Source organism: Podarcis erhardii, assembly GCF_964252035.2.
Source record: "Podarcis erhardii genome assembly, chromosome: 6".
NCBI classification, from domain to species: Eukaryota; Metazoa; Chordata; class Lepidosauria; order Squamata; family Lacertidae; genus Podarcis; species Podarcis erhardii.
This window is the reverse complement of record NC_138510.1, coordinates 40666178-40916848: the sequence shown is the minus strand read 5'-3', so window position 1 is coordinate 40916848 and position 250671 is coordinate 40666178. Positions and strand designations below refer to the sequence as shown.

General features: G+C 42.5%; 4 protein-coding genes and 1 long non-coding RNA gene across 13 annotated transcripts; 3 read left to right on the top strand and 2 right to left on the bottom strand.

Annotated features, from left to right (window-relative positions):
* Positions 1-7961: 7961 nt before the first annotated feature.
* On the top strand, positions 7962-63244 carry IKBKE (inhibitor of nuclear factor kappa B kinase subunit epsilon). Of its 3 annotated transcripts, XM_081865222.1 has the most exons (22): positions 7962-8182; positions 11957-12271; positions 13675-13815; positions 16671-16800; positions 17425-17606; positions 18470-18630; positions 18813-18923; positions 20538-20717; positions 22223-22419; positions 23343-23407; positions 24916-25007; positions 27417-27518; positions 33461-33536; positions 34038-34147; positions 37530-37606; positions 38615-38654; positions 39391-39492; positions 43340-43436; positions 44591-44691; positions 45159-45230; positions 59314-59358; positions 63112-63244. In XM_081865222.1, the coding sequence occupies exons 2-21, from the start codon at positions 12185-12187 to the stop codon at positions 59318-59320; spliced, it is 2130 nt and encodes a 709-aa protein (XP_081721348.1). In that variant the 5' UTR covers positions 7962-8182; positions 11957-12184; the 3' UTR covers positions 59321-59358; positions 63112-63244. The 3 variants fall into 3 exon arrangements, with proteins under 3 accessions (XP_081721348.1, XP_081721347.1, XP_081721346.1); XM_081865221.1 differs by lacking the exons at positions 59314-59358; positions 63112-63244 and adding an exon at positions 45399-46179 and having other exon boundaries at positions 7964-8182; positions 12156-12271; XM_081865220.1 differs by lacking the exons at positions 59314-59358; positions 63112-63244 and adding an exon at positions 45399-46179 and having other exon boundaries at positions 7965-8182.
* LOC309343597 lies at positions 48697-67589 on the bottom strand. Its single transcript, XR_014157348.1, has 3 exons — positions 67479-67589; positions 58853-58955; positions 48697-48711 (listed from the first exon to the last, which is right to left on the bottom strand). It is a non-coding gene; the product is annotated as an uncharacterized lncRNA (long non-coding RNA).
* On the top strand, positions 66535-182285 carry RASSF5 (Ras association domain family member 5). 2 transcript variants are annotated; one of them, XM_081865252.1, is made up of 6 exons: positions 66535-67221; positions 108868-108989; positions 173343-173462; positions 176389-176686; positions 177815-177930; positions 179983-182285. In XM_081865252.1, the coding sequence occupies exons 1-6, from the start codon at positions 66570-66572 to the stop codon at positions 180133-180135; spliced, it is 1461 nt and encodes a 486-aa protein (XP_081721378.1). In that variant the 5' UTR covers positions 66535-66569; the 3' UTR covers positions 180136-182285. The 2 variants fall into 2 exon arrangements, with proteins under 2 accessions (XP_081721378.1, XP_081721379.1); XM_081865253.1 differs by lacking the exons at positions 66535-67221; positions 108868-108989 and adding an exon at positions 135298-136078.
* Positions 182286-182626: 341 nt separating this feature from the next.
* Positions 182627-205167, bottom strand: EIF2D (eukaryotic translation initiation factor 2D). The gene is made up of 15 exons (XM_081865241.1): positions 204928-205167; positions 203520-203710; positions 202030-202113; positions 200695-200785; positions 199709-199816; positions 198801-199105; positions 197633-197750; positions 196704-196749; positions 194381-194484; positions 190083-190244; positions 189619-189708; positions 187910-188005; positions 186167-186287; positions 183612-183786; positions 182627-182818 (listed from the first exon to the last, which is right to left on the bottom strand). The coding sequence occupies exons 1-15, from the start codon at positions 204981-204983 to the stop codon at positions 182748-182750; spliced, it is 1818 nt and encodes a 605-aa protein (XP_081721367.1). The 5' UTR covers positions 204984-205167; the 3' UTR covers positions 182627-182747.
* DYRK3 (dual specificity tyrosine phosphorylation regulated kinase 3) lies at positions 191938-231218 on the top strand. 6 transcript variants are annotated; one of them, XM_081865239.1, is made up of 4 exons: positions 216721-216836; positions 217146-217208; positions 226985-227063; positions 228439-231218. In XM_081865239.1, exon 4 carries the CDS (start codon positions 228460-228462, stop codon positions 230008-230010), a length of 1551 nt encoding a protein of 516 aa, XP_081721365.1. In that variant the 5' UTR covers positions 216721-216836; positions 217146-217208; positions 226985-227063; positions 228439-228459; the 3' UTR covers positions 230011-231218. The 6 variants fall into 6 exon arrangements, with proteins under 6 accessions (XP_081721361.1, XP_081721362.1, XP_081721363.1 ...); XM_081865235.1 differs by lacking the exons at positions 217146-217208; positions 226985-227063 and adding an exon at positions 191938-192276 and having other exon boundaries at positions 216725-216836; XM_081865236.1 differs by lacking the exons at positions 217146-217208; positions 226985-227063 and adding an exon at positions 213733-213897 and having other exon boundaries at positions 216725-216836.
* Positions 231219-250671: the final 19453 nt, after the last annotated feature.

The following is a 250671-nucleotide window of genomic DNA, read 5'->3' as shown; positions in this document are numbered from 1 at the left end:
AGAAAACCTCATATGTCACCTTAGTGGGAACTAGTCATTTCCTCTAAGGTGGCACAGACCCCTTGCATAACCTCCAACACGACTCGGGAGAAAACAGGGACGCCATATTCCAGCGCCACATTCCTGCATGAGTTACATGACCTGTGTGAGATTACAGCTCCAGAAATTTGGACACAGTGCCCCAAAATGAGTGCCACACAAGATGGGGCCCCAAAAGCACTTTTTCAGGGCAAGATCATGGCACCCAAAATGGCTGCTATGCTCTCATGGGGAAAATCAGGATGTCCTGGTTTTTCTGGGACAGTTGCCCCAACACACACACACTTTTCCAATTTCATTCTACAACACAAAACCAGCCACAAGAAACGCTACCATCTGGACAGGCCCTTCTTGTCAATGTTAAGGTATCTGGGCACTCCAGAGACTTTCACATGTGCACCATCTTAACAAAATGTGGACGCAGAGCTTTCTTTCCATTCCTTGGTCCTGGGGGAGCCTTTGCTTCTTCCTCCCATTGGCCTTAACCTTTGATTTGCCAAGGAATGTCAGTTACTAATGAACACTGAAGTTTCTAATGCTTTCCATGCTTCCTCCTCAGCCCTCATCCATTTTAGATTAAACACACCTGTCTAGTTGCTAACAGGATGTGGCTGAGCATGACCACCTCCTGCAATGCCCTGATTACAAAAGGTTTCATCTTCAGGCTGTTGCCAAGGGAGCTTGGGGTGGAGGGGGTGAGGATTCCTCCAAGGCCCCCCCCCCCCAGCTGGAGGGAGCTAAGCAAAGGGAACGATTCCTAATTTAGCTGGGGATTTATTTCCTTTTCCTTTTTAGTCCCCTTTTGCTTTTCAACTGGGGGAAACCGCATCATATTTTTGTAATTATGGCTCCAAAAGTCCCTTTTGGTTTCTGTTCCAGGGAGTTAATTATTTACAGCAAGTTTTGGTGTGAGGAGGAGGGAAAGTCTTTTGATGTTCAATCAAGCTGTTTTCTGCAGGGTTGAAACGCAGCTGGTTGCAACAAGTTCTTTGCTCTGTCCCTGCTTTCACAGGAAGTCACAGTACCGGGGTTCATGCTGCCAGTGCTGAGAGGAGGATGAATGATTCCCTCTCCCAGAGCAACTCAAAGGGTTTTCTCAACTCACATGTGCTATCAGCCCAATGTATTCAGGTGTCCCTAGGTGTGATTTATTAAACAGGACAGCCGGACCAGACTGCTGGTTGGTCAAGGCATAATTTCAGTAGCAAATTTGTGTTTCCCATGAGAACAGCTCAATGACAATTTTAATGCATCACTCTTAATGTGATAACACATTTAACGTTATTAGAACAGTGAGGCCATACAGGGTAAGAATGGGACCTCTTAAGTCAGTAGTGGGGAACCTGTGGCTCTCTGGGTGGGCAAACTAAGACCCGGGGGCCGGATCTGGCCCAATCGCCTTCTAAATCCAGCCCATGGACGGTCTAGGAATCAGTGTGTTTTTACAAGAGTAGAATGTGTCCTTTTATTTAAAATGCATCTCTGGGTTATTTGTGGGGCAAAGGAATTTGTTCATTATTTTTTCCAAAATATAGTCCGGCCCCCACAAGGTCTGAGGGACAGTGGACCGGCCCCCTGCTGGAAAAGTTGGATCACCCTTGACCACTGGCCATGCTGCCTGGAGCCACAGGTTCCTCATCCCTTGCCCAAACTTCAGAGGCAGTATATATACCGATGGCCTCTGGCTGACCAAAAAATGTTGCATTCTCCGTCATAACCTTTTCTATTGTTATGAGAATTATAAGGTCTAAGATATAAAATAAATGTTCCAAGCAAACACATACATAAATATATAAACCACATGTCTGAAACAGTACAGAAAAAAAAAGTCCTGAAACCATTTTGTCTCTCCCAAATTGACGTCAAATGTTTCTCTGCAAGGAAGGAGGAAATGGGAAAAACCTCCCCATTGTCTCTTTGCTCACAAATCCTGCCTTAAGGGCACATTTAATATATGAATAGGGTGAGCCTGTGACCTGGACTCAGGAATTTAGTATTTATCGTCACAAAAGAATGACCAGGCTCACTAGGTAAACTCATTAACAGCCAGGTAAACCCATCAACAGGTTTCCTGCCAGATAGGATTCTGTTGTAGACCACCACTTCTGTGATGTATGTATGATGTATTGGGATCACTGTCATTCCTGTTTGCCTGTTTTCTCCTGTTTGTAATGCTCAGGTTTTGCCTCCTGTACTATATTTGCAGTGATGGTGTGGAAGCAATCAAGATATTGCGGGAGAAAGTGGTACAGAGCAATTAGGAGGATTGGCCGTGCTCAATAATCAATTCTCAAAAGAGAAGTTTGAGCCTTGAAACTGGACGCCTCAAGCATAATCATAACTATGTGGAAGTTTGCTATGGCCACCCAATGTTAGGGAAAAGGCTCTTGCACAAGTGGCATCATTTCTTCATTGATTAGCACACTCCAGAAGTCATTCTCTGTCTTATATCAAGTCAGATTATTGGCCCATCTAGCTCAGTATTGTCCGGATTGACTGGCAGCAGCTGTGCAGGGTGTCTGGTGGAAATCTTCCCAATCCCTCCTCTAGGGTCATCTAGTCCAACATCCTGCAATACAGGAATCCTGCCCACAACTGTCCCAAGATGGGCTCGAATCACCAGCATTCTGGTTAACAGCCAGACACACTGACCCATTGTGCCACCTCCAGGTGGTTTTTGATGTGGGGGGGTTGAACCAGGGACCTTTTGCATGCAGAGCAAATGCTCTACTGCTGATGACCCTGGCCCTTCACTGAAAATGGATGTTGATGCTGAGCCCTGAATGGGCACATGAGAATAACATATCATTTAAAATTTAAGGATATTTTTTGAAGCAGTGGCAGGGTTCAGTCTGAGCCCAAAATAGTGCATATTTCCTACTTGATTGTAAAATGTCTGAAAAAAATTTCAGCGCATGCTCCTGAAGTGTTCAACTTTCTACCTGTTCATAAGGCTTAAGGTTGACATTGGCTATGCCCAAGCTTTGGCATACTTCTGGTATATCATGAATTTTATCTCTTGGAGCAATGCTAAAGAAGGAAGGAGATCTATCTTATTTGGCTATCTTTTTACCGTGTAGGAGTAGCTGATCCACATTGCTGATTGGTGGTATTGTTCCTAGTCATGATTTTACCCAAATATCTCATTGTATGTGAAGGGCCCCACCCAAATGCCTCTTTTTTTATCCCCATCACTTTCTCAGGCTTTTGTGAGCTAGGGCTATTCCTGCTGCAGCCTTGATTTTTGAAGGTAAGCTGCCACCTTGTGGTGTGTTCTAAAACAAAATTATTTATTAATCTTCTCTAAAACCATGTGTGTCTTTCCCCCCCCCCCCCTATTGCTATCTTAACTGACTGTCAATCAAATCACTGTATCTACTGTATGTTTTGCAAAGGGGTTTGTTTGTCCGTCTGTCACTTCTCTATAGGTTCAGCCACCTCTCAAGACATATTCGCCAAACTTGATGTTTGGACACCATGCACCATTTTGAATAAAGATGGCAGACCCAAACATGACTTTATTGTGACTTCACTCAATTTTTTGTGTGATGGATTCAAACTCACAAATTACACAATCCATTTAAGAATCACAATATTTCATTGTTTCTACAAATTCCCAGGCAGCACTGGGGGACACCCCCTGTTAGTATTCTGATAACATGTCTGATCTCAGATCTTCTAGTTAAGTGCTGCAATTAAAAGGAAGGGAGCTCATAGGAACATGAAATTCAGAAATAAATGCTATTGATTGGAAAACAGAAAGAGGCTTGAGGCAAAGTAACCTTGGCTTTAAAAGTGACCTCTGCCAGAGCTTGCAAAGGTCTGGAGACATCCCTGCAAGAACCTGATTCAAGGATTGTTTGCTTGTTTGGTTCAGCGAAGCCAGTGCTTAATTCCCTAAGCAAAACCAGGTCATCAGCTGCAAGTCAGTTCCTCATATTATGCGTTGCCCTAGTAAATTGAATACTGAAGGAAATTGTTTTCTAGTAAATATAGTATTGAACATTCCAAGGCAAATGAAGCAAATGCCAAGGCATTAAAGCAGCCAAACAGGAGAGTTCCAGACATTCCCCAGATAGCACCCAGACATTTTTGCTGCTAACCACATGTTTGACATCCAGCAATCTGAAAATTCAGCTAAGGATGCAGAACGTTGCTCTTCCACATATTTTTCTTTTGTTATTTAACAAAATTTATATACTTCTTGAATGTAATAAAATCTCTTAAGTTGATTACAAGAAATATTTAAAACTCTCAATAAAAACAGCAAAAAAATTAAAAGGTAATTAAATTTAAAGTAATTTAAAAGGTAGTGAACAGTCGACTAAAAAGAGATTAAAACACATCAACAGCTATGTGTCTGGATAAACTTGGTTAAAGAAAAATGGTAGTGAAAAAGCACAACAAAGGTGCTTGCCTGGTGTCAATAAGCAGGGAGTTCCAAAGTGTAGGTGGTGCCATATTTAAATATTGATTTCTTACAGCAGTAACCCAAGTATTATATGACACCCATAATAAGAATCCCAGCTACGCAGATTGAAATGGTTGAGTGGGCACATATGGATTAAGAATGACATTTCTCCTAAAAACAATATGGCATTAGTGATACAGTGTTAAAAAGTATGCAAAAATGTAATAGAAAAAGGGCGAAAGATCAAAGTTATATTATGTCAAAAGTAAACAATATGCTAAAGGTGTTTAAAACATAAGGAGGAAAGATCGGAGACATAATAGAAGGGATTTTAATAATTAGAAATGAGTTTCGAAAGAGGGTAAGGATTTGCTGTATCTGATTGGACAAAGAGGAACACAAAAAAGGGAGGCGTGAGGAAGTCAAGAAAGAAAGTTTTTGCAAACATGAATTTTAAAATTGGAGTTTTTATTTTATTTTTTATTTTTTTATTTTTTCTTGATGTATATCTGTGACTGTTTTTGTTGTTTTGTATCTTTTTGATGTTTCTTCTTTTTTTGTGAATATATATATATATATGACATTTCTCCATTCCTACAGCCAGCAAATCTTAAATCTACTGTATCTTTTGGAAAGTTATTTGTTTGCTATGCATTTGGACATTTCCTAAGATATCAACTAAATTTTGCATGTTGGCTTCTGAGATCAAGGAGCAGGTTTTTATCGGTTTTTGGAAACAACTGGTTGTCATTTTGAATCAATTTTGGGGACTGAATCTGTCAAAACTGCACTGATTTTAACCACTGATTTCAAATCTGTGCTGGTTTTTTGGTTTCTTAGACTTCCTGAGCAATGCCAACCAGGTACAAGGCTGCTTGTTACCTAAAAAGCAGGGTGGGGCGAGGGTTCTGCTTCTTATATCAAAATGAGCACACAGGGAGGGAAGGTGAAAGATATCGCATTCACATTCCACTGCTCAATTTGGTTGCTTAATGTGATTTCCCATCAGCCCAGCTCCAATACTAGAAGTGAGCTGGGTTGGTTTGAAATTGCTTAAAGCTGTGGATAGCAGCAAGGTGGGAGGTTTTTTTTTGCTCCTATCCACCATGCACTCATTTTGATAGGAAAAGCAGACCTTCTCACCCCAGCAGTATAGGTAAATGAGCTTAAATATACATCTCTGGTATTACCCTGAGGCTCAGTATCTGTAAAATGGGTGTTTTAAAATAATATTCCCTATGTGCTTAATTTCATGACCAGGTGTGAGAGTCACCTGTAGGTTGTGGCTGTTCACTTCCTTAAACCATTTTATCTGCATTTTGATTGTTTCCTGCTTTCTGGTTGCAGTCTGAATCACAAAGGCCACCATGGTTAGAGTGTTGAACCTGAGAGATCAGAGTTCAAATCCCCACTCAGCCATGAAGCTCATTGGGTGACCTTAGACCAGTCACCTTCCTTCAGGTTAGTTTACCTCATGAGGCTAAAATTGGGTGGGGGAGAACCACACACAGGAAGATGGGATATAAATGTGGGTGGGTGGTGGTGGAGGAATTAAATGTGTTATGATGTGTTACGGTCTGATATCATGTGTGGACAGTATTGCCAAGATAGCCAAAAGGGTGTAAGGATATATGTGACAGGGAACAGATGGGCAGGGCCAGCACAAGGTGTTTTGATATCTGAGGCAAAGGACAAGGTGCCACCCTCCCTCCATGCACTGCACAGATCAACCTCATTTCAACTTCTTCTTTGGCGATCGCTTGGAGCTGAGTAAGATGTCTTTCATGAATATGGTCTTAACAGTGTGTCCATAAGTAACTGTGGAGGCCAATTCTGGATCCACATGTCCTTCCACAGTGGGGACATTGGTTTCCGGGTGGGAGTTGATCATGGTGAGGGCTTGCCAAGCGTGCCTTCCTCTTGGCGCTATTCTCTCTTGTGTCCTGAGTTTGAGCATCTTCAAAGCCCATGACACCTTTGGTAAAGGCTATTCTCCAATTGGAGCACTCTCAGGCCAGTGTTTCCCAGTTGTTGGTGTTTATACTACATTTTTTTAAGATTCGCCTTGAGAGACTCTTTAAACCTCTTTTGTCGACCACCAGCTTTATGCTTTCCATTTTCAAGTTCGGAATAGAGTACTATAGTTGCTTTGGAAGACAATAATCGGGCATCTGAACAACATGACCAGTCCAATGAAGTTGATGTTGAAGAATCACTTTGACACTGGTGATCTTTTTCCAGTACACTGGCATTAGTTTGCCTGTTTTCCCAAGTGACATGTACAGTGTTAGGACAACATCCTTCACCAATGCTAAGGGCAGCAAGCTTCTTAGAAGATGCACACACACACACACACACACACACACCTGCCTAGTCCTCTTTGCCCGCAACCGCAATCAGCATCTGCCACCTGAGGTGCCAACCCCACTCTGCCTAATGGTAGGGCCAGCTCTGCAGGTGGGCAACCACTGACCCTGGGGCAAATTTCAGAAGCCACTGGCCAGCAGGCAGTGCTGACCTCTAGCAAGAGCAACCTGTTTCCCCTCTGGCATCCTGCAGAGGAAAGAGGAGGTATAAGAAGCGACTGGGAAATTGAGGGAGGCCCCGCCCACTCTTGGCTTTAGCCCCGCCTCCAACTGAGTGGCCCCTGGCAAATGACCCCTGAGGCAAAGTGGAGCCTGACAGAGAGAAAAAAGTGAAGAGAAAGGGCTCTGCTGGCTCTTTTTACTTTTAATTTCCAGAATTAATAATGCTGCCACTTAATGGTTGGGGAGTGGGCTTCCACATGTTCAAGCAGAAAGGGGCAGGTGCTGCAAGTCTGCTTTAAAAGGTTTATTAACAGGCAGGACCGTATTTAGGTTTGATGAGGCCCTCAGCTACTGAAGGTAATGGGGCCCTTTATATGTCCAGCTGTCCTCTGTCAACAACAAATTGTCACTGTTTTTTGTGTTGAATATATGGAAAATTATGGACCAAATAGATATTGAAAGCCATTTGCACGTAACAAAATATGTATTTTATCCAAGTAACTGTTGAACTGAAATACAATTAAGAAGTATATTAATAGTGAAATAATTATTAAGCTCTAACTTAAAATGATTTTTTATTCAGAACTTAATAATGCAAACACATTGGCATTTGGCAATAACTAAAGTTCCTTTAGAAACACAATTTACAAAGAGGCATAATCTACTCTCTAGAAACTTGCTATAACATGAAATAATAATAGCAAACCAGTGATATTTTAGGGAGCAGGGGAGCAGGCGGGGCCCATTACTTACATAATAGGAGCCTACACAACACAAACCACTGTTGCTGTATGTAGGTTTTATTTTGTTTTTATCTTATATTTTGGAAATGTACACCCAGGTGTTTTTTTCTTTACATTTTTGGGGGGCCCCCAAGAGAGTGGGGCCCTAAGCTATGGCTTGTTTAGCTCATAAGTAAATCCGGCACCGACTGGAGGTGAGGAAAGTGAAGGGGGATTTGGTCCAGGGTCCAGCCGGCGCCTGCTTCCTCCCGCCGGCTGCTGCGGGGAGGGCCGAGAAGAGGGGGGTGTGTACCTTTAAGAGAAAAGGAAAGCAGGAAGTCGCTGTGGGGCAGCCCGAGGAGCCGCAAACTGAGTGGGTCGCCTGCGTGGAGCTTGCATGGGGTCTCGCTGACCAAGCCTGCCAGTCCCTCGGGGGGAAGTGGAGCTGTGATCTCTGGAGAGAACCGACGGTCCAATTTCAGGTAGGATCCTTTGCTCGCAATATACCTGTGACGATCGGCAACCGAGCTGCTTGATTTGTTACTCCCTTGCGTCCGGCTTACGTTGGCAGTTGTAGGAGATGAACGGTGCCTGTACACTTCCTTCCTGTAGGGTGCAAATCCTATCCTATTTTGGTGTGTTTGTTCCTGCCTGCAATGCCGAGTTTGAATTGGCTTGGCATGGGTTTTTTTTTTTTACTTTCTGCAAGCCATGCAAGGAACGCCTATAAGGACTAGAGAGATGCAAAGGTGGAGTGTATATTTTCGTGGAAGCAGGCTTTATACGGAAACATTTGCTATATTTATTGAATGAGCCCCAGAGGCACTTACGAGACTTTTTCACAGGGGAAGCAGCAATTGTTCATTTAATCGTAACACCCGATTATTATTTTAATTAATTAATTAATTAATTAATTAAAGTGATGCCCTGAACACCTATACAGTGGTACCTCGGGTTAAGTACGTAATTCGTTCCAGAGGTCCGTTCTTAACCTGAAACTATTCTTAACCTGAAGCACCGCTTAAGCTAATGGGGCCTCCTGCTGCTGCTGCGCCACCGGAGCACAATTTCTTTTCTTATCCTGAAGCAAAGTTCTTAACCTGAAGCACTATTTCAGGTGTGTAACCTGAAGCGTATGTAACCCGAGGTACCACTGTATAATGGATATTAACATCACATCATTAACACCACAGCCTCAATATCTTCTAAGACTGTGGTGTGGAGTCTGGATGCTTCCATTTAATCAAAGGTGCTAATGCACTTTAACATGACTACATTTATTTGAGGTACATTACATGCTAATATAAATCTGTCTTCTTCATAAGGAATACTAAATGGTGTTCTTACCATAGCTAGCAAAACAACCCTTTTGAAACAGTGGTATCTGGTATCTGCTGTTTCCTTCTGTGCTCAGGGGAATAAAACATCCAATATATCAAAAAGCTTGGCAGATTCAGTTTCTACTTCCCATAGTAAAGAAATTAGGGGAAAATTTTTTAAAAAAGGAAATTGGTCAATGTTCAGCGAAGTTTCCTCTCCACCTGTGTATGCTGTATGTTTTGGAAATGACTCCACAGAGGATATGCTACAGTCAACACTAAAACATTCTGCCTTCCTAGAATAGCAGGAATACTAGAACTTTTGTTCAGAGGTGTGTATGTTTTGGCCCATTCATGTGGTGTGAAGGTGGCTGCCAAGGTTGTGAGTTCTTCACATTGGTTGACATTTTATTTGCAGCCAACATTCCTATAGCTTACTAGGCTATCGGTGAGAGCTAAGGTGAAATTGTTAGAAATGGCATGGGGTCACCAATGGCGGAGAGAACACTGTTGAGATCCGTCTTCGTTTCATGCTGGACAAGAAATTGTGTGCAATTGATATAAAATGGATGAACATAGTTTTGGATTTAATTTTAAAATTAATTATCCTTGAGTGTGTACAGGAGTGTGCCACATACTAATGGACATGAAGGATGGGGCTTTCCAAGGTTACTTCATGTGTTATATGCAATATCTCTAAGGCCTGACAATTGTTCAGAGATCACATTCCTTGAGCTCATCCTAACATGGGACCAAATCCTGATGTGGCTGCACTTTTGCTAAAAATACACAACTGAACATAATAGGTCAGCGCCAGCAATTCTGACAAGTGAGTGTGTGTGAGTAAAATTAGCAAAAATGTACAAAACTTGTAACAAATGTTGGAGATGTAAGGAGAAAGAAGGTACATTCATGCATATGTGGTGGGATTGTAAGAAAGTAAGGGGGTTCTGGGAGATGATATATAATGAACTAAAGAAAATGCTAAAATATAGCTTTGTTAAGAAACCAGAAACCTTTCTGCTGGGAATAACAAGAATGGACATAAATAGGAGAGACTGTAAACTTTTTCAGTATGCAATCACCGCAGCAAGAACATTGTTGGCCCAAAAATGGAAACAAGAAGAAGTACCGACTTTGGAAGAATGGAGGACAAAATTAACAGACTATGCAGAACTGGATAAATTAACTGGGAAAATCAGATTCCAAAAGGATCACAGGTTTTTTTCAGGACTGGGGAAAATTTACGGAGTATTTGAAAACTGTATGTGAGGACTGTACAACGCTAGTGTGCTTTAAAGAAGCTTTGTGAAAATACAAGGAATATTGCTAGAAAGCAAATAAGGACAGAAATATAGTATTTAATGGCAATATTAAAATTAAGGAATGTGAAGATAGGATTTGAACAACGAATGATTGTCAGAGAAGTTGAGGGAGGTCCAATAAGCTAAAATATGTGATGTGCAAATTGATATGATTGGAGTTTTTTATGGAAAAAATTTTTAATAAAAAATTTATATAAAAAAAAAGACAAGTGAGTGTGTGTGTGTAGGCAAAACATAGCAGTACAGTGGAACCTCAGGTTACATACGCTTCAGGTTACAGACTCCGCTAACCCAGAAATAGTACCTCGGGTTAAGAACTTTGCTTCAGGATGAGAACAGAAATCGTGCTCCGGCAGTGTGACGGCAGCAGGAGGCCCCATTAGCTAAAGTGGTACCTCAGGTTAAGAACAGTTTCAGGTTAAGAACGGACCTCTGGAACAAATTAAGTACTTAACCCAAGGTACCACAGTATAGAGAATATGTGATGGAGTCTCCTTCTTTGGAGGTCTTTAAGCAGAGGCTTGACGACCATATGTCAGGAGTACTCTGATGGTGTTTCCTGCTTGGCAGGGGGTTGGACTCGATGGCCCTTGTGGTCTCTTCCAACTCTATGATTCTATGATTCCTTATACAGTACTGAGGCAGGCAGCTGCTTCATTTAGCACTGTTTTGTCTACATTGACAGTGACTCTTTAGGGATACAGGTAAAAGTCTTTCCTTGTCCTACCTGGAGATGCTATAAGACTGAGCTAATGCTCTTGCCCAAAAGAACTATTATTTTATTTTTTTATTTATTTAAATTTAATTTAATATTTATATATCACCCTTCATCATAAGATCTCCCTGAGTGGTTCACGGAATAAAATGTGGGATAAAAACAAGTAAGTAATTAAAAACAAAACAGCAATACAATAATCCCCCTTTCCACAGACACCTTTAAAAGGCTGTAGAATAGCAATCAGCCAAAGGTCTGGTTGAAGAGGAACTCGTGCCTGGTGCCTAAATTTATTAGATTTCTATATAAAGATAACTATACATGAAAGCCTCGGATCATTCAGGAATTCTACCAAATGCTGTAGTACCATAATATTAAATGGCTGAAAGTGGTGCTGATGTAGTGTAGCAGTGAAAATCAGGTGCCAAGTATATTTTTGGCTCCAGATCTGCATTATCACCAGACTGATGTTCTCTGGGCATCACCTTACAACAGTTTGTGCTTTGTTTCTAGCCGCAATGCAGATCTGGATGCAAATATATACTAGATTTCCAAATGAGATTATTCTAATAAGCATTCAGCCTTCTATTTTAAGGGTTAGCTTGAGGTGCTTAGCCATTTAAAATAAAAAGTAGAAAATGGCCACGAGAGATAGTACTGTCTTTGAGGAGGAACTAGTGAGATAAAATCTTAATCATAACACACTGTTGCTGCAACACAGGGAATTTCATTAGTCTTTATGCAAGAAGCCGAGCATTTCCTCTTTCACCTGCTGTTTTGCAATCCTTTTGCTTTCTGAACTAACGATAGGTTAGGGTTAGGGTGGCTCCACCACGCTGGAAGGATTTTGAATGGCCTTTAAATCCAGTGCCCTGACCATTTTGCTTATTGCTCCAGGTGGTTTCCTATCCCACCTCAGACTTCCTTCAACTATTTGCATTCAGAGTCTCTCCTGGAAAAGGGATCTGAAGACGTGGATTTCCCAACATCATTTTGCATAAGTGAGAGGAAAAATTGCTCAGTTGATGGAAAACCTGACCCAGCTTGTTTCTTGCCTGCTGGTGACATTTGCTGCCTGCTTCCATCTACTTTGCAGCTCGTAAGCAGACCACTGCCTTTCTGGCCATGCAAAGCACGCTGAACTACCTCTGGAAAACGGATGATGTGCTGGGTCAAGGTGCCACAGCCAGTGTGTACAAAGCCCGTAACAAGGTGAGAAGGCTTTATATATATAACTAGGATGCTCTGTGAGTGTGGTGTTCACTTAGCAAAGCAATTACACAACATAAATTTGAGGCATAACGGTAAAACAAGTCTTAGAGCTGGAACATAACATAATTGGCATAAATACATTGGGTTGGATACAGATTTGACACATGTGAAGTCAATGGGGCATAATTTAGTCATGATCCAACCAATTTAATTTAAATAATGGGAAGTGGAGTATTACCAGATGCAAATGAAGGTTATATGGTTTAGTTAAGAACTGGTTTGAAGATCCAAGCCCACATCAGAAGAGGATTTGAGAGCTGGGATGCCCCTAGAAAGCTAGACTTGCTTTTTTTTTTACCATAATAAGTCTTGTGATTTTTATTGTCAGGGCTGTTTCAAGTGTAACTCATTCTCATGAGAAACTAAGGTGGCAGAGTTTTTGCCTGAAAATTGGGTTGCTTCTAGAAAAAAATGCCACCACGGGCCCTATTAATGCATGTGTCTTTACATTAACATGGCCGCTTGGAGCACAGTCATGCTCAATGTGGCTGCTGCGATCTTGAGTGCGAGATCAGAGCAGAGCTCTGCCATTGGAAGAGTTTGTGCTGATGTAGCAAAATTCACAGCAACAGTGTATAGAGGTGCATCAAGCAAATGGCTAGTGTGTTCAAAGCTATGATTGTGACCTATACAGCCCTGGCTTGAGGCCAGGTAACGTGAAGGGACACCTTCTCTCATAGAAGACTGATCAAATTTTGAAATCTTTTGCAGAGGCTCTTCTCTCAGTCCTACCAATATCTGGGACACTTTTGGGGGAGTTCTGAGATAAGGTATTCTCATCTGAGATGAGGTATTCTCTGCTCAAACTTTGGCACTCCTTCCTAGGAAGGCGTTCTTGTGTTTCTTATGGCCTCCATCGAAATGCCTATACTTTTTTTTTTTTTTATTTAGGCAGGCCTCCAGCCTCTGGAACTAGCTCTGGGAATTTTTAAAGCAACAGCTTGTTTTCACCTGCTCACTATTTATCCCCCTCCTCCTTGTTCCTTTTTCTTTGGATGACACGCTTTATCTGTTCTTTTTCTTTTATCTTCTTATAGGTCTTTTTATTGCATTTTTATTATTTCTGAGCACCTTGGGTGCTAGGAACAAACTATATAAATGAAATCTGTATCTGTATTGGATTTGAATCTGGGTTTTTAAAATTGTTAATCACTTCAGAATATTCTACAGAGCAAATGAAATAGCTGGAACTCATGGGAATAAGAAAACAAAATATGGTGTCTTGTCTGCTGCATGTTTTGGAGATGTGCCTCTTTCCTCTTTCATGTTTATATGCTGCAGGGTCATACAGAATGAATAAAGGTTCCTGAAACCCTCCCCTTTGTTTCCTCCCCACCCCCCAGAAATCAGGAGAACTGGTTGCTGTGAAAGTCTTCAACAATGCCAGTTACATGAGACCTCAGGAGGTGCAGATAAGGGAGTTTGAGGTGCTGAGGAAGTTAAACCACCAGAACATTGTCAAGCTTTTTGCCGTGGAAGAGATTGTAAGTTGTGGTTTTCACTCTCAAACAAAGGCTGATGTATGTGTTATGGTTGGTGTGATAATGGTGGCATTGTGTAACACCCCTCTAAAACTTATCTTAACTGAACACTGCAATTACTGAATCTTGTTTATCAAGGATGTTTATACAGTGTGTATATGTTCTCCCCTCCACACATAGCATACTGTTACTTTAGCCTTGCCTGAACAGCACTTCTGTTTATCAGGTCACTTGTTTATACTAAATGTGCCATGTGGAGTTATTTGTTATTTTTGGCAATGGCACACCAGCATGTTGGACAACATTGCCTTCTTCAGCACAGCATTCAGATCAGAGGTAGGCAGTGTGGTGCCCTCCATATGCGCTTGGACTGCAGCTCCAACCTGCCCCAGCCCGCGTAACCTGTAAGTCCAGCTTGATGGGAGTAAGGAGTTCAACTTTCTCTGGAGAACACCACTTGGGTGCCCTTGATTTAGGCACTTGCTAGCCCATCAAAGAATCCCTACTGCTGCCTTAATTTGTGCCAGGGCTTTTCATCAACATCCATTTTCAATGAAGGAGTAGGGCCATAGTTCTGTGGTAGAGCATCTGTGTGCAGCGGCTATAAAAAAAGGGAAATTCCATGCATGTAGGAAGGTTCCTGGCATATCAGGGTAGGGCTGGGAATCCAGGAATCCTGGAGTGGTGCTACCAGTCAGAGTAGACAGTACTGAGGTAGATGGACTCATTGTCTGACTTGGTATAAGGCGGCTTCCTATGTTCCTATTTTACGACATGCCAATGGCTTACATCTTTCTGGGAATTTCCCTTCCATATCTGTGTACCACAGAATGTTATTAACCTCTCAAAATCCTGAGGTTTGAAAGTGTTTCCAGACAGTGAGATTAGGGGAAAAGCAACTCAGGCAAGGGTAGCCAATGTAATACCTGTCAGGTGTTTTAGACCATAACTCACATCAACCTTAAATAGGGATGATTTAAATGCCACATTGACTGCCTCTGAACAAAAAAATTGTCTGATTGGAGCTTTTCCTAAATAATAATAATAAGGTCCTCTCAGCTTGTAGAGAGCCAGTAAGACAGTAAGACTCTAGTGTGCTACAGGCAGGGCAGTTTTTTAACTCAAAACTTAGGAACACACAGAATTCAATCGTACATTTTTTCCTACCTGCATTCTGAAGTGGTATAGTTTCAGGAGAGCTGTACTGTATAGTTTTTTATTCTTTTTGCCTAAGCACACTGATGAATTGGGGGGCGGGCGGGGCAGGAATTCCCCTCATAATGGAATAGAGGAATGAGTGTTCATAGCTGTGAAGGAAGTAGAAAATGCAAACAAGGATAAGAGGCAGTTCCTCTGCCTGCTGGCTTATATTGGATTGTGCTGCCCCTGGTTTCCAAGTTTACTGTGCCATTCTACCTTTTGCAGTCTCTCCTAAGGACCAAACTCAGCATATGTCGCTCTTAGGAATGAAAAGCAAAGGCGTCGTTTTGAGTGCTAAATGCTTTTGTCACCCATCCAGTCTATACGCAATGAGCAATTAGTGGACTGGAAAATCTTACCAGTCCCGGGGCAGTGAAGCAGCCAAGTGTCTGCGTTGTTACGAATCTGTTCTCAGTGTGCATTTAAGGGCTAGTGACTTGTTGTGTGGAAGTTACATTCCAGATGCAGCCCATCCCAATTTTTAACAGATCACCGTATGTGAGGAGTTTATCCTTTCCCTCCCCAGCCATGATCAGGATGAAAAAATCCCACCCTCTCTGGCACAGCTACCAGGGTTAGAAACTAATGGGAGCTTTACACACCCCCATAGATTGGGGGGGGGGTTGTCCTAATCATGTCTAAAAAGGGAAGGAATAAATCTTCCCTGAATTCCCATGAGCTGTAGTCCTGATCAAAACCAGATCCCCTGCACCTGTAATTAACTGAAGAAAAAAAACAGACATTGCTGCATGCTAAACCCCTGTTATCAGCATGTGTGACAGTTGCATGAACTACAGTGAGTCATGAATGGGGTGAGCACAGTTGCACACAGATCCTGCTTGTGGGCTTCCTGTGGGCATCCAGTTGACCAAATGAGGACAGAAATGTTGGACTAGATGGGCCTTTGGTCTGATCCGGCAGGACTGCTCTCATGTTAAATAATATGCAGATTTCCCCCAAACAGTAGAAATTAACTTGAGAACATTGCTATGACCAAGAGGACTCATTTTCATCCTACGGTGGGAATGTGCTTTGAGATGCTGACCCAACAGGACCTTGGGGCTCAAACGCAGATATATACACAGGGATAATTTACCCTTACTGACTTCAGATCATGTACTTATATGGTCTCTTCACTTCCTTCTGCACACTACTTCCATCCTATCATGTGGAAAGAGACTCAAGATATACCCATAGATGAAGTGCATCAAATGGGCAGGGACTGGGCTTACTTGCTCCCATTACTTCGCTCTCTTCAGTTAGCTCTTTTCTGAATAGAAACTACATGTGGTGTATAGCTAAAAAACCCCACATGCACACCCCTTTGCTCGCAACTGCTTTTACCTTTTAGGAGAACAGATTAAAGCTCCCGTATTTTACCAATGAGGTTAAAAGCAGCTTTGTGGATTTTCAGCAGGGGAAAGAAACAGCATAAAGAGAAAGGCTTAAGAAGCCCCCTCCCCACTTGGTCTTTATCTTCCCCTTCAGATAACCAGACTCATCAGTTGTATTGTGTATGACATGTATTAGTGCCCTTAGTCTTGCAGCATGAGATGATTGGAGCACTAGCACATTCTGTAATGGAGTGCATGCTATCAGGCATACAGTTCAACCCCCATAAAGTGGGATTTCATTTTTGCCTTCAAATTCAAACACAGGAAAGCTGCAAACAGAAGGTGTTGGTGATGGAGTACTGTTCAGGTGGGAGCCTGCTGAGCCTCTTAGAAGACCCAGAAAATGCCTTTGGCTTGTCAGAATCAGAGTTCCTCATAGTGTTGCACTGTGTAGGTAAGTAAGTGCGACTGCTCTGTGGGCCAAGATGAATCTTACATCCTCCAAATGACTTTGCACAGCCTTCAAACGTAATGTTTCCTGTGTTCCAATACAGTGCCAAATTAGATGTGACATTAATCATGGCCTTAGCGATGGTGTGTTTACTTTTTTAAACATAAGTAGCAAGCAGGTGGGCAGTCAAGCTGGATCAGGATCACAGTATGGGAAGGTTGGGGCTTTCCAGGGCCTTTGCCCCTGACATGGCCCTGATTGCAGTTGCCCCCACCTCACACATGTGCCTACATAAACTATTCACAAGTGAAATCTGCCATGGTCTGGAAGGATCAATTCCAATCAGGACCCTGATAGGGACAAATACATAAATCCCCCTCCACCACAAACAGTCCCAATCCAGTTCCAATGCACACCCCCCCCCCATGTATTGGTTAATGAGCAACTTATAACCATAGATCTAAGCCATGGTTTAATAAACCATGGTTTAGCATTACGTGTGAACCAGACCATTGTGTATCTTCATGTTACTTTTGTCATTGGAGAAAGCCCAGAAAAACCAGAAAATTCTGATTCCTGTTAGTGCCTTTTTATTGAAGAATGATCACATCTTTCTTCCTTTTTTAGTGGCTGGCATAAACCATCTCCGTCAGAATGGGGTTGTCCACAGAGATATCAAACCCGGAAACATCATGAGGCTGGTTGGAGACGATAACCAAAATATCTACAAACTGACTGATTTTGGGGCTGCCCGAGAACTAGACGATGATGAAAAGTTTGAATCAGTTTATGGGACAGAAGAATATCTTGTGAGTAAAGTGGATTGCTGGAGATTTTTTTATTAGTAAAAGAAGGCTGAAGATTCCTACTGACAGATAATTCGGGGGGTGTGTGTCTTTTTTGCAGCTGGAACACAGAGAGCTGGATCATTTTTTAAAATAGAAAAATAGGGTCATTCCAGAGTAGACATTGCAATCTTCTGTTTCCAGAAGAAAGGAACATTTAATGGGAGTTACTGTGCTTTGTGCTATTAGGGTGGTTATGTTTGAGTAACCTGCAGAGTCATCCAATGAAGCTGAAGAATGGGTGATTCAGAACAGATGAAAGAAAGTATAGGCTGATTAATAAACTAAATAATTTGCTGCCCTAGGATGTGGTGGGGGCTTTAAAATTGGATCAGACAAATTCATGGAGAACAAAGCTTTCAGTGACTGATAGTCATGATGGTTGTGTTCTGCCTCCAGGTTAATCAAGCTATTGATTAAATTTCCATAAATCTATATCTGAATAAAATTCATACTTCTGAAGCAAGAAGCACATAATCTTCACTTTAGGTTATTCACATTTTATAGGCATTCCTCTTGTTGGGAGAGAAAGGAGAATACAGTACATTTTTTAAAGATGGTGCTTTCCATCTCCTGTTTTTAGACGTGATCTTATTTAAAAATATATTTTCTAAAAAACTGCTGCTTGTTTTAATGGGAGGTAGGGTTTTTTAGTTTAGTCATTTATCTGTTCTAATCTAACTGATCAACTGAATGTTGCAGATTTAATTTTAGCACGCATTACTTATTTTATTCCCTATTTCATTTGTGGCTTTTAAAAGCTTGAATGGCCTTAATACTCAAGCCGTCTTTCCTTTTTTTCTTTTCTTTTACCTTATCACTTAAAGCACCCAGACATGTATAAGCGAGCAGTGCTGAAGAAGCCCCAACAGAAGGCTTATGGGGTGACCGTAGATCTTTGGAGTATTGGGGTGACATTTTACCATGCAGCCACAGGCAGCCTCCCATTTATCCCATTTGGGGGACCACGCAGGAACAAGGAAATCATGTATGTATTTTGTATGTTTTCTTGATTTGCCTGCTTTATCTCTTCTTCACACACTAAAAAGTGGGGGGTGGGGAGAGAGGAGGGAACACAACACATCCAAATTAATGTTATATATATCTGTGTAAGGGTGATAATCTCACCATTCTTGCTAACTCCTAAAGATGGGGTGCTTCATTCAACAGGTACAAAATAACAACTGAGAAACCTACTGGAGCTATAGCAGGAACCCAAGAGCAAGAGAGTGGAGCCATCATGTGGACCTATGAGCTTCCAATCACATGCCGGCTTTCTGTGTAAGTAGAAAGGGATTGGATAAGCTAATGATTAAGAGTGTTAGAAATTCTGCAGCACAATCTCTTTCTTACCTTAATCCTTACCCGCGAGTAGGTCCTGTTGGATGTAGTGGGACTTGCTTTTGAGTAAACATGCACAGCTCATATTTTTTATTATCAAGGCTCTTTTACACAATGCAGGTCATGTTTGTTTGTTTTTGTTATCTAATTGTGTGTGAAAGGCACATAGATACCCACCCACATACACAATTTGCATCTGAGAGATCGTGGAACTCTGGCAGGCTTTAAGAACCTCCATCAAATTGCCTAATCCTCATTTAAACACATCTAAATCAGTCCTTATCACCACATCTCAAGGCGGGGGTTCCACAAGTTTGTATTTTTGGCTGTAAAAGGCTCCCAGGTAGCTTACATATATCAGTGAAAAGACAGTCCTTGCCAAAAGGCTTACAATTTAAAAGACACAACGCAAAAGAAATTGGGGTGGGGAGCGAGCATGAAAAACGTACGCCCGGGCACTAGTTCTTAGTTGCATAATCATGCACTGTATGGAAAAAGTTGCTTCCCTTTGTCTGTCCTGAATCCATTGCCAATTTCATTGGGTGACGTCAAGTTTGGATGCCTATGAGAGATGAATAAATATTTCTGTCTATTCCCTTACTCCATACCAGAGACAGGCATAGGCGTGGTTGGTTGCTACATGCCCTTGGTTGGCATCTATTCCTTACCAGTAACATTTAAACAACTGCAGATCCCATAGAGTTTCAAGGATCATGTGGATTCCACTTAAACCAGCATCCCCCTACTCAGTAATACGTAGGTCGAGAGTAGGGAACTTACTTTCTTCTTTTTTTGCTCTTGAGGATTGCATTCCTGTGAAGCATGACATCTCTTCAGTAATTGAATGTGAATGGGGTTTTGTTTGGGGTTTTTTTCATTGGAAACATATCCCATCAGGCAGGGATACTATTAAAACAGAAGTTGGGCCTTCTGTTTTTGCAGGATCTGGCCACATTAGTTAAGAGCAATCTGATCAGGCAGACTTAATAACAACACCCTCTTTTCATGCCAGCACTTTGACAGACAGACATTCCTGGGATGCGGTGGGTAGAACTAGATTGTCTCTGCAAGACTGGCTGCTCTGGCCACCTCACCAGCTGCTCTGGCTTACAGCATCCCTCTGCTCTCACTGCTTTTCTAGAAGATGAAGACGCTCTTTTAGGGAAGAGGGCTTATTTTTCCTCATCAGGCTGGTTTGAATGAGGGAGCAAAGAAGGCTTCTTGAGTGGTTTCAGGAAGAAGAAAGAGTGTGACTCAGGCAAGAGGCAGGCTGCAGCTCAGAAAACCAACTGGAGCTCTGGAAGCATCTTTAAGGTGCAAGAGGCCCTTCGTAGAAATCTGATGAGGGAAAATATCTATTGTGGTATTAATGCTGTAAATCTCTCTACCTGTGCTCAACCTGAATCTTTGTAAATAAACACAAATATTACTAAATGCCAGAAGGGTCCTGTGCCCTTATTCCAAAGGAAACTGATTCACACTGGAAGAACTTCTCACTGCTTGGAAAACTGGGGTCAGCAGTAACATCTGGGTTTTCTCCTCTACTCTTTACAGTGGGCTGAAGAGGCAGCTCGTCCCCATCCTTGCAAGCATCCTAGAGGCTAATCAAGAGGAGTGCTGGGGCTTTGATCAGTTTTTTGCTGAAACCAATGACATCTTGCATAGAAAGATAATCCACGTCTTTTCTTTGTCGCAAGCTACCATGCACAAGATCTACATCCACTCCTACAACACGTAAGGATTGTTGCCTTGGGCAGAGAAGGGAGTAGAATCCAAGTGCCCTAATCTAATGCTCAGGCCGGAGTTTTACTACAGGTTGGCAAATTAGCTATAAAATAGTTGAGAAAGCTTAAGTTGCATATAAATAACAATATCCAGAACTGAGGATTGCTGTTGTGGCAGCGCTCTGCATTCTAGAGGTGGAAAGTTGAGTTCTGGGTTTTTGAATATCGGAGATAAAGTACCGTATTTTTCGCTCTATAACACGCACCAGACCATAACACGCATGTAGTTTTTAGAGGAGGAAAACAAGAAAAAAAAATATTCTAAACAAAATAGTGGATATATGATTTTGGTGGTTCATGCTGTGGCCACAGACATGTGATCTGACAGTGAGTTTGGAGTAGCCCAATGCAAAAATCCTGAGGATCCATGTGGATCCATGCTTTGTAACCACGGAGGAGGGAAGGAAGGGGAACCATGGATCCTCTGCTCACGACTGCAGCAGATCCCCCCCGCCACCCGCAGGCATTCGCTCCATAACACGCACAGACATTTCCCCTTACTTTCTAGGAGGAAAAAAGTGAGTGTTATGGTGCAAAAAATACGGTATTTGGTTAAATAAATAGCTGATGTGCCTTGCTATTATCTCACAGGCACTGGGTGTTTTGGAATTGCTGTATAAAGAAATAGGGTGAGTCTTAAATTGCTGTTTCCTCTTAGTTTCTGACAAGATCAGAATATTCAGCTGCCTGTTTTTTTATGAATGACTATTGAGAACCTATTAATTCTGCATGGCACAAAAATTTGCTGACTTCACTTCTAGGAAGCAGTAGGTGGGTCACAGTCATGTTCACCTGGGTGATTAATGTTATGATGGAAGCCTTAGGGAGAGTAGTCGTCTAGCAGAATAGTAATCTACGGTAGAATATATGAAATAGGTTAAGGCAGAAAGCCTGAATGGTCCTGCATAAATTTAAGTAGGTCTAATAAAATATCATATTATTGATTATGATGATGATGACTATTATCATCATCACCATCCACTATCATCAAGGGGTTTTTTGCTTTGCCTGGTGTTCAGAAGAGAACAGCAGGCACTTTCTCTTGAAATGTTAGTGTTCTGGGAGGAAGAGTTGCTCTGTAACTATTCTTTTTATCTTTGTTTTGAACATTTTATCCTGCATTTCTGTTAAAATAATCACGGTGACTTGGGAGACTAGTGTGACCTTAAGTAAGTCTCTGTGGTCCCTATTTGACAATATTTGGCAGGGGATAGGGTGTCATTTCATTCCCTACATCAGGTCTTTTTAACCCAGTTTTGAAAAGCATCCATTCGCCTACTAGAATCAGGATATTTTGAATAATTTATTGAATGCAAGAACAAAGCTGGCTTGGCAAGCTTTCTTGGGGAAGGAATTCTAGAGAGGGTACTACTGCCTGTCTTGGATAAAGAAGGGGTGCTGCTTCATTGTAAATGAAAACAATAATCCTTTGTTCCTCTGCTTTGTGTTCTTCAGAGTCCCCATATTTTTAGAAGATGTCTTCAGGCAAACAAATATACCTCCCCATCACCAGGAGTATTTCTTTGAGGGTTACTCCTATGAACTGGAGCCTAACCTGCAAGCGCATCGTTTCCCCAAAACCACTGAAACCTGTCCTCTTATCATGCTGAGCACAGAACTTCGGGATCCAGTGATGCTGAGATACAGAGATCGTGAGTTTGTGTAGTTTTGCATGCACTTAATGTCTTTGCCTGCCTTGAGCAGTTGCTTACTATGACTCTGCATTCATAGCTAGGTCTATACTCATTTTTGTGGTTGTTGTTTAGGCGTTTAGTCATGTCCGACTTTTGTGACCCCATGGACCAGAGCACGCCAGGCACTTCTGTCTTCCACTGCCTCCCGCAGTTTGGTCAGACTCATGTTTGTAGTTTTGAGAACACTGTCCAACCATCTCGTCCTCTGTCATCCCCTTCTCCTTGTGCCCTCCATCTTTCCCAACATCAGGGTCTTTTCCAGGGAGTCTTCTCTTCTCATGAGGTGGCCAAAGTATTGGAGCCTCAGCTTCACGATCTGTCCTTCCAGTGAGCACTCAGGGCTGATTTCCTTCAGAATGGAGAGGTTTGATCTTCTTGCAGTCCATGGGACTCTCAAGAGTCTCCTCCAGCAGCATAATTCAAAAGCATCAATTCTTCGGCGATCAGCCTTCTTTATGGTCCAGCTCTCACTTCCATACATCACTACTGGGAAAACCATAGCTTTAACTATACGGACCTTTGTTGGCAAGGTGATGTCTCTGCTTTTTAAGATGCTGTCTAGGTTTGTCATTGCTTTTCTCAAAGAAGCAGGCGTCTTTTAATTTCATTTACTCCATACAAAATTGATAGAACCCAGGAAGTTCCCTGCTCTGTTGCCGACTGGCGTTCATAATCACCCATATCCATATTTGTGGTTTGCATATTTTGGGCACTAGGTGTCAGTGTAGTTCCACAGCTGCAGAGCCACAGCATTTCTTTCTTAATGGGTGCACATTTTGCCCAACATTCACTATGGATTCTGTTGCAGCAGTGCCTTTTCCTTGATATGGAATGTGGGGAAAGCTTGTGATTTGATTTTTTATTTTGTTTTTGTGTTTCAGCTGCTTTGGAGTTCCCAAAATTCCCCCCAAAAGTTGATGTCGTTGCAGATTGCAGCACAGCAAAGGTATACCTTGCTTACAAGCTTAGGAAGACTAGGGGCAATTTGGAAGGGCTATTCCCTATCTGTTTATTACCCAGACAATACAAGAATTGAGGCTTATGGCTGGCATCCGGGTTCACGTGCTCCGATATCCAGGAATGGCTGGGAAAAGGAGTAGATCAGGCTTCCTCAACCTCGGCCCTCCAGATGTTTTTGGCCTACAACTCCCATGATCCCTAGCTAGCAGGACCAGTGGTCAGGGATGATGGAAATTTCAGTCTCAAAACACCTGAAGGGCTGAGGTTGAGGAAGCCTGGAGAAGATTATTCAACACACCCCTCTTTTTCTATCATCTAAATCGGTGGTCAGAGAGAGATGAACCACACCAGCCTAAGCCCCAGGCGATTCAAGTGATGGAAAGGAAGATAGAAACATTGCCCAAACCATTCCAGCTACTTATCCAGCTGCATCCGTTTTGATTCCGGGAGCTGACTGCCACTTAAAAGGATAAGCAACCTGCTGGATCAAGCCCAAAGTGTCGCTCATAAAATTGTTTGCAACTGTGATAATTAGATGGCAAACAAGGCTGCAACCTTCACCTGAGTCATGTAGCACTTTGTACTTGGAGCTTCCATTGAGTGATAGCCACTGATACGCAGACCTTTCGGAACCATCTAAACTAGACTTCTTTATGCCCCCTCCAACCGTACTGTCTTTGGAACATGTGCATCAGAATGCTTCCTCCCTACAGCTGATTTGCACTATAAAAATATCTCTGCTTCAGACAGTGACTCTTAAGCCTTGATCTCACTTCATTTCTTTGCTGTTATGAAAATGGAGCAAAATATCTCAGATGAGCTGTTGCACTGAAAATGGTTTTGTTTTCGGGGTTGTTGATGTTTTTGCTTTGGCAGCTTCTTTAAACAAAAACATATATTTACATTAATATTAAAATGCTGTGTAATGCAAGGGTGTGGAAATGTGACACCCATCAATTATGTAGCAAAAGGGTTAATGGATATTAAAACTCAAATAGCATGATCCAGATCCCCCTCCCATGATGATGGAAACTGGAGTCCACCCTTTGTTTTAAAGCATAAATATTTCCAGCTCACAAAATCCCCCTTCCCTCATCCTTGCTTCTGCTCTGCTCCACTCTTGACTTCAGGCAGGGAGAGGGAGGGAATTTCCTATAATGGCCAGTCTCTTTCCTATTCATCATTCTCCCTCCATCCCCAGCCACACATTAACTCCTGGTTTCTTGTCGTCTACATCATCTCCCTCTAAGTGATAACTTTCTAGGGTATTTTGGGGGCCCACCCAAATTTTGTGATAGTACATTGTTTTAAACGGTTTTTTAATATTGTGTTTTAATGTTGTAACGCATCCTGGGATCTTCATGTGAAGGGTGATTAATTCTTCAACATCTCTGTGTGATCTGGATCATGTCTTTGTGTATATCTGGGAACTCTGCAAGGTTCCAGCACTGCAGTATACAGGGCAATCATATACACCGTTGCTTTATCCTTTAGGGTGTCCTGACTGCAACTCACCAGACGTTGAGGATATCTCAGTCCTTTCTGCAGTGTCAAGAGCTCATGCTCAGAGGCCTATATTGGGTGAGGTACGTAAAATATCTCCTGCCGGTGTATTGCAAGCGATACAGCAGGGTCTTTTTTGACAGCTGATTAAGGTGCCTTGAGCTTCAGTTCAGATCATTCATTTCCTCCAGCTTTCCCAAACAGCTTACAGCATGCACATTTACGTGGCTGCCCATAGGCCATACACCACTATTGCCTATTATAGCGAGTGAGCAAATGTTCACAACTGCTTGCCTAATTTGGGCCGTGGCAAATGACATGTTTTCACTGACTGTCCCCTTGCTGTTTTTTCCTGTTTCTTTTTCCACTCAAGTCTCTTTTGCTCGGCATTCAAACTTGCCACATGAAGGTGATGAGGACTGTTCTGGCCTGTCCTCTTGCCCTTGTTCCCTGGGGGCAGCTATTCCTGCCTAGACGCAGAGAGCTTTCTACATGTATTGCACAGACGGATGCACATTGAGCATTGGGTACTGCAAACTGTGTAAATGTTAGTTTCAATTCACAAGTGGGCTGCAAGATGGGAAGTGCAATCCTGATCCTTCCCTACTCGGTGACTTTGAACATTTGCGTTAAGGTCCCTGTTATCCTTCTACAGAGCAGTGAGCAATGTAGCGCACAGGTTTTTATTGGTGCTCCTCATTCACAGAAGCATAGAATTGTAGAGATGGAAGGGACCCCGAGGGTCATGTAGTCCAACCCCCTGCAATGCAGTTATTTCAACTAGATCATACATGACAGGTGGCCACACAACCTCTGCTTAAAAGCCTCTGAGGAAGGAGATTCACGCCTTCTGAGGGAGTTTGTTCCATTGTCAAAAATCTCTCATCATTGGAAAGTTCTTCCTGATGTTTGGTCGGAATTTCCTTTCTTGTAACCTGAGCTTCTTTTTACCCACGTTATAAACTTAAAGGGCAACAATAAAGCACTTGGTGCTTTATTAAAACAATATGCATAGACCCAGATGAAAACTTTGAGTAGGAGTTTTATAGATTCAGTGTTTCCAGCATAATGAATGTTATGGGATAACATTTTCATTCCTCTGTGCAAGTTTGCTCCCCCCCCCCAAATAACCAGTTTCCAGCCTAGTCAGTGGAACACCATGAATTTGCTTCATGTTACAGAAATAAACAGGCAGATAGTACAGAAAGTAGGGTGGTGATTATGGCAGGGCAGATATGCCTGTTGACTTTAAAGCTTATAGCTATATAACTCTTCAATATTGGGGGTGAGTGTGTGCAGAATGAAAGGATACAGTGGCTTGAATTGTCACACTTTCCAACATGTCAGGAATTATTTTCTGAATATAGAATGTCAAAATGAGACATGGAGACAATCATGTGGCTAATGTGGGAAGGAGCAGCTGAGCTGAAGGAAACATTAGCTGGTTTAAAGACCAGAAACAATGTCTGTTCCTGGCTACTCCATACATTTTGTGGAGAATCCAGTTAACTAATAAACTCCAAGGCATTCTTAGAACAGTCATTTCTCACATTGTGCACAAAAGGCCTCAAGTTCCATTACAAGAAAGGGTTTATATAAAGAGGCATAGAGTTGTAATCACTCATTATATAATATATTTATCTAACTTAAACAAGGCTGCTTCCAATGCAGTCTATACTCCAGAGCAGCAGTGGCTGGAGTGGGGATGGGACTAGAACTGAGCTGAAATTCCTCAGAAATATAACTCTGTATTCGGCAGCAGGAGTGGAAGGGCGTCACTTTTGTCTTTGAACCAGCTTCAGAAAGGACACAAGTACCTTTGTCCTCACATTCTTCTCCAAGCTCACATTTCCTACAGCCATGTAGAGGGTATGTTTTGGTACTCCCACACTATAGCCTTCCTCTGAGCTTTACAGGAAACTAATAATTGGCTGTAAGGGCCAGACAAAATTGTGTGGAGGTCCTTAGATCATCGGTTGAGACATCCCTGTCCTAGAATATGGCGGCAGGGGAGGGGGGGAGATGTCAAATCAACCTTGCCTTTCCTTCTAAAATGCACTGCAAACAAATCAGTGGTATCTTAGACCCACATACTCCTGACTGCCAGGAGGCCGAGCTATATATTGCAAGAGAGATCCGTGATTGGTTCTCCCATTCCCCACCAATAATTGAACTCTTGTTTTGCAGGCGGCAGCAGCAGGGAAAGGCAGTGTTCAATCCTTGCTTTTGTGCACTGTTTTCCAGATCAGAATCTCTCCCAAAGTTGCCCTTCACTGTGTGAAGTAGGGGGTGGGGAATCCACGCATTTTTGCTGTGGGTGGGGAGTGGACAGCTCACTTCTCTGTTGTCAAGAAAAGATAAGTCTCCATTAAAACAGGGAATAAGTTGAAGATTGTGGAATATGTGTTTTTACAGCATAAACACAAGTCTATGCAAGAGACCTGAGGCCCATATAACCAGAAATTCTGGTGTTGCCTTTTTTTTTTTTGCAGTGAGACCCTGAAATTGGAGTGTCTGCGGATTCTAGAGAAGAAGCAAGGTGTGATGGCAACACTCAGTTGCTTGCAACGAGAAGAGATGAAGGTTCTGCTGCTGTAAGTGTTGCTTTTCAGTGGTAACTGTGATACTGCAGCCAACCTAGAACCCAACATGCATTACACCAGTGGCACCCCCAGGACAGAACCTGGGAGCTGATGCGTGGGGCCCTATTCAGCAAAATTTGAATGAGTTTTCCAGACTCAGCTGGTCAGGCTTACCACATTTTGAAATTAGTGAAGAAAAACACATTGTCATCTATAGAGAGGAGTCCTATAAGAACATTAAATTCAGAGTCTTAAATTACTTAACTGCCCTGCTTCATTGCATAAGAGGTATATTCTGTCCTGCAGAAAAATGCCAGGGTCCGAGGCCCAAGTTCAGGGAAGTGCTTGGATTATCATGGGGTTAATAATCCTTTGGGATTGCAACTGCCTTCTCCCAATATTAGATGGACAATATATCTCTTGTCACGGGTGCAGTGGGCTTTCTGCTTCACATGCGTGTTTTGTATGTGTGCTTTCCATTCCAAGAGGAAAGTGCAGAAAGCCTTCTTCCCTCTCATTCTGCAATATGTTTGTGTGCGTACATATGCATATATATGATCAAAGACATATCTCTTGAGGACAGAAGGTTGGAAGCTGCTTTGTATTCTGGCAAAGTAGTCCTTGTTTATTTTTAAAGGGGAAAATGCCTTGCTTCAGTAAATGGACAAACTGTTAGCTGGGCCAGTTTGCAATATCTGGACAGAAAGTGAGCAGAGCTATGTTCTTTGAGGATTGTTCTTTGAGATAAATCAAAGTTTTTGGTGGGCAAATAAGAGCTTTCCATGAAGCACAAAGTAGTTTTAAAATATGTTGCCTGGTCAACCCAGGAGGGGCGAGATGCTCTAGTCTAAACCAATCAAGTCTCATTATCACTTATCAGTTACCCAGTCTGCCCTTAAAAAAAACAAAAACCCAAACCCCATCTGTCTCATGAATGATGGACAGGGCTGCAAAAATTCAAGTGTCTAGAAGCCCCTGGCACCTAGATTGGGTGAAAGGTCAGATACCTGGTTTCTCTTCCTCCTGTGTGTGTTGCTGTTTGTAGAAGCAGATGGCAGCAAAGAATGGATGGATCAGCATGTTTCGTATCACATGTGTTTCACATGTGTTCATTCATATGTCTGTTCTACCCTATTTTTGTGTAAATTTTCAGTCTCCTGTAAATTAGAAGCCTTCATGAGCACAGGAGGCTCCCTGCTGCAGAGGTTTGCTCTTCAGCTCATGGGGGTCAGGACGGGGGCGGGGTGTATACCAAGGGAAGGCGTGGCATGAAAGCTGGTGGGCCTTGCCAGTACATACAACCCACTCTTCCTCACATGAGTTTCAGAGCATGAAGAAACAGCATACCTGAATAGGTTTGGCCTTTAGTCCGCTTCCTCAGCAAAATACTTTTCCTCACTACTTCAGTTCACAAACTGTAGCCACTGGCTAGGGCAGAGGTAATCAAGATGGTGGCCATGGGCCTAGCCAGGGGGGCAGCTCCCCCTCCCCAATCAAGTAAATAAATAAATAAAAATACCTAAACCAATTGCATCACAGATAACTTGGTTCTGCCTCTCCCTAACATAAAGCCTGCCCCCATAAAATAAATCCTGACTGCGCCCATGTTGGTGCCCTTCCAATACTTCCATCACTGGCCACATTGACTGGGTCTGTTGGGTGCTGGAATACCTTGGCTGCCCTTGGGCTAGAGCAGCCTTTCTCAACCTTGGGTCCCCAGATGTTGTTGAACTACAACTCTCATCATCCCTAGCTAGCAAGACTAGAGCTCAGGGATGATGGGAGTTGTAGTCCAACAACATCTGAGGACCCAAGTTTGAGAAACACTGGGCTAGAGGGACAGCTCAAGTCAAGTGATGATTATTTCCAGGTATGCTTCAGCTCTGTCACCTCACAGTTGAGCTCTGTCTGAATGGAAAGCAGCAGAAGGCAGCAGCAGAAGACCAGAATCGTTCCAAGTCAACTATCCTCTCGCTATTAACTCTCCATTCTCCATCTCACCAGCTCTTATGTTTGCAGCCTTGGGGAAAGATTTCTTCACAGAGCAGCCTAAAGCAGGGGTCAGCAAACTTTTTCAGCAGGGGACTGGTCTACTGTTCCTCAGACCTTGTGGGGGGTCGGACTATATTTTGTGGAAAAAATGAACCAATTCCTATGCCCCACAAATAACCCAGAGATGCATTCTAAATAAAAGCACACATTCTACTCAATGTAAAAACACGCTGATTCTCGGACCATCCACGGGCTGGATTTAGAAGGTAATTGGGCTGGATCCGGCCCCCGGGCCTTAGTTTGCCTACCCATGGCCTAGAGGCTTCTCCAGATATCTCAGGGAACTTGGAGCAGTACTTCGCCAGATCCAGAGGGCTTGTGCTGATTCCCTAGCAGCCAGCTGCACTCAGCTTGAGACAATTTGTTTGGGATCAAGTGTTACTTGCTATCTAAATGGTTGCCTTATCACATCCTCACTGTGAAGCTGCCCTGGGGAAAAAGATATCTAGGGTTGTTGTTTTCTGGAATGCCTCCCATTTGCCCATTGGTGCCATATACTACTGAACCGGGAATGTGGAAAATCACCATCTGGAGGAGCTAGGAGATCAAATTTTTCCACAGCAGGAAGCTCTTAGTGCGTATTAAGTGCATCAAGATTTGCTGCTGTTTACAGCCAGGTTGTGCTAACAGACAATTAAGGTCAGAGAAAAAGGATATAATTTGGGTGAAAGGGGACAATAAGTAGCCTCTTCTTCTTGGGGGGTTACCAGCAATAACAGAGGCAACTGCACTTTATGAACATTTGTCCCCTGTTTCATGGGAGCTTAGAGTAGTGGCCGAGTCTGGCTGAGATTTCTTATGTTCTGTATTACAGAGTACAGCAAAAATAGTGGAGCCAGAGGGATGAAGTCAGAGAGCAGCACTGCAATTTTGAGCTTTGTGCAAGTAGGGGAAAGGAGACTGACTGCTTATTAAAATTTTAAAAAGCAACGATGTAGGAGGATGAACATGTTTGCAAGCCCATAATTACCCAATGCCATCATCTGCCAGGAAATGGTCCAATAAATGCACAACCTTCACTTCTCCAGTTGACACCTTGGCCTCTCTTCCATGGGTCTCAGCTCTGCTTTCCCACCTCATTCCCTGGGTCTTCTCATTTCCAAATGCAGCTGCCTCTTTGTCCCACTTGTGTCCCTGTGTTGTTGTTGTTGTTTCTCTCTCTCTCTACTCTCCATCTCAGATTCCTAAGCTTTGGTATTTCTTTCCCTGCAGCTTGTACGTAGCTCCAAATTCCTTTCCCCTTTTCTTTCTGGGAAACTGTGGTTTTACATCACCACCACACACAGACACCAGCTAAGAAAGCCACTGCATTTTAAGTGCTGCTGTATGTGGACTGTTACTGCATGAGAGTTTCCTGTGATGCAGTGGGTGGCGAACAACACTTCTCTTCCCCACTCCCACCATGTCATTTTGAAAACTTTTTGCAACAGTTCTTCTTTGTATTTATGGAAATTTCTTGGGTAAATTGAATATTTTTTTCTGTTTTAGTTACTTTGCAGTTATAGAGATTAATAAGCCCCTCTGAAGACTGAGTTGCACTTCCTGGTGCAAATGGACTTCTCTGCAACCCTTCCCCTCTGCAGGGAGGTGGAACCAACTCGGATGGTCTGCCCCCACCACTTAATGGATCCAAATGGTTTCCAGAGAGTGGTAGGGGATGCCTTATCCCATGTGATGGCCTTTCAGCTGATTCCCTGGTGGCCCGCTGGAATGCAGAGTTAACCAGGGCTATCGACTGTCTGGCTCCGAAGCGCCCTCTCTGATTGCATGGAGCCCGGACAGCCCCGTGGTTTTCTTCGGAGCTGAGGGCGATGAAACAATTGCTGAGACGGCTAGATCGTCGGTGGCAGAAAACTCACTCCAAATCTGACCGGACACAGGTTAGAGCTCAACGTCGAGCCTACCAAGTGGCGATAGCGACGGCGAAGAAGACTTTCTTCACCGCCTCTATTGCATCTGCAGAAAATAGTAGTAGGAGACTCTTTCAGGTGGTTCGCAATTTAACGGAACCACCTTTACCACCGGGGCCTTGTAAAGACCCCAAGATCTCCTGCAACGATTTTGCAAAGTTTTTTGCAGATAAAATCACTCATATTCGGAAGGAGCTAGACACCACCGTGGGAGCAGGGCTGGGGCGGGAGAGTGCTAGAGCCCTGTCTGGTCAAGTTGCATGGAATCAATTTCAATCCGTTACCCCTGAGGATGTGAACAGGCTGCTTGGACGCGTGAAACCAACCACCTGTCTCCTTGATCCTTGCCCATCCTGGTTAATAAAAGCAAGCTGGGAAGGGCTGGGCGATGGGCTCTGCGGGGTGGTGAATTCTTCCCTCTGTGAGGGAACATTCCCAGACCCGCTGAAAGAGGCAGTCATTAAACCGCTTCTTTAAACCGGCCAGTATGGCCAATTATCGCCCAGTCTCAAATCTTCCATTCTTGGGCAAGGTGGTTGAGCGTGTGGTTGCTGAACAACTCCAGGCACGCCTGGAGGATGCAGACTATTTGGATCCCTTCCAGTCGGGATTCAGGCCTCATCATGGGACTGGAACTGCCTTGGTCGCGCTGGTTGATGATCTCCGGCGAGCTAGGGACAAAGGTGAGAGTTGTTTCCTGGTTCTGCTGGATCTCTCAGCGGCCTTTGATACAATCGGCCATAACATCCTTCTGGACCGTCTAGAGGGGCTGGTAGCTGGGGGCACTGTTATACAGTGGTTTCGCTCCTTCCTCCTGGGCCATGTTCAGAAAGTGGGGGGGGGGATGAGTGTTCAGACCCCTGGGCCCTCACTTGTGGGGTGCCTCAGGGTTCCGTCCTCTCCCCCCATGCTTTTTAACATCTATATGAAGCCGCTGGGAGAGATCATCAGGGGGTTTGGACTGGGTGTCCATCAATATGCAGATGATACCCAGCTCTACCTCTCTTTCAAATCAGAACCAGTGAAGGCGGTGAAGGTCCTGTGTGAGTGCCTGGAGGTGGTTGGAGGATGGATGGCGGCTAATGGATTGAAGTTGAATCCTGACAAGACAGAAGTACTGTTTTTGGGGGACAGGAGGCGGGCTGGTGTGGAGCACTCCCTGGTCCTGAATAGGGTAACTGTGCCCCTGAAGGACCAGGTGCACAGCCTGGAAGTCATTTTGGACTCACAGCTGTCCATGGAGGCGCAGGTCAATTCTGTATCCAGGGCAGCTGTCTACCAACTCCACCTGGTACGCAGGCTGAGACCCTACCTGCCCGCGGACTGTCTCACCAGAGTGGTGCATGCTCTAGTTATCTCCCGCTTGGACTACTGCAATGCACTCTACGTGGGGCTACCTTTGAAGGTGACTCGGAAACTACAACTAATCCAGAATGCGGCAGCTAGACTGGTGACTGGGGGCGGCCACCGAGACCACATAACATTGGTCTTGAAAGACCTACATTGGCTCCCAGTACGTTTCCGAGCACAATTCAAAGTGCTGGTGTTGACCTTTAAAGCCCTAAACGGCCTCGGCCCAGTATACCTGAAGGAGCGTCTCCACCCCCATCGTTCTGCCCGGACGCTGAGGTCCAGTGCCGAGGGCCTTCTGGCGGTTCCCTCATTGCGAGAAGCGAAGCTACAGGGAACCAGGCAGAGGACCTTCTCGGTAGTGGCGCCCGCCCTGTGGAACGCCCTCCCATCAGATGTCAAAGTGATAAATAACTACCTGACATTCAGAAGACATCTTAAGGCAGCCCTGTTCAGGGAAGTTTTTAATCTGTGATATTTTAGTGTATTTTTGGTTTCTATGGAAGCTGCCCAGAGTGGCTGGGGAAACCCAGCCAGATGGGTGGGGTACAAATAATAAATTATTATTATTATTATTATTATTATTATTATTATTATTATTAGAAACTGTTCCTCTTTTTTTTATCCCATTCACCATAATAGGTACGAGACTATTGTTGGGGTTGGCGAGATTCCAGAGATTAAAGGCCTGGTGGAACTGAAAACAAGACTTCAATCTGTGAGTTATTCCCATGACCACCTGTTAATAGCAACTTAGACAGCTGAGAGTTCTGTGTGGCAACTTCTCTTGTATGCAAAAGGTCTGATCTAAGCCAGAGCTACTTGGGAAAAGAAGTAGCTGTGTAATGATTGATTAACACAAATGGGTTAAGGGAATAGAGCGGGTGGTCTTCTTTTTGATTGATGGTTATACATATATACATGTTGTACATACATGCTTAGCGTTGCTGTGAGACCTATGATAAAGTTGGATTGTATCAAATGACTTTATACAAGTATCTATAATAATATATGCCTAATGCATGTGTGTGAGCAAGAAATGGTGGGTTTTTGTGTGTGTGTGTGTGTGTGTGTGTGTGTGTGAGAGAGAGAGAGAGAGAGAGAGAGAGAGAGAGAGAGAGAAAGAAAGAAAGGTAAGTTTTTGATGGGTATCAATGCAAGATCATAGATGCTCTGTAGTGAAACATTCTGGTCTTCCCTTTTGTCTTTTCTGGCTCAGGTTGAAGAAATTTCTAAATGTTTCCAAAGCATCTCTGATCACCAGTCAGTTGTGCAATGCATTCTGTCTGATGTGGGAAAGAAAAGGAGTCAAATAAAAGAAGTCAGAAGGTTGGTAGAATAGTATTTTCAGTGTTAAAGGCTGCAAGGCACTTACACAGGAGTGAGCACAGTGGGGCTTAATTCTGAGTAGACATACATAAGCTTGAATTGCAAGACTTAGTATAAGAGTAATGGTTGCTTAAATATCCACATCCTAAAAATCTAGAGGGTTTTGGTGATATCAAACTATTCATTATCAATATAGTACAGAGGTTGATTTCTTAAAAGTGATTTCCTGAGCCTGGTCCAATAAGGGCCTATGTCTCTGATATAACCCCATTCCAGTGGTTGCAAGAGGAGGAATATAATTTTCCTAGGGAACAGGATATTGTTGCCTTTGTGATAACTCCACAATAGATGTAGGAAGGGTCCTCTTCTAACCAGGGTCTTGTAGATGGATACCTGTTCTATGTGTTTTCAAATAGCCCAAAAAATACTTGTTTGTTTGTTCATTTCAAATTTCTCGTCTGAGGCTCATGGGGTGGTTTATAATATAAAAACACAAAAATATGTAACATAATAGCAAATGAAAACAATAACACTCTCCCTGGGGAGTGGAAAGACTCCATTTTATTTATTTAAAATAGTTAAATGTCACTTTTCTACCAAAAAGGCATTCAAAGTAGTTTTTTAAAAAAAGGAACACTAGAACAACAAACCTGAAGTTCATTAGTTCGGTATCAATGTTTAAAAAGAACTAAACCCACCAATAAGCAGCAGATAAAAACCGTATCCCTTGTATAGCCTTTCTTACCTCATCTATGCCAGTCTAATCAGTTCAGGTGGTATTGCTTATACAGTAATATGCTTTGGTTATTGGCATTCACAAGGAATTCTCTTACTGGACTGTCACCTTTCTAAGCTTCCTTACCAAGCCATATTATTAATGCTGACCAGCAAATGGCTTTGTGACACTGACTATGATGAGCACACCATAAAAATAAGTGACAATGTAAACATAGCTTTGATTAAACTTCAGCCACTGGGGAAGCAAACAGCAGGTTTCCAAGTGCAATCTATTTTGCCTCTTCTGTCTGGAGAAGCTCAGCCAGGCTCTGTCTTCGTTGATACCTTAAACATGTCTCAAGAGATCCTATGTTCAAGCTTCGGGTAATAATAGTCTTGAGACCAGGGCCAAAAACACCCCTCGGTCTGAATATGCATAATCCTCCAGCAGTAAATAGCACATTCTCAGTGAATGGAGCAGTGCCTGATACCCCGCCTCCCAGAAAAAGCAGCTACAATGAGAATGAGTTGTGGAATCATGTTGATGAGATGCGAGGGGCAGTACTGATATGCAACCCAGGGAAGGAATGATGCCCTAGGATGCTTTAGGCAGCAGTTTGAACCTGGCAGGAAAACCTTCACCAGCATGTAAGTTTAGAAATGAACACCTCCCTACACCTGTGAACAGGTGAGCTTGACTAGTGGATAGCATGCAATCTCTGTACATAATTGAGACTACCAAAAATGAGTTATTGAAGTTGTGATGCAGCCATATTGGCAGCTAGAGAAGTATTATATGGCCTATCAGCTGAAGCATCATTTGGAGAGATATCATATGGATAGGGTGTGGTCAGGGAACAGGGCAATATAATAGAGGTAAAAAGTGAGAAGCCCTTGGTGGAAAACTATCTTGCGCTGGGGAGGAGGAGGATGCCTGGCCATGACTTCAGACCTTCTGCTGAAGCTCTTCTCAAAGTGCCTTCCTCAGCTGGTGTGCTATGTTACAAAAACAGAAGACTTCTTTGGTGCTGGTGCCCCAGTAATGGAACACGCTTTGTATATTTTCAGTTGCTGCCATGATATTGTAAATGTTATGGTATTATTATTTTAGTTTTCTTTGTTATTGACCACCCTAGAAACTGTTGGATGAAGGGTGGCTTGCAAATATTTTAAGTGCATGCAGCCTGGTGAGTAACTGGGCTCGCATTTCGAAGTCCTTTGCTATGCTGCTGCTGGAGAGAGGTGAGGCTTGTAATCAGGGAAATCTCCATGACAAGTGTCACAGGAAGGAAAGGAGCATCACTTGTTTTAGTGTCAGTTCTTGGATGTGTTCATTCCTTTCAGCTGACCGTCTCATTACTTGTCAGCCATGCACGGCTTGTACTGATCTCATGCTTGCCTATGCAACAATTGTGTGCAATACTGGCTTATATGTGGGTGATGCATTTCATGTTGGTGCATAAGACACAGTTCATTATAGCTTCGTTTCTCACTTCCAACTTCGTGCCAAAATGCTGAGCAAGCAGAAGCTCCCATCCATATGCCTTAGTAGGAAAATAACTTTTCTTCACTTAATTTACATTTCTCACATTACATTATCTTAGCAATTTGGCTGGTGAAAGTGGTTAGTTCACATTCACAATTAGTGCTAAGGCTTCCACTAGATGCATCATTCCAGCGTCTGGCACAGCACTCAGGGATTTGTACAAGAAAACCGGCATCAACATTGGCCTCGCTGAGACAGATTGAGTATACCAGGATGGACGTTGCTAAGACCAGCTGCAATGTTCTTGTCTGTCTGAGCTCTCTCTGTGCCTGAGCAAGTCTTTAAAACTGTCTGTGCTCCAGTTTCCCATCTGTAAAATAGGATTAGCAACTCACCTCTTTTCCTTGCAAAAATGGTGTGAAGACTTATGGAAAAGAATGTAATGGACCAGATGCTGTAGTAATGAGGAATAAAGAAATGGGGGGGGGGGGAATAAATACTTCAGGTAGAGAGTTAATAGAGAATAGTGGGCTTAGTGTATAGGCTTTGAGCCTTTGTTTTCTACATGTTCAGAAGAGTTGTGTGGTGCAGAGCTGTTGCATTTGGATTATCCTCCAGCCCAACATATTGAAAATGAGAACATCAGGAATGAGACTAGGCAAGAACACATTTTCTGACATGGAAATTATTCTGAGTATGTAGCTCAGGTCTTGGCTATCCTAGCTGGTAGTAAATAAACAAACATTTTGTATCTCAATTGACTTTGTAATTACACAATTCAAGATTTTACTGTTAGGAGTGGCACCAGAAAGGCCAATGCATCTTTCTCAGCATCCACAGCTGTTTCTCCTGTTTGTGTCTTCTAGGGACAGACAGGTGTTGGTTCACTGACATCATTGAGGGCTTGCAAGAAAAATTATATGATTGTGCATCAGTTTCTAGATTTCTGGTGAAGGCTGCTCATACTAATATTCCTTCTTGTGATGTAAGACTGTACTTGGAACAGAGCTAACAACGAGAGTTAGTGCTGTAGCTGTCTTGCCTCCCACTCATTCCTTTCTGGACCAGGTCCACTGGGAGTTTTGTTACAGCAGACACAGCCCTTGGCTCATGATGGCATTGAACTGATTAGTTCCTTTCTTTCTATCTTACAACTGGCTTCCCAAACTGGTTCTTCAGCATCCAGCAGATGGAGGCTTGCCTTGACAAGATGCAGCTTATCTACAACCAGTTCAAGAAGACCCGGAAATGCAGGGGTGAGTTGCTAATGTTGATAGTCTCTCTTATATAATCATCAGCTTGCACAGATTTCATAAATCAGAGGTCTGTTAGCCACTACCAGGGCAGGTATGTCTTTAAAGCGTCTGATTAGGCAGATTCCTTGAAATACTCAAATAGCCCCAAGCAGGCATCTTAGCAGCAGAATCTTGAAACAAACGAAAATGCCAGGTGGGCACTACTGTACTTGGGGATTTGAGCCATCCATTCAGCAGCACCTGTACCAATAAGATAACAATTCTGAAAGCTGTGGCTAATCTCAAGGCTGCTCACCCCAGTCTGAAAAGTATGGGGCTTGTGGCTGCCTTGCATGCAGGTGCTCATATCTGCTAAGTGCCTGTGTAGACAGTGTCAGAACAAATGTTTATTAACTCTCAAGTGCCAACAAAGTTTCTTCTGTCACAACAAAAGGGAAAGTTGTAAGCCTTGTTTTATTGTGTGTGTGTGTGTGTGTGTGTGTGTGTGTGTCTGTGTGTGTCTGTGTGTGTCTGTGTCTGTGTGTTTCATCCCTGGGGTCCTCAAAAACTGAGAAAGATGAAGGAATGGCTTCTAGATTGCAGGCAGAGGCAGAGGTAGTGATGTGTTGGAAGCACCTAGAACAGATGTGGAGGGCCTTTTGTTTTGCTGCATCAAACCCCTCTGGCAGTTTCTCCCCCACTCACCGCTCATTGGTTTTCACTGGAAATGTGACACCTCCCTGTTTCCTATTGGGCTATCTCGCAATATACCGTTTTTTTCTGTGTATAAGATGCCCCCATGTATAAGACACCCCCTATTTTGGGGGACTCCAAATTAAGAAAACACCCCTCAGCACTACCCATGTATAAGACGTACCCCAATTTTAAACCTTTTTTTGTTTAAAAAAAACTAGTCTTATACACGGAAAAATACAGTAGTTTATGTGAATAAAGTATTAATCTGTGAAACTGCAAAGTCCTGAAGTCATTCCCTGGAAAATCTACTAATAAGTTGCATTTTCTTTCTAGGCCTGGGCTACAATGAACAGCAGATCCACAAGCTGGATAAGTAAGTGTAAGAACAAAATAAAAAAATTCCTTCCAGTAGCACCTTAAATAAAAAATAAAAAAATTCCTTCCAGTAGCACCTTAAAGACCAACTGAGTTAGTTCTAGGTATGAGCTTTCGTGTGCATGCACACTTCTTCAGATACACAGTAAGTAAGTGTAAGAGTTTGTGTATAACAGACCAGCTGAGTATCGAACACTTCTGGCTTGTATTTTGTTGGTCTGCGGTTGGCCATTAAACTTTCCTGAGCTGCTCGTGCTCAGACTGTCTGATTCAGGAATGAGTCATACTATATCAATCAATAAAGTTTCATTGAGGCACTTGAATAACAACCACCTCATCATAGCCTTGTGACTGTTGAGAACCAGCACCTTTCCTTGTAGTAGGAGGAATATCACATGTAAGGGGAAGACTAGCTTCTTCCCTTCCATCAGCCGAGACAGGGAACTGGCTTTCCCTGCTTACAGGAACACAGCAATATGCCTTATACCAAGTTAAAGTATTCATCCATCTAGCCTAGTGTTGCTCTAAAGTCTCAGACTGAAGTTTTTCACATCACTTATTACCTGATCCTTTTTACTGGAAATGAACTGAATTAGCGAGTTTCTTTGTGGCTAATGATCTTCTTGCATTAGTGTGGGTATGGGTGGGTGTTTGCTTGTGGGTTGTTTTTCAAATGCTTAAATTATGAGAAAAATTGATGAAATAATGCACATTTTATTTTGTTTCATTTTCAGGGTGAATTTAGGACATTTAGCAAAAAAGGTTCTTTCAGTTTTCCAGGACAACTGTTTGCAGCAATACAAAGCTGCTCTTTTGGCACATGGAATTATAATGAGGTAACAGTGTTCCTAGCACATACTCTCACTGGCTGCCACTAAAGCAACAATGCTCATTTATTTTATTGCACCTATATCCTACCTTTCCTAGAAGGTGCTCAGGGTGGCATACGTGGTTCTCTCCCTCCTCATTTTATCTTTGCAACAACCCTAGGGAGCTAGGTTACAGTGGCGTAGCGTGGGGGGTGCAGGGGCCCCAGGCGCAACATCTGGGGGTTAGGGTTAGGGATAGGGTTAGGGGGCGCAAATCCAGGGTTAGGGGGCGCAAATTACTTGCCTTGCCCTGGGTGCTGACAACCCACGCTACGCCACTGCTAGGTTATACTGTAAAATGGGGGCTGGCCCAAGGTGAACTTCATGACTAAGGTGGGATTTGATTCCTTGTCTCCCAGGTCCTAGTCCAACACTCTTACTGCCACACCACAATTTCCCCCATTCCAGGCTCCTCCATTCCATATGGAAGCCTAATTTGCTATGTTACCATCATTGAATTGTACACACATACGGTCAATTCATGCATGATAAACACTCCTAGAAGAGACAAAATGGGCTTCATTTGGAAGGTGAAAAGAGAAGGGAAGTTCAGGAGAGGAGCTGAAAGCTGAAAGCTGCATTCTACATCACCTCTGTGGATATAAGTCCTGCCCCTTATTGACGGTTATGTCCTGTGCTGCTTCAAAACACATTTCTGCCAGGGAGGAGATTTTCCAACTGGGCTTGCTGCCAAGCCTCATAAGGAACAACAGAAAGCTGGGCAAAGGCTTAAATTCATAGCCCCCTCTCCAGCATCTCTCCTGAGTACTCCCCCAACAATATATTTATTTATTATATTTCAACTATTTATGTACCACTTTTTAGAAAGGATCACAAGTGTTTTACAAAAACACACACACACACCAGAATTAAAAATAGTACATAAAGCAATGAAATGTAATAATATGTTCTAGAAAACATCACAATTCAAAAGTAGGATTGTACTCATTCAAGACACATCCCCTCACTCAATACCCTCACAAATTTCACATCTGCTAACGCATCTGTGTCTCAGTCAACCTCATCTATTTGTGAGGTTCTCTGTTTGAATAGAGAGTGTTTATGGGATCCGCAAAATGCATCTTGTCCTAATTTGCTATACCATGCCAGCAAACATTTCCAGACAAAATGAAGATCTTTGAATCAAAGTGATGGCATGGAGACAAAACAGGTGAAATCATGCTCATTGGCAATAATACAGTTGCATCCAGTGAAGTTGTCTTGTTGCCACAATGACTTCCACTTTTGCAACAGGATTTCCTCTCCCTCTCCTTTCCCTGTGCAACAAAGGGCTGGGGGAAATCCCCAAAACAGATTTGAGGTTATGGAGGTGTGCTGGGAAAGGAGAAAAAAAGCTCATTGCGCTGGAGAGAAAGTCCTTATGCTAGTGGGATGACTTTGTTGGATGCAGCCCATTCCCTTTCTATGAAAGGGACATTGCTTCTTTTCAAGCTCTGTATCTAGCTTTGTGATTGGTTGTCAGAATGAGTTGTGTTCATTTTTCTCATTAGCGTCTAGTTCCTTTCTGAAATCTTGGAATTAACTAGGCATAAGAGTTTATTTTTCCCTTCATGATATAGTGCACAGCAGGACAGTTGACATTATAAACAAAGACATGCTGTCGAGCTGACGTTAGTACTCATTTCACTGGACTACACACTGCAAATCTTCCCAAGCCTTTGGGTTGGAATATTGATGAACTTCTTTGTTTTCAGTATCAAGCAAGTTTCTCATATTGGAATGAAGCCATTATTAAGACAAAGAGCAGCACTTAGAAAGAATGATTTTATGTTAAAGGGTGTTTGGGGAATAATGCAAAGAGCAAATTGCCCAGTGGTGATGGAGAGTCATGCATTGACTTATTACATTGGAGAAAAGTGCAGTCACTTAAGGATGTAACTGCAACCCCAACTGGGAGGGTTTTAATTGCAAAATGCTTTTGAAACACAGCAGCTTTTTCAATCAGGTTTCAAAGGGCCTGAAGGTTTCTGATGATACTCATCATAATTAGGGTTGCTTGAGGACTTCACTGGGACTGACTTCTGAAGTGTACTCATCTGATCCACATCTACCCGAATAAGTTGTGGGTTGGACTTGTAGTCTTTCAGATTCTGGACTCCATCAAATTCTACAAGGTGGTCTAAGGGCTGGCTACTTGTTTTTAACAGGTAGTAGCTGCTTGCAGTGACTCCAGAGTATATTGCTGCTTCTGCACAGTGAAAATGAGACCAAAATGCCCCTGGAACTGTGGAAGTAACTTACTTCCAGAGCTCCAGGGAGATTTCTTGGACACCTTTTCATGGTACAAGGCTGCATTGCACTTTTCAGCTGCTCCAGATAACTAGAACATTATTTTTTTTTTAAGAAAATGAAATGCAAAGCCTTGAAACACATTGTAAGTACTTTTTTTTTCATTTAAAGGAATTAAATGTGTGCGGATTTTTGTTGTGAAAAAGAATCTATCTTTAGTCATGATTAGTCTTTCCTTGCTGTGACAAAAGCTGTCACACAGGTTGTCAAAACTGAGGGGTTCAGAATCAAATTAAGCAGCAATGACATTCGAAGGAGATTCAAGAATCAGTTCCACCTCTGAATCATGCGGAAGCAAAATATAATTGCATTATGATGATGAGTAGATACAACCACTAGATAGCTTTGTAGCATCCTAGTAGATACCATGAGTGAAAGATTCATATCCTGCTGCAGATTTAAGGTGGTTTGGTTGATAAGTATGAATATGATCTGCTTTAAGGCTTTTATCCTACATCCAATTACTTCAGATTAAGCCCCAGTGAGTTAAATGATTTACTCTTGTGTAGACACATATAGGTTGATTTCAAAGGGAAGGAGTGAAGCATCTTGTTGAAATCAGTGGAACCTAGCTCATGCTCTGTTTTTAACTTTAAATCTATCCACTTCACTGAGTTAATAACCAAATTACAGTTTACAGTTTTCATAGTGATAACACATCTCCCTGATATCTTTATAGATTTTGGTTTCTAGTATTTTAACAGTTTATACCCATGGTATAGCTTTGGCAGATATATGATCTTGCAGAAAAGTATAAATATTGTTAATTAATATGTGCACATCATATTGCATCATTTCATTTACTGTTCCTTGATATCCAGCAGTGCTGTGATCTTCGGGGGTTGTTATTTTTGTGTATATGTGTTTCTTTGTTTCTAATTGCCTTTTTTGCTCTTGGTTTAACAAGTTCCCTATTAGCTCCTTTCTCAATCCCACCAAGGCACAGAGCAGAATGAAATAGAATTAATTCTATGTTTCCTTCATTTTGTGCATTTTACTATTCTTATTATGTTTTAATTTTTAATGCATTCTACTTTGCCCAAAAGTCGTTTGTAACTTTCTAAAATAAAATCCACTTGCCTACTTATTTCACCTTTGTTGCTATGAAAAATGACCAATCAGTTGTGGCTGCTTTGATGTCCCCACTGTGGAAGGATGTGTAGATCCAGAATTGGTCTCCACAGTCACTCACTGTTAAGCCCTGTTCATGAAAGACAATCTTACTCGGCTAGGAGTGATTGTCAAAGAAGAAGCTTTGATGAGATGCCTGGCAGGGTGGGGGTCCTAAGTAGCTTCTCAGAGGGGAAGAACTGTATCATTTGCCTGGAACATCATTAATGCTGTATGACTTTGCTATTCAAATCCATGAGGAACTTTGTGGACCTGATGAATCCTTGTGGCTGAGCACTTCTTTCCATTTTAGAGAAACCTAAGCTCAAAGTGCCTCCTTAGAAGAAAAGAAATTAGCAACTCTTTGACTACACTTGTTGTCTTATCCCTTCAGGAAAGTGTTTGACCTGAAGAAGAGTTTGAAGAAGCTGAACAGATCTTTAACGTCCTGTACTGCAGAGATGTCTGGGTGCCAGGATTGCCTTGATAAAGTACAGTGGTGATTTGTTTCTTCTGTTGTTCAAACCTTTTCAAAAACCAACAGCAACTTGAAATTAAATTTAACTATGTCCAGTTTATTATAGCTCTAATCCATGGGTTGTCCCCTGTGTGTGTGTGTGTGTGCACGTGCTCAATCTGCTCTGGGGATTCCCAGAGCCTCTGGTTCAGATTTGGGAGCAATGCAGGGGGAGGGAGGGAGGGAAAGTTCTGTTGCACGAGCGGAAGTAATTCTGTGGTGGCTTGGTTAGATTCAACCCCTTATTTGTACCTCAGTTGCTTTAAGTGTCCCAGCTATCCAAATCTACAATGGGACCCCCATGTGTCACTCTGTCAGGCCCGTATTTAGGTTTGATGAGGCCCTAAGCTACTCAAGGTAATGGGACCCTTTATATGTCCAGCTGTCCTTTGACAACAACAAATTGTCACTGTTTTTTGTGTTGAATATATGCTATATGTCCATGCAGAATGTAGGCACCCTGTATATAGAAATGAGCAAACTAGTGATATTTTGGGGAGCAGGCGGGGCCCATTACTTACACCATAGGAGCCTACACAACATAAAACACTGTTGCTGTATGTAGGTTTTATTTTATTTGCTTTTTATCTTATATTTGGAAATGTACATCCAGTTTTTTTCTTTAATTTTTTGGGGGGCCCCCAAGAGCAAAAGCTTAATTCAGTCAGGCAACTAACCAGCTGTTTATGTTGTGAAGGGCTCACATTGGGCAAGAGTTCCACCCAGTGATGTAATGAAATAATGGTTCACTGGAGAGTCGCCCCATCAAAAGCAATGGAGCCATAATTGCAATTACTGTATGCATAACATGGTTGCCTAAATCCAGCCTAATGGAGACAGTAATAGTAATAGGCCTGACACTTTTTGAACACCACCTGTTGCAAATAGGATCCACTTTTAACTGGTATATGCAAAGGAACATTGTACGTACTCACTCCATTGTTTTTGTTCTCTGTTTTGCATTTTGCTTCCCCTGAAGATTTTCCATGGACCGTAGGATCTTTCATATATATTAATTGATTCTGGCATTTTGAAAGGCAATTCGCTTTTCATAATTTCATGTACCAAGTGTAGATGAGAGCTTGGGAGGCCTGTAGTGATCTGTAGTGTTTTTCGTTTTCTTCACAGGCTTTGGATGAGTTGCCTCAGAGAATCCTCCAGGGCAAAACAACACATTCTGCACCTACACAAGTTTACATGAACCAGAAGCACCAAGACATGGTGTTTGGGTATGTGCACACAAATATAACTGTCAAGGCATATGGAGTCTGGATGTTTTCTGGGTGTGCTTCTTTTTTGCACCATTGTAATAATTTATGATGAAAAGCAACTAGTGTGTGGCACATATTTACAATATATCCCTCACCTCTCAGGCCAGTGTGTGTGTCAAGTGAGTTGATATATTATCACATTCAAAACGTGCTATGCCACCTTCCACTAGTAATTCCAGTGTGGTTTACAGCAATAGAATATGACTCCAGTAAGAGCAACATAGTGAAATTCATCACAATCCACAGACCAACCAGATACCACCCAGGCATGGTATTAACAATCTGCAAATGCCTGGGTGAGGAAAATGTATTGTACAATGTTCTGGTGAGCATCTGCTTGGTCATGCATAATTAATAATTTTAAAAATGCATAATTAAATAAAAAAGTTGAACTGTACTTTTTGTTGTGTGTGTGTCTTGAACAGGATGCAAGAGCTTCAGGACCAGATGAAAATAGTAGCTCACAATCTCCAGCTCAACAATAGCATCATCCAGCGGTAAGAGGTTCTGAAATCTCTTTAGCAGCATATAAAGCTATGCCTAAGAGAAAGTACTAAGCGTGATAAGAAAGCATTGCTCGCCCAAGACTGAAAAATGTATGCATTCAAAAGGCGAGTTGTGACCGCTTCTCTAATCCAAATCACCTTTTTATTTTCTTTCTCTAGGTTAAATGGTGTTGCACCAGGACTGTAGGGATGAGAGTAGGCTGCAGAGCCTGAAATTATAATGCGGGTAAATCCACATTGTTGAAGACTTATTGGGGAGAAAACTTCATTGTTGAGTCTTAAAGATGCCTATGCATTCTACCTCCCTGCTGTAGCACTTTGATGTGGATTTAAGAGAGTGGTCTGTCTAACCAGCATACCTCAATAGAGAACCAAATGTGTTTGATGTGTTTGTCACGTTTTGAGAGAGAGAGATATTTTTTCTCCTACCCAAATTTTATTGTTTGCTTACTCCTTTCAATCTTCAGTAATGGAACTGGAGGTTCTTTTCCTTGGTTCAGTGAGATCTGGAATTTTGAAGCTTGTCATGCACTTTTAACAGGCACTAGAGCCTCATTGAACCAAACCTGGCTAGCCAGTTGCCTTGAAATGTTTGTTGTTAAGTACTAGAAATACTTAACTCGGAAGCAAAGAAACTATACCTCACCGTACTGTTCCTTGGTTGACCTTTGTTCATTGATGAGCCCTTTCTGGTAGTCTAATGTAAAAGGGATCCTAGGTTTGAGGAACCAAATCTGTGTCCCCCAGGCTTCAAGCAGTGACTCAGAAACTAACTTCAAAAAAGAGACATCGGAGAGTCTGGAGAGTGGGCATTATCAACCTACAGTAGTGCTGTCTGCAAACAAGCCAGGTGTAGATGCCAGTACAGAGACCAAAGTAGGATGTGGCATGTGAGAAGCTGGAATCCCCCAAGGAACTAATAAACTCTGCACTGAAGCCCTCACGGTTTCCTGCCTTTCTTGACAACTATGGCAATGAACCCATCTGGATGGTGGTAAGAGTTGAGACATTAGACAGGATTGCTTTAAGAGCTCCACTCACCAATGGATACACATGGGCTCTGTTTGACTTGATGAAACATGATGGAGAAAGTTGTCCACTTCCAGAGAGCTGCCCTTGGTGCTACAGAGCTTGCTTGGTTTGGCCATGTCTCTCTTTCTCTCTCCTTGGCTTTTTGATTGTCTGTTGGAACCTGGCCTTGCGTAGGAAGACTTACCGGGGAAAAGTCTTATGTAGAAAGTCTTGCTCCTTGCCTGTAACTGCCAGTCAGGTGAGACCCACACCCCATCCCATTAGTTGCCACTTGTCAGGGCTGCTTAGTCTGAGAAAACAGAACTAATTTATCTTCTTTTGATCTGTTGGTTAGAGGGGCATAATACAGACTTGGTTGCTCACGGTGCACATACCATTTTAAATAACAAAAAAAAAAACTTACTTTGATGAGAAAATATTTGTAGAAGGTTTAGGATGTAGGTTGTATTTTTGTTTTAAGCATATTGATAGTTTTTTCTTGGGATCTATGAGATATAAGGAGCTGTTGCATTGTTTAAGCAATGTGGTCACATTTTTAAAAATTTTAGGCATACACATAAAAAAGTAATGCATGGTGTGTTCCTGTGTGTACCAGTGCAATTGTATTGCATCCCCTGAGATAAACAACAGAGATGTTTACTGAAAGTACAACAGGATATCAGTGGAAAATAATCTATTTTAAAGCACTCAAGGACTTTTTGCCTTGCATAATGATCATAGTGTTGAGTTAAGAGTACTGGTTGTGTGTGTGCTTCCAACCCTGGGTCAAGGCTCTTATCTTTAAAATTCAGGAGGAAACCAGGATCACTTATGCAAATCTTCTTTATGCCAAGTTAGAATGGAGATGGGAGCACTCTGGAATTCTCTCAGTATTGAGTGAGAAGGTATTATTCTTTGTGCAAGTGCTGCAAGAACATTTTAATTATTATTTCAGCTTGCTTTGGGCTGATTTCTCTGGTGAGTTTATTGCCTGTTTTACTCACTGGTTACTGTTTGGTTTTATTTGTTTTTAATCAAAGTGGCACTGAGTGCTTTAGAAGACTGGACCAGACATTTGTTCCAGCCCTGTCTCCTAGTCTGCCTCAATATGCTTTGCTGGATTCAGATGGTTCTAGGTGTTGCCCACTAAATAGAAAATGGCTGGGATATATTTCAGGCTCGCTTTTGGAAACAAGCCAAAATTGATTAGGATAAATGGATGAGAGAGGCAGGTGTCTTGTTGCTGCATGTATGTTTAATTATAAATGTTTTGCTTTCACCCCAAAGCAGAGCAGGCAAGCAAGACACTTCCAGGTTTCTGGTTTGATTTATCTTAAGCTTCCAGGCCTGGTGTGTGTATTAACTTTTTCATCCCAAAAGGCTGTGAGCTAAGTAAAGAGTCTTCTGCTTTCCTTTGATTAAAACAGCAACAACGAAACAGCTGAGCAGATAAGTTAATGTCAGCACAGAGAAGCTAAGGCTGAAGTAGAATTGTTTGGTTGTGATCCAAGAGACTCCCCCTTAGAGATGGACAACAAGGGCTGGTGCCCTTACATTAGGGCATCTTCCTCCCCTGCACCCCCAGCAGCAGCTGCTCCTCAACCTGCCTCAGAAGCTGCTTTTGATGTATAGTCACATCTAGTTCAGCATTTTCTACCCTGACTGGCACTGGATCCCCAGGTTTTCAGACAGTCGCACCTGGAGATGCAGAGGACTGAACCTCGAACGTTGCTCATGCAAAGCACATGCTCTGCCACTGAGCTGTGGCCCTTCCCCTCAGTTTCTGGCTCTGTTAAACCACACATACTGAACCACATGGGCGCTGCTGCTCTATTATACTCTCCTGAAGAGATGCAGTATGTAGGTTACCTGCATATTCCTGCACTGCAGGGCGTCGGACTAGATGACCCCCAGAGTCCCTGCCTACTCTACAGTTCTATGAAATACTGCAGCCACATGGGCAGAGCCAAACACCTGGTCCCCTCCCATCCAGTGAAAGGGGGCTCAGATATGGTATACGGCACCATACCGTTAGGGGAGTGAGGGCAGCAGGAAGGCTTGTGCTATGTGGCCCCGTGGATCACGTTAGCAATTTTGCTCTTGCAAATTAAAGATGGAAACTGGTGGGTTTCGTAGACCAGTTGAAATGAATGAACCCAAGTTAGTCATGCCCCTTGACTTCAGCGGCTCTGCTCTGAATAGGACTAGCATTGGCCACAACACAATATATCTGTGTAAGTTGAATATTTGAAGTTGACCTTTTAAAGAAAGGGGAAAAAACCCCAATGCAGTCTAATGGATGTGTAAGCCATTCAAGAATGATAATGAAGAAGACAGATTTTATTTATGCTGCTGCAAAGTGGTATGCAGGAGTGGTGAACTTTTTGGGAAAGCCATATTCCTAAGCGCCATGCTTCTTGTTGCAGAACTAGTTGCAGATTGCTTTCCTGATTATTCCTCCCTTAAAAAAACACACCAAACAAACCCAGAATAAGCTGCCTGAAGATGGGTAGGTTGGGTGTGGGAAGATGGCTGGCAGGGTGAAGTGTTAAGCATTTTATTCCTCCCCCCCCCCCAAAAAAAATCCCCCTCTGCTTCCATTCAGTGCTTCCTGAAGCAGCTTTTCCTCTTTAAAAGGACAGTGGAGTACCTTGGCATGCATTTGAGAATGACATCTTTTGGCCTGGTACTCTCTGTTTTCTCAGAGGTGTGCTGTGGGGGTAAGTGAAACTGAGATGATGGGAGCCAAGCCGAGTATTTAGTAGCTGATGGGTATTGCTGAAAACAGCATTTTAGCTCAGTGGTGAGGCATGTTGGCTGCAAGGATTTGTCGTGCTCTGCACCTTTTTACCATTTTTTAACCTTGGGCTTTACAAGCCCCCGGGTAATCCTCAGAGGCTGCCTGCTGACTCAGCTGTGTGCCAGCAGCCGCAATGTGTCAAGCAGTGATATAGGAAGCCCAGGGGTCTCTGGGGAGCAAAGCATTAAGATGATATCAGGAAGCTATTTGCCATTGGAGAAGCAGATGCAGTATCCCTGCCTTGCACCCTATCCAGTCTGCTTAGTAAGTGATTTATGGGCCCAAACCCCAATGGACGGGAACAGACATAATGCAAGGTCTCCATGCTGCAGATGGAGCAAACCATTTCAATGATAAATGCAGCGTGCAGAAAAATTGAACGGCTGCGCCAAACATGACAACACCTCCTCCCCTTTCTGAAAGCAAATATTTTAGAATTGGGAAAGTGGGTGGTTTAGAAAGGAAAGGCATTCCCTTGGCTGCCCTTTCTCCCACCCCTTAGAGAGAAATCACTGTCCATGGGCTGTTAATTTCCCTTCTGTGCTAATAATGCTACCTCTGCCGAGTGACAATGAATCTTCAGAGCAGGCACCTGCTACCAGGCGGTAACCCTGGTGACCGGCCTAGTCGACAGACTTGAACTATGAAGCCAACACAGAGATGGTTAAAATGAAGGGATGGTCACTTCAAAGTATGGGAACAACAGCATATTATTTGAATATTTGTAGCTGGAGAAGCTGGGGGGCGGTAGCGCTGTTGTTTCCCTGCAATGTGGTCTCGTCCTATTGGGAAGGGTATGTGAATGAAACCACCATGTGAAGTGGGGTTAAATGTGTGGGTCTTTCTTACCCAACTGGCATCCTTGGGGAACCAATCTTCTGGAAAGATCTACCCATATATCTGGTCCCTACCCACATGGCTGTGCCATTCAGTATCTCTCTCTCACACACCAGCACCATTGAGTTTATTCTCATCTGGAAGTTGCTTCCAGACAACCTGCTTGTTAAATATACAGTCTGATTTGTTTGTGGAGAATGGTATACAATGTCACATCAAGCAATTGTTATCCCACATTTTCCTGTCACCTTCTTTACTGCCCAAACTCTGTGTGTTTGTTTAGAAGTAGGTTTGCTATGCAAGAGCATCAGATCCATTCTAATTACGTAACCTGAATTTGCCACTATGCGCTTGAATCCCACCTGCAGAATAGTGACAGATTGAAGACACCCCATGCTTGAAGACCTCAGATTAAAGCACCTTGTGATGCGAGCTAGGTTTAAAAAGAAAGAAGAAGAAGAAAAGCCTTGACCACTGTTCTCCCCCACTGCCCCCATTGTTTTAATAACACAATAATGTAGCCTATCCCAAGACTTTTAAATAGCACACCTCATAATACATATTCTTGGCATGAAATGCTGACTCTACCACATCTCTGAGCAACCAAAACTTCTCACTCTGAGGCAGCCTGACAGGGCCCCTTTATCAACATGATCTAAAGAGACTTCATGTTCCCTCCCTGAATTCAGACTCAGAAGCGATGACTGAGTCTGTCTTTCACTTTCTGATGCTGCAGCTGGGCTCACATTAAATAGAAATCCTTAGAGTTGTGCTGAACTTTGTAGAATAGAATAGAATAGACTTTATTTGCGTAGCCGACAGGCCATAGCATCAAAGGACAAACACAGACAATAATACATTACGAATATAGTTACCATAAAATCTTATGACCTATTAAAACCCTAGGGAGAAGCTGGATTATCATTCATCCATGACCCTCTGTCCCATGGGCGGCGGCCTTTTCTCTGGTAGATTGTTCCAGGTCGGTTAAGTGAATAGACCAGCCAAATTGAAAGATTATAAATATAAATATAACCTCGGAGGGATGGTCAGGACAGGGAGAAAGATAATAATAACCAGATGCAGATAAATTAATAATCTCAGTACTTAAAACTTGGCAGAGGTAATAAAATAATAATAATAAAACGTAAAGATAATAAGAATAAGATCCTAGGCGAGGAATCCGGGTGACGACACTGATGTCATTCAGATAGCAGCTCTCATTCTCATTGCTCTCTCGATAAATTTGGCAACCTTCTCTGTTGTTGAGCTGTTCTGGTCGGCCAGGAGTGAGAACAATTTGGCTTCACAAGAGCGGCCCAGGATGGCAGATAAGGAGCGGCGTGATGGTCTCGTCCCTGAGATCTTTATATAGGGAGCAAGACAAGAGAACGTGTGACACAGTCTCTATGTAGCCAGCTCCACAGGGGCAGAGCCGGTTCTCAAATGAAATTTTTTTATATCTACCTTCAAGAACAGCTGAGGGTAACATATTTAGTCTGGCCAGTGTAAAGGCCCGCCTGAGTTTTGGAATGGTTAAGATAGACAAATAAGGTGCCCGAAAATCAAAGTGGGAGAGGGGCAGATAAGTGTACCAAGCACTAAATTTCTTAATATGGGCCAGATTATTCTGCTGCTCAATATCCTTCATGCGCTGGCCAATAAAGGTTTTTGCCTTGGGGAGACCCATTTTCAGGAGATGCTGTGCTAGGAGGTCACATGTAAGTAGTTTTTGATGCACTACTTTGGACCACCGACTTCTATGAGCATCTCGTGCTACTAGAGGTAGTAGTCCGGATGGGTTTAAATTTAAGCGAAGCCAATAGTTGAATGTTCTTAACCAGGTCCGGGTTTCGACGGAGAGGAGGCCAGTCTCCAGCCGTAGGGCCGCATTTGGTGCGCATGGTGGAACGGCTGGAATCTGTCTTAAAAATTTAGACTGGACCGTTTCAAGTGTGCGGCAATGATTTTCCGTCCAGATTTGGGCCCCGTAGAGTAATTGCGCCAAGGGTTTTGCTTGAAAGACCTCCAGAGCTGCTGGGATATGTCTGCCCCCCTTCGTAAAGTAAAAGTGAGACAGTATTTTGGCGCTTTGAGATGCTTTTCCCCTAGCATATTTATGATGGGCCTTCCAGGCCCCTGTTGACTGGAAAACTACTCCGAGGTATTTGAAAATTTTACCTGTTCTATTGGCTGATTGTCCATCTCCCATCTGTGATGTCTGTGTCTCCTAGCGAAGACCATGACTTTGGTTTTTTGGTGTTTAACCACCAGTTGATCTCTCCTGCAGTAGGCTGAGAATTCTCTTAGTAGCCTTTTGAGGCCTACTTTAGTTCATGATAAGAGAACCGCGTCGTCCGCATAGAGGAGCGCTGAAATTGATTTTTCGGCCAATTTGGGGGCATGAAACTCCGGGGATGTTAGGTATTTGACCATGTCATTTATATACAGTGGTGCCCCGCAAGACGAACGCCTCGCAAGACGGAAAACCCGCTAGACGAAAGGGTTTTCCGTTTTGGAGGCGCTTCGCAAAACAAATTTCCCTATGGGCTTGCTTCGCAAGCCGAAAATGTCTTGCGAGTTCCTGCGGGGTTTTCCCCCCCCCTTTTTCTAAGCCACTAAGCCGCTTATCAGCTGAGCCGCTAAGCCGCTAAAAGCCGCTAAGCCGCTAATAGCGCTAATCTGCTAAGCCATCAATGGGCTTGCTTCGCAAGACGAAAAAACCGCTAGACGAAGAGAATCGCGGAATGGATTCTTTTCATCTTGCGAGGCACCACTGTATAAGTTGAATAAGGCCGGGGCTAAAATACAGCCCTGCTTGACTCCTTTGGTGGCTGGTACAGGGCCAATTAGTTGCCCATTTACTGAGGTTCTTACATATAACTTGGAGTCTTTATATAGGCTTTTTATCAAGAATAGTAATCTTTTGTCAATGTTGGTGGCATTGAGTTTAGCCCAAAGTTTGACTCGTGAGATCAAGTCAAAGGCCGCCTTCAGGTCAATAAATGCTGCGTATAGAGTCCCACATGTTTTCTTGACGTATTTGTCAATGAGGTGTGCTAATACGAAGCAATGGTCAATTGTTGTTCTGCCCTGTCTGAAGCCGGTTTGCTCCTCTGCCAGAACTGCCTCAGTTTCCATCCAGTCAATTAGTTAGATGTGGAGGTGTTTGACATACAGTTTGCTGGGGATAGTAAGGAGGCTAATGGGTCTATAGCTCGCTGGATCTGCCATAGGACCCTTTTTATAGATTGGGATGATTACTGCCTCTGACCAGCAACCAGGGATTATGCCTGTTGAATCAATGTATGTAAATATTGACGCCATTATAGGAGCCCACCAACTGATATTGTTCTTCATGAGCTCTGCTGGAATGTGGTCTATGCCCGGGGCTTTGTTGTTTTTCAGTTGGGCAATTAGTTTCCCCACCTCCTCTATGGAGACAGGAGATTTGCTTGGTTACCTGCTCACTCTGGTTCATTACCCCCTACCCAGCAAGGGACAAACTGCATTTGGAAGAAAGAATCTGCTTACAGATTTCCCAGCCACAAGGAGCTGTTTCGAAAGCTTGAGGGGAAACCCCCAGCAATCAGCCTCTGGGATTTCACGTGTGGTGTTTCTCACCTCAGCCCAGTCATTCCCATCACCACTTGAAAACGAGGGATCAAGGCTGACAGGACTGATCTCTGAAAGGGTGGTTCTTCACTGAGCAGAGTTGCCCTTCATTTTCTTACTATTGCTTTGGCTAGCTCTAATAAATGAATTGTTGTTGAAGGCAATGTGCAAGGGTGGTAGCCTAAGAAGCTGATGCTTGCAGTCCTGACAAAGCAGCTGTTGACCACAAGCCAGTATCTACAATAGAAGCCCACTTCTGTGTCATGTTTGTCCTATGATTCTAGGTTGGGGTTGTTGTTGTTGTTGTTTTTTTTTTTTGGTTTTTTTTTACTTAAATGTTACGCTGATGCCTGTGGGCACTCTGTTGCAATGGAACTGCCCTATTAAAGTAGCTTCATTTGTTCTTGTACTATTGCTCCATGGAAATTAAATGGAGATGGCCAAGCTACACTGCTTTGTCGATTCCTTCCTAAGTGGAATAATATGTTTACATCAGCAAATACTTTGATGTGGAATCTCTCTTAGCCTCCCTGGAAGAGCTTTCTAAAGCACTACACCACTGTCAAAGCTAAACTGCCTTAAAGTAGCAATTGCACATTAAACATTCCTTTAATGTGCAGAAAATAGAACTCTTTTTGTCGGGTACATTTGGCTTGTTCTTAATGATTACTCTTTCATAAGAAGTATTTTCCCTTCTGACTCAGATAAACGTTGGAATGTCTGTACAAGAAACTTATAAACTCCTGTGCATTATTGTTGTTGTTGTTGTTGTTCTTTTATAACTGATTATTTCACAAGCTTCTTTATAATTTTTCAATATCTGATTACTGTGTTGTGTGGCTCTGCTGAGTTTGCTGGAGTACATTAACCAGAGTTTCCAACCAGTCTTTCTTGGCATGTACACAAATATGCTGACACATGGAAATGCAACCATTTCCCACTGAACAAAACATACTTTCTGTGCAGAATAAAACCAAATGACTGATCCAGAAATAAATATGAGTAGGGCTTAGGTCTTTAGCAATTATATGTTGAAATGATAGATACATGAGGGAGGTTAGATAAGTTCCTAGATGAAAGAAGGGAGGCAACGCAGAGCATGTGTTTTATGATGTGCAAGAGAAAGGAGTTACAGATAGGTAGCTGTGTTGGTCTGCCATAGTCAAAACAAAACAAATTCCTTCCAGTAGCACCTTAAAGACCAACTAAGTCAGTTCTTGGTATGAGCTTTCGTGTGCATGCACACTTCTTCAGATACACTGAAGATGTGTATCTGAAGAAGTGTGCATGCACACGAAAGCTCATACCAAGAACTGACTTAGTTGGTCTTTAAGGTGCTACTGCAATAGAAAGGAGACGTGCTAAAGATCCTTAGATACCTGTGTTGTGTTGATACCTGAAAATTTATTAGATAAAAAAAATGATATGCAGGCATCTCGAAAAATTTCAGAGTGGAAATGGAACTACATGTAGCTGATGAGTGTTTGCTAAGGAACAGGTCTTATTTTTTCTTCTATAATAAGGTGCCCAGTTTAGTGGAGAAAACAAGTAATTGACAATATTCTTTTCATAAGCTTGAGACTGGTGGACCTCTGAAGTATTGCATCCTGTTTTGCACACATTTTAGCAAAAGACAATATCCATGTGAGAACAGCAAAAGTGAAAAGACTGTAGCGGGTACTGCAGTATTTGGCATAAGGCGAAACAGCCTCATTATGATGATGACAACAACAACAGGACTCATTGTGTACAAGTGAAAGGGAACTATTAATCAGCCCTGAGATGAATCATTTCAGCTAGTCAGGTAATGCTCAGTGGAAATCTGGACTTCCACACTTTATGCAACGTTTCTTGAAAGAATTGAGATGGGAAGATTTATTTTTCAATCCAGCCAAGACTGCTTTTAATAATAGTTATCCGATGCAAATGTATTAATATTTTTAGTCTGCAGTCGAAACCCCCTTTGTGTCAGGCTGGAGGCAAGGAAGAGTTTGAACAGAGGTGTCCCTCCACCCAGCCTTGGTGACATCTGCTTACAGAGTAATGCCAGTGACACTCCACCAGTGTGGGTGGAAATGCTGCCAGCAGGATCCCTGCCTGTGGCAGTTCATGGAAATCCTGAAATAGAAGAAGAAGAGTTTGGATCTGATATCCCACTTTATCACTACCCGAAGGAATCTCAAAGCGGCTAACATTCTCCTTTCTCTTCCTCCCCCACAACAAACACTCTGTGAGGTGAGTGGGGCTGAGAGACTTCAAAAAAGTGTGACTGGCCCAAGGTCACCCAGCAGCTGCATGTGGAGGAGCAGAGACGCGAACCCAGTTCACCAGATTACGATGGCTGTTTCTTGTGGTTAAAAGTTTTTAAATTTTAATATTTTGGCCTTACTAGGGATTCTTACATATTTTAACATCGTCGTGGGAATGGCTGCCTTGACTTTGTTCAGCTTTTGAAACAAAATGAACACATTGTAATGCTCACTACAGTTGTTACTAATTACAGAGCCGGTTGTGTGTGTGTGTGTGTGTGTGTGTGTGTGTGTGTGTGAGTGTGTGGCATGGTGGTTGTCCCATTGGAGAAGGACGACTAGGGAGACCCAGCTTCAAATCTCCACTCAGTTGATTAATCCTGAATGAGGTTTTTAAAAAGAGGAGGAGGAGGAAGAGGAACCATAGATGCAGCCTTGAACTTGGAAGGAAGAGGGGGTATAATGAAGTAAATGAACACTACACCACTGGCCACAACCATGTTTATGGAAAACCCCTAAATCGGTGGGGGATGGGACCTCAGACTTAGGAGCTGAATACAGGTCTGTCCCCAGACTGCACCCCATGTCTGTGCCCACCTCAAATACTTTTGCCCTTGGAGTATGATAAGGCCTCTTGCTTGCCTTGCTTGAGGAGTGCTGTGTCTGTAGAAAATTCTGACTTTTGCATGGCTGGAATGTGGTACAGGAACAGCCACTACTCCACCCACTTTCGTCTCGGCACCACCCAACATTGTCATGTGACCCGTGAAAGGTTTACCATAAGGTCTTCAGACTGAAAGAGGTTCACCACCCCAGACCTAGAGCTTTATTATTTCAACAAAATCTATTAAATTGTGATTTCCTTCCTCTTTGAAAGCACCACCATGGTTTTTTTTACGTAACGGCTGTGTTTTAGTATGTTTTTCTTTCTGTGCTAGTATCAGCAAGTTTCTTTAGTGTGCCTTGCTATCTGCAAAGATCCCTGGACTTAAAAGTTCAAGGCTTTAAACTCTGTATGAACAAGGCTCAAGAGAGGGCCAGTGTGATTGTATTGCACAAGACAGTTCCTGATAGTTCAGCATCTCTTAGAAAAGCCTGGAAACCTGGAAAAGTTCCCAATTTAGACTTCTCAAATCCACATCCACCAATGTGTGACTCTATGCTTTCAAGTACTGGTAAGGAACTTCTAGAGAGGGAACTTCCTCTGGGTTGAACAATGAGTTAAGTGAATTAGCGGGGAGCAGACAGTTGGGGAAATTCCTTAACTCTCATTTGAAATAGTGAAAGAAATTGAAAATAAAACTACTTTTCCTACCCATTTTCCCCCTTAAACCCAAATTTCACAGTGAAAATAATCAGCTGGCACTTAGGCCTGTACCAGGCAGAACATCACAAGAGACTCAAAACTGCAAGAATTGGATCTGGATACAATTGGGTGATTTCCCCCCACCCTTGGCTGAGAGTTCAGGTCAGATTAGCAGCCACTTAGAGCTCTGACCCCTTGGGAATGTTGTGATATTCATGAGGAGGATTACATTTAGATGTTCGCTTCAGTTAGGGTTTGGAAATCCGAAACTTTCTCCGGGCTCAGGTCTCACAATTATAGTGACGACAGTGGAATCTGCAACAAAATGTTGCAGTGTGGAGGTTTGCCCCCTGCTCAGAATTCCAGCTACTCCATTCCATTCCTCCTCTCATCTGGTTTTATCTCCCCACTTCCAATTCCATGGCCATTGCACACACTTAGTCCTCATTGGGTATTTTTAGAGTTTTCCTTCCTTAGGAAGATTTTTTTTGTCTCCCACCCCCTACCCCAGCCCACCCCGATGCCTGCTGATACCTCCTGTTCTGGGCGAGTGGTGCTATTTTGGCTACATAAATAACTGCACTCTTAACCTGAACAGCAGAAATACAGGGAAACATATTTGATATTGCAATCAGAATATCACCCTTCAACTCTATTCCCCCCCCCCCGAGACATTCCAGGAGTAAAGGCTGTTCTGCACTTCTACCCAGGATACAGTATACAACAGGGGTCAGCAAACCTTTTCAGCAGGGGGCCAATCCACTGTCCCTCAAACCTTGTGGGGGGCCAGACTATATTTTGAAGGGGGGAAAAGAACAAATCCCTATGCCCCACAAATAACCCAGAGATGCATTTTAAATTAAAGCACACATTCTACAGTGGTACCGTGGGTTACATACGCTTCAGGTTACATACGCTTCAGGTTACAGACTCCGCTAACCCAGAAATATTACCTCGGGTTAAGAACTTTGCTTCAGGATGAGAACAGAAATCGTGCTCCAGCGGCAGCGGGAGGCCCCATTAACTAAAGTGGTGCTTCAGGTTAAGAACAGTTTCAGGTTAAGTACAGACCTCTGGAATGAATTAAGTACTTAACCCGAGGTTATACTCTGAATATTAGCCATATTCAGAGTAGCTCCGTTGGCATCAATGCATTTAAGTAACTTACATTCATTTATTTTTAAGTAACGCAGGTTCAGTTATCTACTCTTGAGTAAGACTAACATTGGCTAACCCATAATCTTTTCTGACCTTCATTTAGGAACAGTGAGTTTATGGTTAGGGATAAAATATGACTCTTCCTTGATCCAAAGTCAACAAATTGCTACTCTCCCAATGGTGGCCCACAAGCATATTGTCAGATACTAACTTAGACATCTGTACATGGGTGCTAACAGGCCACACTTCCTCTGTTTTCCAGAGCAGCCATATAAATCAGATTTTCTTCCTCCGCTGTCAGAGCTAATAATCTGCTCTCAGCTGTGGTCTCCCCCCTATAGAATTGAAATCTAAAGGGCAAATTGCTAATTAAAGACAGATTGTATTGAATTTGTGACTCGGTGTGAAATGGCAAACATTCTTTCAAATGTGCCTGATGGATTAACTATTTTAAAGATATTCATGCCTTGCAAGGGGAAATATCCATCTGATTTGTCTTATGCTCCTCCTCTTAGATGAACATTTACTGTGTTAAGACTCCAAAATTTGTCCTTGTCTTAGGTCATTCATTCCCTTGAGACCAGTTACCTGTGATATAGGGGAAATGGAGAATTCATCTCGCTATTCTGTACTTTACCCAGTTTATGTGAAAAGCAGGTCTAAGAGGTTAGATCCAGTTCTGAGCTGACCTTTCCAACTCTTCTCTATGATAATAGCCAATGTGCTGGGCTAGAAGTGTTCTGAAATGATAATGAGTGGCAAAAAATCAGACATAAGCTGGCTGTAAGGGTAAATGAAGCATCTAGTTAGGCAATAAAATCAATGTACCCATCTGTCCTATGTGTGTTTAGTCAAAACTGAAAGACCAGTTCTGTTATTTAATTAATTTATGGGGTTGTCATTGTGGCAACCATGAGAGCAGTGGTGTCTTTGAGGACATCCCCATGTGCCTTCCAAGCCTTTAAGTCCCCTGCCCCACTCATTGCCCCCTTCCTCATGAAGTGGCAAATGTGGTTCTCCCCCCCCCCCTTGAAAAGTGTACAGAACACTGAATGAAGAAGCTGGAAGTGTGATGCTGTCTCCTACTTCCTCTTCCAGCTTGTGAAGGCTCAGCAGTCAACAGAAAGTGAAGCAAATGAGGAGGTAAGGAAGGAAAAGGCAGCTATTGGGGAAACACAGAAATGGGGGCGGGGGAGGAGTGTCGTAGGAGTTGGGGAACAGGGAGGACTTCCGGGTTGGCGCCATCACTGAATGGCGGACTCCCTCCGGGCTCCGGAGGGAGCCTGCTCGGCAGGGGCTGGGTTCTACCGCGTCGGTGTCGCGGGGACCCTCAAAAACCATGGGCGCTGAAACCCATGGGCATGGTGACTCGGCGGGCACCGTTTGCGCCCCCCGACCCGCGAAGGAGCCTTTTTAAAGGCTACGGAGCGGGTGCCGGGGGGGGTGTGGTGCTATGAGTCCTCCGCTTCCCCTACCGAGCGAAGCCGCATGCCATTTGGCGGAGAGCGCTGACTTCTTCCATTGAAAATTCGGATTAAAAAGAACAACCCGTGAGTAATTGGAAACTGGACTTAAAAAGGGAAAAAAATTTAAATTCGGAGCGAGCGGGGGAGGTGCAAAAAGGAAGTCAGTCTCCCCCCTGTCGTAGAGGATTTAAAGCAAAGGATTTAACAACTAAGATCGAGTGCTACCTTAGTTTGATAAAGTCACTAATTTCATGATGGAAAATTATAAGACTGGGCTGGAGGAGAAAAGTAGAACGTGAGCTAAAATGCAACCCCCCCCCCCGGGAACCGGGAGCAACCCACGAGAGCACCGGGAGAGGAGAAACAGAGGCTTTGACAGCTGTCAAAGGAGCTGTCAAAGCTGAAGAATAAAAAGAGAACTTTGTTATGAGGACTTTGCCGGTTACGTTTGTTACAAATTAGATAAAACAAAACAAATTCCTTCCAGTAGCACCTTAAAGACCAACTAAGTCAGTTCTTGGTATGAGCTTTCGTGTGCATGCACACTTCTTCAGATACACTGAAGTGTGCATGCACACGAAAGCTCATACCAAGAACTGACTTAGTTGGTCTTTAAGGTGCTACTGGAAGGAATTTGTTTTGTTTTGACTATGGCAGACCAACACGGCTACCTATCTGTAACTGGAACAAATTAGATATAAATTGTTTAAAACAAGGAATAACAAGTTACTTTGACTGTTGGGTGCGATCTGGAAGGAAACTGAGTTACTATAATCCCTCTAGAGGGGCTGTGGGACACTACAAGTATTGCTGGCATGGAATTTGAATTGGACTTTTTATCTCCTGGGAAACTGCAGAAACGGAACATTATTTTGTCTACAGAGGTCTCTACACTAAAGGAGACAATAGATTTATCTATTGAAGAATGGAAGGGACTTGACGTAAAGTTTTGTTCCTGAATAACAAAGCCTCTGTAGGGGATTTAGAAGCTTTTGGAATTGGAACAATTTTGCAGGGGAGCAGGAAAAGAAACTAGAGGAAAGTGAGGAGAGAGAATAATAAGAACAACATGAACAACAAGAATTGGACAAAGCTGGAAGTGGGAACATTTGGGACATCCAGATTTGAAAGGTCTAAAGAAACAAAATTGGAGTTTTTACTCTTAAATACAGAGATCTGGATGGAAAAAATGGACCTTTTTGAGATAGAGCTTTTCCAAGATTGGACGCTTGAAACTAAAGATGATCAAAAAGACGGCAAAGACTATTAAAAAGACGGCAAAGTGGACTTGTGAAGGATTTCGGCCTAGATGTGGGATCTCCAGGATGACAACAGGCATTGATGGACATTGGGGAACGCAACCGGGAAAGGGGGGAGGGAAATTTGGAATCCAAAGGGTGTTAAATTATATTTTATTCTTTGTTTTATTTTCTTTTATTTTAATCTGCTCTGCATATTAAAGAGGGGAACTCGTGGAAGGGAGCGGGGTCGATTTTAGGGGATGGAAAAACATTCTTAACATTGGGTTAACTATAATAAGTTTAAAATTTGGGGTAAGAACTTGCTGAATCTATTTGAAGGAATTGGAATACAAGAGGGGGTGGGGTGGGGAAGTCCTGGCAAGATGCTAATGAAAATAAGGTTATAAAATGGATGTTTTATTTCTTTTCTTTTTTCTGTTATATTTGAAAATGTTCAATAAATATTATTAAAAATAAAAAAGGAGTTGGGGAACAGGGAAAATGTAGTGCCAGAGAAAGCGAGAGAAGCCATGTGCATGCATGCACACCCAAGTCTGATCCAGCAAAACAAAGCCTCTAGAAATTGCCTATTTTCCCCATGGGTCCAATCACCAGCAAATCACATCTGTCTGTCTCCAGCTACTAAACTATAAAAGTCACGAATCTGGTGCTTTCCAGTACTGCCGTTGCACAAAATCTGAGGCATGGACTCTTATGCATTGTCATTATTTCCCCCAAGACTTCCCTGAAAAACCACCATAAAATCATAGGCCACCTCTGTGCTTACATATATGTTCTGTGATGTGTCAAGTGTTTCCTTTGTCATCATATGTAAAAGTCATGAAGATCCATGAGGACCTGTGTCTTTGTAGCGCTGGCCAGCACCAGATCTGTGATTTCCCCCCACCCCACCTGCAGTCTACTGATGTAAACCTTAATTTAATAATGGCTTTTGGGTGAACCCTGTGTAAAATCATGCATTTGTATTTTACAGAATATCAGACTGTTCCCCCGATCCCATGGAAAAGCAAATAATCTCTCTGTGCAAGTTTCTCTCTGCCTGTCTGGGAGGAGGTGTCCCAGGGGGAGAGATGAAGGAAGCAGCCAGAGGGAAGCACCCTCTCAAAATTCTAAATGTACTCATTTGGCCCAACCCCAATCTATTTTGCATCTCTTTAAACTTGCTTAAATGGTCTCAGTTGTATTGCTCTGCTATTCCTATGAAGTTTGCTTTTATTTCTGCTTATGCTCCCCTCTTTTTTTTTGTATTTGATACGTCTCTATGTCCTGCAGCTAATACATTGAAATTGTGCTCATTGTTTAGTTCTCACAGTAGTTGAAAACATGAACACAATGTAAAGTGCAACCTCTGGGACCCAAATATATATATGTTTTAAACCTTTTCTTTAAAACAGTTGTATTTATTGCAGGACCCAACAATGGTAATTTGAGTATGTGCTGTTCGTTCAGAGAGTGCCTTACTTGAGGAAACTCCTTCAACATGGTTCTGATCTAATAGTTCTTCCTTCCCCTCTGGCAAACTCTACAGAAGCACAATGCATGACTAGAGAAGGAAGAGACGCCAATAAAGCAGAGTATATATTCCTCATTTTGACACTTATTTCATTTAACTGCTAGCCTTCAGAATTAAATGAATACTTGTTTTTTTAAAAAATAATATTTATTAAAGTTTTGAAAGTTACAAAAAGGAAAAAGAAAAAAAAGTTAAACCTGACAAAACCATACAATACAATAAAGAAACAAAAATATTACATATGCATAACAAAAATAAAACAAAAACAATTTTAAAAAAGACAACCTATACTTTCAATTATTAACTTTCTTTTACTTGTTTCAGCGACCTCCTCACACCTCCCTTTTTTTGTATTCCACTTCAATTAATTGTTTCAGCAAATCCTTTCCATCTTCCTCAAACTTCTGTCCTATCAATTAACTTAACCAATTCTAACATTATTTTTTCCTTTAATAAAATTACAATCTATTATACTTAATTCTTTATAACATTTCTGCTAAGGCCATGTAACTTCATTCCAACATCCTTCTAACGTTCATTAATTTTACAATGTTTCTGTAAGTAGTCTTTAAATTTCTTCCAATCTTCCTCCACCGACTCTTCTCTAGAATTAAATGAATACTTGTACTGTACTATGTCGTATCTATGACCATAGGATCTCCCTGCACTGGGCTTGAATTGTTCCCCAAGATGCTCTCAACAAGTAAACATAAGAACGTAAGAAGAGCCTGCTGGATCAGGCCAATGGCCCATCTAGTCCAGCATTCTGTTCTCCTGGGGGCCAGCCAGATGCCACAAGTGGCACCCAAGCACAAGAGCACTCTTCCCTCCTGTGGTTTCCAGAAACGGATATTCAGAAGCATTAAGGAGGCACAGCATAGCCATGCTAGTACTCATCAATAGCCTGGTCTTCCGTGAATTTGTCTAACTCTCTTATAAAGCCATCCAAGTTGGTGGGCATTACTGCCTCCTTTGGGAACGAGTTTCATAGCTGAACTGTGCTGTCTGAAAAAGTGCTTTCTTTTATCTGTCCTGAATCTTCCAACATCCAATTTCTTTGGATATCCACAAGTTCTAGTGTTATGAGAGAGGGCCTTCTCGGTAGTGGCACCCGCCCTCCCATCAGATGTCAAGGAAATAAACAACTATCTGACTTTTAGAAGACATCTGAAGGCAGCCCTGTTCAGGGAAGTTTTTAATGTTTGAAGTTTTTTTCTGTTTCTAGTCCTCTGTTGGAAGCCGTCCAGAATGGCTGGGGAAACCCAGCCAGGTAGGCGGGGTATAAATGATAAAATTATTATTCTTATTATTACTTTCTCCACACGGTGCAGAATTTTATAAATTTCTATCATGTTACCTCTTACATTTTCTCTAAACTAAAAACTCCCAAACCTTTCTTCATAGGACATGTTTGATCCCTTATTGACTGTTTTATATGTGCAAATTGTATATTATGTGATCCTACTCATTCTTTGGGAAGTCTGTATCCATGACTATTCATAGAGGGCCTGTTGTGTATTGGGGGAGCAGAGGGGAAATGCAATTGTTGTTGCAAGTATTTGGAAGTGGGTGGTCAAGGTTGTGCAGTGAGAGGTTACTGAGTGGGGTATGTCCAGAACTGTTGGTTCTCTTTCCCTGAGAGTAGGGAGCATTATAAGTGTGATTGCTGTCACTCTCATTTTGTGATATCTACTTTCCTCTGCAAACTTTCATTTTTGGGTGGAAAGGCAGATCCAGCATGTTAGCTCTAAGAGGCAGATTCTTTATCTTGGTGTTTACACAGCCTGGAATTTCCCTGAAAGGGCTCGCTTAAATCCGCAAAATTAGCTGAGCCGAGTAAGCAATTACCGTATTTTTCGCCCTATAGGACACACTTTTTCCCCTCCAAAAATGAAGGGGAAATCTGGGTGCGTCCAAAAATGAAGGGGAAATCTGGGGCAAATGCAGGCTTTCGCTGAAGCTTGGAGAGCGAGAGGGGTCGGTGCGCACCGACCCCTCTCGCTCTCCAGGCTGCAGATAGCAGGTTGCTTCCCGGAGCGCGGGCGCACTGAAAGCAGAGCGCCTAGCGCTTTGGGAACACACCCGCAGCCTAGGCAGCCCTGCGGGAGTTCCCGCAGGGCTCCCTACGCTGCGGACAGCAGCCTGCCGCCCGGCGCGATGGGCACCCTGAAGCAGAGCGCCCCGCCCACCAGACAGGCATCGGCCAGCCCCACAAGCTCGAGGAACAGCAAGGAGGCACAACGCCGCCATCCCGCTGTTCCTCGACCTGGTTCAGTTTCCCCAACCTGGTTTTGGGGGGGGGAAATAAAGGGGGAAAATTTCCTTTATTTCCCCCCCAAAAAACTAGGTGCGTCCTATGGGACGGAGCGTCCTATGGGACGAAAAATACGGTAGGTCTGGATAAAGTTTACATTATCCAGAGGCAGCACAAGCTAGAGTTTGTAAGAGAATGTCTATCCTGGCTTGGATGATTAAGCCAAACGTGCCTGCTAGTGCTGTTAGAACACAAATGCAGACAGTCAAAAGGATCAGTGGTAGCAGCAGAAGAAGAAGAGTTTGGATTTGATATCCCACTTTATCACTACCCTAAGGAGTCTCAAAGCGGCTCACAATCTCCTTTTCCCTTCCTCCCACACAACAAACACTCTATGAGGTGAGTGAGGCTGAGAGACTTCAGAGAAGTGTGACTAGCTCAAGGTCACCCTGCAGCTGCATGTGGAGGAGCGGAGACACGAACCCGGTTCACCAGATTACGAGTCCACCGCTCTTAACCACTACACCACACTACACCACACTGGCAGGGTCAACTCCAGTATGGTTGGGACCAGGGGCTGCTGTCATAATTTCCCCCAATGCCCTGGGTGTAACATCCCTCCAGGGCATTGTGGGAAATTAAAAATGGTAGCTCCCTGATGCATCTTCCAAAGAGGGGCCAGGGCAGGTGTCAGGAGTGGCCTGTGTGTAGGTGCTAACAGCTGCACATGAATGCCACATGCTGGGGTTGGTTACCTTGGGAAAGCCTATCAGCACCACAATGTTCAGCGCTGTGCCTCTGACCAATTTCAGGAAGATGTGGGCACCTGCTTACACTTCTGTGGAGCAAGCAGCACATCCTGCGAAGGAGGGAGACCCTGATCTGGAAGTGAATAAGCAGGTTCATTAGGCATGAAGGTGAAAGGGTCTGAGCGCAACTATGCCTGGCTCCTCCACAATGCATTTTCTGCCACCTGGGCTAGAATTGCATAAGACAAGTGTCCCTTGATGTCTCTGTCCTGAAATGCCCTCCACACTCCTTGCAGAGCCTATGCCTTTCAGGAGAATGGGAGCTAAGCTTACTTTCCAAAGGGAGACAGGATGGGGCTCAGAATTTCTGAGACTCATAGCCTCACCTGTTCCAGTGATGACTGATGCCCACCAGGACTGGTCGGGTGGGAGGCAGGAAGATCTGCAATGACAGGCAGAGCCACCCACTGGCTGTAACTGAGAGGGCTGCCAGGTGGGGGTGGACTCAGACGGGTGGGGCAGTGCCCTATTCGCCCTAAGGGACCAGCTTCCAGTGCGCTCCGGGAAGCTTTCCTTCTTACCGCAGACGGCAAGGGTGTGTGTGTGTGTGTGTGTGTGTGTGTGTGTGTGAGAGAGAGAGAGAGAGAGAGAGAGAGAGAGAGAGAGAAAGCACTCTGCACATGCACAGAGGCGCCCTTATTTTATTGCTGCTATTTTACACATCCGCAGAAAACGGGCGCTGCCGTTCTGTACGAAGAAGAGCTCCTTGCTCTTCTAGGGTTTTAAAAGAACTGAGCGAGTCTTTTTCTCGGGCGGCCAGCTCTCTTCTTTCCCTTGCCGCGGGCTCTAGCTGGGATCCGCTCTCCTTCCCACGCAGCTGGCGAGGATTTCGAGGTGAGCGCCGGACTGCGCGGCGGCGCAAAGGGTGTGTGCCGCAGGGAGCCCAGCCGAGAGCCGCGGCTGGAGACAGGCCGCCCGCCCGCCCGCCCTCTGCCTGCCGCTCGCTCCACCCTCTCCGCCGCCTCTGCAGGTCCCTCTTAAGAGCGCCTGCGCTGCCGGCCACCCTCCGGCAGGTCGGAGCTGCTTGGGCCGCCCGCCCGCCCGCTCGCCATGGCCATGGCTTCCCCGGCCATCGGGCAGTACCCTTACCCGCTGCTGCTGGAGAAGGAGCAGCAGCGCTTCCTGCAGAGCCTCAGCGCCAACGAGAGGAAGAAGATCCTCAAGCGCTCCGCTGCCAATGACCTGAAGCCGCTGCCGCAGCCCCGGCGCAGGCAGCCGCCCCACGCCCAGGGGGGCAGCATGGCGCAGTGGGGCGACGACGGGAAGGCTGCGCCCCCGCGCGACGCGACGGGCGCCCCCGCCGCCGTCTGGAGGCAGCACCTCGGAAGAGCCGCCGGCCCCGAGGCGCAGCCCAGGACCGACGCGTTCCTCGACGGCGTCCCGCTCGCCCCGGCGGAGGACGGGCCGGCGCTCGGGGCTCCCGCCCCCCCCCGCGAGGCCCCGGCGTCTCCGGGCCCGGCGGCCAAGCCGGCCCGCTCGGGGCTGCCGCACCACCCGCACCCGCAGCACCACCACCGGCTGCGCCTGAGGTCCGCGGCGCCGCGGCTGCTGCCCGACGTGCGCACCATCTTCGAGCAGCCGCGGGACCCCCGCGTGCGGGAGGAGAAGGGCGAAGGGCACCGCTTCGAAGGCGTCGCGCTCTGGAGGGGCTGGTGCGACCTGTGCGGCGAGGCCGTGCAGCAGCGGGCGCTGCGCTGCGCGAGTAAGTGGCTCGGCTCGGCTTTGCACGTCGAAGGGCTCCCTCCCCTCCCTCTCCCTGTAGACGGGGCAGCCCCAAGCCGGCGGAGGCGAGGGAAAGGCTCGCTGGTGGGGATCTGCTCCCTCCTGACCTGAAGATGACCCCCTAATATTCCCCTTCTATGTGATAAGAGGCAGTGCAGGTAGCTGATTCTCTAAAACGACGGCAGCCCCCTTTCCACCCCCCCCCCCCCGTCCCAGGGTAGCTTCTCCTTGCCCCACCTTTGCATGGGTCCCATCCTTCGTGGCGGGCAAGCAGATCACCTCTGCTGGCCCAGCCTGTTCTGATTTGTACACAGTCGATCCTCCCCTAATCCCTCCTGCATTGTTCCTGCCTCTTTAAGAGCAAAGGGACTCTCCAGCCTCCTCTCCCCCGTCCCACCCCGTCACCCGGGTCGACTCTTTTGCCGGTGAGTGACCGCGGATTCTCTGCGTACATAGCGCAAACCAGCTGTAGCAATTCCCCGCCGCCACCATGGCCGGCCAAGGAGCCTCCTTTTGTAGGACACTGGAGATATTCGTGCCTTTCAAAAGACATTGATAATTTATTGTCCCGAGGTAGATAATGAACGTTTTAACCTTGTTGGATCCGATCTGCATTCCTATCAAAGCACTTAGAAGTCCTGGAGGAGAGAGCGCAGTTTTATGGGAAGTCTGGCGCAGGCACTGATTTATGTTCAAGACCTGAGTGCTAGAGCCCTTTTAAAAATTTCATGAGGGGTGTTGGGCTATTTGCTGGCTTCTATTTGAGCTCCCGCTATGAGAATTTCAACCCTCTTTGATCCTAATTAGCGAATTGGCTTACACATCCTTTGAGTATTCCATTCTGAAACTGCAGCACATCAATCAATTAATAAGTTGGTGCAGATGTGTTTTGCAAGCCCTCTTGTCATCTGCACGTTGTTCCTCTAAAATGCTTAATCTTTTCAACTTCGTGTTCACCATTCAGTCTCCTGTTGGGATATTCCTATGTAAACACACCAACGGGATCGATCTGAACATTTGATGTACAGACTTTAGATAGGTTAGTAGGTGTTCAGATGAATGTCAGCTGTGTTCCCTTCCAAGGTGCTTATTTGTTAGGGAGGAGAAATTAGTTTTGTGTTTTCCATTTTACTTTGCTGTTCCGCCTCTTAAACCTTCAAGTGGTTCCCTTCCTTGCTCTCTGACTTGTGTGATCATTTACTAACCTGTTCCATTGCTGCTGTTTACCACACTGTTGCCAGTCTTTTCCATAGGAGCCTATCAGTAAATCACTTGATGATAGTTGGGTGTTCTGTGCATGACTTGTATACGATTTGGTTAGAACTGTTGTGCTTTTTGATGTTGTCTCTCCTTTGCAGAGTTATGACTTTTATGCCATTAAATTTTGCCACTGGAAGTTTTACATGGCAATTCTGTTTTTAATTTGAATGTGGAATTTTATTTCAAAACAGGAATCTTTGAAACTTAGAGCCTGCTGATTGCTTTGGCAGGAATTGCATGCAAAATCTTAAAAGCTATCTAGTGCAGCCAGTTACATGCTAACAAACAAAGACAGTTAAGTACTAAATAGCTGTTGCATGCTGCCAGCTATAAAATACCATTACTTGTCAGCTGGTACAAGTATGAAACACTGTTCAACATTGAATTAAAATATCAGTCAAATGTGAACATATTAAAAGGCTTGTGCATTCATAGCTAGTACTATAAATCAGGTAGGCAAATGCCAGGATAGACAGAACAGGGTCTGCCTTTTATTTTTTAGCCCCCACACTGTAACCTCGTTGGGGGCTCTTCAGATCACCTGCTTGTTGAGCATTTGTCTGATTTATTTTATTTGAAAATGTATTCTTGGCTCTTTCATAAAATAACAAGGACATGTGTCAGACATTGGCTATTTCACAAGCACTAACTCTAATTTGTTTTTTTGGAGGGGGCAGGGTAAATGACGTTGCATCAAAGCAAATGTTACCGTACACTTTCTAATGCATTTTTCTTGTCACTTCCCTTATCACAAAAGTCCAATCTTTCGGGGAAGTGTGTTGTGTAAGACATGACAATTGACTACAATGGCACAACCTGAATCTGCTGGTATATGATTTGAATATGATTGGGCTTGTGCCTCCTGGCCCCATCTCCAACCTCCATATGTTCAGGTGTATCATTTATACAGAGGCTGCATGTCTACACCTGAATGCACAGAGGGTCATGTGATCCAGGGCTCTGAAAAATGATGGTTTTTTCAGGGGTGGGGGGCTCCATGCAAACACTGCAGGGCTAGCAGGAAGGACCCCAGTAAGCTCCTTCAAGATGCCTAGAACCAGGGGTACCAACTTGAAAAAAATATTGGGGGCACCAGGTAAGCCCCAGCCCACACAATCAATCACATGACATGGTACACACCAACACACACACACACACACACACACACACACACACAATTTGAATGGCAATGCCCATTAACTTGGGGGGGGGGGCTCTTCAAATATTTTACTGGGGAAGCCAAAGGGACCTCAGCCCCTGGGAGTTGGCTCCTATGCCTGGAATGAATAAACAGGCCCATGATATGCATTCGAAGACTGGAGCAGCATAAGAGATGCCTAGGCTGCTTCACAGCTGTATCCCTTGCCTGTCCCAGAGTTATCTGAAATACATTTTAAATTGGATGGGGCATCTAGTGATTTGAAATAGGTTTGTTCAGATGTGTTGTGTTTCACTTGCAAATAACGCCAAAGCACACAGTATTGCGACAGTGGCCTCTGCACAGTTACAGATAGGTAGCCGTGTTGGTCTGCCATAGTCAAAACAAAACATTTTATAAACCATTCCTTATTTGTTATGATGGCTGGATGAGCATGTGAACATTTTCCTGCGAGCAGTGCTGCTCCTGGCTGAGACCTCTTCTTATGGCTAATACACGTTTCCTGTTTTAGTGCTGAATTGTCACTTGTCTTAGAGGTAGCTACTGACTCTACTCCACCAAGTAGTTGAAAATGAAGGCTGCAATTCTGTACACGCTTACCTGGGATCAAGTCCTTTTGCATTTAATGATACTTTCTTCTGAGTACACATACAGGAGGTTGCACTGTGAATAGTGCCTAAAAGTGAAACGTGTTGCGTTCTTAAATGGCTAATAGAGTGATGTACGTTGTCTGGCTGACTGTACTTACTAGTTGTGTTCATGCTGCAATTCTGTCTCTGTGTGTGTTGTGGTTTATTCTTTTTCCTGTGTGTGTGAAAAGTTGAATAAAAAGCACTGGCAATGCTGATCCACTTCAGGCGTTTCAGTTCCTGGTAGCTGAGCCACAAGAGCAGACGTGGGAGACCTTTTGTCTATGGAAGGTGGGGCCTTTCCTGCAGTAGCATCTCCATGATGGAGTCCCCTCCCTGGGGAAATCTGTCAACTTTCCCTCCCTTTGTGCTTTCAGGCACACTTGGAATACTTTTTTATTTTATTTAGAAAGATGAATTATTCAGAAAAGATGATTTGGGTCCCCCCCCCCCAATCTTTGGATGCTGGCTGGCTTTCATTAATCCTAAATGACACCCATTAAGAGTGGCCTAAAAGATAACACTTTCCCAGAAAAGCAATCAGCAGAGATAGATAGGTCGGATTAAAGACTTTTATGTTCCAAGTTTTAACAAAATTAAAAGTTTTTTCTTTGGGTATGTGGTACAGGTGAGTTTAACAAGATTTTCCTCTTGTCTTTTTTTTTTTTAAAGGAGATATAAGATACATTTTTTGGTTGCCCTGGCAGAAGTTCTGATTGTCATAATTGTCATAATAACTTTAGCATATTTACGGGGTGTGTAAGGGGTGGGATAGGCGCCATTTTCCTGGCACCCCTGCAGAAATGGTGCAACTCTCTGCCAACCCTGGGGCTGGTGTGGTTAGCTTCCTCTCCTGGCTGCCCTGGGCTTCTTTGGAAGGAAGGGCAGGATATAAATCGAATAAATAATAATTGTTGATGGGAGGGAAAAGAAGAAAAACCTGTGTCCACACCCCCCTCCTGTTCTGCCCACAGCAAAACAGCAGGGCAGTGGATTTGCCCATGTATGAAGTATTTTGGATTCCTCTTCTAAGTAAGACTTTCAACACACCTATCGGAGAGGGCATTATTTTCCTTGCATTAAGCATGTTTGTGTGTATGGTCAGCACATTGCTAGTGGTTTTCAGCTGAGAGTGTGCGTTTTGCCTAAATCTGTCCCATAAACTGACTTGGGATTTGAACTAGGAGCTCTCAGCTCCTGGTCTCCTAATCATTAATCTGCACTTAGCAGCCATTACATCTCAGTGCAGCAGAGGAGGGAAGAGAAGGGATACAGGGCTACTCCACTGGCACAGCTGAGAGAACAGAAACCTTTGTCAGTTTCTCCTCCTCAATCTTTCCCACTGCAGCTGCCTATTAGAAGAACTTGTAGCAGTGGTTGCTCATTTCTTCCTCCTCCCTCTCAATCCATTTTCCTTTTGTGTTGCCACTTTTAGTGGGTGGGGACTGCCTTGTTGGCTATGGCTATGATCTCGCACTCTTGTTGCTAGTGCTAAATTTAAATTGATCACATCTCAATACAGGATTCAACTATGCATTTCATAATTGTCTTGGACTACCCTACATTCCTGCATTTGACGTTTGTGTGTTTCCTGCTTGATCTTCCAGATCCAGTGCAGTCATTTTTATTGTTTTCTGTTTAAGGGAGCCCATTGCTGCTAATGTAGTCTTAAATGGATTATAATCGAACCATTATTTTCAGCAAGCATAGTCTTTAATACTTCTTTTGGTTTGATCCAACATTTGCTAACATTTGAAAGCTAATAATAATAATAATAATAATAATAATAATAATAATAATAATAATAATAATAATAATTTATTATTTATACCCCGCCCATCTGGCTGAGTTTCCCCAGCCACTCTGGGCGGCTCCCAATCAGTATTAAAAACAATACAGCATTACATATTAAAAACGTCCCTGAACAGGGCTGCCTTAAGATGTCTTCTGAACGTCAGGTAATTCTTTATCTCTTTGACATCTGATGGGAGGGCGTTCCACAGGGCGGGTGCCACTACCGAGAAGGCCCTCTGTCTGGTTCCCTGTAGCCTCACTTCTCGCAATGAGGGAACCGCCAGAAGGCCCTCGGCGCTGGATCTCAGTGTCCGGGCTGAACGATGGGGGTGGAGACGCTCCTTCAGGTATACAGGACCGAGGCCGTTTAGGGCTTTAAAGGTCAGCACCAACACTTTGAATCGTGCTCGGAAACATACTGGGAGCCAATGCAGATCTCTCAGAACCGGTGTTATGTGGTCCCGGCGGCCACTCCCAGTCACCAGTCTAGCTGCCGCATTCTGGATTAATTGCAGTTTCCGGGTCACCTTCAAAGGTAGCCCCACGTAGAGCGCATTGCAGTAGTCCAAGCGTGAGATAACTAGAGCATGCACCACTCTGGTGAGACAGTACGCGGGGAGGTAGGGTCTTAGCCTGCGTACCAGGTGGAGCTGGTAGACAGCTGCCCTGGACACAGAGTTAATCTGCGCCTCCATGGACAGCTGTGAGTCCAAAATGACTCCCAGGCTGCGCACCTGGTCCTTCAGGGGCACAGTTACCCCATTCAGGACCAGGGAATCCTCCACACCTGCCCGCCTCCTGTCCCCCAAAAACAGTACTTCTGTCTTGTCAGGATTCAACCTCAATCTGTTAGCCGCCATCCAACCTCCAACCGCCTCCAGGCACTCACACAGGACCTTCACCGCCTTCACTGGTTCTGATTTAAAGGAGAGGTAGAGCTGGGTGTCATCTGCATACTGATGAACACCCAGTCCAAACCCCCTGATGATCTCTCCCAGCGGCTTCATATAGATATTAAAAAGCATGGGGGAGAGGACAGAACCCTGAGGCACCCCACAAGTGAGAGCCCAGGGGTCTGAACACTCACCCCCCACCACCACCTTCTGGACACGGCCCAGGAGGAAGGAGCGGAACCACTGTATAACAGTGCCCCCAGCTCCCAGCCCCTCTAGACGGTCCAGAAGGATGTTATGGTCGATGGTGTCAAAGGCCGCTGAGACACCGCTTATCTCTGCAGTTGCTAAATAACATTTCCCCCATGAGGATTAATCTAATTAATCCAACTTTCTCTGCTTTCTGGACATAACTATAATCTTCTGGGGGGAGTCTGCTTTATTAGAAGTGTTTTTAGAGTTAAGGGTGGCTCCTAGAAATTAAGAGTATACCTTCTTGCCGTATTAGGCAAGACTAAACCCATCTTTCCAGCGTCATCTTCATGCCCAGAACTGGGTGTGGTGTTTAAATTGTTAGCATGTCATAGATTTATAGAGTAGGATGTGATAGGATATGTTTCTGTTTCCTGTTCTTTCTAAAATTCCTTAGGCTTGTCTGCCTTTCTAATACCGCAGTGCCTTGAATTGTATTTTCATGCACCTAATCACAGTCACTACAAGAACTATTTGTTGAAGAGTAACTGCTGGTTTATAGGCTTGGTTTGCACTTAATACTCCACGCCATGGCTAAGCATGAATGTGGCAGTATGTGTGTATTCACAGTGAAAACCACAGCTGCCTTGCTACTCAGAACTAAGCCATGGTTTGGCTTAGACTGTTGTTCTTGACTTACCATTTATGGTTGGTCTGGAGCTGCCAAACCACAGGGCTGGGTTGGTGATAATGTAGAACAGCCAAACCATGGCTTGGTAGCACTGCTGGAGCAGCACTGAGTGAGGAGAGAAGCACCCACATTTCTTTTCTGTGAATTATCCCAGATCATTATCATGCTTAGCTATGGTTTGTCTTATCTTTAGCTTAGTATGAACTGAACCATGATATGTGTGTGAGAGGAGAAACAAATATGTTAGAAACATAATCCCATTAATTTGCCTTAAGTACTCTCTGTGTGGGGTTGCAAGCTTTAATCAATTCACTGGGGTCATGAGGTGCACAGAATCATAGAGTTGGAAGGGCCTCTGAGGATCATCTAGTGGCGTTCTAGTCCAACCCAAATATGCAGCTGTCCCATATGGGGATCGAACCTGCAACCTTGTTGTTCTCAGCACCATGCTCTAACCAACAGAGCTATCCATGACTGACATGTTTTTAAAAAAATGAAAGCTAAGAGAACAGGAGCACTGTTGGCTTTGGGACAAGTACATGTGTACGCCCTGTACCCAACCTGTTGGTGACCCTGCACAAGTGCAGCACTAATCTCCAGTTTAGTATCTAAATGAGCCATTTGAGTGCTGCTGTGGTGGCTGCATGGGCGCACCATTTTATTCATTGCTGAGATGGATTTGATGAAAAAAGATGTGTCAAAATGCTTTCCCCTATCAGCTTGTATCCCAAGCTTAAGCAGACAGGTTTATCCTGCATTGCAAGCTATTGTGGTTCTCTGGGTACAAAGGGAGTTGATGCATCTCTTGGAAGCCATAGGCAAGAAAACACAACACACACACACACACACACACACACACACACCCTCATTGTAAGTGGACCTGAGCATTTCATCCACTCTTGACCAGAGACTTGGTGACTGTCATCTCTGGGTTTAGGATTCCAGGAAAACATGCAACCAGACTATCACTGTTGCCCACTAGGAAGATGTATAGCTATTTTTTTAAAAAAAAATCATTGAGGCAGCCTGCCAGCTTGGATGTTGCTGCTTAATAAGCTTTGCAGTCCAACATTTTGGCAAGGGATAGAGCTGGCACAAGCCTCAGAGCATCTCTTCTAGCCTGACAGCGTTGCAGTTTGTTTCCCTGCATGGCGGGAGAGCTTTCATGCTCCTGTAGCCAAGTGTTCGTGTGCTGACCTCTCTTCGCTGCCATCCTGATTTCACATTTTTGGCTTTCCCTCCAATTTCAATCTCCATTTTAGTATTTCTCTCTGCGATGTTCGCAAACAGAGAAGAGTGACTGTGGCTCAAATCTGTTCTTTCAGAGCCATTTGGAAATGAAGGGCGATTGGAAGAGACAGTAGACACCATATGGTCCTGCTGCACCATATTAATACTGCAACATTATGCACAGCTCTGTGATTTTGTTGCAACAATATGTCACAGTTGGTCAGTTTTTTCCCACTGAAATTTTTGTGCAGATGAAATGTTCACAACAGCATGAATTCCACCCCACCTTTCCAGCTTTCCCTTTCTGGACTTGGATACCCTGGCCCCAGTAATCCATTCTCTAAACCTACTGTTTAGACTCTTGGGGCTGTCCCTTGAAGACAGTCCAGCCACGGCAGCTGGTTCAGAATGTGGCTGTGAGAGTTCTGAGCAGTGTAGCAATGTGGATTCATATAACACCAGCTCACCGGGAGCATCTTTCTCCATATGTGCCAATTCAGTACCTGAAGTGGGCCGAGGAGGTTCTTCTATCCTGTCAAGGACAGAGTCTCCTCTGTGGGGCTACCCTTTCTGGATTACTTTCTGGATTAACCATGGTTAATGGTTAAGGGGAACTCATGAAAGAAAGGTAGAAAGGCTCTGGGACCATTCAGTTCTATGGGTGAGAGAGACAACAGCCAGGGTAGCCCCACAGAGGAGACTCTGTCCTTGACAGGATAGAAGAACCTCCTCGGCCCACTTCAGGTACTGAATTGGCACATATGGAGAAAGATGCTCCCGGTGAGCTGGTGTTATATGAATCCACATTGCTACACTGCTCAGAACTCTCACAGCCACATTCTGAACCAGCTGCCGTGGCTGGACTGTCTTCAAGGGACAGCCCCAAGAGTCTAAACAGTAGGTTTAGAGCCTTTCTACCTTTCTTTCATGAGTTCCCCTTAACCATTAACCATGGTTAATGATCGCCAGGTTTCAACCTTAACAAGAAATTGCAATGGCTGAAAAAGAAACCAGCTGTCTTATAAACCTGGTGCAAAAGTTTTTCGGAATTCCAGCTGAGTTTTTGAGTTATGTATATACAAATATACATTTATAGTCTCTTTATAGTGAGCAGTGTGGTATCCGCAGCAGAATGTGTATGTGTTGTCAATAATTGCTTTTTCTTATCAATTGCATGCAGAAATATATTTACATAGACAAATTCCATACCCTGGATATATAAGTACTGATGAAAGTCTGTATCCGAAGCTGGGGAAGATTTAGTGCCAAACATCTTAACTAATTATTCTAAGTAATTCTCTAAATTGTTAGATTGTGCTCTCTTTTTAACAGAAGAAAAGCAGCAGCAAGTGCAGACTCTGAAAGGGGTTTTTTGCTTGGTGGTTTTTGGGTATTTTTAATGGGAACTAAAACGGCTCTCTTTAAATCTGCACATCATAACAAAAAATCCCTTCTTGATGCCATTCTTCATTCAGCAGACACTCCCTTTCCAAAAGAATGGTGTTGGGCAGATTCCTCTTTTGCTTTTTGTGCTACAATTAAACCTGGGTGTGTACTGATCAGAGAGAACTCATGTCAAAAGTGCAAATGCGTGGTTTCCTTTTGACTTTTTGCTTTCTGTAGGCTTTGGGGGAACAAGCCTATTTCAACAACTCCTTCAGATACAGTGGTACCTTGGGTTAAGAACTTCATTCGTTCTGGAGGTCTGTTCTTAACCTGAAACTGTTCTTAACCTGAAGCACCAATTTAGCTAATGGGGCCTCCTGCTGCCGCTGCTGCGCCACCGCTGCATGATTTCTGTTCTCCTCCTGAAGCAAAGTTCTTAACCCGAGGTAATATTTCTGGGTTAGCGGAGTCTGTAACCTGAAGCATATGTAACCTGAAGCATATATGTAACCCGAGGTACCACTGTACTGCTTTTGAGGCTGGCCGCTTACACTGTCAATGTTTAGTTCAAATCCTGACCAGTTCAGAGAGGTACCGGTACATCTGAGACAAGGTTTGTTTTTTTTTTTTTTTAAATAATTTTTATTAATTTTACAACATAAACAAAAAACAAACAAACATAACACGACTTCCCCAAACCTCCCCTTCACTGCATCCTTATTTTAAAATTTTTTAGCAATCCTTCATCCCTTTTTATATTTAATTCTCTTTAAAGCTTTTTTTAAATTTCAATTTTTACAGCTGTAATTCTTTATATCCAATCCCTTGACATCTTAACATTCCGAAATTTTACAACAATTTTTAAGATAGATTTTGAATTTTTTCCAGTCTTCTTCCACTGTCTCTCTCCTCTGGTCACGGATTCTGCCGGTCATCTCTGCCAGTCCCATAAATTCAGTCACCTTGGTCTGCCATTCTTCCAGAGTAGGTACTTCTTTAGTCTTCCAATACTTCGCCAAAAGAATTCTTGCTGCTGTTGTTGCGTACATAAAGAATGTTCTATCTTTCTTTGGAACCATTTGGCCTACCATGCCCAAGAGAAAAGCCTCTGGTTTCTTTATAAATGTCCACTTAAGGATTTTCTTAATTTCATTATAGATCATTTCCCAGTAGGCCTTAATCTTCGGGCAGGTCCACCAAAGATGATAAAAAGTTCCTTCGCATTCATTACACTTCCAGCAATTGTTATTGGGCAGATGATATATCTTTGCAAGCTTGACTGGGGTCATGTACCACCTATAGATCATTTTCATTATATTCTCTTTCAAGGCACTACATGCCGTAAATTTAATACCTGTGGTCCATAACTGCTCCCAGTCAGCAAACATAATATCATGACCAACATCTTGTGCCCACTTAATCATAGCTGATTTAACCGTTTCATCCTGTGTGTTCCATTTTAGCAGCAAATTATACATTCTAGACAAATTCTTAGTATTGGGTTCTAGCAATTCTGTTTCTAACTTTGACCTCTCCTTCTGAAATCCTAGTTTCCTGTCCTGCTTAAAGGTTTCATTAATCTGGTAATAATGTAACCAGTCTCGGACTTTAGGTTTCAATTTCTCAAAACTCTGTAGTTTCAGGTTTTCACCATCATATTCTATAATTTCACAATATTTTGGCCAATCTGAGTCCATGTTCAGTCTTTTTACCGCCTTGGCTTCCATTGGTGACAACCACCTGGGGGTTTTACTCTCTAACAAATCTTTATATCGATTCCATACATTATACAGTGCTTTCCTGACAATATGGTTTTTAAAGTTTCTATGTACCTTTACCTTGTCATACCATAAATATGCATGCCAACCAAAGTTATTATCATAACCTTCCAGATCCAGAATATCTGTATTCTCAAGAAGTAGCCATGGTTTCAGCCAGCAAAAAGCTGCTGCTTCATAGTAAAGTTTTAAGTCTGGCAGGGCAAAGCCCCCTCTATCCTTTGCATCGGTCAGAATCTTAAATTTTATTCTGGGTTTTTTGCCCTGCCAGACAAATTTAGATATATCTTTCTGCCACTTCTTGAAACAATCCATCTTGTCTAAAATTTGCAATGTCTGGAACAGAAATAACAATCTCGGCAATACATTCATCTTGATGACAGCAATTCGGCCTAACAAGGAAAGTCTCAGCCTAGACCATATATCGAAATCTTTCTTCACTTCCAACCAACATTTCTCATAATTATCTTTAAATAAGTTCACATTCTTAGATGTTAAGTTCACCCCCAGATATTTTACTCTTTTTGCAATTTCCAAACCGGTTTCTCTTTGGAAACTATCTTTTTCCCCCATCGTTAGATTTTTTTCCAACACCTTTGTCTTATGTTTGTTTAATTTAAAACCTGCTACTTGACCAAATATTTCAATTAGTTCCAAAACTCTTTTTGTACTGGTTTCTGGCTGTTGTAATGTCAAAACTAGATCATCTGCAAATGCTCTTAACTTATATTGTTTAGTTCCGACCTGTATTCCTTTAACCAGCTGGTCCCTTCTAATCATGTTCAGGAAAACCTCCAGTACCGATATAAACAATAGGGGGGATATTGGGCATCCCTGTCGTGTCCCTTTCTCTATTGGAATCTCGTCCATAACCATACCATTTACAATTAGTTTAGCCTTTTGCTCAGAATATATTGCACCTATACCATTTTCAAAATTTTTGCCTACCCCCATCCCTTGGAGATTCCTCTTCATAAAACTCCAACAAATGTTGTCAAAGGCTTTCTCTGCGTCCACAAAAATCAACACAGCCTTTCTATTTATGTCAGCTTCCAGGAGTTCTAAAATGTCTATAATGTTCCTCACATTGTCTGACAATTGTCTACCTGGTAGAAAGCCTGTTTGGTCCCTGTGAATCTCCTCTAACAAAACTTTTTTAAATCTTTTTGCTAAAATGTCTGCAAAAATTTTATAATCCACATTCAGAAGTGATATAGGGCGGTAGTTCTTAACTTGATGTTTCTCAGTTTCTGTCTTCGGTATAAGTGAGATGAATGCTTCCTTCCACGATTCGGGAGCCTTTTTCCCCTCCAAGATTTGGTTACAAACTTCTTTCAATGGTTGTACTAGCCATTCCTTCAGTGCTTTATAGTATTTCGCAGTTAGTCCATCTGGTCCTGGTGATTTCCCTAGTTGCATATCCTGAATGGCACTCTCTATTTCTTGGTCTGTAATTTTCTCATTCAAACTCCTTCTGTTTTTTTCCGAAATTTTTGGTAGGCCGTATTTTTCAATAAATTCTTCTATCTCTTGTTCATTTTTTGGCCCTTGTTTGTACAATTTCTTGAAAAAACTTTGAAAACAGTTACTTATCTCATTTGGTTTATTAATAAACTTCCCATCTACTTCGAGTGATGTCACCGTATTTAGCTTTTGTCTCTTTTTCAATTGCCATGACAGTAGCTTCCCACATTTATCTGCTGACTCAAAGGTCTTTTGCTTCATTTGTTTTATTTTCCATTCTATTTCCTGATTCATCAGTTCCATATATTGTGTTTGATAAAACTTTATTTCTCTTAAAATCTCCTGTGAGTTAGGCTTAGATCTCAGTTTCTTCTCCCCTTCTTTTATTAGGTTCCAAATTTTCTCTTTCCTCTCATTCTGTTTTTTCCTCTTTATTGAATTCTGTTGTATTAGGAAGCCACGCATCATGGCTTTGCTTGCGTCCCAAATTACTCTTTTTTCGACATCTGATCTCAGGTTTATCTCGAAGTAGTCTTTAAGTGTCTCTTGGGCCTTTTTACAAATTTCTTCATCTGCAAAAAGAATGTCATTCATTCTCCATCTAAAGGTTCCAGCTGTTGTCAGTTTCATTTCCATCTTCACGGCATTATGGTTGGAACAGGTTTTTGGGCAAATTTCTGTTTTTTTAACCCTTGATGCCAAATTACTAGAAATCCAAATTTGGTCGATTCTAGTCCATGTCATTTTTGCTTCAGAGAAAAAAGTCCCCTCCCTTTCCAGAGGGTTCCTAGTTCTCCAAATGTCAATCAGGTCCATAGTGTCAGTCAGTTCAAAAAAAGTCTTTGGTAGTCTTCCATCATTAGATATTACTTGTCTTTGGGCCTTGTCCATGTTTGTGGAGACAACTCCATTCATATCGCCCATCATTATAATTTTGAAGTCCAAAAAGTCCATTAAAGTCTCATGCAACTTCTTGAGACAAGGTTTGTTTGCTGCAGAAGGCAGTGGGTCCTAGCAGGCAAGGTGCTAAACTGGGCTATTCAAGTTCACATAGCCAGCCTGCAAACTCCCATTCACTTGAACCGGCATCCTCTTGCACCTGTTGTGGTGTGAGAGGGGGCTTTCCCCACAAAACCAGTTGCTGAGTCCTGTGTGAGGAATATGCACCTAAAAATAAATAAAAATTAGCTCCTTTTTGTGCATCACTGATATTTAAATGTGAATCACCAGGCGTGAATTTGTTCATTATTACAAACACTACGGGTTATGAATTCCGCTAACGTTAACAACAGTTTTGGGTTAAGAACGGACCTCTAGAATGAATTAAGTTCGTAACCCGAGGTACCACTGTATACTCTTTAGGTTATGTTAAGTACTATAGAAATAAATGACAATATTAATGATGATGTCCAGGACACATCCATTCTGCTTTTCTTCTGAGGGGAAGGGAAAATCCCTTGTCACAGCTGCTATAAGGAACTGAGGGTCCACAGGGTAAGCCTTAGGATACACTGGAAAGGGCCCAGGGTGGGACCACTCCCTGGGGAAAAAAGAGATATATTTGTGGTGGGATTTTTTTTTATTATGCCAGGACATGCATGGAAAGGAAGTTGAAACAGATCTGGCAAATGCTAAATTGTCAATTTATTCAGCAAGTGAAGTACAGGCAACCCTCAGCTTGATGCTGGGGTCTCATAGAGTCAAAGCACATTGGATTCAATAAGTGAGTGGGATTGCCAAAGTCTTTTTTCCTGGACCCCTTTTTATTTTTTAAAATGGCCAAGTGTGTAAAGCTGAAAGGGCACAAGTTAAATGTGGGCAAGTTGCGAGTTACTTGTAATGTAAACTGGACCACTTCAGCTTTGTTTGTGAAAGTGGTTGTGTAATTACGGTTCTACACAGGGTTGGCAAGGCAATATAAGTTCCCACCTGAGCAATTTACAGTGTCTCAGCATATTCTAGGAATGTCCTTATTTAATAGGAGGCCTCCATTTTGAGAAGCTTGGAATCTTCTGAGGCCTTCAGGTGAAAGGGTCTTGGAGTTGAGCACCTTTTCCCCAGCCCTGCTCCTGAAAACTGGTTGAGGTATTGGGCATGTTAATGTTATTTGAGTTGTTGCAGCTGCTCCATATATACACTCTATTATTATTCTAGGGTATTGTGCTGCTGAGTAGAAGTATGTGTATCACTGCTACACCTCTGCAGTTGAAAGCTCTTCACTATGGCCTACTGAATAATACTCTCAGTTGCCCAGGCTTTTAAGGAGAACGAATAATTGTTATTTTCTTGAAAGAATACTTCCAGAATTGAACTGCTTGCATTTATCATTTTATTAGCCTTTCCTTTTTAAAATAAAGCATGCCTAGGCTCCCCCACCTCTCATTTCTCCTCTTCTGCTTTCCTGGTTAGTGCATGCAGTGATTTGTTCCCCCCTCAGCAGACCCAGATGGCTGGCCAGCCAGGTGTGACCATTGCATTTTGAGAGACCATAAAATGCTGATTGCTTCACTTGAGTGTCTGTGGCATGTTGCTTGCAATCTAACCCCAAAGCAGCTGGTAACACAACTTGATGTGCCACTGGAATCTCAGTCAGATCAGGCGGTGGAGCCATAATTGTAAGTGACAGAAGCAAACCTTTAGTGTCAGATGCTCTCCCACATGGATATCTAAATGATCCTCTTCGCTCTCATTTTAAGGAAATCTGTGTGCCGTTATTGATAGGGGAGAGTTGTGGAATGTATACTGCCTAGAACTTACTCTCATAATAATGTAATAACATGTGGGATGCTTCCTTGGAATCAGGCATTGGCTACACCTGTACCTTTGGCAAGTGAATTTGCTTTCTGGTTAGGTATTACCCAAACAAGCTGCCTCGAAATTGTGTTTGGAGCATAAGATGCTGCCTTAGACCATTGGTCCATCTAGTTCAGTATTGCCTACAGTCCCTGCTCTGCACAGGCTGGTAGAGGCTCTCCAGAATTTCAGTATTTTTGCATTTACTACATTTATAACCTATGTTTCCTCCAAGGAGCTCAAAGGGGCATACATAGTCCCTCCACCCCCACCCTACCCCATTTTATCCTCACAATAATCCTGTAAGGTAGTTCATGTTGAGAAATGATGACTTGCCTGGTTGCCTTGTGGTGTTGATGGGTAAGGAGGGATTTGAACCCACATCTCCCCAGTCCCGGTCCACTGCTCGAAACCATTGTGCCACATTGTGCCATTGTGCCACATGGGCTCTTGAGGTTGAACCTGAGCTTGAGGTTTTTAGCATGCAAATCATGCTCTTCCCACAACCTGAAATCTGGCCTCTGCTGGAGCACTGTATATTTATTTTAATTTGCATAACAGCTTCTATGGGGAGAAATTGTTCATAGTTGACTGTGTGAAGAGTGAAATGTGTGTTTTGTCCCTAGCTGAAACCAGAGAAAGACATTGGGTGGGAGCTAAATTGGCAGGTTGTCAAGAAGCTGCAGCTAAACCAGCACTGTGGCTGAGGCTGACTGTGTAACTTTGTGAGATTTCAGTTATGAGAGTTGGCAGTAGGATCCAAATTGGTCAGGATATTACAAGTCCTTCAGTGGACGTTCTAGTCAGAAAAATCGCAGGCTCCTGCTGTTTGAAAGCTCAGTTGGGCAACTTTTGGGAGACTGAAGAGATTTGCCAGTGAACTAAAGAGATTCTGAAAAGCGTTTAGCAAGCCTGTGAGAGTCTGAAGCTCCAGAGAGGCTGCGAAGCTCCTCTCCAGAGAGGAGAGGAGCTGAGGGATCTTTGTGGCAGCAGGCAGCTGCTGAAAAGGAAGGTGCAACCAAGCAAAGCTGTGATGAGGGGGTTCTTGATACAACAGAACGCTGTAAAGAAAAGAACACAAAATGGAAGGAAAGACAAGATCCTACAGAAAATCAAAGAACTGGAGAAGAAGTTAAGATCTAACCCGAAGTCACAGCCGATTCTGAGAGAAATTAAACTTCACCAAGCACAATATTCCAAATTGATAAACCAGGAGATAGAGTGGAAGATCAAACTAATGAAACAAAAAACTTTTGAATCGGCAAATAAATGTGGGAAACTGCTAGCTTGGCAGTTGAAGAAGAGACAAAAACTAAACACAGTCACAAATCTAGAAATTGAAGGAAGAAATATTCAGAACCCCGCGGAGATTAGAAAGTGCTTCCAGAGATATTTCAAAAAATTATATACTCAAGGGCCGCAAGACGAGGTTGAAATTAAACAATTTTTGGAAAGAAATGGATTAACAAAGTTGTCACAAAAAAACAGAACAATCCTGAATAACAAAATAACACGACAAGAGATTGAACAAGCCATTCAGAACATGCAATTGGGCAAATCTCCAGGGCCAGACGGTTTGACCTCCAAGTATTACAAGACATTAAAAGACTACTTGATCCAACCAATGATGGAGGTCTGCAACGAAATTATGGAGGGGAAGAGGGCGCCGGAATCGTGGAAGGAAGCTTTTATCACATTGATACCAAAACTGGAAACTGAAAAGACACAACTTAAGAACTACCGTCCCATCTCCCTTTTAAATGTGGATTACAAAATATTTGCAGATGTTTTGGCAAGCAGATTTAAAAGAGTTTTAAATGAGGTAATCCATAAAGACCAAGCAGGCTTTCTTCCAGGTAGACACATGTTTGCTAATACAAGGAACATTATTGACATTTTGGAACTTTTGCAAACAGACATAAACACAAAAACAGTGCTAATTTTCATAGATGCGGAGAAGGCCTTTGATAATATTTCTTGGAAATTTATGAAGGGAAATTTAAAAGAAATGGGAGTGGGACGGGGGTTTGAGAATGGGATTGGCGCAATATATTCAGAACAAAAGGCCAAATTGATAGTTAACAATGTGGTTACAGAAGAGTTCAAAATTGAAAAAGGAACACGACAAGGCTGCCCGATTTCCCCTCTGTTATTTATTTCGGTTCTGGAGGTGCTCTTGAACATGATCAGAGGGGACCGGTTGGTGGAAGGGATTCAGGTCGGAGCGAAACAATACAAACTTAAAGCTTTTGCAGATGACCTAGTTTTGACCCTGCAGGAGCCAGAATCTAGTACGAAAATAGTATTACAACTGATTCAGGACTTTGGTCGGGTGGCGGGATTTAAATTAAATAAACAGAAAACTAAGGTGTTGGGAAAAAATTTGACAGATACAGAGTCAGAACGGTTTCAGAGAGAAACAGAACTAACTGTGGTTAAAAAAGTAAAGTACCTAGGGGTAAATATAACAGCAAAAAATCTGAGTCTATTTAAGGATAACTATGAAAAATGTTGGTCTGAAATTAAGAGAGACTTGGACAGTTGGACAAAACTGAAGCTTTCTTTGTTAGGCCGAATTGCTGCTATTAAGATGAATGTATTGCCAAAAATGTTGTTTTTGTTTAAAACACTACAGATTGTGGACAAGACGGAGTGCTTCCGGAAGTGGCAGAAAGATATTTCTAAATTTGTCTGGCAGGGCAAAAAGCCCAGAATTAAGTTTAAGATATTAACTGATGCGAAAGAAAGAGGGGGCTTTGCCCTGCCAGACTTAAAGCTGTACTATGAAGCTGCAGCTTTCTGCTGGCTAAAAGACTGGCTACTTCTCGAGGACACTGACGTATTGGATTTGGAAGGTTTCAGCAATGCTTTTGGTTGGCATGCATACTTATGGTACGACAAAGTTAAGATCAATAAGGCCTTTAAGAACCATATTGTTAGGAAAGCAGTATTTAATGTCTGGACAAAATACAAAGACTTATTGGAAAACAAGACTCCGAGGTGGCTTTCGCCTCTGGAAGCTAAGGCCCGAAAAAGACCCAATATGGAGGCCAAATGGCCAAAATATTGGGAAATATTAGAAAAAGATGGAGACAATTGGAAATTGCAGAGTTTGGAGAAAATGAAGGATAAAGTGCGAGACTGGTTACATTATGCTCAGATTAAAGAAGTTTTTAAAAATGACAAAAAGTTAGGGTTCCAGGTGGAGAAATCGAAATTAGAAACAGAATTGTTAGAACCAAAGACTAAGGTACTATCTAGAATGTATAACTTGCTGTTAAAATGGAATACACAGGACGAAATGGTTAAATCGGCTATGATAAAGTGGGCACAGGACATTGGGCATAACATCATGTTTGAGGACTGGGAAAGGTTATGGACCACTGGGTTGAACTTCACCGCTTGTAATGCTCTGAAGGAAAATGTAATGAAAATGATATATAGATGGTACATGACCCCAGTTAAACTTGCCAAAATATACCATTCGTCTGATAATAAATGTTGGAAATGTAAAGAAAATGAAGGAACATTCTTTCACCTCTGGTGGACATGCCCTAAGGTGAAGGCCTTCTGGGAAATGATATATAATGAACTGAAAAAGGTATTTAAGTATACCTTCACTAAGAAACCAGAGGCCTTCCTTCTGGGTATTGTCGGCCAGAAGGTGTTAAAGAAGGATCGAACATTTTTTATGTATGCAACAACGGCAGCAAGGATACTCATTGCTAAAAACTGGAAAACTCAAGATCTACCCACACTGGAAGAGTGGCAGGTGCAGCTGATGGACTATATGCAACTGGCCGAGATGACTGGCAGAATCCGAGACCTGGGAGAAGAGAGGATTGAAGAAGATTGGAAGAAATTTAAGATGTACTTACAAAAACATTGTAACTTGGTTGAAAGTTAAGAAGGATGCTAGATTATAAAAAAATGGCCACCACTAAATTAGATTTGAATTCGATGATAAGTGAGATTAAAGAAAACATAAATTTTTTTTGGAGAATTGCTAGATTATATTTAAATGAGTGGATACAAGACCGTAAACAAGTTGATAATTTGCTTGGGAAAACGTTTTACGATGAAAATGGGAGTGGGAGACATGAGGGAGTCCAAAGAATTGATGAAACCACGTTGCGTTGGAAGTAAGATTGTTTATTATTTGTGTATTTGTATTCAAAAACTTTAATAAATATAAAAAAAAAATGAAAAGGAAGGTGCAACCCCTCCAAGCTTGAAATCACTGAAGTAAGAAGCTAAGATGGCTTGCAAAAGAAGAGGACCACACTAGCACTAGTTCTTGGGGAAAACTAAATTCATAATACGCTCACAACAACCCTATGAGGTTGGTTAGGCTTGAAAGACTGTGACTGGCCCACTGAGCTTCATGGCAGAGGGAGGATTCAAGCCCTGTCTTCCCAGTTCCTAGTCTTACATTCTAACCATGATACCACATTCCTTCTCCATTGAGCAAATCCATTGAGCAGGCTCTCTTACAAACAACAACAACCTGCTTAGTCCAATTAGTTGCTTTGGTTTTTAGGATATTGGGAAGTTGCTTCGCCACAAGGCTTAAGAGGTAGCTGTGGCTGCTTCTTCTTTGCATCAGTTGCTGTCCTTGTCTCTTGTCTGCCCTTAAAAGCAAGCCCTGCAATTCTTGTCACACTTCCCTATGATTCACGGAACTGTGTAAATTTTTAATAACCCCTTTGTCTTTTGTAAGTGTTTGTTTTAGGCAGCTCATACCTTTAGTAGGTGTGGGCATTCTTTTGACAGTACTATGCAGGAAATAATAGCTATTAGAGAATTTCTGTTCTGCCATTGCTCCTTCAAACAGGAGTGGGTAAGATTTTTTTTTTTTACCTGCTGTGGCTGCTTTTGAATCTTCCTGTCTTTAGTAACACACACACACACACACACACACACACACACACAAACAAACAAACACACACACAGAGCCAGGTCTCCTCCTCACATTGTTTCAGATGTGATATCTGCTACTCCTCATTTATGGCATGCTAATCTGCTTGGTTTTTTAAGGTTTGTGGGCTTTTTACACTTTTAAAATCTGTTCTGAGAATGGAGGTGGCGGCTTCATGAACAGGGGCGGAAGAAGGGGGTGCGGTGGGTGTGGGCCGCCCTGGGTGTCATCCCTTGGGGGGGGGTGACATCGCAGTGCCGCCCCCCTGGGGTGCTTGCTGTGTGGGCGGTGCCCCTGCGGGCAGCTAGCCCCGCCCCATGGACATCTAGCCCCACCCCTGTGGGCACAGCATGTGCACCGCTCCGGGGGCCAGAGCAGCTAGCTCCACCTCTGTTCATGAGTGACATAGGGGCCAGTCAATCAGGGTTGTGTATAATGCTGCTCTGAGGAAGGGAGAGGCGTAGCCAATCAGGACTGTGTACAGCTCTACTCTGAGGAGAGGGTTAAATGTGGTTTCATGGTTGACACAAAGTGTAGCCAAAAGTATGTCCAGAACACAAGCTCACTTTGTGTGTATGAAGGGGTAAATGGGACTGTGCCACTGGTCCCAACCCCAAAGTAATGTGGCTTCCCCTTACTCACCACCTGACACCCATCTGCTAGGCATAGACACCCGACCCAAGGAAGCCTATAAGAGTTGACATCCTGATCACAAATGGTTCCAATTCCCAGGGAAATGTAGTCTTTGGCTCAGGCATTCGTGACTTATGTAGGAACAGCCAATCTGTGACCCTCCAGATGTTTTAGACTACCCCTGGCATGGCCAGTGGTGAGGGATGATGGAAGTTGTGGTGTAACAAGGGCCACAGGTTAGCCACTCTGTTCTAATGCATTGGCAGTGTCTGAAATTAGCCAGGCGCCTGTGGCATTTTGCACCTGGCTATCGGCCACTTGTGACCAAGTGAAGATGCCTGGATGCCAGGATGGTGCCTGATATTTCCACCATCTGGAGGTACATGCCTGGGGATCATTGGATCTTGACTGTTTTCACACACTAATACCACATCCTATAGAATTCTATCAGTTATATTTTATTTGCACAATCAGAATGAATTTCAGGAACCAAAATGCTTTTTCTGGGCAGCCTGAGCAGGAGCAATGAACAATGTTATAGTTAAATGTTGTAGCTAATAATTAATAATTACTTATTTATACCCCACCTATCTGGCTGGGTTTCCCCAGCCGCTTTTGTCTTCACTTCCCCCACCCCACTGCCCTGCTCACAGTTGTGAAGAATATTCCTGGGTTATGAATGGCCTATGTCACAATTAATATAAAAAGATAGGAACAGGCCAATGTACATGTGGACTGCCCCTGAATAAAGTGACTTTTCTTTAAGTTCTCTAAATTCTTAACCTAGCTCAAGGTTGTCATTTGAACTAGCCAGATGTTTAACTGGTAATCACAGTCAGTTCATCATTTGAAAAATAAGACTTTCCTTAAAATGGCAACCAGACATTCTGGTTTGGCAAATGTAACCTTGGTTTAAGGAGCCATTTTGCACCTAGCTTATGTATCCAAGTTTCTAACACTTCATTGTTGTCATCCTACCTATTTCTGCACACCTTGGGACCTGGATCCTGGAAGGCTTCTTCCATGCAAACCTGTCCATATTCTAAGTTTCTTGGATGAGTGGTCCTGATTGTCCTTCAGGCTGCTGAGATCCATCTTGTGACAACATGGAGGAGGGTCTTTTGCATTGTAGCACCCAGTTTATACATTTGGATTGAAGGGGGCTACAATACTTACTTTTACATAGTAGGTTCCCTGCTAAAATTATGCACACCTGCAGCACTCTTAATGTAATATGGGCATTCTTATCTTGCAAATATTTTTCAGGCTTATTGTTTCCTGTTACAATTGGTGTCAAGTTCAAGTACACTGCTAAATACTAATAACAAACTTCCAGTTAATGTTTAGAGGCAAATAGGGCTTTGTTTTGTTCCTGCCTTTTTGTAGTTTGTTCAGAAAAAAACATTATTCAGTTTTTAAGAAGCCAGATATTTAAATGCACAGAGATCTTCCATTCGGTCTATTGCTTGTTTGAAAATATAAGGCCATAATGAATGTGAGCATTGAAACAAAAAGAAAATATTGGCGTATTTATATTTGATTTTACATAATCAAGGTATTGCAAATAGTTGTTTTGACTTTCAAAAGGCAATGGAAGGACGTTTAATTGAGATAACCTTATCACTTCATAGCCATTATAGAAATTGGTCCTTGACAGCTTAATATTTTCTGACCAAGCTGTTCAGTAGAGATTGGATATTCTCATCTAGGGCAGAGAAGGTTTAATGTCCCCCTAGGGGTTAGGGTGAATGTGATTGCCTGGAGAGTGAAGCTTTTGTAAGCCACAAGAGGTTGAGCCTTTTGTCCTACAAAAGAGTAGCAGTTAGGGTTCTTAGGCTGCAATCCTTCAGTAAGCACCACTGGACTTCATGAGACTTAGTGCATAGGATTGCATTCTAAATGTTTTTCATGGGTGTCTGCAGGTGTTTTTCTTATGGGGGTGGGGAGCAAATAAGCCAGTCAAATGTAACTAGCATCGGGGAACAGGTCTACCAAGTCTGGTAGATCTGATGGTTGAATGGAAGTGAGGTCTAGGTAGATCTGTCACCTGAGAAACTTGTATTACTGGCCTGACCTTTCATTGCATCTCAATGGGTAGGCCTGCTGTCCATCAATGAGTAGACCTGAGTATGCCACTAGACATGTCCATACCAATTACAGCAATGCTCACCAATATTTTGACAGTCTTGTTCTTTATAGCTACTCTCAACAACTTTTAGGCTACTTCCAACAACTTGTGAGCACACAGTAGGGAACATAATTTGAGGCTGAGGGCCACATTCCATTCTGGGCAACCTTCCAAGAGCCACATGGCAATGGTGGGTGAGACCAGAGGCAAAAATGGGTGGAGCAATGAATGGAAATGTTGCCTCTTTGTACAGAAAACTCATTTTTAAATGCATTCAAACGCTGCTCTGCATCCTCCATCTAGGCATGCATGAGGCAATTCTGGAGTTCAAGGACCCATTTCAACCAAGGAAAAACACTTGGGGGGCACAGCAGGGCAATGTGGGGTGTCCCTTGGGGAGAGTTTGGGGAGCTAGTCAGAGAAGCCTGCAGGGCTGCTTCTGTCCCTTTTGTCGGAGGCTCCCCACTCCAGTTAAGTACACTTACCGTATTTTTCGCTCCATAAGGCGCACCTAACCATAAGGCGCACCTACTTTTTTTTGAGGGGGGGGGAATTCAAGAAAAAAAATGCGGCTCTTGGGGGCTTTTGCGGGAGGTGGGGGAAGGGAGCCTCGCTCTGTCCCTTCCCCCACCTCCCGCAAAAGCCAGGGATAGCTGCGCGAAGCCTCCCCAGGGCAGCGGTTACCCCCCACCGGCTTTCCCTCACCCCCAGCCCCAAAGAGAAGTTTGGGGAGCAGTGGAAAGGTTGTGTGCAGCCTTCCCGCTGCTCCCCAGGGCTGGCTGCTCCCCAGGGCAGGCTTTCCCCCACCGCCAGCCCCAAAGAGCAGGTCGGAGAGCAGCGGAAAGGCTGAGCGCAGTCTTCCCACTGCTCCCAGAGCTTGTGGGGCTGGCAGGGGAAGCCTGGGTCCCCCCACCAGCCCCAGGGACCACCCATTCGCTCCATAAGATGCACAGACATTTCCCCTTAGATTTTAAGAGGGGGAAAGTGTATCTTATGGAGCGAAAAATACAATAATTAGACTCAGTAGGACATACTTCTGAGGAATCCACTAAAAAAACAAAGGGGGAATATCATGCCATGTAGCTAGTTCTAGAACAGTGCGAAGACATATATTTCTTGCCACAGAACAGCTGGCCTTGTATTTGTAGCTAATCACCTGTTTTAAACTTATTAATACCTTGTAGATGAAGAAATAGGTTACTTGGCATATTAAGGTTACTGTTTTTATTGTACTCTAAAATAATATTGAGATTAAACTAAAATGCTGGCAGAAAATAGAAGCCAGCGGGCTGAGAATATTTGAAAGAAGCTTTGCAAAGAAAGGGATGGTTCCTGTTCTGTCTCATTACTGTAGCCTCTTCCGTTAGGTTGTGTTATCTTATCAGGCAAAAAGCCCCAGAAATAGAAAGTTTTCCATGCATTACAGGAGCAGCCGTGGAAGTTTGAGGACTGTGGTGTGCGCTTTTTAAGAAAATGCTAAACAAAAAAGTGAAGGGCAGGAGCTGAAAATTAACACTATATTGAGAGCTCTTCATTTTGCAACCTTAAGTTCCGGTGAACATGCATTTGCTGCTCCCAATAGCATTCCGCATTCAAGCACTGCCTGCCTGCCTGGGTTGCGTTTGCCAGAGGAGGCTATTGATCTTATGTTAGAAGAATGACAGAAGGGAAAGCTGAGGCTGCAGCTTGCTTTGGATTAGTAACAAAGAGAATACGCAAGATCTTCAGGCATTTCCCTAAGTCAAAATCATGGTCCGAGGGTCTCCACCTTCAGCTCAAGAGGCCCAGCAGAGAGGCCTTGCTGGCTAAAGGTAGGTTGAAATCATTCCAACAAACTTCTACACCGATTCTAATAACAAACCACAAGATATGGGGTAGTGGCTACCAGTAATGTGTACTCTAGCTTTAAGGTGTTAGTGCCAAAATTTTGATGCAATTGGGCAGTCCAGTCATGGGTATAACAAAAACCTACAGTAATGGGAACTTTTTTTTTTGTTACAGCTCATACCAGTGGTGCCTCAGTAATGTAGTACATCAGTAAATGACTGCACTTTCGCTTTGATAATAATTTGGTTCCAAATGCTAGACTTCTAAATGTAATAATGTGTCCCTAAATAATTTTCAAAGCATAATTTTGGTCCTTTTACCTATGTTGTGTTTTTCAGATCATACTTGGGCAAATGGAGTTACCAAGGCATTTTGTATATGGACTTTAATGCTGTAAGCAAATGTTGTTCTGGTGTTCCATTTGCCATTTAGAACTCACTGCTAATGAGTATAAGAGGCTGAAAAACATTCAAAGTCATGGAAAATATATTAGACATATTTCTGTGCTCTGTTTTATTGCTCATGCTAATGGCATCCTCCTGGATTCTGTTATTTTGAACATCAAACGCTGAGTAGATACTATTTTTTTCCTTCCGTAGTCCGTACATTGAGAAAACCATATGAACCTTAGATATCTAAATATTTTGTATAGGGAAATGACCTGTAAAATGAAGCCTAACCAGTTCTTTAGGGTGAGGTTGGCATGTTTGCTTCTACCTACCCTTGTTCATCGGTGACCTTTCAAGTTACTCAGAATCTCTGAGAAGGGGAAAAGACTAACTTTAGAGCCTTTCTAAAGGATAGGTAGAAGGGTTATATACAACTCTAAATATGTTAGAATTACGTCGCTTTACTCTTCAGAGTTCGTATTGATTCCTTGCTGCCCCAATTTCTTTCTTTATTGTAAGACTGCATAAGTGATGTATTCAGGTAGAAGCCTGCCCATAATTTTCATCATTATGGGTATCCCACGACCTTCACAGAAACCAGGTTTAGCAGCTGACAGCATGAAATAGGGACTGCCTTAGTCTTTCAAACAGGCCAACAATTATTCAACAATCATTTCCCTTCTTCATTTTTTGCCTCTGAATATGAGATGGAGTTATGGATTTAATAAAATCAATCAAACATGGATAGCCTAACTGAGGCCAGTGGGATAGATGTACTCAAGTGATAGCTTTATACTAGACTGCACAGCAGGCTATCAGAATTTTCACCAACTAATTTTAATTTCAGGGTCTCAAGTAAGTGTGGGGATTTATTTATTTTTGGACTCTGTGGTTGAATTCAGCTTATTAAATCACATCCTTTGTTTAAATTGACAAAGAGGAGACCATCAATCTATTTGGGAGTTTCATCATTTGTCCTTCCTAGAAACATGGTGTGATGATGTCTGCCATTTTACAGCAATTATATATATTTCAAGCCCAAATAATTGCTTTTCTCAGTCTTCTTTTTACAAGCCAGGGAGAAACCTTTCTTGGAATAAGTGCTTCTGTCTAGTTGTTTTATGTACTTACTTCATTTTGGTTTGGGATCCACAAATGTCATTATCTTAACAGAGTTATGTATGCTGTATCTTAATAAAAGTTGGTTTAGTCAATAATTCTGTTGGGTGTGTTCCAACTCATTGAGATTTAATGATTTATGATACAGAATTTATATGTAGACAGCAGACCTCAGGGCCGTCTTACCCATAGGCGCTAGGGGTGCCGGACTCTTAGGGGCACCAGGCTGAGAGTCCGGGGCCCAAGAGTTGAGTCCGGGGAAGAGCTCGTCCATCAGTTGAAGTGCCGCGACGGGCTCTTCTGCTGCGGGTAGCTTTGTGCTGCGAGTTTGGAGCCAGTGAGATGCTGAGGTGGCCAGCTGGCTCCGCCTTCCTGCACGCCTGGGACTGGGCAACCAGGGGGGGGGGGCGCTGGGCAGATTTTTGCACCCCGGCGCCGTATATGCTTAAGACAGCCCTGCCACACCTTCAAGAACAGATTTTCATGTATGGGGTGCATAAAGGCTTTGCTGCCACTTCCAAATAAGAAAATAGACCCAGGTGTTGCTACCTTAATAAAGTGTGAGCTCTCCTGCTTGTGCTAAAATGTTTCCTTGTTGCATGGTATATTTACATTGTAGTATATTGAAGATCAATATTCCCACAGACAGTATAAAAACGCCATGGGATATTTAGTTCCCTGTTTTTAACTGGGAATGCAACTTATTCTATTGAAGTTGCATTGAGAAAAAAATTGTTGTTGTTTTTTTTAAAAAAAACAACAACACTTGAATATCTGTGTACAATGATGTGTCTTGCTTCCAGTGGCTCTTTGTCATGTGGCTTCATTCTAAAGCATAGACTGAGTTTCTAAAATTAGCTTTCTCAGCAAGTCACTGAAGTGATTATGCCCATTCAGGAGGTGATAGTGACCACAGGAGTGTTGCTCTTAACCCCCTCCCTCCCCCGAAGAAATGCTAAATGGCTGCAAAAATTGATCATTGACACAGTAATGAAAATGTTAGGGTTTCGGGAGTTGTTGTTGTTGTTTAGCCGTTTAGTTGTGTCTGACTCTACAACAACAACAACAACAACAACAACAACAACAACAACAACAACAACAACAACTCCCGAAACCCTAACATTTTCTTTACTGTGTCAATGATCAATTTTTGCAGCCCTTTGGCATTTCTTCATTTTGAACTAGTTGTTTGCACTGGAGAACAATAAAACCCAGATTCTTGAATTTTGGTTCAAGCTTAGTTAGCATGTATTTTAGCACTAGAATATATAAGGGGAAGGTTTTGCACATATGAACAATAAGGAAGACTGACAAGCACTAAGACCAGTACTAAGAATGTATTTGCTAGAGACTAAATGGAGTAAAAAGGGGACGCGGGTGGCGCTGTGGGTTAAACCACAGAGCCTAGGACGTGCCGATCAGAAGGTCGGCGGTTCAAATCCCCGCGACGGGGTGAGCTCCCGTTGCTCGGTCCCTGCTCCTGCCAACCTAGCAGTTCGAAAACACGTCAAAGTGCAAGTAGATAAATAGGTACCGCTCTGGCGGGAAGGTAAATGGCGTTTCCGTGCACTGCTCTGGTTCCCCAGAAGTGGCTTAGTCATGCTGGCCACATGACCTGGAAGGTGTACGCCGGCTCCCACGGCCTATAGAGCGAGATGAGTGCGCAACCCCAGAGTCGGTCACGACTGGACCTAATGGTCAGGGGTCCCTTTACCTAAATGGAGTAAAGGAGAAAGGCACTATAAAAGTGCCCTATTCAGTAAGTGTGGAGCCATAATATGACAATTGCAACACTGACTTTTAAACCAGACTTAGTGTTTTAATTCCATGGCATACCACTTCCCCCCTCCAATTAAGTTATCATTCTTAATAGCTTCTCAGACTTAATTAAACACATGGGTTGCTTTGTCACAAGTTGCATTTCTCTGCAATCATGAATTATTGAATTATTACTTTTTATGGGAATGCTTGGAGAGAGAAATGGCGAGCTTTCATTTGAGTTGTGAAACAATACCTGTGCGGAAATAAAATACAGTGATGGCATGCAGGCCCTTTCAAAACAGAAGAGTATGTTAACCAAGGAGAATATTTAGAAAGCTGTGCATGATCATGCTTGAAGTAGTAACTTTCTGTAGAGGTCCAGCATGGTGCAATCAACTCAAATTATAACACATCAAATAAAGGATTTGCATTTGGTATGTAGTTCCTTACAGAGGCACTATCTTCTTAAGGAGATTGAGGGGGCCCTTGCGTGGTGCTGTGCAATGCTGAACCTAACACCTCCTGAATATTGAGGGGGCTCAGCCCCCTTAAAAAATACTTTGGGGGCCTCGGCCCCTAGAAGTTGGTATGCCTGGTTCTTTATATCCAGCTTTTCCTGTCATTCAGTTTGTACAGTTCCGGTAGCTGCCTCAGGATTTTTTCTTGGGGTGTTCTCATGCCTTGCCCATGCCTGTACCTGTACCTGTACCTGTACCTGAATATTTTTTGTCTCTTTTGCTACTTCTGTGATTTCTGATGAAGCAGTATCTTCTGTTTATGTCTGGGGCTAACTAGCTGTCTTCTGCTTTTTGAAGTTGTTGCAGGTGTCTATAACTAAACAAGTAGAAACAGCTCTGTTTCTTGCCTTTCTTTCTGTGGCAACCTTATATCGACATCCCATGTGCCATTCTCTTACCCTTCAACCAATGAAAACAGTAGCACTACTTTTTTGTTTCCGAAGAAAAGCTTTTTCGCTACTGATTTTACCGAAAGCTTTGTCATCACTTTTGGTTTCTATTCTGCTGGGTTACTTTTGGTTTCTAGTCCTGGCCACCCCCACCCCCACTTACCCCTCAAAAAGCAGGTTCAGGTCCAGCAGTACCTGCAAGCTCCTCAACTGATCATAAAAAGGTGCTGCAACTCTTTATATTATCATTGTGTTTCTAGGGTATCCAGATCTTACAACATTTCCACATCATCATTAGATCTGAACAGGTAGCATTCATCTGAGTTGCCTGCTGGCCCAGGAAGGTTTTCCTTTAGAAAATTTCAAAGAGTCAAAATCTGGCAGCTACTCTCAGTAGACTCCCTAAACCTCTCATAGATCACTCTAAACCTATTGTTGACTGGCTGGATTTGTGTGTGTCTGTCTACATTAAAACAAATAAGTACATTTAGGGTTTGAGGGGGCAAGTGCCCCCCTGCAAAAACCAAAGTGTACAAACTAACCACTCAGGGGCAGGGACCCAATGTCAGGAAACTGCCATCGAAGCCAGAAGGAGAGGGAGGGCTCCAGAGGGATTCCGGAGAGCGTCCCGGGATGGGGAGAGGCAGCCCATCTTCTGGGGAAGGAAATCAGCGTAGCACCAGTGGAGAAGGGGGGCAGATGGGGGAATCGGCGAGGCGGTCCCATGACGCCTTGCCAGGGACCAACGGGGAGAGTAAGGGTCCTCCGTTGCCCATACCCTCACTGCACAGAAGGCTTCCGCGCAGGGAGAGTAGGCGGAGACTAGGCGTCAAAGAGCTTCTTTGCTGGAAGAAGTTCAAGAAACGCCCACTGACGGATTCTGCCAGCGATTGAGACAGCCACGGGTGAGTGGCTGTCCGGAGAGAAAGGGTTCACCCAGGTAACCCAGCCAAAGGTGGCGCCGATTTATGCACAAGCAACCCCTAGAACCATTACACCCAAGTTTCAGGGAAACTGCATATCTGGTTTTATGGGAAAGTATCATGAACATGCAGGGTTATTTCTGGTGAAGTGGGAATTATAGAGAAGGTTTTGCTCATCTCTAATCTTAATTCCTTGCTAGATGGAAAAACACAGTGGAATATAGGGACATTAAGCTTTGCAAAGGCAAGCGGAATTATAGCTGTCATAAATATAGACCAAGTGGGTTTGGACTGTTTATGTATCTTACATACATTGTAGGTGTCAGGAGAGAAAATAAAGAGGATGGACTAAAATTATCAATTTGTGTATGTTGTTGATGCTAATGTGGCACAAAGATGGTGTGTGATGGGGCAGCCAAGGAATCTCATATCCTAATGCACTAGGCCTCAGATTTCCTACTCCTTCCTCCCATTTTTTGATTCCCCCCCTTTGCTTATAAGACTGTTGGGCATGTAGCACAGCTTAATGCCAATGAGGCCTCTCACTACCTGCTGTCTTAATTTGCACCTCAGAGACATAATAACTCAGCACATGCAAACTTATGTCATGCCATACCCATATTTTGATTGCTTTAAGTACTTAGCAATACCCCTGGTGCGTAAGGATGGGAATGAATTTCTGTGTGTTGGAGTAAAAACGTTTATTTACTGTCTTGTTGCTGTCTGTGTGTGCTGCTTTGCATCTTGTATACATACTGGTGATGTGTTAAAATAACCCTGAAATGGACATTCAGCATACATCGATGAATATGCCCTACTTTTCTTCATGCTTTTCGTTGCTGCAGCTGTGATACCATATGCCACTTGGTGCTCCAGGATAATTGTTTTAGGATCAAGATGTTAATGCTCACCAAGAGGTCAATATCATGCTTGAGTAGGCTGGAAGACTTTTGAATAAAGATGGGTGATCACCCACTTGCTTGTCCCCAAAATCAGAAGCATTCAAGTCAAATACTCCACCAATACCACCTTTTGATTATTATTTTTTCAAATGTTCAGCTGGAAACCTTCAGTAATTCCATTTCCACATCCCTCTAAGTCTCACCACCACTAGTTTTCCTTTTTTTAGGTGAAGCTAACTCAAAGTGGGGCTCAAACCTCTATCCTCTTCCCTTCTCCTCTTATCAATCCTGCCCATCTCCAAGAAAGAAAGAATAAACTAACTTGATGGAAGTAGATGCCAAGTGCAAAAGGACCAGAGATTGGGCCAAGAGAGGTTATGTGGATGTTCTCCTTGGTGGCCAATGATGTGTTCTGTGCATCACTTCTTGATGGTGATTATGAAGCTTAAAAGTCAAGTCCAAAACCCCACAAACGCCCTAAACGCAATAAAAAAACAATGGGAGAATGACATAGGCTATGAGATTAACCCCACTCAATGGACCAGAATGTGATCTAAACCCCCCTTTAAATCCATATCAACGAAAAGAAAAGCACTCACACTGAAACTCACCTGTAGGTGGTACCTAACACCAAGAAAACTAGTGCTAATACGCCCAGGAACCTCACCAAAATGCTGGAGAGGGTCACCTCCACAGGCACATACCTCCACATGTGGTGGAAGTGTCCCAAAATCCAACTATTCTGGACAACAGCCATACAAGAAATATGTAAAATAAAAGTCAAGTCCCATCACCCAGTGGAAAGTTAGGCAAGGAGCATGTAATCTGTTTCCGAGGGGCCTGTTTCGGTCTATTCTATAATCCCCACCACATGATCCATTTTACCCAACACAAGGGAATTTCAATGGGACAAGCAGGCAAGGGGGGAACATAAGCCCCTTTAAGTTTAGCCTGGTTCTAAGGAAAGCTGGATCCTACTTGAAATGCAGTTGATCAATATGAGTGGAGAAGAGCCATATTTTAGGGGACTCTTTTCTTTTTTAATTCTACTTCCAATTCCTACCTCTGACAAATGGAAGGTGAAAATGTGGCAAAGCAATATCATGTTCAGAGTTTATATATTCACTTGCCTGAATGTTACCTCCACTGATGGCAATTGATACTGTCATTCAAATGACCTTGAGCATTTCTGATTGGTTGCCATGTATTCCATGGATGCCTACCTCTTAACTTACCAGCAAACTAACACAAATCAACCTATTTGCCTTAAGCCTCTTAGTATAGTTGGCTGTGGAATGAAGTTGTTTTTTGAGAACATGGTTCTGGAAGTTTAACAGTTTATTTGAGTAGAGACTGGTGTGCCCAGTTACAGTGAGTTGAGTTGGGTCAGGTGAGTGCTGCTACCTTCCTTTTTGACTACTACAACAATGCAGGGTGTTATATGGATTGTGTTTAAGATAAATAATAGCAAAGTGGTTGAAAAACATGTTGCTCTTAATATATTGCAAGCAGCTGCATTTCCTTTCACCCCTTAAATTAATTATAGACACCACCACTAGTAGATATCATTGTTATGTTCAGAGGTAGGATTCTTAAAAATAAGAACCTGGGTTCAGACTATGTTTAGTAGATGTGCAGTTTTATTCTAGAGTACCTTCCTTGTATAAAGTTTCACCAAGGCTTCTGTTCTTCCTTCCAGAATGCCCTTTTTCTGTTAGCCTACTACTGGTCCTGAGGTGGCATAGTCTGTGCTTTGTGCTGAAATCTTAGTCTGGAGCAAATATTGAATCTGCCATAAACATTAGAATCAGGATTACAGCATACAAAGAGGAGAAGTTAAGCCCCACTGCCTACTTCTTCAGGGGGAGAGCCACCAGTCTCTTATTGGAAGCCCTACGACTCAGGGGTTCCAATCCTACATCCCAACCCTCTCAGAGGGTTAGTCCTCTGCCTTACAATTATGATTCCAGCCACGCAAAAGCCAATGATGATATAATGTGAGACTACTTTAGCCAGGCAGCCATCTCCTCTAGGTAGGTGGAGCCTTCCATGTACATTCCAGGGCTTGTAAGCCTGCACAAGGCTTCAGTTGATTCTAACTCTCTGCAGAGACAACATCTTCTGTAGCAACCTCAGGAGGAGGACATTTCAGCCTTCCGGGCTCTCCTGGAGCTATCCAAGGTCCTGTCCTTGCCTGCTCTCTCTTTATTTGTTTCTCCAGCAAGCTTCCAGCTGCCACCATACTGGACAGAGGAGGATAAGCCCTCTCCTCTCCAGTGCCACCCCTCCCAAAAATAATTAGATAAGTTGGAGAGAAACAGGTGTTTGACTCTTCAGGCTTTGAGTTGGGAGGAGTGCCTTGAGCTGTTAGTTTGGAGAAGACCCTCCCCTGGCCCATACTCCCCTATAAGTAGGCTAAGGACCAAACTACACATGACATTACTAAGCACCTTGTTGCCCTGGAGTGAAAGTTTTTATTTCATAGATTGAGTACCCTGCACTAACAATCAGGAACCTGGCATGGTGGGGTTGGGGGCTTAAACTTTTAGCTCCCTGCTGAAGTCCCCATCCAGGTTGGAGTGAATGAGAGCTTCCCTCCCCAATGTGCTGAAGCCACAGCAGGACTGTCCAAAAAGATATTACTACAATCCACCCTTTGAAAAATGAGTGGAAACAAAAATGGGAAGAGAAGTTAACTAGAATGTATAACATGCTGTTGAATAGCCAGAAGATGGATGAGAAAGCGTATAGGAGGAAGTGAGATAGAGATCTAAAGAAAATAGCTCTAGAATAAGTATTGGAATTTTTGCATGCACAAGGCTTGTGGTTTTCAGTGCTAACTGGATCTAAAGACAATTTCCTGAAAATGAGTAAACAATAGAATTTAACAACATGGAAGATGTGGAAAAAAGAGGTAAAAGGAAACTGTTGGGCATGCCAGCAATCCCAGAGGTTTCTGCAACATGAGTGTAAAAAAGAACATTAAAAAGCTGCTAGATTTCGGAAGATGGTGCTATAATTAGTAGTTGTTTCAGGCAAAAGTAGAAATGGACCCAGTTAAATTTTGTTCATAATAGTGCACTAGTGAAGAGACCAATACCCATATTATTTATACCTTTTACTATAGCAGGAATTGAATATTCAAGATGGTTGGAAAGTAATGAAAGCTTCTCTATCACAATACTGATGGGGAGAATATGGAAGCTGATAGAAATTAAATGGACTGTGCTTGTGAAAGATTCTGAGAATTAGAAGAAAAAATTAAATAGCTGGGTTCTGGCAGTTTAGTACATTAGACAAAAGATTGGGTTAAAAGGTTCAGAAATAGATTTTTTGTTATTATGAAGTATTGGAGTAATAAATAAGAAAGGAAATGTAATGTAAAAGTGTTGATGGATGTTTTCCTTTCCTTTCTAACTTTCCTTCTGATTAATGGAAACCCATTTAGCATTAGTGTGTAATTAAATAAGGAGATGCTATGTAGTAAGGCAAAGAGGAAGTTGCAGTGCGTGTTAATTTTGTTTCATCCTTCCAGAGTCTCACATTCCTAATATATCTGCTGTGTTACTAATCATACATTTATAGTGTTCTTATCTGGACCTTAAATGTTCTTAATACTTTGCATCTACCCTGTCGGTGTTATTAATATTTCTAATGGTACTAATACTTTTTGGGTTTTGCACTTGCATCTTTTGTATTTTATGAAGCGATGCTATATGTTGACGGTCTTGTATTGTACATATAATTATAATAATTCATTTAAAAATACATTAAAAATACCTTTAAATGTGCATTTCTGTCTTTGGCATATGCATACTTCAGCAGGCAGGGAGAGATGCTGAAAAGCACTTGAAGTTTTTAAGGTTGCCAGAGGCACCAGAGGCCTTGCACCACACCTGCCAAAATTCCTTCTTTGTCCTAGCAATTAAAGGTGCAATAGCCTTGCATCCTGCCACCCTCGAAGTGGCACATGTGAAATACTTAGCTTCAGACAAATGTTCATGATTTGGGAGATTTTTATCCTTTTTCTTTTTTTCTTTTTTCTTTTTGCACAGGTGGAGCAAAAGCTCAACAACTTTTTGTTTCTGTATTTTTACCTCCTGAAATATGGCAACCCTTTGTTGTTGTTTCATCGTTTAGTCATGTCCGACTCTTTGTGACCCCATGGACCAGAGGATGCCAGGCACTCCTGTCTTCCACTGCCTCCCGCAGTTTGGTCAAACTCATGTTAGTAGCTTCGAGAACACTGTCCAACCATCTCGTCCTCTGTCGTCCCCTTCTCCTTGTGCCCTCAATCTTTCCCAACATCAGGATCTTTTCCAGGGCGTCTTCTCTTCTCATGAGGTGGCCAAAGTATTGGAGCCTCAGCTTCACGATCTGTCCTTCCAGTGAGCACTCAGGGCTGATTTCCTTCAGAATGGATAGGTTTGATCTTCTTGCAGTCCATGGGACTCTCAAGAGTCTCCTCCAGCACCATAATTCAAAAGCATCAATTCTTCGGCAATCAGCCTTCTTTATGGTCCAGCTCTCACTTCCATACATCACTACTGGGAAAACCATAGCTTTAACTATACGGACCTTTGTTGGTAAGGTGATGTCTCTGCTTTTAAAGATGCTGTCTAGGTTTGTCATTGCTTTTCTCCCAAGAAGCAGGCGTCTTTTAATTTTGTGACTGCTGTCATCATCTGCAGTGATCATAGAGCCCAAGAAAGTAAAATCTCTTGCTGCCTCCATTTCTTGCCCTTCTATTTGCCAGGAGGTGATGGGCCCAGTGGCCATGATCTTAGTTTTTTTGATGTTGAGCTTCAGCCCATATTTTGCACTCTCCTCTTTCACGCTCATTAAAAGGTTCTTTAATTCCTCCTCACTTTCTGCCATCAAGGTTGTGTCATCTGCATATCTGAGGTTGTTGATACTTCTTCTGGCAATCTTAATTCTGGTTTGGGATTCATCCAGTCCAGCCTTTCGCATGATGAATTCTGCATATAAGTTAAATAAGCAGGGAAACAATATACACCCTTGTTGTACTATTTTCCCAATTTTGAACCAATCAAGTTGTTCCATATCCAGTTCTAACTGTAGCTTCTTGTCTCACATAGAGATTTCTCAGGAGACAGATGAGGTGATCAGGCACATTTCTTTAAGAACTTGCCATAGTTTGCTGTGGTTGACACAGTCAAATGCTTTTGCGTAGTCAATGAAGTAGAAGTAGATGTTTTTCTGGAGCTCTCTAGCTTTCTCCATAATCCACCACATGTTTGCAATTTGGTCTCTGGTTCCTCTGCCCCTTCGAAATCCAGCTTGCACTTCTGGGAGTTCTCGGTCCACATACTGCTTAAGCCTGCCATGTAGAATTTTAAGCATAACCTTGCTAGCATAATGTATAAAGGGAGGTATATATGGCAATATGTAAGGATGGAATGTGATTTAAAGATTCAAATTCGAAGGAATGTCAACGTCGCTGAAGGAAGTCAAAAATGAATGAAAAGTGTTGAAGTTCGGATATACTGTATTTATAATGAAATCAATAAAAAAAATTTAAAATGAAAAAAAAAAAAAAGAAATGAGTGCAGTTGTGTGGTAGTTGGAGCATCTTTGGCACTGCTCTTCTTTGGGATTGGGATGTAGACTGATCTTCACCAATCCTCTGGCCACTGCTGAGTTTTCCAAACTTTCTGGCAACCCTACTTGAGCTTAATTAGTTGTTGAAATGGCTAGGTATTTCAGACCAAGGTGGTGACTTGAACTCTGGAATGAAAAGCTTGCTAGTCTTGCATTAGTCCTGGAAGCTCATGTAATGTGTACATTCATGTTTGAGTGTACACACTTATTGTTTGACTTGGGAATGCGCTTGCACCTTATTTATTGATTTGAAAGTGGATGTTGTGCACATTCATGCTGCAAAACTCATGAGTTCATTATATGAAATGCATATAAAGTGGGCGAGGGAGAAACTGCCTGCAAGAGCAATAAGGCCTTTAACTTATTTTTACAAGGTTTCAGTTAAATGTGTGCTCATATTGGGGTAAGTCTGGAATTGATGCTGTTGTCTGGATTTGATGCACAGATAAGCCCTGCAACATACTTGAACAAAATCTCCCTGAAAAAGTACTTGATAAGCATCTCATACTGGATAAATTAACTGATACATTGCCTCTCCTCTTTTGAGTTTGTGAATGCACTAGTCAGCTTCAGAAGTTCCTGATGCCAATTTGGCTTTTGGTCCCCAAGTGAAAAATCAGTAGGAGCATAATTAGTAACGAGTCTGCAAAATTCTCTGTTTAAACCAGGGGTGGACAAACCCCTTTTAGCTGGCAAGCCAGATCCAATGATGACCAACTCTCAGTGGAACACATTTGACAGGTAGGTGGGTTGCCCACCTGTCCATTCCAGCATGTCATATGATGTCCGGTGGAGCTGCCAAATAGCTGAAACAGTGCAGCATGCATTTAGTGCTAAATTTTAATGGCGCTGAATAAAAGCCACACTTGAAAAGGAACAAGTGGGAGTGCTCACTAAGGCTACCAATTGTTCCTTTGCAGCTGTGACTGTACCCAACACACACCTGATGATATGGCTGTGGGGTAACAATCTCTTGAGCCAAACGTTCCCCATGCATGACTTAATAATGTATGTTGGATGGAGGCTGAGCTGACTTGCACTGGGACGCTAGAGCGGTCTTTACCACTCTTCCTGGCTCTGGGTCAGTATCAAGGCATGGCTTTGGAGAAAGTGGAGCATGAACTGTACCAGCCTTCATCCCTCTCCTGCTTTCTAGATATTCCCTGGTTTGAGAAGTGTTTTTATTTTTTATATACAGTGGTACCTCTAGATGCAAACGGGATCTGTTCTGGAGCCCTGTTCGCATCTAGAAGCAAATGTAACCCGTGTCTGCGCATCTGCACGTGCAAGGTCACGTTTCAGCGCTTCTGCACATGCACGTGATGTCATTTTGAGCGTCTGCGCATGTGCAAGCGGCGAAACCCAGAAGTAACGTGCTCCGTTACTTCCGGGTTGCCACGGAGCGCAACTCGAACACACTCATCCCGAAGCACATTCTGTCTGTATATAACCTGAAGTGTATGTAACCTGAAGTGTATGTAACCTGAGGTACCAGTGTGTGTGTGTGTGTGTGTGTGTGTGTGTGTGTGTGTATGCCACCTTGGGGCAGGTAACCCCAAAGTGGTATAAAATAAAATAAAGTACAGTGGTACCTTGGGTTACATATGCTTCAGGTTACAGATTCTGCTAACCCAGAAATATTACCTCGGGTTAAGAACTTTGCTTCAGGATGAGAACAGAAATCGTGCTCCAGTGGTGCAGCGGCCGCAGGAGGCCCCATTAGCTAAAGTGGTGCTTCAGGTTAAGAACAGTTTCAGGTTAAGAACAGACCTCTGGAACGAATTAAGTGCTTAACCCGAGGTACCACTGTAGATTGGAAAACACAGTGATTAAAAGAAACAGCAACAAACACAATCTCCCAACAAGAGTCAGATATAAGATTACTATTCGGCCTGCCATAACAAACAAACAAACAAACAAACAAACAAACAAACCCTCCCCATCTGGCTGGGTTTTCCTAGCCACTCTAGGTGGCTGCTAACATAATATCAATAACAATAATAATAAAGGGATAAAACATTAAAAACTTTCCTAAATAGGGCTACCTTCAGATGTCTTCTAAAAGTCAGAATGTTATATAAAGTGGCCTTCCCTTCACTAGGAACTAGGAAGCTCTCCTGCAGAACACCAAAGAAAGTGTCCAAGCTGGTCACGATAATTTAATTTTAAATTTTAAATTATTTTATATCCAAAGTACAAAAAAAGAGAACAAGATGAAACAAAATAAAGGATTGTATCTTGATAAATTGAGCAGTTGATCAACGTGTTAAAGTGAGAATTCATTGGCGTAGACCTGGTTGCCCAATGTAGGCGTTCCCATAATACAGCAAGGATGGGGAACCTGGTACCCTCCAGATGTTGTTGAAATTCTGCTCCCATCATCCTGAGCCAGCATGGTCAGCTGTCAGGGATGATGGTGTTGGAGTCCAACTTGGTCTAGAGAGCTACAGGTTCCCTATCCCTGCATTACTAGGGTCATTAACATGAGAGAATCTCACCTGAGCAGGTTCCTCAGATGAGTCATGAAAGATTCGTGACAAAATGACTGTTTTAAGTGGGAAATTATTACTCTTCTCCCCTACTGGCTAGGTTTTTCTACCTTGTTTACTAGCCAGCCTATTTCACACACCACTTTAAAATATATTAATTTGTCCTGAGATGGCTGCTCTTAGTACAGCATAACTTTGTAGATGTTGAGTTTCTCCGTCCCTCTCACCTGCTTTTTAATACCTTATTTTCTACCCTTGGAAAATGCCTTCTCGCCACCTGGTCTCTAATGTTCATAACTGAGTTGTTTACAAAATGCTCACAGTTTGTTGAATATAGCAAAAGGACTCCTGATACCAAAATAAGCGCTTGCTTCTGTTCTGTGGCAGCTGCATTTTTAACAGCACTTTGCATTCCAGGAGCTAATATGCATTTCTGAGAACAGACAGATAGAGAAATGCCTGGTAATTACTGTCTCGCTTTTGAAGCCTCCACCACGATATACTACAGTACTAGAGTACATAATACAGATTTAGTGCAGCGGTAGATGCCAAGCACAATAAACATTTTGCATTCTGGAAGGTATCTGAATGCTGAATAGGTTCGTTTCGTTCCTTCACCTTTCCTACTCTACAGCTGCTCCATGTGCCTGAAAAAAACCACATCTGATTGTTCTGCTGATTTTGTTCATATCTAAAGCAAGTGGGGAACATATTCCCTGATGGGAGCCCAGCTCCTCTTTTTGTCCTGGAAATATATACATTTTAATAACTTGATCCTAAACTTGTCTACTTGGAAGTAAATTCTGAGCTCTGTGGGACTGATTTCCTAGGTGACATGCTTGGGAGGCAGTATGGTGTAGTGGTTAGAGTTCTGAACGAGGACCTGGAAGACTAGGGGGCAAATCCCCATTGAGCCAAGAAGCCCACTGGGTGACCTTGGGCCAGTCACTATCTCTCCCTGCCTAACCTACTTCATGAGATTGTTGTGAGGATAAAATGGAGAGGGGGAGATGTTTGTATGCCACCTTGAGTTCCTTAGAGAAAATATTAAGCAATAGTGATTTAAAAACCAAGGGTGTGACATTACTCTTGCATAGTTTCTAGTTTTATGATATACAGTTTGCTTGCGTGTGAATGCAGCTTAAGTATCCATATTCAGTGAGATAAATGTTGGTTCCCCCACACTTCCAAAATAATATTTTTTACAAGTGTATGCACAGTGGTCTGTGAGATTTCCTATTATCTGCAGCAGTACGTTAAAGAATTACAGCTTTTCTCCCTCCTCAAGTTATCACTTTTGCGTGAGAGGAATTGCTTGCTATTCCCATGAAAGCAGCGTTTAATGGCCTGCATATACCGTGGCCAGCTGCCTTTACATTTTCATTTTTAATTACAGCGCTTTGCAGGCTTTTGGGTTTATTGATTTCTTTACTTCTCTCTCCTCCCCCCCCCCCCCGCCGCCGCCTAACTGTGAATCCCAAGTGCTGTCTTCTACAAGCCATTTGACTCCCTAGCACAGCTTCTTTGCATAAAAGGAATAATGTTTTATTTCTACAGCCATGAATTTTAATGACAATGAGAAGGCAGCTGATGCTCTACAATATTAACTGCAGGGCTGTGTGCTGTGTGTAGCATGTTAGGCTCTGTTCATGGTAAGAATTGTGCAGTGCGGTTGGTGCAGTCCCCCAATATATAATGTTGCTTTGTTGTTCAGTAATTTTCACTGATTTTACTGCCCCTGATTTTACTGATGACCCGTGCACCTAAGAGCTTGCTCAGATCACAGCTGCTCATGTCAAGGGTATTGTAATAAGATCATACCTGAACTGTATCCACTGGGTTGATCGAATGTCATGGATTACCTCCAAGGGATTATAGGAATTATAGCTTGGTGACGGGGGATGGAACTCTGTGTAAGGCAGTGGTGGGGAACCCAGAGGTTGTTAAACTCCAATCAGGCATAGCCACCATGGCCAGTGATCAGGGATGATGGGAGTTGTAGTGCAGCAACATTGCCGTCAAAGCACATCAGTGCTGTTATAGGGATGGAGGAGAATTTTGCTCTGTCTGCATTTTTAAGTGCATTGATTTAATTCATACCTCTGAGATTAATACACAGATTGGAAAATAATAGCCTTCAGATTTTGCACTTCTTTGAATTTTTCGGATACAATGCCAAAATGCATACGTCAGTAATTTTTATACATTTACTGCGGCAAATGCCAGTGTAATCATGCCACGAAAAGCCTCAAATTTGTAGTCTAAATGCTACTTTAGATTATGAAGCCTGTCCTGTCAACTTGATTTCCAGAAGGATTTTACCTTTGCGGATGATTGGGGAGGCTGTAGCAGCTCCAACTGAGACACTAACAAGGGACTATATGCTGAATAACTATGGTGCCCTTGGTTATGGGGTGTATGAAAGACTAGTAATTGCTTCTTTATTTGTAGTTATGTAAAATATGTGTATGGGATGTTTCACATGACCCCTATTAGGTTTTAAGGACATTTTTGTGAGATAATGCAAATTTCACCTTGTATTTCTATGTATTCTGAAAACCTGATTGCTCGGTTTGTGAATTCAGTCTTTAGATATCTTGGCTGTCTCCCCCCCCCCCCCCATATCCCTCCACACATTTTCTCCATCTTTAAAACTTCAAAATACACACATCGAATGAACCTGTTGATTGCTATTGAACCCATGTCCTAATTTTGGTTCAATTTGTTTTTCCTCCCTAGACTGCAAGTACACATGTCACCAGGAATGCAGAAGCCTCATCCAGCTGGATTGCAGCCAACAGGAAGGACAGACTCGCAGCAAACCTTCTCCAGAAAATACCCTAACACAAAACTACAGCCAGGTATGAACTGCAGTGTCCCCATGATGCTTGAGGAAGAAAATGGAACAAAGTGTTTTGCATCTCTGGAAGCCAAATGGTGCCAGCATGCAGGAAGAGCTCATTGACAGGTTTTTGCACACTCACTGTGAATGGTATTTCAGCAAAGCAAGGGGCCTCTAATTTCTGCCTTTCCCATATCTGTTTGTTGGGCTGACGTTTCTTCAGATAGATAAGGCAGTGCTTCTGAATGAAGCAATCCTCAGGCTTGCCTTCACAACAAATAGCCTTTCTATGCTTAAGATTACACATAAGGTCAAGTCAGACAATTGGCATCTTACCTGCTGTAGCACTTCCTGTTTTAGAAGCTAAGTAGTAGTGTTAATGTGAAAGTAAGTAGGATTCATCCTGTTACATTGGTAGCCCAAGTATTTTGTTTCATGGGTCAAGCAGCATGCAGAGTAATAAGATCAAGAATCATTCCTTTGCTCTTGCAGCAATCTGGTAAAAGTAGCAGGATGTATTTCTGAATGTCTTTTTGTCCTGCAGTAAAACTAATAGGGCAAGTTGCCTTCATACAGGGTGTTGATCGTGGCAATGGGCTCCCACTGTAAAATCTCTGCTCTAAACAGAGGGTTTTAGAGGTTGGCCTATCATTAAGAGGTGTGCACACCACATGCAGATTTCTCTTGAGATTGCACTCTCCTAAAATGCAGTCCCAGAGCATCCTTGCTATAATGGAGAATGCAGCACTTTTCTAATGGGGATTCAAGGATTAAAAATACATGAGTCATTGGAACAAGGGAGATGGAAACATAAATTGGAGATTTGGCCATTGCCCTCTTCTATTCCTTGGAGCTGAGTATAGCCTGCCCTTTTCTTCATCTGTGGCAGGCCTTGCTGAAAATGAATTTCTTGCCTCATGGGAAATGCCAAATCTCTCATACCACTTTTCATGCAGTATCGGTCTGAAATATTCAAGTTTTGATCTTTAATATTCTGTGTATGGGAAACCCGAAGCCTTTTGTTCCTGTGTCCTTTCTTTTGTGTGTGTTTTGTTTTACTGTGAACACAAGGATCTTCTGCTTTGTGATTTCAATGCCTTTCAGTGGAGTTTGGGCAGGAGAAAGTTATGGGCATGTGCCTAATGCAGCTGAAACTAAACCTTTCCGCCCTTCTCTGTAACAAATTGCTTATCTCATATTCTGTTGTGAATATCCAGCATGTCCGATACAGGCTTTCGTGTTAGCTTGCTTGCATACACATACTTTGTGATGTGGATAAAATGTGCATTTTCAGGGTTGTTTTACAGATTCTTCAAAGGAAGTGTTTCTCCTCTCTCTGCCAGTGGCAAAAGTATTCTCCACCCTGGTTTAAATGGCATATCTACATGATCAATGCCAAAAAGGCACTTGGTCTTCTTTGCACAAAGCACCTCTCCAGTCTTTTATCATCACACCCTGAAGAAGTTCTAACTCCACTGGGAAATTTTTAATTATTCTTTTACAACAAAGAGCATCTTACAAACCGAAGAGCAGGGTGCTATGTCAAGATCAAAGCTTTTCTATGAGTACAAATAGAATGTCATTGCCATGCCTGTAGGAATTTGTTGTTACCCAGGCATTCTGAAAAAAAGCAATGGAATAATCTCCAATGCGGCATAATTTGTCTAACGCAGTTGTCTGTTGATTTTGTATGGCCCTACATGTGAAAGCAACCCAGCTCTGAGTTGTTGCTGCACCTCTTGAAAAGGGTAGTGACATCTTTGATTGGTACTCGATCTGGGATATACCTGCAACTTTAAAAATCTGTTCTGGTTAGCAGTATTTACACTCACACTAAGCATTTCTGCCCTTTAATGCAAAGATGGTGAGTGTGTGTCCCTTTAGATGTTATTGGCCTCCACCTCCCATCAGCCCCAGCCAGCATGGCCAGTGGTTAGGGATGATGACAGCTGTAGACTAACAACATCTGGAGGCCTACTGTGCTCTAATGGAGAAATCAGTGGAGCTAAATGTATTTATTTAGTTTGTTATATGAATTTGAACAAACTGAAGTGAAAAGTCATCTAGTAGGTTTTTGACAGCAGCTGTGCAACCCAATTTTGAAAACACTTGAGGTATCCCCCCAGAATATCCAGCTTTTGGCTTGTTTCTATGAAGTTCAGACATTAGGAGGGTGTGCACCAGATTTGGACAAATTATTAATCCCAGGCAGAAGCATTGCATTTTGGAAGGATTCTGGCTTCTTGGAGTGAAGTGTGATCCGTATAAGACACCCTGAACCAAACAAGGGTCCTCAAAGTACCTTGCAAAACCTTGGTGAGTCAGACACACACACTCACACTCTGCAGACAACTTGTCTGCTGAAAGCAATGCTAATGTCTCTAAACCTTTGCTATATAAGGGCAGGGGTGAAGTTTGGTGAGGTTTGATGGAGGGAAAATGCCAGTGTGAGAAGGCAGAGGAGGGAGCTGTGCTGTGACAGACAGATCAGACAGCTTGTGATCAGAGGGAATTATTTTACCAGGACTTTTCAGTCCCAGTCCTTTTTGAGGGATGATGATGGTGGGATGTTGAAGTAAATGATATTGGTGCGTTTGCTCTTTCACAAGTTTGGATGGATTTTTCCAATTGTCACTGCAGCTTAAATCAAAATATTTTGCTTACCTGTCTGTGTGCAGTGTTATGTGGGGCCCTTACCTAACACCATTGAATCAGTATCCACAAACAAAAATGATAGAGGAGGGGAAGCAAATCCCTCTTAGTTTCCCTCCCCCCACCATCAGTGCTAAGACACGTAGGATGTAGATTGGAGGGGGGTATCAATCATAGCTGTCAACCTTCCCTTTTTTGGCGGGAAATTCCCTTATTCCAGCGCCGTTTCCCGCTGCTTCCCACTGCTATCCCAGATTGTTAGATATCCTGTAGACTGTTCCCGGGACAGGTGAGGCTGCTGATCCCTTATTTTCGAGGCTGCTGATCGCTTATTTTCGAGGCTGCTGATCGCTTATTTTCAAATCTGAAAGTTGACAGCTATGGTATCAATGGCTACCCAGGATGGAAGGCCTGGAAGGCTCTGCATACAGAAAAATAGCCCTGTAGGAGGATGGTCTGTGAGTTGAGTGCTACAGCAACTGAGATTATTTAAGTAAATCTGAAGTGAAATGAAACTCAAATGGATTTCCCCCCTCCAGCTTTGATACCAAACCATGTCCCTGACCAAAAGCCACTGAACAGAACCAGAACCAGTGGTGGTGGGTAACTAGGTAGGTCACAGAATTGTTGCGTGTAAAGAAGCCTGACCTAGATGCCTGAACTGAGCGTGACTTCTCCCTCAGGAAATACTCATCTAAAGATGAATTCTCCCATGTTGACATTGTTGCTTCAGAAATGTTCTGAACAGTCTGATTGGATTATGCTGGAGAAAGTGACAAACTGTAAACCCTGGGTGCTTGTGTTTGGGCGTCAGGTAAGCCATGGCGAATGGTTCACTGCAAATGTACAGATTATTCCTCCTCACTCGTGAGCGGGATCCATCAACCACATCCTTGACTTAATGTTATACATGAACTGGGGATTCTGTTTTGTTTCACTTGGCAAGCCGAAAACACACCTTGGTTTCAGATTGTACTTCATATGGAGCAAAACAAACCATAGTCCCTGGTTCGGATATCATGCTAAGTCAACCATGGTTTGTTGCTTCTGCTCACTAGCAGAGATAAGCAAAATGTGAGTGTCCTGCATGTGCATGGTGAATCATTAACCACAGCTTAATGTGACAAGTGAATGCCTTCTGTCTGTCAATCTCAGTATTGTCCACCCTGACCAGCAGTAACTTTTTCCAGATAACAGATAGAGGTCTACCAACTTAACCTTCTAGCTAGATATGCCAGGGGTGGAATCTGTGGCCTTCTGCATGTAGAAAACAGGTACTCTATCACTGATCTATATGCTGCCCACTCTGATCCATACATACATTTTTCTCATTTATGCTCAAAAGTAAGCCTTCACTTATATAGTAATATCCCAGGGCTTGATTTTTTTAGACCTCTCATGCTGGTGCTAGGATTTGTCTTCTTTTTTTCCCCAGTTCATGCTCCATAGCTGAGACTGTAAAAATACTACAAACATGCAGAGAGATGGGTTATAAAAAGTGGCCTGTGGGTTAATTGTTTATTATATTTATATTATGCCTTTCCTCCAAGGAACTCAAAATGACATACATTGTTCTCCTACTTGTCAATTTATTCTCATAACAACCCTCTGAGGGTTTTTCTTGGCTGAATGACAGTGATTGACACAAGGTCACCCAGTGAACTTCATGGCAGAGTGAGTGGGGATTTGAGCCCCCTGGTCTTCTAGATCCTATTCCAACGCCTTACCCACTAGGCTGCACTATATATGTCGGAGCCTCCATTTGTGAAAGTCATGTATGTGGCTTGTTCATAGAGCCAGATTTGTTGCCAGGTAGAGAGACTTGGAAGCTTGGCCTTATAAGGCCTCTTAAATCTTAAGAGATATAGACATGCTAAGTCACATTTTAACAATTTGCTTTCAGGCTCAGTCTCCTCATCCATAAAATGGGAACAGTGGTGACCTGCCTCCATAGAGAACAAGACAAATAAAGACTGTATAACATATTGTGCATTGAAAAGTCTCTGTGAGTGCTAGAGTGGAAGATACTGGCTTTGGATCTTGCAAACTTCTGCATGTGCTTTGGGGTCCAAGATGCTGAAATGGAATGAAAAATAGCCATGTGTTTGATGAGAAACTTATGGACATGATTCTGCCTTGAAGGGGAGCTATTTCCGTGGGAGAAAATGTTTCAATTGCATAAATTTTAGAGGCCCTGCACTCCGCAGTCAAGTTAGATGTTGACTCACCTTCTGACAGGCAGCTCTTATTTTTCGCTGTACACAGTAGCTAAATGTTTTACCCAGAAGCAGCACTTGGGGGAGCTGGAAGGCAAATGAATGTAGTTGCAGGCAGGTATATCTTAATGAGGAAGGTATTGTACACTGACAAAGGTGTCTTGGCAGCACTGGGGAGCAAAGCAGACTTTTGCAAAACAGCTTTTGCAAAACCACAGAGAAATGTCACCTCACTAGTTTCTATTGCATGTAATGGCATTTGGAATTTTCCCATTTGATGTTGAGCAAACCTCAGAATGCATCATTGGAGTTCAGCTGTTTCTATAGTGTGACTGCTTGAATCTTCCACTCGACTAGACAGCAGGTGGCTATCCATTGATATGTCCAAACGCAAAGTTGTCAACATCTAAAAGATACTTAGCCTGGAATCGAAACCCCCTTTTTGCCAGGTCGGGGTGGGGGGTTATGAATGGATTAGGCAGAGGCATAGGAAGTACTCCTAGTGAGGTCCCCAGTGACGTTCTGGGGGTGGGTAGAAGGAAGGACTGAGGAAGACTGAGAGAGTCACTGGATCCTGATCCAGCCCCACTGTCATCCCTTGATGGTATCGGAAATGTTCTCAGCTTAATCACTTGATGAAATATACTCGGAGTCGAGAGCGGATTTCATGCTCTTTATTCAGCTCATAGTGGTGAGGAGGAATGGAAGTTCCCCCAGGATGTCTGCTTTATATACATTATTTACACAATGAGCCCCATGTGATTGGCTAATTCCAGGATTCTCCTGTAGGCCAATCAGGTTGTGGATTCACTTCCACCTGGAGCTGGATTGGGTGGCTTCTGTGGACCAATCAGACTGCTGCATTCTGAATCCTATTGTTCTAGGGCCCATCAGACTGCTGCATTTTGGATCCTATTCTTCTCAGTACATAACACTTGATTTGCCTGCCCCCCGCCCCCCTCCTTCCACCCTGGCCAGCATAGGCAGTGGGGGCAGTGGGGGCTCTGCTCCTCCATCATGCTTCGCCACTTCCTGGCCAGGGATTGGATTGTTCTGTCAGGGGCGGCCACTTGGTTTCAGTGTGTAAAGGTGCATTGCTGTATAAGTTGTTACTTCCTGCTAGTGTTTGAGAGGGACTTAATTATGAGGCAGGCTTATAACTAACAACCAGCCTGTAGAGCTAGAAATACCCTTCATTTCAGTTTCACCTGTGTCTTGCCAAATTCTGTAAACTGGCACTTTTCTCAGAGAATCTTTGGCCTGCCATAGTTTCTGTTGAGGGTGTTTTAACTAATCCTCTGTTGGGTCGGTCAGATAATTTTTTTAAAAAACTTTATTTGATGTTTATGTTCTGGATAGAATGTGGATGGTGGTACTAAGGCTACAATTGATGGGCATGTTTAACTAATGGAATACTGGACAATACCGGGATGTTAAAATGTACTGTTTTAAGTCCCAATGGGATCAGAATGAGAAGGGCAAGCTGTAAGCTATGGAAGCAGTAGGAAGATCCATTTTCTTTCCTATTGTATTTATATCATACCATGTCTTTCCTGCAAGGAACTCAAAGTGGTGTTCAGGATCCCCTACTTCTCCATTTTAGCATCAGAGCAACCCTGAGAGGTACATCAGGCTGAGAGAAGATGACTGTCCCAAGGTCATCCAGTGATCTTTATGGCTCAGTGGGGATTTGAACCCAGATCCCACAGGCTCTGGTCCAGCACTCTATATCTACTCAATAATGTGCACTGGTTAATCCATATACACAAAGGGGGTAGTATCTCGTGTGCTATTTTCTTGCCTGAATGTTGCTGAAGATACAACTGAAAAAATGAAAGAATTATTTTTGGTTCCCCTGCTCCTCCCCACATTTTACTAATAGATCTGGCACATGGGAAGCTGACTCTGCTGCCTATCATATTGACATGTCCCGTCTCAATGCCTGCTGTACTCCCCCATGTCTGTCTTCCAGTCTGTATCCATCTGCTTTCTTTCATACTATATACTGTAAGACTTGCCTGGGACAACAAGAACCATCTTGTGTGTTGGGCTGGTGCTTATTGCAGCAATACCTGACTGCCTTAAAGATCACAGGTAGGAGTGGGATTGAAAAACCAGGTGCAGTTGTGGCTTGGGAAGGAGCTTCCAGGACATGTAGATGCCTTTTATAGGCAGGCAATGCCTTTCAGCTATGTGCATCTCATAATATTTTATTACCACTCTGCCAGTTAGGGATCTTTTTATCTGATCAAGCACGCAACCATTTGTGGAAAGCGGAGGGTTTGAAGAGAATTGAATCTGAAGCTGTGGGTGTTTGGAAGCAGAAACAGAAATCAGATCTGTACAATTTTTTACCTATGACTTGCTTGGGATTTTTAACCAGTGTGAGTCTCATATTTCACCTAATATATCCATTTGAGATACTGAGATTTCCAGGATAGATAAAAAAATCTGTGCATACCTAATTTAAATTACAAACATTCACCTCATATACTGCTATGCCTGTCTCAGTGTGATTCATATCAATCAAGGTGGTCGGACTTGACTTTTTAAAATTTAACATCCCCTTTAGGTATTTATATTTGACTGTGAGAGAGACAGACACAGGTAAAATTGGCAATAGATTTTGTTGTTGTTGAGTTTCTCTGTGTAGAGCCCATCCGGCAGAGTGGATGTCATTTGATAGTTGTCAAAACAGCTAACGACAATTATCTCCTTTAATCAAAAGTTCATTAATATGGTATCAGATTTATTCTACAAGTATGGCCAAGAGATTTACGGTAGGTAAAGTGCATACCTTGGAGTAAGTCCCATTGAATTCTGTGGGGCTTACTTCTGAGTAGACACATATAGGATTGCAGTGAAGCTCCTGAATGGGCAGCCTGCTGACTCCACCTCTATTTCTAAGTCATCAAATATGGCTGCAAAATGATTTATGATTCCCCTCAGACAGTCAGTTCTCCTCAGGATGACGAGAATATCCATTAAAAGTACATTATCATTCTGCTGACACAGCAAGATCAAATATTAAGCACTGAGTTGGTGTGTCAGGATGTGCCTGAGATCACAATACAGATTTCAGAACATCTGTATTATTGACTGTACCTAAAGCAATATCATGAACTACCGGTATGTAGTCACTTCAGAACATTGGTTGCAGCTGTAAAAAATTGACTTAAGTGTATTGTAATCTTTGCTACTACTAAGAAAAATTCTCTTCAACAATAATAAGCTGATAGCAGAAGGCTAAATTTGTGGTACCTTTCAAGTGAATGCTATTTGAGCTTCAACTGCTGATAGGTTGGTTTTTTAAAAAACTGTACAGTTTTGGTGATTTTAATTGACTCATTGGCCAAGGTAATGAGTGTCACTTTCTGTCATAGCTTTTGCTGTCAGTAAGAATTACACCAGTAATTTCTATTAAGTCACTTCAGTCAACTAATCTATTTACAGCCTGTTCGCAGGTCCTTATGTGATCAGTGAAAACAGTTGGTCCTGGCAAGTATTAACCGCTCTCAGTCTTAACCTGATAACTGCCATTTGTCCAGATTTTAATTTGTCTGTATTAATTTGAAGATGTATTTTAATTGATGCCTGTTTTTATGTATACTGTGTTGTTTATATGATGTTAGCCATGCTGAGCCCAGCTCCGGCCAGGGAGGGTGGGGTACAAATAAAATTTATTATTATTATTAATTAATCATACATGTTTACCTTGCCTTCTTTTGAAGATTGGGGCAAGTTATGTATGAAAACTATAAAATGAAGTTGTTGTGTGTGTGTTTTTTTAAAAAAGTTTAAATGGCTTAACCACCCAGCCATTATACATCAGACTGAGTCAAGTGGTGCTCCCATCACTTCTGGAAGATGCTGTAATGATGCCAGACTTTCCAGAGTATTATTAGCCTAGAGAAGAGTCACCAAGTATGCACATCATTCAGCACCTTCAAGCTCACTACTCAGCACTTCCATGAAGCAGCTCCTCTCTGATAACCAACAGTGGTCAAAGTCAGGGCTGGTAAACTTATGCCTCTCCAGATGTTGTTGGACTCCGACACCCATAACTCCTAGCCAGCAATACCCATTGGTGAGGGATTCTGGGAACTGTTGTCCCATCAACAGCTGGTGAACCACAGATCCTTCATCCCTGGCCTATGTAATGGGGTGCATCTGCTACAGTCAATCAGGAGGGCAAAATGGGAAAGGACCCCTATATGTAAGGTCTGTCATTGCCAGAAGGCAAGCAAAGATGTGTAAGTTGACAATAGGTTGTGTGCATGCTCTTCTGTGTAGCAAGACCGAGGAAGATGGTGGCTCAGCACTGGGCACTAAATCTGGTTGCTAGAGTCACTGATGTGAAATTCATAGCAGTCTACAGTTCACCATTAACAGCAGTCTGGAAAAACATATATGTACTGACAGTTTTCCTGCCCCAACATGACATTTCTTTCAGGTTATTTATCTCCTGTAATTTTGCCTTAATTTTTCAGCAGTAATGGTTTATGTCAAAATCCATTATATACTATTAAATTCATGGTTTTCTACAGGTTTTTTTCCACCTTGGACTCATTTTATGTAGATAGCTGGTGCAGCATAATCTCAGGGACACAGTAGTTGTGAATTGGTGTGTGGGTGTGTGGATGGATGGATGGGAGGAAGGCAGGAAGGGGAGGAAGGGGAGGAAGGGGAGGAAGGGAGGAAGGGAGGAAGGAAGGAAGGAAGGAAGGAAGGAAGGAAGGAAGGAAGGAAGGAGAGAGGGGGGATCACAGCTAAAGACCTGACACATGGCCATCTAACCTTTGTTTAAAGAACCTCCAATGAAGGACAGTCCACCACTTTCTAAGGATGACCATTCCACTGTCAAACAACCCTTACCATAAGAAAACTATTCCTATTAGTCAAAATCTCATTCTTGTAATTTGATTCCATTGGTTTAGGTCCTACCTTCCTGAGCAGCTGAAAAGAAACTTGGTTCATCTTCCCTGTGACAGCCCTTCAGATATATGATGGTTACCATGTCATCTCTGTTTTCTAAACATAACCAACTTGCTCAACCATTCCTCTTAAGGTTTGGTTTCCAGGCCCTTGATCATTTTGGTCACCCTCCTTTGCACATGTTCCAGCTTGTTAATATCTTTTGTAAACTGTGGTGCCCATAATGGAATAGCAGTAGGGTGACTTTCCTTGATATGGACACTCTACTTCTATTGATGCAGTCTAGAATAACATTAGCCTTTTTTGCAGCTGTTGTGTGTGTGTTTGTGTGTGTGTGGACTTGCGTGTGTGTGTGCGCGCGCGCGCACACACACACACTTATGCATACCCCAATATACGTTTTTGCCCTGAATCTTTCCAAAGGGTTTAATAATTATTTTTTGTTTAATTACTGAAGTGTCACAAATTGTTCTACTGATTTTTCAACACTACCTTCTTCTACCCATAGTGCGGAGGTGGTCAACCTGGCACCCTCAGATGTCCAGATGTCCATGAGGTCCCCTCCCATGCAGCTCCCCTCTGCTTAAATTAGGCTTGAAAGAAACATCATGTTGTATCTGATAGAATAGGTTGTGGTTTGTGCTTGGTTGCGATTCATGTGTTTCTGCACAGTTTCTCTAGTCTTCTAATGCGCCCATGTGCCCCAAAAAGCTAGCAATCCCTGCCACAGGGTCTCAGCGGAGAGTGTACAGCCTGATGGAGTCTGATACTTCAGGTGCTTTGTGGATTTGTAAATTCTAATTCCATCTCAAATGAGGCTAAGAAAAGCTTCTCATATATTTTGAGCTCGCACTGTATTCTGCATTTTTGTTCAGTTCGAAAGTTCAGACCTGGCAATCATTCTGAAAAGCAAAGAGAGACTGTGCAAGAACCTAAATTTAGACATAACCAACTGCAAGCAATGGGTTTTTTTGTTTTGTTTTTTGCTTCCTATTCCTTTCCTCCCTCTCCAAAGCTATGCGTTAAAATAAAATTTTAAATAGAACTACCTTTGAGACTAGAATTGTTTTGACAGCACAGGGGAGCTATATACATACATATGCAGAGATTCTGGTGTGTGTTCCTAGCATATCAGAGATTCTTCCCAAGCAGAATGTGTATTAAAACGGCCTGTTTCATCTTCAGGGTGACAAAACAGTCAATACATTATTGATGGTCCCAATAATAAAAACACAGGCAGTGAGGCATTCCCATTCATCATTTTGACACTTCCTTGGTATGCTGCCTGGTCCAGCCCATGAGGGAGGAGCCTTCTTTGCCAAATGTACTCTAGGAAGGAGGAAATGCCAGCGGTTTCAACAAATGCAGAGAGTCCATTTCAGGGGGTGAATGGTGCAAATCAGGCTTTATCTCCTGTGATGGCTAGTTTAAGAGCTCTTGAGCAGCAAGACTGTGCCTTGTTTTCTGTCGTCCATTTTGCACCTGAAGCAGTGACCAATGCATCCTTGTCAGAAGAGATGAAACTTGCTCTCTCATATCTACTTATTGTTCTGATGTACAGCCTAATATTAGGCGGTGTTCTGTCCTTGATCAAAGACCTGAATAAATCAAGATTCATTTTCATTCAAACTCTCAGGGAGAATACTTTTATAGATTAACATTGTCCTATTATAAGCTTATGCCTTGCTTCCCAATTTTGTACAGCTGTCTAGTGATATAACATAGGAACTTGTTTGCAACTGATGATTACAGGGTATTGATTTCCTTGCCTTCCTATAAAAGAAAGTATGTTAGGCAACTCTGTTCTTATATAAAAGTATTATGTTCACCCCATGTTTCCAAGAGATATGAGAAGTTTGGGGGCACAACACACTTGTCTGGATTTGATTTGATTCCTTTGGAATGAGGTTACTGTGGGCTTGCAACATTCTGTAGTATTAGAATTTGTTCACAAATGTACAGTTTGAGCATAGGTCTGGTTTAAGGAGGCATACCCTAAACCAGAGTTCACCAACAGGGTGCAGACAGCCAAACTCACTCCCCCCCCCAAGTTATTTAGGAGAGAGGCAGGGGCAGGAGCCAGGTCAGTAATAACTCACAGAGTGTTGGTGAAGTTAACTCTTAATTCAAAGAAACAAACAGCTCAGGAGGCCAAGCCTAGAGAGCACAGGAGGTCTTCCCAGTAGCTCTTGCCCCAACAAGGCAGTTAGGAGGACTGGAGGTTCCGGCCTTCCCACACCTCCTTAAGTCTCCTCCTCCCCCAATTCATTCCCAAGCAATCTGAGGCTTCGTTGTCTTGTCTGTCTTTGCTCCACCCTTTTCATACCTCTCCAGCTTCTGTTAGACCAGGAGGGAGGGGAGTTAGTCACCGCAAGGGGGGAGGCAGCTTGGCTTCTTCACCAGCCTGACTCATTGCTGCCTCTTGCCCCCCCCCCCTCCTCCCCTTCCTCCTCTTCTGCCTCTGATTTTGGACTGTCACAGCCTCTTTCTGCTCACTAAACCCTGTTACCTCTTCAGCTTCCGGCACCACGACCTTCCAGTCTATTCCCTTTTCTCCCCTTGACCACTCATTGTTGTCCCACCATCAATCCCCTGGCTCTGAGCCATCTTCCCTTTGGGATTCTCCAGCTGGTGCTTCCCACCACCCCTCTGCATCCAACCAGTCCATGACAGACAGCTGGATCTTCCTTTCCATTCTTCCTTTTAGTTTTTCTATGTCTCACTCTTACCTGAACTATAGTCTGTCCTTTTTATTCTCTTCCATAGACTTAAATTCTTTGGTCCTTAATTGGGTGTGGTAGAAGGCATGCCCACTTTCAGGTATTTCCTAGCCATTTAGAAGAATTAAGCTACTGAGAGCAATCATCCCGTCTGGGGTAGGACTACTGGGTTTCCCCATATTGTAGTTTGGGTGCTCCAGTGTGTAATATCACGGTAAATGTAAGTGCTGTCAGGAAAGTCAGCTGGAGTTTCCACAGCAAATGAGTAACAGCTGTGCGTTTACTGCACTTCTATAACTGATTGATTGCCTGGAAAGGCCCTTGTGGTCCCAACTCAGTCTAATCATTTCAACTGAAAACAGATTTAGTCCCACTGATGCCAACTGGAGTAAATCAGTGAGAGATTGTGCCACATTGTCGGCTTTGCCAGCGCAAGAGGATCTGATGCTGAAGAGCTGTTGGAAAACCGGTACTTGAAATATGAGCAAAATTATGTGTCCTAAGGGTGAACCGACAGGCCTTGCTCGGGAGTTCCCCTCAACACACAAAGACTTTATGCATGGACATGTGGGGGTGGCATGTAGGCCCCACCCTCCAGCGTTCCTTGGTGTGTAGGCTTCAAAGGCAGCTCCCAAATGTGGAGATCAGCAGAATACACTTGGAAACCCTCTTCAGACATTAAGCATGCATACATCTGAAGAGGAGCTCACATCCAGGAATGTTGGAGGCAGGCCTTGTGTGCAGGCCTCCTGTCTCCCTCTACATATAAAGCCTCCACATTTTCTGACAGACACTTCAACAAAGCTGCAGGCATGTTAAAGTTTAGTGAAAGGGATTTTGAACACCTGTATGCAGCATCCTGAGGCATTTGTTTTTTGTTTTTTTAAAAGATATTTATTAAGATTTTGTATAATAAAACAAGCATCACAATCAAACGAAAATGAGTAAGACAATAAAAAACAGCACAATCAAATAAAACAGAAAAATACAATAAAAGACATAGAAAAAGTAAAGAAAAACAAACAAACAAAAATCTAGTTTTTTACTTATTATCTTTATAACCCTCTTTCCTGACTTCCTCACATCTCCCTTTTCTGTGTTCCCCTTTACACAATCAAATTCAGCAATTCCTTACCCTCTTTCAAATCTTATTCAATATTATACATTTCAACCTATTATGTCTCTGGTTTTCCCTTTCTTTTTAAATCCATTCTTACATGTTCTTTATAACTTAATCCCTTGTATCATTTTATTTAATTTTGACATAATATTACTCTGGTCTTTTCACCCTTTTCTTTTAAAACATTTTTGCATATTCCTTTTAACTATGTCACTGATGCCATATTATCTTTATATCCAACATCATTTTAACATTCAAACATTTTACAATGTTTTTGGAGATAGTCTTTAAACTTCTTCCAGTCCTCTTCCACCGACTCTTCTCCCAGGTCTCGGATTCTGCCAGTCATTTCTGCCAATTCCATATAGTCTATCACTTGCATCTGCCATTCTTCCAAGGTGGGCAAATCTTGTGTCTTCCAATTCTTTGCGACGAGTATTCTTGCTGCTGTTGTTGCATACATAAAGAATGTTCTGTCCTTCTTTAGCACCAATTGGCCGACAATGCCCAGAAGAAAGGCCTCTGGTTTCTTAGGAAAGGTATATTTAAATACCTTTTTCAGTTCATTATAGATCATTTCCCAGAAAGCCTTGACTTTTGGGCACGTCCACCAAAGGTGAAAGAATGTTCCCTCAGTTTCTTTACATTTCCAGCATTTGTTATCAGGCAAATGATATACTTTTGCAAGCTTGAATGGGGTCATGTACCACCTATACATTTTTTTCATAATATTTTCTTTTAAGGCATTACATGCCGTAAATTTCACACCAGTGGTCCATAACTGTTCCCAGTCAGCACACATAATGTTATGACCAATATCTTGCGCCCACTTAATCATAGCTGATTTGACCGTTTCATCCTGAGTGTTCCATTTTAACAGCAAGTTATACATTCTTGAAAGTATCTTAGTTTTAGGTTTCTAATTTTCCACCTGGAAGCCTATTTTTTATCCAAATTAAAGGCCTCTCTAATTTGATAATAATGTAACCAATCTCGCACTTTATCTTTTAGTTTCTCAAAACTCTGCAATCTCAATGTGTCTCCATTTTGTTCTAATATCTCCCAATATTTCGGCCACTTGGCCTCCATATTGAGTCTTTTCAGAGCCTTAGCTTCCATAGGTGATAACCACCTTGGGGTCTTGCTTTCCAATAAGTCTTTATATCTTGTCCAGACATTAAACACGGCTTTCCTGACAATATGGTTTTTGAATGCTCTATGAGCTTTAACCTTGTCGTACCACAGATATGCATGCCACCCAAAAACATTGTTAAACCCTTCCAAGTCCAAAATGTCAGTGTTCTCAAGAAGTAGCCAGTCTTTCAACCAGCAGAATGCTGCTGATTCATAGTACAATTTCATGTCTGGCAGGGCAAACCCCCCTCTTTCTTTAGCATCAGTCAATATTTTAAATTTTATTCTGGGCTTTTTGCCCTGCCAGACAAATTTAGAAATATCTCTCTGCCACCTCTTGAAACAATCCATCTTGTCCACAATCTGCAAAGTTTGAAATAAAAACAACATTTTTGGCAATACATTCATCTTTATAACAGCAATTCGACCCAACAAGGAAAGCTTCAATTTTGACCAAATTTCTAAATCTTTTTTAACTTCTAACCAACATTTCTCATAATTGTCTTTAAATAAATTCAAATTTTTAGCTGTCATATCAATCCCTAGGTATTTCACTTTCTTGACCACAATTAAATCTGTCTCCTTCTGAAACCTTTCTTTTTCCATTGTTGTCAAATTTTTCTCTAAAACCTTAGTTTTTTGCTTGTTTAATTTAAATCCTGCCACATGACCAAATTCTTGAATCAATTCTAAAACCCTTTTCGTACTAGATTCTGGCTCCTGTAATGTCAAAACCAGGTCATCTGCAAAAGCCTTAAGTTTATATTGTTTAGCTCCGACCTGAATTCCTTTAATCAACCGGTCCCTCCTGATCATATTCAAGAGCACCTCCAGGACCGAAATAAATAGCAATGGAGAGATAGGGTAGCCCTGTCGTGTTCCTTTTTCTATTCTAAACTCTTCTGACACCACATTATTGACTATCAATTTTGCTTTTTGTTCTGAATAAATTGCATCTATACCATTTTCAAACCCCCGTCCCACTCCCATTCCCTTAAGATTTTTCTTCATAAAATTCCAAGAAATATTATCAAAGGCCTTCTCCGCATCAATAAAAATTAGAACTGCTTTTGTATTGATGTTCATTTGCAATAACTCCAACATGTCAATAATGTTCCTTGTATTATCAGACAGATGTCTGCCTGGGAGAAAGCCTGCCTGATCTTTGTGTATCACTTCATTTAACACTCTTTTTAATCTGTTAGCTAAAATGTCTGCAAAAATTTTGTAATCCACATTTAAAAGGGATATGGGACGGTAGTTCTTGAGTTGTGTCTTTTCAGCTTCAGATTTTGGTATAAGTGTGATGAAAGCTTCTTTCCATGACTCCGGCGCCTTCTTCCCCTCCATAATCTCGTTGCACACCTCCTTTAATGGTTGAATTAAATAGTCTTTTAAAGTCTTATAGTACTTGGAGGTTAACCTGTCCGGCCCTGGAGACTTGCCCAATTGCATGTTCTGAATGGCACCTTCAATCTCCTGTTCTGTTATTTTATAGTTCAATATTGTCTTATTTTCTTGGGATATTTTTTGTAGTCCATTAGTTCTTAAAAATTGGTCTATATCAGTCTCTTTCTGAGGCCCCTGGGTGTAAAGTTGTTTGAAGTATCTCTGGAAGCATTTTCTAATCTCCACAGGATTCTGAATATTTTTCCCTTCAATCTCAAGATTAGTAACCGTATTCAACTTCTGTCTTTTTTTCAACTGCCACGCTAGCAGTTTTCCACATTTATTAGCCGATTCAAAAGTCCTTTGTCTCATTTGTTTAATTTTCCACTCAACTTCCTGATTTATCAATATCATAAATTGTACTTGATATAGTTTAATTTCTCTCAGAATCTCCTGTGACTTTGGTTTCGATCTTAATTTTTTCTCTCCTTCTTTTATTTTCTCCAAAATTTTATCTTTTTTCTCATTTTGAGTTCTCTTTTTTATTGCATTCTGCTGTATCAGACACCCCCTCATCACCGCTTTACTTGCGTCCCAGATTACCCTTTTTTCAACTGTAGTTTTCAAATTTACTTCAAAATAGTCTCTCAAAGTCTTTTGGGCCTTCTTAACAATCTCTTGATCTCTTAATAAGGTGTCATTCATCTTCCATCTGAAGGAACCAGTTGATGTTAATTTCATTTCCATCTTTACAGCATTATGGTCGGAGCAGGTTTTTGGGCAGATTTCCACCTTTCTAGTCTTAGGTGCCAGTCCTCTAGTTATCCATATTTGGTCAATTCTAGTCCGTGTCATTTTGGCTTCAGAGAAGAATGTCCCTTCTCTTCCTAAGGGGTTTTTTGTTCTCCAGATGTCAATCAAATCCATATTGTCAGTTAGTTCAAAAAAAGTTTTTGGTAGCCTGCCCTCTTTTGTTATGCTTTGTCTTGGTGCTTTGTCCATATTCGTAGATACCACCCCATTCATGTCGCCCATCATAATGATGTTGTTATAATCCATATAGTCCAACATTGTCTCATGCAACTTCTTGTAAAATTCCGACTTCCCCTCATTTGGTGCATAAATTCCTAAAATCAGAAATTTTTCTCCTTGTATTTGGATTTCAATTGCCAAAATTCTTCCTTGCTCATCTTTAAAAAGGAATTTGTTCTGAGGGTAGAGAATGTGTTCAAACCACTTCCACTTGTGATAATACTGTATGTTTCTCTTCACCCAAAGTTTCAAAGCTTCTTTTGAGCCTGGTTTCACGTGTTCATAAAAACATAAGAAGAGAATGTTAGATCAGGCCAATGGCTCTTCTAAACCAACATCCTGTTCTTGCAGTGTCCACCCAGATGTCTATGGGGAATCTGCAAACAAGCCCATAACACAGGAGCCCTCTGCCTTCCGGTAGTTTCCAGCGACTGGTATTCAGAAACAGTACTCTGACTGTGGAAGCAGAGCATAGCCATTGAAGCTAGTAGCCATCAATAGCTCTTTCCTTCATGAATTTGTCCAGTCCTTTTAAAAAACCATCTCTAAGTTGGTGGCCATCACTGCCTTGTACTTTTTAAAAATCTGTCCTGAATCTTCCAGCATTTTATGAGGGTGATATAGATTTTTACACAGTTGTAATTGTCTGATTTAGGACTCTCTTTAATCTGTATAGTGCTGGATAGTGGTGTGTTCTGCCTACCAGTTGAAGTATGAAAAAGGTTTTTGGCAGAGGTGTTTTTGCAGTTGTCCCAAGGTAGTAGAACAGTAGAAGTGATGGTTGGTAATGTAAATAACTTGGAGGACATGGTCATACAGAGGAAGCTGAGTGCCAAAAAAAGAAAATTCCTCGATGATTCAGCTGCTGTGAACCATATTGATTTCAGAGGGCTTAAGCATATTTAACCCAATGTTGGATTGTGGCCCAGGCCTATGAACATATTCTGTGCTATGTCTACTCAGCTCTCAAACTAAAAAGTTGATTTATTTTAGCAGCTCTGAAACTTGAACCCTGCTTTTGAACTGTTGTTTGCAGCTTTCATGCTTATTGGTGCCTGCGACTTTCTTTTATGTAGCTATTTGATCTCATGGATGGCATGCATGCGCTACTTAAAATTTACCATCTAAAGATGGTAACCATAATCCATCCTTCAGAAACAAAGGCTTTCACTGGTGCCCCTAGGCTGGCGCCTCAGACTCTGAACTTTCATTAAAACAAACAAGCAAACCCTAAGTCTTTAGCTCTCCTAGAAAGAAAGTTTAGGGGGCAAAACTGTGCATGTACCTTCTAAGTGATTTCTGTGAAATGAGAGTGTGGTGTGGCTACTTTCTATATATTTTCTGGTACAGAGGAATGCTCCCTATTGCTACTGGACGGTGACAGCATCAGTGTATGTAAAATCAGGATTGTGCAATCTCCACAATCAAGACCAGCGGGACATCGCTGACTTCCCGTGGAAAACACAAGGTTGTTTCTGGTGGCTGTCTCTCTAATTTTGTTGTGCTACATTCCCCATGGCAACCATTTGACGTTATGCCATTCCCCTGCTGCTCTACAACTATTTTGTGACTTGCACCCTCAGTACTCTCTCAATATTTGAAATGTGTCCACTGGTTTACTTGCTGTATGGAGTGATAATCAAAGCTGGAATTGAGAAGGATTGTTTTGCCTTCTGCAGTATTATGTGGCTCTTAAGAGCTTGGCTCTCTTGCTGTGAGTGTTTGGATATTTCATATTGCTCAGGAGTGCTGAACCTGTGGCCCTTTGGGTGCTTTTGGATGGCAGCGCCCATGACCCTTGGCCAGCTTGGGCAATGAAGAGGGATGGTGGAAGATGTGGACCAGCGAGGTCTGATGGGCCCCAGGTTCCCCGCCCCTGCTATAGTTGTTGCCTCACCCTCATATCTTAATATGGCTTGTAGTTGGGATACACTGTCCCATAAGATGGTTGGTGTACATGTGACTCTAGTGTACTAACCATACTGTCTTTGTGAAGCACTGCAATTGGGCTAACATGCTCTTTCTAATATCCCACCATGACATGAATTGTGTAGCCTTTTGCAAGTTGTAGAGGTCATTGATGTTCATACACTCTTGCCAAAATATGATGTCTTTGAAAGCTGTCACCTTTTTAAGCATTTTGTCTGCCATTTTTCTCATGTTTTTGTTGCAATTAAAATTTAAAGATGGATTAGCTACAACCTTGATATACTTTCATGGAGAAAAAATGTTAGTCATGTTCCAGCACTGTTTCATAGATTTACCAACCTGGATGTTTGGAAATGAAAGCAAAGTAACACATTTTAAACCTCAATTTAATTTTGAGTTAGCTTCTCATGGTGTATTCCCATTACAGCACTGTCTTCAAATGGCCTTTGCCAAATTCTGCACAGCTGTTCTGACAGAAATGTGTGCTTCACACAGCTCATCTTACAAAATGGAGCTGCTTGCATTCAAGAAAACTTGTGTGAGAGAGAAAGGCAGGCAGTGCACATTAAACATGTTGGCATATTCAGATTTTCTAATTGTGGGAAGCATACACTTCTGAAATGGTGAATTGTTATCTAAAATTATCTGGGTCTACACTGTGAGAGTTTTAAGGCAGTCAGGTGTTTTGTCCATTAAAAATGACTTCCTGAAACATCTGTCTCTTGTCCAGTATCCAGTCATATAGGTATGTCATTCTTGGCCCAATTAACTGTGGAGTTGATCTGCATATGTATTCCTGCTTCCCTGGAGGAAGCTTTGGAGGCCACAGTCTGAAGCAGAAGACCTTTATGTTGAAGAGAGGGTTTTTGTTTTGTTTTTACTCATTCCTCTCTGTTGATGTTTATCCTTAAAATCATCTGCCATGAAAGCTGCTTCCTGGCCTACTCCATCCCCTGCTTTCACATTTTGGACAGGGACAATTTTAAGTAAGGTGAAGAAATCTATTCATATTTTCCACATCAGACTGCAGCCTGTTCAGTTGCATTTTGGAAAGAAGGAAGGAAGGAAGGAAGGAAGGAAGGAAGGAAGGAAGGAAAGAAAGAAAGAAAGAAAGAAAGAAAGAAAGAAAGAAAGAAAGAAAGAATGTTGGGTAGGGGAAACTAGCTTTTGGAACAGGAACATTTTAAACAGATTCAATAGGTGAGAGCAGAACTGTCCCTGAGAAGGCCATATTCCTTTTTGCCCATAGCCTAACCTTAGACAATGAGTGGGGTTTGGATCTCCAGTGACTCTGTTCAAAGGCTGGTAAGGGAGATGAACTTCCTTGAGGGATTTTTATTTTTTAAATAATGTGCCTTGAAGTGAATGGGGAGCCAGCTTAACTGTTTTAGAACTGGCATAATATGCTCGCTTTGGCTTTTTCCGGTAATTAACAGATCAGATGCACTTTGAGCTAATTAACGTTTCAGAGAAGCTTTCAAAGGCAACAAACCCCACAAAGGGCACATTCACTTGTCAAGCCTAGAGGTAACCAAAGCATATATCAAGAAGCTTACCCTGAAAAGGGCACTTTGGCCTGCAGCCACCTCTTGGGAATCCTGGAGCAATCCTGAGTCCTACACCAGCCCCTTAAAGACTTGCATGCATGGGATTCCTTGACTGAAAGCATCCCCAAGTCAAGATTGTGATGGTCAGGAAAATGGTTTGACCAGAGGCTTTCTCCAACATGTGCTAGCTTGGGCCATTCTGGGAAATAGTGACATAGGGGTGTTTTAAAATGGGTGATTCCCCCATGTACATATTGAGATGATAAAGCTCCTGTCCCGACTCTTTGGTTTGATTTTTTTTCCTTGCTCTGTAGGGGGCTACAAGAGCATAGCATCTCCAAATGCTAGTTTGGGAGGAAAGAGTGGCTGGGGGAACCCAGCCAGATGGGTGGGGTATAAACAAAAGAAGAAGAAGAAGAAGAAGAAGAAGAAGAAGAAGAAGAAGAAGAAGAAGAAGAAGAAGAAGAATTTTGCACATGCTTTCGCTTACTCTGTACCCAGTGCACTCCCACTGCTGGTTTGGGAAGCAGAGTGCATGCAGATAATCCATATCTATCTTGTTGTTACTTATGAAATATTGCATCTTCAATCCAAATTGAGATAGAACGGCACAGCTGTGTTTTAAGCTGGTAATCATTACCATACACAGCCGGTGTTTCTAACCCCCTTTCAGGGTTTGGTAGATGGGTTAAGTTTGAAAGAATGAGGGACAGGTCTGAAAAAAATCCAGTCTAGCCCCACTTGCTCCACTGTCCTAAGGCAAATGCATGTGGGGTGGAGGGAGGAATAGGGGGGAAAGCTGGGTATTGTCATCCCTCTCCTTCCTCTCAAACTTGGCAGGTCTTTATTTAGCTTTATATGCACACAGCAGATTTTAAAGCTACCAGGGCATCTTTACCTTGATCTGTAACCTTCCCAGCCTTACTCACATACCACTCTGTGTTCTGGCTACATGTGGTGGGGAGCAGGACCCCTTGCTGCCTCAGCTGATGGCAGTATGCATAGATTAAAGGCCTGCATTTGTAAAGTCCATGCATCTAGGTCTGATCCACACAGTCAGTCACATCTGAATATTGCTCATATTGCATCTTGACTTTGCCAAAGTGAGAAGCTTAATTTGGATCATGGACCTTCACCCTCTACTTCAGTAGCTATGACTCATACCATTCTCCTACATTGACATTTGCATTTAGCTAGAAATATGTTTTATTTAATTGCTAAATGCCCATGCTTTCATGTTCTGGCTTGAATAAAAGTCTTTACTTTAGATATTTTTAACTTCTAGCTTGGGTCATTTTGAAACACCTACACTCACCTGCTTGCTGTTCTGGTCGTAAGATGTGGAGTTATAAAGTGATTTCTCAGGAGGCTTGGAAAGGTGACCAACTCTGACTAATTTGGAAAGGACGTGGGCTGTCAAACTTCAGTTAATGTGCCACATACACCTGATCAGCATCTTCAGTTTTCTCCTGGGTGTAGCAAACTAATAGAAGGTGGCGGTGATTGAAGTGCCAGCATTAAAACTGATGACCCTAATCTGATTTTGATCTGTAGAAAGTCACTCCAAGGCTGTGGTTGAATGGGGGAAAGTGGAAACCTTGCTTGGACAAGGTGGGGCCTCTGTCAGCAACGACGACTAATCCTGCAGCAGTGGATGGCATTATCACCTGGTAGCAGCTATTATAGCAGGTTGCCTCAGTGCCAGTGATGGGAAGCAGGGCCCATTCCATCAGCTCTGCTGACAGACTATCTCCACTGGGCTCCTGCTCCTGAATTTCTTCCCCTTCCACTCTTCCCTCCCCATCACTTTTCCCTCTTGTGTCATGTCTTTCAGATTGGGAGCCAGCAAATAGGGACCATCTTGTTTTCGTTAATGGTATGTAAGCCACTCTGGGAGCTTTTTGCTGAAGAGCAAGTTAAAGATATAAATAAATAAGACATATCATAAATATAAAGCTTGTTTTGAAGAAATAAAGTGCAGCACCAGAGTAATGTCATTGTTTTAGTGTTGCTGAGCTGACAAAGTGGTTGGGGCATCCCATCCAAAGCAAGCACTTGTAAATGCAGGAGTGGCAGGTTGGGATTGCTAGCTAGAAATAATAACAACAATGCAAATTGTGTATGGGAGAAGTGGATGTTTTGCAGCTGATGAGTTTCTGTTGATGCAAGGCTGAGAACATGAGAAACCAGGCTGCTCCAAGGATGATGACAAGTTTGTGCAAGTTTGCAAGCTGTGCCATTCTTGTCAACTTGAGCATTCTAGAAATCTCTACATAAAGTTTTGCTTAAATACTGTGTGTGTCCTTATCTGGTCATCTAATAACTTATTTAAGTTTTTTTAAAAAACAACAATACAAGCTTCCTCTTTTGAAAAAGAAACCCTATAGAAGTTCCTTGCATCTACACAAGTGATATTTTACTGTCATAGGACGTTCCAGCTTCACACCTAGCCCAGTTTTGTAGATAAAAGTCTGTAGTTAATAATGTAAGAAGTGGATCAGGTCATGGCTCCATCTATCTACTCAAGTATCCTGCCGCCTACAGTGCTCAGCTAAATGCTTCCAGAAAGCCCACAAGCAGGGAGCATAAAGTCAGCAGCCTTCTTCCACTGTCCCCAGGTATTCAGAGGTACACTGACCCAGAACAAGGACAGTTTCTTTAGCTATCATAGCCTTTGATATACCTCACTTCAGTCAATTATGTTTAATCCCCATAAAAAACTACATGACACACTTTTCAGGCATTATGTTCCCTATGAGTACAATCATATCGACCATGAGAGCAGCTGGCCTGACTCCTGCCATTGCATCGCCAGTGACCTAGCTCTGCTACCATCCTCGTTTTGAAAGTCTGAAGCAGGGAATCTGTTCTGTGTGCAGAGACTCCCCACACATTTGACAACCCTGCCAACATAGGAGCCAACACCTAGGGGTTGTGGGGGCTTCAGCCCCCACAGTAAAATATTTCAGGGGGTTGGGCCCCCACAAAGTTGATGGGCATTCCCATTCAAATGGTGTGTGCGCACTGCGTCATGTGATCAGTTATGTGGGGCAGGGCTAACCTGAGCCCTCACAATGTTTTATTCAAGTTGGCACCCCTGCCTGCCCATGTGGGATTGCAGTCAGGGGAATGCCCAAATAGGGGTCGATTCCATAGTCCTCTCCGCATCTTGGGGCAGTGATTTACATGTATTAGTTATGCATGTTATTTGTATGTTTATTAAATTTTATATTCCACATTTTCTTCCAAGGAGTTCAAGGCGATGTACATGGTTCTCCCCTCTCTTTTATCTTCACAACAACCCTTTGAGTTAGGTTAGGCTGAGAAATAGTGACTGGCCCAAGGTCACACAATGAGCTTCATGAGGCTTATTCAAACCCTGGCCTCCCAAGTCAAAGTCCAGCACTCTAACCATTACACCACACTGGCTCTTATTATATATGGAGAAGAACTTTATTCTGTTTATCCCAAATCTACTGCTATTCAATGTGTACAAGACTTACTGACTTTTTTGCCCTGGTGTGTCTTGCTTTAGTATACAGGTTCTTGTTGGTTGTCAAAGTAGAACCATAATATTGCAAGATGCTGAAGAACCTTTTTACACCTGCTCTCTGAGCAAGAAGGATTAGCCGTGAAGTGGTGGCCAGTGGAGGCTGGTGACCATTAGGACTAATAGGGTGGAAGGCAGGGAGACCAACAGCAGGTGGTGCCAGAGGCAACAGCAAGTGAAGCTGGAGCCAATGATAGATAGAGCTAACTCATTCTGGTTTTGTCCCCATCCTCCTCCCTGTTGAGTTCTACATGGGCAACAGTGAGCTTGAGGAGGCTGGCATCCAGTGTCACCCACTGGGCTGGTTGCAAATAAGGAGGCAGGCAGATGGGGGCTGGTTGGAGGCAGGCTGAGTTTGGTGGGACAGTTCTCCATTTCCCTATTGCACCAGCCTCCACTTGTGGTAACTGTGTAGATCCTATAGAAGACTTTGTGTTAAGACTCCTTAGATTTTCAAAATGGCTTTTGAAAATGAGATTATATTTCATAAATACTGTAAGCATAATTTCTTAGGGAAGTTAAAGAATGGGAGAGAGTGCATCCAAGCACTAAGTTCAGGATACTGGGACCCGCCTGGCATGAAGGTGGAGGGGGTGGGCATGGGTAGCTCCATGGCAGCAAATCTGGGAGCTGTATTTGGCTCTCCTTAAACAGAAGTGGGGACGCGGGTTGTGCTGTGGGTTAAATCACATAGCCTAGGACTTGCTGATCAGCTCCTGTTGCTCGGTCCCTGCTCCTGCCAACCTAGCAGTTCGAAAGCACGTCAAAGTGCAAGTAGATAAATAGGTACCGCTCTGGCGGGAAGGTAAACGGCGTTTCCGTGCGCTGCTCTGGTTCACCAGAAGCGGCTTAGTCATGCTGGCCACATGACCCGGAAGCTGTACGCCGGCTCCCTCGGCCAATAAAGTGAGATGAGCACCGCAACCCCAGAGTCGATCACAACTGGACCTAATGGTCAGGGGTCCCTTTACCTTTACCTTTAAACAGGGGTGAGAAGTAGCAACTAACCCTGCTGCACTGGGTTTCCCTTTGACAGCATTATTAGGTGTTGGGTGTGGAAGCAAACAAGTGGGAAAGGAGGAGCATGGCAGGTTGTGCGGAGGGAGTGTGCTTATGTGTGGAGAGTGACCGCAGACACATTTTAAAATGCTGTTTTTGCAAAGGAAGGCGCATGCTGAACTTATGGTAACTGGACAGGTGGCCTGTGGAGAATTTGGGGGTGGGGGTGGGGGTGGGCAGCGGGGTAGGCTTTTGTTTCAAAGCACATGCCAGTATTCTTGGAGACCTGGTGGCTCAGATGCTGAAGGAAGGAAGGTAGTTGAGAGCAGGACTTCAGCCTAACCTTGAGAAATCAAAGGCAGTAAAATATTCTGGGCTTTCTGACTTATGCTCAAAAGAACTGTGCTTCAAGTGCCTCTAACAGAGCAATAGGTGACAAATGGAAAAGTCTAACCTGATGAATGGCGATTGCTAAGGTTATGATCAAAACTGCCATTTCTTTTTGTGCCAGCTATGCTGAAAAATCATCCTGACTGTTCTAAAATTAGCTGCAGAACACAAGAGGCACTGGCTGGTTCCTTCACTGGTGTGTTGCTAGGGGAATCTATCCATCCATCTCTCTCTCTCTCATTTTGCACCAATCCAACTGGTTAGTTTTCAGGGCTGGGACTGAGTGTAGAAGCACCATCATGACAGGTGGCATATTGTGTCTCTAGAGATTAGTATTTTGTTTTTAAACCTCCAATAGATGTGTAACTTCTACTTTTAAAAGTGAATGGGAGGTGCTGTTTGTAGACTTCTAAGTAGCCTTGCTCTGCATCACCACACCCCATGACCATTCCTAAGCTTTTACCACTGTAAGGTTTGTTTGTTTTTACCAAAACTAGTTAAAACAGTTTCTGGGCAAAGATGAAATGGATGAGGTTGGTTTTGGACAGCTTTCGTGCAAGATAAGGAATGCATTAAATTACCAAAGGATATGCACCTGGAGAGCAGTGCATTGGAGGTTGGTTAAGTGATATATTTTTAATCAGCTGCTCTCATCTCTGTCCCTACCTTTTGTGAATGTTGTTATGGACACTGAGGAGCTAGGAGCAGGCTGTCTCCTCGCCTGATGGTGTAACTCGACTTCTCTCTCTCTCTCTGTGTGTGTGTGTCTCAAACGGTGCCAATCAAAATCAGCTGAGATGCTGACAGCCTCCCCGTTAAGAACCCGCTGCAGAAACTGCGTGAGAAATCTTGCAAGAGGAAGTGGCTCAACTCTGCTCGACAGAAAGCAAGCAGGAAGGGGTGGGGGAGAAGGAGAGAGGTGATGCCGTTCTCGCAACCAGCCTCCGTGGGCTGCAGGCAGGAGAATCAAGCCACGGATGGGGAATGAGTTTGTGAGCAGCCGCCGCCACCACCAGCAGCAGCAGCAGAGAAGCCCCTTGGGGTCTGGCACCACCCTCTCCACTTCTGGCAATGCTTAGTCCGAGAAGGGAGGTTGGTGGCTGAAGAGAGGAGAGGTGATCCCCAGCAAGGCTCGTTTCTCCCTTAAAGGAGACGTCACCGGGTTTGCTCAGCAGAGGAAAACTGTTGCAAAGCATGGCAAGTGGGAGCTGGAGAGGCTGAAGCCGTGCTTGCTTGCTTGCTGCTGCTGTGATTGCCTGGAACTGGATTGGGAAACAGCGCTGCTGCCGCAGTGAGCGGAGAATCCGATGGTTACCTGGCTCTCTGGCTCACTGGAGGGCTTCACGTGCGCCCAGGACCCGGGATCCCCTCTCGGATGACGGTCGACAACAGCATGAGCAGTGGCTACTGTAGTTTGGATGAAGACTTGGAGGACTGTTTTTTCACAGCCAGGACCACCTTATTTAGGAGCGCTCAGAGCAAATTTGCCGCAAAGGTAACGAGCTGTATGGCAATTCTGTAGCAACCCCCCCCCCTTAAGAATCTGTATGCAAAACCTATTTCTAGCTATCAGCATTTAATGATATTCTAGAGGCATTCGTTCATTTGCAGTGCATGGGTAGCCTTGCTCAGTTGCAATGGCTTGAAAGCTTATCTTTATGTCATTTTCCTCTTTCAAACTCTGATCTCTTCATAGTCGCCCAAGTGCTTGACTTTGACACCTGTTAACTCTGACATTCAGGGAACAGCAGTCTCACAGAGACCCTGTAGTTGTCCTTCACATGTAATATTTCTGAACATCTACCTTCTCAAAGGGTGTGTGAGATCGGTTGCTAAACTGAATGAATGACATTGAACTGTATCATCAGCGCATTAAGTCTAGTGAGACTGTGCCTGTGTTTTGCTTAATTTTAAAAAAAATGCATTATTGCTTGGAAGATTTTTATCCTGGTGTGGATATAATGAGTCAGAGACTGTTGGCTAACTTGCATATACATGTAATTATGATTCTCAGAGCTGATGGGCATATTCCATTGCTGCATATAGTCATATAAACCTAATATGAGGGAAAATTTGTCTGCTCCTCTGGTTTTACATGGGTTTTAGAATTATGAGGCTACAACAAAATAAAATGAATTAAGCTGATCTTGCCCTTTTTGCTTCTACCATGCAATGTATTTGCAGTGACTGTAATGACTAAATGAAGGCTTAGCAGGGTGGATTCAGTTTAAATCATGGAGATTTAAAATTGCCACAAAAAGAGCAATATAAATCCAGCTTCCCGTGTTGTAATCTGCATATTTCCTGAACGTATGCAGCAGCAAATTAGTATGTGTGACAGTTAAAACACAGTGGTTTTTACGCATGTATGAGGAAAAGGGGACAGTTGTGAAATTAATGGGTTTCTTTGCACACATGCATTGAGCGAGATCACTTACTCTGAGGATTAAGTGCTCAGAACTTTCCAGAAGTAATGGCTTATAGTTACTGGGTAGAACAGTGAAAGTAAATGCTGAAGCTGTTTAGCTGGTAGTCATAAATATTCATAATTTTGAGAAATGAACACTTTGCAGAACTCAAGCTTTTTTGTTGCGGGGGGGGGGGGGGAGCTAGGAGAAAAGCAAAAAAAGAAAGAAAGAAAAAGTCCCAAGAAGGTGGGTTTGGGGATGATTCAGGATTGTGTCTTTTGGGTCCTAGCACCTGTGTCAGTCACTGGGCCCTGTAGGAAGATCACAAGAAGAGCAATACATGAGCTTTTGTTGTGTCTCTAATGCTCAATCTCAAAAGTTTAAACTTTTTTCCCTGCCACTCCTAATGCTTTTATATAAAATATTAATGAACACGTTGATGGAGAACCACCCATTTCTCTTTAAAAGACTAGTCACGTAAATGTCAGCATATTTCTATTAAATTTAGGTTTCATTTTAGAGCTGGATACTTTTGAACAGAAAAAAATACCATAGCTGAAACAAAACAGTGTTCTAGTTTTCATATATAACATTTTAACATTTTATCTTTTAAGTATCACGTCTTCTTCTTCTTCTTCTTCTTCTTCTTCTTCTTCTTCTTCTTTATTGAATTTATATACCGCCCTATACCCGGAGGTCTCTCAGCGGTTCACATAAACAGATTACAGTATATAAAATTAAAATAAAAGCAGTAACGCAATAATACTCCCCTCCAAAGAGCCACATTTTAAAAGAGTATGGGGAAGTAAATCGGATCACCCAAAGGCCTGGTTGAAAAGGAACATTTTTGCCTGGTGCCTAAAGGTGTATAGTGAAGGCAACAAGTGAACTTCCCTGGGGAGAGCGTTCCACAGACGGGGAGCCACTGCAGAGAAGGCCCATTCTCGTGTTGCCTCCCTCTGGACTATCACCCTGAGGCTTAGACTTTCAGGCTTAGGCTTTTAGCAAGAGGTCAACAACCATATACTGTCCAACTTTATACAAGCACTCCTCCCCCACTTAGGCGTGTTCTACTTGCATGCTACCACATATAGGCATGGTGCTGGAAAATAAATAAATAGAATCATGCCAGGAAATGGTGGGAGAGAGCTGAAGAGTCCTTGTAGCTTGAAAGGAGACTCTCTGGAGCCCGAAGAGGATGGCGCTGAGGGCGGATGACCAAAGACACCTGAGGTGCAGTGGGGCTTTCTTTAAGCTACCCAGCCTCCCTGCCTAATAGGTGATGAGCAAGGTAGCACAGCCACCGCTGCCACCGCTTTCCCATGCCTCCTCCAGTTGGTCCCAGAGCTTCAACTCTAGATATTTTGGTACCAATTGGTGAGGGAGCAGGTGTTAAAGCTGGGGAGAGCATTTTAGAGGGTGCTCCCCACTTTATGCAATTTTACTTAGGCGCACGATGGCCCAGAACATAATCCCCGCATAAGTGAGGGGAAGCCCGTGTTACTCTCAGGACTATATCTATTCCAAAAGAGAATATGAGAAGATTAGGCACATATTTGCAGTTGTTCAAATTCTATCAATATATTTGTGTTTATGATATGATTTCAAGGACTTGGAGGTTATAGAGGCTTCCTTGCCTTGGCATATTCCACCCCTACCTTTCATGTCCCATCATGATTAAAACTAGTTTTGCAAATTATGATAAATTGTACCATGGAAAATTTAAGTGTCGGCTCAGATCCATGCTGTTATGACAAATTATACATGCACACCCATCCACATCAGTGTGACATTCCCAGCTATATTCTGGATAGTGTCCATGATACTTTTCTATCCTGGTGCAGATTAGAAACTTTGCTTAGCCACACGAGTGCTCATGTAGTCATTAATTTTTTTAAGGAAAAGATAGCAGTAGGGCTACACTCTTGCGCACAACAATGTCCCTGACTTCAAGAATATTTTCACACCTTTACAAGCCCATTTTAACCTGGGCAGTTGGCTCTTGTCCCTCCAGTACCAGAGTGAACTTCTCCAAGCTTGTTTGCTTTTATAAAAAGGAAGTAAACAGGTTCTTCTGCCCGCAGTGACCCTCTCCTTCCCCTTCATTATCATTACATGGTGACCGAGGCACTGAAGCAGGAGCAGGGTTGATAACTCTGAAGCAGTAAGAGGGAAGTCACTCCCACAGAAAGGATTGTTTCTGTACTACGTTGGTTCACCAGCCAGCTGGGTTTGTCTAAGGGAAAGACATTTTAAACAGGAGTCTAGTTTTGCACCGGAAAAGCAACCCTAAAGCATTGAAAGATTTGGATCAGTGTAAAACAAGCATCGGGTGAAATCCCTTGCATAGAAGTTTGAGCCTAAAGCTGCTTTTAGCTCTAGAGGAGGAAGTGATGTCATACCTCAGTGGTCGTCTGCTTCTGTCTGTGGAGAAATGTATTTCAATTGATTTTTGTGCCCTTTCGGTGCCAGAAAGAATAATTGTTTGGGGCTCATCTTTCTAAAAAGTGTTGCAAGCGTACTTTACAGATCTATTCTTGCCACGTGGTTTGGTGCTGTTCCACAGTGCGGGCCACAGTCTCCTCTTTTTCCTGCTTCTTTCCTCCTCCCACCCAACTATTCTCTTTGGATTTCCTGTGAACCAGAAGGGATTTTTCTTTAGGTTAGTTTAATAACCTGCCTCATCTGCTGCCATTTTCCTTTAAAAAAAGGCTTTGACTGAGTCATGTCTGTAGGCAATCTAAAAGATCAAAATCTTCTATATGTTTCTACTCCAGTGCACATGTTGTTCCTTTCTTTTTGTGTGGAGGCTAGAAATGTAGAAACAGCCAGACAATATCAATCACTTGGCCTATCTAGCCAAAATTTCCTCTTTCTGAAATGCACCAGATGCTTCAGAGGAGGGTGCAAGAGCACACAGATAACTCACAGTCCATTATGTGGGATAATTTGCCTCCATTTAAGAAATTCTGAAATCATTAGTGACTTTGGACTTAAGCCTGGAACATGGGGGTTGGTTTCTCTCTTTCACTGATACCAGGAACTATTTGCATTCTGTTTTGTGTGAGAATTGCTGAAAAACTGAAAAGTCAAGTTTGGGGCAAGGTCAGTTAGACCTAGACTGTCTTTTCCTCAGCTTCATGGCATACCTTCTATGACCGTTCAGTATGTATCAACAAGCTTAAAGGTAAAGGTAAAGGACCCCTGACAGTTAAGCCCAGTCGTGAACGACTCTGGGGTTGTGGCGCTCATCTCGTTTTACTGGCTGAAGGAGCCAACATTTGTCCGCAGACAGTTTTCTGGGTCATTTGGCCAGCATGACTAAGCTGCTTCTGGCGAAACCAGAGCAGTGCATGGAAACGCCGTTTACCTTCCTGCCAGAGCGGTACCTATTTATCTACTTGCACTTTGACGTGCTTTCGAACTTCTAGGTTGGCAGGAGCTGGGACCAAGTGATGGGAGCTCACCCCTTCACGGGGATTTGAACCACGACCTTCCGATCAGCAAGCCCTAGGCTCAGTGGTTTAGACCACAGCGCCACCCTGCTCTGCTTGATGGCGAACCTAAGAGAAATATCTCTGGAAAGCAACAAGACAAGTTGTTTGAGCTTATGCTGGTATGAATAGACAAGTAGAGTGGAAGGTCTTCCATGTTGCTGTACCAGTGCCTGATCCATGCTTCAACCCTGGTGGCAATGCAGTGCCATGAGTTGCAGCATTGTGCTCATGGGCAATTCCTGTATCTGGCTGTGTCCCAGCTGCAACCCTAAGCAGGTAGATTCAAATGTAATTGTGTACAAATGAAGAAGTAGACGGGGTTGTAGGTGTTAGGATATAGTTCCGTTCCACCTTAAAAGGGTACAGACATGACTGTTGTGTGTCACAAGCCTGTTTACTTCCAGCACAGTCTGCTGGGAACTTCCGTTTGTATATAGCTTTTGTGTTACTGCTGTTTTGCTGGAGACGAAGGGAAGCTGACATGTTCCTCTGTTCCTGAACTACGCTGAATAAAATGCTGTATGTTATGCTTACACATCTCTCTGTCTGCCTCTTCTGCTGTGAGATGATTGACACACTCTGCTGACAGAGCGTGCCCAGGTCTCTAAACGTATCTGAGGCTCGTGTCACTGTTTGATGCTGTTCCAAGGGTGACCGGCTGCCGGCCGGTGGCTGGAGCCAGCTGGGGGCCTGCCTGATGCCCCCGTCTTCCCAGCAGTATTCCAACAGTAGGTTCTGTTCTTTTCTTTTTTTTTTTGTAATAAATTTTTATTGAAGTTTTTCCATAAAACAAAAATAATAAACCAATCCATTTATATATCACATATTTCACCTTGTTTGGACCTCCCTCAACTTCTCTGACAATCTTTCGTAGTTCAAATCCTCTCCTCACATTCCTTCTTTAGATATTGCCATTAAATATTATATTTCTATCCTTGCTTGCCTTTTGGCAATACTCCTTCTATTTTCACAAAGCTTCTTTGAAACACGCTAGCGTTGTGCTATCCTCACATATGTTTTTCAAATACTCTGTAAATTTCCCCCAGTCCTCAATGAATTTCTGGTCTTTTTGGTATCTAATTTTCCCTGTTAATTTGTCTAACTCTGCGTAATCTGTTAGTTTTGACCTCCATTCCTCCAAAGTCGGAACCTCTTCTTGTTTCCACCTCTGGGCCAACAATGTCCTTGCTGCGACGGTAGCATATTGAAACAGTTTACAGTCTCTCCTACTTATATCCGTTCTTGTTATTCCCAGCAGGAAGAGTTCTGGTTTCTTAACAAAGCTATATTTTAGCATTTTCTTTAGTTCATTGTGTATCATCTCCCAGAACCCCCTTACTTTTTTACAATCCCACCACATGTGCATAAATGTACCTTCCTTCTCCTTACACCTCCAACATTTATTACAGGTTTTGTACATCTTTGCTAATTTTGCAGGTGTCATATACCACCTGTAAACCATCTTCATTACGTTTTCTTTTAATGTAACACATGCCGTAAATTTCAAGTTTTCATTCCATATTTTCTGCCAATCACCAAGGTCTATGTTGTATCCTAAATCTTTGGCCCATTGAATCATAACTACTTTCACCTCCTCATCTATTGTGTGCCATTCTAACAAAATTTTATACATTTTAGAAATTGTTTTGGAGTCGTTATTCACTATCTCTATTTGGTATCTCGAATCTATCCTTCTGGGGTAGAATCTCAATGATTAAGATGCTAGTGCTACCAAAGATGCTGTTTTTATTCCAGATGTTACCAATATTAAAAGGAGTGGCGATTTTTAAGGAATGGCAAAGGACGATCTCTAGATATATATGGCAGGGCAAAAAGCCGAGAATTAAATATAAATTACTAACAGATGCAAAAGAAAGGGGAGGCTTTGCCCTGCCAGATCTGAAGCTATACTACGAAGCATCGTGTCTTTGCTGGCTAAAAGAATGGATTAAACTTAAAAATACAAAACTCCTAGACCTGGAAGGATTCGACAACAGATTCGGGTGGCACGCGTATCTTTGGAAAGAAAAGAAGAAGGGATATAAAACCTTTGAAAACCACATCTTCCGGAAATCGCTATGGGAAGTTTGGGACAGATACAAAAATATATTGGAAGGGGGGGTGCCACATTGGCTATCCCCGTTAGAGGTCATGGGGGTCAAAAAAGAAAATATGAGAAGTGATTGGATTACCTATGGAGATTTGGTGGAGAAAGAAGGAGGAAAGTGGAGACTAAAACCATACGAACAAGTTAAAGAATACGTCTTTGATTGGCTGCATTACCATCAAATAAATGAAATGTTTAAAAAGGATGTGAAAGAAAAGGGGTATAAAGGTTCTGTTCTTTTCTAAGATGTACCAGTCTACAACATTTGATAGATAAAATTGAGTATTTGGCTTCTTGAGAAACTGAAGAGCGTCTCCGAGGTCCAGGCCTTAAGCATCCAAAGCTGTGTCCAGATTCTGGGCTACAGACTAGCATTCAGAGCAAAGCTCCCTGCCTCCATTCAATATTGTATTAATATTCTGTTTGCTGCTTTGACGGCCTTCAGTCCAAAAGGTGGTATATAAATAAACCATAATATCTTCATTCATGTTATCATGCAGCTGAATACCTTTGGAGGAGAATGTAAGAGCTAGCTACAGATCCATGCTCTCCTCATCTGTCATCTACCTAGCCAAACAACACAGCTGTATTTCTCTGACTCTCCCCACTTCTAGGAATCCTCAGGGCCTCTTCTCTATCATTTGATGATCTGCCAAGGTCTGTCCCACTTCTTCTCCACATTGTGCTCTCTGTCCAAGACGTTGCCATCTCCTACAGTTCTAAAATTGAAACCATATGCTGTGATCTCTCTTCCTCCATTCCGCTCTGCAAATTGCCCCTTCTCCTCCATCTTCCTCTTCCTTTCCTCCCCCTTTGTCTCACTTGAGGAACTGACTGGCCCATGTGCTCATCTAATGCCTCAACATCCCACCTTGATTCTGTCTTCATTTCCTGATTGCCATCTTCCTCCTCACCATTATCCCTCCCTTCCTTTACATAATCAACCACTGTCTCTCTTGTGACTCCTTCCACATTGCATTTAAGTATGCCATTGTCTTCATGTTCTTAACATACAAACCACCTCAAACCTATCTTCCCTCTCCAACTAATGTGCCATCTCGCAACTACCTTTGCCTTCAAACCCCTGCCTTCAAACCCGTCTACCGTTTCAATTTTCTCTCCTCCAGCCAACTTCTTAATCTGCCACTAATCTGGTTTTCACCCTTTGCACTCCACTGAAACTACTCTCGCAAATGTAAGTGAATATGTGTGTTTGTGCACCTGCGAGTGAGGATGTGTGTCTGTGTGTGCATGGCAATGAATGCAGAGGACATAAAGGTTGCCCACCCCCTGCCTTATGCTTTTGAACACTTTTCACATGTCTTTGTCTCATGTGGAAAAGTCAAGATCTTCTCAGTGTCATCCTGTGACAATGAGTTCCACTAGATTATAAAGGTTGGTTCATTCTCTGTTCTATACCAGAAGTACGCTGAACATATTGTAAGTGAAGTACTTGTTCACTTCTAACTTTCTTTACTAATAATGACATTTTCTGTTACAAACAGAGGTCATCACGGCATAGTTTCTATAACACCCCCCTCCGCGCTCCCCGAATTCCTGTGTTGTGGGGACTGGCATTCTTGATAAATTATTCCTTGCTATCTGTGTGTAGAATCACATTGCATTTAATGGGAATTGTAAGTAGCTAGCTTCTCCCTCCCCTGGCTTTTGGGTGGCTGGAGGGTATAATTTAAGACTTTTAAGAAATTGTTGCCGTCACCATTAGAGGGACTGTTAAAACTATATGATTACTTTTGGCGCGGATTATTGTTGGAAGGTTTAACAGAATGACGGGCATGGCATGTACTGAACAGTGGGAGTAACTTGCCCCTTGCGGCACCCAGCATTCTTAAGGAAGTGAATGTCAAATTATGGTAAAAAGGATTTAGGAACAAATCATGTCCTAATAGGGTAAAAGAGCAGATGATTTACAAAAGGGTAATTGATAATCTCAAAAGCACTTGATCACCTTAAGAACCTCCTGCTGATTGCTGGGCTGTTGGAATGAAGCTGATTGCTTATGGTAGGAAGGGTGAGAATAATTGCATATTGTATGTAACAAATAGGAAGCTTTTCCTATTTCTGCCACAGTTGTGAATCACATAAACTAAATGCTCCCTGACTCCAGGTTTTAAATGCAAGCTGTTTGGTTAAACATGGGTCTCTCGGTGTGGATGGAGTTTTTCCTGCACCTCCAAGAATCTTCTGGGATTGTTATTGGAGGGGGGAAACAGGTGCAGCCTTTAAATATGGCCTTTGTACAACTCTTGTGGAGACATACAGAATGCCAAGAGCACCAGCTTTGTTTGGGGAGGTTCTGCATACAGGAGACTTCTGAGAAGAAAGGAAAAAGCTTGTATATTTGGGGGATGCAAATTTTCAAAGATCTGTAACCTCTCATTATTTCAACAGAACTGTGCAGGGGAAATCATGCTGGCTTTCCTAGCACTTGACCCTTTTGTCTCTCCAAATGCAGACTAATCACCGGGGATGTATGTTACAGTGAAACTGAACCTGCAACCTAATACTTAGGTCTCTTGTTGTGGGTGGTTGTGTGGTGCTCTGTCTTATAATGAAATTCAATAGGGACTGTAATTCTGAGATGCATAGGATTATGGCACTGAATCTTCTAACACAGACTGATGTACTAAGGGTTATATGATGCTTCTTGACCAAACAGTAATGTTATATATGATACTTTATATAGATCAACTCTCTTTCTCTCTGTGTGTGTCCATTTATATGTATGATATTTTTAATTTGCAGGTACTTTATAGCTAATTTTTATGTTCCTCTCCTCCTGTCGTCTTCCTTTTAGTTTTCCTTCTGTTGACTTTTTTCTTCCAGCAATTATTATGAGCTCCTAAAACAGACGTTGGGAACTTTAATCCTAGTGGAAGACTGTTGGTCCAAATTCCAGTGCAGCCTTCTAAGTAGACTAAGGGCAGTGGTTCCTCAACAATCCTGGTCTATGGCTGCAATTGTATCAATTTCTGTTTCGAAATAAATCAACAATTTATGAATCTGTTGTAAACAGAGGCCAGATTCAAAAAATAATTTACCTGCTAGGACAAGAATGCATAAGGCTTGTGATTTTTTAATATTTCTTTATTGAATTCCTCTCAAGGGAGCTTAGGACAATGTACAATAAAGAATAAAACAACAAAATGCATCCCATAAATAAATATAACCAGATATAGCTCTAACATCACCAAATAAATAAATAAATCAGAATTAAAACACTGACACAGACCAACCTGCAGCTGTTGGGAATTAAACTCTAACTTAGTAGCCTGGTTCACACATGGCAGTAAGCCAGTGGTTCCTAAACTACACTCCCATGGACCACTTGAAAATTGCTGAGGGTTTTGGTGGACAATTTAAATATTTTTCTGTCTGTTGTAGCACTTCACTGTGCTAGAAGCTATATCATTCTAAATGCATTGCTTCTTTTGTTTGCTTTTATTTGTTTACTTCCTTTCGCTCTGTCTTTCCTGTACCTAAGCCCCTTCTCTGCTCCTTTCCCTCTACCCCTCAGGTCATTTTTGGTCACCTTGTGGATGGACCATTGGGGTCATAGAACAATGGAGCAGCTGCCATATCCACTGCTCTTCACAGGCAGCCATGGACCACCTGAGTGAAGTTCACAGACCACCAGTGGCCCACAAACAACAGTTTGGGAACCCCTACACTAAGCCAAACTGTGGCTTAGCAAGATCATTTGTTCAGTCCTCCTAAACCATACTTTGGCTTAGTGTGATGTGCAAACCATCCCTATATTATATCATATTATATTATATTATATTATATTATATTATATTATATTATATTATATTATTATATACCTCACCCCAAAGACTCATTCCTCCATTGTCTCCTGTGACAGATGGATGCCAACTACTGAGCCAAAGTGCCATAGCTCCAGTCTGATAGTATTTGGCACCATAGTGTGAGACCAGTGTGTGTGTCTTCCAGCAAATGCCTCATGTTGCCAGAAAGATGAGTCAATTAGCATGTTCTAGTGAGTTATTTCACACAGGAGCTTGTTGAGACAGGTAACTAATCAAATATGTGGAGGAGGAAAGGAACTGAAGAAATCCTGATCAGGCAAAACTGTGAGGGTGGGGAGAGGAATTAAACAATATTTAATCTGGAAAAAATAGGGAATTTAATCTGGGAAAAATAGGGAGTTAACCTTAACATGAGGGGTCCAATGGTACACAGAACAACATCCTTCAAACCATTCTCCCCCTGTTTGAAAATGTTTGCTATGTTGATATTTCTAGCAGTGTTGCTATGGTACCATGTAATACTGCAGGCAGACTGACTTCCTGGCTTGCTCTTGAATTCGCAGCAGATAACTTAAAAGTTAAAACACCTCACTTGTGCAGAGGAGAGGCTTTCTTGCATCTGCAAATCAATGTTGTTGTTGTTGTTGTTTAGTCGTTTAGTCGTGTCCGACTCTTCGTGACCCCATGGACCAGAGCAGGCCAGGCACTCCTCTTCCACTGCCTCCTGCAAATCAATAATAGTGCTCATTTTAAACCTGAAGGTAGTGGTTAGTCCGTTCAGTTTCCCATAGAAATGTTAGGTTTGGAGACTGAATATAGGACTAAGATTTCCACTGTTCTGTAATCAGTATGCTTAGTGAGTGCTGTAGTATTAATGGGTGTGATTTTTCATTTTAGCTGAGAGAGTATTGCAATGGAGTTTTATACTAGTTGGGGTATTCTCCAATCTGGGGCCCTGCAACTTCCATCTGCCCCAGCCAGCATGGCCAGTTGTCAGGGATGATGGTTGACTAGCAACACTTGGAGGTCACCAGGTTGAGGAAGGCTGGTACAATTCTGTTATCACAATTTACAGAATTATACTGAATGGGTGCACTCTGCTTACATTATGACTAGTCACCAGGTAGAACTTGGTTTTGTGAATGGGTTTTTCATTAAGTTGTCAACCTGCTGTAGTCTCAGTGAACTTGAGTGTATGCAAGAACGCCAAGTTCCTTATTGTAATGTTTTTCAAGAATAGTATATGCAATAACAATATTAATCAACATGTAAGGGGGCGGGAGGGGAAAGATGGCTGTTGACTTTGCCCTAGCCAGCAACATCTTACCTTCACTTTGCAGTGGTGTCCATGACATTTGACAGCGTGGAATGAAATGGGAGAATTCGGTTAAGACATTTGCATGTTATCCTATACTTTTTCGTCAGAGCAGAAAAAACCCTTGTGATAATTGCTATGGTTACTAACCTCATTTTTAATTTATCTAATGATTCTCTGTACTGAGTTACAGGTGAGCAAAAATTCGGGTGCTTTTTCAGTCCTGCTCCGTTTCTTCTAGTTCTTTCTGCATGGGCAGTCTCATGCAACAGGAACATGGCATTTAGCATGGGGGCCTCAACTGGTCCAACGCGTTCATCATATAGAGCAGTGTTTCCCAACTGGTGTTCCGCGGCACACTAGTGTGCCGCAAGACGTTGCCTGGTGTGCCGTGGGAGGGAGGCGGGCGAGTCCGGCGGCGAGAGGCGGGGCGGCGGCGGCGGCGAGCACACGCGGGGCGGCGAGCTAGCTCCCTCCCAAATCCCATCGCCGCTCGCTTCGGCCGGCCGCCCCGTACCGCCGCCCCAAGCCTTGCGCGCCCAGCGGGAGCTCCTGCCGGGCGCGCAAGGCTTGCAGACACTCGCCCGAAGCACGGGGAGCCCTCCGGAGGGCTCCGCGTGCTTCGGGCAACAGGCTGCCGCCCCAAGCCTTGCGCGCCTGGCGGGAGCTCCTGCCGGGCGCGCAAGGCTTGCAGACACTCGCCCGAAGCACGGGGAGCCCTCCGGAGGGCTCCCTGTGCTTCGGGCAACAGGCTGCCGCCCCAAGCCTTGCGCGCCTGGCGGGAGCTCCCGCCGGGCGCGCAAGCCTTGCAGACACTCGCCCGAAGCACGGGGAGCCCTCCGGAGGGCTCCCTGTGCTTCGGGCAACAGGCTGCCGCCCCAAGCCTTGCGCGCTGGGCGGGAGCTCCTGCCGGGCGCGCAAGGCTTGCGGACAGCTTCCTGAAGCCTGGAGAGCAAGAGGGGTCAGTGCGCACCGATGCCTCTTGCTCTCCAGGCTTCAGCGAAAGCCTGCATTCGCCCCATAGGACGCACACACATTTCCCCTTTATTTTTGGAGGGGAAAAAGTGCGTCCTATGGGGCGAAAAATACGGTACTTTCTTTGTGTTTATTTGATGCCTATTAAAGAGAGTTACTTTATATATAGTCAATATAGGCACAGAGTTAATTTTTTAAACATTTTCTAATGGTGGTGTGCCTCGAGATTTTTTTCATGAAACAAGTGTGCCTTTGCCCAAAAAAGGTTGGGAAACACTGATATAGAGTCCTGTATATAGACTTAAGCAGTATAAAAATTGTAGAAGTAATCTGTCTCACTGTCATCCTTGATTGATTAGGTCTAGTTTCATCTAGTGCAACATCTTTTGGAAAGAATTCCAGCCGCCAGCAGCTACTAGTTGGTCAGGTGCATATGAGCAGTGGACCACCAATGAGTTGTTGTCTACCTACCTTCTGGTATACTAAGGCGTCAGATCTGCTACTCTGGTTTTACTATGGACAGGCACTTAGAGTAAAAATCCTTACCAAAAAAACCCCATCCAATTTCCCCCAACACCAATACTTGGGACGATCTCCAAAGAATAATTGTGGCGCCACTGAACGCAATTCGGTTGAAGCCTCATTATGACTGTGATCTACCAGTTGAAGACCTGCACACTTGGAAGTGACCTTGGCAGCTAGGAGTACAAGCCAGTCTTGCTGAACAGCCAGCCTAATTTAGCTTAGAACGGTGCATTGTGGGTGATGTAGGAATGGTCTAGCTTAGAAGGGCAAGCTCACCCCAAGTCCTCCCTGTAACGTGGTATCACTTCCCCATGTTGTGATGATATTGCATTGTGTGCTTCCCCACCCATATTCCATCCCATTGGCCACTTCTGAAAGTAATCAAGGAAGTGCACAATCTATAAGCTTTAGCATGACAATTAAAAATGGTCTTAATGAGGTGGAGGTGATGACAATTTGCTGTATGTTGCTTTTTCTCAGTTGTTGCCTAGAGCAATAGTGCAGTTTTCCTTAGTTTGATTTTGGAAATTTCCATAGCCCAGTAAGTCTTCCTGGCTAGAAAGGGGCTTTCAAGACATTGCGCATGTTGCACATGTTGCTGTGAAAAGCACTTAAAGCTAAAGAGGCCTGGAATTGGAACCTGGAGTTTCTAACGCCCACTGTAATATCCATTAGCAGGCAGTGTTTCTTTAGTCTTTCTCTGCTGCTTGTATATGTCCCTGCAGGCATGTTCCTGAATTATTTAAAATATTTACAACGCCATGCACCAAAGTTCTGAGCCTGGAGCTAAATTCTAAGCAGACAGTTAGAGTAATTTTTCCATTTAATTTCTAGTGGATTCTACCAATAACAATGCAACATTGTCTGGAAAAATATTTTAAACTGCAGTGTAGTGGTCATCAAGGGAGCTGCTTTTGTGAATCTGGTTTATAAATTGCAGTTCTGAAGCATATTGCTTTATGAGCCAAGTCAGGAACAGTAGACAAAATTGAAATAAGGTAGCTTACGTTATCGAAACTCTGATTATCGAAGTCTTGAATGAACAAACGTACCTCACAGTTGTTCTAAAGCAGTGGTTGGCAATAGAAGGTTTCAGAGTCCAATTTAGCCCACTGAGGAATTCCAGAGGGTCCCTGGGTTGCTAATCCAGAGGAAATAGGTATGAGTGGGAGGGAAATGGTGGCTTTGACTATGAGACATGCTGGCAGTCTAACACCATCTCAAAACGTCCTTTCATAAAACTAGTTTCTTACTAGGCTTCCATGGCTTCTCTTATGCTTCCTTTAGTGGTACATTTGTTTGCATCAGTAGAATGTTGTTGCGCAAGTGAATGCATGAGCAGGTTGCTGATGACTTAGTTGCACAATCTGTTGTGCAACAAGATTCTGTTAGTGCAACTATTGCATTAAAACTCACCTGTTTGCTAGTGCATGCGCACTTGTACCAGCAAACAGAGAACGTTGGGAACAGCTCATATTTCCTAGCCCTCTCCCTGCCCCCCACCCCCAAAATATCTCTGTTATGACATCCCCCTCCCCCCTCTTTCTCTTCATCTTTTGTTAGGGCAAAAGAATTTATTGTAGCAGATTAGGAGAAGTGCAAACAACTAAGTGCTCCTAGCATTCATGAACCAGCTGACTGGACAACAGTCAAGACAATTAGCCTTGATGCATCTCTGTTGCAAAGTATTTGTTTACTGTGCCAAGAGGATTTGTCTTGAAACATGTCCCTAAACATTAAGTCCTTTGAGAGTGTAACATTGAGGTCCAGATGTGGCAAAGAATTTAGTGACCTTCTGGGTCCCACTTTGCTTTAATATGATTATGAAATCCAGAAAGTTGGAAGTAGCATTTTGAAAGAATACAGTACAGTGGTACCTTGGGTTACATACATTTCAGGTTACATACACTTCAGGTTACAGACTCCGCTAACCCAGAAATAGTACCTCGGGTTAAGAACTTTGCTTCAGGATGAGAACAGAAATCGTGCTCCAGCGGCGTGGCAGCAGCGGGAGGCCCCGCTAGCTAAAGTGGTGCTTCAGGTTAAGAACAGTTTCAGGTTAAGAACGGACCTCCGGAACAAATTAAGTACGTAACCAGAGGTACCACTGTACTGTAAAATGCCAACTTGGTGGTTCACAAACTAAGTGTTGGTATTTAAAAGAGATAATGGGTATGACTGATCTAGAACGGGTGAATGACGGGTGTTACTCATTTTTCGTTTGTAAAGGAATATACTAATCCAAGTATCTAAACTATACCTGATGGGTTGAACACAGATGTACTCTCCAGAGCTTAATCCACAATAATTATTGGAGGCAAAAAGGGTTTCTTAGCATTTAAAAGTAGCAGGGCTTTTTTTCCAGCTGGAACTCAGCAGAACTCAGTTCCGGCACCTATCAGGTGGGTGCCTTCGCCATTATAAGGCGTTCATGTTGATTTCTGGCACCTTTTTTTTCTAGAAAAAAAGCACTGAAAAGTAGCGTTTAGAACTAGAGGCCCCATAAAATATGTTCTTCTTTCTGTGAAATAATTAAATTCATGTGTAGTGGAGCCAGCGTGGTGTAGTGGTTAAGAGCAGTGGACTCGTAATCTGGTGAACTGGGTTCGCGTCTCCGCTCCTCCACATGCAGCTGCTGGGTGACCTTGGGCTAGTCACACATCTCTGAAGTCTCTCAGCCTCACTCACCTCACAGAGTGTTTGTTTTGGGGGAGGAAGGGAAAAGGAGATTGTTAGCCACTTTGAGAGTCATTAAGGGGAGTGAAAGGTGGGATATCAAGTCCAAACTACTACTACTCCTACTACTCCTACTACTCCTACTACTCTTCCTTCTTCTTCTTCTTCTTCTTCTTCTTCTTATTCTTCTTCTTCTTCTTCTTAAAATGGAAATCTGAAGCCTCCTTTCCATGTGAAAAAACAACAACCCAATAGCAAAGTTAACAGAAATCTGTTTTATTCTATGGTACTACAGTATTTCAGCAGAAAGTAATTTGGTGGTCGCTTTCCCCACAACAGTATTTTGATTGAATGTTCACTGAAAGGAAATGGGCTTTCATAGACCTTTTTTGACGGAAGTATGCACCTTAATCTCTCTGACTAAATCCCATTAAGTTCAATGTTTATAAGAAGATGTTGAAGGCTGGGTGCAGTGTATGAGGGTTTCGTAACTGTGCATGTCTGTACATAAGTTTTCTAGGGTGGTGTTTGAAATCTTCTTGAGGCATTCTAGACAACAATGCCCTTCGTGCAGATTTGCCACAGGAGGCATATCAATGAGTCACCTCAGAGCCAGGTATTTTGAGGAGACACCCACTATTAAGAGTTGCAGCATGAAATTTGTTCCAAACAAAGCTTGGTTCTGCCAAGCCACACAAAAGGAAAATGCATGGTTACATAAAGTGTCTTCTCCACTTCCAAAGACAGAGCACCAGATTTTATGGAAACAATGTCTACTGGTTTTGAAATCAGTAAGAGGAATCTTCATTTTTAAAAAAGAACTCATGCTATCAGTTTTGTTGTGGTGCTTGAGTATTCTACAATAATGGCTCTGCTGACAGCTTTCCCCTTTGTCCATCAACCTGATCAATATTTTTGCTTCTCAAAATAATGCCTAGAGAGTCCAACATCTCCAGTTGGATGTCTTCTTCTCATCCATAATAGATATATACTACCTCAAGGATCAAAGGAAGCATGTCAGAGAGGGCTACTGTGCTTTCCACAGGCTTCTGTGTGACTATTGAGGGAAAGATGGAAATGAATTAGGTAGGTCTTTGGTCTGATCCAAGGTGGTTCTTTTTACATTTTGAAATAGTTAATTTGTGGGACAAAATTCCAAAGATGATACAGGCAGCATTGTAGACAAAATGGCAGTAGAGTGTTTCGTAAAGAACATAATGTAGGAAACAATATACAGGTGAAGTAAAGGGACCTAGGCTCTCAAGTGTTTTGAGATCAAGTACATCAGAAAAATTAATAGTGGGCTAGACACTGACCCTTCATTTCCATCTCAAATAATGCTTGGTCTGCCTCTTATGCAAGTTAAGTAGCAATAAAAGCTTGAATAATAGTATTTCTGAAAGATCTGTCAGTCCTCTTCAGGAGTAGTAATTCTGATGGAGCAGAGTTGGGTTTGGTTGAAATAAAGGTTGAGGTGAATCTTATGACTTTCACCAATAAACTGTCATCTCTGTCCATCTCCTTGTCAAAGCATGTGGCAGCTTTCACAAAAATTAAATTATCAAAGTTAGTGTGTGTGTGTGTGTGTGTGTGTATCCTCTTTAGATTCAAGCTAAGTCTGTGCCTACTGATTCCAGACAACTCTAATTTTAGATGTGTGGCTTTTGGCCTAGAGCAAAAAGTTGGGAGTTGTGGGAGTTCTTTCAAGTAAAAATGATTGGGGGCCACATAACTACTGCCAGTGGTCTAGTCTGAAGGCAAAGCGGGTGAGGACACCCTTTCTCTTCCTTCACTTCTCTCCCCCTCCTTCATTCATTCACCCGGTTCTTTCCATTTCCATTCATCTTTATTTTGTCACATAGTCGCAGTATGGCTGCCCTCCACCTTTGCTCAAACCATTCAATATCCTTCTGCTAAACTAATGGGAAGAATAGTCAAATTTTCACTCACTATTTGAACTACAAGTAGGGCTTTTCCCTCCCTTCTCATCCTGTCAAGATAGATAGCTTGCCTGATCCTGTTGGGTGGCTTCCTTTAGTTCCAGAAAACTCAGCCCCCAAGCAAACAACTATTTTTGAATCTCCAATACATCTAATTGCTATGTTTCAGATCTTCTTCCCCCACATACTTTTGGAAGAACAGCAATGGGAGGGAGATAACATTGGATCTTTATATAAATAAACTACACAGCTGCTGTGGGGAAAAGAATAAACAGTTTTTCTTAGCCATTGGCTGAATTTTTTATGACTTGTGTGACTTGTGTGTTTGGCTCCCCCACTCTCCCCATCTTGGCTTATAAAAAAAAAGAACAAGCAATTTCAGATTCAACAAACTATAACTTCATAATGTTCACACTAGAGCATAATGTGGATACAGATGAGCTTCTGTTTCATAAAGATGTGCAGCATGGTTAAAATATGAGGCAACACGACTTAATGTTGGGCAGTTTACACAGATTAATAGTTTCTTTGTTCAGTGTCACTTTAAACTAGTTGAAGCATGATGATACAAGGGTGCAAGCTCATTTGCATTAAAATAATGATGCCATTTACCCAGCTAATTTGTCTTGAAGCAAAGTTCCCAAGCAGTTTAGCACATAGGCCTCTCTGTGATATGTTCATGACTGTCAGTGATCATGTAGGAAGATCACAAATGCGTTGAAATTGCAGATACTTCAGTAGCAACCTTGCAAAACCATCACTTTTCTGGCCTGAAAAGTACCAGGGTATAATCTGCATGAAACCTGTTTGGAGTTTGGATAAATTCATTCAGCATATCTGTTTTCCAAACGTGGCAGTTCTGCCTGTGTTGGCCACCTGTCTATCGGCACAACACATAGGAAGACTAACTTGGCCATTGTGAGCCGCCATGTCTGGACAATCAAAGTTGCAATAAAGTTTTAAGCTACAGTATGTTTCTTCATTCCCCTCAGCTTCTGGCAGAATGCTGAGCTGAAAATGGGAGGTCAATACATCAGTTTGCTGTAAATAACTGAAAGTAAACAAATATGCCTGTATTGATTAGTCTTTATGCTAAGCAAGCTCTAGAAGTGGGAGGTGAGCCATGGGACACTAAGTGCCTCTGTGTTTGTTAAAAGTTCCTTTTTACCCTGTTTATGGATCCCTTAAACACAGGATTGGCATTTACCACAGCGAGCCCTTTCACTGACCACTAAATAAGTTTGTGTCCATTGGCGGCGGGGGGGGGGGGCAAGCAGGTGATTTGCTGTAACAGCATGCAGCCCATATGTTTACTGTGAATGTTTGTACATCTTTTTAAAAACAACCCTAAAACCACTAAGTTTCCAAGTGGTTTGCAACAATCATAATCTCAATCAGTTAGCTGATAGCCATGATCACTATGGGATAAGGCTTTGAAAATGTTAAAGGCTTACTAATCACACAAAAAATGCAGTCCTGGGTATTAACTTCCTAGCCATTCAGTTTGTTAGTCCCATGCTTCAGTAATCACTATAGCTCATATTTTCCAATCAACCACTCTTAATAACTCATATCATGAATTTATGGCTTTTTACGTAAGTGCTATACTTCGGTTAAGAAGCTCCTATGGCTAACTAGGCCATGAACTACATATGTCAAAACCATGAGTATCCCAGAGTGATAATGCACATTGCATGTTTGTGCTGTTTTGTTCTTATCATGCCATGTATTTGCTTTTGGGTGGGTGCAGGGTGGATGTAATGGAATTATATATATCAAGAATGCTGGGAACACAGACCTTAACCAGGGTCGTTGTGTTGCGCCCTAATGAGCCCCTGTCCTGCTCTCTCCACAGAGGACAGTTCCTTGCTGTGGCTGAGGTTCAGAGACATTATTTGAAATACACACATTAACGTTAACGTAACAGAGATACTGACGTCTTAATGCGTAACGTGTTGGCTCCTGTCTTCTTTATCTGCTCTGATGCGAGTCAAAGGATACAGTAGCCAAGGTGGCAATTCTAGAACACGGATGGTGGAATATTAAGAAATTTAGAATTTGCTGTAGATGAGTGATGCTAGGTGTTATATTCCCAAATTGAGGCCATATCGTCTTAAGATGTCAAGTCTACCATTTCCATTGTTTTGAATCAGATGGCCTCTGTCTTGACAAATCAGAGGGGCTGTAATGATCAGAACTGAAGTGTTTAACACATGCACACACACACACACACACACACACAATTTGTGCTGGTATATTTTACTGAAAATACTTTAAATAAAACTTTAAATGTTTCTCATATTTTAAATCTAGTTGATTTATCAATTATCACTTTTTTCAAATAAAACTAGTTTCAATAAAACAAGATTTTGACTTGCTACATAAGTGTTGAAGCTCAGAAGTGTATCTCCCCAGGAAGAAGAAGACAGATTGGTGGTAGCATCCCTTCACAAAGCTAAGATGTTGTATATAGTATGATGATAGAAGTAGAAGAATAACTGATGGGCGATGAACAGGTTTAATCACTTGAAAAGCTTTATCGTGTGATTTCCCCTGATCCTGCCCTCTAGATACAAATTTGTCTCTTATATGGCTGGGAATTTCCCAGCAGGACTTTTTCTACCAGTAAGACTGGGGGGGAATTATGCAGATTACTGTATTGAAACTAAAATATAATCACATACACACTCTTTCTCACAGATAGTTGCCCTAAGTTTTCTCACATATCCTTCCATTCTTAAATCAAGATACAGTATCTTTGAACTTTCTTGATGACAGGGGTGTGCAATATTTTTTCTTTCATTTTCCCACTCATTTTAAGTCTTTCATTTTGTTTCCATTCCTTTCGGTTGCATTCATGTTTTGTGCTTTCCATTTATTTCAATTAGAGGCTCATCTGGTCATCTGCTGCCTATAACTTTGTTGCATTCCATCCAAATAGCATTATTTTTTCTGGTATACTGTAATTCTCCGCAAAGGATCAGGCCTGTCAGATTTCAGGTGGGAAGGACAAAATGCCCCAGTTTTTCTGTTTGTCAATTTCATTGCTTTGTCCCTTCCTCTCTTTTTGTAACCGGAAAGGTAGCTGCACTGGGCTGTTGGCTGGCTGGCTGAAACCCAACTATGTGCACCAGTTTCTGTTTTTCTCAGGATTTTATAGGTCCATTATACAACTGAAGATTTGTACCTAGATTTATTTCACCAACCTCAAATATACATGTATCTGCTGTGGTGGAGAGTAGAGGTACCGGTAACTATGGCCTCTTATCTTCAATCCATTTTGTTGCCGAAAGTTCCAGGGAGAATGGTTTCTCTGACAGAAACTAATACAACTGGATTGTTTAAACATGACAAATGTTTCAGACTCACTAGGAGCAAGGATTTTATTTCAGCCCTATTCCTGTGCCTGGAGTGAGGGGCATTGTGCAAAAGCAAGCAGCCTTTCTCATGCCAGAGTTTGCAGAGCAGGTGCTAATGACATCCTGTTTTAGTTTTTGGCTATTAATAGCAGGGGTACAATGTGGATATCTAAAGAACAGTAAAATATGAGGGCTGCCTCCTTGAGATGTGCATGAAAATAGCAAAATCAGAAAATGTAAGAAGAACCAGGAAACTCACTAGTGTGTTAAGCTAAGTATATATTTCACAGCCTCATCCTCAAAATACACAAACCATTTTGTTTCCCTGCAAATATTCCTTTCCTGAGGAGGGACTCCCGGTGTCACTAGGCTGCATTTCCAATTGAGATGGATAGAAGAATATAGCATAAAGGAATTGGCCTACTATTGTAAGAGTCAGACCTTTTGGTCTGTCTAATGGTAATCTATGATTCTCTCTGATTTCTGGGACAGTTCTTTTCTCTGCATTTAATATGCGGTCCTATATGGGGATTGAACTTCATACATGCAAAGCTGAATGACCCCTTTCCTGATGGGGGAGGCGGTCTTGTGCAATAAACAGAGCAGGTGTCCCATCGTATACCCACATCCTGTGTTTATGGAGCATGGTATTGGCAATGTCATGGTCATCACTAGAGTTTCTTAATAGAATATTTCAAGTATTCTCTGAAAATTGGAGTTTGATCTTCCCCTCTGTGGTGTGCTTATTTTCAGTAGTTCTAGTCTGATTTTGCCCTTCATACCTGCCAGTCTTTTTTTTCTGTTAGGAGATCTCAAACCATCAAAAATTACTCTCATAACGGCCCAGTGATGTGTGACTCACTGACTCAAAACTGCCTAGATTTTTTTTTCGTGTTTCAGCTTTTTGTTCTCTCCCTTCTATAAGGAGGTCAGGCTGACATCCATCTTTCCCCCATTAGGTTTTGTAGGGGAAAGAACCCACGTCTCCTTTATCGATGTCCAGAGCTATAACTACTAAACAACCATACTAGCTGTCTGCATATAGTTGAGGAAGATAGGGCACTTTAACCAGCAGTAAGTGGGTTATGGAAATTACAGGGTGGGTTAACCAAGTAGCAGGTGAGGATTGCAGGATAGGGAACGTAAATGAAAATTGTGCCCATTAAAAAGAAAGGAAAAAGCCACAGGCAAAACTAAACTGTAAAAACCAGACCATTGTATCCCACATAAAGGAAGGCCTGTTTGTCATGTGTGTGGCACACACTCAGTCCATCAAACGGAGGATTGCCATTTAAGAAAGCAGTAAAATCAACTCTCTGTAGTTTCTCATTCTTTGTGTGTTTGCTCAGGGACCCGCAGGCAAGCTTTTTGCTGCACTTTAGGTTACATTAAAAGCAGAAGCTGTTACCCTTACAAGATTGCCACACTTCCTGTTTTCAGAGTGACAGGATGAAATGAGCTGTTAACAAACATTGTCTTGGTAATCTCTTTGTCAGTATCTACTAAAAAGGAGTAATACTATGATCAGTTCCATTTGCACCAAGATGCTAAAAGAAGGAGCCCTCAGGTTTTTAATGTGTGCATGAGGAGAGAGGACCCAGCCAACAACATACTGTGTATGTGACAATGACCCAAGTACCTACACAAAGACTAGGGAAGTAGATGGGATTAATGCAGTGTACCTTTTAACAGTGATATGAAAACAGGCACACTTTTTCTGTTGGGGATCAAAGTACAGTAGGTTCATAAGGTCTGGTACATGTGTACTGAGTTTCATGGGTGCTCAGACTGACTGCCCAGCTGGTGGTGGATTTCTTCAGTGACCTCATTTTCCTCATTCCCTCCTTGGTGTGCTTCTTGGCACAAAAGCTGCCCAGGTCCCATGGTGTGCTTTGAAAAGGCTGCTCTGCCCCTTGTTTTGCTTTAGTCAGCTGCTGCTGGGACTCACTCTGATCAGGAGGAGGAGGAGGAGGCAGGGCATGCTGCTGAAATGAAGAGTGTAGTGCAGCCTGCCCTGTTGTAGCCACCATCTCAGCCATGTGGCTGCAGCCCTGGGAGTTTAGCAGTTGCTACCTGGGGAAACCCCCTGATTCCAGGAAAGGATCCAAGCCCATGAGGCTGAGCTGGAAAAACCCAACAAGTTCATTAAATTGGTGCTCAAGGAAGGGAAGAACCTCACTGATACCGCCACAAATATTTTTACTGTCCAAAGAAAGTTACTCCATTCTGTTTCTGCATCTTCAATAAACATTTGGATGGATGAACTCTCTTAACTTTCTGAACAATTTAGAAGAAGAACAAGAGATACCGGCCCTTGGTGTTAATGAAAGTTTGCTCAAGTCTCTAGAAAGTTTAAGAAACAGCAACTTAGAGCCATAAAGACAAAAAACGAGAAGTGTGATAAAAGAAACAGAACTACAGTTCGCCACTACACAAGCATTTAAATATATTGCCTAAGGAAGAAAAAAACCTTCAGCCATTGGTGACAGACTACCAAGTGAAACAAAACCGAAAACATTTTTTACAAGCTGTCCCTGGATTAGGATATGTGTACAAGTTACAAGAGTACAAAAACAAAACAAATTTGAATTGAATCTGTTTTGGATGCTCAATTTCTACCATCAGGATTGCAAGCTTGCCGAAGATTTGACCACTACAAAGTGGCTCTGCAGATCGATATCCAGACTACAAGAAATAAAAGAATAAAATTAACTGTTTGGAAGGAGCAGGGTTGGGTGTGGGTGACCTGGAAATTCTCACAAACAAAATCAAGCACAGTCCCCAATAACAGAAAACAGTAAATCAGCCTGCAGTTGAAGGCTACCTTTGTGCGCATGGGGAAAGGAAGATGCTTCTCTGTTTTCATGATAAGAGTTTTTGAACCCACCTGCAAAGGCTGCTCAGAGTGACCCACACACCTGATGATTGGCATGGGGAGTCAAGATTACTTTTTAGTCTGGCAATAAATAGATAAATATACCAAGGCTCTGGAGAATTGTCACTGCTGTTTAAGAATTATTGGCTTTTGATTTTATTTTTGAATTTTTATCTTCTGTATACATCATAAGGGTAGGGTGAAAATAGTCTGAATAAATATATTTTAACAAATTAAAGTTGGGTAAAGGTAAAGGACCCCTGACAGTTAAGTCTAGTCGCGAATGACTCTGGGGTTGCGGCGCTCATCTTGCTTTACTGGCCAAGGGAGCCGACTTTTGTCCGCAGACAGTTTTTCTGGGTCATATGGCCAGCATGACTAAGCTGCTTCTGGCGAAACCAGAGCAGCACACGGAAACGCTGTTTACCTTCCCACCGAAGCGGTACCTATTTATCTACTTGCACTTTGATGTGTTTTTGAACTGCTAGGTGGGCAGGAGCCAGGGAATGAGCAACGGGAGCTCACCCCATTGCGGGGATTCGAACCGCTGACCTTCTGATCAGCAAGTCCTAGGCTCAGTGGTTTACACCACAGCACCACCCGCGTCCCACTTAAAGTTGGGTAGGTGCCTCATAAAATAGTGAATGAACAATGGGTGTGGAAGCACCCTTGGACTGGAAAAGTTCTCTCATTAAACTCATTTAAAGTACTTATTGGGCCACAGAAGCTGCCTCCAGGATAATGACAAGAAATGCACCCTTTGCAATAATCTTGAATATGTCCAATTGCAAGCTCTCTTAAATGCTTAATGGAAATGGCAACTTAAATTCTGTCTCTGATTGCAGACCAAGGGAGATTATTTTCTAATGCACCTTAGAGCCTGAATTGCTGTGAACAAACAGATCCACCCCCCTCATGTATTCCTGTTATTTTCTTTTATTTCTTACCATGGGCTGTTTGCAGGATGGTACTTGGTTGGCAGCTCCCTGATGCTCCAACTCAGAATTATGGTGACATCCTTGCTGGGTGACAGATCAGTTTCCAACACAGGTCAATTCTTTTCTGTGTATCTTTACATTGTTTGCTGGCAATGGAACAGTTGAACCATCTGTCACTAAGCACGGAGGTGCAATAAGAACAAATTAATTCCACACCACATGCAAGGTGACTTGCTGAATGACCCTCTGGGAAGTGCTAGGACTGCTAAAACTCATATTTGTTCAGTGGCAAAATGTAGTGCTACATTTAAAATGTCTGAGAAAGGAAATGGATTTGTCTGTTAACTGGTCAGTTACTGCCTTGTATTCTGAGGCAAAGCAATCTTGCAAGCATTTTTGAATTGATCTTGGGCATGTATTGGTTAAAACCGGCATGAACCCCCCCTTTGATAACAAGGTGGCATCTTTACTTCTTGACATCCCTATGCCTCTTGTTTTCTGTATGTAATCTGCTGTAGTGTTGTCTAGAATCAAAATGAATTCTTGCTGTTTTAGGTTGGGTTTACAATTTATTAAGGATGTGCAAAAGCTTCTAATGATTAGAAGGGCTAAAATTAATGTGTGCAGCGGAGTGAGGGGAATATGTTTATTTATTAGAATGTGTTTTGATACATTGTACATACTAGGAGTGCCAGCTTGGCCCTGCGACCATGGGTGCCCGGGGCCATGGCCCTGGCACCAAAATTTTCGGGTGCCCTGTCCCTTCATGGGGAATTTTGTGGCTGCTCGGGCACCCAGTGCCCCAGGGAGGTGGCACCTCTGCTATGTATCATGACTGTCCACACATATATCTATGAATGTGAGGAGGAACATGCCATTGTGCTGCTGTTTCCCTCTCCACATGTTCACTTCAGCCTTTTTAAATGTCTGGAAGAGGCTTATTTTCTGGATAGAATAGGCACTGTGTGACTTGGTACCTACATACAGTAATGCGAAATCAGACCATGAGTTTACAGCAGATTCTGCTTGTTACTGGTAGAAACTAAGGTTAGGAACCCAAGTATTGCCATGAGTGACAGTGTGGAAAGAAGCAGTTCTAGAGAACACACAGTCAAGATGAGGAAATCTAGAACGTCCATTTTATAGCAGAGCTGCATGAGTTGCATTGTGTTAAAAGTCCCTTCTTTGCATGATCCAGTCCGCTGCCTGCAGTGTTTATAAAGCTTTCAGCAGCAAATATTGCACTAATTGTGGGGATTATTTTTCCTCTTTAAAATGGGGACTTACCTACTTGAACAGGAGTTGTGAGGGTTATATTTATAAGCTAATTCGATACTGCTGTGATAAATATAATGGAAATAATTTTATAATAGGGAGTCTTATGGGACTGTCACTAAAGTATATGAATTGGAAGGCAAGGGAATTAATGAGGGAATTGTAACTGAATTCTCCTAAGGAGAGTAAATGAAGGAAAATAACTGCTTTGGAGCACTTCATACATGTCGTTTCCTACTAGAAGATGTGTCCTTGCAGGCTAGGATAGTGACTGTCCCAGGGCTGTCCAATGAATTTCATGACAACATAGAGATTTGAACTTGGGCTCTCCGCATTCAGATGCCCTAGCCACTAAATCATGTGGCCTTCTGTACAGAAATCTGCCACAAAATGCAGGAAATACTAGGAAGATGGAGATTAGCAGGACAGACCATGTCATTTGTTTTTTCTGTCATATACCAGCATTGAAACAGTTTTAAAAGTCATTGCAGACCATGTTTTGTGGGATGTACTGTAATGTGGTTCTGTTGTAGCACTTCCACTTAAATGAACAAGTCATAGATGGTAATCTGTGGTCCAGGAAATGACATATATAGTGTTTTTATATTGTAATTTTATGTCATGAACCACCCTGAGATCTACAGGTGATAATAATTTTCAGACATGGCCTGAAGAGAACAGGTAAAGGCTGCTTCCAGATGGATGGTTGTTGTGGCATCAGTGCTGCTTGTGTATGCAAGTTTTTGTATCCACTGGCGGAGGAAGAGGAGTGCGGGGGGGGGGAGCGCACCACCCCTGGCAGCACGATCCTGGTGGGGTGCCATCGCGGTTGACCCCCACCTGCGCTGGGCGCTACGCCCCCACAGGTGGTGCGCCACACCCCTGGGATGCCCGCCAGCCCCGCCCCTGCCTGCTCTCTGCCTGAAGCTCCATCACTGTTTGTACCTTCCTCATGATCAATGCTTTTTTATGGGGGTACTCGGTGGTACTCATTACCGGCACCTTTTTTCTAATGATAACATGTGGCAATTACTGTAACAACTTCATGGCGAGTACTAGCACCTTTTTTCTTTTCTTTTCTTTTTTTAAAAAAGCACTGCTCCTGATACTGTTATCATAGACGTTCCAGCACATAATTAAATTTTTAAAAAATATGGGTCTCTTCTTACTGAATAAGATCTCTTAAGTAAAAACAAAATGGCGTAGTTGTGCTCAGGTGAGGAGGAAGCAGGAGTAGGGGTGTGGCATTAGAGCAGGGGTGGAGCTTCATGCTCCGGCACTGGGGGGGCGAAGAGCAGGTGGGGGCGGGGCACACTGCCCAGGAGGCAGCCGCGATGGCATCCCACCAGAATCACGCTGCCAGGGGCGGGACGCTCCCCCCCCACACCTCTTCCTCCGCCAGTGCATTAGAGACCACTCACCAAAATGATAACACACATCTGACACCCACCCCAAAAGAAGAAATGCTAAGGAGCATGTACAGTAGCAGTGACAAGAGTTATTTCTGGTGGCCCAGTCTATACAAGGATGCATAGTTTCATCAGTTGTCCCATGCTGAAGGCATGTCAGAATAACAATCCAGTTTGGAGGAGCTAGCCTCTCAAAATCTCAACACCTGTGAGAGATTACCTTCAAGATGGTCATCTCAGTCCAAGCACCATTACATTAAAAATAATAATACAGAGGTCTTGCACAAGACCTTTTAGCAGAAGCTTGTGGCCTTGCACAAGACTTCAGTGTTATTCTTTTTAAAACCAACAAGTGGAAATAGATGTTGTCCCCCCAAAACCTCCATTTTGCCCGTAGTAAAACGTGATCTACAGGCAGCTAATGTTTTCTCTTACACACTTTCAGTTAATTTTTTGAAAGGTGTGCACATAGAGGTAGAGAAATACCTGCATGCATGCCAGGAATGGGTAAGGCAGTGATGGAATGAAAGGGAACACACAACAAGGAAATAATTTCTTAAGAACCACCCACTGGCATTGATTAGACAAATTTTGGAGGCTAAAGTGCCTCCACTGTTTGAGGCAATGTGCCTCGGCATACCAGTTTCTGAGAACCACAAGCGAAAAGAGTGCTGTTGACCATAGGTCCCGTTTGCAGGCTTCCTTTGAGTATCTGCTGGCCACTGTGACAACAGGATGCTGGACTAGATTACTGGCCTAATCCAATAGGCTGTTCTTATGTGATCTGGAAATAGCCAACCGCATTCAAATGCGAATTGCACATACAGAAAAATGGATCTAAATCATCCCTTTGCAGCATCACTGGAAGCAACCTGTGTCATTTCCACCAAGCAATGCCTAGAGCCATGAATCCTGGCAAGCAGATGCATTTCTAGCGTCTCATTCTGTTATTCTTCATAGTCACAGCTGTGGTGTTTTTCAGTACTTAGAATGAGGGGGTGGTAGCCTCAGACAGGATGTAGACACACATTACAAAGAAAATGGTAAATGGAATAAGCAAGAGGTAAGCGCAACTTTGCTATCCAATAGAAAAGAGAGTGGGAATGGAATTGTGCTGAATAATGTTTGGGAGACTGGGGGCACTGATTTATCAAGTCCTGTTGGAATCAATTATTATTTGATGGCCTGATGGTAGGAGCTTCTGTCATGAAATAGTGCCTTATTAAATGAAGCAGTAGTGCCCTGTTCCCTTCTAGAACTGGGTCTAAACTGTAGATCCATTGCTGGAGAAGTAAATCTTGCCACTAGCACTTTTCTGTTTGTTGATGTAGGTTCTGAGCTGTAAGTTTAAAACGTACTACTAAGAAAGCGTATACAATCTCTGCAGACTTCCTTTCTGTCTTATTTGTCGGTGTTGTGTAAAGATAATTAAAATGTTAATATAAACACGAAATAACAAGCCACATTGAATCACAGTAGAAAGATGCGTGCCATATCAGTTCTTAGTTTTCCAGCATCATGTTTGACTAAGCAGTTAGATTTGTTTTCCTTCTGTCGTATGAATATACTTTGTAAGTTACACATGTACTTTGTCCTCATTTCCCTACAGTCCCTATGCACAAAGTGGACCCGCCTGAAGACAAATACTACCAACCACCTGAAAGCTGAAGAGGGTATGATAGAGCCACCTATGCATGTGCCCAGAGACCTAGTTACTTCTCACGTAAAACCCCCGCATAACCTGTTCTACCAGTAGCAAAATTGGGACAAAAGGGAAATTTGCACGGTGACTTGGAGAAGCTAAGTAACAGCAGTTATCTTCTCCAAACAGTACAAATGAGATAAGACTCCACCTCTCCCTCAAACCTTCTGGCAGTCACAGAGGGATTGAGGGAGAGGCAGCGATTTCTGTGCTTTGTGCTGTGCTATGGAGAAAGTATGAAATGGATCTTATGGGGAGGGAGTTGATGGAAAAAATGAATAAATGGAGCCTGGCTAAAAAGCCAGATGACTATTTTTGTGGACTTCTGTGAAGTAGACAAGTGTACAAGAAGTAGATGAGACCAAAACTCTTAACAGAGTAGTGGGAAACCTCTGGCCCATGGACCAGTCCAGGGGGTCCAGTTTGGCTGAGGGAGGGGTGCTGTGGACCTTTGTGTCTACAGAACAGGTCAGTCATCAGCACCCGTCTTGTGCCTGCTCATTAACACTACAGACTGCATAGAACATATTAGAAGCTCTAGGTCCAGTCACTGGAAACAAAGTGATACTGTTATTTATAGAACACGCTGCCCTTTTGAAGATTAATGTGTTCACCAGTATAACAACCTCCTAGCATACTGATGCTAGAAAATGAGAAATACAAAAACGTTCAGGGTTTTGTATGTTCTGTGACTGCATTGTGCAAGGGTGACATTTGGTACTAGGAGCACAATTTCATATTCTGAAGAATTTCAGAATTCACCCCCCAAATCAATTTCCCAATCCTAAGAAACCTGTGAAATTTCAAGAAGCTTGACCGACTTTCCAGTGCATATGGAGCATGGCATCAGAGCTGTGGCATAATAACATAAGGAGAACCTGCTGCATGAGGCCAATGGCGCATCTTAGTCCAGCATCCTGTTTTCACAGTGGCCTCTTAGTGGGAAACCTGCAACAAGACCCAAGCACAAGAGCACTCTCCCGTCCCACGATTTCCAGCAACTGGTATTCAGAAGCATACTGCCTCCAAGGCTATCCGTTGACAGTCTTATCCTCCATGAATTATCCACTCCTCTTTTAAAGCCGTCCAATTTGACTTTCCCTTTTTCTGTAAATAGCAGAAACATAACAAACTATTCAAAGTAAACAGATAAATATTTGCACATGTTACGGAATTGAGCTTTTGTGATGCAGAATTTTTTTGAGATATATTTAATGCACCCTGTGAACGGTTCTGGTAATAACATGTCTAGCATCATGCCTCATGGAGGATTCTGGGTAACTAAAAGACTTAAACACACCAGCAGAAATCAGTTCAACAGAACTGCTCATTTTGGTTTCCTTTTTCTCTGGAATCAGTACTGTAAAAACTAACTGTACGAGGACTGCTACGGTTGCTAATGTATTTGAACCATTAAGATAGATCTATACTAGAGATGAAGCTTTTCTATTCTTTCACCCATGAAAAGTGAGCTGCAGTATGCCTATCACTGCTGTAAAACTGGTCCTTTCCATGGTTACAATTTGAAAGAAATATCATCTTTATCTTGAGGCATTCCTGTATTATCTACAGCTTGCCGACTCTTAGTCTTATGAGCTCCAGGACTGGGATGGTCTTTTAATAATAGGTCATTGCCCTTTCTAAGAATAAAGCATTCATCCTGCAGTTCCTTGGCTTTGTTGCTTTTTATGAGCAGGGTTTCTTTTGAGGTGACATCTGTAGCATTGAGGTTTGGATCTTCTACCTATGGCAAAAGGGGCAATCAGATTACAGACAACTTCAAACATTCATCTGTTTGTAATTTTAGGAGCTTGGTCTCAATAAATTTATTTCACTAGAAGAATCCATCAACAGTGTGGGGCATAACACAATCTTATACTCTTACAGCATGGCTGACATTTTAGTGAAGGTGAAGAGGAAGTAGACTTCGCTTTGAACGCAATGACATTCAGATGCACACACCTTGATATAATTTTATGCCTGTCTCCTTATCATCATGTCCCTGTTGGTATGTTTCTGTTTGCTTTGAGCAGCCACATGCAAAGGGGTCATAGTTTAAGGTGTTTCTGTAAATCTCACCTCATAGTAGGATGCAGTGTTCCCTCTCTCTTAGTTTTTGCTCATAAGAATGATGGAGTACTTGATAAGGCACTGTATTGGGACCCAGGAGATTGTGAGACCTTCCTAGTGGGCTTGCAGCCTTCCTGTTCATCTTCCAGTTCTTTGGGCACTTGGGCAGTTTGCTTTTTCTTCTGTCCCAGATTTCCGTCTGCAAAATAATATTTTATTACTGAGAGGAGGGTTAGGAGCTTAAAATGTGCACCTTTTTTGCAGCAATCTTTCTTGGATTTGTCCTACTCTCTAGATTTCCCAAATTTGGGTCTCCATCTGTTTCTGGACTACAACTCCCACCTAGCTAGCAGGACCAGTGGTCAAGGATGGTCCAAAAATTGCTGGAGACCCAAACTTGGGAAACATAGGAATAGGGAACCTGTGACCCTCCACATGTTGTTGGACTCCAATTTCAGCCAGCATGGACAGCCATTAAGAACAATGGAAGTTGTAGTCCAGCAACAGAGGACAAGTTTCCCATTGTTACTCCTGAAGCAATGGTGTGTGAACATCAGTTTTGTATAGTCTATTTAAAAACAAACAAACCAAAAGCCAGTTAAGATGCTTGTGGCAACATAAAAGTTAATAGCTTCATTATGGCATAAGCTTTCATGGACTAGATTGGATTTTAGTCCAGGAAATTTATTCCATAATAAACCTGTTTAGTCTTTAAGATACCATAGGCCTCTTTGTTGTTTCTCCTGCTCTGGACAGCACAGCTACCTCTCCAGGAGTAGAAGCAAATATTGAATCTCCAGCATGGTTGCAAGAGTAAGAAGCTGAATTTACTATTAAGGACATGCAACAGGGAAAAACACCAAGTCCATATGGCTGCCCACTAGACTAGTATAAAGAACTGAAGTGTGTTGTTGTTTTAAACTCAAAGCTGTTTTTATAAAGAAACCTATGCATTTGGTGGTTTCTTCCAAACTCAGTTGTGAGATTATGAATTACCGGTAATTAGTTCTAAACCCAATAAAGAACATACTCTGGGAATGATAGACTTATAAATACCTTTAATTAACCCAGGTGATAGCCTAGCAATTGTGTTGGCAGAGAGAAGTCAGAGAGTTATCAAGACAATTATCCACAAAAATCAAGTTGCTTTTATTTGACAGTGGCATAGACAAGTTATCGCTTTGGTTTCTTTGATGCTTTTTTGGACCTACTTTCTCTGCAGAAAGTCCCAGTTTAAATCTGCCACATATCCAGGTGAGTCTGGAAAAGACACCAGGGTGAAACCCTGGTGAATCGATCCCAGTCACTGTAAAGCAGTCCTGTAACTGTAGAGCAGGGATGCTAACCTGTGACCCTTCCAGTGGTGCTGGACTCAAACGCAGCCCCACCCAGCATACTAATGATCAGGAAATATGGGAGCTCTAGTCGAGAAAGGTCCAAGGAAACCATTCTGTAATCTATTAAAGATAAAACCCATCTGCTTACCTTCTCCCATGGCTATGTGCTCCTCCTCTGGCAAGCTGTGTTTTTCTTTCCGAGCCCCAGAATGGAATCCATGACACGATGGTTGGGCACTCACACTGCTGCTGGGAGTGTTTTCATTGGCTGAGCATGGGTTGGTAGTCTATGCCCTGCCCAATTCAGCATCCCCACAGGGAAGGGTTGTTAGGAACTGTCCTTACGGTCGGTGGCCCCCATGGCAGGGTCGCTTCACATGCTGAGGCCTCTGGCATTAAAAGGATTTGATAATCATTCTCCTCTCCTTTGCTTCAGTTTTTCAACAGGTTATGTTGGTTACACTCCAGCTCATGTAAGTCATTGTGAGTTTATTGATTTCAATGGAGGAGGTAAGGCTGGGCCACTTACCCTCATGGACTGCCATTGTCCCCAGTATTGATGGAAAAATCAAATGCATTAATAGTTTGATTATTTAGCACCTGCAGTTCCATCACTCTGCTGACACACTGCACATTGTTCATTTAATGACTCGCCTCCATATCCCTACTGTGTATCTAAAGTTGTTTATTTCCCTTCTAAATTCTCCAAAGCTCCAAATTGCATTTCCCTTTGGTGTCCTGGAAGTGTCCCTGTCTGTGACAGGTCTTGATTACTGGTGTGTTTGATTGCATCGAAAGATTAATGGGTGGATTTGCATAAGGCCCCACTTGGGAATCCTCCCCTATGTTCTGATTTGGCTTCCTTTAAAAATACATTGAAATGAGAGAGAAGAGCCTTTGCCTCTCTGTGTGTTTCCTGCATGCAGTAATTGCTCATTCAGGCTGTACATTCATTGATCTAATTCCTTTTGTGACTGTGAGAAAAGTGATTGGTTAGGAAGCATGCAGGTTGTTAATACTTCCTGCAATTTTTGCAGTTGGCAGGGAGATTTGTACATGTATTATTTGCATGGAGAATGCACATTCATATATTAAATACTGCTGCAGAGTTTAAAGTTACTTGTGGCTTTCAGTTGCATCCTGTGTTGCAAAAATGAACTTGCAGGTAGGACAGGGTTTTTAAATTGCTGCACTAATTAGAGCAAAATCATGAATCATTAGTTCTTTTCCTAGTATTCCACTGACTGACTTATGACCCTAGAACTTCTCTGTACATTGATTTCTTCCAAACTATAACACAGTGGTTATTATCTCTAGCTTCAGGTAGCCTAAGCTTGACTGGGAGCAGAATGATATATTTGGGTGCTTTCAAATTATGCTTTCCTCAGTGATTATCTTACAAAACATTTATGTGTTTGTTTAATAAACAAGCTAAAATAAGCTAAAATTTATAGCCTGCTCTTCTAGTGTCCACCAGGGCAGCTAACAACAATTAAACTATAAAGTGGTATTGTACATTTTATGCAGAGGAATCAACTAGGTATCAATAATATTATTGCTTTGTACCACAGTTGCTCTGCTATCTACAGTGATTACGCTTAGACGAGTGGTGGCCAATGTTTTGCCCTCTAGATGTTGTTGGACTCCAGCGCCCACCAGTCCCAACAGCATGGCCTAAAGATCAGGGAGTGTGGGGATTGTAGTTGAGCAGCACTTGGAGGGCACCACATCAACTACTCTTGTGCTAGACTGTTTGCAGCAGCTACGATGAGCATACTTCCTGTGTGGACTGAGGTTATCGGGTTTGTTTTGCCTCCCATCCAAAAGCACTATCACTGCTGGGAGAAATGACTATCTGCAATTTCTCTGATAAATTGCATGGTGATAAAAATTATCAATCCTTCTGTGAAATGAAGGATCTTGATTTCTGCAGTGCTCATGAGTCCTGCAAACCAAATGAAACAAAGCACAAAATTACTACCTCATTCAGAGTCCGGAGATGCCCGTGGCCACAAGCTTAAGAGGGGTTTCTGTAGTGAAAGCTCATCAGACTTGTCTTTACTGTAGTAGTTTGGCTCACGGTTCTAAGAATCTGTGCTGAAATCCAAATAGAGTGGGTTCTCTAACCAACTGCAGGGCCAGCCCTATCATTAGGCAGAATGAGGCACCCTCCTCAGGTGGTAGATGCTGCATGGCAATATTGGCAGCCCCTTGGTCATTCCCCTCTTTGGAGGACAGAGCTGTGTGTGCCCAATGACCTGTCTTCCACTCCTAAACTTGCCTGCTGTCCATGTACCATCCCTTCAGTGCCATTGAAGTAAAACTCTACTGCCAATTCAGTCAGCTTCTGTACACAGAATTGGTGTGGACATGCCATCATATCTTTTGGCACAGGCAGCAAAGTATATTGAGCTCGCCCTGCCCAACACTACCCACATTCTGTAAAGAATGCTTCTGTGGCTTCCATCATTGACAGTGGGGACTCCCATTTAGTGTGTGAAAGGCTGCGTTCTATATGGCGCTGCTTGAGAAGTCTTAGCAATGCTGCCTTTACATCAAATACAGTGAAGTATCTCCTTTTTAAAAAAATTACTATGTGCTTTACTCACCTCTGGGGAATATATTTCCCCTATGCAATCTCAGGTGGCAACTTAGGCATCACCCCATAGGAATGATATCACCAAAAAAAGAGGACACTGACTTGCATAACGTGCAGATTTGTATATATGCAAGCAAATTTAGATGTTATCATTGTAACTTAAATAGAAATAAAATGCAGCTCACCATAGTGTGAAGTGTAGGTGACCTGCATCATCCTTGACCTGCTGTCTAGGTGTTAACTAGTGAAGGGGACCTTCGGAACACCTGCTCTCCTTTCTTGTGTTCTTTATCATTAAACCAAACTCAGCAAATTGAAGACTCTGCTCTGTAAATTAGCATACTTGGCTACTCTAGCGCATTTCACTGGTTCTTATTTTGGTCTTTTCCAGTTAAAACAGGCTGGTACCCTGTCTACCTTGAACACTGCCAGTTCCCTTCCCCTTGCATCTCCCACCCACTCGGGGGGGAGGGCGCTTCTGTTGAGTATTATACACATGGAACAAGTCTTACAAGCCCTCTGGATTGTATTTGTGCTGCTAAGCAGGTCTGCTAAGTCCTCCTGTGCCAGAGATAGATACATTTAACAGTGTAAAATGTACAGGAAAAGTGTGCTGGGCAGTAACCACCTCGGGGCCTCTGAAAAAGGCTATGAGCAACATCTCTGTTGGTTTTCTGCTTTTTCCATTTGGGGAATAGGCAACATCCCAGAGCAGGTTGAACCCATGCATCACTGAAATGTCCACTTATCAGATCTGCAACGACGATTCTGCTGTTATCATCGACTGCTCAAATAGCAACCTCTCATGTATCGTATAAGACTTATATTGTCACAGTAAATGGCTCAGTGGGATAATGGTTCTTACAGGCTAGATGAAAACAGAATGTTACACTAAGAACTATTCTGTTTAACTGTTCAGAAGAGTCCCACCAGAATAACCGAGTGTTCATCAGAAGATGCCTTTGGGGAGCCCTGTCCCACTGTTGTTTCTCAGCATCGGGTATTCAGTGATACATAGAGTCAGGATGTGGAGGCTCCGCTTAGCTATAATGACTAATTGACATTGATTGGCATGTCCTCCATGAAAGATGCTGAACACTATGCTGAGGGAATGGTGTGCTTCTTCTCCAACCGCTTTCGGAATATATCACATGCTCTGATGTCCTCTGCAGGTGCCCCAATAGAGGTGGAAGCTCAGAAGGCATTTCTGTACTCTGGACCACTTTTCTAACAAAAAATGCAATGCATTATATGTCATAGAAAGTTCTGATGGGGGGGTCAGTATGTTCATTGGGTAACTACATATAGATGTGTTTGTGTTCGTTTAAGAGCTTGTATGGCAATGTCCTTTGCCCCTCCTTTTAAAATTCTGCAAAAAAACCAACAACCCATCAGCCATCAAATTAAACACTGAAGTTTGAGTGACATGTAAAAAAATTTTTTAACAGCTTTGCAGAAGTAACTTAACGTGATTTAAGTACTGCACTGTGTTTATTCCATTGGTAGAGAAATTGGAAGGGATTTCGTACAGTGAACACACCCACCCCTAAGAGCCAAGGTCATTCTCTCCCCTCATGATCTTCTTTTTGGTTAGCACATGGGGAAGGAGTTCCCATTCATGTTCATATCTTACTTTTAACCTGTTTGTTGAACTTAACAAAGCTTAGGCATTTTAGAAATGATTGTTGCTACTAGAAAAGCTGCTACTACTGCGTGATGGTGATAAATAATGTGTAGGCATGTAAGAACAATCTGCATCTATATTGGGGTTGTGTTTAAGGTGTAATATTGCTGTATTGCTTGCCATCCTGGGCTCCTTTGGGAGGGTGGGTAGGATATAAATTTAATTTTAAAAAGCAATAAATTAAGAATAAAACATACAAAATGAAGCGGGAATGTCGTAGGATCATGTCAAAAACTGCATGAGCCAACTGAAGTGTTCTGTTTTGTTGTTGTTCTAGAATGTAACAAAACCAGTGGAAGAAAAAGAAGAAAAACCTAAAGCTCCTACTGTCCAAGAGTTGAAGGAGAAGATTGACAGTTACAACTCAAAAGTCAACAACTGCTTGCTGATGAAGCTGGTATGTACTGCATTTTCTGTATTACTTGTTACTTTTAGGACAGTAGTGTAGGCTCTTGTCATGCAAGCTACAAAACAGTATATTGAAGCTGGTCTTCTTCCCCCCCCCCCCCCCGTGGCAATTGTAGTGGAGGTATTCCCAAGTTCAAAGGTGAACCAATCTCTACCTCATGCCCCTTGTACTCATTGGGGAAATGTACACTTTTTTGTCCACCAATAACACATACAACAAATGAAACCCTGACTTCTGAGAGTTGCTGTTTCCCCAACTGGGGTGGCCACCTAACTCCTGTGGCGATGTGTGGGGAGGAACTCATCCACAGCTGATGCTTTATAGAGCTGACCACAAAGACAAAATATAAAAAGTATTGATTTTTACCTCTATCCGTCCCTATCTTTTGGGTACTCTTATTATGAGAGTACAGCATAGCTCAATGATTCATAATCAATAAGTTCATTAAGAATGGACCAGGGCTTCACAACTCTGCTTTTCAGAGGTAGAGTACTTGAGCTCCAGTCTGTGTCAATTCCTTTCACACCGTGTTGGTCGATGTGCATGATTGTGTTTAGATTGTACATTACTTCATGGATGCTGCTGTGCTTACCGGAACTGATCAATATAGCAAAGCTGACATAACATCCCAGCCAAATAGATATATAACATCCTGAGCAGTACAGCTGCTGCCATCAATCTGTTCAGTCTTTGGGTTGACCATCTTTCATATCAAAACAACTTCTGGAGCAGATTTTTGAGGGTGCATAGGAGTTGGGGCCAGCCCAAGGCATTTTGGCCCCTGAGCTGAACCACAAAATGGTGTCATCATCCCCACCCCCTGGGCCAGGGAAGGAGAAGTAAGTGAAGATCTACATCAGGAACAGGGGAGGAATAAATATCTATATTGGGAACAAGGGTGGGAGGCCAGCAGTGCCTCTAAATCAGCAAGAGGCCGCTGTAGATGCAGCATGGGGGGTGGGCTGCTGAGGAGATGGCAGATCTGGTCTCCAAAGAGCATGCCACAGCTGTTGGTGCCATTACAGTGGCAGCAGCGGGCAATGCATTCCTTGGAGGCTGGATCTGCTGCCCCAGTGGATCTTGCCACCTGATGTGGTTGCCCCACCTTGCCTCATGGGTGGAGTCTGCAGTGGGGGCAGGAGAGAGAAAGGGAAGTCTCTTTCACTAATAGATGGGCAGCATGGGATTTCACCATTGGCTCTAGTAATTGTGCACAGGTCTTATGGTAAGGAAAATAACTTGGGACGTGCCTCTTTTAAGCAGCAAGTCCAAAGGACAGACACTCTTTGAATTCAGGATTTGGATAGATCTCCCCATCAGCAGAACTCCTTCAGAGCTTATTTTGTGAACCTGCGGTGTAATTGGTGTGAGCCATATAGCAGCTGGGCAAAACTGTTCTGTAGCTAATTTTGAATCTTCAACTGAAGCATTCTGTAGCCACTACAGCAAATGATTTTCCACAAATAGCTCTATTGTTCTAGCCCAGATGAGTCAAGATTAACACAGCCCAGCCACCTCCCACTGTGGTTCAGCAGCTGCCCCAGATCTCATGCCCATATGGAAGCAGAAGTGTTCATTTTTTTTCCATCACAGGAAATGTACCATCCAAGGTACTAGGACCTTTGATAATTTGCTTTCAGTTGGCATTCTTGGTTATGTTCTCATTTGGAGAAACAACAGCCTAAACTCTGCAGATACACAAAGAGAAGGCCTGTTCAGAATTCAGACAAAGGAAAGGGGATGGCTTTTTCACCCAACTCATGTTGGCCTGTGAGTCTTTCGACAATGACTTTGCCTTGCTAAGCCTTGCTTATGGCTTAGAATGCCCCCAGAGAATGACTAGGAGTCATTGCTATTGCAGGTCAGTAAGTGATGCTCACTCTTGTCTCTTACCACCCTGTTTTCTGGCCCTTGTTGCTCCATAATATTTGTCGGGTCACAAGACTGCTGGAATAATAGAAGCCATAAGTGGCAGAATTTAAAAGAATAAAGTCAGAAGACTTAATAACCCGATATTCCAGGGTTGGGGAGAAACTGTGGCTCCCCCGGGATGATGGTAATTGTAGTTCAGCAGCACCTGAAAGTCCATAGGCTCTCCAACCCTTCTGTACTTCTTGGTTCACTCCATTTGTCTCAGTTCTTTCATGCTCCTCTGGTCTCTAGACCCTACATGTACCCTTCTCCTCGATCTAGAGTCTGTCTTCATTTGCACATAGCGTCATAGTGTCAAAAAGCTAAGAAAAAAGCTTATTAAACTAACATTTTGTTTTAAACCAGGTTCCCTGTTTCAAATGTAACACTAAGCCAACATCCTTTAAAATAAAACTCATCTCTGACAAACTCCTCTTCCCAGCTGTACAGGCAGAGGAGAGCCCAGTTTTTCCCTTGGACTTAAACCAGGTGTAGTGGTTAAGAGCGGTAGTCTCCCAATCTGGTGAACCGGGTTCGCGTCTCCGCTCCTCCACATGCAGCTGCTGGGTGACCTTGGGCCAGTCACACGTCTCTGAAGTCTCTCAGCCCCACTCACCTCACAAAGTGTTTGTTGTGGGGGAGGAAGGGAAAGGAGAATGTTAGTCGCTTTGAGACTCCTTCGGGTAGTGATAAAGCGGGATATCAAATCCAAATCCAAATCCAAATCCAAACTTAACACTAAACCATGGTTTGGAGTTACATGCAAACACAGCCTATGTGTGCTTTTCCTGAGGGAAGTGAGAATTCAGAACGATTGCACTAGCTCAGCCCATCAGTACTGAAGGTTTTTCTGTCAATAGTCCGTGAATGGCTCTGAAAGCTTTCTGTTAGCTTTTATGGAAATAATTCCTGTGTCCCATATTTCAAAAAATTCAGCAAACAAAATAAATGCCACCAACCCTGCTTTTTAACATCTTTTCAACCTTCATTTTAATTTCATCAGAATGATGACGGCACTTACACAGGCTTCATTAAAGTTCACCTGAAACTTCGCCGGCCTGTGACGGTGCCAGCAGGGATCAGGCCGCAGTCCATCTACGATGCCCTCAAGGAGGTCAACATGGCCAACATGACAGAGAAGAGAACATCCTTCTACCTGCCACTGGATGCCATCAAACAGTTGCACATCAGCAGCAGCACCACCGTGAGTGAGGTGATCCAAGGACTTCTGAAGAAATTTATGGTGGTGGACAACCCACAGAAATTTGCACTTTTCAAGCAGATGCAGAAAGATGGTCAAGGTGAGATAGTGTTCCCTTTTGAGACAGTAATAACAATAAAGTGATCAGGCTTCAAAGAAGAGCTGCTTGCTTCTTGGCTGAGTCCTGCTCTCCACCTTCTCCCACCTGGCCTGGAAGGGCAGGGCCCTGACTCACTCCAGCAACAAAAGCTGAAGCTGCTGAACAGTTTCTTGAGTTGGGGTTTGTTTAGGAGTTTTTTTGTTGCTGCAGTTGATACTAAAAAAAATTGTATCTTTAGATCATATGCTTTATATGGAAGTTGTTCAGTTTGGTTGTGCACTCATTCATGTGTTTCATTTCTTGTTTATAGCTATAATAATTTATTATTTATACCCCGCCCATCTGGCTGGGCTTCCTCAGCCACTCTGGGCTGCTACATTTGTTATGTTTGTAATTCTGTAAATCTTTTAATGCTGTAAGCTGCCTTAAGCTTAATTTTAACTGTGGGAAGGCGGCATCCAAATAAAATGATGAAGACGATGCTAGCCTGTTTCTATCTCTTTGTTTCAAAGCTGTTTATGTTTATAATGGTAAAGTCCAGAGCTGCCTCCCCAGATCTGGTGAGATGCAGGTGTTCTGGGCTGCAACTTCCACTACCTCAACCATTGAGCTGTGTAGTCTAAATTATCTGGAGGACAGAGTTTGGGGAAGGTTGCTCTGTAAGCCCCATTTGTGCTTAGAGTACCCCCCCCCCCCCCGCTTTTACAGAATGGTCCCAGGTAGTTGTAGTAGAAGGCTATGGAGAAATTATGACTCAAATGCATACAACTGGATGCTTGTAGTTTGTCTTGGAGCCAACTGGAAGTGTTACTAATCTGCCCTATTACAGATTTCCTTGAGGGATATACTGTAAATGGCTGGTGCTAACCCTCAGTTCTGGAGAATTTAAAAGAAATATTTATGAAATACTGTAGTGGTTCACAGCTAGCCACTCCTTTGGGAAAGGGAGGGAAAGAACTGCAAAACATCACTTGCAGCCTTCTTTCTTTCTTTCTGTCCTCTCCTTGACGTTCTGTGGGCCTTCACAACATGGAGAGGTGTGGGAGGGCTTTTTTTAAATAGTTGAAATATGTGCCCTCCTTTTCAAAGGCCTCAGGTGATTCTCTCATGTTTTTGTCCCCTCTGCAGTTCTATCCCAGAAGCTCTCGGTAACAGAGTACCCTTTGTACCTCCGGCTACTAGCAGGTCCTGACACAGACATTCTCAGTTTTGTGTTGAAGGAAAACGAAACAGGGGAAGTTGAGGTAAGTCTGGAAGCTGCTTGCCTTTCAAACCTGCACAAACACGTTCTGCTCTCAGAAAGCAGGCAGTCACATCGCACAAGCAGCCATTTGCAGTGGGTGGAAAAAGCACACTTCCTGCTCTTGTGATTCCCTTCTTTGTTACTGATGATACGGATTATTCGGTGCCAGTATTTGAAGATGGAAGGAATAGAGGCAAATAAAAGGCTCCTTGAGCCAGGAGTCTTTTAAGGCTACATTTGATTCCCCTTTCTTTATTGTTTACACTTGGCTTTCTTTAAAGTTTGACTGTGCCTGTAACAAGTCAGCCTCTTTGCAGAGTTCTGAGCCATAATCCTTAAAATGCTTGTTTTTAAAATTTAGGAACAGGGAGCATATGATAAATCTTCAAAAGGTAGATGAGCTTGGTGCGATATTGCAGATTAGTCATTTGCATCCATAGATTACCTAAATACATGCTTTCTCCACTCTCACCCTACCCTCACATCATCTGGATGCACAGAGACAGCAATATAGCAAACAGATAATTCCACTGTGTTTTTAAACTAGAGGACTGAGCTAAAGTATGGAATTACACTATCTCCTTTTTCTGTTCAGCACAAGAAACAACTTCAAAATTAAGAATAGGCATGCCTTCCAGAACTCTGCCATAAGCTGCTTTTCAAAATACAGTTTGCTGGCAAAATGGAAGTTCTTAGAGGAGCAAGGATTCCCAGTAAAGTACACTTGCTTAGAAACCTGATCTGACTGGAAGCCCCAGGTCTTCAACACCTTAAAGAGTTACCTTCTCTCTTTATTCTTCCTCTTATGGCAAGAATGGGGAAGCTGTGGCTGTTGTTGGGAGTCCCAACTCCCATCAGTCCCAGCCAGCCAGACAATGATCAGGCAATGTTTATCTCAAGGCCCACAGGTTCCCCATTTCTACCTGCGGGCATCATGTTCTGTAGACCCAGCTCTTACAGAGCACCTTGGTAATACAAAATGTTGAAATTCACGCACAGAATGGGTTTTTTCTTAGGGTCATAATATCTCAAGAATCTCATGTATTTACACATTTCACTCAATCTCTGGATGGTGACTGTGATTTAAAGGGGTGCATATATACATTGCTTCTTTTTTACTTTATTTTGCCGTGTCTCTAGTTCAGAACATGCCATCACTGAAGCCCCAAACCACTTTTAATACTCCAAAGCTGAACAGTGGATTGGGTGGTGTCTTTGAAAGGGAAACTACCATCGCTTGGGATTTTTGCCTTGAACTGCTGTGTTTGCAGAATTATTCCCCAACGCATTCTTTGAACTTGGGTTTTATTTTTTTGAAAAAAATATTTGGAGAATTCACCCTTTGAACTGTGCGAAATTGCAAAGTTTGGGCACCCGGATTTTTTATTTTATACCACCACCTGGCTTAGCAAGTCAGGATATGAACAAGCGCTGTTCACCTCCACACAGCCCCATCGATCCTCCCTGCAAGGGAGCAGCAAAACAAGCCAGGATTCAGCTCTTAACCATCATTTCAGGGCTCACATGTAAGGGGAAGCTATGATTAATGTCTTATAAGGAAGCCAGGATATTAAACTACACGAAGGGAGAAGCAAGAGTCCTGAACACCCACAAGCAGTTAGTGCATAGCGTGGCTTATTAAGTGAGGAATTGATTGCATGAACTGGGCCACTCTCTGAACCTTTTTCAACTGCAGCTATTGAATTAAAGGGCGATCGATAAAACCTAGCAAACTCTGTTCTAGAAAGCCACCCCTTAAGCATATTGGAACTCTTTTTTTGTGGTGGAAAGCCAAGTTGGGAAAATTATATAGGGACTGTAATTTTTCCTGTGGGAGGCTTCTACTTTCTGGGCCTGAAGGTTTCAGTGTAGCAAATGACGTAAAATGAAAGACTGGGGAGGATGAGTTGTTTTGTGGGTTTTTCCTGCAGAAAATCATGTCAGTTAGTCAGGTCACATCTAGCATCTACCCACAGACTTGGAATAATGTGTATTTTCTGTCTGCCAATCTAAAGTTTGTTTGTGTGTGTGTGTGTGTGCTTTTTCTCCACAGTGGGATGACTTCTCTATTCCAGAGCTACAGAATTTCCTGGTGATACTAGAAAGGGAAGAAAAAGAGAAAATCCAGCAAGTGCAGAAAAAGTATGACAGGTTTAAACAAAGACTGCATGAGGCCTTGAAAGAAGCAAATGGGAAGCCTGGATAACCTGAACTTGGAAGTGTGGCTAGGGATAAACTAAATTTCAAAAAAAATTATATATTATTTAAAAAATGGAAAGAAACCCCACCCAACCAAAACCTTTTTTTCCTCAGGACACTTTTTCAATTGGTTGTAGTCCATGGTGTGTGCTCAGAACTGGCAACTATAGAACAGGAAATTAAATGTTCCAATCCACTGACCCTCCAGAAACCAAAAATGAACACTGCTTCTTCCCATTTCCCCTGCTTGTACAGAACAGAAGAGACAGGAAACTTTGCAGTGAATGCTGAATATCCAAGGAATTGGGTTGCTTAAGGTATAACCCCCCCCTTCTCAATGTATTTCAGTGTGAGTTTGACCCTACAAACTAGTTTTGAAATCTTTCCTCTTTGAGGCTAGCTTAAGGATGAGCTAGTAGTTCACACAAGCAGTGGAAGATGCCTTGTCTTCAATTGTACTACCTTCTTTTCTTCTCCTGCCATCCCAGTACCTTTCCACGTGGATTTATGTATGTGTGGCAGAAGTGAGTTGAACGTGTTCTCTGTAGTAATTTAATCACATGGGAGGGTTATTGCTCTGGTACATGTGGACACTGTAGAGGATGCCAAACAGACTTGCACAGAATGAGCAGAATGAATGAACGAGATGTCAAGAAATCTGTAGAAGTAGAGCAGGTTTTGATGAGCTTTAGAGTGCTTTGGCCTTTGAGCAAAAGAGTTTATATTTTCACACAGGAAAATAAGGTCAGTTTTATTTTTATTTTGGCAACACTTCAGGGTTGTTTTCTTGTTTATGCTTCCAGCCTAATATTTTCAACTTAGAGCCCTTCCTTCCAGTATACAGTTTCCTCTTACCCAGTAGGAACTGGGTCCAGGGTGCAGGTCTGCTAATGAGCCAATTTGGGGCTCATCTCCCAGCACTTAAAAAAATGGAATTGATTCTCTATGTCATTTGCATTGCAAAACTGTTTTGTAACACCAGAAGGCCCACATCTATGTTTTCAGAACCTGGCTACCCTCTATGACGTTGTTCGGAGCAAAGCTTTCTTTGGGAAGGCAAAGGAAGGAAGATTTGTTTCTTTCTCAGGGCTGAGTGCAGGGGTTCTACACCGCAGCTGAAAGGGCACAGAGCTCTCAGGTACCTCCAAAGTTATCTTCAGGAAGTCCACCACCACAGCGTCCCCCATAGACAGTTACTCAGTCTCTAATACCGCTGTACAATATGTATTAGCACAGCACAAGGAAAGCAAGACGCAGATCCAGATAAGCACATGCAACTATTGAACCCAGGCGAGAAAGCACTCAAAACTCTTCCTAAGCGCTGTTGAAACGGTTGGCCTGGCACACTGAGGAGGGACCCCAGGATGTCAGCCTCCTGCGCCATCACCAAGAGACAAGAACAGGAAACAGTCTTTGTAAGTCACTGACTACTTCTCCCTAGGAATGTTGAGTATATATAAATATATATAATGTCATGTTTTATTTTTATTTTTTTAAATAACTGCTTTTCAATAATGGCACTCTTCCTTTCCCTGCTCCCCTCACCCCCATCCCATAACAGCATGTCTTGAACATTTTTAATAGAAGGCATGGCTTCTTATGCAATTTATGTGAATGCTGCTGACTAAGCCACCTGCAAAAACAGGCTGGCATTATTTTTGTTTTGTTTCTTTAAAAGATTAAATATAGCTAAGGGGCATTAAGAGGAGAAAGGGGGGGGGACCACCATGGAGCTTGGATTTTGAGAGAAAGCTTAGCCACTTCAGTGGTGGCAGAGCAGACGCCTTAGAGAGAGGAGTTAGAGGAGGCCCTACCTTAAGAAGCGCAGACTACTGCTGGCAGTGCCTTTGTTAGTATACTGTGTTGCCTGCATCATCTGTATGTGTGTAACTTTTTTTTCTTTCGAAATGGGTCAATTGTAAAACATGTACAGTCTGTAAAGAACGGAATTAGTGAAAAGCTTACGTGGTAAAGTAAATAACATTTTTGCCATGCTGGTAATTTATTTTTACTACTGTTTCAACCCTATGACATTTTGTTGAAAATGTCACCTTCCTTCCAGCTTTTTTTTTTTTTTAAAGCTCCTAAAGAAATCTGTTCATGCGATACAAAATTGTGTTAAGAGAAGCTATCGAAAATAAAACAGCCTCTGATGAAGCGAGGAGTTGAGTCGGTTTGTGTTCTTCATGCCCTCCTGTGGTATGCGGTGGTATTGCAGTGTGTAAACAAAGAAGGCTACTAAAGTGGTACCTCGGTTTAAGCAGGTAAAAGCGTTTGGGGAGGGTTGCTGAGGGAGAGAACAAAATCCACAATCATGGGAGGGGTAGAAACTGTACCTCACTATTCTTTTGAGTCCTGTGAAAAAGAAAAAGAAAACCAACCCCACAATCTTCAGCGGATACCCAATAGTTTACATTTGGACCTATTTGCACTAGAACAGTGCTCAGCAAACATGCTGAGGTGTTCCACAACAAGCTATGGAGATAGTCCAGCAAAGGTTATTGGGAAAAGTTTTATTTATAAATTCCATTATTTTATAGGTAAGGCAGCTGAATTAGTCATTTATCTTAATAAAATATTTATAAATAACAAAGTTCTGACTTTGATCTTCAGACCTGGCTACTTCTTCCGGCCCATCTTTGGTGCCATCTCAAGACCCTTGATGTATTTGCGAGGTATCTGGTAGTCCTCTGGAACAAAGTCAACATGTAATCAATCTGTATTTGACAGCTCAAAAGCTTAACACAATAGGACTCTTACTAAAAGAGTAATGTGCTCTGAAAATTCTAAAGCATTGTACTTGGGGCACTCGCCTTACTAAAAAATGTACTCCTGTGCATTTTTAATTATGAATAAATATACATAGGAAGACATTGCACTTGCTGTATTTACTCGAATGTAATGCACACCATTTTTGGACAAATTACATCATGAAAATTAGATTTGATGGTGCATTAAATCTGTGTAAATACGGTAATGTGGCAGCCATAATTAGCCACTGAATTCAATCTGCATAAGGTTACACATGAATAAAATAACTCTGAAGGGAAAATAGCACTTTGCTTTTTAGTTTATGTATAACTGTTTTCCAACAGCCTCCTCCTCAGAAGAGCACATCTTAGAAACTGATCAGAATATTGTAAAATCAATTTAGGCTGGAAGTAAAGCACTATTGAATTCAAGAGGATATGCTCCTGGGAAGATATTCCTAGGATTGCACTGTTAATCTAATAAGTGACTAAACCTTCAAAACATAATAAATGTTATGAGTTTGCCATGGATTAGGGGTGGAGAACTTCAGACCTGGCAGCCAGACTTTGCATGCTGGGCCTTAGTGTGCATGCACATGTGCCAACATCTGGCTTTTGCATTGCTGGAATATAGCCTAATGTGCAAAAGGTATGTCCATTGCTCTTCCTCTGACTCCACCCACCACTGGTGTGCTGCCCTGGCAGGTTCCCTACCCCTGCTAAAGATACTTACCCAATAGCAGCTTAGCAAGGTGGTGGATCTGATTGCCTTGGACCTGGACCTGGGCTCTGTCCTTCGCTCCCGGAAGTGTGGTGACAGTGGCACTTGCCTGAACTTTTAGCTGGAGAAAGTTGGCAACAGCCTGTGGGTCTAGCCCATACAGCTCAAGATTCTTAATTATGGTTACCTGCAAACCGAAAGGAAAGATGGTATTACTTGGTTGCACTAATATACAATGCTCAATCATTAGTGTGCAATTTTACTTTCGTACATTCTTACAGGCTATGTGGTATCAGCAAAGTTATTTTCATAGGGCCTTTGCCTGTGCATATTAATAATACCTATGCTTGGAAATGAATAGAAGCAGTGCATATTTGACAGCAAGCATATTGCACAACCTATGTGATTTAAGTGAAAGGCATACATAAATGCAAGCGACTAACTGAAGCACTGGGGTAACACTATCAAGGTTCATCCTGATTGGCTGGGGGGGGGGGGGAACGGGACAGTGTAGCAACAGACCAAATCTTAAATGATTAGGTCATATGTTTTGCCCTAGCAGCTTAGGAGGAAGGGATGTTAATTAGGAAAGCTGGGGGTGGGGATAAATGCTAGCCAGTGGCCTGGTCACACACATCACCCATTAGGGCAAAAGCAAAAGGCCCAGGCCAGGAAGCTCCTATGGAGACCACCCCACAACCAACCAACCAACCCTTCTCTGAGGCTACTTCAGGACTTCCTTACCCAAAGGCATGCTAGCTTCTGCCCCTGGGGTTGGAAGACAGCACCACCAGCTGACTACGTTTTGAAACACTAATATAAATGAAAACTACTTGCATTCCTTCAGAGAAAGGCAAAAGAAATGCCAATGTTAAAACAGTGCAAGGGCCCATCGCACCTCTTCTGACTCCCAACCCCTGGTTGAATCATGTATAGTACTGGGCTGAATTAATCATCTCTACCTGAAAAAATTGACAACTTTGTATTGGGTTGCTTTATTCCTAGGGTCTTGCACCCAAGCATGTCGGATACCATCAACACCCTGGACCACCACCTTCAAGCCATAACGCTGCATCTGCGAGCTGCAATTAGTTCAAGTCTACACACACACACAATTACTGTATTTTTTGCTCTATAAGGCTCACTTTTTCCCTCCTAAAAAGTAAGGGGAAATGTGTGTGCGTCTTATGGAGTGAATACCGGCTGCGCAGCTATCACAGAAGCCAGAACAGCAAGAGGGATTGCTGCTTTCACTGCACAGCGATCCCTCTTGCTATTCTGGCTTCTGAGATTCAGAATATTTTTTTCTTGTTTTCCTCCTCCAAAAACTTGGCGCGTCTTGTGGTCTGGTGCGTCTTATAGAGCGAAAAATACGGTAATAAAACTATTATTTCTGTGGAACTCCCTCCCATCAGATGTCAAGGAGATAAATAAGTATACACCTTTTAGAAGACTTGGGAGGTTTTTGATGTCTGGTGTTTTATTATGCTTTAATATTTGTTGGAAGCCACCCAGAGTGGCTGGGGCAATCCAGTCAGATGGGTGAGGTACAAATGAAATTAGTATTAGTAATTAGTATGCACACACAGGGAACAAAAAGCTGCTAATGACCCAGGTACACTTCCATGCAGCTCTGCCCCAGTCTGTTTTAGCTTCTTCTACTGCACCTGCTCAGCTGCTCCTCTGGAACAGGGATACAGATCCATGAGGGCAACACTCATATTAAGTTGCCTTCTATCGCTTCAGACTATTACTCTATCCAGGTCAGTAGCATCTACTCTGACTGTGGGCAGCTCTCTAGTGCCTCACTCGGAGATCTTGCCCATCACCTGCTATCTGATCCTCTCCACTGGAGCTGCCAGAGATTGAACCTTAAGACTTTTTGCATGTGAAACATGTGCTGCACTCAAGCTATTGTTCCTCCCTTAGGTCTGCAACATGTGCCTTCCATCTTCCCGGAGTAGCACTTTGGTGACACACTTTCAGAAGTCTCTGTGCAATGTATATCTGACTCAGCTGCCAGTAGGTGCTTCCTACTATCCTTCTGAACTAGGGCCAACAGATATCAGATAAGCTCTAAACAGAGAACTTCAGTTTATCTCCTGATCTGGCCTTCTCCACCTTGCCCTCTTCACCCCCAGGTGGTTGAAATAAATTACAAACCATGCACCAGTGGCATTGTAAGGTGTCAGTGTAACATCTGGACCTCCTACCTGATACCCAGGGGTTCAGAGAGGAGGTAGGGCTATGACTTAAGCCCAGGAATGCTCACCTGTACATGCTAGCCCAGTTGTCAATTGTTTTCTGGGGCAATAACTGCAGCTCTGGTAGTTCTAAACAGCCTTCCCTGCTCTCCATGCCCAAAAAGTAGGATCATGGGCTCAGCCTCTTTATTTTCCTCTCTCTGCATAAGAGGCCTAGGAGACTGCTCTGGAAATGGTGTTTTCAATGGGCAAACTTTCAAAAGATAGTGCAGTATTATAAACCATTTCAAAAGGCAGACATAAAAAAAAAGGCAGCACAGTTTGGATGTTTCCACAGAAGACTACTTCTCTCCTTGCCCTTACCTTTTTATTGCACGATCTTTGTGCTATGTTTATATCAATGGGATCATTGTTTCCTTTCCTCACGATGGGGTCATGTCCAAAAAAAGTCACCTGATGGAAGGGCTGTAGTTTATCCAGACACCTGCCACAAAAGCAGCGCTAAGATTAAGCTTATCCAGGACAGCACAGAGGGATGGCAGCTTTCTGGCTTAGCTATTCCTGCTATACTTAAGTACCAAGAACATCTATTCAAAGACTCAATCTGATACAGCTTGCCCTTATTCACCTCAGGGTTTTATTTATTTATTGAGTTTAAATTATTCTTCCCAATGGAGCCCAGGGTAGGAATCACAGCCATCTTTTTTAAAAAAAGCATTCTAAAAACAGTTACAGTTAACTTAAGAATGTAAGAAAGAACTGTTATAGACAACTGCCAGGAACAGTATTCTTCAGCCACCAAATGCCTGGGTGAAAGGTTGGTTTTAAAATTCCCTCTGAACGTTAATAATGATGAGAGGCTGATTTGCATCCCATGTGTAGGCTGTATACTATACAACCATAGAGAGACTGACAGGAATTAATTATACGTCATCTAGCAGCCTTCATCTATGTGATACATGATGCTATTCCGTAACAGGATTATTCTGGGAAAATATCTACTTAAAGTACAATCAATATTATGTCTTAAAAGGTTTTTGTGATTTTTAACAGACGACACTGCCAGACTGACAGAGTTATGTTATTATCTTTGTAGCTCTCTTAATTCCAAAGACTTTTTAAAAAGAAAATATTATGATCCTCAAAGTAACAGAAGAGAATGGGGAATTTTAGAAGGTCCCAAAGAAGCCAAGCTTGTTGTGTTTACTTTTACAGTGGCCGTGCCTGCACATCATGGGAAGCAAATTATAAACCATGGCTTACCAGAGCAAGCAGCTGCTCACTTGCTCCCACTTTATTCTGACCCACCTGGAGCCAGGAAAAACAAACTGTGAGGCGAGGCTTAGCATTACCAGTGAACCAGGACTCAGGGTTAGCTTCTGTCCCCAGGAAGCCAAGGTTGGTTCTTGGTCTGTGGCTCGTCATTTGTTTGGGGAGAGAAACTGCAAGTGTTGGTTCGCATGGAACACTAAGCAGAAGGTGTGGGGGGAACCTGAGTGGCCCACTCCCTTCTGGGCCATGGGCCAATTGTGGGCAGAGTCAGAGAAATAAGTGCACATTTCACTTTTGCATGGTTTATACAGACACTTGCATACCCTCGGCATCCATGCAAGCCAAAGGCATGATCAGCATTCAAGGACATGTTCCAGCCAAGCAAAAACACTTGGGAGTGCAATGGAGCAACAGTGAAGGGTGTGGCTGAAGGAGAGAGGGTGTGCTCTGGAGTCCTCAGGGCTACATTTGGCCCCCATGCCTGATGTTCCTCACCCAAGCACTAAGCCAAGCTGTGCAGTATATGCTTCTCTCTTGGCTGAAGAGTGAGTGGAGAAAGGCAAGGGGTCACTGAACAGCATGCAGTAATCCATAATCTATGGCTTACCATGATGTGCAAATCAAGCTACTGTGTCATAAAATTCCAGTCCGCTTACATAACACAAAGCAACACAGCACTAGACCTTAGTGACAATTTTAACCTTTGAATGGTTTGGGCTTAACCTCCTTTTGCAAACATTAAAGATACCATAATACATAGTGGCCTGCATTATAGGAAATACTGAGGCAAGTATATGAAGCAGCAGTAGGAATCACTCTCCCCCCCCCCCTCACCTGCTCAGGAGATTGTCCCATGTGAGCTTTGAAATTTCATCCTGCTCAGATTTGTCCAACAGACAATCGCACAAGATAGGATCCACCTTTATAAAGCTGTAACAAAGGAAGGCAGATTTAAAAGTCTGTTCTCAGCGTGATCACTCATCACCTGAACTGGAAATGCACCAACGTCAAGAATGTGTAGCACTCTACAGATTATAAAGATCATGTTTGTCTCTTTAGCACTTTGTTGTTAAAAGGTAAAAAAGGATTTCCAAAAGTCACACTGCACTTGCACTATTATGTGGTAAGTTGGGTGCTAAAAACCTTACTTGACTGCTGAAAACTTGAGAAGGGGTTATATAAAACAACATGTCCTCTTTGCTTGTAGATTATGTCTGAATATGTTGCTTGTCAAGTTCTTTTTTCCCATGTACCTCTCTTAAAGATAATTTAATGTTTAAAAATTCTTTGCCCAGTTAATCAAAGGTCACCTGTTTAGCTAATCAAAACTTTTAATGATTAAGCTAACAGATCAACCTACAAAACAAAACAAATTCCTTCCAGTAGCACCTTAAAGACCAACTAAGTCAGTTCTTGGTATGAGCTTTCGTGTGCATGCACACTTCTTCAGATACACTCATCTGAAGAAGTTTAAAGTTTAAAGAAGTTTAAAGAAGTTTAAAGTGTATCTGAAGAAGTGTGCATGCACACGAAAGCTCATACCAAGAACTGACTTAGTTGGTCTTTAAGGTGCTACTGGAAGGAATTTGTTTTGTTTTGACTATGGCAGACCAACACGGCTACCTATCTGTAACTAGATCAACCTACAGAATCATATCACTAAAAAAAAGTGATATGATTAATCAACTAAGATGTCTTTAATCTTGTGGCATTCCTAAATTATCCATGAGATTAGCTTACCCTACATGTGCCCTCTCGACTGCTTCAATCGGCGGAATTGGCACTCTACAGATGCCACATAATACCCACTCCATGTAAGAACTTGATCATTTAGTGGCAGCACCTACACTTTGGAACTCCCTGCCTATTGATATCAAGCAGGTGCCTTCACTGTGTTCTTTTCAGCACCTGCTAAGAAACATTCTTGTTTAGGCAAGCCTACCTAGATGCTTAGAAAGTTGATGGGAATCCTAACTGGTTTTAGTATTTAAACTTCTTGTTAAACTATTGTACAATTTTCCTGAATGGGGTGGGGTGGGGGAGTTTTAATCAAGTGGTGTATACATTCTATGAAATAAATAACAAAATAAATCAGGAAAATGACCACTAGTTTAAAATTCTATTAGGCACAATATATGGGATACACCTGCACAGGTGTGTGTGTGTGTGTGTGTGTGTGTGTGTGTGTGTGTGTGTTTGCACACAAACTCTTGTTGAGGTTGGATATACATTTGAGCACAATCAACACTGCACTTGGGCCCATCTATACTGCAGAGGTAAATAAGAGAGGGACCAGGACAGGGTGCATGGTCCATCTGACCTGAGTGTTCATACTTGGCATAAAGGGACTTGTGATAGGAAAGAGTGCTTGCTCTTTCTAGTAGCATTTCCCACATGTTTTGACTTAGTGCTGTAATGGTGAACCACGAGCACAGGAAACCCCTGTGCAAAATCATGACTGCAGCTATCTCTCGCTATCAGTACAGAGCAAGGAGAGTAGTGCTGCGATCTCCCTACTAAACAAGCTTTGGGGTTTTACATACTTTTTGTTTGTTTCATCAACCAACTCATTAAACTTCACATAGTTGATAACAGCATTTCTCACTTCACTGCTGGACAGGGTGTCTCCTTTCCTGGAGGAAAATTGAATCTTTGTTACTTGCTAGGTTGCACTTCGGAAGAAACAGCAAATGATGAGCTTTTGCAAATTGGCTATTTTAAGTGGGGGAAACACTCCAGTAAGGAAGCTGTTCCCTTCGTTTAGAACACCACTACCACCATACAGGAGAAATGGTCCAACCAAACCAAACTATTGAACTCAGCACCCAGAAACATTCGTGTTTTTAGATTCAGTTATTTTTCTGCCGGGCAGTCCATTCACTCTGAAGTCTGCTACACACTCACACACCCATTTAAGGACTTTCTTGGCCCATCATGTTCTGCAAGCAACAACAAGAACAACAACGTAGGGAACAAGTCAAGTGGTTAATTTTCTTATATTACTTACTTATATCCAGACTCTTGGAATAAGGGAGCCATTTTGGATGAGATGCCATAGAGTGGTATGATTTCAGGACAGTGGTACAGCTGTTCTCCATCACCACTTCTGCTATCCTGGACAGACAATTCAGATGCTGCTATTTCAATAGGTACTACAAAAGACCTAATGCTGAAAATCAAAGCAAAATATTTCACAGAGTTTATTACCATTTCATCATGACGGCTATTCCCGTTCATGACTGAGAGACAAATGAGTATAGTGTTGCGTCCTTGTCATCTCCTAGGACATAGGCACCCAAGACCATTCCTCTCATTGCAATAACACAGTGCAAATCCCTCAACACGTTTGCTTACACAAAGTGGAAGCACATTTCTGCCTCTGCTTCAAGATGGTCCACAGAACAGATCATCATCTTGAAGCCATATGCTCCAGCAGCAACCTAGTGTTCAATAGTGGAATGCTGTGGCACAATATGGTGTCTTGGCCTGGCCTCCCATCCTACTCTATGCTGCAGGGCTTCCAGCACGAGAGCCAGTGTGGCATAATAGTTAGTGTGTTGGACTAGGAACTGGGAAAGCAGGGTTCGAATCCCCACTCAGCCATGAACCTCACTGGGTGACCTTGGGTCAGTCACCATCTCTTAGCCTAAGCTACTTCACAGGTGAAGGATGAAGAAAACCTTTGAGATCCTTGAAAGATAAAGGTGATACAGTGGTGCTTCGCAAGATGAAATTAATTCGTTCCGCGAGTTTTTTCATCTTGCAATTTTTTCGTCTTGCGAAGCACGGACTTGGGAAAAGCTTCAAAAATCACCAAAGTCTTCAAAAATCTCAAAAAAGGCTACCACACCGCGTGCTATGAGTTGCTCCTCAAAGTGAATGCACGGTTTTAAGAAAAAGGAAACAAACTTGCAAGACGTTTCCATCTTGCAAAGCAAGCCCATAGGGAAATCCATCTTGCGAAGCAACTCAAAAAACGAAAAACTCTTTCGTTTTGCGAGTTTTTCGTCTTTCGAGGCATTCGTCTTGCAAGGTACCACTGTATATAAATGCAATAAATACATAAAGCCACGGAAGACCCAGGGAAGAGAATTAGCGCACAACCCCAACTTTCTTAGCAGCAAAGGAAGATAACTGATAGCTTAGAGTGAGTATCTCTGCATGTGTTCTAATATGCACAGAGGAGCCATGCAAGGACATAGGAGTGCCAGGTACATTGTGCAAAAGGAAAGGCAGTTGGAAACTGTTTTTCAGCCTGTGGGCCACAGTTTCTTCTGGGAAACCTTCCCCATTCTCCTCCCCTTTCCTTTGCCATCCATGGGGTAGGTGGGGTCTGAGGCAAAAGTGGGTGGAAATTGTACCTTTGTAGAGTAGGCTAGTTTCTACATACGCTTGTGCACCCATCTCGATCCTCCATCCAGATAAGCAAGAGGCATTCCAGCCAGGAAAGAAGAAATAGTGTGAATCATGACCAGTGGAGGATGTGACTTGGGGAGCATTCCAAGGGTTAAACAGACAGATCTGGGCGGCTGCATCTGGCCCCCTGGACCTGAGGTTCCCCACCCCAAGGACTTGCATTGCACGTACCCAGGTCAATCTGATACTGGCCAGGGACAATGGCAGTCCTTCTGAAAGTTCTCTGAATAATTCTAAAGCAAGCCAAACAGAGCACCCTAGACCTGGCCTCCAAAGAAGCCAATCCCTGGAGGAGAGAAAGCGTGGAGAAATGATCCAAAGTCTTAGGTGTCTCTTTGGGCTAAGTTCCTATGTAGACCTAAACTAAAGCCCACCCGCCCCCACACACTCTGCCAAGCCTTCTCGACATCACAAGTGCCCATTGTGACAGAGGAAAGGCACAGCCCTGCCTGTTCCAGCAGATAACAGAAGGAACCTCACCGTCCAATCTACCAAGGAGGCACACAAATGAGACCTTGTAAAAGATACTGTAAAATGCGAGCTTCACAATGCTATCTGTATGTGACATCATAGATGGGCGGGGGAGGAGACAGTGTGGAACCCCCCCGAGGGAACGAAGCCCAGCGGCCCAGCAGCAAGGAGCAGAGCCCAGACATGGTCCCCAAGGAGAAGGGAGACGACGGGCTGCAGTGCATCTTCATTACCACCAGAGCATCACCACTTCTGGTGGAAGTTGGAGGGAGGCTGGCAAAGCGAGCATGGGCAGCGGCAGGCAGAGAGGACAGGTAAGCACAGCCAGCCCAAATTTTTAAGAGGGGTTGGAGTGGGACTTCTGTGTGGGGTAGGAAGGGGACAGGCCTGTAAGCCCCACCAGTCCCATCAAGCACCTCCCCATTCTCCTCCCCTTTTCTTTGCCATTGCTCTGCAACCTTTCCCATTCCCAATACTTCAGTATCTATAGGTCTGCTGACAATGCAGCCACAGGTCAAGTGGGTGGGCCCTTCCAGAGGCAATGGTGACTATAGTGGTAATAAACTGTGTCACTCTGGATACGATAAACAGTTACAGAAGGAAAGTGGTTGGGTTTGCCAAAAACTCTTTAGTGCCTTCAACAAGTGAGCATCAAGGATAGGTTTCAAAAAGGTGTGCCCTTCCCGGTTGCAACAGTAGAGAGAAAATGAAAGCATTGCTTGCTAATTGTTTCCCTGGTATGGTGCACGTCTTAAAAGGCACAAGAGTCCTAATTAGGCCTGCAGTGGTCAAAGCAGTTATGCCAGGGGTTGCCAACATATATGCCCACAGATGCCTTCCCTGGCACCCACATCCTTCGCCTGCTGACATTAGGCTTGAAGGAAGCATTCTACTGTACCCAAGAGAGAAGGTTGCTGTGTGAGCCACAGAAGCTGTGGTGCCACAGAAGCTTTTCCACTTTGCAAATGTGCCTATGGGCCCAAAAGGTTTGGCAACCCCTGGGCTTTGCCATGCAGGCATTATCGTTGGGCTTGTTTCTTCTCCAGCAGTGATGTAATAGTATGACTCAAATGGTGAACTGTGGAAGACTGGAGCAATGGTGGAAACATTACAACTTTTTCTGAATAAGGAGAAACTAAACTGTAGCAATGCAGTTTGACAAGAAAAGGCAATTTGTTTTAGAAAAGTGTTCTGTATCTATGGACTTGACAGTAAAGCAGTGAGTTTCTAACAGCTGATGCAAACAATACCTTGGCTCAGTTTTAAAATGTGGATTTAGCAAGGGATAACTTTGTAAGTGAACATGTTTGACAGTTAAGAAACCAGGATTCTAGCCACAGCCTGGGTGATTAATGCAAACTATTGCTGTGATGTCTCCGGAATTACCTATTAACTCAGAGTTTAAGAACTGGCTTATTTAGGTTGCAACACTGGGAGTAAGTCCTACTGAATTCAAAAGGGCTTAATCCTGTTAGCTCCTTATAGGAGCAAGCACCACTGGAATCTACAGATTCTGCATTAAACCAGTAATGAAACACTTCATTTGTGCACAGCTTCCAGCAAACAACCTCTCTTCATTATTGCAGATCTTAATATCTGTACTGATCAAAAGTAACATGAGAAGAAGCCTAAAGCAAAGAGATGCCTGGAGCATTAGGATACATGCCTAACAACCACTGATATTTTAGTCTCCATTGATGCCCTTAATGCCTTTTGCCAGCGAACTTATTATCACATTATGAAATGATATACTGTTATGATTCACCACCTGCAAAGTGGGGCTTGCTAACAGCATGCCTTCAGAGGGGCTTACTGGCAGCACACATCAACTTATTGGTGCCAAAAGTGAGCCTTGTCCACCTGCCAAATTTCCGGCTTGCCGGCTAGAAAGCATAACTTTACACCTCAATGTTTGCTTCCTTTGCAAGCCATTAACAAACACACAAACAGCTTGTTCCCTAATTGCCTCTGCTGTGCATTAATGCCATCCTCATTCCTATAGTGCTTCCCAACATGCATGTGCGTGTGTGTACATACACACAAACACCCCTCTCATCCGTGGAGCTTATTATTAAGCATGTTGGATTCTTGTAAGGACACGCACATCTTTGCTCATAAATAGATCTTTCTTGTACTGCTCTTTGTGGACAGCAGCATGTTTACATTTCTGCCTTCTCTAAATCAACTTGAGAGATAGCAGCTTATCTAGGATATTACCTACAATTACACATCTTCCATGTGAGAGATTAAATACCTTTCAGACCAAAGAAAAAGAGCAACATCTCTTCTAATTAGCTATTGTGCTCTTAAATGCAGCTCAGCTCATTAACCAGCATCATCACAGGAACCCAAACCATCCATTTAGATCTCCTCCCTCAGTATTTTGACTTTGTTTGCACAGAATTGAGATTCTCTTACCTTTCATGCCTCCAGTCCACATTCACAATGCTCTCTACTCCCTTATTCAGTTCCTTCACCTGGAGGATATTTTGTTGCTGCATTGATTGCAGGAACTTGGAGAACTAGAAGAGAGGCAGGCAGCTAAAACTGGGATACAATGGTTTTAATGGTAGGTTTATTGTAGCTGTGAGAGACAGAATAACAACAGGAAAACCCCCAGAAACCCAGAAGACAAATGTCAGAGATTGATGTGCATTATAATGAGTGAAATAAGTATTTGATACCCTATCAACTAGCCAGAAGTCAGGCTACCTGGTATCTTCACTGTATGTAATGAGCTGAGATTAGAAGCACCTGCTGAAAGGGAGAGGTCTTACCTGTAATCCCAGCTCATTACAGTACCTGTACAAAAGACACCTGTTGACAGAAGTAATCAATCCAGCAGATTCCAAACTAGCCACCATGACCAAGACCAAAAAGCTGTCCAAGGATGTCAGGGACAGGACTGTAGACCTGCACAAGGCTGGACTGGGCTACAAGACACCAAGCAGCTTGGTGAGAAGGTGACAACAGTTGGCGCAATTATTCGCAAATGGAAGAAACACAAAATAACTGTCAACCTCCCTTGGTCGGGGGCTCCATGCAAGATCTCATCTTGTGGAGTTGCAATGATTGGGAGAACGGTGATGAAGCAGCCCAGAACTACATGGGGGGAACTTGTCAATGATCTCAGGGCAGCTGGGACCATAGACACCATGAAAACAGTTGGTAACACACTACGCCGTGAAGAACTTAGATCTTGCAGAGCCCGTAAAGTCCCCTTACTCAAGACAGCACATGTACAGGCCCATCTGCAGTTTGCCAATGCACATCTGAATGACCCAGAGGGGAACTGGGTGAAAGTGTTGTGGTCAGATGAGACCAAAATCGAGCTCTTTGGCATCAAATCAACTCGCCGTGTTTGGAGGAAGAGGAATGCTGCCTACGACCCCCAAGAAACCCCCCCCCCGCTGTCAAACATGGAGGGAGATATATTATGCTTTGGGGGTGTTTTTCTACTAAGGGGACAGGACACTTTCACCACATCAAAGGGACGATGGACGGGACCATATATCATCAAATCTTGGGTGAGCACCTCCCTCCCTCAGCTAGGGCATTGAAAATGGGTTGAGGATGGGTATTCCAGCACGACAATGACCCAAAACACATGGCCAAGGCAACAAAGGAGTGACTCAAGAAGAACCACATTAAGGTGGTAAAAATCTGTGGAGGGAACTGAAGGTTCCAGTAGCTACACATCAGCCTTGAAATCTTACTGACATGGAGAGGATCTGCAAAGAGGAGTGGGACAAAATACCTCCTGAGATGTATGCAAACCTGGTGGCCACCTACAAGAAACGTCTGGCCTCTTTAATTGCCAACAAGGGTTTTGCCACCTAGTACTAAGTCATCTTCTGCAAAGGGATCAAATACTTATTTCACTCATTATAATGCACATTAATCTCTGACTTTTGTCTTCTGGGTTTCTTCCTGTTGTTACTGTGTCTCTCACAGCCACAATAAACCTACCATTAAAATTATGGACTGGTCATTTCTTCGTCAGAGAGCATACGGGCAAATTTAGCAGGGGATCAAATACTTTCCCCCTCACTGTATTATGCACATGAAAAATGAAACAAGCAATATTCTGGTGTAATTTTTAAAGTTTGGTTTTGTTTGGATATACAGTGGTACCTCGGGTTACATATGCTTCAGGTTACATACGCTTCAGGTTACAGACACCGCTAACCCAGAAATAGTACCTCGGGTTAAGAACTTTGCTTCAGGATGAGAACAGAAATCGTGCTCCGGCAGCGTGGCAGCAGCAGGAGGCCCCATTAGCTAAAGTGGTGCTTCAGGTTAAGAACAGTTTCAGGTTAAGTATGGACCTCCAGAACGAATTAAGTACTTAACCTGAGGTACCACTGTATATTATGTTGTAATTTTAAAAAACCACCAACTTATGTTTTAATGATACCTGTATAGTGTTTTTTAAAAAAATTATTTAAAACCCCGCCAATGCAATATTAGGCCAGAATTTTACAGTTGTTTTCAAATTACTATGCACACTTACTTCTTAGCAAACATGTATACGATTGTGCTATTAACCAGCAAAATCATCTGACGATTTCTCACACATCAAGGATCTACATGCACAAAGTGCCTTTGTAGGAAGGGGTCACAGCTTTGGGGCAGATGATCTGTGGTGTATGCAGAAAATCCCACATTCAATCCAATGTTTCATTATTATTTCTTTCCTCAACCTTTCACGGTACAGAAAAGGACAACAACAACTACTTACTTTTTTGTAGCTTGATTTTTTTATGTCTAGTTGTTGACCTTGTGGACTGTTGGTAGATTGAAAAGAAAAAAACCCACAATTATATGCAAGAAACAAGAGGAATTAGGCCTCTCTCATTTTTGGTGACATGTAAGAAAAAACATGTTTTGTTTCCAGGCTTCTCCAGCTAAAATATTCTTAAAACATGGGCACACAGATTGGAAAATTTAAATGTCATATAAAGAGAGCAAATGGAGCCTCCTTCTCCATCACAAATTCAAGCATAAGTACTTAAGAAGAATCCGCTGGATCAGGCCGATGGCCCATCTTGCCCAGCATCCTGTTCTCACAGTGGCCAGCCAGATGCCTGTGGGAAACCCGAAAGCAGAACCCAAGCACAAGAACCCTCTCCCCTCTTAAGGTTTCCAGCAACTGGTATTCAGAAGCACTAGTTCCTCCGACTGTGGAGGCAGAGCTGAGCCATCATGGCCAGTAGACTTTGATAGCCTTTTCCGCCAATAATCTGTCTACTCCTCTTTTAAAGAGGTGGCCATCATTGCTTCCTATGGGAGCAAGTTCTATAGTTTAACTATGGCATTTATTTTATTTTCATTATGCTTTTACTGGAAGATAGCTTTAGCTCTTCCTTATGAATCATCAAGAGACAGGTAAAAACAGAATACTCTGTTACGTGCAGTGAGCTTATCAAAGTTAAGTTTAACCTGTGTCATATCTGGAGTATGCCTTAAAGCAGACTCAGACCCATGCAGAGTTCGCCTACGAGTTCATATAGTGACAATGGCTGAGGCACAGAGTCCTACGTGCATGCAAGGCTTCTACTCCTGACTCTGGTGAACAGTGTTCTACAAGCACTTGATGCTCCGTTTCCACATTTCTCAGCCAGCAACACGGCAGCTCTGCCAGCTTGTAGAAGATCTTACTACACGTACCAACATGCGAACATGTAGTTGCGGAGAAAGGTGCTGGTCAGTAGAGGGAGCTCCGACTTCTTCACTTTACATTTTAAGGCGTGGAAGAAGCATTGGTGAAGCAATGCATCCATTTGCTCTAGAAGAAAAGACAGAACCGTTTGTTCTCGACAAGCAGTGCTATTTTTCTAGAAAAAGAGGTGCCAGAACTCACCATGAACGCATCCCTTGTTCTCTTATAATGGCAATGGTGCCCACCTGAGAGGTGCTGGAACCGAGTTTCGGTGAGCTCTAGCTTAAAAAATAGCCCTCCCTGCCTATGAGCCTCTGCACAGAACGCAACATGGCCTAGTTCACAATATGTCACTGCCACCTTGTGAACCTCTCAGCTCCTGCCTATGCCTACAAGTTGTGTCAGTGTTGAACAGGGAAACAATTTCAATGCCATGCAGCGTGGTCACAAGCTATGAACTTCCACATATAGTCATATGAAGCAATAAATGAAAGGAAGAATGTTAAGTTCAGCATTATCTCTACCAACATTCAGTTTCAACGGAAGAAAGCTGACACACTAGCAGTGAGCACAAAGTTTAATGAAAGCTTCTTTCACATTACAAAGTTAGTAACAGGGTATAGTGCCCTATACAAGCCATGGAGTGTGAAGGGGATATTATTTGTTTGGATTTTGTTGCTCATCACATGCACCATCAGTGCATATGCTGCAGGGAATGATGGTTACACGTGTCCTATAATCTATAACATTCCACCCCCCCCCCCAAAAAAAAGACTTGCATTAATCTCACACATTACATCAGGGATGTGCAGCCTACAGCCCTCCCAGACACTGTTGGACTTTAATTCCCATCAGCCCCAGCCAACATGGACAATGGTGATGGACAGTGGGAACTGTAGTCCATCATTCACCTAAAATCAGGATAGAGGGCATGTGGTCCTTCAGATATTGGTGAAGGACCATCTCCCATCATCCCTGACCCTGGCCATCCTAGCTGAGGCTAATATGAGTTGAATTCCAAAGATTTCTGAAGGGTTACTGGTTCCCCATTCCTGCATTATAGGGCACATTGAAAATGCATAGAGTATATATGTTTAAGTTTGTATAAATGAGCAAAAGGTTGTTACTAGACCTCATCTAGAATGCAAATCCCTGTATATAACCCTATAATTTTACCTTGTGGACTCCTACTGTCTTCTACCTCCTGAGGAACATCTAGGTTGTCCGCTTCAGTAGTTTCAGCAGCACCATTTTCATTAGGTTCCTCTTTTTCTGACATGTCCACACTCTGAATAGCATCTTCCATGTTTAGATTTCTAATCCCTGTCTGCAGGCATGGGTCAATAATAGGGTGGCTGTTTTCCTGTGATTTGCCTTCCCCTTCTCCAGCCTCTTGCTCCTCCTCTTCAGCATCCATCATCTCTGAAGACTCTGCTTCTAAGGGGACTATTGTTGGTGGGCATGACTTGTCACCAAACTCCCTTTTTCAATTTAAAAAGAAACAACAAAAGCAAATGGCACAATAAGACTTGCCCCAAATTTCAATTTCAGCAAAACAGAAACTCAAAGCAAAAAGTTTAGACTGGGCCAGTTAAGCTATGAAGTTGTGGAGAACCATTTTCTTCACTGTAAAGATTATGAGCGAAACAATCTGGAAAAACTGACCACACCATCACATTTATTTAATGCTGTGTAAGGGGTCAACTGACTGCTGTAACTCCAGCAGAACCTTAAGAATACAATCTCTCTCAAGTCCTTAAGATGACTTTCAAGTAGTGTGTGGCCTAAAGTTATATTCATTCATTAAGAGTGTTTTTCAGGATGCAATATAGAAGAGTTCTCAGTGTCGCCACAACAGAAAAGGTTCAGAGTTTTCTGATTTGGTGCTGTGGAACTGAACAGTTTTTCTTAAGTGATTGTCAAAATCATGCACCTATGCTTGGTTTCTACTTGCATCCTTCTTATACTTTGCTCAGGGCTCACCCTTCTCTAACCTGAGTCTTGGATTAGAATGGGGGCAAAAGCTAACCATGTGCTTTTCTCCTATTGTGTAAACGGTCAAATAGTTTTGGTGATATACCCACCATAAGTGATCCATATATGTATGCAGCACTGTGAAGCCTTTTCCTTTCATTCCAGCTGCCACCATCTCTGCAGAGGACATGGTAGCTATGCCAATGGCCACAGGGGCACTGAAAAGTAAAGAGAGTATAGCATAAAGCAAACAGCTAAATTCTTACTCCAACTAAAGCAGCTCCCAGCTAAGGAATCTCTCTCATTTCAGACATGACGACCAAACCATAGTTTCGCTGTGTTGAGAACATACTTAAGGCTCTTGTGTCCCCTCTTTTGCTTGCACACCACAGTTCAATCCTGCACTTCTTGGATTTTGGTTACCACTGTTTGCAAAGTCATAGATTTCCTCTAAACAAGAATTGTTCAAACCATGGTTTCCACTTCAGCTTTGGAAGCAAACAAGTTTGCCTGAATCAGCCATCCAAGCAAACTACTGTTACTGGAAAACAGTCTGTGTTCCAAAATATGCAAGAGAAGAAGGAAATACACAACCCTTAAGCATACTCATGAAAAGCTGAGATGTCTGAACTCGCCAATGAATAATGCCCCACAATGCGTGAAAATCAACCCTGCTGCTAGAAGCCCCAAATTGTTATGGTGAATCCATAGAAGGCATACACTGTGGCACATAATCAGAGTCAAAATAAACGGGAGTCTCAGAAGGCATTCCTGTTGTTTTCTACTTGCCTTCTTTTGAAATCCAAGAGGGATGGGACAATCACACACCTCTCCATTCACGCAAGCAAAAACCAGTGGCCCATTGTAGTCAGCCAAAGGCTCCCGAGAAGGGCACAGGACACAGGGCACAGCTGATGAGGGATGGGACCCAAAGTGGGGTGCAGCCTAAGGAAAATCCTGAAGGCCAGTATGACAGGCCTGGAGGGCCACATTTGGCTGATTTTCACACCCTCAATTTCCGTCTCAAAATACATTCTAAGAACCCCTTCAGAAAGAGGTAGATCTTTTTAGCATTAGCCTTTAGGAGAAATCATACCTGTTTCCCACCAAGGTGATGGCACAGAGAGTACCCCGATCTACCTGAGGAAGACCATAAGAGGGCACTACAACCCCTGGAAGCATTAGATCTGTGGAAAAGACCCTATATTAACATCTTAGCAAAATCTTAAAGACACCAGTCATCCCCTTGTCCCCCACTGCTCTTTTAAAAAACTGACAAAAATGCTGCTTTCAATGTCTATATGAAACAAGGGATTCTCTTGGATGGCTTCAAACCTTGGCCCTAATTGCCAGTGCAGCTCCGATCAGCCCTGCTACCATCAATTCTGCCGCCACAAAGCCAAAATGTATCAACTAAAATGTCAATTACACATAAGTTATAAATCACAACTTTTTCTTGAATTTGGAACATTTTTAGGACTGAGACATATAATACTGGCTTTCTACTTCAGGCAGTAATAAAAGTGTCAGTGTTCTCTTAAAAAATAGTTAATAATAATAATAATTTATTAATTATACCCCACCCATCTGGCTGGGCTTCCCCAGCCACTCTGGGCAGCTTCCAACAAAATATTAAAATATGGTAATGCATCAAACATTAAGAGCTTCCCTAAACAGGACTGCCTTCAGATGTCTTCTAAAAGTTTGGTAGTTGTTCTCTTTAACATAAGGTGGGAAGGCGTTCCACAGGGTGAGTGCCACTACCGAGAAGGCCTCCATGGACTGCTGTGAGTCCAAAATGACTCCCAGGCTGCACACCTGGTCCTTCAGGGGCACAGTTACCCCATTCAGGACCAGGGAGTCCTCCACACCCACCCGCCTGTCCCCCCAGAACAGTATTTCTGTCTTGTCAGAATTCAGCCTCAATCTGTTAGCCGCCATTCATCCTCCAACCGCCTCCAGACACTCTCACAGGACCTCCACCGCCTTCACTGGTAAAAGGTACAAACAGGTAAAAGGCCTGCAACGTTAGAAAAAGTTTTGCTGGGTGTCTGAAAGAGTTGGTTAGAGGCATTCCATAAGCAGAGCACTACAGCTCTGGAGGCACTTTCTCCCTGGTTGCCACCCTCTTCATCTCTGATGGCAGAGGTACCAAAGAAGAGCCTCAGAAGGAGATTTTAACATTCAAGCAGACCAGGCTTTATTTAGACATTATTTTCCTTCCTAATGGGAAAAAGGCCTTGAATACCTCAGTTTAAAAGGTCATGTCAATGACAAAATCAATTTATAAACCTCACTGCTTTTCAAAGGTCCTTACATCCAAGTAGCATGCTTAGGACTAGAATATAACAAGGCCAATCATGAGAACCAGCTCCACAACAAGGCAAATGTGCAGTGCCATGCAGAATGGCTTTGAGATCCGTTCCCTTACCTGCTCCTCCTGCTAGTTTGTGCAACACAGGTGGCCATGTGGAAAAGGCGGGGAGAAGGTGAGGATGAGACCACAGGGTGTACACTGTTCCAAAAAGAAAACAAAATGCTTGTGGAATTCCAGCATGACACACTTTACCTGCCTCCATTTCTCAGAACTGATAACCATTAATCTGAATTTAAAATTAGGAAGTAGAGCCTGAAACAAAATATTGCCGTGTGGGAGTGCTCCTGCTCAGGATTCTAGGATTCTAGGATACTCCATGCTGTTCCCCTCCCCACCTTATTTTCTATTACCCTCTCCTCCCACTGCCAGCAATCAAGACAGCACTCAGTGCAAGTAATTCCCATTGGACTGTTCCCCTTCCCCCTGGGTTTTCCTCCCTTGCGTTATTTTTAACTTCCAAACCTTAGGTGGGGACCTCAGTCTGTTGATATCACCCTCTTGTCCATTAAGCAATGGCACACACAGCCTCAACACTGGACATTTTCCTTTACTTAAAAGTATTTGTATTTTTTCAGCCAGGAAAAAATCCCAGACTGGCTTACACACATAAATAAGACAGACATAGGAGCAATGATGGTAAGGAACCAGAACACACAACCTAGCTTCTGTTTCAAGATATTTAAACCCAACATGTAAAAATAATGTGCAGTGAGAAGATAGATTGGTCTAGTTCAGACACAATAATCTTCGGCCAGTAAGCCATGGTTTTTCTGCCTGAGAACAAGCTGTGTGCCTGTGCACTCCTTTTTCAATCCTCTGCTCAGGAGCCAGTATTAACTTGAACACAGCAGGAATTGTACACCTGCTGCTGCACTCATAATTCTTTCTGAACAACCAAGGCTGGAAAGCAGAATCACCTATCAACTCTTGGCTATGCAAAAGTTAAAGAAGAAAGCCCTCTGCGTGCCACCCCATAGCATGAACTACATGAGCCCTATTCAGGCATTCACTATCCAGCTTAACTGAACACATGAGGTGGTCAGCTCAGGCTAGCTCCCCTCCCCTCACTATTCCTGCCACCCTCCACAAATTCAAGGGTGACTATCTGTAGAAAGGAAACAACTCTGATTCTTCAGGATTCTACACTGTGCAGAAAGCCTCTGCTAATATAGACTGTCTGCAGTGGATAAGCTATTGCCTTTGAAATTGTGGAGTGAGATAGAGATTGAGATAGAGATGGAGATGGAGGAGTTCGTGTCCACTCTCCCACTCCCCTCATGTTCATTTTAGCGAAATAGTGAATGCCTAGACAGAGCTGTACTAGCAGTGTGTGTTTCAGGTAGAGACAATTTATGAATCAAAGACAGTATGTTGCCTATCTCAGATTGAGCACATTTATACCATAAGTGACACTCTTCTCTTTTTAGATATGGGAAATGGAGGCTTAATATTATTTTGCACTTGTCCAAAGTGAAACATCAAATTAAACTCAAACCTCCCCAGACCCAGAACAGCAAACTGCCCGCAGAAACATAGTTCTGTACCTGTTGGAAACAGTCTCTTCTCCATTTCAAAAAGGACTGGTATTCTGCCATTAGCATAGACCGTGAGAGCATCTCCTTTGTGAGCATACAGTTTAATGATATTCAGCTCTTCTTTATTCGGCACAACTTCAGATAGCTGTTCAGATGTGAGGGTGGGAAAAGTTGCTGCGACATCATTTCGTAATTTCCTCCTGCAAGGTCAACAACACAGTTCCATTATCTAAATGATTAAAATCATTTAAAAAAAAAAAAAAGGGGGGGGTGCCTAATTATCAAAGCCATTCCACTATCTTAAATCAGGAATGCCAAGATAATGCCCATGGGTATATGAATGTCTGCAGAAGCCCTCCCTGATGCCCATAATTCTCCTCCCCCAGCTGAAATTGATTTTTAAATAAACATTCTGTTGTACCCAATAGAATACTTTGGTCTATGTGTGTGGTGCCCATGACAAGTTTGTGATGGCAGTTTGCAAATTTGTCATTTAATATATTCTGTTTTTGCTTGATCTCAGTTTATTATGTTTAGGGAAGTTTTTAATGTTTGATGTTTAATTGTACTTTTAATTCTGTTGGGAGCTGCCCAGAGTGGCTGCGGAAACCCAGCCAGATGGGCGGGGTATAAATAATTATTAATTAATTATTATTACAACTCTATTACTCTAAATCTTGGAGGAAGACACATCTTCAAGTTTTAAAAGACCAAAACCTTAAAAAGACCTTCTAAATATGCATGCCAGAGAAATAAAACAAAGCAACTTATTTATATCCCACTATCACTGTGAAGCCATAACCCAAGCACTAATTACTGATCAGCCATCAATCTCTTCATTTCACATGATGCATAAAATTAACGCATACAGAAATTGCACTTTGAGGGAGGCATAACGTCATTTTTTAAAGTGTATGTTTTCCGCTAAATGTAATTTTAAGTAGCATCCTGCAAATCTTCATCACGCTTGGTTAGAAAGCATGTCTCTTTACAACCAGGGCCAGTGCTACCACTAGGCCAGCTAAGCAACCACCTAGGGCTCAGGCCTCAGAGAAGTGCAGTACTGACCTTTGAAGGGCAGAGTTTTATTCACAAGATTGTTCGAAATAATTTATGTGCTAAAACATCTTTTGTACTTGAGAAAGATAATCAAAGATTGTTGTATTACTCAACCTTGCCATTTAAAATAAATTTAGCAGTTTCGAGTGTTGTGCTTTTCTTTTCTTTTTTCCTACTAGGCATCTATTTTTTAAAAGTGAAGTTAGCAATTTTTAATTTACTTTTAAATTTTTTTGTGGGGTATTGCAAGCAGTGAGCGTTGCCTAAGGCGCAAAACAGCCTGGCACCGGCACTGTTTACAACGGATTAACGACCAAGGTAAAATGCCTTGAAGGAAAAGGAAACAAGACAAACTTACCTATCAGACCCTTTGATAGCAGTATTGGATTTAACTCTGAAAGCTTTAGCAAACATGGCCAAAGAAATCCCAAGGCTTCCGTTCTAGCAGGTAAAGAAATATCGCGGTTTACTGTCCGGTGGGGCGTGGGGGACGCGTTAGAAAACAACACCCATTAAAGCAGCACTTTAACACACAGCTGCCATAGCGTTGGTGCCGCAGCAAAATGAGTCCGTGGGGCAACCGCTTGATCTCTCCAGTCGCGGCTGCTTCCTGCTCTGGTGACGTCAGAGGCAAAGGCAGCGCGTGATAGGCTGCGCTTCCTGCCGCTTCGCTTTTGCCCCGCGTAGAAAGCGAGGCTGGGCGGGATCAAGTCATCGTTTGTTGCCGCGCGAACTCTGCTGGAATCAGGGAAAGACTCAGAAGTGAACTACGTGGTTTGCTTTGAGCAGCTAGTTGCAGGATCAGGCCTTGGGCTTATTTGGTGCTTGTTTGCATTCCGACTTTGCTGGTAAACCCCATTGGTTCCTGGTTTGATTTGATCTGTCGATTAGCCGGCATGTCAACCGTATACTGATTTCTAGTTATTAGGATTTTATCTCAGGGCTTACCGTATTTTAAAGCTTTCCTCAGTTGTGAAACGTAAGCAATTACATAAAGTCGTTGTATAGTGGCTAGAGCGTTAAAGAGTTAAACTCCCCACTTGGCCATGAATCTCACTGGGTGACCTTGAGCCAGTCACCAACTTCCAGCGTAACCTACCTCACAGGGTTGTTGTGAGGATGATATGGAGAGGGGGAGAGATACAAATGCAATAATAAACAATATATATCTTAGTGTTATCAGGCCAGGAAGATATTCTGAGCATTTTTTTGCTAGTAGTTTCATCACTTGGCATTGTTTTTTCCAAATTTGTTGGCTTTTTTGTGTGTTTGTTTTTTGTTACTGACTAAAATTTTGTTACTAAAATTAATTTGCTATGGGTGAAGCTGTATCTAAGAAAAAATACATTTCAATATATTGGCATCTGTCTGTCTTGGAAGACAATGGAGGAGTGTGCCTTTGGGGGTGAAGATTAGAAAGTTACAGCACCTGCTGTGGCTGTAGAGACTAATATGGGAGAGATGTGTTTGGTTGCAGCTGGGGCAGATGCACCATGGTGTTTCTTCTCTGCGCTCCTCCCAACAGTCATTCCTTCTCTGGTCACTGCTATGGATGCATGACCTGACTGTTTCAATGCACTGCAGCCATCTGATGGGGTTGATGATGTCACATTTATGTCACATTTGCAGACATCTTTGTAATGCAGAGTTGGTCTGCCAACAGGCCTGGTGCCTAAAGCCAGCTTCCCATAGAGCATGTCCTTGGGGATCCTGCCATCTTCCATTATTTGGACATGACCAAGCCAGGGTAAATGTTGTAGAGACAGGAGTGCAAACATGCTAGGAATGTGGCCTTGGGAGAGCACATCTTTAAGACTCTGCCCTGCCATGTGATGCCCAAAATCTTTCTGATGCAGCGCATGTGGCATTGAGATGTCACGCCTGTTGACTGTATGTTGCCCACGGCTCACTTTTATAAAGCAGCATGTTCAGCACACAAGCCTGGTAGTCCTTCATCTTGGTATTGTTAGCATCACATTCTCCCATACCCTTTGGAGAGGCGAGCCTTGCCAATACGCTTGTCCAGTTTAAGTGTCGATGGAGAGTTTGCTGGTTATGGTGGAACCCAGCTGAGGCATGGAGTGCTGGTGATATCCTGACTCAGGATGTTGGTCTTTGTCAGGCTGATGGTAAGGCTCAACTCCCTGCAGGCTTGGGCAAAATGGTTGATGAGTCTCTGTAGAGCTTTCTCAGAGTGAACTTCAAGGCTGTGTCATCTGCAAACAACATCTCTCAGATAAAGACCCACTAGGCTGCTACAGTTTTGTCTTACCACAGAGGTGTGTGATGTTGAACATATCCCCGTCGCTCCTCAAATGAAAGTACAAATCGCAGACTTTGACTATCTGTATACTGTACTGTTTTTGCTGAATGAAGTGTATCCCTATTAAATAGATGCAACTGGGCTTCCTAATCATGGGGCTATTTAGTATCCATGTTACAATCACTTGACATTTGTCATGGACTGCTTACAGCATATCAGTAATCTGGGGATTACTATTTAAATCCTGAAGACTCCAGGACAATCATAGGGTTTTGGCAGCATTCCTAAATTAGCAGACAGTCGAAAAAACAAGATGTTCTAAGAGCCTGTAAGTGGCCTATTATTTAATTATTCAGACTGCTGCTTTTCTAAGGAGGGTACAGGGACTACAATCTGAGTGAGTTGTGTGTACTGAAGATGGCCATGAAAGCATTAGCAAACATAGTGAATGGTGTAAACCCAGAGCCTGTCATGGGCAAGATTCTGTTTCCTTAGCTACAGGGTTGCATCATCCTGGAGATGTAAAATACAATGCGGCAAGGAGAGTCCAACTGTCCATGGCAATGGGGCTGATATCCTACATTATTAAGGGTATCAAAAGTCTAATGAGCTAACGAAGCAGGGAATATATGCGAAAGTGGGGAAATATGTACAAAGGATCGCTAGAGCAGAGCAGTGCAGACTTCAGGCTTGTGGGATCTGTTTTGAGTTTTACTAGAACCCTTAGATCAACTAGAACCAGGTGCAAAGGACATAAATTTAGAATTAAAGAACATGGTTCTTATGTGCCTCTGATGAGAACAGGGGTTTTGTGTCGGAAGTGAAATGAGCTTACAACCCTCACAAAATTCTATTTCTGGTCACTCCAAGTTTTCTTCATTGTTCTTAATAGTAGGGTGGATACATGTTGTTGTTGTTGTTGTTGTTGTTGTTGTTCCTGTTACTTGCTGATCTGCTGCACATCACCCAAAGATCTACCAGTAGATCCACATCTACCTTTAGCTCACCCTTGACCTAGAAGTCTTCACCTCCCTAGGATTTCCCCTGAGGCTTTACTGGAATGAGCAAGCTTACTCAAAGAAGAGCAAGGTCAGACCTGTGGGCAGCCTAAACTCATTCTGAAACCGTATATCTGATGAGGATCATCCTCCTGTCATTATAATGAAACCATAAGGAATATTTCCAATATGATCCACATAAGTAGCTATAAATGGTCTTACTTTCATCTGGAGCTAGTGCCGCATTGATCTGTGGTCCAGGAGTCGCATGTCAAAATTCGGTGTGGCCAAAATGTAAAGTGGCCATAGACATTCTTTTAATCTTTTGGAGGCTGGGGGTATAACAAAAACCTTTTGGCATCACAGTATCACAGCAAGGGACTTATGGGGGCATTCATTCTTAAAAAACCATGCAAAGCAGCAAAACACCTTTTGTCATCACAGCAGGGGATCCATGTGTTGTTGTTTTTTAATGACTTGGTGGGAGGTCTTGTGGGACCACAAAACCCAGCCCATGGGCTCCTTTTAGCTACTATGCACAATTTTTCTTTGCCAGAAGCTGTACTTTTACATTAAGGAGGTAGGCGGATTGTGAAGGTAGGAGAAACTTGATGGACTGTTGTCTTTCTTTAACTACTGTCCTTCTCATGACACTTTCCAATAAAATACTGTCCCTTTATGCTTGCATCAGAAGGTATAGCGGATACAATAGTCAGGTAAGACTCTGCTCCTGTGCATACCTTTTGGGGATAAACCCCATTGCCCTTAGTGGAACTTCAAAGTTAAAATGAATAGAATTGCACTGCAAATGTTTAAGGTTCCTACCTGTCACGATCTATGCAAACTACAATCCTAAACACACTCATTTAAGAGTAAGTCTTATCAAATTCAGAGGGACTTATTTCTTAGTAAATAGACATAGGATTGTGTGGGCCAGTAGCCTTCTGCATATCCATAAGGATGAAAGCCCCTGAATCTCTGAAACTACTATCTAGCTGTACCCAGTTGCAAGATTAGAGCAATTAACATTTAACTCTTAATTTAAAGCTATTTCAACATTTGTCTGGCTGCTGCTGATTTGCTTTAAAAAATGATTCAAAGCCTAGGCACATCAAGCAAATAGAAGCTATTTGATGGAAACAATAACTCTCATACTCTGAAGATTATTCATTAAAATCTGGTACACGTAAAAACAAGATAAGTAAATGTTCTGGTTTTATTCTATTTCTACCTTGAAATGGAATGTATGGTGAAATACTATGGCTATCACAGCATATATATATCCATAGACTGAATTTGTATAAAATATTTGCATACCTGATTCTTTCTACATAAAGAAAGGAAGCAAAAACGGAAGCAAATACGTCTACAATGTGCTTGTTGTATGTTCGCCTCAGTGTAATATAACGTGAATTGAAAATCACATCTCACCAATAACTCCTGTGTAAGGAACAAAGTTGGAAAGCCTTCTTCGAAATAATCTTGAGCAGAGGAGAAATTGAGCTTTTCCAACCTGCTGCCTTCGACATATTGTTGGGACTACAACCACCACCATTCCTGAACACAGGCCATCTAGCTTGATCTGCAGTAAGTTTGCAGTTCAACAACTGGAGGGCATAAGGTTGAGGAAGGCTGGATTAATTATACAACTTATTTGTTTGTTTATATCCCATCTTCATTTCATTTTCATTATTTCTATGTCACTTTTTATTCACATGAGTCACAAGGTGGCTTACATACAATAAATAAGAACATAGTAGAACATCACATTTACAACATAAATCATATAAAATAATTAACAAATCTTCAGTAAAACAACAACCTTCTATAAAGCACCAATTAGCAAAACAACTTTTTTAAAAAAGGCTAAACAGCACAGCCGCAAGATAAGTAATAAAATTCACAAAGCATTACAGCAGTCATAATCCACAAAACGATATTAACGTTAACAAACTAACAATAAAAAACAAACTAAGCACTCCCATGTGTTCAAAGTAGTATACACAATCCCCTTCCCCATTTCATTTTATGGCCCAAAGTCACCCAATGAGCTTCATGGAGAATTCCAAATATACTTCACTGTAGTCTACATGGCATAGTTTTTCTGCTTTTCTTTACACTGACGATATGAGAATCTGTCATGCCAACAAATAGGCAATATAGGCTTTATGAGGTCCAAAATCCATACTGAGGCAATACCAATATTAGGCTTTTTGGTTCTTCATTTTTCTACTATTGTAGGAAAAAGCTATTTCACAACTTGTGTCAGATAGGCATTCTTACTTATTTGAGAGGTAACCGAAATGCAAACCTCAGCCATGCATCTCAAGGGACAACCTGACTGTCTTGCCTCCATATTCCAAGATAGAGCACAGCTGTTCTGGGGTAATTCACGTGGAGGGGAAATGTGGTTTTGACATGAATCTACACAATATTTTTTTTAATGGACCATTCCCTGTGAGACTCCAAAGCATAGAAAGCAATTAGAATACAATAAATGGCAAACCTGCTAAACAACTAAAATGTGATTGGGGTTGGGAGGCAGCAAATATTTATTGTAACCTTTGCTTCCCTTAAGGAAAATGGCATGGTACAGCACATATGCCCCAGAGACATGAGGAAGGCTGTGATCCCTGTTAACAGCACCAGATGGCTCTCAGCATTGCTTTTGCAAAATTATTTGATATCCTTGAAAAGAAAACCCAAATATTTGATCATGGGATATTCATATAAAGCCTTATTCATAAACCCTTTCATATAAGGAGGGTAACATTCCAAATTAAACTCTGATACACACCTATTAGTGCTAATGAGAGTGTTGTCTAAAGAGCAAGAATAGTCAACAAAAGGTATCATTTTCAACCATGAGGAGGTCAATTGGGAGTTTTCAGCTAAAAAGAAAGAAAGATTCTAAGAACTGAAGGATGGATAAAAACTCACTTTAGGGATCAAGAGAAAGGAAGGCATATTGAACACAATATTTGTTTAAATATTGTTTATGTCAATATTTTTCATTCTTAGTACAAAATCGAATTTTATATATGGTAGCAGGGTATTAGCAAATAATTTTCTCGGCATCCCAAGCTCTCATTATAACCAAGCACAGAAGCTCCACACAAAAACCCCCAAAACCTTTTCTTGGCTGCACACAGATAGTATTCAACACATTATGTTTTATTTTGATTGGCACAGGCATAACTTAAAGACAACTCGTAATGTGTAAACCTATAAACAGGTGGACAGACTTCAGGTGTTGCAATCTATTTTGTTCTGCTGTACTGTTTTCAGTGCTTGCTAAATACTTTTTTGTTTAGGCCCAACCTGTAATGTAAAGTTGGAATGTATTTTAATATGTAATTTTATTTTATAATAATAGAATCGTAGAGTTGGAAGGGACCCTAAGGATCGAACCTGCAACCTTGGCATTATTAGCACCACACTCTAAGCAACTGAACTATCCATATATTTTTAACTGCTTGCTTTATTTTTATTTTTTGTAGGTCGGCTCGCTTTTAACTTCTTACTTTTATCAATAATTTCAATGTATATTATATATTTTATGCAAGCTGGTTTGAGGTTTCTACACTGCCTCCCGTAGTTTGGTCAAACTCATGTTAGTAGCTTCTTCAATATAGTGGTGTACAAATGCGGTTAAATAAAAACAAGACAAATATTAGAATCCTGATGCCTACCAACTGGAGTGAAGTGCAAAATATGTGTGGGTATTCCAGCAGGGCTGGCCCAAGACATATTGATGGCTGAGGTGAAGAACAAGATGGTGCCCCTGTCTAGATGGGCAGTTCAATCTTCAGTACTGGTGACAGCATTGTGCAGTACACCTTGGGACAGCAGGTTGCACTGAGGGAGTGTATGACCCACCATTGTCATCCTGTAGGACATCACTTATATTAAAAAGTATATCAAGCTATATCAAATTTATATGAAATCCATATCAAGCAATGTCAAATTTATATCAAAAGACAGGACTTATGGGGAACGGGGTGGGGCACCTGACACTTTTTGTTTGACATAATGTATGTCCCATGTTGTGCTGCATTCCCTTTCCACCAACCTGCCAGCAAAAATGGGTGGAACCAAGGCCAGTCCAAGACATCTGGGCATCTGAGGTGAACCACAAGATAGTGTTCCCCTCCCTGCCAAGGAAGAAGGGGTGAGTGAAGATCTAAATCAGAACCCCAAGGTGGTGGTGGGGGGATAAGGATCTACATCAGGATCTGCTGCCTCTGTGGATCCTGCTGCCTGAGGCAGTCACTCCACCTTCCTTGCCTCACTGATGAAGCAATACATGTACATTTTGCATTTGTACAGTAGGCTAGTATCTACACACATCCCTCTCTCTCCTCCATCCAGACAAGCAACAGGCATTATCAGAGTTCAAGAACACAGGGAGTGCCTGGGGAGAGATCCATGAACCACATTTTGGCCACTGCGTCTGAGCTTCCCCACCCCTGCCCTAGACAATCGGGAGCCCAATTTGTCAGGCATTGCATATTCCACTCAACATAAACAATCCTCTGTTACAAGTAAGTTCCTAACCAAAGCTTATTTAAAACACAGCTTAATGCTGAAATCCTACACACACTTTGGTGGAGGCAAAGGTAAAGGTACCCCTGACCGTTAGGTCCAGTCACAGACGACTCTGGGGTTGTGGCGCTCATCTCACTTTATTGTTCGAGGGAGCCAGCGTACAGCTTCCGGGTCATGTGGCCAGCATGACTAAGCCGCTTCTGGTGAACCAGAGCAGCGCACAGAAACGCCGTTTACCTTCCCGTCGGAACGGTACCTATTTAGCTACTTGCTGGGACCGAGCAATGGGAGCTCACCCTGTCGCATGGATTTGAACTGCCAACCTTCTGATTGGCAAGTCCTAGGCTGTCTGGTTTAGACCCACCAAACTCAAATGGGCATACAATTACACTGGAAATAAATGTAGCCTAGTTTTAACTGGTTTGTCAGATTGAATGTGTTTTGGATCTTCTAGTGTCACGGTGGACATACACTTGGCCTGTTGCTGAAAGTATTCAAGCTTGGGAGTTACACAGAGCTGTTTAGTAGGCAGAAAGATAAAACAGAAGCAGGGGAAGCTGCCTTTTATCAAGCCAGATCACTTGTCCATCTAGCTCAGTATTGTTTACCGTGATTGGCAAGTGGCTTTCCAGAATGTTAGGCAGGGGTCTCCCAGCCTGACCTGGAGAGAGTGTTAAGTTGTGTGAGTGTTGCCCTTGGGACCCTCTACGTGCAAAGCAGTTGCTTTATACCACTGAGTTATGGTTTTCCTCCTTAAAATAATAAAACCACGGTTTCTTGGCAGACTTATGAGTGAAGACGTATACCCATGCGTTGCAAGCGTCTGGTGGTGGTGCTGACACCTTAAAAGATCTGGCAGCTTTGTTTAGGAGAACACTTGTGTCAGACCAAGAGCTTGCGGCATAATAACTGTTAGGGCAGCCCATGCTGCAATAAGCGCCAGCCACAGTGAAAGTCCACGAAAGCTCATGCCATAATGAACGTGTTAGTCTTCAAGGTGCCATCTTCTGTGTTGTTGTTATTCGCATTCGACGTGGCTTCGCTACAGACAAGAGGCTCTTTTTGAGGTCCCGGCAAGGTTCCTAAGGCGTGGCCCTAAAACACACACGCACACATTGGGTTGCTCAAATTCTTTTATTTACCAAGCCGCCTGCCAGCAAACGCCCCCCCCCCCGCCGCCGCCTTCTCTCTCCCCACTCATCCCCTTTCCCCCCTCGGCGCCCGCCCGTTTCCTTTCTCTTGTCCCCGCTCGCCTCCTCCTCTCACCGCGCAAGCGCATAGAGGGCCAAGCAGACGTTCCCTTAGCAACCGCGCCCTGAGCACTGCCGCGGCCCCGCCCGCCGTGCTACAGCCTCAGAGGAGAAAGAGGCGAGCGAGCGAACCAGGCAGGCAGGCAGGCAGGCAGCGCGAGCCGGAGTGTGGGCCTGGCTAGGGTGATGGGGCGCAGGGCCCGCGGGCTTCCACCCCGCTACCGCCATGATGCTGCTGAGCAGGAAGCCGGAGGGTCCCCTCACTGCAGGTAATAACGGCCCCTCCCGGGCGGGGAGGTTAGATGGGGCTCCCTGGGTCTCTACCTCGGATTTTATTCCTACCCCCCCCCCGACTTGGAATGGATCCCTCCACTTCTCGAGGCGAGAGGGCCTTTGGGCCATTCGAAGACTCGGAGAGGGGGGTCCCGCGGGGCTTCTCGCGGAAGAGGACAAGAAGAGAGGCGAAGTATCGATCTGTATTATTGCATATGCAGCCGAACGCACATGCCGCGCTGGCCCCGCTTCCTCGGAGAGAGGCCACGTTGCGCCTGCCTCGTCCACCCCCGTTTTGTGCAACGGGGATCTTGAGGTGGGGGCCCCCCGATCGCCTACATTGGGAGGGGAAGCTGTTGTGTTGTTTTACGAAGGAAAAGAGTCTTCCAAGCGATCCCGCGTCCTGCCCTGTGTGTGCGTGCGAGTGTGTGAAATCCACTTCTTTGTTGCTCCCTTTTCCACCCTGCGCCCTTCCGTTAGATCGATTGCGAGGAGTTTAAAGGATAACTCATCCGTTTTAGGTGATCTGGATCCGCAGTATAATGCAGCGGGGGGGGGGGGCATATTGTGGAGGAGGATGGCGGGGGGGGGGAATCTAGCACCAGAGAGACAGGGATAGTGGGAGAGAAAGAGAGAGACAGGAGGTTGCGGCAAGCTTGTTTTGAAGCTAAGGGCCGGCCGGGTGTTTTTTTTGTTTTTGCAGGGGTCGCGACGGAGAAAGCACCGTCGGCAAAAATGCTAAAAGCCCGGTCCTGTTGTGGGTTAAGCCTCGTTGCGGGATTGGCCGCCAAGTAAACATGCACACGATTGCAATCGGAGCTTGTGGGTTGCATCCAACTAAGTTTTACTCAAGGGTAGACCTTTCGGAAATAATGGGCCTGGGTTAGCCATGTTCCTTGTTTTCAGTGGGTCTGCTCTTGAGTAGGACTGTCAGTGGGTTCGGCCCTACGTGTTTTCGCTGGGGTGGTGGAGGATGGAGTCGACAGAAAGAGAAAAATGCGGATGGAGCCTCGGGAAGCGTGTCGGGACGGGTTCCCCAGGAGACCAGGGGAAAACTCCCCATTGCACGAGAGGTTTCAAATGCCAGTCAGGACAAAGCAAGCTGGCCTGAGTTGGGAGGATTGTGCTTCACCATAGGAAACGACGTCGATTTCTTTCTTTCTAAGGTTCTGTAACAATTGCTTTGTTAGGTCTGGGCGAGTTTAGCGCCAGGGGAAGGTTGATCAGTATGGATCTGAAATGGTCTCATGTTTCAGAGCACTTTCTGTGTAAACGCATATCCAAAATACTCTTTATGACTTTAAGAGACTTAGACGCAGGCAGGCCAGATTCCTTCAAGTCACTGCCAAATTCTGCATAAGGAAGAATTTTTATTTTGACATTTTTCCGTTGGCAACTTAGTTGACTTCTTTTTAACTGTTTTCAATTAGGACAAGGAGCATTCATTTGTTCAGATCAGCAGTACTCCCCATGTAACTATTTTGTTTGTTAGTTTTGCAATCCAAGTTTTAAAAGAAAGGCAATTTCTTTAGTGATCAAGTAAGGCAGGGTGAGGAACCTATTTCTTTTACTTCACACCATTGATTTTTCTCTTTCACTGTGTCTATAGAACACATTTGTTAAAACAGCATCTTCAGGAATAGAATACAGTGGTACCTTGGGTTACATACGCTTCAGGTTACATACACTTCGGGTTACAGACTCCGCTAACCCAGAAATATTACCTCGGGTTAAGAACTTTGCTTCAGGATGAGAACAGAAATCATACTCCGGCGGTGTGGCAGCAGCGGGAGACCCCATTAACTAAAGTGGTGCTTCAGGTTAAGAACGGACCTCCGGAATGAATTAAATACTTAACCCGAGGTACCACTGTACTGTTTTATAGCTATGCATATATGTCGGTATCAAACTCTGGTCTGTGGCATTTATTGGGGGGGGGGGGGATGACAATAAATGCAGCATTCTCGTGAAAATATAATCATTTGCCTAAGCCAAGGATAACTGGTTGGAATATAACTTCTAATTGGAGATCAGTTTAAAACAAAAATGTAGAAAATTAAGGTAATATTTACAGCTCATTCTTTTGCATGTTTGCTTGGAAGCAAGCTCTACCGATTTCAGCCTTAGTGTAAGTAATGTTGAAGGTGGTGTTTTTACAGTTACATAGCAATATAATATTTGTAGACAACTGTGTTTGTGACCCAATACACATATTGATTTGTGTAGTAATTTGTATTTCTGGAACTATTATTCTCTGTCACATTAAGCAGACATTGATTCATAAGTGCTGTGCAACACATTTGCACTTTCATTTACTTTAGAAGGAATTTTATCTATTTATTGGCTTATTTTGCAACCTTTAAATAAAGATGTTACAGAATTGTGTACTCCTCTCAGATAATTTTATTTAAAACACATTGCCAGCTAAAAGATTTTAAGATTTTCTTGATACTTGTGATAAATGGATCTGGTTTGAGAGCTTGATCCATAAACAAATCCTAAAGCTAAGTGAACATTTAGCCTAGTGATGTGGAACCTGTGGCCCTTCAGATGTTGCTGGACAACAATTCCCATCATCTCTGACTTGGCTATGCTGGCTGGGGACAATGAGCTATGAAGTCCTAAAACACATTGAGGGCCACAGGTTTCCAATATCTGATCTACCCTTAAGAAACTGGTTTTTAGCTGTGTTATAGTTACTGCTTTTTTGTTTCGTTTTTTCATCCTGTGCAAACTTAAGTGGCTTACTGAAAAATAAATTAAAAATAACGTTTGTATGAATTGGTGTTAGTTTTTACTGACCATCTTGTTATTTCCAGCCAGGTTTGGAGATGGCTTGTACGATTCCTACATGAGAATAGATCAGATTAGATATACAGATCCTACAAATGAAGAATGCACCCCTTCTGGACTTCCGTCACTGGGGAGACCTAATGTAAGTAATTTCAGGAATCTTGGATTCTGTCTCCAGTCTTGCAAAACATTAATACAGCTGTATCCATGAGGAAGGTCGTTTTGTTCTTACTGATTTTATTCCAGGCCATAGGATATGCTGTTTAGCATGATCTAGAATGTTACTTAATAACTGGATGCAACTCATGATACTAATGTATGTGTGTTTTATTAGTCAGTAATTCATTCCTGTCTTAACAAGTACAGCCTTGCGACTCAGTTTTCTGGGGGTAGTCACCCCACTGCTGCTCTGCCTGCCTTACTGCTTCTCTTTCCCCCTCCCCTATTGTAGCATAGCCCCAGGAGGTGCTCATGATGTGGGAGAGGGCCTGGTGACAACAACAGGCATGCCCAGGTAAGGGAACAGAGAGCAGCTTTAACATCTCTTGACAAGAGAGCTGAATTAAGAAGTGCCAAAAACCTGCCTGTCTCTGTGCAGACAGTACACCTAGCACTTTAGAGGTTCTCTGGTCCTTTCTGCACTGATGAAAAATATGTTTAAAAGCTGTCTTCTAAGTTTTCAAGCTTGTTCTAGACATCCATTTGTATTCCTCAGGGGAAACATCAATATATAAAGTTAGAAATAAACTATTTATTAATTAATTAATTGAATTTCTATACTGCCCTATACTCAGAGGTCTCAAAATATTATTATTGAATTCATTCTCTTCCAGCTTACATGAGAGTAAGAGTTGCAAGAGCAGCTCTTCTGTGACTTTATTCTTCTAACTGTTAAATAAATCAACTTTGTCTAGGATAAGACAGAAGTAAAAGCCATAGATAGTAGAACTGATAATTGTGTTTGTGCTCTCTTTGTTGGTCAGAAGTGAGAGAGATCACACTGTAGGTGCAGAAGTCTGCTGTGTTATCTGGGGAGCTGTGTTTGTTGCATTTATACTTGGCACAGGAGTACTAGGACTGCACCTGTGTGTATCTGAATATACTTTAACTTTTAAATGCAACTAGGCATTTATAGGGCTGAAATAGTACTTTTGTGTTTATGTATTATGGGTGTTGTTTTTATTTCTTCATATGCTCCCAGTAAATAAGGAACCCTATTTCTTTTTAGAACACCACTATTCCCTGTCGCTTGAATTCTATTTTTATAGACATGATAGATGTTTTAATCAGAGTTGTATTTCTTTGGAAGCTGGCTGAAGTGGCTCATTTGGGTTGCATCAATTATATCCAGCTGTGGCAATGGTCTTAACTGTAAGATGATGTGTAAATACTTTCCAGCAACAGGGGAATTCTATTCTGAGTGAAACCAAAGATTCCCTGCATAGTCTGATCACTGAGAGAAGAAACTGGCATGTACAGTTTTAGCATTCTATCATGCCATGATTGCTTATTGGAAACTTGTGGCTAAAAGCCAGAGGGGAGTAATGGATTAGAATGTGACATAGAGATGTGAAAGCAAATGCATTGGGTCAGATCATGACTGTTATAAACGGGTGTTTGTCAGCTTGTGACAACTCACAATCCTTTTTGCCCTCCCCCTGTCTTGGCAAGTGTGTATATGTGTGTGCATACACACATATTCAAATGATTTAGGAATGCATATAAAAGAGAATACTGTTTTTCTAGGCCATCATTGAATTTTGTGCCCTTAAAAAAAATAATCAAATACCCATGTGCCTGTTCAGATTATTTATGCTATGTTTTCTTATAAACCCTTTCAGTCATGGATTTCTTGCTTTTTGAAGTACAGTCCTCTGTACACTTATATGGGAATAAACCCATTTGAAATTAGTGGGACTTACTTCTTGGGAAATATCCATTGATAATTCTGTAATTTCAATATCCTGTTTCTGAAATCTTTGTGAGCTGCCATATGTAGTTGCTTCTTTAAAAAGTATAACTAAAAATTATATTGAAATCTATAAAGGCATTTGCCTTATTGACCCAAGTGAAAGTGGGGAATATTTAAATAGCTTAAGGTTAATGAGGTTTAAGGAGGAAATAAAAAAAAGTCCAATGTATGCAACCAGCATCTGCTTTAAACTCTACCTAAGGTAAACATTCCTGAATGTATTGACTTAACTAAAGGTTCATACCATGGGTTTTTATGGAATTTTTTTGTTTGTTTTTTGTTTGCCTTTCCCCTCAAGCCTTCAAATACTTCTCCATTCTGAGCATGTGTGCAAGGTTCTTTTCTGCACCATGCGCACATGCAATAAAAACAAAACTTCCAGGAAGTGCACAACAGTGTAAGGCAAAATGTTACTAGCTTTAGTTTTCATGTTTCACAATGAGCAAAATGAAGGCTTGTATTATTTTGTGGGGAGCAATATCTGTTTCCATTAAAAATAAAAATAGTACTCAGCTCTTGCATAAAAGTGCCATTTTCCTGACTTTGTATAGTTTTTGTGCAAAGAGTGTTAGAGGTCTTGTGCACAACTGCCATGTTACTTTTTAAAAATAATTAAAAAGTCTGATATATGCATTGCAATTTCCAGTCAGTGGAAATAAATGTTTTTGTTTGGCATTAGGGTGTGCCTGAAACAAAAACTGGCTAGGTTGTGATTAGGTGAGGCGCAAACAGAAGGGGCTACCCACTGAAACATCATACACATGACAAATTGCCCCCAACCCACACACAAAAATGCAACTAGCTTCCACACCAGTGATGACCGCTAATGTATAATAGGGCAATTTTTGCTTACTGGATTTTTCACAGTGAGGGAAATCCAGATTAATTGTAGTACTATGGACTGGTGTTTTGATGCTGACAAATTTGTATGGACACTCTTGAGAAACCTATGTGCACAAGCAGCACTGAGTCTACAATAAACTGGAAATGCCCTTGTCTTCTAATACTGCAATCTTAGTGCTCTAAGGAGTTAAATCCTATTGTACTTAGACAGTCCTGAGCATGGTTACTCAGAAGTAAATAGCGCAATATTAAGAGAACAAGCAATCTTCCAAGGCTAACCTATATTGGGAGTATTCAAAAAGCTGATCTGAACAACACACCACATGTGTTGTCACTCATTTCTCTTGGCTGCTAACAGCTAGTCTATGGGCTAAGTAAACTATGTAGTCCAGCTCTTGCAAGAGGAAGTGTTGGAAGCAGAGTGACAGGTTACTCTGAAGTCATCTGATTGGAAATGGAACTTGTAGTTAAAATTGTAATGTGGGTCAGTCTGCCAAAAGTCATCTGATCATTATCCAGCTGGCCATTCTACTGGAGAGAGGGTTCTTTGCATCCCAGCTGTCTCAGGGAAGTCAGGTTACCAAACCTGAACAACGGGATTTGGAATTCTAACCAGGTGTGAAATGTGTTGAAGGATGATTCCAATGGGGAGAAAGGGAGTTCTTTGCTTTCCAGTTAAGCCAAGCCAAACTATAGGAAAGTGGCTTCTGACATCCCACAGTCTAAGCACACTTACGCCAGCTGGAGCACCATAGAATTTGGCATGAATTATCTGTACTGGCAACATTGTACTAACATCAGGGTTATGCTGGCATAATATCACAAATTAACCAGCTTTAGTGGTGTGACATCCTGCAGGTGCAGGGACCAGTAAAGGTGGTGTAGGATATGTTGGAAAGGAGCCGTCTGAATCATAAACTCTCTCAGACTCTGCTCCTGGCGCCTACGTCAGTTACACTGACATAAAAATGGTGAGACCATTCAACTGAGTGGAGAGTTGAAACACACTATAACCCTCCGGCTCTGGCCACAGCTCCACAGACATAGGATGCAGATAATGCTGCACTCAATTACATCACACCTACAGCAGTATATAAATCCTGACAGGCGCTATAGCTCCGATGAGAGCATGGGGCTTTGTTAGAAATACTTGGAGCATGCAAGGGAGAACTTTAGTAATGGGAGCTATGGAGAAAGGGCACTTTACACAAACAGCCTCATCAGGAGACCTCTAGGAAGAGCAGGTTGCTAACACCTTCTTGCTGCCCTTATAGGTACTCTTGTCTCTAGTCTCCACACACAAACAGCAAGATGCATGTTGATTCTGCCACTATATCTAGGGATGCACACACACCACACAATTAAGCATGGGAAGGGTACCATGCCTCATAGTGCCCCCTCACTCCCAGCCACCCCACTTCAGTATTGTTTACTGTGTATTGGCTAACCATTCTTCCTCCCTCCACAGCTAGTAGCATTGCCACCCACACAGGAAAGGTAAGTACATTCAGTAAGGGAGGGGGAGGCCAGTGGCCATGAACCCCCACATGAAGGTAAGCTCTCTGTTGATGAATGGCAGGAACTGCACTCTAACCATTGCTTGCCAAACACTCACGATCCCTTTTGCAGTTGGGGGCATGGAGCAGAACAAAACACTGCAACTTCCTACAAGAGATAGGTAAGTATTGTCTTGGTGATCGCAATCCACTCCCCATTGGGGGCTGGGTAAAGGGAGACAGCACTCTCTCACACACACTTGATCAAAAACACCGGGTGAGCATTGTGGTCCAGGAACTATGTGCTGCAGTTGCTGACCATTGTTCTCTACTGTCTGTGTGCACCCTCCCCTGGCACTCCATAGTCTGACCTTGAACAGAAGCTGTAGCTTCTTCCTTACTCCCAGCACCATTGCAGACCAAGTGAGGCCTTCAGCATTACCCGCCTCAGTAACCTGTATGATTCTGGCTGTTTCTCTGTGGGGTTGCCAGCTTTCACTTTTTCCAGTGCATAAGTTGCATTGTGGACAGTTGCACACTCTGGTGACGGATGGCACTGCAGAGTAAACCACCTGCTATCCTGTTGTCTTACACAAGTTTCATAAAAGTCTGGCAACCCCATCCATGTGTCTTGGATGCTGTTTAGTAAAATGCTTGCCTTTTGTTATAGCTGACCATTTGTTTGTTACTGGAGGTGAGCAGGTTGGGATAATTTCCACACCCCAGAGTATGTTCTGTCCTCTGCTAGCCTCAGGAAGGGACTTTAAATGAAAAAGGTCTTTGGCAAATTATTTGCTATCAGGTCTGAAGAGATGCAACATTTCTACCCGCTTGCCATTTTACCTCCAGTGAGGGTAAAAGAAGAAGAGGAGGAGTTTGGATTTGATATCCCGCTTTATCACTACCCTAAGGAGTCTCAAAGCAGCTAAAAATCTCCTTTCCCTTCCTCCCCCACAACAAACACTCTGTGAGGTGAGTGGGGTTGAGAGACTTCAGTGTGACTAGCCCAAGGTCACCCAGCAGCTGCATGTGGAGGAGCAGGGAAGCGAACCCGGTTCACCAGATTACAAATCCACCACTCTTAACCACTGCACCACACTGGCAGTCTCCTCTGCACTCACAGGCAGCCTGGTCACTGCCACCGTGATCAGTGAGACAGGCAGTTTGGAGGTGGAGGAGATAATGAACAGACCTGGGCAAACCAGCATGAGGGATGTTTGACTAGATGGGACCAGTGATACAAAAGGCAACCTACATCATCTGAAAGCCAGGCAATTGACTCATGCAACACTCCTCTGACACTGCACTGTTTTCCAGAGGAAGATTGCATCTTGGTTTTACCTAGAAGCTCCTGCCTGTGAAATGTGTGCTATTCTGCTGGGTTAGGGCTCATAGAAAGCTGCATCATACTCAGACCATCTAGTTCAGTATTGTCTAAGTGACTCTTCAGGGTTATATGTGAGCCATTCCAGGCCCTATATAGAAATGAGAATTGAACCTTTATCATGTAAGCATGCTCACTGTGATAGGCCCTTTTCCTCATGTACCCTCTTTGCCCTGGTATACACAGCTAGTAGCTCAGGAAGGACACAGTGACTACAGTCACATGGAACACTAAACTATATTGTAGTGCTACGTGCACAAACCTCTCCAAGCCCAAGTAAAGCATTGAGCTCATGCACTCTCCCTCCTCCTGACACCAAGTTTGGTTTTTGCCAGTAAAGAATTTGGCTTAGCATTTTGTACAAACCAAGGATTCTGTTTTAAAACAAACCATGGTTGGTTTCTAAGCAAGCCGAATAGGGCTGATGCCATGCATCCTCCTGTCTCCTCCTGTGGCTAGGTTACCATCTGCTTAGTAGAGTGTACCATGTACATTCTAGTTCTACCTACTCCTTCACTTTTGTATCTGACATGCCTGTTGCAGGTACGACATGCAAAAGGCGAGTCTGACCATGTTTCTGCCATCCCCTAGTAGGGCTCACTTCTTTTGTATTCTGCAACTCTATGCTGTGAACCATGGCACTGTTTCTGCTGTTCTGCCCATCCTCTCTTCCATTTTGTATTGGGGAGTCAGAAGGGTGATTTTGTTACACGATGATTTACCCATCTTTTCCCTCTAGAAGGAGTGCTCAAGCAGTCCTACCATATATCTGTGCCTGTGAACACACAGTTTTTGGGCTGCTGTTGCATGTCTCCAACTTTTGGTTTAAGAATTGATCCCATTTAAATTACACAGATACAACAGCAATATAAGTGGTCACAAGTGTATCTGAGACCATATGACTTTGTTTCAATGTCCCATAGCTTAAGGCCGCTAAAAATATAGCATAACTGATACATTTTGCAAGCTGAGAAATTTATATTATTTAAATGTATTGGTGTGAAGGAAGTTTACTGCTTGGAAATGCTCACTAAATATTTACATGACTAGAATAGAATTAATTTTGCAGAATTGTGGACTCAAATTTAAGGGGAAATGTCAATGAACTTTAAGTACAGCTACTGTGGAAAGAGTATTCTGCCCTAAGAATTCAAACTCTTCTCTTTTATCGAGAGTTAATCTAATAAATTAAAACTATGGGATACAGTTATATGTAGTTCTGGAAGTGCCTCACCAAAGACTCCTGACCGAGCTTAGCAGTCATGGAATAAGATAAGAGGCCCTCTTGTGGATCAGTAACTGGTTAAGAAACAGGGAGCAGAGGGCAGGAATAAATGGACAGTTATCCAATGGCAAGATGTAGCAAGTAGAGTACCCCCAGGATCAGTATTGTGCTTTTTAATTGGTTCATAAATGATTTAGGATTGAGCAGTGATGGAGCCAAGTAAACTGATGATACTAAAAACAAAATAAAAAAATTCCTTCCAGTAGCACCTTAAAGACCAACTGAGTTAGTTCTAGGTATGAGCTTTCGTGTGCATGCACACTTCTTCAGATACATTTTGCAAGCTGAGAAATTTATATTATTTAAATGTATTGGTGTGAAGGAAGTTTACTGCATGGAAATGCTCACTAAATATTTACACAGATACAACAGCAATATAAGTGTATCTGATACAATGGTGTATCTGAAGAAGTGTGCATGCACACGAAAGCTCATACCTAGAACTAACTCAGTTGGTCTTTAAGGTGCTACTGGAAGGAATTTTTTTATTTTGTTTTGACCATGGCAGACCAACACGGCTACCTATCTGTAACTGATGATACTAAATTATTCCAGGTGGTTAAGGCAATAAGGAACTGTGAAGAGCTCCAAAATACTGTGTAAATGGGCAATAAAATGGCAAATGCAATTAAATGTTTAAAAAAGTGTAAAGTGATGTACAGCATATACATGCTCATGGGGTCAGAACTAGAAGTGACTGAGCAGAAACAAGACCTTGGTGTAGTGGAGAACTAAATGAAGATGTCAAACCCAGTTTGCAGCAGCTGTGAAAAAGGCGACGTGTTAGGAATGCTTAGAAAATGAATGCTTAGAAAATGAATTGAAAATAAAACTGTGAGTATCATAATGCTGTTATACAAATCTGTGGTGCAACTGCACTTGGAATACCGTACACAGTGCTGTACAGTCACAGGATAGGTGGACATGGCTTACCCAAAATGGCTTGGCACGCCTAATTGGGCCAACAGAATGGAGGTTCGCCACCCCGACGTAGACTAACAATGTCTGTGTACAGTGGTATCTCCAGTTGCGCACGGGATCTGTTCCGGAGCTCCTGTTGAATCCCGAGGTGTTTATATCTGGAGGTGCATGCGCACAGCGCGGTTTAGTTCTTCTGCGCATTTGCGCAGGGCGAAACCTGGAAAAATACTTCCAGGTTTTCCACACACATATTCTGAAGGTAAACGTAAGTAGAGGTACCACTGTACTTCCCAAATAATCTTAAACAAAGCATTGTTTAAAAGTTATCATAGTTAAATTTTGATATTTTGTTTCATTGACAGTGTATGATGGGGCCCATTTAGTCCCTGCACCCCTTTCCTTCAGTGTTGTCTCATATTTGACAAATTTGTCAAAATAGATTTTGTTTTGGAAAATGCCTCGCCTTATTCATGTAATATGTGTGTCTGTTTGCAGACTTTTCATAATAGAACATTGGACTTTTTCTGAAACCTGAAACATACTTTTCTGTTCTACATTTTGTAATATATTGAAAGTATTTTTCTAGGTCTTCTGGATTGTTACTGGTTACTTTGTGTAATAATTGTGGTCCAGTAGATGAGATCTAGCAGTTAAGCAGAGGGCTAATCTGGCTGCTAATTACAGTCTTAAAATGTGTGTTTTAAGAGGCCCTTGAGCTCCACTGTTGTGTTTGGATGCCTTTTTGACAGTTCTGAAAACAACAGAAAGCAGACATGCTTTTTACTGTAGCTTGTTCAGGAGAGAGGAGAAAGGTTACCTGTTGGGCACTGTGCTACGAAATGGGTGAATGTTAAAAGGATATTAATACTTCATAGAAGTTGAAATTCTTTCTTATTTCCTTTCTCATTTTCCCCACCAGCAGGAAATGACTGAGTAATGGGAATTGGGCAAAGAGTGGCATAGTTGTTTGAATTCTAGTGCATTAAATGGTTGCTTGATGTCGGGAGGCCCAGGTCCATACTCAGAGCAGTGCAGAGAAATGAGAGGTAGAGCTTTCTCAAGCTAATGTCTTCTTTTGGGAGTTTGTTGCAAGCCTGTGTGTGTGTGTTGTCTCTGTGTTCGTACAAAAGACTAATCATTAGTCCTCGGTTCTTAAAAACCAATCAAACCAAACCCAAATAGTTTTCTAACTTTCTTCTTATCAGCATGACCTCAGTTTATTTCCTTGTAGGATCACTGTCAAAACAGAGAATGTTGTGAAACAAAATACTGCCATAGGAGGTATGAGGCTTAATCATACCATGCATTTCTTTCAGAGCAGAGAATGGGGAAAGAGCTATGTCATGGAATCAGGTGGTCAGTGGCTGGGAGTTTGCTTTCTTTTGGAAGGGAGGAGGCTTTCCTAGGCAACATGGATAGCCGATATGAAGAAGGATGTAGCAGGGAATTCACCTCAAACATATATGTCCATTTACATGCTTTGGGAAAATAGTTGTGGAAAACTAACTTGATCATGGTTCTCTGATGTTTGCAAAATATGAGATTTTGATCACGGAAAGGAAGTTAGGTCCTGAGGTTGGGTTTGTAGGAAGAGGCGGCATTTCTGTGCCACGTAAATATGTTTCTGTTTCTGGAAAAGTGCTTATCACTCTATATTAAATTCCTCTCTACAAATCCTGTTTGGTTTTTTGAGCCATTAAAACAATGCTTCTCTGACACTTGGCAAGTTTTATATTTTGGAGCATGAAAGCTGGAAACTTGGGTTTACAGAACACAAAAGCTGAACTCATTCATTGCCAGCTTCCAAGTACTATAGTTTTTAGGCACATTACCCACCATCCTTGGGTCAGGTGGGTCCAAAAATCTTCCTCATTTATTAGTCAGAGGGAAAAGTCTGAAATAGTTCAGTCTGTGGCACCATGCAGCTTTAAACTTTCACCTTTTTGTGCTTGTCAGTTACCAAATCTCTTCACCTTTAAGTGATAGCAGAATGTCTTTTCAGACATGTGCTTCTTTGTTATTGTGTGTTAATCCATAGCAAGTATCAGTTTTTAAATGCTATACTTATTAACCTTTTTATTTCAAGGTGTGACCTTTTAGGTTGCAGATAAACACTGTATGTTGTACAAAATTGCAGCTCACTAAGGTTCAATTCCACTTTGCTTTTCTCATTTTGGCTCCTTAACTTTACTGTAAAATGAAGAGAAGAATCTGTCTGGAATTCCTCAGGCAAGCGTTGGATTGGAAAGCAGACATTTCTGAAAATGGAGTTTCCCCTAAAACCTGGATTTCTTACTGAGTTACAGAGAATTAGTGTCATTTTGAATTATTTGCTGCAAGTAGCCTTCTTATTCAGAATTTTACACCGTCTGTCATTCTTTCTCTGCAGTTCAGCCATAAGCCCAGCGAAGAATGTGTTACTAAAATGCTAATTCTGTGGATCATATTTTCTATGAGTTCCTGGAAAGGTGTGTGTCTCAAAATGTACTGTCTACATTTTCCAGGCAGATATAGCAGTTAAGTAGTAATCAGGAAGAACCAGAGAGCTTTATCTCTTAAAACTTTTCTTTTTCTGAGCCAATGGGATAAACTGTGTATTGGCATTTCAGCGGAAAGATATGCAAGTTATTTTCCATGAGTTGTTATTTTGCTGCTATGTTGGGATGATAGACAGTAACTTGCTATACAGGAAATGGATAGCATCACTCACCAGTTATCTTCAGACGTGTGTATATTTTTACTGAAATGGAAGTTCTATTTTCAGTTTCAAGGATTGGCTATCTTTATTTTGAGATTAAAGACTAGAATGGAAAGCAGATGTTTCTGCACTTTCCACAATTGTTGTACAATATAATACAGCAGCTTGTAACTTCCTTGCAGTGTAGAACTAAAAGCAGTATGAACTTTAAGTGCGTCTGTAGCAGTACTCCTTGGATAGAATTTTAGGTCTACCTTCGTATATTACACTGAAATCTTGCAGAAATGAGAAACTCCTTTATTATGTTTTCTTACCAATTTCAGTTTGCTCTTTTCACTGCGGAAAATATTTAGTCCCTTATTGGCACAGGATAGCAAAAGTTCCTTTCTAGGACAGATGCAAAATGTGTTCAGTTCTGCCTTGCTATACAGCTTCAAATAAAGTAGATGAGAACTGTGGAGAGACATATGAGAGTAGCATGGAGTCCTTGGTAACAAAATTAGAATTCACCCATTGCCCTGGCCGCCATTCCATTTGCCCTGTGAAAAGGCTTCTATCATAACCTGCTTCTGCTTTGCATCCCCTCTGTGTGCCTATTTGTGGTGTTTTGTATTTTTTCATCCTTGTAGTTGGCTTCCTGTGGTTCTAAGATGGCAAATATGCATACTTCAGCTATGGCTTGGCTTATGCCAGGGGTTGCCAACCTGGGCCTATGAGCACATTAAAAACTGGGAAAACTGTCATGGTCACTACACGCATAGCAGAACCCGAGCACTCACTGCAACCTATTATGTTGACTACAATGGAATGCTGCTTCAAGACCAATTTAAGTGGGGGTGGGGTGGGTCCCTGCAGACACCAGGAAAAGCTCTGTGGACTTGTGTGCTCATGTGTGCCCATGAGCAACACATTGGTGACCCCTGGTTTAATGCTAAACTTTCAGCACCTGCCCACATGTCGGGTTGAACAGTAGGTGTTGCATAGCTGCTCTTGTGCATGCTTGTGCGATCGGTTGCTTCTGAACTAGATCAGAATACGTGTATTTGTAAATGCGCCATCTGAAAAGCTTGTCTTGTGGCTTCTTTGCTTCCCCATTGTTAAAATGAGAACTGAAACTAAAGATTTGCTTTGTTTCATCCTAATAGGTAACTACTAACCCAATCACAATGAAGGACCATCCTCTGACAGGCAGCCAAGTCAAAGTGGAGCAGTTATTTGAAGACTCTGGCAACAGAAGGAGCAGTACTCTCCAGTCTTCAGGAATAAATGCCTCTGAGAGGTCTTTTCCAACTCCAGCAAAAGATAAAAGCATTGATAGCATAAGTACCAACAAAAATAGTGGCAGCTTGACAAAAGCACACAAAACCGGAAGTCAGTCCCCAGAACAAGCACTGAAGCAATACAAACAGCAGTTGTCAGCCTATGAGCAGCAAGAAATATTGAACTTTCCTGAAATTTATTTTGTGGGTGCAAATGCAAAGAAAAGGCAAGGAGTCATTGGAGGCCCAAACAATGGTGGATATGATGATGAACAAGGCAGCTACATTCACGTGCCTCACGACCATCTTGCCTACCGATATGAAGTACTAAAAATAATTGGAAAAGGCAGTTTTGGCCAAGTAGCTAAAGTTTATGACCACAAACACCACCAGCATTTGGCCTTAAAGATGGTACGTAACGAAAAGAGGTTTCACCGGCAAGCGGCAGAAGAAATACGGATCTTGGAGCATCTCAAAAAACAGGATAAAACTGGTGGCATGAATGTTATTCACATGCTGGAGAGTTTTACCTTTAGGAATCACATATGTATGACCTTTGAACTCCTGAGTATGAATCTCTATGAGCTGATCAAAAGAAACAAATTTCAAGGCTTCAGTGTGCAGCTGGTACGAAAGTTTGCCCACTCTATACTGCAATGTTTGGAGGCTCTTTATAAAAACAAAATCATACATTGTGACTTGAAACCTGAAAACATTCTTCTAAAACAACAAGGTCGGAGTGGAATCAAAGTGATTGATTTTGGATCCAGCTGTTTTGAGCACCAAAGAGTCTACACTTACATACAGTCTCGATTCTACAGAGCCCCAGAAGTCATTTTGGGAAGCCGTTATGGGATGCCCATAGATATGTGGAGTTTTGGCTGTATTCTTGTGGAACTGTTGACTGGTTACCCTCTCTTTCCTGGGGAGGATGAAGGCGATCAGCTAGCTTGTATGATGGAGCTCCTTGGAATGCCCCCACAGAAGCTGCTAGACCAATCCAAGCGAGCCAAAAACTTCATCAATTCAAAAGGCCATCCTCGTTACTGCACTGTAACGACACAGGCAGATGGGAAAATGACTCTTAATGGCAGCAGATCACGTAGGGGGAAAATGCGTGGTGCTCCAGGCAACAAGGATTGGGTCACAGCATTAAAAGGCTGTGATGACCCCGTGTTTATAGAATTCCTGAAAGAATGTCTTAATTGGGATCCTTCTGCACGGATGACTCCTACCCAAGCTTTGAAACATCCTTGGATTTGTAAACGAGTACCTAAGCCACCCTGCATGGATAAAACATCAGGCAAACGGATTGCTCATTATACAAGCTCTTTCCCAGGGATAGGTTCCAGATTACCCCCAGTTGTTGGGGTAGCCAACAAACTACGAGCTAATCTAATGTCTGACTCAAATGCCAATATACCTCTATGTACTGTGCTACCAAAATTGGTCAGCTAATAGAGAATTACATATTCCCAGAGTAATATGCTGTGTTTTTAATTATATCCTTGAAATATAAAAAGATGACAGAATGCGCAGAGGTCTTGGAAAAAAGAGAGAAAAGAAATGGATTTTTATTGAACACTAAATCTTGTATAAACACCCCTCCCAAATCAAAACATAAGCATTTTAAGGGCTATGATTGTTTTATCAAGTTGTTTCAGCTAGAATGTGGTGCTTGTTACATCACTTTTGATAGGTCAGCACATTTGTTTTGTTCAGTGAAGTTACGCACTATGTAACAGATGGATTTTATAGCACTGTTGTAATAAAACTCAAAAACCACTGCTCATGCGGACAGTCTCACTTAGCAGACAGTTTGCTGCAAACCACTTCAAAGATAAATAAACTATGCATTTAATTAGCCACAAGTGAACACATCAAAGAATGATGGTCAAAAAGCACAATATTTTAATATCTATTGGTTGTTGTTATAGTAATTTCAATGTACTGAGTGCCAGATTTTGGTGTTTGGGAAGTCTTTTGTCTTTGCCAGGAACCCTCATTAAATTTGCTTGCAGTCTGTGGCAATAAAACACTCCTAAGAAGAGTGGGTGCTGTCCTAAGGCTACGAAGATACTGGTGTTGGGACTCTAGGTATAATGTGCTTGGTTCCTTTCCCTCATCCATCCATCATGCAAAATTGACTGAACTAAACTTTATAATTTAGCATTTGTTTGTGGAGGTAGAAATGTCTCCTTGCCTTTTAGTGTCATTATTTCCCCGAAGGGTAGTTCTTTTAGTGTCTTGCAGCAAAAACAACTAGAGTCTCATGGTAACGTAAAGACTACACCTAATTTATTGTGGCATATGGTTTTGTGGATTATTGTCCTCCTCATCTGAAGAATGCACCTGATGAAGTGCACTTTAGTCCATGAAAACTTTTGCCATAAAAATCTTTCAGGTGTCATGAGACTCTGTTCTTTCAGAGTAAGCTGCTCTTAATTTTAGTGAATTGGTTCAAGGACAAACTGTTTTAAAGCAAGTGCAGTTTCCAAGAGGTTGGGGCAAGGTTAAAATGCCAGTAATTAAAAGTTCATTGTGGAGGTGGGCGATTTGCATAATCTGATTGAAGGTTCAGAAGTTTTGTACAGTAAAATGTAATGAAATGTAGCAGTGTCTGATTACTGGAAAATAAAAGGTGGAAGATGTGTATTAATGGTTAAGATAGAGAGAAGTTTGCTTCTGAGTTTAAACCTCCAGACTTACATTATTTGACAGTCACACACTTGTTAAGTCTCACAGCAGTTTTACATATACCTGAGGCACATTTTATAAGCAGTAGAAACTTAACAGATTACTCTGACTGAAAGAAGTCTCCCAGCCAAAGGTGTTGTTAGTGTGAACTTGTGTTAGATGTTGATCAATCAGTTAAGTCAATGAGCATTTTCGTTCAGGGTGGAATCCAGCATTGCATGAGCAGGCTTACCCTTCTCCACCCTGGAGCCACCCACCAAAAATCTTTGTAGAGTTGGGGAACCTTTCAGAACTGGTTTGGGGAGGTTACAAGGGGAGGAGAGGAAGGGATACCTGTTTCACTTGTGCACCAATAGTGTTGGAATCAGTCCTGTTTCTGCATTTTGTCATTTGTTGACCCATTCTGTGAGGTCGTTAATACTTGATAGGAAAAGAGCCAGTCACCGACAGACCAATTTGCATCATCCTTCTGTAACACATATTACATGCAGGATACAACACCAGGATTTTTTCTACTCTCCAAATACATTATCTTCTTTTAAATTAAGATTGTCTTTATCTGTAACTGTAATGTATATTCCAAATTGCATTTGAATTATTATTATTATAGGAGTTATTTGTACACTCAGAATAGTCATTCCACACTTGGGCTCAGATTTTTAAGAATTTGCATTCAGTACCTGAAAGCCATGCTGCACCTATACACAACCTGCCCTGATTCAAATTTAAAACCCTATGTATAAGTCAACTGGGCTGTACTATGATCCATATATCCACATGGGATTCTTATTTGAAATAGAATTTTTAAACCTGCAAATATAACAGTAGTAATGGCCACAATGCCAATAAGTCTTCAAGATGGTTTATGGATAAAAGGCTACTTTAGTATCTCAGTCCATGGCAGCAGAGATTGTGAGTGAAGGAGAAAGTGCATAGACTGCAGTAATTTAGTTGAAATAAGCAAATAGGTCATTAATATTGCAGATAAGGAAAAAACAGCCAGAGAAGAAAAGCAGGCTTCTATTAGACACTTTTCTTTGGCATATGGTTCAGTTGCACCCCCAAGCTCAGAGTAACTGTCATCTAACTATCATTTTTCTTTTGCCATCCTTTCTGTGAAGACAGGCAAACTTAAACTTCTCTCAAAGATATCTAGAAGCTGTTTAAATATCGTGTAACTTAATCTACAATGGCTTGAATATTCTGTTTGTGTTTCTGTGATGCTAATTCACCTGTGCTTTAAAATTAACAGGAGTGAAACAGGCAACTTCAGAAATGGAAATCAATAATCAATAAAGCCTTTTTATTACCCTTTAGGCGTAGTAATTGTAAACAACTCCCCCCCCCCCCTTTGGAATAGTTATTGTCTTCAGAAAGTCTTTAAATTAAACTGTGGGTCTTTTTAAACTAACATCCTGCCCCCCCCCCTTTTGACTGAAATGGCTCATATATGATGATCTCAGCAACATCTCCACTAATCCCAGGAGGACAAGCAAAAAGCTGATTGTGCACCCAGACCTTTGTACTGAAAGATCAGCTGAAAAGTTCACTTCTCTAGAATAGAGTAATAGCATTGTGAAAACTAAGAGCTTAAATATATTGAACAATTTGCACTACTTAGTTATTATAGTTACACTATGTCAAGCATAAAGTGCATGCTTTCCCTAAAAAAGTTTTGTGGCTTTTTTGTTAATTTTATTCTAGACTTGTTTGGCCTCCTACCAGCCCCACTGGTAAAGGAAATCAATCACTTTGCAAACATTTGATTTAGTTTTTAAATCTGAAATTAGTGATTTCCTAAATCAAACAGGAGAAGGGATTCAGTAGGCTACAACACATCAACACATGATTCTATGACTAAGAATATGTTGCAGATTGTTAATGAAAATAAATTTCTCTCTATAGGCAGCCCTCCATTTACGTGTGTCCAATATGCATGTGATCGTGTATATGCACATCACACTGAACCCGGAAGTGATTGCAGGCTTTTCCAATGGGTTTCAATTATACACAAACGGGGGGCTGCCTGTACTAATATATGTGCTATGTTGGATAGAGCTCTGTGCCTAAATTAAAGCAGCAGCAACAGCATCACATAGGTAATTAACTACATTACATTACCTTTTCAAATGGGATAACTGATTTAAAATACACTTTTTAATGTATGGTCTGTCTTCCACAAATTTCGGTCCTATAAAAGAACTCTAGCCTGAGAGTGTTAATAACGTTACCTCTCAGGAAACAATGGAAAGATTTATTCCAGCCACGTAATGCAATTACCATAAGTGAGAACACTTGCCTAGGTTAGTACAAGAATCCACTGATGCTAGTCATATGGTGTACTGTCTCTTTCAACCTCCGTTATAAAATGAGAAGTATCTGAAATCCTTGGAATAGTCAAATGCTCATGGAAAATGTTGTTTGCAAATATTTGGATGTAATCAGTTTTACTGCTAAGACATCTATCAATATTAGAACTATGTAAGAGGTTCATTAGTAAATATGCACTGCTGAAACTACAATTTAATGTTCCCAATTCTTGTCTATTGTGCCATGCTTTACCATCCTGCATCCATTTCCATGCAATACTGCTCAAGGGGCAGTATCCATCTCCATAATTTCAAGGATTTTCACTTGCACAACGGAATTCCACCCCCTCCATGTGTGTACACCACACCCTCCCCAAAATGCTTCCAGGGTGTTGGGGAACAGATTTCTGCTCAGAATAGGGGCACACAGGAGAAGGAGAGGGTGGAAGTTACATTGTGCAAGCAGAAATCCTTGTGCTGATGGAACTGAGGGAGTTAGTGCTACATTGAATGCCATGCAAGGTTTCCAGTGTATTAAAATCTGTCTAGAATACTTGAGTTAGTTTTGAAAGTTGTTGCGTCTTTAACAAGGTGAATGATGCAGTGAATGTTGACCTGCATGATAGATTCATCTCTCTGTGAAGGATCACTTGGGAAATGTCCAGTTTTTAACTTTATTTAAGTGGGAATGAAAAATATTTCCTAAAACTGTAATTAATGTATTCTTTTTAAAAGTAGTTTTCTTTTGCAAAAGGTTGTATGTACTTCCAAAGAAAAAAGTTGAAACCAAAACAATTTGCTCTTACTATTTAGCAGTTAGATAGTGAAATGCCCATCAAAGGGAACCAACATCCACTACTTTGTAAGAAATACCCTGTAGTCTAAATCAGTATTTCCCAACACATGTCATGACCTGCAGTTAAATCCTGTGCAAATGGGTTGTGGGCTTTAGAAGTAAACCCAAAATAATTATTGCTTTTGGTTCTTAACTGGTATGATGATATCTCTTACACTGTTTTGTTGTGTTGACACAACTGAATGTCGGAAAGGCTCAAATCTTACAAATAACACTTGGGAACAACTCTCTGGCAGCTGGTGGCAGATCCCGTAGCAGTGACCATTACAGCTTGCCTCTCATGCATAGGTGCTGCTTTCAGCAAATAGTCATTCAAAACATCTCCCTATCTGAGCACCTTGAAGTGTTGCTTGATCTGCTGCTCGGGTTAATTAATCAGATGACGTTTGCTTAGTCAAAATTTGTCCAGTACTTTGTGCTGAAAAAACAATTCTGAGTGGGTGTGAAACCCATTTGCAGCTGATGTCACACAGTTGTTTGTGCTAAAAAAACAACAACTCATTGAACTTTCATATGATAGGACCCTCAAAGATAAATTTTCAGAAGTGTGTTTATCAGATTTCTGGCTTCATGTTACCAAAATTGCTCAGTTACCACTGAGTATCCTGAGCTTACGGATTAAGTGATGCCTGTGATGCTGCCATTTGGTAGCACATAACTTTGTACGACAAGCTTTTCAGCAGTGATTGCTCTGAAGACAAAATACGGTAGCGGGCTACGTATCAGTAATGATCTGAAGCTACGTCTGACAATCAGCAAACCCTGCACCGACCTACTCATTGGCAAAATACAGGCTCTGACATCCTGATTCTTGCCAAAATGGACTTAACATCAATAAAACTACCGTATTTTTTGCACCATAACACTCACTTTTTTCCTCCTAAAAAGTAAGGGGAAATGTCTGTGCGTGTTATGGAGAGAATGCCTATGGGTGGCATGCCTACGGATTTTCCTCCTCTAAAAACTACGTGCATGTTATGGCTGGGTGCGTGTTATAGAGCGAAAAATACGGTATTTAAAATCCTCATACTTCCATTTTATCTAACACTGCTTACGTAGCTATGTATTCACAATAAAAAAAAAATGTAGCTTGTGAAGAAATAACCTACAACCAGACATTTGGTGTTCTTACATTCCCAAAAACAAAACTAAATAACTTCGTAGGTACTATAAACATGTCTACAAATTCCAGTAAATTTGGGGTTCTGGGGCAACATACCAAAAAGGCTGGGAACCACTGTTTCAGATGGTTCGTAGATGAAGCAACAAATGAATAGGAGTAAAATTTTACCTAGTTTTGTCCCTAGCACCATGCCTTTTTAATGAATTTACTATGCTGCATGAGTGATGGGTCAGGGAGGTTATCAGCCACTTATGACACACATGCACCAACCAAGGTGTCCCGTTTACTCCCATGAACACATTTTATAGCTACTGGTATTCCTCAGTGTTGTGACTATTGCTTGCTTGTAAGTATCATTGATGCTAATAGATCTTGCAAGCACTGCCATATATAGTGTAGATAGATACAAACATCTACAGAAGGTAATCTTCATGTTTAAACTCTTGGGCTGATGTATCCGTCTTGGAACTTTGTTTCTAGATCTTCACATCTCCACTCAAATTTGAGTCCACCCTTCTTCCTCCATCATCTTACCGCCATCAACATCTGTGGTTCTCTTGAGTTTGTTTGTATGTATTGTCCTCTTTGACCCATTAAAGAAAGTGTTGTACATTAAAGAAAATGTGCTATGATTTCACCCTGTGGTTGTTGAACGTGAGCTCTAGTCAGTGTTATGGAACTGGACATCCTAGAATCTTGCCATAGCATTCTTCTGCTGTCTGTCAGTCTTCAAATATAACTCACAGAAACCCAGCATGCTTTTTTTATCTCTGGACTGGAAAGGAAAACCCAGCACAAATCACTTAACATTGATTTTCTTTGAATCCAAGCCTGTGCTTCTGTACGGTAGGTTACCCAATTAGATAATTGCATAGTTTGGAGCTGAAGTTACAGCCTGTAAAAAGGCCGCCTTCACAGCTGCGAAATACAAAATGATATGCTCAAGAGATTTTGTGCAGAAGCAGTTAATCTTCATGAAGTCAGTCTACCAGTAAGTAGCCAATGTAACCTCTCTGAAGGAAATGCATCCATTTTATGCTTAAAGGTACTTTCAAACATGCATTCCTGGGTAGAAATGGGAAATAGAGCACCTGTGTTTCGAAATAGATATTTTCTTTTTTTTGGGGGGGGGGGAGAAAGAAATAGATATCAGAAGGGTCCTCCATCCCAAGGGGGGATAGAGCTCCTTTGCTGCATTGCAGTTCTTTGTCTTATGTTTGATTGGTAAGGCTCTCCTTCAGGTAATGAACCTGAAGAAGTAGGGACACATCATTCTGTTCAGCTTTGATCTTTCCTTCTCCTGAGCCATCCAGTGTAGGAAGTGTCCCTTTTTGCATTGGAGGCAGAGATGGACTTATTTCTCCCATTCTTGGCAGTGGATGGAAAGGGAACATCTCTCAAGTGCATTCACTGACAGGTTTGTCAACTTGGGCAAGAAAGAGACTCCTATTGAACCACTAGAATAAATATAATTTATATAGCAAGCAGAAATGCTCATGCTGATAGAGCAATCTCCTTAGCACTTCATTGAATTCCTCCCATGGTTTAGCATTGTAGGTGTAAACCCTGCCAAACTATGTGGTTTGTTGACAGTAAAGAAAACAATTTGAAGCTATGTTGTTGGCTTACAAACCTTGGTTGATTTTAACTATGACTTGGTGTTACATGTGAACCCAGCAGCCTTCCTTAATCCTGGTTTATTTGGCCATCCTGCTCCAGACACTCACCAAACTACAAAGGCACAAGGCAAAAGATTCATAGAATTGTAGAGTTGGAAGGTACCCAAGGGTCATCTAGTTCAATCCCCTGCAATGTCAGAATCTCAACTAGCTCATACATCACAGGTAGCCCTCCAACCTCTGCTTCAAAACGTCCAAGGAAGGAGAGTCCACCACCTCTTGTGGGAATCCATCCCACTATTGAACAGCTCTTACTGTCAGAAAGTTCTGGTGTTTAGTTGGAATCTCCTTTCTTGGAATTTGAATCCATTGGTTTGAGTTCTACCTTCCTGAGCAGGAGAAAACCAGTTTGCTCCATCCTCAGTGTGAAAGTTCTTTAGATATTTGAAGATGGCTATCATATATCTCTGTCTCCTCTTTTCAAGGCTAAACATACCCAATTCCCTTGAACTTTCCTCACAAGGCTTGATTTCTAGACCATTGATCATCTTGGTTGCCCTCTGCAGGAAAACAAAGCAAACTTGGGAGAAACAAGCTACAGTTTGTTTGATAGACTGTGGTTAAACTTAGGGTTTGTGTGAACCAGTCCATTCAATCCAGGAGGACTGACTTCTGTGAAGAAATAAAAATAGACTGTTAATGCCACAAAGGCAGCTACAATGAGTGCTTTTGTTTATGCAATGTATGCATATTACTGAATTGTACTCCGGGCTTGCAGTTTGCTTTATCTTGATGCAGAAATCTCTCTTTTAATGCAGAATACACATCACTTGTTAGAGTTGCATCACAGGGTTAGTAGTGGTTGGTTCAATAAGTGCTATGTGCCTTAAAAATATTGTATGTGCTATGCATTGGTGGAGAAGGGGAAAAAGTCTGCCTAATATCCATTTTAAATTCCACCTCACCCCACCTAAATTGGAAGGCTTTGGCTGATAAGCCAGCAAGTGATTTTGTTAGAAAATAATAGGATAGCCATCAAAGTATTGGCCCATAAAATGAATGCATTCAGATTTATGTTCACGTTATGACAGTGGGGGTATCTATTTATTTTTTACTCTTCTGGAAAAAGATCTGTAGTTACTCAAAATGGTTTTGCGGACGGGAAAGCAATCTATGACCCCTCATTCTTTGGGCAGAATAAGACAGCTGCATCCTCAACATTTTCTCACAGTGTTGTCATCAGGCTAAATGGAATGTACACAAAGGTAATAAATGTTCAGAGAGCTGCTGCTGCTGCTTGCTATACATAGACGCAGCCAACTGCAGACTTCTGCAATGCAAGTCTGTACATATAAGGAGTGAAGGTGCAGTGCAAGAGAATTAAAAGCAAAGGAGGACTCAGTCTGATGGTGCAAAGTTGCACAAGAGGGATTACTATAAACTCATCAACCAGATACTGACCCAAATTTGTTCTTGGTGTGAATTATCTCATCCAATGATTTATTTACACAACCTCTGATCAATCAGAGCTCTGATCATTCCTTGCTGCAGTGGGCATGCTGTGACAAATTGATCAAGGATCAGTTTGGATATGTGCAAAGGCCATTATTCAGAGCCCAGTGCTTGTAGGCTCTCGAGGGGAGGGCCTAGGACAGAATGTGCTCCTATGTTTACTACTCTATTTAGCTACTCTATTCACTCCACTGTTCAGGCTCTGCAGAATGGTATAAAAATCAGACAGTCCCTGCTCTCAAACGTACAGCCTAAAACATACAATGCAAAAAGGAAAGGAATTGTGAGGGAAGAGGAATAAAGCAAACTTTAGCAATAGCAATTAGAGAGTTACTGTAATGACTAGATGAAATGCAAAGAGCTAAAGGAGTGGAAGAGCCAGAAGTTGCAGGTTATGTCTGTAGATTTATGAAAGATGGAAGAGTAGGTCTGGAGAAATAGGTTGTCCTATTTTCACAGAACTTGCAGAAATGGGAGTCTTTCTCTGGAGATGTGATGCTGGATCATGAGAACTTGGTCAATTTCAAAGAAATTAAAACAGTGTTTGTGAAAAGAAATGTCAAACTCAGCAATCCGATCTACTATGGTATTTGCAAGGGTTGCCTGCCATTAAAATAGTGAATGCTATATAAAAGCCCATGAGCTGTAGTGGTGCACCTCCCTCCCATGTCCCTCTAACATAATTGTGAGGCTTGGTAGACTCAGGTGCCACCAATGGCATTTCTAAGAGACTTGGGATATAGGCCCATGACTCAATTTTTTATAAAAATTGCACATGGTAGTTTAATTCTCTGGGGAACACAGATTCAATTTTTTTATAAAAATTGCACATGGAACACAGATTCACCTAATGGGTCCTGCTACTGGAAAAACCATGCAGGAACTTCCACTAGCACAACAGGGCTTCCCCCCTCACTTCTGCCTGAGAACGCCACCCCCTTGGCCACCTACTAACACCTACTAACCTGGGCATCAATTTCTTTGGTTGTCATTTTATGTCACAGAAGAATTAAGCACTTATGCTAGGCACTGGAGTGTGAAGTGGAAACTTAAGGGGCCTTGGCTTTTGAGTCTTAAGATTCATGAGTAACTTTTTATTGAACTAAACTGTATGGTAATGCTTTGCACTTCATGGACTATTGAATAACATAATAGGCTTCGGGGAATCCCTCACACATTGTAAGCATGATTGAGAGGGTCATGCGTTTGTGCTGTATGAGTCTGTACCTCCATCCCCTGGCGGATGTGACTAGCCACACCCCCTCCTCCAAATGTTTGGTATGTGAAGGGACTATATTCCCTTTTGTATCGAGAAACCTGCATGCACACATCTCTGTCACATGAATGTTGGATGCATGGCTTGGGTGATGCTTTCAACACGTGAGGGGTTCATGCGACCCTATTCCTTCGCTTGCCATTTTAGAGCCTTTTGTGATAATTAAATGAAGCTGTTTACATATGTGACAGGCTTGATCTGAGTTTGAGCTGTTTTGGAGACATGCTCACAGATGACACATCTCATAAAAGTCCAGCACTTCCTATTTATTTTCTGCCCCCCTCATTCTTCGTTCCTCCCTTTGACCTCTGGCTGCCTCACCTCTCTTGATGGTTAACCTGCTTTGGATGAGCATCTCTGATGTCATAGATGACCTGTGTTGGAAGGGTGAGGTCATAGCCCTTCTGGGTGTTCCTGCTTTATGCTCGGAAGTTGCAGGTGGCCTGGGTATTTATTTATTTTGGGATAGTGATGAGAATTGAATTCCAAGTTTCACTGTCAGTTGTTAATTGAATTTAAAAGTGCATAAATATTTGGGCCACAGGCTTTCTTTCTTTTTAAAAGTACAAATCAGATGAGTGATTCTGGAGGCTTCTGATATCCAATCACTCATGATGGATATATGAAAGTTGCTTCTGGTAAGAGAGATGTCACAGTTCCCTTTTGGTTCTCTTGTTTTTAGGCTGGGTTTTGCATAATATTTTTCATGGATGCTTTTAACAATGCTAGGTGCATTAGGGATACCTGAATAATTTAGAATGGTAATGCATTCTGATCTTGGAGCTTGCTATGCTGTTGCAATGTTTGGTTACATTTGTGGAATGAAAAAAATCATCCTCGATCAATGCATGGTGTTGATAACAGATAACATAAATGGAAAGATATCTGAGCTCTGGGTATCCAATATTCTTGCTATAAAGTCATCAAATTGGAAAGGTTGTGGATGTAATTTTATACCAAGAGTGTTCTGCATCAACTTGCCGCTAATCATGAAAATAATTAACATGTGCAAGTGGAGAATGAAAGCTATAGGCATGGAATCTCCCTTCATTGTTCTTGTTATTACAAGAGCAGTTAATCTCAAGGATAGATCTACTGTCCATCTGCTCTTGCCTGAAGTTATTAGATGTATCATGGGAAAAGTCAGTGACTTGACAAAAGTATTATTTCCTAGGTGTAGTCTTGAATGCCTCTCCTTTGTTTGATTCTTTTGCTTCCTTGTACAGTCTGTAGATACACCCTCTTTTGAACACCTTTGTGTGTAACTTGCAGAAAGAGAGCGAGCGTGCGTGAAATAATGTCCAAGAATAATAAGGATAAGGCCAACAGTGATGGTGATAATAAATGAATAGATGCCAGTTCAATAAATTTTTGAAATTAAATTTTCAAAGTGACTTTTTGCATAAAACTGGAGCATCAATCAAGTACAAGCAAGATGGGCCAGGATGGAGCCAGCTGACTGTATCTTGGCCAAGAGGCAGTGATGCATTCAGATGTAGGCCTCGTACTAAGGGAGACTGAACCACATTATCATTTTCGAGAGCAAGGGATTTCCCATATAGGCCAGGCAAAGCTGTAAACTGTCTCTAGCAAAGGGTAGAAGCTGAAAGTACATGAACCTAACGTCAAATGAGAATCCTAAATTGCAAGAAGGAATTTCCTGACACTATGTCTCATTCTGACTGGGTTCTCTGCTTCATGTTGTTGTATGCTTCCAGTGCCCACTCCTGCAAAGCTCCCCACAAACATTGCCAGTGTGTGGTTGGCTATGTCCAGCTGTCTAGAAAGTGTGTTTAGGATTTGCAGCCTCAACCTGCTAATTTCTCTCAGTCTCTATTTGTGCTGCTTTACGATGCCTAATGCTAATTTACAAACTGCCATCAGATTTTCAGTACATTTCAGCCAACAAGAGAGTTTAATTTTTGAGGCACACTACTTTTTTGCTGCTGCTCAGCTGCTGTTAATGACGTTGCATTGACCTCTTGATAACCCCACCCTGTCTTGAAAAGAGCAGTGTGCCAGATTACTCTTGTGTGCCTATCACACAGCCCAATAATGAGTTTGTGTGGATTATCGCTCAACCTAAGTACAGTTTAGATTAGGCTACGGTTGGCAGAAATATGGTCAAGTCAGGTTACAACAGGAGATCTCATTCACTTGTAGTGAGAAACGATAGGTTGGAGGCAGTTTATTTCGCTCCAGTGTGTTGTTATGTCCTCATAGGACAAGAGCACATGGTCCACGGTTTGTGGTCCACGGCAAGGAGGATCAAGCCAGATTCCCTTCAGCATTTAGCCTAGATTGATTTCTCTGGCACATTAATGGCAAAGGTATTCATTCTCTTACAATCTCCGCCAGCTTCCTGAAGCCATTATTTCTTTATAGCTGATGTCTCTCAGCATCATATGCAGCCAAGCATTTATTAAGTTTGGTGAGTAAAAGAATGTTCTGTAGAAGAACACTATGCCCCCTTGAGCAAAATCTCTACTCCCAAGCAGAAACTCCCTCACCTATAGAAGTTTACACAAGTCTAACATTATCTGAAAAATACAAAATACAAGCGAACAGGCAAGCAGTGATGCACATTGTTTGGAAGTGGTAAAACTGGCTATGCAACTAAATTGCATTCCCTCTTTCTATGAATGGTAGTCAACACTAATCCTGCTCAGAGGAGATCTATTGAAATTAATGGAATAATTTAGGTTCAATAATTTCAGTAGTTCTATTCCAAGTAGGATTTTAATGAATACTACCCTGTGCTTCCAGAGTGAAGGCAGGATTATGGGGAGATGGATAAGGTGCTCTTGTATCTATGCATCTGTCCTATGGTGAAAGTTATGAAGCTCTCACCATCTCATATGATTTGAGAAGCATGGAAGAGGAAGCATGACTTGCCTTAGTACCAGCACATATGAAGAGTGGGTTAATTCTGTTTCTACTGAAAAATTGGGCACATAGAGCTACTATAAAATACACTTTTCTGTATTTTCCAGCAACTCTAGTGTGGACTTCCAAAAATTCATGTGGGAATTGGAGCTAATCATACATTCCACTGCTAAATTTTGAAGAATGCATCCCTTTGCCATTGTGGTAACACAATGGGTACAGCTACTCAGAATGTTTGAGGAGGGATCATGTGCTTTTACTAATCCTATATGGTTATGGTAAAAGGCCCCATACAGGCAATGTATTGGGCTCATTGTGGTATCCAGTGCTTTCCCCCTTCAGGGTACTCAAGAGTACGCAGTACTGGCACCTTTTTTCCTAGAAGAAAATCACTGGTGGTATCTATTTGTTCAAATCCAATTGATGCTAATGCAGAAAACTGGGAGCATGGATACTTCCAGGAAGAGGTACCTTTTGCTCCCCAGTGTTGCTTCTCTGACCATTCAAAAGGATTTTCAATGTACTCCTGCTGCAAAGAGATCTTTTGTGCAAAACGCCAATTAAAACAATTCTGGGTGAGCACATCTTTATAACAAAAGTATATTCAATTTGTCTTGATTTAATCCCTATTCCATTGTCTAATATGCATTTGTTTTATTGAGAGTCACCTTGAGTACATTTTGGTGTACCAAATCAGGACAGAAATGACTGAAATATATTTAAAACTTAGTAAGCCCTTCATAGCAAAGTGTCTTATATATATATTTGTCAGTTTTGTCTTTGGTATCTTTACTGGGATATAGTTGAAGGATTATTTCCAAGCAGCAGAGCTAGGAGAGAACGCTTACCTGAGCTGCTACCAGCCAGAGTAGACTGTTCTGGATTACATGGACGTGTGGTCAGATTTAGTAGCTCCTTAAAGAATTGTTTATCTAGCTCATGGGTGGGTAAGCTTTGGCACTGTGGGATGCATTTGGATCCAACCCATAGCCTCACCTTCTCAACTTCAATGCCGGCCTCAATGATCAATCTTAGGGGAGAAAGGTCCTTTTTCTTCAAATGGGATGTTTCTCCCAAGACTAATTGCCACATTGTATGTGTGGGGGAGGCAGCTGGTCAAAGAAGTCTCAAGTGCTTAGGATCTCTTCAGTCAAAATATTTGGGGGAGGGGGGGAAGAGGGTCAAGTGCTAAGCCATTTAGCTGGCACATTATCTATAATGAGGTGTCATCACATCCTCAAGAAAGTTCTTCTCTCTGTCAGCGTTATAAATAAGTGTACACTTGAGCTCTGGTTTAGTTACAGCTATGCTAGCAATAGCAACCAGCTTGACTGAGGAAGCAGGCACAGCATGCGCTCAGCTCAAGGCATTTCCCAGCTGAGTCTACCCCCATCTGGGACATAACAGCCCTCGGTGTGTCAAGAAAAGTGGGCTCATCTCAGGCCTCGATTATTTCTGTTGGCAAGTGCCTTGTGGCCTTCCACACCTAAGAACTTTAGAGTTGCGTTTGAATCGTTGGTTGCTGAGTAACTAGGAGGTGAACAAGGAAGCAATGACACTGTGCCTTCGTTTTATTTATTTTGCTTTCTTTTTTTAAAAAATGAAAATCTTAAGGAGAGCTGTAACAGTCAATGTGTTCTTTTAGAAACATCCATCAGCAAAGGGAATTCTGAGAGAGAGAAATTTAAAACTGGCTTTCTCCACAATTGAGTCTAGGCGGCAGCTGTAACAAACATCTGCCCCACAGATGCTGACTTCCCAAAATCCAGACGCTGCAAAAGGAGCGGCAGCAAAAGGGTCGCATGTTTAACTCTTCCCCTGCGTTCTGCTCCATCACTCTGAATTGGCACCCGCACTTGGGTGTTGCTAGGTATTTAAAGGACTCAGGGCACAGGGCTATGGTGCCAAGGTACAGCAACTGTATGTATGCTAATTTATATTTATAAATGCCTTTGGGCAATTCTAAAATAATGTGTGGCTGGGATCTCACCAGCACTGTGTTTTGCAGAGTGCCCAGCCACCCTGTAAGCAAATTATTGTTGTTGTTTTTAACTTTTAAAAAAGAGAAGGAAAGGGGCAGGAGATTTGGGGCCCAATGTAAAAGACAGAAGGCTCAGCTCTGCCCCTCCATCAATGGCTCTGCCTCCTCAAACTGCTTCCCCACCCTAGAAGGCTTCCCAAACATGTGTTTGCCCTTGCAAACACTCATTGGAATGCTGGAGGGGTGGGAGTAGTTTGATGTAGCGAGGCATCAGTTAGTTAGGCACCCACTCCTGCTGCTGCAAAGCAGTAGAACGCTTGCTTAAAGTGTTGGGGTTTAGTGATGTGTGATTCCGTATGATATTCTGTTAGCCCCTAAGGAACCTGGGAACTGCAGTTCTGCAACAGTCCCAAGAATTCCCTTTTAAAAATGCTTAGCTCATTGACAGAACCAAAATCCCCAAGGTGCCTTAATAATAATAATTAATAAATTTTAATTATATCCCGCCCTCCCCAGCCGAAGCCGGGCTCAGGGCGGCTAACAACAATAAAACAGTACAACAGTACAACACAACACTCTAAAATCATTCATTATAAAATTAATTCAAATCAAACCAATGGCAACAATTGGGCCAGAGCTCTGCGAAGATTGCCGAAGGAGGGAGTCAGGCTGTGCCCTGGCCAAAGGCCTGGTGGAACAACTCTGTCTTGCAGGCCCTGCGGAAAAATGTCAAGTCCCGCACGGCCCTAGTCTCTTGTGACAGAGTGTTCCACAAGATCGGAGCCACAGCCGAAAAAGCCCTGGCTCTAGTTGAGGCCAGCCTAACCTCTCTGTGGCCTGGGACCTTCAAGATGTTTTTATTTGAAGACCGTAAGTTTCTCTGTAGGACATACTTGACAGAGAGTTTAGCAGCACACAGGAAAGAAGGAAGATGCCTTGCAGTGAGTCAGACCAGAGGTACATCTAGTGAATTACAATACAGTGACTGCCGCCAGTTCTCCAGTGTCAGAGGAGACTCCTGGCCCTACTTGGAGATGTCTGGAATTGAGTCTGAAAATCTCTGTATGCAGAGTATGTGACCTATTACCGAGTCAGGTCACTTCAGTTAAACAGGTTGAGATTCATGAGGCCCAATATCTCTCAACCATGTTTTATACAAGATTCAGCAATAAGAGGATGTCGATGTGGATTTTGGCATGAGCTCAGAAAGAAACCTGGAATTTTGAACAGGCAGAAGGACTTTATATTCTGAGAATTTCTTTAACTAAGAACATGCATTTAATTCCTGTAAATTGTGAAGTTAGATTTATTTTATTTTATCTTTTAAAGGTTAGTACTGCCTGGTGAGATTTTCTGGAGTCAGAGGATGCGAGATAAGATTTTCAGGGCTCAAGGCATAGCTGTTCAATACTTTGTATTGCTGCCCCATGACTACCAGAGGCAGTTAATTTTGCAAAAGGAGAAAGAAGGAAAAGTAATCTATTTTCCCTTTAACTTTCTTCTGATGTAGTATTTGCAGTATCTTCTGAGAGTCAATGTTTTTATCAGAGTGTGTGCACACCGGAACATTCTGCATGAGGGAGAGATGAAAGAGCTGAGTCAGATCTGGAAAGGGTGGTTTTTCTTGTATATTTCTGCAAAAAGGCATGCTCAAATTGAATTTGCTAATTTAGTGCATGCACTGAAGAAAACACCCATATTCTTTATGCCAGTTTATTAAGAAAGGGCATATGTATGCCAACGCCTTTCAGGTCCAGCCGAGCTTGTACTTTTTTATTATATGCTACTTATAAATGCATTTTTAAGCCACTTTATTGTCTAGATTATGATAAATCCTGTATAAATTTAATAGGCCCAGGTTGGGTGTTTTATGGATGAGAAACATCTGTGTCTGGGGCCAGTTCTAGTGTGTGTTTCTTTAATTTCATCCCTAGGGGTGTAGAAGTGAAGGCAGAATATTATGTCATTGCTTTTCATATGATCACATGTGTTTAGTGTCCTATAGAATCGGAATTACATGCATGCTAGGTAGCAGCTGAGCTTTATTTCAGATAACACCTTGGGTGTCAAAATGATTAAGATTAAACCTGATTTCTTGGTTTTATTGTGTATGAGACATAAAAAAGACAGAGTCCTATTTGCTTTAGAAGCATCAGAGAAAGGAAGGATTGAATAGTTGCAGTATTCATCGCTCAGCCAGCTGGTGGTGTTTCATGTTTTTGGCAGTGACAATTGTAGAGAGTTAAGCTGCCATGGAGATCCAATTTAATGTGACTGGGGTCATTCCAATGCAAGCAGTGCGTGGCTCCAAGTCCTTCATTCCTCTCGGTGTGAGACAGATGAGACCAATTGGTGAAATAGCACAATACCAATGGATTGGGTGTGTGTGTCCATACTTTTCTCCCTGTGATGATATGCTTATTCACAAATGTTTCCATTTCCCTACTCTGTTTCTAGCAACCAAAGGGTAGAGCTGGGTTCAAGCATGACCTGCTGACACAGCTCCATGGGACAGAAAGTTACAAGAACATCAGCTCTGAAAAAATAGCCTTTGATTCACATTTGCCAGAGAACAAAACTCCCAAGTCACATATTTACTAAGGAGGGCTGGCTAAATTCTGATCTAACAGTACTAACTGTACCTACCACGGCCGCTAAACTGGTTATATTTCCCCAAAAGTTCTTTAACATTTTTGTTCTGTATGTCAGAACAGAATTTTTGACAAGTGGAGTCTTAGAATCAAAGTGGTTTTTATTATTGTTATTACAACCTGGTTGCTTAAGGTAAATTTTTAAAATTTGAATTAAAACCAGAAGGTTGCATATTTTTGTTGTATGAATATCAGTTCAGATGCTAGCTGTTAGCTGTGAAGTGGATGAGGTGGTTGTCATGCTGTATTTGAATTGTTTGGGATTAATTCCCTAATCAACTAATGAATCTCTGTGTTTCTCAATTTCTTTATTCTGTGACTACTACTTAAAGGTAAAATCTGTGCCCTGTTTAATGGTTAACTGGGCAAAGCACTGAGCAGCAGAATAGTCCAGATAATCAGATCCAGTTGTTGGCTTGAAACGGGGACATTAAGCTTGTGTAAGGCTCCATGAACTCTTAAAGCAATTTCACTATTAAAGAAACAGATCTTCAAACCAATCTTTTGGGTGGTGGCTGCGTAATGCTCTCCCTAAGGAAGTTCACATGAGAACTTGTTTTTAAGTGCCCTTGGAATGACTGGTGGTTTTAGATTAAGGTTTGATGGAATTGGATGCAGAATCCAGAACCCTGGGAGTTTGATTGTGATTGTTTTTAAATGAGAGCCATAAAAGATCCTTGTGGCTTTTAAGAGTCTTGTTACATTGTTAGCAGTATCTGGTGAAATCTCGGAATCCAAAAATTGTGCTAAATAGGATTTCCAGTCAAGAGGGGTGGGGGACGGGGACTCGACTTCCGGGTTGGCGCCATCGTCGAATGGCGGAGTTCCTCTGACCGGAGGAACGGGCTCTGTGAAAATTGGGTCTTCCCACCGCGGCGAAGGTGGGGACCCGCTAGAAACCCCAGGCAGAGGAGCCTGGGGACGTGGGGTTCGGCGGAGCACCGAGAGCGCCTCCCCTACTCGCCGGGAAACCCTTTTTGGGGGCTCTGGAGTGAAGTGGGGTGAGCAGTGTGGTGCAATCAAACCGACTGCTACTTTCACGGAGGGAAGCCGCATAGCCATCGACGGAGAGCGCCGGCTTTTTCCTGATGACATTTGGACTCTAAACAAGTACCCGTGAGTAAAAGCGGAGGATTGGATTGAGGAAAAAAAATCTTTTGAATTAGGTACGAAGCGGGAAGGTATAAAAAGGAAGTCTGCCTCCTGTTTTTGTAAACTGACTGAAGCAAAGATCGTACAAACTAATTAGCCTTGAATTTGATTCAAAGATTGAAATTTCCGGCACCTATGACCATTAAAACCCCCTTGACGGCAGGAGGAAAGGGGGTAAAAGAACTTTGACTATCTAATCCTGCAGATAGAAAGCAAAGGAATAAATTTCCATTGCCCCCAACCTGGGGACGGGACGTCAGGACAGATTCTTTGAAGGAAACGGATTTGGACAGATAGAAATAAAAGAGAAACAAATAGACTTTAATGTCGCTTTCTGCTTGTGCTTGTTGCAAGGAAACAAAGTATTGGAAAATTGAAAGTAAATTCTCCTTTGTTTGATACATTTTAAAGATGGAGGTTAACAGAAATTTTGCCCTCTAGAGGGAGTTTGTTAGTTTCTTTGTTGCAGTTCTCAAAGAGACATAACAGCCGTGGAAATCAGCGTGAGACCAGATATCTGACCTTGACTAAAAATGAGCAGGAAGTTTTTCTTGCTGCCCTTCTTAAAGTGGATGCTATGCTGCAGCAGTTACAGGAAGATATGAACTTGGTAGATGAGAAACTGGATGCCATGACTGCAGTAGCTAGAAAGTATGGATTGACAGGAGAAGAAGAGAGTGAAACCTTACAACAATTGACCTAGGAAACTGACTTAAAGCAAACCCAAGGGCAGTGGGAGATGGAAGAGATTGCTATTATACCTCAAAAGTCGCAAAATGAGAGACCTAACGTCGTTGAATCCAAAGGGTGTCTGCAAACTTCTGGAGTTAAGGGGACTCTTAGCTCTAGTGGGACTGTGAAACAAGAGAACAAGTACTTTTGGAGCAACCACTGTTTGGATTATAAATTTAACAATGGGGAGTGGAACTGGGGGGAATGGAACAACCTGATAAATGAAAATGGAGACTATGACTGTATGGAACTTCCCAGGGATCCACTCCCCAAGGAGAAGGGGAAGAAAGTACGAAAGACTTCAACAAGGGATAAGAAAGTGTCATATTATAACCAGGAGCAAGAAAATCTGCAGAGGTGGCATGGAAGTGACTTGAGTGCCTCAGACATTAGAACACCGGACTGAAAATTAATATTAAAGGAAAGAAAGGACGGACGCAACCCGAAACCAGGAAGAAAGGGACGATGGACAAAACTAGAATTGAACTTTTTCTTTATATATTTGGCTATTTCTGAGTAACATTTGTGAAATAATAGACTGTGGCGGAAAGGAAATAATTGGCTTTAGTAGAAAGATTCGAAGATAATGAGTATAAATATAATTTAAAGTCTAAACTTAAAGGTATTTGGCTTTGAAAGTAAAGATAAAGTTAAAGGTAATATTGATAAATTTGAAATAGATTGTTAAGATAAATTATTCTTTCTTTTTTTGATAAATATGGGAAGAATTTGCTGAAACAATGATTAAATTGGAATACAAAAAGGGGAGGTATGAGGAGGTCTAAGACACAAGATAATGAAATGAAGTTATTTTGAATCTTGTTTACTTCTTTCTTTCTTTTCTTTCTTTTTTGCCTTTTTTCTGTTGTTGTTTGTTTATGCTTTAAATGTTTTTGTATCTTGAAAATTTGAATAAATATTATTTATTAAAAAAAAAATAAAGCAGTATCTGGTGAAATCTCGGAATCCAAAAATTGTGCTAAATAGGATTTCCAGTCAAGAGGGGTGGGGGACGGGGGAATCAATTAGTTTTGTAGGCTCTCATTGTTCATCAGTATGTTCAGTAGAAACTGAGTCAACAGTGTGATGCAGCAACAAAAAAAAGCTAATGCTATCCTAGCGTGCAGCAACAACACAAGTATAGTGTCCAGATCAAGTGAATAGTACTGCTCTATTCTGCCTGGGGCAGAGCATACCTAGAATACTGTCCAGCTCTGGGTGCCACAATTTAGGGAGGTTAGTGACAAGCTAGAATGTGTGCAGGGGAGTGACCAAGATGATCATGGGTCTGGAAACCAAGCCTTATGAGGAATGGTTGAGGGAAC

What these genes read in the sequence shown, in the direction of transcription:
- IKBKE (XM_081865221.1), top strand. Translation starts at nt 12,185, where the DNA reads ATGCAAAGCACGCTGAACTACCTCTGGAAAACGGATGATGTGCTGGGT. An exon ending in ATCACATGCCGGCTTTCTGT is followed by an intron (nt 18,924 to 20,537) that starts GTAAGTAGAAAG and finishes TACTCTTTACAG; the next exon opens with TGGGCTGAAGAGGCAGCTCG. An exon ending in TACATCCACTCCTACAACAC is followed by an intron (nt 20,718 to 22,222) that starts GTAAGGATTGTT and finishes TGTGTTCTTCAG; the next exon opens with AGTCCCCATATTTTTAGAAG.
- RASSF5 (XM_081865252.1), top strand. Translation starts at nt 66,570, where the DNA reads ATGGCCATGGCTTCCCCGGCCATCGGGCAGTACCCTTACCCGCTGCTG. An exon ending in GCGGGCGCTGCGCTGCGCGA is followed by an intron (nt 67,222 to 108,867) that starts GTAAGTGGCTCG and finishes TTTCCTCCCTAG; the next exon opens with ACTGCAAGTACACATGTCAC. An exon ending in GATGCAGAAAGATGGTCAAG is followed by an intron (nt 176,687 to 177,814) that starts GTGAGATAGTGT and finishes TCCCCTCTGCAG; the next exon opens with TTCTATCCCAGAAGCTCTCG.
- DYRK3 (XM_081865235.1), top strand. Translation starts at nt 192,065, where the DNA reads ATGGGCGGGGGAGGAGACAGTGTGGAACCCCCCCGAGGGAACGAAGCC. An exon ending in GCGGCAGGCAGAGAGGACAG is followed by an intron (nt 192,277 to 216,724) that starts GTAAGCACAGCC and finishes ATTTCCAGCCAG; the next exon opens with GTTTGGAGATGGCTTGTACG. An exon ending in CGTCACTGGGGAGACCTAAT is followed by an intron (nt 216,837 to 228,438) that starts GTAAGTAATTTC and finishes TCATCCTAATAG; the next exon opens with GTAACTACTAACCCAATCAC.
- EIF2D (XM_081865241.1), bottom strand. Translation starts at nt 204,983, where the DNA reads ATGTTTGCTAAAGCTTTCAGAGTTAAATCCAATACTGCTATCAAAGGG. An exon ending in GCTATCAAAGGGTCTGATAG is followed by an intron (nt 203,711 to 204,927) that starts GTAAGTTTGTCT and finishes TTGACCTTGCAG; the next exon opens with GAGGAAATTACGAAATGATG. An exon ending in AACTACATGTTCGCATGTTG is followed by an intron (nt 196,750 to 197,632) that starts GTACGTGTAGTA and finishes ATCTACCAACAG; the next exon opens with TCCACAAGGTCAACAACTAG.